The 262,467-nt window shown below is 39.8% G+C and overlaps 5 protein-coding genes and 2 long non-coding RNA genes across 9 annotated transcripts; 5 read left to right on the top strand and 2 right to left on the bottom strand.

Annotated features, from left to right (window-relative positions):
* Positions 1 to 21,078: 21,078 nt before the first annotated feature.
* ACTR5 (actin related protein 5) lies at positions 21,079 to 43,201 on the bottom strand. The gene is made up of 9 exons (XM_014067216.2): positions 42,783 to 43,201; positions 38,353 to 38,582; positions 35,842 to 36,011; positions 33,585 to 33,802; positions 31,863 to 32,045; positions 29,865 to 29,987; positions 23,679 to 23,818; positions 22,380 to 22,512; positions 21,079 to 21,705 (listed from the first exon to the last, which is right to left on the bottom strand). The coding sequence occupies exons 1-9, from the start codon at positions 43,164 to 43,166 to the stop codon at positions 21,448 to 21,450; spliced, it is 1,839 nt and encodes a 612-aa protein (XP_013922691.2). The 5' UTR covers positions 43,167 to 43,201; the 3' UTR covers positions 21,079 to 21,447.
* Positions 43,202 to 43,662: 461 nt separating this feature from the next.
* Positions 43,663 to 51,964, top strand: ADIG (adipogenin). Its single transcript, XM_087720827.1, has 3 exons — positions 43,663 to 45,351; positions 50,372 to 50,661; positions 51,754 to 51,964. The coding sequence occupies exons 1-3, from the start codon at positions 45,225 to 45,227 to the stop codon at positions 51,772 to 51,774; spliced, it is 438 nt and encodes a 145-aa protein (XP_087576953.1). The 5' UTR covers positions 43,663 to 45,224; the 3' UTR covers positions 51,775 to 51,964.
* Positions 51,965 to 54,321: 2,357 nt separating this feature from the next.
* Positions 54,322 to 119,890, top strand: ARHGAP40 (Rho GTPase activating protein 40). 3 transcript variants are annotated; one of them, XM_087720365.1, is made up of 15 exons: positions 54,322 to 54,427; positions 88,873 to 89,075; positions 95,568 to 95,785; positions 98,579 to 98,654; positions 100,687 to 100,844; positions 102,487 to 102,652; positions 104,583 to 104,674; positions 104,771 to 104,848; positions 106,588 to 106,747; positions 108,565 to 108,647; positions 110,026 to 110,232; positions 110,690 to 110,830; positions 113,029 to 113,189; positions 116,507 to 116,562; positions 117,585 to 119,890. In XM_087720365.1, the coding sequence occupies exons 2-15, from the start codon at positions 88,895 to 88,897 to the stop codon at positions 117,689 to 117,691; spliced, it is 1,884 nt and encodes a 627-aa protein (XP_087576491.1). In that variant the 5' UTR covers positions 54,322 to 54,427; positions 88,873 to 88,894; the 3' UTR covers positions 117,692 to 119,890. The 3 variants fall into 3 exon arrangements, with proteins under 3 accessions (XP_087576491.1, XP_087576492.1, XP_087576490.1); XM_087720366.1 differs by lacking the exon at positions 54,322 to 54,427 and adding an exon at positions 79,356 to 79,480; XM_087720364.1 differs by lacking the exon at positions 54,322 to 54,427 and adding an exon at positions 79,576 to 79,847.
* On the bottom strand, positions 87,242 to 181,442 carry LOC148044712 (uncharacterized). The gene is made up of 6 exons (XR_015697351.1): positions 181,351 to 181,442; positions 144,521 to 144,626; positions 142,891 to 142,979; positions 106,108 to 106,430; positions 89,754 to 89,825; positions 87,242 to 87,422 (listed from the first exon to the last, which is right to left on the bottom strand). It is a non-coding gene; the product is annotated as an uncharacterized LOC148044712 (long non-coding RNA).
* Positions 176,240 to 178,547, top strand: LOC148044713 (uncharacterized). The gene is made up of 2 exons (XM_087720363.1): positions 176,240 to 178,042; positions 178,092 to 178,547. The coding sequence occupies exon 1, from the start codon at positions 176,783 to 176,785 to the stop codon at positions 177,752 to 177,754; it is 972 nt and encodes a 323-aa protein (XP_087576489.1). The 5' UTR covers positions 176,240 to 176,782; the 3' UTR covers positions 177,755 to 178,042; positions 178,092 to 178,547.
* Positions 181,361 to 185,388, top strand: LOC148044711 (uncharacterized). The gene is made up of 2 exons (XR_015697352.1): positions 181,361 to 181,920; positions 182,915 to 185,388. It is a non-coding gene; the product is annotated as an uncharacterized LOC148044711 (long non-coding RNA).
* Positions 185,389 to 188,324: 2,936 nt separating this feature from the next.
* On the top strand, positions 188,325 to 192,853 carry SLC32A1 (solute carrier family 32 member 1). Its single transcript, XM_014067194.2, has 2 exons — positions 188,325 to 188,830; positions 190,737 to 192,853. The coding sequence occupies exons 1-2, from the start codon at positions 188,453 to 188,455 to the stop codon at positions 191,922 to 191,924; spliced, it is 1,566 nt and encodes a 521-aa protein (XP_013922669.1). The 5' UTR covers positions 188,325 to 188,452; the 3' UTR covers positions 191,925 to 192,853.
* Positions 192,854 to 262,467: the final 69,614 nt, after the last annotated feature.

The raw sequence follows: 262,467 nt of genomic DNA, 5'->3' as shown, positions 1-262,467 counted from the left end.
CTGTAGCTCTATAATTACTATAATAATTCTGGCAATCGTGTAAATCTTACATTGTTCGTATGTATTACAAGATAACTAAATAACTTTATTTTGAAAATACCTAATAACTATGGAAACTAATTTTGGTAATCAGATAGGGAAAGTATATTGAAACAAATGCATCTATATAATCTTGCCTTCAAAAGTTGTGGGAGCTTCACCACTGGAGGTTTTCAAGAAGAGACTGGACTGGCATCTGCCAGAAATGGAGTAGGGTCTCCTGCTTGGGTGGAGGGTTGGACTAGATGACCTACAAGGTTCCTTCCAACTCTGTTATTATGTTATCTGTTATCTTCCGGAAGAGTGGGAAAAAGCAGCCAAATTAGCCTTTCTTGTATAAATAATATTTGATAACCAGACATTATTTGCCCTTACATGCATTTGGGTTAGTGACTAGGAAGAACTATTGGTTGCAGGCAAGATTAAGGCTATATTCACCCTATATATTACACTGTTTTTTAACATAGCTTGCTAAATTAACCCACTTGCCTGATTTTGTGCAACACAATGAACCATATATTAACTATATTAGCTGCATTTTGCAAAACTCACTGAGGCACAACACAGTCAATCAGTAAATCTCAAGTTGCTGGTTCATTAACACTATTTCATCCTTCTAGTTTGTTGAACATTTTCATTGCCTTTACATGAATTAATGACTCAAAGAAGCAACAAAGTCATTTTCAGACACTGATTAATCAAAACCAAAAGGTCTTTGTTGAAAAGTCTCTGTTTTAACCTGGAGATTCTGTTGCCACTGTTTTAATCAAAGCCTATACATGCTGTAAAAAGCCATATCACTTCTCCCTGTAATGCTTTTCAGATTTCATTAACATAATCAGGGGTCATAGCTTTAAGCACAATTGACCAATATATGGATTAAAGCAGCAGGACTATTGTTCAAGTCCACTAGTTGTTTATTGCTTATTAGATTCCTTATTCTGTAAATATTCATCTCTGGACATATTGTAAATGCTCTGGGACCTCTGGAACGTATATAGGTCTTCGGCATCTTCGTAGTTCTTTTTTCCCGTTCTCGCCTGCTGCTAATAATTCTTTTTTTTCCTCAAAAAAAGAGTAACTACGTTTAAATGGGTTAAATTAATAATAGTTTTCTCAATTAGCCTAGGTTTTTAGGTTCAAAACAGAGAACACTAAACACACAAAGTGTATTTGCACGATACTACAGGCTGAAACTTGGTTGGCAAATAGAAGCAGTACAGGCAGGATTTTGAGGAAATGTATACTGTATTCTACCATTTTACTTACTTCAGACCTAAATGACAAAGAGGCATGCACAATAGAAACACTGGTTGCATTTATTGGCATCCTTACCCATGATTAACCCATACTTTACCTAACTAACTTATTTTGGGATGTTGCCTAACATCTTAAACCATACATTAACATCACAAACTCGTTCACCCAATAATTTTTAGATCTAGATTTGCTTGGCTGCTATAATTAAGGTTTATTGTATTGTGTGAATATAGACATTTTTTAAAAAATGCTAGAGATAGATGTTACATGTATTCAAACAGATTAACCCTACCTTATAAAGTATTAAAAGTATAACAGGTGTAGTTTAGTCCTTGTAAGACTTGCTGTTCCTGCTAAAATTCCATTTCGCACATAGTAATTATTAAAGTTAACAATGCTATCTTTTGTTTTGATTCTAGTAAATCTCTTTTGAGTGTTATGTTCTTAAAGCTAGCTAGGAAACCAGTATTTCTGAGGAGGGAAAAATTATTAACCTAAATTGATATACTTTAAAAACATCTCTTTGTTGGATGTGAGCGCAAAAAGTCAAGTATAAATCTCAGGAGAAAGAAAAATCTGGCACAGAATTGTGACCTAGATGGAGAAAGACATAGCTACAAAGCCAAGTGTTAAGTTTTAGAATATGTATTTGAAAATTCAGATAAACTACTTGACAAAAAATATTGAAAGTACTCAGGAGAAACTACCTTTGAAGTCAATGAAACAATTTTGAATAATTGCAATAATTGCACTGATATCAACATGCATAAAATATGGATTAGTTAAATATGATTTCCTGAATCTTCTTGGTCTGATTCAATGAGGATCTCACATGCTTTTTAAAAACCTATTATGTTAAGAGTACCAAATTCCACTGCCTTTAGTCCTCTAACTCTAAAGGAAGAATGAGTACCTTGAACATTGCCTTATTTTTGTAATGGATTGGATGCAAGAGAAGAGATAAAATTAAACCCAGAGAAGATGGAGATACTGTTGGCAAGGAGAAAATTGGATTCTAGGTTTAAGTTGAAGGCTAGTTTGGATACAGTTTGCAGTTTGGGAATGCTATTTTTATCCCAGCTCTGACTAGATTTCAGGTAAGTGGGTATGACAAGGAGTGCATTTGCACAACTACAGCTCATAGCCAATTGCAACTTTTTGGGACAAAGTTATCCATGTATTGGTTGTGATCTGTCTTCACTGTCCCAATGCTAATTGGTGCAAATAATGGGAATTACATGATTTAAAAGATCTGCACTTACTGCCAATTGCCTACCAGCCACAATTTAAAGTACTGATGTTGATGTTTGAAATAATAGAGATATGATCTAAGATCTTAAATGTTTATGTAAGCAGAAAAGCAAAATATAAACTTAATTAAATACCATTTTACTTATCAAAGCTGTCAAGTTTTTGTTTCAAAATAAAATGAATAAATATACAGAAACTTCTTCAGTTTCTTGGTATTATTTCTTCCTCGTTTCTCATCTTCCATATCATTACAAACAAAGTTTCTTGGGCGTTATCTTCATGCATGCTTTGAAATGAACTCTACTACTTACTGAGGGACTTACTGAGGGAGCCGAGGTGGCGCAGTGGTTAAATGCAGCACTGCAGTTCAGCAGTTTGGCTGTTCAAATCCCACCAGACTCAAGGTTGACTCAGCCTTCCATCCTTCCGAGGTGGGTAAAATGAGGACCCAGATTGTTGTTGGGGGCAATATGCTGACTCTGTAAACCGCTTAGAGAGGGCTGAAAGCCCTATGAAGCGGTATATAAGCCTAACTATTGCTACTTTTGAGTAAAAGCGCACAATGTCACATTTTATTATGTTTCTCCTTTGACCGCAGGTGACTTAAGACTTCATGTGACTGTTGTAATAAGGCTATCCCTCTGAAATTTGCAAAGATGAATAAAAAGAAGATGCTTATGTTCTGTTCTAAAGCCATTTGAATCAAAAATTGATTTATTGCTCTAAAAAGAAACTTAGATATGCGCATCGTATTGTCAGATTAGATTACTTGTGATATATGTTTCATCAAAAACCTATATATAAATATCAGGAATTTCATTCTGGATAGAATTTATTATTTTATGTTCATAGTGTATGTGGGTTCATGTGTTTTTTTTAATATGGCTCCATCCTCTAATTAAATTGATTAAATGCCAATATGACAAGACATTCATGTTGTGTTAAAAAACTATGTTTAAGAATAGAGATTACTTATTTTCAGCTTCCAACTGACAGCTGTATCATGGATCAAGATGCATTGTTTTTACTGCAAATGTCATTTTAATTAACTTTCTTCAGTTTTGTACAACTTAAAATTCTCCCCAGTTGGGAGAGTTATCTAATATATTTGGAAAATAGGATTATGAATAATTAAGTGGCATAAGGCCATATTGGTTAGAATGTACCTCCATAGAGGTGAGGTCACTAGAAACAGACTGTTATATTAGAAACTAGATTTTAGATTTGATCTAAGCTTTTAGTAAGAATAACTGAGATTGCCTTGGCGAATAACTTACAGAAACTGGATGGGAAAATTTTAGCCTGAATAGCCTGATGGACTTAGCATGCTGGACTTTTTCATAATAATCAGTGCTATTAAAACTGGCATATGTCTGGAGCAAATATTAAGACTGGGCCTAGGGGCAACAAGTCCTTTGCATTTTTCCTGTTCAGCCATGCCCAGAAAGTAATGAAGAGCTATAGGCCTGTCCAGAGTTCCATCTTATCCCTTATGCTGCTCAACATCTGCAGGAAACTGATAGAGGAAGGATGTTATCTAGATGAAGATGTTATCAGTATGTTGATGGCACCCAGCTGTACTGCTAGCTAGTATCTGATGCCAAGAAAGCAATGTGTATTCCGGATGAATGGAAAGCAGCTGAACTTGAATCATGACAACACAGAGGAGCTTTGGTCAGTAGAAAATTGGACTTTCAGTTCAGCTTGTTCAAAACAGAGTTGAATTCTCCTCAGTTAGTAAGACTACAGTTTAGGAAGGATTGTTCAACCTCAGCTAAATTTCAGTTGTTCTAACTGTTAATAGTTTAGCATTTCTTTAGTACCATATTTGGCTGCTACTAGCTTCAAGGCATGTCTGAATGGACAGGCAGGATATAAATAAAATGTACTATTAAAATAATAGTTTGCTAACTAAATCACAAGGGTTGAATCCACAAAGCTTGCTAAGTTCAAAGTAAACAAACTAGTTATCTTTGCAAACGTATACACCCATGGGTTATAATATTGATTCTGGGATACTGTATTTGTTTTTTTTCTCATTCTCATAAAATCTTTCAAGCAGCAGGTTCTTGAAAAGGTACTCTTACCAGATCTCTTCTAGAAGGCTTTATAAATAAATCAAAGCCTATTTTCCTGCAGGAACAAGTTGGTTATCCCTTGAAAAATATCACAATCTCTTTTTATTTTGGAGGAGGGATAATATATGCCACCCATTTTCTTGCTTTGGTAAAGGCTATCAATTGATTAGAACAGTGATGGCGAACCTTTTAGACACCAAATGCCCAAACTGCAAGATGCACGTGTGCATGTGCACACATGCTCAACAGAGACCCAAAGACCAGCTGGCTGGGGGGAGGTGGGGCATCCCAACACCAGCAGCTCTGCAAGAGGTGACAACTTTTTCTTTCATGAGCTTCTGTTTTGCTGTTTGTAGGGAAACTTGTTTCCCTGCAAACGATGGTGAGAAATGCCATGGAGAAACGCGGTGGAGCTGAGCTGGGCAATGGCGCCCACAGAGAGGGCTCTGTGTGCCACGTTACACCTGTCCTCTGCGAGCTGCACTGGCTACCAATTGGTCTCCGGACGCAATTCAAGGTGTTGGTTATTACCTTTAAAGTCCTACATGGCTTAGGGCCAGCGTACCTGCAAGACCTCCTACTGCCACATACCTCCCAACGGCCGGTAAGATCCCACAGATTGGGCCTCCTTCAGACGCCGTTAGCCAGACAGTGTCGGCTGGCGGGCCCCCGGAGGAGAGCCTTCTCTGTGGCTGCTCCGATCCTTTGGAATCAGCTACCCCCAGAGATCCGGACCTTACCCACTCTCATGCCTTCAGGAAAGCTGTTAAAACCTGGCTGTTCTGGCAGGCCTGGGGCTGGTGACCTCATTGCTAAGGTCCAGCCCCGATTAGAACGAATGCGTGTCCTGTGAATTTTAAACTATCCTTTTCTTATTTCCTTTTCTTTCTCTTCTTTCTTTTTGTAAGTCGCCCGGAGTCCTTCGGGATTGGGCGGCATATAAATTTTAATAATAAATAAATAAATAAGTGTGCCATCATGGGATTAGAAGATGCAGATAGTCCTTGACTTACAACAACAATTGAGCCCAAAATTTCTGTTGCTAAGAGAGTTGTTACGTGAATTTGACACCTTTTTACAATCTTTCTTGCCACGTTAAGTGAAACTCTGCAATTGTTAAGTTAGTGACACGGTTGTTAAGTCAATATGGCTTCCCCCATTGACTTTGCTTGTCAGAAGATGATCACATAACCCCAGCATAATGCAACCATCATAAATACGAGCCAGTTACCAACCATCAGAATTTTGATCACAAGAGTTATATGAAAAATGATCATAAGTCACTTTTTTCAGTGCCATCACTAAATGAAAGGTTGTAAGTTGAGGAATACATGTGTAGTCTTAGCTTGCTAGTTAGAGCAATTTATATGTAAACATCAACAACTGATGTTTTTCATATTCTGTTGAACACTATCCTTCCCTGATAATTTAAAATTTTGGGAACCTGCTTTGACCTATTTGGGGACTGAATAATTGATAAGCATTTGTCAATGACACTAGCTTCTTCACTTGATAATCCTGTGTTTACAGAATGGCTTTAAGGATTGAAAGCCATAATACGTCCTCGACTTAAGACCTCAATTGGGCCCAACATTTCTGTTGCCAAGTTAAACATTTCTTAAGTGATTTATGCCCCATTTCTTTCTATAGTTGTTAAGTGAATCACTGGAGTTGTTAAGTTAGTAACAAGGTTGTTAAGTGAGTGGCTTTCCCATTGATTTTACAGGTCACAGGAAGGTCACAAAAAGTGATCAAATGACCCTGTGATACGGCTACAGTCATAAATATTAATCAGTTGTGAAGTATCCGAATTTTCATTATGTCACCATGGGGATGTTGCAATAGTCATAAATGTGACTTTGAACGGTCACTAAATGAACTGTTGTAAGTTGAGGACTACCTGTAGTAAAGAATGAAAAATAGAATTGAACATAGGTCTCATAAGAATTTATTAGAAAAGGGCAGAAATTTAAACCAATACAATAAAATTAACAAACAAGCTAAAATGTAACAACTAAAGTAAAAGCTAGAGAAATGAGAATAAATGGATTTATTATCCAATTAAATGTTCAAAAAGCCAATGATACAATAAGGTATAAAATGTGATTTATATATTAACCCCAGCCACTCTGGTTTGTAAATCATAGATTAAGGTGGTTAATTGGGAAAGTAATCAATTTTGACTTGTTTAGCAAATCATGGCTTACCACCATGTATGCTGTTGGTTATATCACATGACCATCTGGCCAAAATGTCCAGTTAATGAACATATAAACATTTCCATCTACTTCCATTACATGATTGAAACAATTTTTTGGCTTATCATGGCACACATATGTAGAGCAACCATTTTAGTTTACAAACAAAAATTTGTAATCCAAGCTTCTTGCATTATGTCATAATGAGGACTTGGCTCAAGGTAATGTGTAAATCCAGCAAGAGTGTATATTTCAATATATATGCAACAAAATTTCATTTTAATGTATGCCGATTAGTAAACGTTCAGTGACAATAAAGTAATTCTAAGTCTAAGTCTAATAAATGATGTCTAAACAGAACAGGGCTTAGTTATTTAAATTTGGCAGAAACAAAACTGCACAAACTACTTTCTAATCCTAAACAATTAAGAAATGTATAAACCAAGATCACATTCAAATGCATTTCCCCAGACTTTACAATACACAATTAAATTCCAGAATAGAGCCAGGAAGATTAAGAAGGATTGCAGAAATATTTTAAATATTTTAAAATCTATTGGACATCAGCCAATCAAATAAATTGCCTTAAAATCCCAATAATTTAAATGCAACAGATTTAAATTCTCTTCTTCTGAAAATCAGTGGATTTAAGTGATTAACTTCGGGCTGGGTATCACTCAGTACGTTTTTGCATGCAAATTATTATCCCTGGCTAAATAAATTATTATTTCCTAAATGTTTTATTGTTGTTGCTATTATTCATGTTCTTTGGGGAATGGTTATGTGTACCAGATGTGGTTTCCAGAAATCTAGATGACTAATAGATGGCAGGTTTTCTGTATATCCTCCTGCCATCTAGTTGTCTTTTTTTTCCAGCCCAAAATGGGCATGAAATGAAACTGCAGTGTTTATACAATATTGTCTTCATTGGCATCTCCATACTATTCAAGGATAAAGTAAAAAAAAAAACTGGTTAGCACAACACACTAAACTACAAAAAAGCAGCCACATTTTAACATGTAACATGTTGTATAAATGCAGCTCCTGTGATTAGTTTATGGTTCAATATAGTATGTTGTAGAAACCATGAAAACTGAGGGTTTTGTAATTTACAATTGAACTGTGTTGATGATGTTGTCATTTCAACTTAATAGGAGAATTTTGATACTAATGTTGCTACATTCACTAGACTAAGAGCTGTGACAGTTATAGTTTAAGACAGAGGGCCTTAGAAGAATTTCTTTATGAAAAAAAAGGATATTTATATTTAAGATATTTGAATTGTGAAAAGAGTAACAGCCTTCTTCCTTGCACAGTAATCTCAATCAAAATCATTCTAGAAGGCAGGATATACTGTGTTTTCCCCAAAATAAGACAGGATCTTATTTTCTTCTGACCCCCGAAATAAGCCCTTGGCCTTATTTTTGAGGAGGTCTTATTATTTTTGAAGTGCAGGAGGTGGGAAGTGTAGTCACATCATGGTTGCTGCTGTGTTGCAATATTTTTGGGAAAGGCTTATTTTCGGGGGAGGGATTATTTTAGCACATGCGCTCAAAAGCCCGATTGGGCTTATTATCCGTGGAGGTCTTATTTTCGGGGAAACAGAGTACAAGAGTAAGCACAGTATATAATTGGAAAAATGCCACTATTTTTCCCCATACAAAGAGAAAGGTTAATTAATTCATTTTGCTCTTTAGATTGTTTAAATTCATTATAAAATAATACCATGCAATGTATAATGTGTGTAAGTATAACATACATTTGGCTTCGGTAAGCATTTAAAAGAAACATAATTTCTTTAGAAATTTCCTGTTTAGCTTGGTCGGATATTCTTTTTTATGTAATAGTGTGACAAAAAGGGACAGCTCTGAATTATGTCAAGTCGTGTATTATTTTGGGAATTGACATATATATATATATATCTGTTTCTAGGCCACATTAGGATATTGGAGGTTGCTTTTTTTGAAGAACAATGTCATACATCTTAAAAGAGTTTTAGAGGAGGTCAAGGGCTTGAGCTCCATCAAATGTGGAATGTGGCAGGCGGTTTTCTTTCCTCATTATCAGTCACAAGGAAGAAGGAAAGCTCCCCTCTCAGTTTTCCTGATTATGCTGGTTATACGAATCTCTAGCCAAATATCCTACATATTCAATTAGTGTTATTTCTTATACAATAAAAGGATCCTATGTGTATTAATTGTACATGTGAAACATCAAATCTTGTCACCAGCATAAAAGAGCTGAAAATTAGGAGGTTTTTTTTACTTGGGGCAGAGTGATAAAAGAAAATGGTCTCTCAATGCACTCACTACTTTAGTTCAACAATGTACTCTTGAGACACTCTGAATTAGAGATTATAACTATTCATATTTTTTTAATGGATAAAAGGCTGGGGTGTGAAAATGATTGAAGCTGTGCGAAATGATTCTGATCTGTATTTAGCAATGGTTTTTCTCAAAAATCTTCAAAAATTCAAAGTTTGAGGTCTGTTTTTTCTTACAGTGCAGCAATATACATTTTCTGATATTTTCCAGATGCTTTCTTACTTCTGTTTTTAAATGCAAAAAAGGACATTTCTAGACTTAACCTTCAGAAAAGATCACAGTATTGTCGTCATGGCATCGTCATGTGATGTATTGGGACTTTTCCCACCCTTCGCTAAACTGGGCATGGGCATGGCCGGCATGTCACACATCCAGCCCACAGGCCGGCAGTTTGACAGCCCTGTTTTAAAGAGTCGTGGAAGGTTTATCTGTGTTCTCAGGGTCCCCTGAATAGTGCTCCCGGCTCCTGTAGGCTGCATTTCCCCCCCTCTGGAAATCCATTCCTATTCCCACACCATTCAAAGGGTGTCCATCCCTTTGGGACAACTATGACCTGGATGACTGAGAACAGACTTTTAGCTATACAATTTGGGATGAACACCCTTTGAATGGTGTGGGAGTAGGAATGGATTTCCAGAGGGGAAAAACTGCAGACTACGGGAACCAGCAGCACTACTCAGGTGACCCTGAGGATACAGATAAACCTCCAAGTGCTTCAATGACCCTCTAAAAGGATGCAAAATACCAGCTGTCTGCAAGGAATATAAATCCTTCCATTCCGCACTATCCTGTCAGAGCTGAAGAAGCTTCTTGGATAAGAAGTGAAATGTCTTCAAAGAAAAAAAAACAAGGAAGTCCAGTTGCCTCCTAAAAAAAGCACCTTTGTAACTTTATCTTTTATCAGCAATGGTGCCTTATTGAAATCTTGGATATAATGACCATGTAATGGTTGGGAGCATAGCAGTGAGTTGTTGATTACCACTAATAATGGAAAGTTGACACTTTGGCAGCCAGGGAGCTTTCTATTCTAAGTGCTAATTATTTTTAGTAGCTTTTCAAACTGTTCCATTGTAATTTTCCAGCTTTTACATTTCCTTCATTTAATAGCTGGGCAGGATTTGTCAGCTTTCATCTGTAGTTCATTCCATACTTAAGGGTATAATTCCATAATGGCTCCCCATGATTCCCCATAAGGTTTATTCCTGCTTCAAGCCAGTAATCAATATACAGAATTGAAATAGACCTGACAGTTATGTTTGCTAGCAGTTCAGATTCCCCAGTGGCTTCAGATTTTTAAAAAAGAAAAGTTTAGAGCCAAGTGTTGAGACTTGCTTGTTTACAAAGCACAGTCACACAATAGATGCAGACAAAATCTTTCTGTCAATATTTATACTGCATTTTTACATCTTTTCCCTGACTAGCAGAGCTGTCTAGAAGCTGTGAATTTATAGTTGCTCATAAAAACGAATGAATCTCTACATGAATCTCCCATACATCTTGCACAAATCTATCTTTGGATAAGGTTTTTTTTTGTTTTTGTTTGGATTGGTTGCATGCAGTCTATGCTTTTTTTAAGCCACATGCAGACTCTCTTTATATACAATTTCCTGAAAAATACATAGTATTCCTAATGACAATCTGACGTAAAGATCTGTACCAATTAGATTTACATAACAAAGAACCACTCTATTTCATTTAATCATGGTTTATTGATGAGCTGTGAACTCATTTGGCTGGATTCACATGTTATACTAAAATATAAATAAACCACATTAGGATGGGGTGTGAACCTAGCAGCTGCATCTGATTCTACTACAGTAGGCTGATTCTAAACTATTCCACAGCTTACAGCTTAATTCATTAATATTATCTAGTGTATAAGATATCATCCAATGTCTCCAATGGATTTCTTCAAACTTATAGTAGTTGGAAAATTACCTTTCATAAACAAGGAATGCTTAAATTATACATTAGGATGCAGTGCTTCAAAGCATTATATACTTTGCTATGATATCACACATTATATAGCTCAGATATCAGATCCTAGCTATTTTTATCCTGTTTCAAGAATATGTCATGCAACAACTGTGATTTGAGGATATATTTTTATAAGGAGTCACTCATGGATGATAGCACAGTAAGATGTAAAGGTAAGAAAATTATAACAGTGGTAGCGAACAGTTTCATGATTAATACCTACTACTGCTAAACAAACAACTTGTTTAGTTTCCTTTGTGAAACATTTTACTGCCGGTACATAATATACTATTTGAAATTTACATCTAAGTCACCTGGAATTATAGAAAAAATAAAAAGCTAACTATGAGCTTGAAATAAGCAAATGTTGGTTAAAATATGCAAATCTAGGCTATTATAACAGACTATATTACACAGGTGAGTTTCCATGGAAAGTAAAGATACCTGTATTATTTGAAAATTCCACTGTCACAATATTAAGAGAGGTTTCAAAAATTAGCTTTCTGTGTGTGTTTTTTTGCAGGGGGGGGGCAGTATCTTGGCTTGATATAGATTTTGGCTTTTTTTTTTGTCCTACCCAACAGAACTGCCTTTGTTTTTTTCTATATCAAAAAGAATTCCAGGAAAACAAGGTAAAAAGTTTTTAAGATTTTTTTAAAATTATCTTTTGAAAGTTGTTAAAACACAATAGCTTGATTCATACACGAGATCAAAATTTTGTCTGATTTTAGCTTAGTATAGGGACAGATGATGTTGCCTATTCTGTAGTCCCAGTGGAGCAGTGTGGAGCCTACTGCTACTCATGGACCTCAAGTCAGCCGAGAGCTTTCTATTATATCATATTTTATCATATCATAAAAGTGCTGCATGGTTTATGGCAGGGGTCAGCAACCCGCGGCTCTGGAACCACATGTGGCTCTTTCATCCCTCTGCTACGACTCCCTGTCACCGGTCGGTACCACAATTTATAGGGATTTCGGTTAGGGCAAGTAGAGGAAAAAGGATACCACGCTAGGAAGAGACTCTATGGTGGGGGAACTGGACTTCCAGTTGGCTCCAGAACTGAACCGAGGGCTTCCGTTTAGGACCTTTGTTGCTTTTTGAGTGTTTAAGGTTGCTGACCCCTGGTTTTTGGCTTACCCTGATGACCTTGTGGTATGATGCCACAAGAGGCTTCTTCAGCAAGATCACAAAAAAGCTGTGCAGAGTCATGTAGTCAGTGTAAACCAAGTGACACAATTAAGATTATTTCTCCCATTACCAGACATACTTTGAAGAAGGTATTTGCAATGAGGAAACCTCATAGAACTATGCAACAGAGCTGACTTTCTGCTTGCTTTGCAACATTTGCCAAAATCAAGCGAGGGGGAGACAGTACCCTATGAAAATGACATGTAAGGGAAATGCTCACAGGAGGAAAAATATGAGATATGGAACCTAATACCATCATCCCCAAATTCGTATAGATTTCAAACCATGTACTCCGCGGTACAGATAGTCCTCAAGTTATGACCACAATGAGCCCAAAATGTATGTTGCTAAGTGAAACATTTGTTAAGTGAGTTTGCCCCATTTTACGACTTTTCTTTTCTTCTTGTTAAGTGAATTATTGCACTTACAGTATTAAGTTAATAACCTGGTTGTTAAGTGAATCTGGCTTCCCCATTGACTTTGCTTGTCAGAAGGTTGCAAAAGGGGATCACATGACCCCAGGACACTACAACAGTCATAAATATGAACTAGTTACCAAGCAACTGAATTTTGATCATGTGACCATTGGGATGCTGCAACAGCCGTAAGTGTGAAAAATGATCATAAGTCTTTTTTCAGTGCCATTGTAACTTTGAACGGTTACTAAATGAACTGTTGTAAGTTGAATATCTGTAGTTATTCATAGTTATTGGCTGGAGCAGAAACTCCATAGATAAGGAGGGGCGCTAATAATATGTATTGTCAACCAAAAATATTGAATCCTAATTAACTGGTTGGTTGAAACATGTTTCAAAGCAATAAGTACACCTATTAGGAGAGGCATTTGTGCTGACAGAATGAAAAAAAATTCTTCTCTTCTTGGCACTTGCTGTGTGTAGAATTGGCACATTCTTCTCTTACATATTTTTAAAACGTCTGTTCCTTGGCAAGATAATATTTTACTGTTTTTTTGTGATTTTAATAGATGCAATGCTGTGCATCTTTAATACTGTGTAAATCTGTACATATCTGCTTAAAGATAAGACTGGTTGAATTCAGTGGTGCTTAAAACATGTGTAGGGTTATAGGATTAGTATTTTGAAATTGATCAATTATTGATTAAAACTTTGCAGGCCTATTCACCATTTATCTCAACATTTACTGTACTGTTCAGAGTATAAGACACCCTCCACCCCCCTAAAAGTGGTTGAAAATCTCGGTGCGTCTTATACAGCGAATGTTGCGGCAGGGGAGGATGTAAAGGGGGTTGGTGCTGCACCAATCAGCTGTTCAAACAGCGAATGGGCTGGCAGCGAATGGGCCGCAGGAAATGGGTGGCGGCGAATGGCAGCAAACAAGCTGTGGCAAATAGGCCGCAATTAATGGGAGGCAGCGAATAGGCAGTAGTCGTCTGGGAGGCCAGATGACTACTGAATGGATGCTGGAAGGCAGAGGCAGAATTTTTTTTCTTATAGTCCGGAGCATCTAATATTCTGAAAAATACGCTAAGTCTTATACTAGATGTCTGAATAAATAGGATTTAGCTCCTCTGATATCCTAAAAGAATTAGTTATAAATAAATCTTAATAAATAACCATGCCCTTAGGCTCTTGCATGTCGTGCGATTTTTGGCACCTTTTGCTGTGAAGGCAAGTTATGCTTTGCTGTAGAACACATTAAACATAAATGATAAATTGGTTTCTCTGACTCCAGGATGATCTATAAAATAATCTTTACATTTTTTTTACCATATGTCTAAACTGCCATAAATCTCGGCATCAATAAGGAAAAAAATCAGAATACTATAAATAGATAAATCAGAATCAAAACCCAAAGCATATCCACAAAAGCAAAAATAAATGGTAATGGTAATGGTAAATTTATTTATAGGCCGCCCTTTTCCCTGAGGGGACTCAGGGCGGCTTACAACAGATAGGGCGGGAAGACACACAATGACATATATAAATAACATATAATTAAAATAAAAGCAACATTCATTCATCATTCGGGTGGGGGACAGACTATAATCTTTAACCCCAGGCCTGACGAGATAGCCAGATCTTAAGGGCTGTGCGGAAGGTCTGGAGGGTGGTGAGGGTACAAATCTCCACGGGGAGATCATTCCAAATGAAACCCAGTATCAGTTTCCAGAGTTACTCAGATAGACCTGAATATCTATTCAAATCAAATACTCTTTTCAGACTTATTATAACACATCAAACAACTACCGTATTTTTCAGAATATAAAACGCACCTTTTTTCCTCACAAATGAGGCTGAAAATCTGGGTGCGTCTTATACACCAAATACAGCATTTTTTACCTCCTGAAGCCCTGCCCCCTTCACCAAAATGGCCGTGCATACCCTTATGGAGGCTTTCAGAAAGCTCCTGGGGGGCTGGGGAGGGCAGAAATGAGCAAAAAACGGGCTGTTTTTTGCCCCCCACAACCCCCAGTAGCACTCTATAAGCCTCCATAAGACTATGCGTGCAATTTTTTTGACAAAAAATGGGCCCGTTTTTGTAAAAAATGGGCCACTTTTTCTCATTTTTGGGCTCCCCACTCCCCCAGGAGCACTTTGCAAGCCCCCGCGCCCAAAAGGCTATTCATGCCTTTAAAAAAACGGGCCCATTTTCACTCATTTAATTTATAGTTTGATTTGAGATTTATTATTTTAAAAAACTGAAAAATTTCAGTTCAATGGGAACATTCACTTGCAAAATGTGAATACAAATTGCACTTCTAATTTATATTGTATCATGCCCTTTATAAGAAAATATTTATTTAACTCTGCTGCTTTTGATTTTCACCATGCCTCTTGGCAAACATTAATGTTTCTTATCTGGGAGGAGCTGAATTCAACCATTTTCTTGTTATTTCCTCATTTCTTTCTGGAAGACTTAATTGATTATTTTAACTAGTTACTGTTAGAATACTGGGAATGATATTTGAGAACTATTAAAAACCTTGCCAAGGTACAGGGCAAGATAAAAATGATCAAAACTAATTATTCCTGGCTTATTTTTACATTATAAAATAAAGATACAATCCGGTTCCATTAGACACTGAGATTTTTGTTGCAGGATTCCAGGGGAGATTAGGAGGGCAATACGATTCTATGGAAGATACCTACCACATGCCAAAAATTGCTGGGGGTAGTTTTTCCACCCTTTTGGAACTGTCAAAGCTCTTGTAATATACCTTAATCCATATTCGACTGTTGCCACTATGTTTACAATTGTAGAATTATAACTGCATTTTATAAGAATAAACGTGATTCTCTAATTATAAAAACTCTCTCTAATGCATATGTACTATCCAGCCTGTGATTTATTCTCTAAATTCTTCCTGTTTAGGCCACCTCCAGAATGTATGTAACAAAAAAAAATCATTATTTTTAAGTTAACTACTTTAATGGCTAAATTTGGAGTACAAAAAACATGTGAAGTCAGTTGCATTTTTCAAATTGACATTTCTCACCTTTCTTCAATATGTCTACGCAAATATTAAGGAAGGTTAGGATATTTTTAAATCTGGTTTCTAGGTGGCACCAGTGTGACAAGACTGAATATGCAAGCAAAATCTACAGAAACACCTAATACAGAATGTAAGAATTTACATTCTACATCATTACGAATCTTCCACAACTATGTGGACGTGCTGAACCCTAATAGACCCAGAATTATGGAATGCCTAATTTGGAAAAGAGTGAAAATACAAATGGTGTATTGTCAGAGACAGGTACAACAGAAATACAGCTGCCACAGGGCATTTTATTAATCGAAGCATTGCCAACTCGGGAACTTAGTCTAATGGTTAAGACACCAGGCTAGAAACCAGGATACTGTAAGTTCTAGTCTTGCCTTAGGCATGAAAATCTGTTGTATGACTTTGGACTAATCACATTCTCTCAATTCAATTTACCTCAAGGGCAGTTGTTGTTGTGGGGAAAATAGGAAGAAAGGGTGTATTAGGTATGTTTATAAAACTAATAAAGGCAGGTTAAAAATAAATCAATAAATACATAAAACTAAAAAAGCCATTCTCCTTCCGAGCACTGAATTCATTTTTAGTTACTAGTATTCAAAATTAACATTGAAAGTTCAAATTATATTATATATTCCAATAGGAAATAGATCTCTTGAAAACAAATCTGACAGCTGCCTTCAAGCCCAGCTTCAACAGTTTCAGGTGTACCGTACAATTGTCCCAAGATGATCTAATACAGAATGGAGCAAAATATTTTAACATTCAAAATATTTAAGAGTTATGGGAGAGGAACAGGTTTTAATAGAGAAGACTGAGACTGATCTGAAAGTTGATTTAAAAATGTCAAGCTACAAGAATAATGCTACACTGGGCCTACAAAAGAAACAAGCTGATATCTTTATAATTAAATGGGATATCCAAACAACTAACAAGAGAGTGTTGTGCCTGTGGGGGCCGGGTGGGATTGGGAAAAAATACAGGGGTATCCAGTGGGTGGGAGGCTAGTCCTGCAGGATTGTGTGGGCCGGGCCAAAGTGATTTGGACCAGCCCCTTACAGTTTACAGGATGGCTGCATGGGCCGAATCCGACCACATCACGGGCAGGATCCGGCCTGCGGGCCTTGAGTTTGACACCCCAGCATTAGACTAAACTGTCTCTCATATTGTTATCACCTACCTTAATCCTTTACATGGACTTTTGCTGCTCAGGTTTGAAATGATGAGATTTTTAAGGATTGGTATAAGGAAATGTTGTTGATCCATTGAGTAAGTAGATAGACAGTAAATAGAAATTAGGGGGGGGGGGACACTCCAAAAGACAACCAGGGAATTAAAATTGCCCACAAAAGAAGAGAGAAAAAGCAAAACTTTTGAGCCTCCCTGAGTCAAATTGTATTATGAGTGTATTATCAAAGATATAACTGTATTATCAAAAATATAAACTGAATGCTATTTAGAGAAAAAAACTAGTAAATACAGCAAATAAAGTAATGTTAGGATCAGAGCCAGGGGTGGGTTTCAACCGGTTCGCGGCGGTCCCTGCGAACCGGTTGGTCGCCGAACCCCGAAGTAAGTAACTTCCGGGAATGGCGAAGCCCCCCCCCGTGCCCGCGCGCGCCCCCGCCCCGCTCCTTACCCGATTTTGATGAATTCTGCGCTTCCACGCATGCGCAGGATGCATACAGCGCCTGCGCGATCCTCCAGGAGCAGCTGGAGCATCGCACAGACGCTAGTACGCATGCGTGTGCCGCGCGCATGCACGCACCGCACGCGTGCGCGAGGACGCCGCTGGCCTCGTTCCAACCGAACCGGTTGGAACAGGGCGAGAAACCCACCCCTGATCAGAACAAATTCTAAACTAAACCATATAAGAATTTGACTATTAAGGAACTGAAATAGCTTCAATATTTTATATAAGCAAAACCTTATAACTGTTTTTAATAGATAGCATTCTTCTTTTACCTAGAGAGAACTATAACAATTGAATGCCAGAAATCATAATTTGGGTTGTATCCCTATTGCTTTCCTAATGATGCTAAATTTACAGTTTTTCATCAACATTTATCTATGAATCTTATTTGAAAAAGTGGTGATTAGGTTTCCAGTAGATTATAAGAAATCCAACATGGCAAATTAAAAAAAACAACAATGTATTTTGAATTTGAATTTAATAACATTTATATGCCGCCCAATCCTATAGGACTCCGGGCAGCTTACAATACAGAATAAAATCAAAACAGAAATATAAGGAAAAGATAGATTTAAAAAAAACACACCATGCACTCAGTTCTAGATGGGGCTGGACCGTATTTTGGGGTCAACAGCCCCAGGCCTGCCGGAACAGCCAGGTTTTAGTGGCTTTTCGGAAGGCCGAGAGAGTGGGAAGGGTCCGGATCTCTGCAGGGAGATCATTCCACAGGGTCGGAGCAGCTACAGAGAAAGCCCTCCCCCGAGTGGTCGTCAACCGGCATTGCCCGGTCGACGGCACCCGGAGGAGGCCCAGCCTGTGAGATCTTATGGGTCGCTGGGAGGTATGTGGCAGGAGGCGGTCCCGCAGATATCCAAGTTCCAAGCCATGTAGGGCTTTAAAGGTCATGACCAGCACCTTGAAGCGTGTCCGGAGACCGATGGGAAGCCAGTGCAGCTCGCGGAGGATAGGTGTAACCTGGGTGTATCTAGGTACACCTGATATCGCTCATGCGGCTGCATTCTGGACCAACTGTAGTCTCCAAACACTCTTCATGGGCAGCCCCATGTAAAGCACATTGCAGTAATCAAGCCTAGAGGTGACGAGAGCATGAGTGACCATTTGAAGTGCCTCCCAGTCCAGGTAGGGCCGCAACTGGTGCACCAGGCGAACCTGGGCAAAAGCCCCCCTGGTCACAGCCGACAAGTGATGTTCTAATGTCAGCTGCGAATCCAGGAGGACACCCAAGTTTCAGACCCTCTCTGAGGGGTGTAGAGTTTCACCCCCCAGGCTGAGAGATGGAATATCTGGACGGACCTTGGGGGGCAAAATTAATAGCCACTCGGTCTTGTCTGGATTGAGTGCCAGCTTGTTTACTCCCATCCAGACCCTGACAGCTTCCAGGCACTGGCACATCACTTCTACCGCTTCGCTGAGTTGGCACGGGGTGGACAGATACAACTGGGTATCGTCCGTGTATTGGTGGTATTTGATCCCGTGCCGGCGAATGATCTCACCCAGCGGCTTCATGTAGATGTTAAATAGGAAAGGGGACAGGACTGAGCCCTGAGGCACCCCATACTTTAGGGGCCTAGGGATCGACCTCTGTCCTCCAACCAACACAGACTGCGACCTACCCGAGAGGTAAGAGAACCACCGTAGAACGGTGCCTCCCACTCCCACCTCCCCCAGTCGTCGCAGAAGGATACCATGGTCGATGGTATCGAAGGCCGCTGAGAGGTCAGGAAGCACCAGGATAGAGGAATGTCCTCTATCCCTGGTCCGCCAGAGATCATCGGTCAGCGCGACCAAAGCCGTTTCGGTGGAGTAACCAGGCCTGAAACCCGACTGAAAGGGATCTAGATAATCTGCTTCATCCAAGGTCCGTCGGAGCTGAAAGGCCACCACCTTCTCAACAACCTTCCCTACAAAAGGGAGGTTGGAGACCGGATGGTAATTTTTAAGGATAGCTGGATCCAGAGAAGGCTTAAGGAGGGGTCTTACCACCGCGTCCTTTAAAGGCAGCAGGAAAGATCCCTCCTGTAGAGAGGTATTAATAATCCTCTCGAGCCAGCCTCGTGTTACCTCCCTGCTGGTCGAAACCAGCCAGGAGGGGCATGGATCCAGTAGGCAGGTGGAGGCACTCACAGCTCCCATGGCCTTGTCCACTTCCTCAGGAGCTGGAACTCGCTCCAAGAAATACGATCAAGGCCCACTGTCGGCATCTCTGCAGGTACTGTCCAAGTGGAGTCCAGGTCCGTCCGAATCTGAGTGACTTTGTCCGACAGAAACTGAACAAATTCCTCAGCTCTTCCCTGCAAGGGTTCCGCCGCATCCCTCCCTTTCAGGAGGGAGTGGGTTATCCTAAAGAGGGCAGCCGGGCGAGATTCTGTGGATGCAATAAGAGCAGAAAAATGAGTACATTTTGCCACCCGGGCCATGGTGGCGGCAAGCACAGCCAGCCGCCCAATACACCCAGCCTCGGCAGACGCACAGATCGTTCACCCCCTCTCTGGGGTGATGGTAGCTGAAAAAAGTCCCCAGAGGCTCACCAGGTCGGGCGAGCAGAGTCAGAAGACATCGCAGCCACCAGGAGTCGATGAAAAACGCCGCCAGCGCCAGCGCGCCACCACCATCCTCACCATCAAGCAGGGCAGGTACTTCAAAAACCGCTGAGCGTTGCGTGGTCTGGGGCCGCCCGAGAGTGGCGACCCCCCCCCCAGCTGTCTGGTCTCTTTGGGTCCCCCGGATCTCAGTCATCCCCAGGGACCTTTCCAATGGATTATGTGGTCAGTTTTAAAGGTTTCCCAGTGCTTTTTCGCCGAATTAAATCGGAGCGAAAAAGCCCGGCAGCCATTCCAAACTCGCACATGCGCAAAATAAACTACAAACCAGCTCCGTAGCCATTCCTCGAAGGAAGTACTTGGTCACAAAAACACAATTCCCCCCCCCCCAGCTTCGCTATATTCATGTCTGCTTAATGTAAAAAAAAAAAGAGTAAATAATCAATCTATAAGCAATTAGTCTATATTCAGACCCATTATTTGCTCAACCTTTCTTTAATTAAAGTCATACCCTTGGCTGGACATGCTGGGATTTGTAAACCCAGCACAACTGGATTCAATTCATTGTTGAATGCTGCCATAACTGAAGTTTACAGTCACAACTGATATTGAGATTAGGGTTTGCTGACAACACTACATGGCTATCAAGAGTGAAGCTTTATTTGATGCAGGTTTAAACTGCTTTTTTGTGGATAAGAATGATTATGATGAATCATTATGATGCCAATTCACTAAAAAATCTCCTACATGTTAGAAAAGATAGACATTTGCACCATTCCACATCCATGAAAACAGTAATTTTGATAAGGTTGTGTTCTTCCTAAATATCACTTTTCTTTGGATAATGCTCCCTCTTCTGGACTAGCACTGCCAGTGCTGCTGTTTTCACTACACATATACTATACATGTGTATTCTTTGAGAATACTTTGTTCTTCCTGAAACTCAGTAGTGTTACTTTTCCTCTGGAAATTATTATGCTGACATATTAGCAATGAAATGAAATAAACTGAAGACAAGAAAGTGATGTTACCAACAACCTTGGCAACAATTTATTAATATAAAATACATTACATTTGATTCAATAGGCCAATAAGCATTTTCTCTGAAATATTCATTTTGTTTCTTATACACCAAGAACTGATGTACTGGAGTTCTTTTTTCCCCCCATGGCAACCACAAACATAGGACACTCAACATTTTCTGCCATAGGAAAAAGAAAAAAATATACCTTCTTTTTTAGATATAGAAATACCTTGACTGAGATGCCCAATGCATGTCTTTGAAATGCACATCCAATTCTGTAGACTGTCTTGTAGTTCTGGAAAGCAACCACCTTTGTCCAAAAATTATATATATTTTGATATTAATGATATATATATATATATATCAATCACGTTTGCTCAGAGTTGCTGTTTGTGGCAGTTCCTGGCACTTTACTTGATGCTGACGTTTCAGCAGTCCGTGGAGCCTGCTTTGGGAGACGGATAGGCACATAGACATTGGAAGCGCAGTGTTCCTTAAGGTATTCTCCACCTTTCTCTTCGTAATCTTTCCTAGTTATCCAGCCTTCTTCACGGTTCATGTACTCCAGTGCCCAGTCCCGAGCTCCATGCCATGCATCAAGAACAGGATTAGAAGCAAGGTGCACCTGCATGGCAACAAAAATATCACACCATAGAGATCATTTATAAGCAAAACTATTCGGTAGAAATAATTTCAAGAATTGTCTTTTCTTGAATGAAATGTCTGCTTCTTAAGATGAACTTGGAAGGGACAGATAAGTTCTCATGAGAATGGCTCTTTATGAATTTTTCAGTCTTCACTTTTCTAGGGAGGTATCTATGGGATTCCCCTCTTAGGGAATATTTTTATGGAATTTTTTTCCTTCTGAAATATGTGCTTATGTTCCTGCAAATATAACAGGTTTCTATGGCATGGATTTTTAACATTCCATCATTTATACAACTGCATTTTTATTATTTGTGTACTTATCAGTTGCTGTATGCACACTGGTAAATAGGAAAGTAGGATATAATTAAAAGCAAATGTTTCAAATCTTCTGAAAATAAAATTATCTTGTTGAATAAAATCAAAGGTCCATCTGTTTCCTCAGGTAGCCAACTGAATTTTTTTAGGAAGCATACTCCCAGTAACTGTATTAATAGCAGACTAGAGTCACATCTTGGTGAGATCGTTGGCACATAAATTACATAAATAATATCACACAAAAGCTGAGCATAACTTGATGGTGGAACGCTGAATATTTCAATATATATAAAACTTTTGAAATTTCCCCTTCAATTGGCAAAGACAATACCCTACCTGAAAGGATGATTGGAATGGCCTCATTTCAAGCAATTCTTTCTGGATTCTTTCTTTCATTCCAGGATACATCACATTTCCACCAGTGAGGAAGACATTCTGGACAAGCTTTTCCTGTTGATCTTTAGAATATCTTAAAAAAGAAACAAAAACCAATCCTGTTATTAAAACATTTAAGGCTTTTTTTTTGTTTGACTATTGACACGGGAATCTGCCAGTGTATAAGCAATAGCTTAGTTCCCTTTCCCCTGAAGTATTTTACCTATGGTACATATCTCAACAAGCTAAACCACCCTCCATAACCTAGGTTTTTCAGATGTTTATGTGAAGCTCATGTATTATTGCTGAAAATTCAGGAAGTTAAAGGGCGCCCAGATTGGCTTAAACTTCAAAGATTTCCAGAGTATAAAGCTGTGAAGTGCAATGCTTAGAATTCGAAGATTAAAAAAGGCACTAAAGAGCATGTAAGGGTGCAACATGGCACTCATCTGCACCTCCTTAAAGTAATCAGATCTTAGGATCCTTGTGGCTATTCTCTGTGGCACTCTTGTGGCATACTTCATTCCATGTTTGCTACAAATATTGATTCTCAACTCTTAGCCCTACAAGTATTTTTTAAAATCAAGGTTTGATTTTTTTTCTCCTAATTTATAAAATCTTCCCAGATGATAAAAGCTTCTGTAAATTAATGGTATGAGAAGAATAAAATTCACAGATATTTTCAAAATCACTATATAAGAAACTCACTGTTATCAGTCTTTGATCAGATAATTGTTGAACTCTGATGAAAAATTAATTAAAATATTTTTTTTTACTAAACTGGAAAATAATAATTTATTCTTCGTCAGCTGCAATGGCAACTAACAACTATAAATGGATGTAGCGAATTTCAGATTTCAACTCTTCCCCATTCTTCCCCTGCTTTCCTTACTTAAAAGAATGGTGTGCCTGAGATTGTTGTATCTGTCATTTTTTTCGTGTAGCATTAATCCACTTCTAGCACAACTTTTAAACACAGTTACTATGACAGCAACACACTGACCAGCGTTTTCTACAGTTACACAAGAGCAGGGTGTCACCGAATGTGTCAAGTATATAGTTCTATACCACTTTTATATATTTTCTTGGAAATGTGCTCCATGTAATGTTTACAACAAATATAGTAATCCACAATGCTTTGTTTAATGTGTAACTTGGCTTTCTCAGAACCTGCAAATGCAAACCCTCTTCTCTTATTTAAAAAAAATAGTATGAAGGCTAATCTGAAAACAAATAAGTAAAAAAACACCCTTTATTTACCTGTCCAGGACAAGCTGCATGGTTTCTGCTATCCCAGCCTGTTCTTCTCCTATTAGGGATGGCTGAAAGACAATTTCAGGAACTCGGATTCTTTCTGTGCCAAGAAAGAGCTGATGATACTCTGCCAGATTAAACACGGGCTGTAAAAACATGGATTCAGGAGAGCAATGCGTTAGAACAGGGGTGTCAAACTCAATTTCATTGAGGGCCGCATCAGGGTGGTGTTTGACCTCGGAAGGCTGGGGGTGGCCATGGTGAGTGTGGCCAGCTCGACATCACTTATGTCAGGGAACCTGTGGTGCCAAGTGCTAAGGTAGGACTTCCCTGAGACCCTCCCTCACTCTCATTATAATCTCTTTCGTTTCCTTTTTCTCCCCTTCCCTCTTCATTCTTTCTTCCACCTTCCCCTCTTTCCTTATTTTTCCTTCCTTGCTCATCTTTCCTTCTTTCTCTTTTTCTCTGCCAGTGAAAAACGGAGCCCGGGGGCAGGGGGCTGTTTCCAGACCAGCCCCGCAGGCCAGATCTAAGCAACCCATGGGCTGAATCCGGCCTGCGGGCCTTGAGTTTGACTTTAGAATATATTGTCTCTTCTCAAAGCACTTTATCAGAGTTAAAATTTGGATTGGTCAAGCTCCAATGTATTTTATCTCCTTCCCTCACACATGTGAGATTTTCTTTTTGCAGTGCAGCCTTTTTGCAGTCATAGCCATTCCACCTGATGGCAAAAGGGGAGATTTGAAAAACACAATCCCACTGCACTGGACTGAGCTGCTTGGCTTCTCTTTGACAACTGTTCCCTTCTGTGGCTTTCTTCCTAGTCATTTGGGATGTTGTAAAGAGCCAGGCCTTCTTTCTGTATGTCCCACACATGCTATGGTCCTCTTTTTTCTCATTGTTTCTATATTTGCAGGAAAGAATGATTTTTAAAATGTCTGTTGTGGTACTGTAGAAATAAATAGTTGAAACTGGGGCTTCTACACAAGATAATAATTTATCCATAACTTCATTAGCATATTTAACTGTACTTATAATTATATACCACTAAGAATTTTAAAAATTAACTTAAATTGTTAAATTGAATTATTTCATTTTGGCTCCTATCAAAAGATCAAATTTCCCTTATAGGACAAGATGATTCATCTGTTGTGATAATGATGATGTTATAGTTCATCTGTTTGCTCTACTTTCCAAGACATTGATAGGATAAACTATGTTGCAGGCTTGTTTCTGAGTTGTGCAGTACAGTAATTTAATAAAATGACTGAAATAATTTGTTGAAAAGAAAATTGCGAAACTTTACCATGTGAACATTTCTACTATTTTAATTGTAAGCCTGTATAAGGTATTTACATAACTAGAAAATTAGATATAACAATGACATAAATATTTCTTGTCTGGCAACAAAAAATTACTCAGCAGCATGGATTACAGTAATTGAATCAAGACTACAGGTACTAGAACTGGTCTTATAGCTTAAAAATTGCATATAGGAATATCACTCTCTTATTTGGCAAATTAGGACAGATTTCTTTAAAATTATCTTTCAAATAGCAATACAAATAAATATAACACAGCAAGTGTGATCCAAAAGCAATCAGATATGCTACACCTGGATTGTACTGACAAGATCTGGTTTGTAACACAAAAGCTATGGCTAAATCTTAATACTATTTAGATGAATTGCAATGTCCACAAAGGCATTCTGGCTATATATTAAGTGAGTCCAGTATATTTGAAGAACAGTAAGTTGGGAAAAGGCAATTTCAATCCATATTGTTAGAATTAATATTGCATGATTTTAATTTCTCCCTTGCTTACCAGTTTAAGCGGAAATTTTCATAGGTGAAATCCTATATGTTTTGCCATTTGGAAGTTAACAGCTGAGTGACAAACAGAAATTCACTGTGCGTTTTATACAGCATTTAAAACATAGAATTGCAACCTCTGAAATCCTGACATGCAGGAAAAATACTGTAGTTAATAATGCTAATGCCACTGTAATAACTAAGGTAAAGTTACACCTAATGAATTTCTGATTGCTACACACAACATTTGTGCCCCTTCAACTGAAACTGAATAACCCATTTGCCTCATGACGTCCAAGGCTAAAAATGGTAAAACACAAACAGCAATACTGTGACCTAAAAGTATTGCAGTTAAAAGAAGCAAAATGAAGGTGATCCTACTCAGACAGAAACAATCACAACAAGACTGCTGAAGGGCAAAGGCCTATGAGGGGAATAGATCCAACCTATCCCAGAAACAAGAAATTAAATGATATGGTTGTCTTCTATTTTCGAGGTATCTTTGTCTATCAGATCCCTTTTCACTCCAGAAATAAAGATTAAAAAAGGTAGAGGAAACTGAAACTAGATTATCTCTCCCCCTCCCCCCCAAAAATCATTATTTTTTAACGGAATGAGAAAAATCATGCATCATAACAATATTAAACAGCATTATTTATATTAGTACTGAAATAACAAAGGATACTAATTTCTCACTGAACTGCTTTCTTTTCCTCACAGCATCTGCTTCTACTTCCTGACTTTTTGACACTTTTCCCCTTGGCAGGAACACACATACGTAATTAGGATGTTTCCCAGTACTTCCTTCATATCAGACACCACTTGTAACCTCTGGATTTCACAGTTGTTTGGGGTTAAATTATTACAGGAAATCCCCTTTGTCTTCCACGTTCACCAGTCAGGACCCCAAAATACTCATCAACCATGTCATAACATAACAAACATGGTTAAACCTAGTTGTAGAAGACATTGCTGCCTTGACACTTCCAGCTCGGATTTCAATTGCATACAAGTGGATTGCAATAAAAGAAAATAGCAGATGAATTGCTTTCTTAAAAAAAGATTGTAAATATGATTGAGGCAACACTTCTGCTTATCTTCCCCCATCCCATCCCTGGCACAGCAGAGATTGGAGAGAGATTTCAAGAGAGTAAAGCTGTTTCGTCTTCTACATATTGAGAGCAATGCAATCGCATGAGCAGCAGGAAAGTTTCGGGTAAAGGAGATATTTATCTATAGCAATCACACATATCCCAAACAAAAAAATGGCAGAGGAAGAGATTCTAGTAAAATACTGTAAGCTGTTTGCTCTTCTAAACATCAAGAGCAATGCAATAGGGCCAGCAGCCCAAGGTTTGGAGCCATGGGTGTGCTATACAAACAGCTCACAATACCCTTTCCTGCTGCCAGTGCAATCACACTCTGGTGGTGGTAAAGGGACAGGCAACAAAGAGTTTGCATACAGAAATCACTTGCTTTTCACCTCTCCCCTCTTACGGAGTAGAGAGATTGGAGGGAAAAAAAGATTTCAAGAGAGTAATGAAAATTGCATAAGTGCCTGCAGCTCCCAGCCCAGGTCTACCAATACGATTGTGTTGCCTTCAATGTGTAAAAGAATCAAGCCACTTACTGTGTTGCAATTCCTATATGTCCAAGCAACATGGCGTGGGAAGGGGGGGGGATCCAAATGTCAGGCATGGGGCAATGCAGACTGACTGTAATGGTTATAATGTGACTGAGGAACATTGTGAAGCTACATAGTTATTTTTTTCAGCATCCTCATAACTTTGAATGGTTGCCAAATAAATGGTGGGTAAGAGGAGTACCTATACTGCATTTGGAGCTCAATGAACTGAATATTACCATAGCAAGATGGAGGCCACTGCTTTGACGAAGTCAGCAGAAGGACTGCACTGGACCTGTGACCAAAAAGCCTGTGAAGTCCTAAAGTTAGCAGTTCTTGTGAAAGGTAAAATACAAATCAGATTTAATTCTCCTTTAGCAAAGAAACCTAACTTTGGACTAGTCTCAACCCAATCCAATTCACAGAACTGTTATTATGGGGAAAGCAGAAGGAGCAAGTATTATGCATGTTGCCTTAACCTGTACAAAATTAAGGTGGAATATAAACGAAATATATGCCAAAAAAACACACCTTTGCTGCTTAGGAGCAGCTGTGGAAAGGGTGAGAACTTTCAGCCTGGGTGGATTTTTCTTTCTTTCTTTCTTTCTTTCTTTCTTTCTTTCTTTCTTTCTTTCTTTCTTTCTTTCTTTCTTTCTTTCCTTCTTTCTTTTTCTTCCTTCCTTCTTCCTTCCTTTCTTTCTTCCTCCCTTCTTTCTTTCTTCCTCCTTTCTTTCTTCCTCCCTCCCTCCTTTCTTTCTTTTCTTTCTTTCTTCTCCCTCTCTTTTTCTAATATGTTTACAAATTTTTCTCTTGTCTTTATTACTTTGTAAGTAATTCAGGGCAGTGAACATACATACTACTACTTCCTCCTCTTATTTTCCCCATAACAACTCTGTGACGTGGGGTGAGCTGAGAGAGATTGACTGACCCAAGGTCAGTCAGCTGGCTTTCATTTCAGGCAAGATTAGAACTCACCATCTCCCATTTTCTGGATCAGCATCCTCACCACTATACCAAACTATTTTTGAAACAGCCAGGCTGTTTTGAGGTTTAGCAATTTCTTCTTATTTCCTATGAAATTTCCATATGTAAGGATGTAGAGAAAGAAATCCACAAAGAAGCCACTTTATTGTCCAACAATGAAGCTCAAGAAAAGGATGTCTACTGCCTTGACTGCAATCCCCCCACCACCACCTAACTTTAATACCAGGAAATAAGGTAATTGTTTTCTGGAGGACAGGCTGTAGAATGCATGAATAAAAAGGTTCATTCATTCTTCAGCTGTGACTAAACTGCTGAATGTGAAAAACCATTCTTCCAATGCAATTGGGTTTTTAAAAACTTCTACTGCCAGACAAACAGAGGTTTTTAAAAACTCTACCTGCCACATAGATATCAAAAAAGAAAACCACAAATAAGTCCAGACAAACTTTCAAAGGTCAGAAGATGCCCTTAGTTTTTAAGATGCCCTTAAAATCATAGTGAATTGGATATCAAATGAACAAGGCTGGAAGTCTGGAGATGGTTTGTTGATTTTAAAAAAAAATCACTGGTAGTTTTGTAGGAGCTTATAATATAAATTTTGAGTGTACCAATTTCCAAGAGCAGGACACTATGACAGTGATTTTCAGAAGCAGTAATCAGAAATGGCTGTGGTATCTCTAATTCAGTAGTTGCATAGAGCCTATTAACAGTCATAGCCTATTTACCCATGAACTACAGTTATTCTATTGACTTCATTATTAGATTTTTATTCTGCCTTTTTATATGTAACTCAAGCTGGCAAGCATACCTATTCTTCTGCCTCCTTTTTTCCCAAAGTTACCCATCTGGCTTTCATGGCTAAGGCAGGCCTAGAATTCACATTTCCTGCTTTCCAGGAGAGCACCTTAACCACACCACCAAGCTTTTAACAAAATAGGCACACAGTTTGTGATCTAGCAATGTTCTCTTTATTTCCCAGAATGGTTGACCTAGAACTTCTTTTAGATGGATCATATAGAGCTATGATGGTGAACCTATGGCACGCGTGCCTGAAGTGGCACATGGAGCCATGTTGCCTGGCATGCACAACGTTACCGTTCCTTTTCTGGATTTCTGGCAACGATCAGCTGGACCTTGTGCCAGAAACCAGAAGAGCTGATCATTTTCCAGTGTGAACATGCACGCCAGCCAGCTCACTGGCATGTGCGCAACAGTAACCGGAAAATTTGCTGGCTGGCACACATGTATGTGCCAGAAACCAGAAGTACATTTTCTGGTGTGCACAAGCCCCCTGTGTAGCTCCTCTTCCTGGTCGTGGGCTAGACGAGCGCATGCAAAGTGCTCCCTTTTTGGCACTTGGTGCCACATGCACACGCTCTTACGTTCTTTTCGGCACCAAGTGCCAAAAAGCTTCGCCATGATTGATATAGAGGTTCATTTAAAGAAAATTTCAGTGTTTAATAGAATTTATTTTCAGCACAGAGAACTGAAATTTCAGCTTTGTATCAATAGTATTTAGAAAGCCAGGAAGCATTTCTTATCAAACACAATCTCAGTTTGTCAATTATATAATTTTAGATTATGACAGTTCCAACTTTACTATGAAGAGAAAAAAACCCCATCCAACATTATCCTCCCTCCCTTCTCCCTCCCTCTCTCTCTCTCTTCAACTTATTTACTATCCATTTTTTCCAACCTAACTGACTGGGTTTCAGAAAGCAAATAAACAAACATTTATCTGAAATTGAGATTATGTCCACTTAAAAAACAAACCTGTACTGTAGTAACTGGTTTTTCAACTTCAGGTTGCTCCTCAGCAAATAACGGCTCAAAATCATTCACACTTTCTACATCTTCCATGGATTGTTCGCTGGCCAATGGATCAAAGTCAGGAATCTTGGAAGAAAAAATATTAGAAGTTATTTCAAGAAACACAAAACACATACGGTAGAATGAATATGTTATGTTGTAAAAGGTGTTGTAACCAATTAACCAAACCAATGTTTTTTTTTCTGAAAGACGCAAATATTCTTAAAATTCCAAATTAAATAAATCATATTTCTTTCAGAGTGAAGTTCACACTAAAGCCTTTGAAAGCAAGTTTTAAAATTTCTAATCATTTTAAATGGACAAGTTTGATGTTCCAGCAATATTCCTCTGTTTCAAACTGTGGTCATTTCATTTCAAGCAGTCTCTAATAGGGTTAACCAAATTTTCAAGATGCCTCAGGGCTGTCATATTTTTAAACTCACCAGTAAACTCATCAAATGTTTCATCCTCATTCCTGTTAACCCAACCTTGTTAAATAAACAAATCAAGTTTCGAATGTGAGAAAATTGGTAATTTCAGCTGCAACAGTTTTTACTTTATTTTTATATCATGTTTAAAAATCGACCATTTCTCTCATAGAGCGACTGTGGAAGTTACCACCCCAAAGGACAACACAAAATAACTGCTAAATTGAAAGAACACGTATGAACTCACATACATAGTAACTAAAGGTATCATCAAGTAAAAATTACCTAGTTACTAGATTAGGTTTTAAATCTATGGTTGATTATTTAAAAATGGTATTATGCAACACTGGGGTTGGGAATTACATTCCAATAATGTATTTTTTTTCCAATTGGACTCCAAATATACTATTATTAAAGGTGGCAAATATGAAAAAAGTAATTCTCACAGCTTAAAATAAAAATTTACATATAGATATTAAACATTCCTTTGTATGTAAGCAAAATGCATGCATTAAATATATTGCTTGAAAGATGTAATTATCTTCAAATCATAACTCTTTCCCCCCAAAGATGTGCAGAAAAATGTTCAAGGAAACAAATCTATATAGCAACAGTAATAAAGGAATTTAGCTACCATGAAAAACAGAGGCTCGGAATGAAGCCTGCAAAGATGTTAACTACCCATGAATATCCACGTACATTTATGTTCATGGTCACATCCTGCTTTTTTCTACTCTTTTTGCCATAACTTGACATAATAGTTCTAGCAATTGCATGATTCTAAATCCAGCAAGAATCCTTGTACACACAGATCATTTTATAAGGTTCAGTGATGGCAATTCTGCTAAGTATACTTATTGAACTAAATATCTCAGAATTAGTAGAGCGTGTATGTACCTACTTTGTTCCCATTTCCTCAATCATTACTACAAGATATGTTCTAATATGCACCTGTTTCAGTGTCCTGAGCTTTTTTTGATAGTGAAACATGAGTGGTTGAGGAACAATAGTAAAAAGAAAAACTTGTCACACTTCCAACTTAAACAGGCGTTATCTTCTGACCCTTTGGCCTTAGATAGGCATTATTTAATCTGTGAATATGAATCAGTTTTTCCTGAAGAATGCAAAAGCAAAGTTGTGTAAATAGATAGGGCTATTAAGAACTGGGATTAGAAAACATGAAAATTTTAACTTGTGTTGCTTATATTTTTCCAGCTTGCATTCCGTACTATGCAAGTCTGTTCAATCTTCATGGGTTTCTTTTTGGTTGGTTATTTTAGGAAAGAACATTTCTCCCCCTTACAATCCCCCCCCCCCCACAAAACTCTATAAACCTACTGGAATACATTTGTTTTTCAGAAAAATGTTATTGAGTATCATCATCTTGTCATGCTGCAAATGACTTAAGAACAGAATTAAAAATGGGAAGACAAAGTAAGAGACAGAAAAGTGTACACTTGTGTGAAGTTGCAGTACAACCAAGAGAACAAAGTCATGAAACTGTTTCCCAAATATTGATTCCCATGTATGATACCTCTGGCTTACTGTCCACAACATCCACTTCAACACTAACTTCTGCCTGGAGGATTTTCTGCTTTGTTTGCTCAATGGCCAAACTTAGCTTGTGGATATAAGACTGGAGTTCCTCAGCAGAGTCCATGTTAAGTTCCATCAAACCTTTGTGAAACTGATCCACCTGACCATCTTCTAGCAGTTCCTACAAAAGGAAGCATTAAAAAGAATGTACTTTTATTAACCTGATACAAATTGCTAGCCTCTGCTGTTTGGAAAAGAGAACCAAATTTATTCCTAAACTAGCTGTACCTAGCCACATGTTGCTGTAACCCAGTCTGGGTGTAGTGGGGCGGCAGGTGGTTGCTGCCGTTGGTCAGGACTCAGGGCTGCTGGGCTGGGCAAGGCTGGTTGGGGGAGACGGCGCCAGGGCTGTCGGCCTCGTGGAAGTTGTTGAGCATCTCCTCGGAGGAGCTGTGCTCGGGCTCCCCCAAGTCGGTGGCCCGGGAGAGTGAGACATCCAGGATCTCGGAGGAGAAGTCCTCGGTGTGCCTCCTCACAGGGCACCCAGGGCCGCCCCAGCCCCACTACACCTCAGGCTGACACCGCTGCCACTGCCCTGTCAGAGCCGCCTTGGCGAGGCCGTAGCTGCCTCGCTGTGAGGGGGGGTGGAAAGCATGCGCAGCCAGCCGGGTTGAGGAGACGCTCCACCTCCGCCTCCTCTGGAGCTCCGCTGGGCTGGCCAGGGGTAGGCTGGCTTGAGGGCGGGGGGGAGGCGGCCGAGGAATGGCGCAGGTGGTACCCTGCCGCAGACAGCAAAGGCCCGGCGGGAGAGGAGGGGAGAGAGGGGAGGCCGAAGGGCTTTGGCTCCCCTTGGCGGAAATGGCCGAAGCTCGTCAGAGGAGGGGTGGAAAGGGGAAAGGGTGCAGCCGCAGGCCATCCACACATATAAAGGGACCGTCGGGACGAAGCTGGAGAGAGGCCGAAGTGTTCAATGTCCAGCCCCACTTAGACTGAATGGATGTTGTGTAATTTTAACAATTGTATTTTTTACTTTTAAATTTTTAAATACTTTTTTATCTGTCTGTAAGCCGCCCAGAGTCCCAAGGGAGTGGGCGGCATACAAATTTTATTAAATTGAAATTGAAATTGAATTCTGAATATACTATACTCACTAAATGAACGCTATGGTAAACGACACAGCTTAATTCCAACGCAATGTCACACAAAATAATTAAATCAAAATGAAAATAAATTGAAATCTATGAAAATTCAATATAACAATGCAATCGGAAACATTGAAATGGAATCATGAAATATTTAGTATAGCGTATGTTGCTTTTACGTCCAGCAGATGGCGCTGGTTTTCAAAAAGCATGTTTTTACAAAAAATCATGTTTTTACCTGTCACAGGTGTGACATCTATATAATATACATATATAAAAACATTTGCGTATTCGAATGCAACGTTGTGTCAAAATTTCAAAGCAATCGGTGAAGAACTTTTGGAGATTAGCGATTTTGAAGAAACAACCATTACATTTTTATTTATATAGATAAGCCACTTGTTATTTCCTGGCAACTGTTTAACGTCTTTCATTCCTTCACTGAAATTAATATGAAAATGACCCTCTGTGAACAAATATTTCACTGAGAATACAATTCCAAGAATAATCCTCCCCCAGCTTCTCATTTTTCACTTCCTCCAAACTAAAACTACAACTCCAGCAATGCATGGAGTTACCTGAACATAAAGAAGCCTCTCCAGTCTCTCTTGATCCAGCTGAAGCTTTTCTTCTCGACGGCGAGCATTAAGTTCCTGAAGCCGTCGAAGTTGTTGCTGCCGTCGCTCTTGCTTCTCCTCAGACGTGACAGTACTCCCGAGGAGCTTATTTGAAAAAGGCAGCTGCATCTTATGCACATTGTTCTCATAGTATTCAGGTGATCTCCACTTTTGCATCTCTGTTCAAATCATAGTAATGGTTTTTGCTCAGAAAAATCATAGTAATAGTTTTTGCTCAATACACTCCTATTCAAATGCCCTGAGAAATTAAGAAAAAAGCAATGTAGGATATGGGGGGGGGGAGGGAGGGAGAAAACTAATTTCCACCTGATATTTAATAAATAAATTGCCTGCTGTGGGAAAACCTACATGGTTTTTATGGTATTGCACCAATCTATATGAACGAAGAAACAAGAAGAAACTGTATTTATCTAATGCCAGAAAACAGAAATTAGAAAACAGAAACTGCAGGGGAAAGTAGTATTTTCTGAGAAAATTCCAGTGCAAAAACCAAGATGCCAGAAAAGGCAAACGCATACATTAATGAAACTTAACAATCATATGATCAAAATTGGGGAAGCAACTCTTCTCATTTTCTTTATAAAATGGCCTTTGTAAAGCCGTTGAGTCAGATTGTGTGATACGTTCAACTTCAACAATTTAGGATCTAACTACCTGGTTCTTCTTAGATCTCAAATAAAGATCTAAGAGGTCACAATTAGGTTCTCCTGTTGATTTCAAGGGAATCAAATATGGATCTAGCCCACTGTGCTTTATTTTTATTCTTGGTGTAGTGCACATTTCTGGGCAGTTCACAAACCTAAACCAGAGATTAGCAACATCATAAATAAATAGCATGACACTGATAAAAAGCAATTCAAATTTTTAAAAAAGCATGCTGCCAAACAGATGGTAGAAAATTGCAGCAGTTAATCTCTAGAGACTTGTCAGAACGGCATGTTTTAACAGCTTTCCAATAAAGCCAAAAGTAGAGTTCAAATGGATTTTAGGGTGGGTGAAGTACTGTATTTTCTGAACTATAAGATGCATCGGTGTATAAGACGCACCAAGATTTGGAAGAGGTAAGTAAGAAAAAAAAAGGTTTTTGCCTTCCCTCAGCTCCAGCAACACTCTGCAGGGTTCAGCAGGGTTGGGGCAAGGCAAATATGTCCCTGTTTTTACAAAAAAAAGGGCAAAAAATGGGCTGTTTTTTTGCAACAACGGAGGCTTTTTTTGCCTTCCCTCAGCCCCCAGCAGCACTCTGCAGGCTTCAGCAGGGTCTTTTCCCGTGTAAGATTGAGATTGTCTTGGCAACGTTTCGTCGCGGTCTCACTCACCACCCTCAGGCTGATGTTTTTGGTTTAAAGAGTGGCCGGAGCTGGTATATATATGGCTCTTGGCAATTTATATTTTTTCATATTGTATATTTTACAATATAAGAAAATATATCAAATCATTCATGATATATAGTAAGTTAAAGAAAAATATAAAAAATGAAGCAATCTACCCAATCCCTATATTACTATATTAATCATTTGGCTTTGTGCTTAGTCTTAAAATATAAAATCGCAACAACATAGAGCAACATGCACTATATTGACGTCTATTTTTACAATGCAAACACAGCTCTCTCTATTCATTTTTCATCTCTCTATTCACTCAAAACACATTTGTTGATTTAACCAAGAATACGTATTTATCTGCTACACCCTGTTTGCTGAACTTCCTGGATTGAAGACCCATACAAGAGTTTGTTCCAATAATTCCAGATATATGACATCAAAGCATGCTAAATGATTTTTATTCTTTAGATAAGGCTGTGGTTATTTCATCCTATTCACTGAAAATACATTGGCTGCATTTATATTAACACATCATTTATTTAACTGTTTTTTGAAATAAGCCACTGTGGTGGATTTACACAGCATGCTAGCCTGGTCCTTTAATGGAATACAACTCCAAACAAAACCAACTGTGCTCTGCCATTCAGTTCAGGAGACTCCTACAACATATTTCTATCTTCCTTTGATTAACAGGATATCAGCTTTTTGTGAAAAACTAATGCTACTAAACTATTGTTTGCAATTCTGATATTTTCCTATCTCTTTATTAATATAAAATTCACTCTATTTTTTTAAAGAATACCAAATGCTATATTTTACAAAATCAGATGACACAAAGGAAATAAAGCTATATAATGTTAACAGCAATGCCTTACCTTCTTTATAATCTTCTGCGATATAGCTGTGCTCATGGAGTATTTCTTCCACACGGCTAAGTGTGATGGCAGCAAAATGCCCTGGATATTTCAGTTGCAGGAGACGCTGGAGATAAAGAGCTGCCTGGCATCCTCCAAGATTTATGCGCTTACAGTGTCGTGCATCTAACCTAACATTTTACAAAAATGGAGGAAAAATTAGGCTGTATGGAACAGTTTCATTCTCTCTATCTGAACCCAAGTTCTATAGACTTTTCAAGTAGCCATTTATGTCATGTCCACAATCGATATTATCATCAATATTGGTTAGTTTTCACTCACGTAGTGAAAGCTCTTAATCTTTATTATTTGTGGATACAGAATTAAAATATCCCAATTCACAAAAAAACCCCAAATGCTTAAACTAAAAATTATCCAAGAGAGAGAAGCCAATTGAATAAAAGAAAGACATATTTAATCCACTCCCAAAGGCTACACAAGAGATTTAAGGCAACCAAGAAGATGGATTGATTTGGTTCCCACTCTCTGGCAGAGTATTAAATTGGGTGAAAAATGATAAGCAGCCAGAGTAAGTAATACTGAACAGAAGAATGAAAATTAATTTCTTCTATAGTTATTTTTAACTGCCATATTTTGTGCAATCTGAGATTTTAGCAAAATAGATTATTAAAATCAAGGTTGAACATCATAAATATACAAACTAAAAAACTAAATAACCATAGTATTCTTTAAACAAAGACATTGCTAACCTCCAAAATTACATGTAATAGTAGTAGTACTCAGAACACTGTTCAATAAATTTCAGTGGCTACATTATACAACACACCAAGGCAAAACCATAGAAACCATTATCTTTAACAGAATACAGGTGAAACTCAAAAAAGTTCATTTATTTCAGTAATGCAACTGAAAAGGTAGAACTAATATATAAGATAGACTCATTACATGCAAAGCAAGATAGCTCAAGCCATGATTTGTCATAATTGTGATGATTATGGCTTACAGCTCATGAAATCCACAATCTTAGAAAATTAGAATATTGTGAAAAGGTGCAATATTCTAGGCTCAAAGTGTCCCACTCTAAGCAGCTAATTAAGCCATAACACCTGCAAAGGGTTCCTGAGCCTTTAAATGGTCTCTCTGTCTGGTTCAGTAGGAATCACAATCATGGGAAAAACTGCTGATCTGACAGTTGTGCAGAAAACCATCATTGACACCCTCCATAAGGAGGGAAAGCCTCAAAAGGTAATTGCAAAAAAACTTGGATGTTCCCAAAGTGCTGTATCAAAGCACATTAATAGAATGTTATGTGGAAGGGAAAAGTGTGGAAGAAAAAGGTGTACAAGTAGCAGGGATGACCGCAGCCTGGATTGTCAGGAAAAGGCCATTCAAAAGTATTGGGGACTTCATCCCATAGAGAATCTATGGGGCACTGCCAAGAGAAAGATGAGAGACATGAGACCGAACAATGCAGAAGAGCTGAAAGCCGCTATTGAAGCATCCTGGTCTTCCATAACACCTCAGCAGTGCCACAGGCTGATAGCTTCCATGCCATGCCATGGAAGTCAGTAATTGCTGCAAAAGGGGCCCAAACCAAGTACTGAGTACATATGCATGCTTATACTTTTCAGAGGTCCAATATTGTTCTATGTACAATCCTTATTTTATTGATTGCATGTAATATTCTAATTTTCTGAGATTGTGGATTTGGGGTTTTCATGAGCTATAAGCCATAATCATCACAATTATGACAAATCATGGCTTGAACTATCTTGCTTTGCATGTAATGAGTCTCATATATTAGTTTCACCTTTTAAGTTGCATTACTGAAATAAATGAACTTTTGCACGATATTACCTGTATACTGCAAATAAAGTAACTAATTACAAGAGAGCTCCAAATAGATAAACTGGCTCTTTAGTTATATACTTCCACTGAGATGAGAACATTCTCTAACATGCAGATTTCATTCTCATCTATTGCATATTTAAGATTGCTCATTTCTAATTAAACCTAAATTGCTCACATAGGCCTGTCTAGGGTTTTTCCATTACTTCCCTGAAATGAGATGAAAAAGAAAAAGACATTGTTTCAACTTGTCAACACATTCTTCTAATTTATGTTAGTAGGATCATGTAGATTGGGGAACAACAACAATTGTCACCCATCAATATACTGCTGGGGTCAAAGGCATCACACTCCTGCCCCACCCCCCAGCATACAAAATAAAACATGCTAACCTTTCACACTTCCTATAGAACTGATCTCACACCCAAGTTCCAATGAGGAATATAATAATGAAAAGCATCTTAACTAATTCTATCAAAAATCAATGAAAGAATTCAGGAGGAATGGCTCCTGTCCATTCTTCAGTGAAAGTTCTTTGTCAAAGCACCTACTATCCCAAACCCAGGCCAGAACTTTAAATTGTACACACACATACAAAATGGTAATTATTCAGTAACTTATAAAAAAATACTATTAGTAATTGGTAAACAGGGTATAACTCACCTGCCATCTAAGACTGGTAAAATATGAGTACAGTGGTATCCAGAAGAAACTATGAGCCCACTGCAAGGCCATCCTTGTCTTTTGTTATGATAGAAACTGTACAAGCTGTCCACACCATAAGAAACCTTTGGGACCTGGTAACATTCAAATAGGAGCTCTGACATCATTTGCCTTGAATAGAGAGGGTTGCAGACAGCCTCTGTTATCACAATTGGATGGTCAACACAGCCCTATAACAAAATTAAGACAAGAAGTGACAATCTGTGAGTCCTCAACAAAACACTTTAAGAAGATCAATATACCGTATTTTTGGAGTATAAGACGCACCAAGGTTTTGAAGATGCAAATTAAAAAAAAAAGTTTTTACACTCTGCAAACCTGCCAAAAACGGCCCATTTTTCTCAAAAACAGCCCTGTTTTTTTTTAAAATGGCATGAACAGCCCTTAGGAGGCTTGTAGAGTGGTGGGGGCGGGGATGAGCAAAAAACGCTCTGTTTTTTGTAAAAAAAAAGTGGGGGGCATTAGGAAGCTTGTAGAGTGCTCCTGGGGGCTGGCAAAATTGAGCAAAAAACAGCCAATTTTTTGCTCATTTCTGCCCTTCCCAGCCCCCAGGAGTTCTCTGAAAGCCTTCTACAAGCTGTACATGGCCACTTTGGTGAAGGGGGTGGGGTTTCAGGAGGCAAAAAAATGCTGTATTGTATTCAGTGTATAAGACACATCCAGATTTTCAGCCTCTTTTTGGAGGGAAAAAGGTGCGTCTTATACTACGAAAAATATGGTAGCTATACTCATAAATAGTGATAGTGAAGGGAGATGAAATGATGTCTACATTGTAACTTCATCAAATGACATGACAGACATACGTACATCAGATTGCATGATGAATATATCACCATGCTGATGTTTACTACAAATTTACTGATGTTTATTACAAATTCCTGCAAATAGAGCTTTTAAAAATTTAATTTTACATGTAGGGATATAACCTCCAACACATAGTATCTTTGATCAGTATTACTTATTACTTATGTGTTCTTCCACAGATATGCAAACTAAAATGTGTATATGTGCATTAATGAACACAGAAGGATTTTTCTAGGTGTAATCTGCATACCAGAGATTCTGTTCCCCGTTCACTAAAAAGCTTAAGTACCTGTTAAATGTGCAACACTTACAAAACAAGAATTATGCTGTTCTGATACTTGGATAATGTACTCTTTCTTGGAAATAGCAATGTTTCATAATTGAACTTTTTCCCACAAAGGATCTGGACTGGTTAATTTACTCTGCAGATTAACCATGTAGAAAGCAATTTTGCAAACTGGGCATTTGTATGTTTCCATTAATTTAATCACCAGGGGAAATGCATGCATAATATAATTCTAATCTCATTCCAACTCTTTGAGAGCACATTCTTTGCCCAAGGCTTAGGTACTACTTTTGTTTTTTACAAAATAATATGGATTTGAGAGTTCAAGTGCTAGGATAACAATATGCACTTGAGCTCTCTGTAAAATATTTAATATATACCAAAAGGGAAAAAGCATTTTTTTGATTTGGAAATGTCTAACACCAAAGACTGACAATCCGGCATTTTCCACATCTTTGGGCTATCATTCCTTCTCCCTTCTCTTATGCTCAAAATACTTCCAAAATATTTTTTTTGTTTTATATAAATTAATAGTGATGCCAGGGTTACCCATTCTAGTCTGGCAAACCATTCTGAACATTTGACACCATCTAATGGTTACCTGATTTTTGCAGACCAGGCCTATAAGACAAGGGCTGAATGAAAACAAATGACTCCAATTTTATATGTTGCCAAAAGATTGCCATACTGGTGTACAGAAGCTCTGACACATTCTTTAGCATCTCTTCTTTCACTTCAGTGTGTGTGGGGAGGGGGGAGGAGAAAAGACTGTAAGACTGTTCATGAGACAGAAATAATCACTGCACTTTAAGCAATGCCCTGATTCAATTTTTGACTGCTGGTGGAATTCCTCCAAATGAAGTTCAACAATGAATGCAGATTGTTTATGATACTCTTAGCATCAATATTATGTATCACTGGAACAAAAAAATGTAAAGATGGTGAAGAGCTGATTTATGTGACCAAAATAAAGTGGACAATCTGTTGAAGCAACCATGTTGTTATAAATGAGAAAAGTTGATGAACTAATTAAGGGCAGCTGATGAATCACTCAAAGACAAATTGTTTTCAAGTTTGGCATTTTCCAGAAATATGGAAAAGATGTTTTTCAATACCAGAAAGTTCATGCAAGAGGGTTTTTTACATGCTGACAGCATAGATGAAACCTTCAACAGCTGTCAGCAATTGTCATGTTATGAAAATAAAGGTAAGGAATTTCTTCACAGCACTGTAACACCTGTGCTGTTAAAACAACATGAGCCTATTATTATGACCAGAAATAAAGTGTGTTTTTCTGGGAAATGATCATACAGTTTTATATTTGAGGAAAAAAATACAAAATCCAGGTTGCAGCAGGAAAACTCAGGTATAGGTGTTTGGAATATAGATGGTATTATTCACATGATGAAGCTGGCACCACTATGAACTTGGAGAGCTACATTGAAACATTTAATACTTTGAAACAATTCAGAAGCACAAGAATGTATGACAATGCCGTGTCTCACACCCCAAAAGCCACTCAAGAGCCATGTATGTGATGATTAAAGTGCTGGCATAGAATCTAGGCAACTTTGAGCCAATCACACTTTCTCATCCCAATTTATCCCACAGGGTTGTTGTTATTGTGGAAAAATAGAAGGCAGGAATGCTAGGGTATGTTCGCTACTTGAATTGATCAACTATAGAAAAGATAGGAATAATAATAACTGTAAAATTGCTCTCTCTGTTTAATACCATTTGCCAGTCCAGATTTGGTGCCATGCTACTTCCACCTTTTTGGAAAATGGAAAGAATAATATCTCACAGGTGTCTGACTCAAATGAAGAGACAGAAAAGGACAGTCAGGATCAGTGTGGAGTTCTTCAATGACAGTTTTAAGAAGTTTGTCCATTGTTCCTCAAAGTGTGTAGCAAATAGTGGTGATTATGTGGAAAAGTATATGGAGGTTACAAAATAGTTCATTTATTATTTATGTATTTGTATCTCACCTTTATTATTTTTATAAATATCTAAAAACAATGAACACATCCAGCACGTTCCTCCTCCTCCTATTTTACCCACCACAAGAAGTGATTGGCCCAAAGTTACTCAGATAATCTTGATAGCGAATGCATTAACCACTAAACCAAACTGGCTCATTTCACAAATTATTTTTTATTTTTATTTATTATGTATTATTACTGTATTTATTATTATTTTATTTATTATAATGTCATATTTAAACTGAAATTTTGGAGATGGGGTATTATTTTTCATTTAAATGTAATATGTGGTCCATATATGCAAAAAATGTTCCATACATGTTTTAATAAGATAGTTATGCTTTTATGCCTCCTTCTTAATATATAATTCAAGGTGGTGAACATATCTTATACATAATGCACTAGTCCTTCATATCTTGAATGCACACCTGCAGGGCAGATCCCACTTCTGTATTTCTAATATTTTACTATCTACACATCCTTCCCCCAAGAAAAGGTAATATAAGGCTTTTCTTCAGGAATATGGAAAAAGCTTTTCTTCAGGGATATGGAAGAACATTGGATTTGTTTGTTTGTTTGAGGACAGTTATTAATCTAAACCAAGTCACTAATTTATGTGTTCCAGCCTTACTGGACTTGTAGTCACTGCAGTATGAATTCTACTGAACATCAGTTGAACCACCAGGCTTGAAATTTTGGGCTTAGACAATTTAGAACTATGCAGCCTTCTGTCTGACCTGAGCATAGTACACAAAATTATCCGCTACAATGTCCTCCTACCTATCAATGACTACTTCAGCTTCAACTGCAAAAAATACACAACTCACAATAGATACAGGTTTAAGGTAAACCGCTCCAATTGCAGAAAATACGACTTCAGTAACAAGAGTTGTCAATGCCTGGAATGCACTACCTGACACTGTGGTTTCTTCCCCAAACCCCCAAAACTTTAACCTTAGAGTATCTACTGTCACCCTCACCCCATTCCTAAGAGGTCTGTAAGAGGTGTGCATCAGCTTGCCTACCGTCCCTGTCCTATTATCCCCACTTATTCGTATCAGTTAGGGAGGCAATGCTTACTCTCCCCATGCAGAAAAAAAATGTTGAGCCCCAGCGAGGCCTACGGTACAAATGTTACCACTGAACTCGTTTCCTTTATCTCCGGCCAAGTCTAGGCTAGCGCTTGCCGTTGGCATTATAACAACTGCGCCGCGAGTCCAAATTGGTTGAAAACTTCTCAACGGTCGCGGCTGAAGATCCAACGGTACCAACAGGCGCGCAACTTTAGCCTTCCTTACCTGCGAGGAGACGCCCAGGCGCTGGAAGCCGTGGTCGAAGAGCTGCTCCTGCAGCTCCATCTGAACGGGCACGTTGCGGTCAAAAGGCGAGCGGAGGAGCCATCGGAGGGGTTCGGGGCTGCCCAGATCGTTGCCCACCTGGGTTTCCGGGCCAGCGCCGCCGCGAGCTCCCCGGCTTCGAGCAACTAAGGAGCGGAACTGGAGCAAGGGCTCGCCAGGCACCGCGGCTTGCGGGCAGGCCCAGCCCAAACGCAGCTGGAACGAACCGTTATCCAGCACCAGAGGAACCGGAGCCGGCAGCCGTACCGCCGGGTGAGCTTCCAGCATCGGGTCCGGGTCCCAGCGGACGTCGCGGAACGGGAACACCCCTCCGGCTGCCTCCATGGCGGGAGAAAAAGATTTGCCGCCCGTCAGGTCCCTCCCCGTCTTTTCTCCGACTCGAAACAAAGGCTTCTAAAGGAGTGTTCCGTCCCCGAGACGAATCACCATGGAGACTAGTGTTAAACCCGCGCGCATTGCCGGCTCCGCTTCTTCCTTAGAAGAGAGTTTCTCTACCCCAAGCTTTAAGATGTTTTGACTTCAATTCCCAGAATTCCCCCAACTAGCATGTTAAAGTTCCTGAGGTTAAGAAAAAATGCTTTAGAATAGAATAGAATAGAATAGAATAGAATAGAATAGAATAGAATAGAATAGAATAGAATTCTTTATTGGGCAAGTGTGATTGGACACACAAGGAATTTGTCTTTGGTGCATATGCTCTCAGTGTACATAAAAATACATCCAAAAACTTCTCTTTATTGAAATAATGGAATTTCGAACTGCATATATAAACGTATAACATTCGAGAACCTGAACTAGAGAAACGTTGAATAAAATATAATATCCTCCCCCAATTTAATCTTGGAAATAGGATGTTTTTGATTAGAGAGTAAACTTGTATAAGCTGGTGTTTTTGGGACTTGTAGTTCTGCATGTTCGAAGCCTAACTGGTTAGGGAAGACTGAAGAACAATATTAAGAGGTTTTATAGCTCTAGGGAGATTCAAAGTTCATTTGTACTTTAAATAAATATATGTTAATGTAACTCTTCTTTCAGTAGGGCTGAGAGGGAACGTACTGAGTTCCCTTACTAAGAAGGAGTGAAGCTGCATTTCTGGAGATGAATAATGATGAATAATGGCTAACGATGGCCATCTTGAAAGTGAGAATGGTTTAATTTATAATTATCTTCAGAAGACATCTTTTGGCCAGCCATTTTAGGCAACTATCACCTAATCTCTAAATTTCATTTATAGGGATTGTTTTGGAGATTTAGCTACCCAGGATTTTAGAGAAACCATTTTCTGGATTTTCTACAGTTGAGCATCATGAGCGTAGGATTAAAATGGCATTGCTTGCTTTGATGGATGACTTTTGGTGAGACCTGAAAGGGGAAGTGCTAGTCTTGGTCCTCTTAAATCTCTCAGTACTTGGTACAGCATAGTACCCATAATCATCTTTCTGGACTGCCTGCAAACATTGGCACTTGGAGGAACGGTTTTGCAGTGACTTTCTTGAGCATGTAGTTCCAGTCATCACAGGTGGGAGGGAAGAGTGATCATGCCTGGAGTTACTCCAGGATAGGGTTCCTCAGGGCTTATTCCTCTTACACATGCTGCCACATTACACTTGTGGGTGGAATGATTTCTAAGTGGAGACTCATAGGCCTATTTTAGAACATGCACTACAATTTCAGGTATTTACCACTTCAAACTGAGAATAAACTCTCAGTTTCCAGGTTGTCCAACTTTGATATAGTGACTTGGTTCACACTATGCAAAGTTATAATGGGTGTTGTTTGAAATTCTACAGAATTTTTGTGGGAGTTCACTCTGTTGATAGCAGTTGAATTCTTAGAACAGCATGGCCTAATATTGGTTGGCTGATTTGTGACACAGTGCTATTTTTCTAAAGAATCTTCTTTATTTATGAATTTTGTGAAACTCAGGCAGTTGGTAAAATTCAGTAAACCATGGTTCAGTTAACCTTGGATTAGTATTTTAAAAATAAATAAATCCAGCTATTGGAAAATCCTGCAAGAGATTATGCTGTTACATACCTCAGCTGCTTAAGCAGGTTTTTTAAAATCTTTATATTTAAATGGAATAGTTCTATAAAAATGTTTTTATAGCAGAAGTATTGCTTATCTTTATTTTTCTGTTTCGAAGTACAAGATATAAAGTGTACTGCAGTTTCTCGAATTATCAGTTAATCTGTAACATTCCTCTCTTAATAGGCTTAAAGGGTTTTTAAATATCAGCTGTGTTGGAATGATAGCATAGGTGCTTTGTGATTCAAGAAATGATGTAGTAAAAGAGGTAGTTACATAAAAGGTATTTAGTGTCACACAGTAAAAACTTAGTAAGTTATGTCACCTTGAGTTCGTCTGGATTTTGAACCAAAAATGAAGTATCCTCTAGTTCCTTTAATTAGTGATTTAACATTTCCTTTTTTCTTTTTCTGGTTTTGTTTGCCTTTTGGGATACTATTGATCTTACTGATTTTTTGGTTTCAACATCTACTTAATGAAGGTAAGCCATATTGCACTACAATTTTTACAGTTTTCATTTAATGTGACTTGTAGGAATTGCATGGGTTGTAGCACAAGATATCTAGGAAGTGCCAAGATGGGGGTGGATATTATAAACTGCTATTTATATCCCATGATATCCAAAATATTAGCAAGGCTGAAAAATTAGCATTACATTATATGCCTATTCAAAAATTGCTTCACTTAAAAATTGAGATGTAGATAAATTTCAAAATATTTACTTTTTTTTTGATGAATTTTATTTTTTATTTTCAAAACAAACACAACACATAAAATCTTCCTTCTTTATATATTGTAGAAAGTGTATCAGTTGGTTACAAAAGACTTTCATGCATCTCTACCACAGTCATCAAGCATAATTCATATTAGCTATGTCATCAGATACCGGGCTCATATTACCACATGTGGTGGACTTGCATTGAAGCTAAAAGATACTGGACTAAAATCCACATGTGGCTGGAGAAAATGACACACAAACAAATAGACTTTAAACCAGAGGTCTTTTTATTGGGGATCATACCAGAAATCTATACCAAAGACTTAAAATATCTGATTGTAAATGTGTTAGCAGCAGCCAGAATCGTATTTGCAAAAAACTGGAAAAATGAAACAATACCAAAACAGGAAGAAGTTATCCGAAAAATAATGGACTGTGCTGAAATGAATAAATTGACACTTGAAATTAGAGAACAAGAGGACGAGAAATTTTATAAGATATCGGACTTGTTTTATCAGTGGCTAGGGGAAAAAACTTGGAAATGAAAAATGATTTACTTATGCTTTAATTGAAGAAGTTAAATGGTAACACAATTATGCTGTGAAATAAATTAACAATGATACAATGAAAAATTAATATATCTATGAATTGAATATTCTAGAACTTTTTGCTTTAAAAAGGATAAGGATAATAATGATTTTATGTCCACTTAACAGAGGACTGGTGATATAATGTATAATGTTAAGAACGTACTATAATGATATCCTGTTGTTGATAAATAATTTAAATAGGGGAATAATTGAAAATTGGTATATATATGTAGTGACTATTTAGAATATTTTGTTGAAAAATGAAGGAATAAGACCTCTATTTGAAAGTATGACGTACAAGGATAATAATGAATATAAGCATATTTTCTGGGAAAAAATAATATTAATGGTAACTGAATATATATTGTAGAATGAAAGTGAGGTATTTAGTTATACTAGATGAAAAGTCTGAGTTGGTAAATATTATTCGAGAATATGGATGTTAAAACATCTGTAACCAAACAACATGCTGTATGTGATGATGTTTTTTTTTCTTTTTTCTTTTTTTTTCTTTTTTTGTGTCTTTTTTATTGTGTGTATTAAATATATAAGTATTTATATATAACAGAGACATACAAAGTGTGTGTGTGGGGGGAAATATAGTTAGGATAGATTAGCACAGGTAAGGGAATAAGAAATGATATTAAATTATGTTTGGGTTGGTAGAAATACCATCCCAAGGAAACATAAACTGAGATTTAAAATAGATACACCAACAACAATAGAAAAAGAAAGGGAGAGAGGAGGAAGATGGCGGAAGGAAGAAAGAGGTAAGGAGAGGAGGACGGAAAGGAGAGAAAGAGGAGGAGAGAGGGTAGAAAGGGGAAGAGGAAGAGCAGGAGTAGGAGAAAGGTACGGGAAGAAGGAAGGGGAAGGAGAGGAGGAAGGAGGAAAGTAGAGAAGGGAGGGAGAGAGAAAGGAAAGGGAAAGGAAAGGAGGATGGAAGGGAGAAAAGAGGATAGGAAGGGAAAGAGGAAGAGCAGGAGCAAAGGGGAGGTAAGGGAAGAAGGAAGGGGAAGGAGAGGAAGAAGGAAGAAAGTAGAGAAGGGAGAGAGGGTGGAAAGAAAGAGGTAAGGAGAGGAGGATGGAAAGGAGAGAAAGAGGAGGAAAGAGGGTAGGAAGGGGAAGAGGAAGAGCAAGAGTAGGAGAAAGGTACAGGAAGAAGGAAGGGAAAGGAGAGGAGGAACGAAGAAAGTAGAGAAGGGAGGGAGGGAGAAAAGAAAGGGAAAATAAGGTGGTGTTATAACAGGAGGAAGGGATGGTAAACAAAGCAACCCAAACTGTATATTATGACCTATTAAATGAAATAATAAATGTATAAGAATGATAAATGTTAAAACACCTGTAACCAAACGACATGCTGTATGTGATGATGGTTTTTTTTTCTGTTTTGTGTTTTTTTTAAAAAAAGCATAATTCATATTAGCTTAAGTATTTTAACTCAGATATTTCAACGTTACCCTTATACCTCCATTTTTATTTGACTATAATTGTTTAAACGTACTTTAAACTATTTTGCGGTATCCCTGAGATCAGCAAGATGTATTCTTCCTGTTCACCGTCTTTTCGGGACAGTTTAGGTCCATTTGCACCACCCAGTGGCAAAAGTGTTGGCTGTGGTCCCAGAGCATTGAGACTGCACAACCATACCATCGTGACATTGGCTCTTCCTCTCCAAAATATTTACTTTTCTTATTTATTATGTACGAGATCATTTAAGCAGAACTTATCAAGACTGACTCAAACCTCTCCACCACTTGGATGCTGCATTGAAATAAGGTCAATGGCATTCCCTGTATCCTGATGATACTTTTGGAAGAACTACCCATCTGGTTCAGTTCCAAGCTAGGAGAAAGACACTGGAGACAAAATGGAGGCCGATTGGAAAAAGGATCCATTTGTTGATGAAGCAGAAGCACATGGGTAGTTTTGGGCAGCTGACCACATGGAGTTGAGAATGGGATTTTTCTATACCTTCTCTTGGGCTTTGCACTTGAACTTCCTGTTCCTGTTTAAGAATGTGTATTCTGTTGGCTGTTGTGAGCCTCCGATGGGGTTATGTACAAATCCTAGAGTTTGTCTGAACTAAATTGAAGTTTGAAATTTGAACTTCTGGGGGTGGTGCAACTGAGATGATACAATGAAGGGGCTTTGGGCAATTCCTATTGTGGCTGAGGGCTAATCCTATCTTTTTTGGATCTTGGGTGAGGGTATTTGCTTATGAATAGAGCTAGCTATCTCTATCTCTTAAATGCTGATATCTGTTGAAAGCTATTAAGAAAGGTGGGAGCTGCTTTCCAAGAGCCCTTTTCTCTATTTCTCATCCAGGGAAATATAATATTCTGCCTTCTTAATATTTCTCAAAATATTTCATTCTTCTAGGAAAGGGTTGAGTGCTGACTTTCTACAATACTACAGGGGCTTCCACAAGTCTTTGGAGGCTGAGATGAGTAACTTTTGAGTAACATGTTTCAGAGGAAATACTGTGAAAATGTGAAGGCAATATTTGCAGTGTTTCCTCTGAGGCTTCAGAGTAAGTGGTTTTTGTGTGCAAGATTTCATTTTATTTTTTTACACCCCCACTTTTTATTTAAACTTTTGTGATCTCTATATATAGCAGTTAATATTTTAAAGCTGGTTCCTTGTTATGAAAAGAATTCTCTACAAGAAAAAAGGGGCAGCTAGTTGCTGTTATTAGCTCATTTTGGTTGGACAGCTGGAGGAAGTTCTGATTGTTTAAGGAAGATAAGGATAGCCAGGTGTTATGCAGCTGGTTATGATTGTGTGTACAAGTTTGTGTCCAAGACTGGTCATGTCAAGGGAATAGGAGGTACATAGGCATGATGTATTAGCTTTTAACTAGGTTTAATTTAGTTGGTGTTTTTTAACTTTAGATTTTTCACACAAGGAAAAAGATCTTGGATGGTCGCAGTTTGTTAAACTGATTGAATAGAAGGGTGTTGTGCTTTTAGGCTGTGTCCAAAGGCAACCAAAGTTCCTCCCATATTGTAGATTGACAGATTCACCATTTGGTAGACCTGTTCATGCAGATTTCTTGAAGTTAAAAGCAAAGCCTCTTGGGCTCCCATGGCTAATTGTTCTAGAACAAAAGCTACTAAAATTGTACTTTTCTACCCAAACAGTCAGTGGAAGCATATTTCTAACTTAGTTACAAGCCATTTTAGTTAACTGGTTAAAACACTAGGCTGGAAACCAGGAGAGTGAGTTCTAGTCCAAGTCATAGGCATGAAAGCCAGCTCAGTGACTTTCTGTCAGTCATACTCAGTCCAGCTCACTTCACAGGATAGTTGTGGGAAAATAGGAGTAATAGATATGTTCACTACCTTGAGTTATTTATTTGTGAAAATAAAACCTGTGTCAGTAAAATGTCAATTTTATGTCCTAGAAATATACTGGTTTATTTGATGATATGAAGTAATCATTCCACTATATTATCGCTTGGAAATGCATATGCTGCTATCAGAATAAAACTCGTTTTTGCAAAGTGTGAAGTTTGGAATGTGTTATTCCACAATTCCAGAACTATGATTGGTCTGTGTAATCAAATGCATTTTTTTTTACAACATATGGCTGCTAATTTTCCACATAAGGAAACTAGTATCCTGGATTCAATTGGTGTCATACAAAATATACACATGGGTTGTTCTTATGCACAAATCTATCTATAAAGCATTTTGAATGACTTTATGAACAGGTAAGTCAGCAGCATTTCCTCTTGAATAATGGCGAATGCCTTGATTGCCCTTCTCAGCATGTGTAAATAACTCTCTTCAAAACATCAAAATCATAATTAGCAATCCCTATCCAATATTCAGTAATATGAAGCTGCTTTCTTCACGAAATGTTTGCTCTGATTTTTCACTGTTATTAAACTCAAATGTTAATCATGCTGAAAACAATTATAGAAAATTGCTTTTCATTATTGGAGCAAGAAAGATTTCATGCATTAGGAAACAGATCAGGAATCTAATGTAGTTTTTGATTTCCATCTTTGATGAAATAACAATTGTTCCCTTTGGATATCCATGTTATGCATTTTAAAAAATCTATAAAATGTACTGTATGTATAAAATCTTGTTTAGCTGTAACACCTTCTGTATCTAACGAAAAGGTCTTTCTAGCTTGTTTTTTCCTCCTTGCATTGATATAAAATCCTGATATTTATATTTTAGCTGAAGTTCCCATTACTAAAGAAATAAAGATGCCACCCTGTGATGACCCTGATGGGAACACTGACCTCAAATTCGAACATGAATCCAGTGGAAATAACCGAAGCAAGTACCGAAAAGCCTTAAAATTTGATCTAAAGATGACTCCATTGGTGGAAAAATTGGGCTCCAGGCCTGCTCACTCGAGTTCAAAAGAAACAGAGAAAAGCCTGTCTGCCTCTATTTCACACCAACTAAACCAATGTGGCAAACAGTTTTGTTCTGAGAAGAATTCGATGTACAATACATCTCTGGTAAGTAAAATGACCTACCTGTAGTATATGAGTAATAATGATCCTATCTTTACTAGGTTGGTAGAAGAAAGGGATCTTGCTCATATGTGCCATTAAAGTTGGGCTACATGAAAAGTCCCTGAACAAAGTAAGGAAGAGCAGTCCTCAGTTCTTTTTACCTAGGTTGGAAAAATTAGAGCCCTGGGTGTTTGTTTTTCTCTCCTGACTTGCATTCTATACATAAATGACTTACATTTCCTTTCACCCACCCATTATAGCTTGGCTCAGACTTATTGGCTCACATTCAGCAAATAGTTCAGGTCACTATTTAGTTCTTAGAACTTGGAGGTCAATGTTGTCTAAAGAGATTATAATCTCACCATATAACCCAGAGCATGCATGGTTGCCATTTTTAAAATAAGTGCATGCCCATGGCTCTTAATATTATATTTTTTTGCAGTTTTTTTTAGCTGTTTTTGGCTTCGGCTGGATTTAAGAAAAACTATTTTTCAAGGTTTGTCATTTCTATAGTTATTGCAAGAATCAGTAATTACATCTGTGCCATAATTCATTTCAAAGGGGATAAAAGTTTAGTGCTGGTTTACACATTCCCCACAACCAGACATGACCAACATCTGAGAAACTGGGACCCATTTCAGCCTCTCAATTTTTTGGAGAGATCCTTTTGAGTCCTTTGAAGGCGGGGAGGAGTTAAGACAAGGAGGCTATTGCTACTATTGCTACTATTGCTACCATTCTGAAATCTCCTTTTACCAAGATATTGTTGGTGTGATCACATACCCTTGAGAGCTACAGATGGCATACTGGGGAACTCTGTGCATATTGCCTGTTCCTTAGCTTAGTCATGGTGTGTTAACTAAGTCAATTGCCCAGGTTCTCATAACATGCTATAAGAGAACTACCAAACATTATAGCTTAGTATAGTATGTGAATAGAAATGTTTACATAGATGTTTGTATACCATGATTTATCTGTGTAATAACAGTCTTCACTGAACTGGCTTAATTGCTAGTAATATCAACGGGAGAAAAAATTGTAAATGTTTCTTAACTTGATTTTTTATTTAACTTCTGAATTCTCTCTCTCTTATAGACTTCTTCACTAGTTGCTTGAGATTTTCAACGTTCTGCGGATGCAGCTGCACTCTTCATCTCTGGTTGCTGATATTTAAAGTTCCTTATATGGTTGAAGGAAAAGCCTGTTGAAAGCATGGTTTCCTTGAAAAAAGAAATTGGTATCTGTCATCTCTTGCAAGGAAGAGAGGGGCTAATGACATCTATGGGGATAATTAAAATACAGCTGTTCCACCAAAGAAAGATGGATGTGTAGCAATTCTTTAGTTTGTCCTGTTGCTAATTTCAGGTGTGCTAATTTTTTGCTTTATCGTTTAGATTTTCTGTACAAAAATCAAAACATTAAAGTGTTTCCTTGTTCTTGAACTAGGGCATTATTCTTGAATACTTTTTGAATATAAAAACCAAAGAATTCCTGTATATGTGTCAGCTTAACAATTCTGCTATCTTAGATAATACAAAAAATGCTATCCTGGGACAACATTTAAAACAAACAATTACTATTACAACGTAAATGCAAAAATGTTTTTAAAAGGTAAAGGTGAAAGTTAATCATAGATAATTACTTATACGGGTAATGCCTCTTAGACTAAAAACAGATGAAATGCTGGTCATTGCTAAGCTATAACTCCCAGCATCAAATACCATTGAACAAATTTGCTGAGATTGCTGGGTTACAGTTACTCCTTTTGAAATACATTTCTTACATTCTAAGTGGTTATAAATTGATTTTTCCCTTTTGCTTTTTGTTATAACCAAGAATATTCAACTGATATAAAGGATCTCATTTTATCCAAATGCCTTGATATCCTTTCTAGGACTATTTTAGGGCAACAGTATTTCAATAAACTATTAACAGAATTCAGGAAATAAGCCATGTATCAGAATCTTATATATGTCTAATACTCCTAGCTGGTTAACCTTGGTCCTAAGCATGAAAGTGAACCATTGCATCTGTGCATCTGTTCCTCCTCATTGATATGAAGGTGTGTGTGTGTGGGGGGGAATGTCTTATTTCCCTTTGGTGAAACTTCTCACAAAGTCTCTGGAGGAATGTTTATGTCAAGTCTCAGTGTATAATTTGAGGTGTAATGTGGCTCAGTTACTGTAACTGTACAGGTAGTTCTCAACTTACAACAATTCATTTAGTGACTTCCTAGTTACACTACCACTGAAAAATGTGACATGACCATTTTTCACAGTTCCGACCTTTGCAGCATCCCTATGATCATGTGAAGAAAATTCAGATACATGCAACTGGTTCATATTTATGACCATTGCTGTGTCCCTAGGTTATGCGATTCCCGTTTGTGACCTTCTGACAAGCAAAATCAATGGGGAAACCAGATTCACTTAACAGCTCGGTTACTAACTTATCAACTGCAATGAACAACTATGGTGAGAAAGGTTGTAAAATGGGACAAAACTCATTTAACAAATGTTTTACTTAACATAAATTTTGGCCTCAATTGTGGTCATAAGTCAAGGACTACCTGTACTTAAAATTATTTTCCCATCTCTAACACTACTTAATACAGACCTAATATTATGACTAAGTATGACAATAAAAGTGGGAATTTGTCTACAAACAGGAAAGAAACGTGAGTTGGATGTTGATTCTGGACAAACAGATTGAATTTATTGCAAGTTCTTTAGAAAAATCCACAAAAAGTTTAGCTCATCTCTTGAATGTGCACTTTAGTGGTTCTTACCTACTACTGATTTACCGTTTATGTCTCCCTGCCCTCAGTTAATAAATAAAATACATATAGTTTTGTAATATTAGCTCTCTAGGTAATAAATAATTTATTAAATTGTTTGGAATCAGTCCATAGCAAACAAGAATATCAATCACTTATTCAAGTAAATACATTTTAAAGGACTTTAATTGTAAATGTCTATGGAGATTTTCAATCATCTAAGCCATGGTTGTCCCAAAGGATTTTTTTTTTAAATCAATTGGACTTTTCTTTTTTAATCCTTCGAAAATATTTTGCTTTTCATCCAACAAGCTACTTTAGTTCTAACTAACTGATGGGAAATGGAAAGATTTATATTCTTTCAGTTCAGTCATTTGTCACCAGTTAGAACTGGAGAAACTTCTTGGATGAGAAGCAAAAACATTTTCAAAACCCAAGAACATCCAGTTGCCTTAAAAAAAAGAAGCACCTTTGGGTCACTTTAATGGTACTTTCACAAGTTATTGCTGAACTCCTGGAAGGGACGCCGATGATGTACTCGTGTAATCTTATCCCGCATCCTTTGCAACTATTTTCGTTTCAAAAAAGAAGTTTCTTCAATGGAAATTGTTATACGTCAGTCTTGGTTCACGTGGTTCTCAAACATCTCCAAATTGCAGATGTACAAAACCCCACGGCATCGTGGGCACAAGAAAGATGATTCCTCTTTTCGTTTTGCACGGCTCCTTTCCTTTCTCTCTGCCCAGAACTTAACCCACCCCCACCCCACTACTCCGCGGGCTCCGCCCCCGGCTCCATTCATAGGCGACCTCGCAAAGCAAAACGCCTCGCACCAGCTGGAGCAGCAGGCGGGGGAGTGGCCGGTTGCTTCGCCTGCTTTTCGCCGCAGTGCCCGCGTTCGTCCGGCTGGAGCGGAATCGGCGGGCCGACGGGGGTCTTTGTTCTTCAGAAGTGCTTCATCGCGGGCGAGGGAAGATAGCGAGCCGTTTGAAGGTGGGTAGAAAAGCCGCTTCCCCGATCCTCGTCCCATGCCAAGAACAGGGAAGCCGTGCGCTTTGAAGGCTTTTGTCTGCGCCCTTGGTTGCCAGGATAAAAGGGTGGCGGGGAAGGGAGGAGAGACGGACATGCCCGAGTTTTAGCAGCTTCTCTCGGTGCATCTTTTTCCCGTTCGCCGCAATGAAAGAGAACTTTTCCTCCTGTTGTTGCAAGCGTCTATTTTGCGAGGAACAAAAGGTGGAGAACCCCAGATTTAAAGGGCTCCTGGAGGAGCAACTTTTCTAAATCGGACTCCAGGCTCCCAAAAAGCAGGATCCGTCCCTGAGTAAGAAGCCACCCGAGTTACATACTCCAAGTGCTAGTTATATAGCGCAATAGAATTAGAAGTGGAATAGAAGAAGTAGTAGTAGTCCCCTGGATTAGCGGGAGGGGGGGAGAGGACTCCTACACGGGAAAAGCGGAATGAGTTGCTGCTGGTATTCCCCTTGCGGTATTTCAAAAAATTCCCATCCTATGGGGGTTTGTCGGCTGTTCGCCGCAGCTCACTTCTGGCGAAGAATTGCCTGCGCAATCTAGCAGCAGGAGCCTTGCTTGGTTTCCTCGGGAGTAAAACGCGCCTCTGTTGGAAAAGTTCATGCTCCGAGCAAGTTCAACTCTCCAGCGCGCAAGTAAAGTTTCTTTGGTTTTTCCAACCTTTTACCACGGAGAGGTTCTCAATCATTCAGATCTGCGCTTTTTCCAAAGGCGAGTGGACTTTCTGCCCCCCCCCCCCCTTCAGACGTTTCTCTTCTCATGCAAGAGGATAGAAGAACCGAAAGCTTCATGGATGAGAAGCGAAACGTTTTCAAAGGGGAAAAAAATACCCCAAGAAAGTCAACTCGCCTTTTGGAAAAAAAGCACCTTTGGGACCACTACTTCTTCTTGGGTTAATGTGCCTGGCGTTTGGGGACTTTAAAAGGATGCGTGTTTCTTAAATTCTTTATATTTCGCTACGTCCTTTGTTCAGTGTATTGGTATTTCCATTGTCTGATAACTGCCAGGACGCTTTTAATGTTTTGTTACAGCCGCCCATTCCAAAACGCGATATTCCACATATTTTAAAGGAATAGTCATGGCAAAGCGAGAGGTTACTCCACTTTAAGCTCCAAGGTGGGGTTTTGCTGTTTTTGAAATGCGTTGCTGTAATCCGGTGGGGCGCATCGTATTTCCCTCCCTGCCTGGGCAAACCATTAAACAGCGTTTTGTCGGTGTCAGCTGACAAGCTGCATTGTAAATGGTGATCGACTGCAAATGGATGAACCGTTAGGCCGGCGGTTGCTTTTCCCGTTGGGCTTGCTCAAAAACACATGGTGGGGTTTTTTTTTTGGTTTTTTTGCTTGGCTTGGAATAGCGAGGCGTACTCGGAAGGATGGCTGCTTCTATGCCAGAGGCAATCAGTTTGGGGGAGACTCGAGTTCACATTAAAAAGAATTAGTAATATATCGTTTGCAAATTCCTTCTAAAATCATCTGGAAACTGGAGCATGATCGCTGTGGATGATCTTTCTCCTCTGGATAGGGTAGGACTGGTGGAGAAATAGTTTTAATGCTTTTGAAAAGAGGATTCAGTCTGGTTCCTCCAGATGGATAATTCTCAGATTTCACAATCTGATATTAGGAAACTGAACCCAAAATAGCTGGTGCAGGGAGTTGATGAAGAAGAGATCAGCATAATTCATAAATTATCACTCTTTTCCCCTTAGGCTGAGTATATTTTTCTTTTACAAATAACTCAAAGGCAGTGAACATACCTTAACACACCTTCCTCTTCCTATTTTCCCTGTAATGACAACCCTGTGAAATGGATTGGGCTGAAAGAGAGTGACTGGCCCAAAATAACTCAGCTGGCTTTCATGGCTAGGGTGAGACTAGAACTCATGACCTCTGTCTGTCTGTCTATCTATCTATTGCAATATGTCTGCAGACACCAGTGCACATGAGGCAGTCTTATATAATTTCCAGTCACCAAAATAAAATAACAATTAGAACTTAATGTTTCAAATAGATGAGATCTCAGAAGATTGCAGTAGCAGAAACATCATGCAGTGGGGGATGGGGGCAGAACTCTCCAGAAGATTTCCAGTGAGAATGCCAAACTTTTCATGAATTCTATGCATTGTCATGAGATTTGCATTTAATTTATGATTTTCTTTTATATTATGTATCCTTTTACAGTGGTAAGCCGCTCAGAATGTTTTTGGAGCTGGACCATCTTGAATTTGAATAAATGTACTCTTCAAGTTCAGACACTATTTATCATGTTCCACTGTTTGGAATCTATGATATTTTATGATGATTGAGCTTTGTTTATTAGCACTATACTGTATTTTTGCCTCTTCCTTTTTTTCCTACCAAGTTTTAGTCTGGCCTGTGCTTGCTGTCTTTAACATTCATTCAAAACAAGCAAAAGTCCAAGAGGTTTTCCTGTCATCTTTTCATCCCGGAAATTTAAAGCAATGTGCCAATTGTAACAAAATACATTTTAGAATATTTTTAAAAAAATACTGTACCCAGCTTCACAAAATTTTGTGAAATGATGGCAATGGTTCTGGGTTCCATGGGTATTCCTTTTGGATTTCTAGACCAAGTTAAATAATACATATTATAAATTTGTGCAATAATAATAAACTACTAACTCCAGATGGTGTGATGAGGGGAAAAGTTTTATTTTAATGTTTTGTGCCACCAACTCGCCTTGATGCAAGTTGGGCAACAGACAAATGAAATAAAAACAAAGATTTCTACAACTGTTGTCCTGAATTACGTTTTGATTTCTTGTTATGGGTCAATAGTTCCTATTCATTCCTTGGGGGATTAGTAGTACTGTACATGTAATCCTTGTTTCACTATTGCCTCATTTAGCAACTATTTGAAGTTATGACAGTGATAAAAAAGTAACTTTGAGGTCAATCCTCAGGAGAGCTGAAGTAAGATCATAAGCACAGTTGTGATTTCACTTAGCAACCACTTTTCTTAACAAATGAGTTGCGGGTGCTGATTGTGGCCACTAAATGGGGACTGCCTGCATTGTGTTCCAGCCCTTATCCATAATAACTGAGTTGGTAGATGTGTTATGGTTTTTGGTATATAGAATTTACTCATGGCTGAATCAGCTTTTATCATACAAGATTTATCATACAAGATTTGAAGGTGGGGAACTTGGCTGGATATCAACTTGGATGAAGAACTTACTGCGATTTCTGTGGTATTACTTGTATCTTATTACACTTGGGAAATCTATTGTTTCATAAAAGTACAGACTCTAGCTTGAGAGAATATGATGATTTCATCCAAACCGTCTGGTATTTTAATGTATTGTTGCTCGACGTTTGGGGGAGAGGGGTGTAATGGAACATTTTGTAAGATAATTATCAACTCTGAAGGCATCCCTTCCTTAAAAATACGTCTACCAATTATGCATTTATCTAACAATTGAAATGTGTTATCATTATGGTTGTTACTCTATCGTACTATTTCTAGTATTAAACTGTTGATGTGTGCAGCTTTCTAGGTACATATGTCTTTAATGAAGAAAAATGAGGATAGAAAAATATTAATTTCACAAGTGTTTTGATTTAAAAAAAATAAGAAAACAACCAGTTGAATGACTAAGTCCTACAAACAAATTGGAATGAAATTATACAATCTGATCTTCACTTGAACTGAACTGTAGGTATTTGCATAAAATGCAAGTAGTGGGAAAATATACATATACTATTTCCATGATGTTTTCTGTGAATTAGAACAAAAATTGGACAAACATTTAAGTTAAAGAAACCAGCTTAAAAAATGCAATGTTCTATAGACACAGCAGCTTCATAGCAAGGGTTCAGATTACGAATGAAGCAAATATACGTGTCTCAAGATAATGTTGCAGAATCCAATCTGGGTCGGTCACTGGAACCAGAGGTTTTGTCTTCCAAGCTTTCAGACTCCTGCTGGAGCCCATCTTTGGGGAACTTCTCTCTAGCAGTGTTCAGATTATTTAATGAAATATATTAATATTTAATCATGAGCCACTGTTTGTATGACTGCAAATTATGTTGTCATTTGGCAGTTCTAAAAGCACAGAATGTACTTTGTCCTTCAATTCCGCCAAGGAGCCTAGCTCTTTCACCTTGCAAACTGCATCATGGATCATTAACATTGTGATGGTTGTAACTTATTTAAAAGATTTATATAGCCACCCAACTTACGAACCATACCATCAGCTCGCAGCAACAGCTTGAAAACAATAAAAACCATCATCTGTAATTTCGAGTTGCATTAATGTGCTGCCTGCTTTTTCTTTAAATAAGCAAACAATGCTTTGAATTACTTTAATCAAGTCAATTGATTAAAGCTTCGCCAAAGGAAGAGAGATAATAACTTTTAGAACAGCTATTTCAGAAAAAAAAGTGATCTGGAGGTGCAATACATTCTTACAAGATTTCTGAGTTATGGAGTAAAAAATGTAGTGTACTATTTTTCCTTTCTGTTATATTACCGAAACCAAATATTTTGTTGGACTGAATTGGTTGGAGATTTAGGGTTGATGAGAGGAAATACTTTTTTACTTAGCATATAATTAAACTGTGGGGTTTATTTTACTATAACATATTTTGAATTTAAAGGGGATTAATCAGTACCTGCAAGAGATGATAGCAATGTAATAGCAATAGCCCTTAGACTTGTATACTGCTTCATAGTGCTTTTAAAGCCCTCTCTAAGTAGTTTACAGAGTCAGCATATTTCTCTGAACACTGTATGATGCTGCAAATGGCTATGAATGTGGCCTGGTTGCTGAGTATCTGAATTGCAGTCACATGGTGGGAATCGGACCTTCAAATCTAGGTTGTAAATACTCCCAGGGAGGTCCATTGTAACTCTGAACAGTCGTAAGTCAAGCACTGTTGTAGAAAAAGATGTAAGGGAGGAGAGAAAAGGAACTGGAAGTACCTATATGCTAACTTCTAAATGTATTTGCATTTTCCAGCCAATCTCATTAAAATTTCAGTTACTATCATGATACAGATTGAGTACATTAAGGCGCGCAAGGAACATGGTCTCTGGTAGCTTCTAATAAAGTTCTACTGAACAATAGCAAATATACTTGAGTTTCATTAGCATATAATACAGGGGTGAAATTCGGCAGCTTCTGACAGGTTCTGGAGAACCGATAGTGGAAATTTTAAATAGTTCAGAGAACCGGCAAATACCACTTCTGGTTGACTCCAGAATGGGGTGGGAATGGAGATTTTGCAATATCCTCCCCCTGCTATGCCCACCAAGCCACACCCACAGAACTGGTAGTAAAAAAAAAAATTCACCACTGATATAATGTCATTTGGACTTTCAACCTTAACTTGAAAAATGCATTGAAAACTGTTTTGACTCCCTTTTAAAGTATATTTTGATCATATCATTTTTGGCTTTAAAAGGCCCTTCTGTTTTTTTTTGTTTTTTTCTTTCAGTGTCCCAACACTGGAATGATCTACTTCTAAGATCACTAAGCAGCTACTCCCTCTGTTGGTTGGTTTCTGCTATTATCATTTTGTTTCATAAATACGGAAAACGGAGGAAGTGCATCTATCCAATTCTGCAGTCTACTGTTAGCCTGAGCTGTGTGGCTGTTATTTTCCCTATCTGTTCTTGTCATGAGACAAAATGCTTCTTGTGCATTCTCCCCCTCCTTATATTATGTTATAGTGCATTTAAAGAAGGCTGATTTATTTATTTGTATCTCACCTTGTTACATTCAAGGTGATGAACATGTCTAATACATCTTCCTTCTCTTGTCTCACCCACAACATGGGATGGGTTGGGTTGAGAGAGAATGACTGGCCCAAAGTCACCCAGCTGTCTTTCATGGTCAAAACAGACTTTGAACTCAGTGTCTTCGGAGTTTGCTTTCAAAAATGTGCTTTCAGATTCTCCAGCTTAATTTTCCAAGCATAATTTACAACTAGATAATTAAGCTTCATTGCCTGCTCTCTCCTTTCTCTGAGTCACTTGGAAGATAACAGCAGTGGCTTGTTGTCATTGAGTATTGGAAAGCATATAGATTTCAATAAATTATTATTAACTTTAACAGGAACTTTTTCTGTACCGAAAATGTTTGCAATCAGTAATGTTAACTTAACATCTGAACACACCTCAAAATCTAAAAACTGTAACTACTTCTATTTAGAATTAAAGGCTAAAGTTATTGCCAATCTATCTTTCTCAAACTGGTGGCAGCAATTTTGGGCTGATAGAATTTGGTTTTCCAGTTTCTTACTGGATAGGCAAGTCCTAAAGTGGTCTCTAATCACTCTTCTTTGGATCATGCCCTGTTCTGTTTCGGTGGTCCTCCAGCACCTCTTGAACCAACAATCCTCATATAGATCGTAACTTTCTAGTCCATCTCAAAATCATCAGTCATCGTTGTTCATTACTAAAACAAGAAATCTTCAAGAGTCAGTGCTGTCTAGTTCTACCTCAAGTGGCCAGCCATTACAAATCCTACAAGTTTTTGTTTCCAAAATTTCTTCTCAATTTTTAACAGTCTATCTTCCTTTCCTACTTCGGCAAGCCCATATCTTACTCTGTGAGAAAATCTGCCTATGGGAAGCTAAGCTAAGATTCCGCCCCCTCCCCCATATCGCACTAGAAAAAAAAGCTTATGCTGTATTTGATTGTCTTGTTTGTGCTTCTGTAACTGTTTCAGAAGAAGGTATGACTACCTGCAGACTGCCCAATTGAAAAAGCTTGCTCAAAACAAAGACAGTTGCTAATATGTATTCCAAAACGCAGGGTATTCTGTGCTACACTACAGCATTTTTGGGTGTAAAAATAGAGTTGGGTATGATACATATCCTCCAAGTTAGCCTGCTGTTTGTTGGCAGAGGATGCTGTGTTATTGCTGATGCTGATTGAAGCATTCCATCTGGCCTTTGTATGTGGAAGTGTGAGAGAAGCGATAACATCTTGTCCTTCACCTCTAGAAGCAAAATATCTTAAACCCTGTGTAGTCCTTATTTGTAGTGTGTGTCCTTCTGATTCCTTTTGTACTTCCCCCACAGACACCAGTTTTCTGGTTACATTTGTAAGTCTACCTTCAGGGAATGTTTCTCATATTTATATACCATTAATTTGCTAATCTAAGCAAATATTTTCCTACAAGTAACTTTGTGATGTTTTAACTCTCTGGGGAAGATTCTAATACTGGATAAGGAAAAGAAGAGGACAACAAGCAGCAGCTTGGATGGTTGTTGTAGAACAGTGTATGAGCTCAATTACATTGCAGATGAGTGTATTGCTAGAAGACCTGAAAGACCAGGTTACCGGTAAATGCAGATCGTCATGGAGAAAATCTTATCTGGTGGTTATGAGTTGACAATTATTTGACGGCATGTAATCAGTTGCAATGAGAGCTAGGTGGGTGTAGTACAGGGGTGTCAAACTCAAGGCCCGCAGGCCGGATCCAGCCCATGGGGTGCTTAGATTTGGCCACAGGGCCGCCCTGGAAACAGCAAAAGGCTGGCCCGCAGTGCCTCTGCTAGCGAAAATGGAGCTTGGGAGGGCCTTCCCAGACTCCATTTTCAGCTGCAATGGCCCCAGGCAGCCCTCTGCCAGTGAAAGTGGAGCTCAGGGGGCCATGTGTGGTCCCCCCGAGCTTCATTTTCACTTGTAGGGTCTGCAAGACACCGTGAGGATGAAAACAGAGCTGGGGAGCCCATTTTTGCTGATGGAGCACATGGGCCACCAGAGGTGCTCCCGACATGAGTGAAGTTGGTCACACCCACCCCGGTCTCCCTAGGTCAAACAACCCTGATGTGGCCCTCAATGAAATCAAGTTTGACCCCTGGTATAGTCGTTAAGGTCCTGGACTATAAATCAGGAAACTGAGTTCTTCTTCTACCTTAGATACAAAACCAGCTGATGACTTTGGCCAGCACCCTCTCTCAGCCTTAAGAAAAGGACAGTGGTAAACCATTTCCAAAAATGTTGCTAACAAAACTTGAGAAACTTGTTCAGGAAGTTACCAGGATTTTTTAAAATTCTTATGTGTCTGCATTCTCTAGCAATAAGGCGGTTCAGAGTCTGGATTTGCTGTGATGCATCAAACCAAATATTTCTGTTGTTAGCTAATTAGCTTTATTTCCAATTGTGGTTTTCTCACAAACCTTTTATCTGTCACATGACAACCACTGAAGAATAACTATCCTAGGCAATCATATAATTTCATATAAACGTTGTGTCACTTTATTAGTACGCATGATAAATTGATCACTTGATTGTTTCCCTCCTGAGTTTTCCTTTGACCTTTTCTCAGAAAACAGAAAGAGGTTCCTTCTACTTCTGAAAAATCTACTGAGTGAAAGAAGAAGAAAATGCAATTCAGTGGAATATAGAAACTTAACAAAGGCCACTTCCAAAAAAGAAATAGAAGGGGAATGGAAACTGACAGCCATCATTTAACTTTTAATTTGAGAGACATACAGGAAGATGTGTTCAGAATCTACAGTTGGGACCGGCAACTTGGTTATTAAGCAGAGTCATAACTGCAAGGATAATTCAAAGTTACTTTTTCATTGCTGTCATTACTGCAAATAGCTGTGAAACAAGACAGTTGTTAAATGAGGACTATCTAACAATAAACTATTTTGATAACCATTTCTTTCTTCCAAAAAGTCAACTTTAGTTTTATTGAGAGTAATGACTTCTAACTGAAATTTAGAGGATTGTTGTCATATACTACTTTTCTATTAGTTTTAATAATTTTTGAGTCAGGAACAGGTGGGTGGGATATAAACAGTTCAAGCCACTAAGTGATGGTATTAAGTTAATGGACTTTGCCTACATTACATTTATTGCATGACTATAATGCCTGTTACAGAGAAATTGTTATAATTTTTTTCTTCTTTCAGATGTGCCATTATTTCCTATATATATTATGTAGTACATTATGTGTGAAGTAGCTTGGCAGTAACTTGTGAAGAAATTGTACACAGGTAGTCCTCGACGTACAACCCCTATTGAGCCCAAAATTTTCTGTTGCTAAGTGAGAGAGTTGCTAAGTGAATTGTGTCCCATTTTTACGATCTTGTCAAAATTGTTAATTGAATCACTGCAGTTAAGTTAATAACATAGGTGTTAAGTGAATCTGGCATCCCAATTGACTTAGCTTGTTGGAAGGTCACAAAAGGTGATCATATGATCCCAGGATATTGCAACCATCATAATTATTAGTTGTGAAATTTTAACTATGTGACCCTGGGGATGCTGCAACAGTTCTAGGTTGAAAACCTATCATAATTCACTTTTTTCAATGCCGATGTAACTTTGCACTGTCCCTAAACATTGTTGTAAGTTGAGGGCTACCTATAATGACAAAGGAACTCTGTGTTTTTTTAAAAAAACATCTCCAGAATCTCCTTAAAATATAGGAGAAAACCTAAGCAGCTTTCAGTAGGGGAATATCAGAGTTCTCTTCCTGCAATTTTCATCTCATAGTGCCGTGATGGTGAACCTCTGGCACGTGTGCCACAGGTGGCATGGGGAGCCATATTGGTGGACACGCAAGCTCAGCTCTGGAATGCATGCACACCGGCCAGCTGATATTCAGGCCTTCTTGGCCCTCCAGACATCAGTAAACAGGCTGTTTTCAGCCTCTGGGGGGTGGGGGTGGGGTTTGCCCTTCCCAGGCTCCTAGAAAGGGTCTGGAGCCTGGGAAGGGTGAAAAACGGGCCTTCTGGTCCAACTGGAAATCGGCAAACGGGCCATTTTTTGCCTCCAGAAGGCCTCCAGGGTGACGTGGAAGACCTTTTTCGCCCTTCCCAGCTCCTAGAAAGGGTCTGGAGTCTGGGGAGGGCAAAAAACGGGTCCACAGTGCCATTGCGTGCCAAAAACAGGAGAAATGGGGGGGGGGGTTTCCACATGCGCATGTGTGGGGGGAGGATGCATAGAATTATAGGTGTCGGCATGCACACGCACGACCCCCCCCTGTGCTCCCCCACTTTTGGCATGTGATGGCTGTGGTAGTGTATATTAAGAGAGAAGTTCCAAATATTTCCTAAAAAATGAAGAGCCTATTTTTTCTTGAAGAGACAATTACAGCTGCTATGGCCTAAATGATGGGCTGATCTCCACAACTGAGATGCACTAACAGCATTTATTTCCAAAAGAAGTTGTATTAGTCAGTAGATCCAAAATAATGTATGTTTTGGCTAAAGTGTGAATGAAAAGAAATGTTAAGATATACACACATTCTAAAATCTTCTTGTTCTTCTTTAACTGTTGCAGTTCAAGAATTTACTGGCAGTGAGAGAGGACAATAAGAAGAGGGAAAGAGTGAAAAATAAGTCATTTTATTAATTTATTTAAGTATATGGTTGCCCAAATTGCTCACAGTAACTTGTGGCAAATTATAAGAATTACCCATCTTTTGATCACTTTATGGTCTGAAAAATGGGGAAGGGGGATTGTTTATTTTGTTTATCCCTAGGTATTGACTGAATTCTTATATTGCAGGAAACCATGATTGACTTGATGTACTGATCAAATTTAGGCATAAGTCATGCCTTATAAATTATTGTAAATTATTAAAGTACAGGAAACCAACTAACTAATATTGGGGCATTAGTGTAAAGTGAGAATCCTGTCCCTGTGATGATTCTCATATGTATATACATTACCTGTTCAAAGCCGCATAACAGGAAATGATTACTTACTTGTGTCAATGAACTATTTTATAATAACTAAAGGCTTTCCCTGTCAAATTAGACAGGAATCTTTTTTTTAAATTTTTGTTGAAAGAGTTTTGAGTTGCATATGTTTGCCTGCGAACCACTCCTTAATACCACTAATCTTCACATGTGCCTTGACTAGACAAAAATTATTATTATTTTTGGTGCATCTATTGAGGATTATGATTCTAAATAACAGTTCAAGTGTTTTTTATATTCTCTTATTAGTTTTAAATTAGATGTATTCAGTGTACTTTCACTGATTCTGTTGTTGCCTATGATTGTACTGTATGCTGCTTAAGGCCTTTTGAATGAAAGAATGAAATATTCATAAAAATTGTTATTTTGCTTAGATAAATATGAAAACTTTGAAGTGAAGATTCGATGTTCTTCAGGTCTTACTTGCTCAATGGCAGGTGGCCTTAATGTATCAGATCTGGAAGGATATCCTTTGGGAAAGAGGTGGATAAACAAAATGAAGAGATTGACTTGTTTTCATAGCCCAGTTGAGTCTCAAAGAAACCCAGCATTTGCAAATAACACTCTTAACACATACATAGTAGAAGGAAATCCTGTCCTTTTGTGTTGGAATTGAGGAGAGAGATTGTCTTATTTACATCCTTAGCAGCTGATCTGAAAAGCAGCTGCTTAGACTTCATTAAAATGTGTTTTCCTACATCTTGACTTGAGTAAATGGAATATAAGGTAGAGTTAACATAATTGATTGGGGGCCATATGGAAACAATTTTCTTGATCTTGACTTCACATCACATTTGTCTAAGCAAAAGGTTTTCACACTTAACACCTTACCATTTGCTCTCCTATTCTTCCTCACTTGGGGTTGAAAATAATAATCTGATTGAAGGCAGTACTCATCTGCATTCAGTTTATCCTTGAATACATAATCCATACACCATTTGAACTCAAAATAATTAGGAAGGTATTTATGGATGTAACACATTTTCTTGACCACTGAAATGTGTTCATATTTGGTATGAGGCAAAGAATAATCTTTTAAAAACTTGCATGTAGTCCTTAGGAAGCTCACATGCATAACCTGTTCTATTTTATTTATAAATATAATTTATTTATTTATAATTAATTCAAGGTCTCTCACCTCCCCCCCCCCCCTTTAAGCATGCTACTAAAGCAGTTATTTAAAAAACCAGAGTCTTCATCTGATGATCTGGACTACAGTATCAAAAATACATAAACTTCTGTATGAGGACAAGAATAGAAGGGATGGGAAAATGTGACTTGATAATAGAATGGAGAAGGGAAAGGCATTGGGAAATGTTGAATGGTAGCATTTATTATCCATTTTATAAATACCCATTTTGCATTGGGCAACTATAGCATTATAAATTTTTAAGCCTAGTTTTTGATCACAAAGTACCCCTAATTTCTTCCTTCATTGAATTGTAAGGCAATAGCAATAGCAATAGCAGTAGACTTATATACCGCTTCATAGGCCTTTCAGGCCTCTCTAAGCGGTTTACAGAGAGTCAGCATATTGCCCCCAACAATCTGGGTCCTCATTTTACCCACCTTGGAAGGATGGAAGGCTGAGTCAACCCTGAGCCGGTGAGATTTGAACCGCTGACCTGCTGATCTAGCAGTAGCCTGCAGTGCTGCATTTAACCACTGTGCCACCTTGGCTCATGATTGCTTGAATTGTGTGTGTTTGTGTGTGTGTGTGTGTGTGTGTGTGTGTGTGTGTGTGTGTGTTATGGTATAGTCGAAAGAAGACAAAAAGAGAAAAAAGAAAACTTTCATTGAACAAGGAAACAAATTTTGTTTAGCTAAGAGAGTGTAGATTTGGACAAAGTGCAGTTATTCTTAGAGAACTGTTAAATTAACAAGTCTGTCAGCTCTTCAAACCAAAATATTCTGGTTTTATGCAGTCATACATAAGTGAAGACAATTGCTGGCCTTTATCCAAAAAATATTCATAATTTAAAAGAAGCTCATAAACAAACCAGAATTTTAGAATTGACCTTCATAATTACAGATTCTCATCTGAACAATAGTTTTGCTGGGTTTAGTAGTGCTTTATATAATGCTAGTAAAATAACTTATTTATATTTATATGATACAAATCACAAATGTCTCACCAAATGAATGATCCAAAAGTAATGTAGTGATGAATTGGAAGTGACCCCAAAACAGGATAAGTGTAAAGTAAATTATGTGAAATTCAACAAAATTAAGTCAAATTTTAGAGAAAGCTAGGAAATAAAAAAAGTTCAAAGTATCTCAAAGCAAGACATTGCTGTACAAACAACTTTGCTGGTAGTGGTCAGATGGTAAAGGGATTTTGAAGGAAAATTTCTGATGCTGGGGTTAAAATAAGATACCCAGATATGGAAATGGGTAATCCTTTAATTCTAAATTAGGAAAACTTTAGAATTAAGATCGTCTATTACAATTTCATTGGTTTTGTATAAAAATAACCATTTGTGACTTACTGAGCAAATGAAAGCTGAACAAATTATAGCTTAGCCTGAGAATCTGTACACAGTCTAAAATGTAAGGAAACACTTATTGGGTCCGGAAACAGAGTAGGAACTAGTATAGTTGATGAAGCATCGCATAAGGTAATTATGGTGATATGTTGTTGTTTAGTAGTTGCAGCTTCTGTACAAAAGAGGAAGGGCATCAATAAATTTGAAGACATTCATAAATTAGTAGAACTTAAAAGAACACTTTAATAGTTTCTTTTGCCCTAAGGCTTCTGCCCTAAGGTTTCCAAAATGTTCTGCAGCTCCACTAGTAATAAAAATGTATATGATGCAGTGGTGAAATTCAAAAATTGTTACTACCGGTTCTGTGGGGTGTGGCTTGGTGGGCATGGCAGGGGAAGGATATTGCAAAATCTCCATTCCCACCCCACTCTGGGGCCAGCCAGAGATGGTATTTGCCAGTTCTCCAAACTACTCAAAATTTCCGCTACCGGTTCTCCAGAACCTGTCGGAACCTCCTGAATTTCACCCTGATATGATGGCAGAATGCGGCAGATGGACTGTAAAATAGAATAACAAAGTTGGAAGGGAACTTGGAGGTCCTCTAATCCAATCCCCTGCACAAGCAGGAGACTCTATACCAGTGATGGCGAACGTTCTAGACACCATGCCCAAACTGCGTGTATTGCGCGCATGCCTGCTGGCTGGCGGGAGGCATCCCAACACCAGTTGCGCGTCAGGAGGTAAGATATTTTTATTTTGTGAGCTTCTGTTTCGTCATTTGCATGAAAGAAACACCGTGGAGATCTGACCTGGGGCAACAGCGTACGTGCCATCAGAGACGGCTCTGTATGCCACCTCTGCCATGGGTGCCATAGGTTTGCCATTACAGTCCTACACTGACATACAGACAATATAATAATGTTAACCCAGATTTTTTCCCCTTCACATCTATGCATTCATCTGTAAATTATAGCAATAGCAATAGCAGCTAGACTTATATACCGCTTCATAGGGCTTTCAGCCCTCTCTAAGCGGTTTACAGAGTCAGCATATTGCCCCCAACAACAATCCGGGTCCTCATTTTACCCACCTTGGAAGGATGGAAGGCTGAGTCAACCCTGAGCCGGTGAGATTTGAACAGACGAACTGCAGAACTGCAGTCAGCTGAAGTAGCCTGCAGTGCTGCATTTAAGCACTGCGCCACCTCAGCTCTTCATTTATATCTTTATAAAGCCATGTAATACTCAGGGATTTAAATTCTCAGAACATTTAAAAGATTTAGTCATTTAGTCTTAATTCTATTTTTCCTGTCCCAAGTTGCTGGGTAATGAATAGAGAGGTGATTCCCCCCTCTCCCCCCCACCAGAAATTCCTAGATTGGTGCTTGTTTTGTGCTAGATCAGCTACTACTTTAACTGATGTTTTTCAGCTATGCAAGCTGTAGTTTGATGCTTGTTTCCCTCCCCCCCCCCAGGGTATGGTTTAGAATACTCTTGACCTGTAGTCAGACTGGTATTATTAACTTCCTATCTTACTCCTGCAGAATGCGTGGTCTAAGCATACAAGGTTCACTGACAAAAGGCCGAACGACAAAACCGCGCCCGGCTAAACTGTGTCGCTGACGTCATCAACAGGACGACAACAGCGTAGAGACAGAAGCGTGCTGTAAAAGTAACCCTAAACTTAACCCCTAACCCTAAACCTAACCCTTACCTTAAGTTAAATCGGCTTTCTTTTGACGCGCTATTGTAAAGTACCCTTCTTTCTTCATGCTGGCTGTTGTCGCCGTGTTGATGACATCAGCGACGCAGTTTAGTCGGGTGCGGTTTTGACGTTCGCCCTTTTGTCGGCTCACGGCATACAACGTTCCGATTAAGAAAAGCAAAACAAAAGGAAGTGCTATCAAGATATATCAAGAAAAAAGCCTCTTTAGTCTAAGCAGAGTGTTGGGTTAATGTCAAGGACTATAGAAGTGTCTGGAGCTTGGGGGGGAAGGCTGGATATAGTAGAAGAAGCTTTGACCTACCATATCAAAGTGAAGTGCCTACTTCCAACCCTTTGCTCCAATTTTTAGAGATCTTCCGTCATCTGGATAGGGTAACATTCCCCTAGGCACAGTGAAATCTGGATTCCTGGACTCCCATTATTGTGGGATGAGTTGCAATTGTAATCATGAAGGGCTTTCCACAAATCCATCAGTTACATCAGTTGTACCCATTCAGAGATCAGAAGGCACTGGTCATGGTTACTCATACCTTTTATCACTTCCTGGTTGGCCTATTGCAATGTGCTCCTCTCCATGGGGCTGCCTTGGAAGAGTGTTTGGAAGCTTCAGTTCGTCCAGTATATGATTGTATGAAGTTCTGGACACACTATAGTATGCCAATGTAACAGCATTGTTTTTTGAGCTGCGCTGACCTTGAATAAGCTTCCAGGTACAATTCCTGGGGTTGGTTGTCACCATGAAAGCCCTACTTGTTAAAGTGTTATTTTACCTGTGAGACTACCTGATTCTTGTGATTTCTGCCTATCCCATCAGATCTGGCAGAATGAGCATGTCATAGGTCCCCCTCTGAGAAACAATGTCTTCATGCCTTCTCTATTCTGGCATAGAACATCCCCCCCCCCCCTTCAGATTTCTCCACCCTATTGGCTTTCTGGAAGGCCTTGAAAATATGGGGCCAGCATGTTAGCCGCTGTGGGTGTGTTTATTAGAGAAATTCCTCTATTTGCTTTTTGTTTAATTTGTTTTTAACATTTTGTTTGCTATCCAGAGTTACCTTGGTTAAGATAAGTGGCTATATACTTTTGTTTAATCAATAAATAAATGATCAGCCAAAGTAAATCAATGTTTGAGATTAGTGTTTTATAAACAGCAATACAATATGCCTACAAGTAAGAGGTCTGAGGCATTCCTGAGTCCAGGCAGAGACTGCATTATAGACTGTTTCCAGTTATTTACTTCACAAATTTCCAAGTGTATTGATTGTGTCGATATTCTATCTAGGTATAAATAACTAAAAAGTCCTGCTGTTTGAGAGGTTAGTACCCCAAAATGTAGGTTAACATGTCAAATGTGTTTTATGCTATTCTAAGAAAGCACTTTTCATCATATAATTGCTTTCCCACAAACTGGATCGTTGTTATTTTGTTCAACAGATACATTTTGTGTGTTTTATTTGTGCTAAATAAGTGAAAGATATAGGTAAAAAGCTTCTTTTTTAAACAAGCGAAAGAGAAAATTTCACACTTTATTCATGTAATTCTGTATCACTATTTTGAAAGTGTGTTTTTAAACTGGAAAATTGTATGCATGAAAGTTCTTTTTTAAAGAGAACTAATTAATATTCATCTCCTATTAGCTCATATGCTATTAAAGGCTTGCATCCTTCCCACACCAGAGAAACTGGCTCTTATCCAAAGAATAAAAACCTGTAGGGTGGCATTCAATTCCCAGAGAAATCAATGCTATCTCATTATTGTAATCCACAGAGAACTGCAGTTGAAGTTTGCTCTTAAGAGTATTTATGTATGTATGGCTGTTTTTCCCATTGCTTGGGCTTAATAATGGGCTAAAGTATTGTTGCTTGCCCTTAATTTAGTTCCACCAGGGAAGACATAAAACTTTCAGGCCCAAAATAATATTTGATGACAACTTTCCGAAGGGAGTTTATTCATGTTCATTTCCATACACAATCTTTGTTAGAAACAAAGTTGACTTTCCGACAATAGCCCATGATTTTAGGCCACTGAACCTTGCAATTATTAGAGATCACTACTCATTCCTTCTGATTATTGGACTTCAGAACACTTACTGTAGCCTGCTTTTACCAGATCTTGGTGGGGGTTGGGGTTACCTGATCTGGATAAAGAAGGAGCATGAATAGTTAAATCCCCTTGACCTGAAATGTGGAAGATTTATGTTGTGCCCTTTGGTGTATTTGCCCTTGATCTTTATTAGATTTGTTTGAGTGACTTACAGATTTATTTATTATTTAAAGTTCAGATCATATTTGAAGTGATTCACCAAACATGCCTAGTTTTAATCTGTCTAACTTGAATTATTTAGAATATCACATCTCTTCTGAGGGCTTCCGTATGGACTGTGCCAGCATGGCACTTTTCTATCCTGACAGTACCCAAATCTCAGGGAAGTGCTTTGGAGGATTTCGTTAGATTTTTGATTCCTTGTGCCTGTTTTTCAGGCAACTGGGAGAATGTGAGTTCTAGTCTTGACTTGGACACAAAGCCTGCTGGGTGATCTTGGGCCAGACACACACTATCAGCCCCAGAAAGAAGACAAAGGCAAACCCTTTCTGAAAACCTTGCCAAGAAAACTACAGTAACTACAGTAGTTCAAATATCACTCACAGTCAAGACTAACTCAAAGGCACATAGGTACACAAACAAACAAGTCTAAGAAAGCAGCTCAATTCAAGTGGGAGTCTAAAACAAAACAGACTTCTCTATCATTAAAATATTTTTTATCTCTTAGCCCTCCTCCTTCATCCAGATCTCACCTTTTGTTATTAAAATAGATGGTTCTGTTTTGTCTCCTCTAGATCAGCAGCTTCCAACCTTTTGGGCACCAGAGATTGATTCCATGTTGAGAGTTTTTTCCATGGATGAGGGACGTGGTTTCATGTGCTGCCTTCATCCCGTGGATGGGGCTTCGCTTCATTGTGCCAGTTTCTGGCATGCTGTGGACTGGTGGCGGTTCACGAACCAGGGTTGGGGAGCCCTGCTCTGAACGGCCAAGACTATGGAAAAAAAGAAAATTTGCTTTGTGCCTTTTATGTTAAAGAGGAGTTACCTTTTGAAAGAAATCACTACATTTTTACAGTCTTGCTAGTCACATATTGTTTTCAACATTGGTGCTGTTTCTTGGAAGAAACTTTACAGTCTGAAGTTTGGACCTATTACAAGAACGTGAAGCATCTCCAGGCTCTGCAGAAATTCACACAGACTCAAACCAATGGGCACATTGTTTCTATTTAAACTTTTACATCATTTACATCCCTAGCTAGCCAAGTAAGCAGTCTGATGCTCTTTCATGAATATATCATTCCCTATGACCTGCCTCCCTTCTCTATCTTGCATCTGGAAAATATTGTCTTCCCCATCATTTCACTTTCTTCATTGGTCTCTTTCTGTTGATAATAGTCTGGGATTCTGTTCATTTCTTTGTTTTGTTTTTTAAAAAAACGCTGCTAGAGAAAGAATGTACAAAAAACCCCTAAACAATTGTTATTATTAAAAAGTTGGAATACATATCCTAGAAAGCAGTGGAAAATGATCATGTGCCCATATTCTCCACCAATTATACCTGCAACACTCACACAGTCTTTGGATGCCAATATCAGATTAGTTAAAAAGAATATTATTCCCTCATTGCAAACACATAGTAATCACTGGAACAAGTCATACTGGGATGAGTGTGACTCACTTTACCTGAAAGATGCTCACTAGAAGAGATTCCATGTGCTGACCCATGTTTTTTGTCAGCCCACAAGCAACCAATATGCAAGTCTTAGATTGGAGGTTATGTCACCTGCTGGCTATCTTTTTCAGTATCTGAACAATGATGTGTGAGGATCACAGGTTGCTTTGATTTGGTTGGTTCCTTGGGAAAATTTTCACTTCAACATTGCTGATTCATTGTTCAACTCCACATTGATTCTGTTCTCTTTACAGAATCATTGAGTTGGTATGGAACACAGTGTAGTATATTCCCTCATGACTTGTACTTACAGTCATTTAACCTATAGACATAGATATAACAAGATGGTTTTATGTCAGGCTATTGGATAAGTAAAGCAAAATCTTAAATGCTTTCATGCTATTTGACACAAGAAGAAAAACAATGCTAGAATAAAATAAACAATCTTCAATACTGCTATAAAGAAGACCAACTATTTAGGATTTTACTTTACAAAAAATAGTTGTTTACCATATTGGATTAAAAATCATTTACCAAATTGAAAAAGTGTAACAGCAGATATTTCTAAATAGAAAAAAAATCTGAATTTGTTTTGGTTTGTAAGAATCATAATAGTTAAACTAACATTCTGTCAAGATTCTATTTTCTTTCCTGTATGATTTCAGACATGGATCACAAAATTGATCATACTTTCTTGTTCTTACTCATACTGAAGGGTTAGGGTTCCAGATGGTTTGTACAAATAGCTTTATGTTGAAGTGGAGCCATTAATGTGCTGCCTTCTCTGCGGTGACTCAACTATTTCTGAGTCTATCTGATAGTAGTATTAGCTATCCCATAATTTACTCTTCTATTGAAGGGCATATAATGTATGACTTTCTTGAAGGGACCTTGTAGATACTTCAGAGTGTATTTTAAAATGTGATTTACTTTATGCTGATTGATCCCTGGAGGTTTTTAAGAAGACACTGGACAATCACTTGTCGGGAATGGTATAGAATCTCCTGCTCGAGCAGAGAGTTGGACTAGAAGACCTCCAACGTCCCTTCCACCTCAGTTATTCTGTTATCTGCTGAATTTCACTTGCATTCTGGTTCAAGTATACATTTTAGTTAAGGATATGCCAATAGGATGCTTCATAATGCCTTCTCAGCAGCTCTAACTCAAATGTGAATTTTCTAAGGTTAGGCAGCTGCTATCTGCATCTAAGAAAGAATTGCATAAAGAGGTGTCAACAGGCACCTTATGATGTCAGATCCAAAGTAGTGTGCACCCCTGCTTGAAAGGATCTGGTTGGCTGAGGGAAGGTGATCATCTTGGTTGTGTGCTAATTTGGGGCAATGGGTGGGGGGGAGGAATCAAGAAAAACAAGTTTGACACTCAGAAGTGATGGGTAAGGAGCAGGATAGAGATTGAGCCATTCAAAGCAAGAGAGAGTGTTTTGAAAAATCCCTTTCCTAAATTCTAGTAGGATTTCCCATGTGTATAGCATTTTCTTTAATTTGCAGTGATTTTCCTATGAAGCTTAGTGTTAAAGGTGGTTTGTATTCCATATTTACTGTTAGATCCTGCATTGAAGACTATGGCCATGTGCCAAAGGTGCCATGTCCTTGTGGAAGAGATTTTCAGGTAATTTCCAATATCTCAAGAATATTAGATGGATAGATGCCAATTTATGAGAACAATGTTGCCACCCATTTGCATGCATCTCCTGGTAAAGTCTGAATTTGGTGTAATTCCAGACAGCCTCAGGATTTGGATTGGTTTAAAGTAATTAAAACTGTTTTTAACCAAATGATAATTAAACTCTTGATGGGTTTCTATGTATGCTTGCCAGTTTCAGCAGTCATAGGTTACATGTGCTAATAGGCTAAATCAAAATTGTGAGTTCCCCATAGTACATTGCTTTTCACTGATGTCAATGATGTCAACCTATTCCACAGATCAATTACTGCATATCTATAGATAATTGATGTTTATGTTGATATAGATACAGATATAGACATAGACAGACAGACAGACCTGCATATGGATTAGAGAACAAATGAAAGTATACAATATCATCAAGAGAGTAAAAGAATGGAAATGGAAATTGACTGGCCCATTTCAGGTGGACTAAGGATTAAGGCAGTCATAGAATGGATCCCACTTGATAAAAAGTGTCTACAAAAGAGACCTAAAAGAAGGTGGATTGATGACATTGCTGATGGTATTGCGGGCACAATTGGCAAAAAACAACCATATTGATTGGAAATATGTGGCTTTCATCCCGCAGTGGATAGACAAGGGCTAAAATATGTTTTTTGTACACACACACTCACACACAGAGAGGGGGGAAGAGAGACTGGTCTGCATTTGAAATATTTGTGGAAATGAAAAGGGGCAAGATTACCTACTTTTTGATTCATCACTGAGCTTTGAGAAGGTCTGTATCTTCTTGCCAGAAAACATACTAGTAGAGGTTGATAATCCTGAACCTATTAAATGCCAGATGTTCTCTGTAGAACTGGCTCTACTGATAAGACTATATTTCAATTGACATTATATATTATACTTTTCAGTCTGGCTCTCAGTGCTCTAATCCATAATTATCAAATGATGACTATGTGAACTGATTATTATTCAGTTAATTCTTATAAATAACAGCCTATTTAATTCAGCGTTCGCCCTCTTTAATGTGCTCTAGATATGTTTAGACATAGGACGCAGTGGCTCAGTGGCTAAGATGCTGAGCTTGTCGATCAGAAAGGTCGGCGGTTCGAATCCCTAGTGCCGTGTAACAGAGTGAGCTCCTGTTACTTGTCTCAGCTTCTGCCAACCAGCAGTTCAAAAGCATGTAAAAATGGAAGTAGAAAAATAGGGACCAGCTATAGTGGGAAGGTAACAGCGTTCCATGCGCCTTTGGTGTTTAGTCATGCTAGCCCATGACCATGGAGACATCTTCAGACAGCGCTGGTTCAGCTTTGAAATGGAGATGAGCACCACCCACTACTGTTGGGAACAACTAGCAGATATGTGCGAGGGGAACCTTTATCTTTAGATGTATACACTTCAAACTAGCATTCTTAGCAGTGGATGGGGAAACCCATTTTAAGAATATCCAAGTTAGGAAAAATAGATATTTCATATTAAATGCTCTTCTTAATAGTACTAAAAAATAACTTAAACTTCACTATCTTGTGTCTTTGATCTTCCTTTAGCTCATATTGCTCTAAATTGGAAGCTGCCTGTTGTGTTGAGAATATATCACTTCTAATACATAAATAACCTAATCATCATATCTGGGTAACAGAATATTGGTTTGGGCAGCTTCTCCAATGTTCTTATAAGAATTCGTTGAGGATTTACATTGCAGCTTGTGTTATATTCAATTCTCTATGCATTGTTTCTCAGGATAAACTTCAATATTTTCTCTGGAAATACTTTGGCATCACTAGAACCATTGCCCTTTCTACCATCAAAAATCAGGATTGATATTTCTCTGCAGTAGGTCTAAGATAGTGCAGTCCAGCTGACTGAATGGAGAAACTTTGCAAGTATTCTTTAAAACGGCCTAAATCAGACCTTTTGGTCTGATTTATAGGCAGTCCTCAACTTACAATAATTCATTTAATGAACATTGAAAGTTACAACAGCATTGAAAACTGTAACATGACCATTTTTCACAGTTACGACCTTGGCAGCATCCCTGTGATCATGTGATCAAAATTCAGATGCTTGGCAGTTGGTTCATATTTATGACCATTGCTTTGTCCCAAGGTCATGTGATCACCTTTTGTGACTTTCTGAGAAGCAAAGTCAATGGGGAAGCCAGATTCATTTCATAACTGCAGACCTTATCAACTGCAGTGGCCACTGTTCCCTCTAAGGTGTGCGGCTGCGCGGCCGCGCACATGGCAAGAAAACCCCGCGCAGCAGTTTCTAACTGCCGCGCAGAGATTTCTTTCATAGCAAACGTGGGGAAGTCCTTTGCAGGCAGCTAGAACTGGCCGCCCGCAAAGGACCTCCCCAGAGGAATCTCATGTCCTGCAGCCCAAACTTTCTCCTCCCAGCAACTTGGCCTGTTGGGTACAGTGGTGGCGTGGGAAGAATGGGCTGGGTGGGCTGGCTGGCTGGGGAGGGGGGAGCCCTTTAAAGCCCTGCTGCCGCGTCTTCCCAGCAAGACTTCCTTTCGGCTCGTGGTTTCCCTTGCCTGCCTTAACCAAAGCTTGGCGCCCCGCCTCTGCTTTCGCTCTCCCTCCCTCAGCTGTGCAGCAGCAGCAGCTCTCAGCCCTGGGTGGCAGCGTCACGCAGGCTGTGGAAGGAGGGGGAGGAGGAGGGAACCAAAGAGAGGCTTTTAGGGGCCTGCGCCCCACAGCCAGGACCGTCCTTGCGCCTCAAGCCGCGTTTCTTCCTGCAAAGCCCTTCGGGCGTCAGGCGGAGCTCTCGGGTTGCCCAAACCAGTTCCTCCCAGGTTCAAAACTACGGAGGGAGGAACTGGATTGGGCAACCCGCGCTCACACACACACATACACACAGAGAGAGATTCGGCTGCGTCCGGCGCTCATTTGCAAAAAGCCCAGAAAAGGAAGTCGGTCGGGGGCGGAGGAGGGGGGGAGACCCGTCGGAGGAACCTCCTGACCCGACGGTCCCAAGGCCGGAGGAGGGGGGTTCTTCCCCAGACAGGGCTCCCCAGGAGAGAGCGAGGCACCCCTCCCCCATCTCCCTACTGTCAATGTCGCACAGGAGGGCTGTTTCTATCTCGGTGCTTTAATGGAGAGTCAGCTAGAGATCCAAGCCGTCCAGCGAAGGCAGACTGCTGTTTAGTAAGAATGTTTTAAATATTGTATTTCAGCTTATTTGTCATGGATTGGTGGTCAACCTACTTGCATATACAAATTCTTTTTCATATGGCGTCCCCAGCACCTCTCGCCCCCTGGCTGAAGGAGCCTTTTGGGGTCAACGTGAATATCAGTTATCAAAAGGGTAGGTAGAAAATTAAGCAGGCAATAGGCAATTACAAAAAGGGAAGCCAACTTTCTGAATCTGTTTCTTTGTACTTAGTGACTTATAAATAGACTAATGTTCTGAAAACCTGACCTAAATTACTATATATTTTAAATAGCTGTAAAGCTATGCTGAAAAAGTTGTTCTCATGGTATTGTGATAAATTCAATAAAAAGAAGGGAATTCTTGATGAATTTAAGGAGAAATGAGAGTATTGGATAGTAAATGGACAAATAAAATTACCAATCAAAGAGAATATTTACACCTCAGGGTTGAAATGAGATGTTCTTTCTTACTCTTCCTCTCTTCTCTCTCTGTCTCTCTCATCCTGTTTCTCTTTGTCTCTCTTTCTCTCTCCTTCTTTCCCACTCTTCTGTCACTTTCTCTGTCCTTCTCTGTCTCTTTGTCTCTCTTCCCTCTTTTTTCTTCCTCTCTCCCACTCTTTTATCACTTTCTCTCTACTGCCCAACCTGTCCCCATACTTATCTTCGATTGATCATGTTTGCAATAATTTACCTTCTTTCCTAAATAGGCGCAGTTCCCTTACTGGATCCCTCGCTCACTCAAACACACACACACACACACACACACACACACACACACACACACACACTCAAGCACAAAACCATTTTTCTCCATTCCAATTCGGATCCTCTAAATCAATTGCTCTGTGAAAAAAATTCAGGTGCTCGGGCATGAAAATGTGCTGCTCAAATACTATACTTTTCCGCACACACTGAAAAAAAATTAGAGGGAACATTGGCAGTGACTAATAACTGTGGCAAGAAATTTTGTAGAATGGGGCAAAACTCACTTAACAAATTCTCACTTAGTAATAGAAATTTTGAGCTCAGTTATGGTCGTATGTTAAGGACTACTTGTACTAGTTTTTGTTTCGAGGAGGTTTCTTTCTACATAGGAATGCTATTTCTAAGAGAAACCAGAAATGTTGTGATTTGTTGTAGTGTTAGGCTGCTGCCCATTCAGCTGTAACTTTGCTGTAGATGCCAACCATATCCTTATTTTATCTCCGCAACTTGGTTTTTGAAGATCGATCATGGCAGTGAGCCCTAGAAATGTAGCTTGGCTTGTTAAAAAATAAAATTATGTCTAGCCTTCCCTTCCACATAAAGACCAAAACTTAACTGTTTGCCAACTTTTGCCAGGGCATTTTATTATTCCAACTACAGTCTGGGTTGGGCAGGTATTTCTGGTTTTATGTCTAATCAGCTGATGGGAGATAAGCATGGAGCAGGCAGACACTCTGGATCCAAACTGCCTGGCCTGACACCAGAACAAGTCCCGTCTTTCCACCTTCAGTTTCACATACAAGACAGGCATCCTTTGCATTTCAAGCACAAGACAGTTGACAATTCTTGAATGAGTGCCTGGATGCATACTTGAAGTCATGGGTATGTTGGCTAGATTTTATCTCTCTGTTCTCACTGGGTGTATATCAGGGTAAGAGCAAAGGAGGAGGATCTACTACCCAATTAGCAGCATTCCTGAGGAATGAGTGGGAGGTGCGTTGTGTTCAGGGCTGTTTCTTGCTGAACAATTCAAACTTCTCAGCATAGGTTCTTCTGTTCCTGGATACTTTGAGGACACAGATGAATTCATAGGCGCTTTTCTTGGCGGCAGCAAATTCTCTGGGCTATCAATGAAGAAAATGGATAAATTTGGAAAGCATGGCAGATATGGATTTGTTAGAACTCGATTTCCTAGACCCCAAATCATTTTGCAGCCAGTCTTATCTTCTGGACACCCAGAGGTTTGCAGGTATAGTTTGCTTTAACTTGTGTTTACTTCCTCTTGAATTTACACCACCACGTAGATGTGGCATAAGGTAGAAGAGCAGTAGTATAAAAAGCTGAAATTCAGGCAAAATGACAAAACAGCAAATTAAGAATGGCAGGAAGCTTACTAGCCATTTGCTAACATTTACTAGTAATGTTGGAAGCTCATTAGCCAGCATTAATTGACTTCAGATGGCTATGGAATAGGGGATAAGGAACTATGTGTGAATGTAGAAGATAGAAGAAGTAATTTTTAACATGCAAAATATCTTATCAAAACTTAGAAGTTTATAATTCCAAGAAATCTTCATTTAATCTCAGAACCGAATACAGAAATTATATGTGTCAGTATTGTACTCCATGTACAAGTGGCATGTGATCAATTTGTTAGTTAGTTAGCTGCAATATGTCTATTGAATAGTTCCAATTATTTGTGTTTTAGTATAATGTCTTAGTATAAGGATGTTAGTGTTTTTTTGGTGCTGACCTTACAGTATTATAGTATTGGATCAACTACTTATATGTCATACAGAGATGGATTTTTTTTCTTTAGTTTCCCCCAGATGGAGTTGTGCATTGTGTAGGGAACATTAATTGCCATACAGTTTCTTTTCTAGGTTTGTACCTTATTTATAACCGTACTTGTTCTATAATTAATACTGCAAAGTCTCTTACTTTTGTAAAGGTCTTACATTCTTTTTGTGCAAATGAAAAAATGGTATTGTGAAAGAAATGCAGATAAATCAGCCTGTTTTAAGTTGTCCTTGCAGTCTTTTTACTTAAGTCTAGCAATTGTCTCTAGGTTATGAAACCTCTGTTATATATTTGTAGGCATGATTAATAGAGCCTGTGACTACTTGACACTCTCAAAATGTAATGGAAAATATACCGACACTTCAATTACTCATTCAAGTGATCACTTGTTCAATTAGTGTTATAGCAACCACAACAGGTAAATTGGGTTGTGATTGAGATGTCATCAGTTTGAGCTCTATAATTTTGAGGCCATTCTTTCCAAAAACAGTGGAGATGGTCATTGATCCAGGTTCTTTTGCAACATTTACTTGGTTTCTTATTCTTCAGGCTAAGTGCCAGCTGTGCTGTGATTTCTCTAAGTTCAGAAACTGACTTGGTGACATTCCACAAGATCACCAAACTTTGTGCAGAAACTAATCGTGCATTTTCAGCCATTGTCAGTCTTTTGCAGTTTTAAGAATGTTTAAAGACAAAACTTAAACATTGCCCCTTCTCTCTGTGTATTTGGCCCTGAAGTTAATCTATCTCTAAATCTTATTTCAACTATGGTTGACATATCACTGAATTACAGATTGCTTTTGTGTGCCAAACTCATTTCTCAGTGGGGTTCTGGGGAGGGAGAAGAAAATACAAATATTTTTTAGGTATGTTTTTAATTTCCATTTCTTAAGCTTGCAACTTACGATAATTGTTCAGTACATTTTTCTTGGCTTTAGTACATTTTTCTTGGCTTTTGTTCTGGTGGAATTGGTCCATATTTTATTTCTCTACTGTTTGCAAGACCTTTTATTACTTATTGAATTAGAATGACGTATAATATATCCAAAGACATCAGAGAATAAAAGCCTATTTGCCTGGTGCTGCAAAGAGGACAAATGTTGTATGCTTTACAGGAGGGAGCAAGCATTCCACAGCTGGAGTGTAGTGAACATTGACTCAGAAGACATCTCTTGGAAAACTACTGGACAACCTTAGTGTGAGAAGATAGCTGAAGCAGGAACTCTTAAGATGTTAAATCATGTTTTTCTGAATAAACTGCAGTTGACTTGATTTACACAACAGTCTAAGCCAGTGTTGGCAAACCTTTTTGGGACCGAGTGCTGAAATGGGAGTGCACGTGCGCACCAGGAAGCACCAGAAACCAGAAGAGCAGTTCCCCAGCATGCATGCGTGCGCCAGAAAGCTGCGTTTCTGGTGTGCGCACACGTGCTGGTCATCTGCTCTTTTGGTTTTTGGTGCACATGTGTGCACAAAGACCATGCACGCCGGAACCCAGAAAAGCAACTGGTGATCTCTGGTGTGCCTGGAGAGATGGCTCTGTGTACCTCTTCCAGCACGCATGCCATAGGTTCACCATCACAGGTCTAAGGTCAAACCAAACTGCTCTATGTAATGTGCGGATCTAGCCTGCATGTAAAGCGGATTAACACTTACAGAGGGATTTTGAGAGAGGAGAGTTTAAAAGAGCCATCAAGATTCCACTTTAAAATTGATGTTTCAACATATTTCAGCCCCATGACCAAGACTCTTAAAATTTGATCTTCCGAATAGAATTTTAACAATAAAGTAGCTCTTTAGGACAGAATTCTAAAACTTTGTCAAGATGCAGATGAACAATGTTTAGAAATGCCAATCTTGTGCTTTCCTTGTTCCTGTTCATAAATTTGATAGGCTGATGCTTCATAGTTGACTGATGTGTAACAATTAGAAGTTCAGAAATTGAATGAGACTTGCACAAAGCATTACCTTTGTGCACACAGGGGAAAACGCAGCTGGGAATGTTGAGAGCTGCCTGGTGGCATTATTGTTTCAGTTCCCCATTTATTGCCTAATTGATTTGGATCATTATTGTATAATTTATATTCAGGTCACCACTGTATTAACTTCAGTGAATTAAGAGCTCTGCTTTGTTCATCCCTATCTAGTGGAAATTAAACCTAGAGTATTCTGTTTGGCTATCTGCATGAAATAGGTTATCATTCATAGGTGGAGGACTATGCACAATTGGTCAGAACAATGGCAATTGCAGAATACAGCTAATCCTCGACCTCAAAAATGAGTTTTGCCCCATTGTACGACCTTTCTTGCCATGGTTGTTAAGTGAATCATTGCAGTGATTAAGTTAGTAACATGGCTGTTAAAAGTGAACCTGGTTTCCCTATTGACTTTGATTGTCAGAAGGTTTAAAAGGGGCATCACATGATCCCAGGACACTGCAACTATCATAAATATGAGTCAGTTGCCAAGAGTCTGAATTTTGATCACAGGACCACGGGGATGCTGCAATGGAGGTAAGTGTGAAAAATGGTCACAAATCATTTTTCAGTGCCGTTGTAACTTCAAACAGTCACTAATTGAACGGTTGTAAGTTGAGGACTACCTGTATGCACATTGGCATGGTTGCCTTTCTAATAGATTCCATGGAAGAATAATCGATAAATTAGGATTCTCCCTCTTTGTTTTTATTCCTCATCTCAGCATAAATTAAGGTCCTTTCCAAACTTGAATCTAACTAGAGTTAGTCTTTGACTTACAACCACAATTGAGCCCAAATATTCTGTTGCTATGCAGAATGGAGTCAATTGGCTCCATTTTATGATTTCTCTTGCCACAGTTGTTAAGTGAAACACTAAATCATTAAGTGCATCTGACTTCCTCCTTTGACTTTGCTTGTTGGAAGCCGGTTAGGAAGGTTAAAGATGGTGATCACATGATCCTGGGATAGTGCAGCTGTCATAAATACATGCCAGTTGCCAAGCATCTGAATTTTGGTTACATGACCAAGGGGATGCTGTAACGGTTGTAAAGGTGAAAACTGGTCATAAGTCCTTTTCTAAGTGCTGTTGTAAATTCGAAAATGAATGGTTGTAAGTCGAGGGCTACCTCAATGGCATGAAATCCCCTGGCAATGCTTTTATTCTGCTGTGTCCCCTCGGTGTTCCTCATCAGGCCTGGAAGCCAACTAATATAAATTGTCCCATAATCAGAATTTACTTTATTTGTTAGGCAGCATAATGTCATTATAAGAGAAGGACTGGTAGTGCCAGGGGGAGGAGTAAAAAGAGGGGTCAGCCTAGAATCCTTTATGTAGCCACAAACTAAGTTCAAACCCCTTTGATTGCCATTGACCCTTATCTCAGTATAACCAGATACTGACCGTTAGTTGATAGCAATAGCATTTAGACCTATATACCGCTTCATAGTGCTTTACAGTCCTCTCTAAACAGTTTACAGAGTCAGCTTATTGCCCCCAACAATCTGGGTCCTCATTTTACCCACCTTGGAAGGATGGAAGGCTATTGGGCCTTCAGACCTGCCACATTTTCTGCTATGTGGAAAAAAAAAGGGGGGGGGATTATATGGAGTATGGGAGATATACAGTCTAAATAACAGTCCTTTCTCAGAGAGTCAAGGACACCTTGCCCTGTACCTGGAGTGGTGTGACTGGAAGGCATCTCCAGTTGGGACGGTGCCTGATTGGACCATGTGATGGATGTGTGGGTGCTGGGCAGGGACTTGAACTTTCACTTGGGCAGGGAAAACCTGGAAGCTTTCAAATTCTGGTTTTCCCAGATGTGACAATATGACATCTCTAATGAAATGACGTTTGAGGAAACTCAAGCCTCAGACTCTTCTTTTGTTGTGGGTGTTACTTGGAACCCTGACAGCCTTCACCTTCAAAGATGTCCCCTGTTCTTAACTGAACTGGAGCTGAAGTGTTTTTCTCTTAAGCCGACATAAATTACAAGCAATTTTGAAATGTTTCCAATGTCAATAACTCAGTCAGGGGACCCTGGTGGGTGAGTGGGGAGATGAATCAGGCAATATAGGAATATTTTAGGCTGTTGTAGGTGTGCCCCATTTCCTCAGCACACTTTCATCATCATTCTTCTTACCCTCCCACCCAAAAATGAAGTGCAGCATTTTGAAGAAGGTTAAATATTCACTCTTCAAAAACTTCAGGCCTAGCCATCTTTCAAAAGTTGCTACTTTCTGAAAACTGCTCAGTAGTTTATTATCCTGGGAGTGGATTGGACTGGATTGCCTGTCCAAATTTTACACCTCCTCAAATTCACTGGACAATTCCTCAGCAAGCATGCAGAGGTGGTGCACCCTTTCCTTTCCCATGAGTAGTAAAACAGGAGAATGTGGTTTGAGCCACCTGTCAAATCTGCACCATTCCCAAACATTGTCCTTGCATCACAGCTTATGATTGGTGGGTGGGTGGTTTTCCACTGGCTGGCAAGTGGGAAAGCAGCAGAGCCAGGGTTTAACTAATCTCTTAGCTAAACACACCCTGCTAATCTGGAAGCAGAGGCCACCATTCTGCGATAAAGCAAAATATTGTAAAATAGAGATTTTCCTCTGATAGTATTCTTCTGACTCAGGGAGTGGAGTGAGGAGCATTTTATCATCACAGTGGACATGATAAACGGCTCTGCATGAAGTCAGGTTGTAGTTACAGGCCTGTTACTCCAGACTGGGTCAGTGCTGGATCCTAATTCTACCAAGCCACATGTCAAAAGTGTAATTCATAAAGTATTTGTATGGTATTGCAAATAGCAGAATGAGAAGATTTTAAAACAAGGACATAATGAAAGCATGGTAGGGCAAACATGCTGGTGAATGAAAAGGTCTGCATTTGTTGGAACTGTGTTTGGAGTCGGGGGAAGAGCAAGGAAAGAGTTAGTAGTCTGTAAAATATCACAGAGAGGTCTTTAGCTCTGCAGGTACCATAGAACAGATGTTAAGGTTTTGCACTGATAAATTGCATTATTTCAGGTAGAGATTCAGCCTTTTTTAATCATCTACTTTTGAATAAAGTAGAAATTGCATGTAGGTTTAGCCACTTTAGCAAAAAAATATCTTTCTCAGCAGTTCTAGAGATTTTTACTAGCTTATGGATATCAACCCATATTTGTAAATAATAAAAATGGGACTACCATAAAAGCCAAGCACCATTGGATGTCATTTAAAGAGATTCATGCTATTTAATGGTTATCCCATTTTCTTGTCATCCAGATCAGAGGTGGTATTCAGCAGGTTCTGATCAGTTCTGGAGAACTGGTAGCGGAAACTTTGAGTAGTTCGGAGAACCGGTAGATACCACCTCTGATTGGCCCTGCCCTGCCTCATCTATTCTCTGCCTCCCGAGTCTCAGCTGATTGGGATGAAATGGGGATGTTGCAGTAACCTTCTCCTGCCACGCCCACCAAGCCATACCATGCCCACCAAGCCACGCCCACAGAACCGGTAGTAGAAAAATTGAATCCCACCACTGATCCAGATGTGGTTGTCTTAAAAGCTGATTGAACACAAAAATGCTGTCAGAATTAAATAAACCATGCCAAACATTTAATCCCAGCCTCTGAATCAGGAGAGCTCTTCCCAATGGCACATTGCTATGCTATCCTCTATCTTGCTTTATTCTCAACTTCACGCAATCTGCAAATCTGGTGGTAGGTTGTTTAAATATCCCATCCATTTATCAGGACCCAAGAAGGGAAATGTAGGAATATAAAGGCTGTGTCATTACCTTGCTCAGAATTCTCTTCCAGTCTCTTTGGTTTTCTGGCGTGCATGCACGCATGATGGTCAGCTGGCATTAGTGCATGCGGCACTGCCGGAAACTGGAAGAGCTGGTCTTCCATTTTCCGGAGTGAGCTTGTGTGCCAGCCAACTGATCACTGGGTGCGCATGTATGGCAGTATCTGGCAGACTTGCTAGCCTGTGTGTATGTGCTTGCCAGAAACTTGGAGTTCATTTCCAGCATGCGCATGCCCCCTGGGCAGCTCCTCTTCCTGGCTGCGGCCCGGATGAGCGCGAAGTGCTCCCTTTTGGACACTCAGTGCTGCACGTGTGTGCTCCCTTTTCGGCACCTGGTGCTGAAAAGGTTCACCATCACTGTTCTAGATGGTGGGACCCATAAAGCATTGTGTAAGTAATACTGGTATAAGTTGAGTTTCTTTTCTGCAGTTCCTCTTTGGAATGGCAGCAGAATGGTAATTATAATTTTGATTTGGGAAGTTCTCCCTTCCCAGAATCTTATTCTGTGAATCAAAATTGGCTGTTTTTTCCAGCTGCTTAATTTACTTAGCCGCACTACATTCTTGCACTGCTGGGGAGACCTAATATCAGTTGATCTGGCCCTCATAGGTTTTAAGTGATTACTTACTATAATCCATTATTCAAATGATAATGCTTAAGGCAAAGACTTGGAAGCAAATGAAAGAGGGACTTGGTTTCCAATTATATTATTCCTTCACCCTCCCCCCCATATATGTATGCTTTATTTTATTTGATTTTAAATCCCTTTCATCTGCCATCTCCCTGCCAAGTAATTATAAGACCTTGAGAGGCTAACTGGAGGCTAGCCAATAATCTGTCTTTTTTATATATATTTTAACTTTCCTGTGAATTTCTTTCAATGCATTTCTTTCCCACCCCAGCATTGTGATTTGTTACACAGGTATGCTTTGTTCAGGCACTTCTGTATCCTGGATTGTAGGTCTGAGAAAAATCACTGCATGAGAGGCCTGAGAATCATCAGTTCAGTGAAGAAGCCAGCTTTATTCAGAGGACTTTTCCTGAATTCTGCTGTTCGCATCAGAAGTAATTAGTTAGGATTTTTCTAACTTCATGTCCTCCAAATGTGTTAGGATTACAGTTTACATAGTGTTTTTTGATGATTTTAGGATTGCAAAAAGTTTTCTTTTAAGTTTGCAAAGTTCTTTGTCTTTACAGACCCACTCTGAATCCTTGCTGTTCTTCTGCATGTTATGAAGGATGTTCTCTTGTAGGTCTAGAGGAGAAAAGAGCAATTTAGGAGAGAACAAGGAAACACATGTTGTTGTCCTTGGTAGTTACGTCAAAGCTTTGGCTTATTTTAAGCTCCTGATAGAGACAAAAGATAGGTTGATTAAAGTGTTGTACAGATATCTACTGGAATATAAACTTGAGGAAGAACATGTCAAGGAAACTATGGTTGTCTGGGCAAAAAAGTTTGGTTACAATGTGGAATTGGCTAAATGGGAAAGACTTTGGACACTTAATCTGAAATTAACAATGTCCATGGTTTATAAGGAAAATCTGTACCAGATGTTCTACAGATGGCATCTTCCCCCACACGGCTCTCCAAAAAGTTTAAAAATTTGGCCCCAAACTGTTGAAAGTGCAAAAAAACACCAGGCATCTTTTTCCATATGTGGTGGAGATGCAATGAGGCAAAAAGATATTGGGAAATGATACAATCATGGTTGGAACAAATGTGGGAGATCAAATTCTGTTCAAACCAGAAATTTTCCTCCTAGGCATAATACTGGAGGGGTATAAGAAAGCTGTGCTCTATCTAATTATCCATATATTAACTGCGGCACAAATAACCTATGTGCAGTATTTGAAAAACGAAAGTATCTCATCAGAGTTAGACATAATTAGGAAAATTTTGGCCTGTGCGGAAGCAGATAGGCTCACCCTAGAATTAAAAAATAAAAGGGAGTCGGAATATTATGAAGTTTGGAATATACTTTTTTATTGGTATAAGACATGGTGACAAGACTGGAACAAATTGTTAATAATGTGATTGGATAGAAGGATAGATAATGTATTAAATAGCTAATGGATGAGATTATGTGTATATACTATGATTGTATGACCATAACGGCTTTGCTGTGCTGCATTATTTTGAATGTTATATGTGTATGTATGTATGTATAATATACATACATTCACACATATATACATATACACATATACATACATACACACATACACATATACATATACAGTGTCTTGACGTATTATATATAAAGCTTGGGCTTATTTTCAGGCTTTAGTCTACATTGATTCATTCATCATTTGTTTTAGCATTGTCTATCCACTGCAGGAGGGAGGCCTCTTCCACACGTTTCCGATCAATACGGGTGTGTTGGCATGTGGAAGGAATAGATCATAATCTGTCATGCTGGTCCAGTGCGGGTTGGCAGATGTGATCAGTGTTAGTCTGGCCTCTTTGCCTGGGGAGACCCTTCTGGGCGTATACTTGTCCGACAACCCACACTTCATTTACCCACACAAGCCCCTTTACCTCATCAAGGCCCTGATCATAGAAGGAGTTGCAGTTAAATGAGAAAAATAAGGATGTTGCAGAACCTTATCTTTCCTGGAAGTTGTTGACAATCGGCCTGCTGATGCGTTATACGCAATATTTATTTGTATAATAATTGGATGTTTTCTCTCCCCTTCTCTCTTAGCACTAGAAATTGCCCTTGCAAAATGAATCACTTTTCCCGGAAGAGCTCCTCAGAGCTTCCACAGTTGGAATACATGCCATCCCAGACAGACTCATCAAATAACTTAGCAATGGATACCTTTTGGCTAGAAGTAGAGAGCATCAAAGAAAGCACTGAATCTGAATCTGATGAGGGCAGCCTTACAGAAGCCAAGGTTTTAGAAGGTAAGAAGTGGCTGTAGCTTACTAGAGATCGACTTGAACATATGTAGAACATATGTAGCTGCTGTGCCCAGTAGCCTACTGGGCACAGCAGTTGTGGCAAATGGTAAACTCTTTCAAGTAATCTTTGTTTTGTTCTTAAGATAAAAGCTATTGTGAAATGTGAGACAATTGCAGCCAAAGCAAATGAATTATCTAGGGAGATGGTGGTATTCCTTTTAGAAGCTGAAGAGAATTTTCTCGATGATGTTTCAACTTAGATACTTTTCTTAAGCAAGGAGTTGAACTCAGCAGTCTAAATGATGGCTTCTGACTTGATGATTATAAATGCTAATATGTTTTGCATGATTAAAAAAAAAACTTTAGGGGAAGAAGTTTAAACATGTTTATTGTTGTGGAACAGGGAGCAGCAAAACTGTTCCAGTCCTTTAACCTCACCATAATTCTGTCATCACTAAAGTTTGTGACTGGATAAAACCTCTCCATGCTTGTTATTGCCCTGGGTTGAAAATTTCTATTATGAAAACCTGTCTCCCCAGGGGAGAATCAGGGTCTGGAGATTCGAACAAAGTTGGGAGCAAGTTCAAATTTTCTTTCCCTCTTGCCAGGATCAGAGTTTTTGGCATACATTTCTGTTTATTTTCTAATTACATGTAAAGGTTTGATTGTCTTCATGCTTACTTGGTTGTGAAACAGGAACCAACTCCCCCAAGTACAATTGTTTCTAAATTCATAGTTTGACTTTCTGCAACACTGTTGAAAAATAAAAAACTTTCAGAAAGAAAGAAACTTCCCACGAGTTTATTACAAATACCAACTGTTCAACTATCTCTTCACCTCCTCTTAATTAACAAATACATAACTCTTCACCCCATAATTCAACTCTTAATTTTAAGTAAATCTAATAAATAACAAGTTTTCCAATCTAGGTGTCAGCAAAAAGTCTAATCAGAGTTCTGAAATAAACAAATTTGTTAACTAATATAAAACAAAACATAAAACTCATCATTCATCTTGACTCTTAACTAGAAGCAAATTCAGTATACAATGTCTTTTCCAGTCCAGATATCAGCAAGTCTAGAAAGAGCCTGCAAGTTAACAATTTAACCCATTTTAAACCTGATCAAATATATTTCTTCTTTTTATATAAAACAATCTTTTTTTATCCATTAATAATAAGCTTCTTTTGTAAGTTTAGCAAGAAAAATATACAATTACTCTGTTTTTTCTTCAGATCGTATAAATCTTTACTCTCATGGTGAGCATTGTCATTTAATTTTTAATTTTTGTTCACTGTTTCCAGTCATAAATTCTTGTTCACATTGCCATTACATCACATTATCAAAACAATTTCAATATTTTTTTTCTGCCACAATAACATCTGGGACAAGGTGTTCATGAAAACATGCAGAGTATAGCTGACAATATTGATTTAAAGTCCAGTGCCATTCCTCAGCGATAACTCTGAATAACAGTATAGGTTGCTTATCTGGTTATGTCTCCAATATCAAAAGTATTTTTCCACAAAAATGCATTTATTCTTTAAAATTAATGTCAACATGTGAATATTCAAAATCAAACATTACAACTTTTTCTGAGCCCTTATATTATTTAATAATTTATTTAGTCAAAACTTTGTCTTCCTTTTTGTTGTTTATTTTGAACCAGCTGATAACCCAGGGTATTATTTATAGGGGGAAAATGTCCCCACCAAATGTAATTTCTAATGTTGGATTTTCCCCCTTACCAGAGGGAGTCCCCTTGTGGAGTGCTGTGAAGCAATTACCATGGTAATTCCACTGCACTGCACAGTAGAAGCCATTTCACGGCAGTACAATAGAAGCCATTTAAAGGCACAACAGGCTTAATAGAACACACCCCCCAAGGGATTTTAGGGATGTCTTACCCCCACAGTGTTTATTTCCAGAGTGTAGTCATCTGTGTACCAAGTCTGGTTGAAATTGTTCAAGGCATTCCAGAGTTATGCTGGAACACACACACACACACACACACACACACACACACACACACACACACACACACACACACACACAGCCATTTTTATATAGATAGATTTGTAAACTTTTAAAGATACAGCTTCATTTTCTTAAGCTAAAGACTGAATACAATCATAGAGCAAGAATGGTAAAGTCCCTCGGGTCCTGATTTTTCCCAAAGACAGCTGCATTGCAATTTTCTTGTGAGGAGCAAACATAAATGAGTGCAATGTGGGCAATCTTATTTCCTCTCTCCAGAGAGGGTCAATGGATCCAATGTATTTGCAAGCTTCTTATCTTCACCCCAGTTGTGGCTCCTCTAAATGCTGAGCTAGCTTCAGTTTGCCATTTTTTCCCCTGGAAGTCCAAGAATGTTCCTTGTTCTAAATTTCATAGACAATACTGGAAGTATAGAATTAACTAATCTTGTATATAAAACTGTTAAGCTGAACATATTCCTAAAGTAAAGTCTGGGAAGTCTATGAACTAAACCTTAGATAGACATTTCATGTAAATTTGGACCAATGGATTGATTTTCTTTCTGCGGTTTTTTTTGCACTCCGGAGGCTTCAGGGAAGCTCATGAAGTCTCCAGAGGTCCGGGGGAGGGGGGGATGAGGGAGGCTCTTTTCACCCTCCCCAGGCTCCTATAAAGCCTCTGGAGCCTGGGTAAGGCAAAAAATGGCTTACAGGTAAAGAACCTGATAGAGTTCCTCATTGTTGATGTGAGGACTTTCACAAAAGAAAAACTGTCTCTATGTTTGGAAAGTAGTGTGTGGTGTGTGCATTTCTTTGAAATATCCTTATATTTTTCTGGTTTCTAAGTCCTACTTTCCTAATAGGAAGAGGTGAAAGAGATGAATGCACTGTCAAGTAATGGGCCTATTCTTGGAAATGAAGAACACCTTCTGAACAGCTACAAGAAAATACCAAAAGTGTGTTTGTGTGTGAAGAAGAGCTCCATTTATATTTATATATGTCACTGATTCCCAACTATGGGATGTTATACCATATTTTTCAGAGTATAAGACGCACCTTAACCGCCACCCCCCCCCAAGTGGGTGAAAATGTAGGTGTAATGCAAAAGCCCCAAGGCTCTGTTTTAGTACTCTTTAGTACTCTTTAGTACTCTTCAACATCTTCATCAATAATTTGGATGAGGGGATAAATGGGGAACAGATCAAATTTACAGATGATACCAAGATGGCAGGAATAGCCACACTCCAGAAGATAGTCTTAAGATACGGAAGGATCTTGACAAACTTGAACATTGGGCACTATCTAATAAAATGAAATTCAATGGTGAAAAAAGAAAAACAAAATGCACAGGTACAGTATAGGTGGTACCTTGCTCAACAATAGTAACTCTGAGAGAGATTTTGGAATCTTAGTCGACAACCATTTAAATATCAGCCAGCAGTGTGCAGTAGCTGCCAAAAAAGCCAACACAGTTCTAGGCTTTATAATGCCTTGGTAAGGCCACACTTGGAATACTGCATTCAGTTTTGGTTGCCACAATGTAGAAAAGATGTGGAGACTCTAGAAAGAGTGCAGAGAAGTGCAACAAAGATGTTAAGGGACTGGAGGCTAAAACATATGAGGAACGGTTGCAGGAACTGGGTATGTCTAGTTTAATGAAAAGAAGGACTAGGGGAGACATGATAGCAGTGTTCCAATATCTCAGGGGTTGCCACAAAGAAGAGGGAGTCAAACTATTCTCCAAGGCACCTGAGGGCAGAACAAGAAGCAATGGGTGGAAACTAATCAAGGAGAGAAGCAACTTAGAATTGAGGAGAAATTTTCTGACAGTTAGAATAATTAATCAATTAATCAGTGCAACAGCTTGCCTCCAGAAGTTGTAAATGCCCCAACACTGGAAGTCTTTAAGAAGATGTTGGATAGCCATTTGTCTGAAATGGTATAGGGTTTCCTGCCTAGGCAGGGGCTTGGATTATAAGACCTCCAAGGTCCCTTCCAACTCTGCTATTTTATTGTATTGTATGTTTTTTAGACCGAATTTAGGTGTTTTGGGGCTTCCAAGCCCTTCACGCGTCACATTTTTGCCATCCTCAACCCCCAGAAATACTCTTCAGGCCAAAAATGGCAAAAACGGGACATTCAGAGCCCTGCATAGTGCTTCTAGGGATCGGGGAGGGCAAAAACGGGACGCACGGAGGGCAAAAAATATTTTATTTCCTTGTTTTCCTCCTGTAAATTTAGGTATGTCTTATAGCCCGAAAAATACAGTACGTTTAATTCATACCAGGCTAAGCCTAGATTCCTTTTAGAGTTATGTTGGTTCTGTAACAAATGTATAGTTTCTAATTCTTGTTTGGTCAAGATTGGTTAAGATTGAAGATAACTTTCACCTAAGCCTGATACAGGAGCCATGGTGCCATAGTGGTTGGGATGCAGTACTGCAGGCTAATTCTGCAGGCTTATTCTTTCTACTGCCAGTAGTTTGATTCTTACTGGCTGAAGGTTGATTTTGCCTTCTATCCTTCAGAGGTGGGTAAAATGAGGACACAGATTGTTGGGGGCAGTATGCTAAGTCTGTGAACTACTTAGAGAGAGGGCTGTAAAAGCACTATGATTTTTTTTTTTTTGGGGTGGGGAGGGGGAATGCCATGACCCTATGATGTCTTCTTTATTTTGCTCTTAGTTTATAAGTCTTTCTTTTTTATGATAGCATCCAAGGGAGGAAATGTATAACATCTATTAAGCTTCATCACTCATTATCTTGGAAAGAAGTCAGAATTGGGAGTACCTGGAACAGAGGCAAAAGAGATAGGACAGAGGTCAACTGCAAATGTCACAAGTGGTTTTCTTCCAACTCTAAAAAGGGGTGGAGAGCATTTCAGCTCAGCAGGGGAATTTTCCTAAGAAGAGTTGGGCTTTAAATAGATGTCAGATTTTGCTTCCCTAAATATGCTGAATATCCAGTTAGAGGTAATGAAAAATAAAATCAAAAAGTGGCAGAAAAAAACCCCTCTATTCTAAGAAGAACTGGGGAAAAAATACTTGCTGTGAATTTTTTGTATTACTCATGTGCGGTGTCAAAATGAAACAAATGAATAAAAACAGGTTTTCACAGCTCTTTGTGTATATCTATAAAGGAAGATGAAAGACAGAGAAAATAATGTTGTAAACAAGGCACTTCCGAAATCATGTGTATTGTGGAGTACCTGGTGCTCTAGAGTTTCGTTGTTTGCTTGCAAACATTTCATAACCTGAAAAGACAACATCATGTGCACATGAGTGCATCATCCGAATGTGTGTTGTTTGGAACAAATATTGCATTAATTCATTAGCCTTAATGTATAGTAGCTCACGAAGAGTTGTTTTAGGATTAAAAGTGTTACAAATACATAAAGAAAGGTTTTGAAAGAAGAAAACTGAACTGAGCTTTGGAGAAACAAGATCTTGCAAAGATGGTCAAATATGTAAGGAATATGATCAAAATCTTTGTAAAGTAACTTTATCCAGAAACAATATTAAAAAATCAGTTTTCTAATAGAGATAAATGACATCTCAAATCAATCTGTTTTCAGTATACAAAGCTAAAGAAATGGAGCAAAAGGGCTGAGCATAGAATATAAGAAATGTGTACATGCTATTCCTGTCTTTATTTGTTTTGCATGGATGTCCATTTTGAGATCCTCATAAACCAGAAGGTGTTTAATATCTGATGAAGATTTGACTCAAGGAAATAAGATGGGTATTTAAATAGGACTGGGAGTTTCATAAGCAAGCTCATTGGGACCTTTCAGCCCTATCATTCAGGGAAAATAATAGGAGCTTCTTAAGGTATCCTTGGTTAAAGACATGTTTGTTTAGTTTTTACAATTGTATTTTGTCTGAATTATTCTGGGACTGACGTCTCACAGAACGTTTAGACTAGGCCCGTGATGGTGAACCTATGGCACGTGTGCCACCTGTGGAGCCCTCTCTGCATGCATGTGAGCCGTTGTCCAGCTCAGCTCCACTGCACATGTGCATGAGCCTCCTACCAGCTAGCTGATATTCTGGTCAGTTGCGCATGTGGGAGATGCGGGGTTGGGGGGAGCGGAGGGTGCGGTGACCCCCTCTGCGCTCCATTTTTGGTGCCAGGAGGCTTTAGGGAGGTCCTCCGGAGCCCAGGGGAAGAGGCCATTTTTGCCTTCCTGGAGGCTCGAGGAAAGGCACGTGCATGCGCAGGTGGGCAGGGTGCATTGCATTGTGGGTATGGTCACACAGTTTCAGCACGTGAGGTCAAAAAGGTTAACCATCACTGGACTAGGGATTAAGTTGTTTATAGTTGAGGGTGCTGTGACAATCTAGCCATTATTTTTTCAGGTTGCATGAGCCATTAACCAATAACAATAACATTTTATGCAACGACAGCAGTTGTGTTTTATAGACCCCGATTCAGGCTTTTATAATGTGTGAATCCATCCTTTGAATAGAAAGTGCTATGCTGTTTGTTAACCTTGCTTTTTTCATTCTTCTTTGCCTCTCAGAGGGGGAAGCCGAAGCTGAATGGCTGCAGGATGCAGGACTCTCTGACCTAATGAAGGACCATGAAGAGAATAGCAACATTGTCCTGCTGTCCACTTTGACCAAGACTCAGGCCGCAGCTGTGCAGCGAAGATTGGATACTTACACCCGCTCCCGACGGAAGAAAAATAAGCAGCCCATCCGTGATGTCAGAGACATTTTTGGAGTAGTTGAGTCTGGGGTACGTTGCTTTAAATTGCCGTTTTGAACCGTTCTCTTCCCTATTTCTAGTTCCAACAATTTAGAATTATTGAATAATTCTAAAATTCAAAAAGAAAGCCAGCACTGTGTATCCTTTTAAAAAATGTATCAAACTTTGCAACCTTATCACTTAGATATTTTTTAGAGAATGGGTGATTTAACTGTAACATAGTATAATTGTTTTCATAAAAATATGTGCTAATCGTGAGTGGTCAAAACCAGAGGTGGGTTGCTCCCGGTTTTACTACCGGTTTACTTCATGTGCGCGCAGTTCAGTGTAAATTGTTCTTTGTGCATGTGCAGAACAACTTACAGTGAATTGCGCATGCCTGCGCACTACTAAACAACATGCCGGCAGCAGCAACTGGGGAACCAGTTCAGGGATGTGGCCAGCCTGGGTCACTGCTGGTTCTGCAACCCAGGCCAAAATACCACTTTCGGTTTGGCCAAACTGGGAGCAATCCACTTCTGGTCAAAACCATCAAAATGCTTCTTCTTGATTAAACACGGAGGATATTTTCCTTCTTAGCAATTTCAGTAATTTTTACCCCAGGCAAACGGTCCATTTTTAACTGAGAGAAACCGTACAAGCCTCCAGTCTATGCTTGATTGAACGCAAAATTTCCCTTGTTAAGCAAGACAGTTGTTAAATGAATTGTCACCCATTTTATGACCTTTTGCCATGGTTGCTAAGTGAATCATTGCAGTTGTTAAGTGAATCGTGTGGTCGTTAAGCGAATCTGGCTTCCCCATTGACTTTGCTTGTCAGAAGCTCCCTAAGAAAGTTGCAAATGACAATCCCAGGATCCCGGACACTCCAACCAATGGTGGGTTTGAACTGGTGGTAGTTTGACGGCCTGGGTCTCTGGAACCAGCAGCAACCCAGGCCTGCCACATCCCAAACCAGTTCTCTGAGTGATGCCATAGGTGCCACCATCTTGTTTTTTTGCTTCTGCACATGCGCAGGGCAATTTTTATTGCACTGGGCATGCATGCGCATCAAGCATGCATGTGGCGTGGCCAGAAGCGAACTGGCAGTAGTGATTGCTGGGACTCACCCCTGACTTCAACCATTGTAAATACATGCCGTTGCCAATCATCCAAGGTTTGGTCATGTGACTACGGGGATGCTGCAGTGCTCATGTATGAAAATTGGTCATAGGTCACTATTTTTCAGTGCCTTTGTAACTTTGTGAACAGTCATTAAATTAATGGTTGTAATTCGAGGAGTATTTGTCCTGAGTAATTGCTATTGGCCCATGGTTAGGAAGGTGGTAGGATTTCACCAACCTTGTTGACCTTGTTGTGCACTAAACCAAAGCCATGATGGTATTGCAAATCTGTTGGTCTCAAAAATTATCTGACCCAGAGTGACCCTCTTAGAGCCTAATATATAGGTAGTCCTCCACTTACAACAGTTCATTTAGTGACTTAAAAGTTACAACGGCTCTGAAAAAACTGACTTATGATCGTTTTCCACACTTATGATTGTTGTAGCATCCCCATGGACATGTGATCATAATTCAGATGCTTGGCTACTGATTCACATTTATGATGGCTGAGGTATCCTGGGGTCATGTGATCAGCTTTTGCAACCTTCTGACAAGCAAAGTCAATGGAGAAGCCTTATTCACTTAACCACCAGGATACTAATTTAACAAATACAACAATTCAGTTAACAACTGTGGCAAGAAACGTCGTAAAATAAGCCAAACTCACTTAACAAATGTCTCACTTAGCAATCTACATTTTGGGCTCAATTGTAGTTGCAACTCAAGGACTATCCCTATTTGCTTTCTGACCTTTGACTATATTAACTTGACAACAAGAGTTTAATATGAACTGGATTTTAGCTGTGAATCTTAATTCTTATTTCTGGCATCGCAATAATTGAAAACCCTGAAATATATATATACTGTTAGAACAATTAATCAGTGGTACAACTTGCCTAAGCAGGGGGTTGGACTGGAAGACCTCCTAGGTCCTTTCCAACTCTGTTATTCTGTTATATACTAGAATGATTTTTTAAAAAAAGTAATTGAAGTATCTAGATAAAAAGATAGAATTTTCAAGCGTGCTTTTTTCCCTATCATGCTCTTTGAAATGATGAAAGATTTACTCAAATTGTACTTGATCACATTACATCCATGCCATATCATTACCTTGCCAGAAATAGGGGTGGCTGGCCATTGCTCCATTCTAGGATAACTTTTTCATCTCTCTGGTGTAGTCTATAGCCCCAGTATTTTCTGGTAGTCATCCTTTCAAGGATAATCAAATTTAATCCAGGTAAGCTTTTTGAAATCAGCTAAGGTCAGCTACACACTGCCATCTGCTGGGCTTCAAAATCATATCAAGATCCATTTTGTTCATAATATTTAATGAACTTCCTTAGAAATGATTATTGGTTGACAATCAATTTTTGATTTTGACGGGCCATCTCTATTATGTTGTACTAACAAAGTTGCATTTTAATTTCAAATTTAGCTTAATGCAATATGTGAATCAGTCTTTGTAAACTAGGGGTTTTACACATATTTGAGTTTTTTAAAAAAAATTCAAAATACAATTATTGTTAAGTATCGCATTTTGAAAACATGTTCATGTTTTTATGTTCAGGGTTGGGATAGCCTGCAATCAAAACAATAAACTTACTACTTATTTAGGTTACACATAAAATAGCTTACTGATGTGCTAGAATGTATGCCTTAAACAAACCATGGTTTAAGTGTGATACGTGAATTAACTGGCTTTTCTTGCATTCTCTGCCTAGGAGAGTGAACCAGCGATAGAGGCTGAAATGGATCGATCTCACCGCAGGTCTGCTTCATCTAACAACCTTCAGAAATGTAAGGAACATTATTGCATTGCTATGAATAGAAACTAGGAATATACTCTTTAGAACAGAGATGTCAAACTCAAGGCGAAGGATTGCCTCTGCCAGCAAAAACGGAGCCTGATAATTTTATCAGCTTTCATCTTAATATAATTAATTTGAGAGAATTTCAGATACAGGAGCCATGGTGGTTATAATGCAGTATTGCAGGCAAATTCTGCTGACTGCCAGCAGTTCGGCGGTTCAGTTCTCACTGGCGGAAGGTTGCTCAGACTTCCATCCTTCTGAGGTGGGTAAAATGAGGACCCAGATTGTTGAGAGTAATATGCTGACTCTGTAAAACCACACAGAGAGGGCTGAAAAGCACTGTGAATCGGTATATAAGTCTTACGTGCTATTGCTATATTTTAATCCCCATGACACTCTTTAAGTTGATTTAAATGTCCCTGTTGTGAAGAATAATGGGTTTTTAAGTGTTTACCCAAACAAAAACCACTGTTATCTATTATTTTTATCTAGGTTTGGGGAGTACCTTCTTTAGCCATCTCCAGGGTAAAAATACCTCCTTAAATTCTTCCCCACAAGAGTGGTCTTTAACAGATCGCCACATGTTCTGTACCTTGCTGTGAAAACAGAAACTCTGGGTTTTAGCATGTGATTATACACTGAATATAGTTTTGTAGCTCTCCAACTAGTAGCAATAACAGTAGCACTTAGACTTATATACTGGTTTACAGTGCTTTTACAGCCCTCTCTAAGTGGTTTACAGAGTCAGCATATTGCCCCCAACAATCTGGGTCCTCATTTTACCCACCTCAGAAGGATGAAAGGCTGAGTCAACCTTGAGCCTGGTGAGAGAATTGAACTGGCAAACTGCAGTCAGCAATCAACAGAAGTAACTTGCAGTACTACATTCTAACCACTGAGCCACCACGGCTCATTAGTATGATGTGATACTATGTTTGCAAGAAATTGTAGCACGCAAGAGTTAGACTCCTAGAATTTTTTGAAGCTGCCAGTACAAATAGTCACATCAACATCACAGTGGAGAAAGCTCAGCCGTCTCCTTTGCAATGCAATCTTATAACTTTCTCACCTCCCCACAAAGTAATAGTGCTTTTTAAATTATAAAAAAATGAGGAACTGAAGTATATAAAAGCAGCTAAGCGGGAACACACAGCCCTTTAGTTAATTGTTGCAGTAACATTTTTGCAAAGAAATCCCATCTGGCTTAGAATAGAGTGAATGTATACAGTAGATCTGGCTGGAATTCTTAAGAGGAAATTTTATGTTTGTTGGGTTTACATGACAAAAATTATTGAAAATAATTGGGTGAACAAAATGATTTCATTTAAAAAATACTGATTGACACAAGCAGCACATATTGAAATCCTTCAAAGACAACTGGATTTTCAAATGGAAAGGGCATCATTAAACTTTTGGGCTTGTATGCTAACAAAACTTTTATTTAACCAATTTATTCGGGATATGAAACCTAGTGCCAGGCTTGGAAGCCATCTTTTGCATTGGGCCTTCAGGCATGCCACATTTAATGCTGTGGGAAAATGGGAGGGGGGATTATATGGAGTATGGGAGACACATAGTCATAATAACATTCCTTTCTCAGAGAGTCAAGGGCATCTTGCCTTGTACCTAGAATGGTGTGACTGGGAGGAATCTCCAGTTGGGACGGTGCCTGATTGGACCATATGATGGACATGTGGGTGCTGGGCAGGGACTTTCATTTGGGTGGGGAAAACATGGAAGCGTTCAGATTCGGGTTTTCCCAGATGAGCCAATATGACATCTCTAATAAAATGGAACTTTGAGGAAACCCAAGCCTCGGAATTTTCTTTCGTTGGGAGTGTTACTTGGAACCTTGACACCTAGATTATTTACATTTACATTGCTACTTGGTTTTAGGACCCTGGAACCATTTATTTTGAAAATCTGTATTTCTATAGACTGATTTTAGTCAGTAGATAGAAGCATTTCTATTTTATTTATTACGTTCTTTTCTTCATTCAAAATTCTTTTATTTCTAGATCCAGTGGGGATTCCAGACTTTCAGTCTCCACTGAGAGATTCTGTGAGAGAAGAATTATTCAGCACTGAAGTTGCCTATTCAGAGCAGGCTGCAATCCTGCTCAAAGGATCATTCCCAAGGGAAACCAGGAGAATAAAGGAAGAGAGTTGCTTGTCTGTAAGGCTTCCAATGTTTTTAAGCCAGGGTTGACCATACAGTGGGCTGGATTTACTCCCATTTGTCAGAAATGCCAGAAATGGTTAGGGAATTGGAGGCTAAAACATGTGAAGAACGGTTACAGGAACTGGGCATGGCTAGTCTAGTGAAGAGAAGGACCAGGGGAGACATAATAGCAGTGTTCCAATATTTGAGGGGCTGCCACAGAGAGGAGGGCGTCAAGCTATTTTCCAAAGCACCTGAAGGCAAGACAAGAAACAATGGATAGAATTGATCAAAAAGAGAGTCAACCTAGAAATAAGGAGGAACTTTCTGACAGAACAATCAACCAATGGAATAGAGGTTGTGGGAGCGTCATCATTGGAGGCTTTCAAGAAGAGATTGGACAGCCATCTCTCAGAAATGGTATAGGGCCGGGATGGTGAACCTATGGCACGCGTGCTACAGGTGACACACAGAGCCATTTGTCAGGGCACGTGAGGCGCTGCCCGGTCAGCTGGCCAGCGTTCATGTACGCGCTGGCCAGCTGAGTTCACCCTTTTTAAAGCCATTTTTCGCCTTACCCAGGCTCCAGAGGCTTTATAGGAGCCTGGGGAGGGCGAAAAGAGCATCCCTCATTCCCCCCCCCTCCCCCCCAAGGACCTCTGGAGACTTCATGAGCTTCCCTGAAGCCTCCAGAGTGCAAAAAAATGGCCCTATGGGCAAACCGGAAGTTCGGGAACGGACTTCCACTTTGCTCGGAGGGTTGTTTTAAGTGCTCCAGAGGCTTCAGGGAAGCCTCCTGAAGGTCCGAGTCCTTCGGAGCACTCAAAATGACCCTCCGAGCAAACCGAAAGTCACTTCCAGTTTGCTTGGAGGGTCATTTTGACTGCTCCGGAGGCTTCAGGGAAGCCTCCTGAAGGTCCCTGAAGCCTTCGGAGCGCTTAAAACAACCCTCCGAGCAAACCAGAAGTGACTTCCGGTTTGCTTGGAGGGTCATTTTGACTGCTCCGGAGGCTTCAGGGAAGCCTCCTGAAGGTCCCTGAAGCCTTCAGAGCGCTTAAAACAACCCTCCGAGCAAACTGGAAGTGACTTCCAGTTTGCTCAGAGGGTCGTTTTGACTGCTCTGGAGCTTCAGGGAGCACCTGTAGTGCACACTTATGGCATGCGAGTCAAAAAAGGTTCGCCATCGCTAGTATAGGGTCTCCTGCTTGGGGGTGGGGATGGGGGTTGGACTAGATGACCTACAATGTCCCTTCCATCTCTGTTAATCTGTTAAACCCTGAAATTTGATGGCTGAATGGCAACATATCATCTTTAGGATTTCAGAACTTTCATGTTTTTAGGATTAGGAGGCTATTAATGAATGGTAGTAGCGTGACTTTATGAGGGTGTCTTCCCCCATTCTCACTCACAAAACATCTTCAGAACATCGACAGAAATATCTGGAAAATACTGTATCTGCTCCCGATTTTTTGGAAGAATTTTATTACACGAATGCTCCTGCAACCTTCTAGAAGAAGCTGAGTTGCAATCAAATTTTACCCATCCTTTTTCTAAATTTTTAATCTATTCATTACTTTGAAGAAAGAATTTTCTCAGAATTACTAAGTGGAGCCTGAGATGTCAGACTAATTTCTTATTTTTCGATTCTTTAATTTAGAAGTTTAAGATCCCTAAGGGGAGGCTAGGAGTAACCAGAACAGAAGATCTGTCTCTTCAGGACATGAAGAAAATTCCTACCCTAGCACTTATTGAACTAACTGCACTCTGTGATATTGTTGGCTTAGAGCTGAAGAGGAACAAGGCAGTTAAACGAAAGTCATCAGGTAATTTTTCACCCATTCCCCCCTTTTTTCTATGGTACCTATAATGTGTGTTTCTTGAAATTGTTGGGGCAGGAGGAAAAGTACAAGTGCTTAATGACAAATGAGAAAGCTTATTTGATAGTTGCTTGCCACTGGGGTTTTGGGAAAGGTGTCCCCAACCCCCAGGCCATGGACTGGCCTGTGGCCCGCCAGGAACCCAGTCCATTCAAGTGAGCAAAGCCCCATCTGTACATATGTGGGATGCAGGTAGGACATGAATCCACCCCTCCCTCCGGCTGTGGAAAAACCACTCTACACGGAATTGGTCCCTGGAACCAAAAAGTTGAAGGTTCTGGTTTGGAAGATTCAGTCTCTCTGCAAATTTGGTACATGTAATTTCTGCTTGAATTGTCACTACGATATCTTTGGAGACTAAATCACATAATTTGGGGGGGGGGTTGGGGGGGGGAACAGAGCCTTATTTAAAAAATGGGAACATAGTTTTTTAGGATGATTTGCTCCCTGAGAGGGGCAATTGTGGTTAGGGTAAATAAATGAGGAGAGAAAAGGTAATCTTACCTTCTCTGTGTTCTGCAAGCCCAAATGCAGTCTATCTGTTCCTCAGTACATTCAGAATACCTGTCCAGCTTCTCTGTCCAACTCCTCAACCTTTGTACTATGAGATTCCTGGCACCTGAGGCAGAGGTTTTTGTACAAAAAATGTGCTTTCAACAAGTCTCCACACTGCATCCTCTGCATGCTTCAGTATTCACCAGCCAGTTCAGTAATAAGAGAAAGTACCCTTCCAGCAGCCATGACCCTGCTGCTTATACCATTGCTGTGGTATTGCTGGCATAGTTCAGCCATTATTGCTACCACATCAAGGAGCCAGCTGAATTGGAGCCTGATGTCTATCAGCTTTCATGGGTATTGCAGCACTTGTTTAGATCTTAAATCTTTTCTCTTTCTCCTTCTTGAACATATCATTGTGAAAAGTTCACAATATTTTCATAATATTGCTTGTCCATACAAATTTGTCTCAAATCTGAAATGTAGCCCATCTATCTTCTTTTAATAACCCCATAATCCCTTGTGGGGTGTTGTCTGGGCAACTGAATGTTTACTGGCCAGATGCCCTTCCTGTCGCCAATGTGGAGTTATATTCAGCAGATATATTCTCATCATGCCCAGAGAGAGAAATATCTGCCTCTACCTAGGATCGAACTCACATTCTGATTGTGAGACGAAAGCTCCAGTTCTAGGCCACCACACCACAAGTATAGCCCATGTATGGTGGCTGTTTTTTGGTTTATTCCCACCAACCTTCTTGGCAGCTGTTGTTAAACCCAAAGCTATTTTCTCTTCTGTTTTATGGTGGCTCAAGGAAACAGGTGAATGGCAGGCAGAGCTAGAGAACCACAAGAGAAAGCTGAATTGGTGGACATCCTAATCACATTATGGTCTTGCTGTTTTAAGTACAATTGTTTTTCCCTATGGTCTTCTAAACTGTCTGTCAACTTGCAAAGCAATCATGGTCTGCTCTTGAGTTGCCATGGGCAAGGCGGGGAGAACTGATGGAGCAGTTCAGCAGCCACTCAGAAGCACATTCCATGCATACCATTCTCCCCATTTGGATCTCAGATTACCAGAGTGTTTTTTACAGCCCCCGAAAGTGCCTTGTTGGACAATGTGATTAATGACACACTCTGGGAAGAGTGGGGAAATAAGGTCACAGTTGAACTGTAAATCACGTGCGGTAGAGTTGACTTCACTCGGGAACAGTGCTGACATGTTGCTCCTAACAAATAACTGGATTTCTTTTGAAATTTGGCTCAAGGCTCATGAGTTAATTAGGGCATACCTCAGAACCCTGACACTGTCTTTATTTCTTCAAGTTTTTGTTTTGTTTGAGAGATGAAATAGTTTTAAATATAAGTTGGTTTTATTGCAGACCACAAACTTTTTGGAGTTCCACTTGGCACTTTGCTGGAAAATGATCAAAAACTTCTTTCAAACACCCGGGTTCCACTGATACTACAAGCGGTAAGTTCTATATCGCTTGTTGTTATCAGTTCTGTATTTTGAATTTGGCTGCAATATTGTTGTTTTCTCATGATGATTTTCCCTTTTGCTTCACAGTTGCTTTCATGTTTGGAAAAGAAAGGGCTGGATACAGAAGGAATCCTGAGAGTTTCGGGGTCACAGTCTCGCATTAAGGTACATTGCTGTGGTTTTTAATTCAGTTTCTTCTGGAATTCTTTGGAAATTTATTGGGCAATCCTCAGCATTTGGACCACATTTGTTTTTGGGGTGGGGGGGAGAAGATCCATTTGATCTGCAGTATCATCCCCTGTGCTATGTAGAAGTATATCATAGGTGATATCTAAATAAAAGTAAATAGAATGCAGACCATAGTCCATCTATGGATTACTACCGTGTTTCTCCAAAAATAAGTCAGCGTCTTATTTTCTTTTGACCCCCGAAATAAGCGGCTTGGCCTTATTTTTGGGAGATCTTATTATTTTTGAGGTGCAGGAGGCGGTGAGTATGGTCACCTCATGGCTGCTGCTGTGTTGCAATATTTTGGGGGAGGGCTTATTTTTTGGGGGGAGGACTTATTTTAACACATGCACTTAAAAACCAGATAGGGCTTATTATCTGGGGAGGTCATATTTTTGGAGAAACAGGGTGGACAGTTTTCGATAGACTATCGGAACAATTCCTGGTGGTTGGATTGTTCTTTGGAATACCTCTGCTAAGTGTTTAGGGAGGCTTTTTATAAAATTGATGAATTGGTAGCTTTAGTATTTTTAAGGCCTATAGAAGACGGGAAAAATATGATGCACAAGACTCTTGGTATAGTTGCTTATGTCTTCAACTGTTCAACTGATTAAGGAATTCTATACAAATATGCAAGTGGGAGTCCCCCAGAATAAAAACCTCAATGAGAAAAATAGAAGCTTTTCTCTCTGTCTTTTTTGAATCCAGTGTAGTTAACACCACGTTGGCTCTTACGTTCATGAAGACAGTGTATATTCTGATCACTTATCAAGCATTAGTTACGTTTTAGCTCTCTGTGAGTCTTCAGGTATAGTCTTAGATACCTGGCACATCATGCAGAATTTTCAGAAGAATATAGTTGCTTCTGCTTCCCATCACAGTTGGAATCTTCTATAAGAGGCAAAGGTTTCAGAAAGATGTTAAGAGGTTTCTCAGGTGTTATGTTGGCTTAGAAAGTAAAATTATTATTCAATGTTATTATCTGTTCACAACAAAGTGAAGTCTGAACTTCACAGTAACTCATTCACTCATTATTTATGCCTAACAGTATTTGGCTTGATAATAGCTTATCAAAACTGGTCATTTGACTTATAAACCATAGTTAACTTTCATATATAAACAAAACCACTTCAAATGTTAGATAAAACAAGCCACAACTTAATGCAATATTGTAGTCAATCGGAGAATATGCTTACATTTGTCATTTCATGTTGGATAAAAAAGGAGTTCTGGGAGCTTGTACCTCAGCCATCTGACCAGAAAGTGGCAGCAGCAAGCAGGAAGAATGCCACTTTTGCTAAATTCTGAGGCATTAAAAAACCCCAATCTTTTCGATTATTGCTGCAGTAAATCATTGTGATGTATTCAGTGTGGACTGGAATACTAATCAGCTTTCCATGTCTTAGCAAGAGCTATTCAGTTTGTAAGGTGCGGTACTGTATTTTGTCGCTGGGAAAATGCAATGTTATTGTTTTTTCTCACATCCAAATGTTGATCCGTCCATCGTTTGTTTCTGCAGCTGCATTTTAAGACAGACATATTCTGTTAATTAATGCAGATCACATTTCTCTCCCCTTCCTCCAGGGGCTTGTTTTAACCAAATACTCCAAAGCCTTTTTAACATCAAGGCATCTCTTTTCTGTTTCCCTTTCCTCATTTTTTCCCCCTTGCATTAGTGTTTGGAACAAAAACTGGAAAATGAGTTTTACACTGGCTTCTTCCGGTGGGATGAGGTGCATCAAAATGATGTCTCTGGCCTGCTGAAGAGATTTATTCGAGAATTACCCACACCTCTTCTGACAGCAGAATACTTGCCTGCCTTTGCAGCTGTGCAGAGTAAGTGCTAGGCCAAACAGAGAAGATTTCGTAGCCTTCAGCACTCATGTTTTTCTCGCTTTGCTTGGGCGGGGGGAAGGGGGGTGTTTGGCCTTACGCTGCAGTGGATGTGTTGCTGGACATGTTCTGTAGCTGTCTGTGTGTATTTTCTTGCTCGGTCAGAAGGATATGTTTTATATAATCTAGAAGTAGGTGCATCATCTGCTACCTCCTAGATTTCTTGCTCCACTTGGATTTTATTGTATACTTATAATAATCTTATTTGAAATAAAAATGGGAAAGGATGATGATATGTCTCAAACAAAACAGTGACATTGAGCATCATAATTTCCAAGAATTAGAACCTCAGAGTTCCTTATGACCTTGCAGAAGGAAATAAAAAAATGATGTGTGCCTATAGCCCAGAGCTGTATTCGGTTCCACCACAAAACCATGGTCGACTAAAGCGCGCTCGCCGAAACCGCGTACCTGACGTCATCACAGCGCGACGAAAAAAGCACGCTGTGAGCGCTAAAGCTAAAATTAACCCCGAAACCTAACCCCCCGAAACCTAACCCTAAACCTAACCCTTAACCTAACCCCAAACCTAACCCTAAACCTAACCCTAAACCTAATCCTTAACCTAACGCTAAACCTAACGCTAACACTTAACCTAGCCCTAAACCTAACCCTAACGCTTAACCTAACCCTAAACCTAACCCTAACCCTTAACCTAACCCTAAACCTAAACCTAAACCTAACCCTTACCTTAACGTGAATCGGCTTGCTTTCAAAGCGCTTTTTAAAGCGCCCTTTTTTCTCCGCGGTCGCTGTTGTCGCGCTGCTGATGACGTCAGCGACGCGCTTTAATCGGGCGCGCTTTAGTGGACTGCGGTTTTGTCGTGCCACGCTGTATTCAGACGTGGTTCATCTAACCTTCAGAAAGAAAGCTAAGATGATAAAGGTGATCCTGGAAGGAGTGATAAAGAAAACACTGGAGCCATAAGCCCATCAGTTTGACTCTTATATACAAATGGGTAAGGTAAAGGTAAATGGTTCCCCTTGCACAAAGGTGCTAGTCGTTCCCGACTCTAGGGGGCGTGGTGCTCATCTCCGTTTCAAAGCCAAAGAGCCAGCAGTTTCCGAAGATGTCTCCCTGGTCATGTGGCCAGCATGACTAAACGCCAAAGGTGTGCGGAACGCTGTTACTTTCCCACCAAAGATGGTCCCTATTTTTTTACTTGCATTTTTGCATGCTTTTGAACTGCTAGGTTGGCAGAAGCTGGGACAGATAATGGGAGCTCATTCTGTTACACGAGGCTAGGGATTCAAGCCGCTGAATTGCCAATCTTTCTGATCAACAAGCTGAGCTTTTTAGTCACTGAACCACCCTCTTATAAATGGGTATTTTGTGCCTATCCATACCCACTGCAGCAAAGCCATTTTGTGAATAGAAACCTTCCCCTGTTCTCTGAGAGATACAAAACCCCACGTGTGTCTTTCTTGCCCCACTTGCTCTAAGTGTTATGTTCATTCTTACACTTAATTTCCTACAGCTGTCTGGAAGAAGATGCAGCTCACTTGACTTTTTTTTTCCAGATGATGCAATTGAAATAGTCATAGAAAATGCTGTTTGGTTAAATTATTGTTTGTGCACACTTTTGAATAACTGCAGCGGTTCCTATGATTGTAACAGTTTCCCATCACTTAGGTTTCTTATATGGGTCATGTTGACTGCTTTGCATACGAGATGTGTGACGTGGAGCAATGGGCTGTTCAGAATCAGGGTCTTAGAGGTTTAATTCTCAAAAGAAATGCAATTGTTCTCTCCACTGCAGATATCCCGGATTTGAAACGGAGGCTGCAGGCTCTCAATCTGCTCATACTGATTTTACCAGAACCTAACCGAAACACCCTGAAGGTAAGCAGGCAAATGCTACCCAGAGAGCTATGATTTGAATCATTTCCAGTGGCAATAAATCACTGAATAAAAGCTATAGCTTGGTAATGCATGCAGCACATTGTTTTTTTTGGCATAAATTTCCCAATTTTCTCCAGCTGTGTAGAATTTTAAGTTTGCAATGTTAGGCCTGTGCAAAACACTGGGAAATTACTTAAATAGGCTGATCAGGAATTACCTGGACTTTAGACATGTCTGGCTTTTTTCAGTCTTGGCAACATGCATATGTGTGGACTTCAATTCCCAGAATTCCCCAGCCGGCCAGTTTATTGTTGAGATTCCTATAATAGCATTGAATGGAAATGGGCAATGAATAGTACTTCAGATATCGTGGAAATGCCTCTCTCATCATCCACACCCTTGCATACTGGCTGGCATGATGAGACTTGATGGGTTCGGCAATTGCAAGAGCCCATTGTTCATAACTGCTTTAAAAATTCCACAAATTTGCATACAGGTGGTTATTGCTAGTTTGTACAATTGTACTTGTTTCATCACTTCTTATTCTTTATGACAGAGCAGACATCATTTCGCCATAATGATGAGGACTTGTTACTATCTGCTAGACTCCATGGCCTATCAAATGTAGATTAAAAAAATAAATAAACAGGAATTTGTGGCATTGCAGAGAAAAAAACCCCTAGCCTCTAGGAACATTTATTTCCAAAAATGGGCTTATTAACAACAAAATAAAATTCCTGGATAGCTTCAAAACAGTGCTTTGATAGTGTGTTTATCTGTCAGGAAATAGCATATGCTTTGAAATTCTAAAGATAGCAATTATGTAGAAGTGTTAGGAATTTCTGCTAACTCATATAAGTTAAAAACGGCAATGCCCAAACATCAAAGTATTTTTGATGTGCAAAGTAATTCGTCGTAACTTTTTAGAAGGATCATAACACTGAACTTGGCTCAATTTGCAGATTTGGGCAGCAGATAGGTATTATCAGTAAGGTAAAGGTTCCCCTTGCACATATGTACTAGTCATTCCTGACTCTAGAGTGCGGTGCTCATCTCCGTTTCAAAGCTGAAGAGCCAGCGCTGTCCAAAGACTTCTCCATGATCATGTGGCCGGCATGACTAAATGCCAAAGGCACACGGAATGCAGTTACCTTCCCACCAAAGTTGGTTCCTATTTTTCTACTTGCATTTTTACATGCTTTCGAAGTGTTAGGTTGAAAGAAGCTGGGACAAGTAACAGGAGCTCACTCCGTTATGCAGCACTAGGGATTTCAACCGTCGAACTGCCGACCTTTCTGATTGACAAGCTCAGCATCTTAGTCCTTAATATTCAGTCAAATGGTATGATATTAAATGGTTCTCTTCTCTCCTCTCTCAGGCGCTGCTGGAATTCCTTAGGCTGGTAGTTACCAAAGAAAAAAAAAACAAGATGAGCCTTTGGAATGTTTCCACAGTTATTGCTCCAAACCTCTTCATGCACAAGAGTTTGCCAAGCAAGATCCCAGAAGGAAAAGAGAAGCAGCTGGCGGAAGGAGCGGCAGATATTGTTCGAATGATGATCCATTATCAAGCTTTGCTCTGGACTGTAAGTTAGGTGAAATTTTATTTCCCAAATCAATTTTAAATTATCATTAGCAAAACCTAATGTAATATGTTTCTGCAAAGAGAAAAGTGCTGATTAAAAGGATCCTTTTAGCATTTAAAATAACATCCTTTCACTTTATATTTCATGCTGACAGTATTTACAAATTCCATCATTTAGATTCAAAATCATTCTTCATGTATAAATAACTCTGATCAAAGAACTATTATTTTCAAGCCACTGGAAAATTTCCAATGTCAAATGGCTGATACAATAATTGACTTGTAAGGGTGGTGGTGGATGTAATTAAATGTATTAAAAAAAACTGCAATCCACACATTGGTTGTTTGTTTCTCCCATCTTCAGGAGATAATTCAGAATGATTTCATGGAGATTTCTGATGTGAATGAACTGTATCACTGAAAGTTTGCACACCTGTCATTTTTCATCTTTGCTTTAGGTTCCTTCTTTCTTGGTAACTCAAATAAGAAAACTGAATGAGAACAGCAGCTGGAAGTATCAGTTCTATGACAGGAGGATCAAGAATCTGTTAAGAAAGATTCATGCAGACAAGGAAAAGACAGAAAAGAACAACGTTGAGGTGAATGAGATCTCTGTTCAGCCATTTTGTATCACTAGGACAGGGGTGTCAAACTAGATTTCATTGAGGACCGTATCAGGGTTGTGTTTAACTTGGGGGGGGGGGGGGCGACGGCTCACTGGGTGTGGCCAGGGTGAGCATGGCCAGTTCAACATCACTCATGTTGGGAGCGCCTGTTGGTGGTCGAAGCGCTCTGCCAGTGAAAATGGAACGTGGCCCTCTCAAGCTCCATTTTCATTGGCAGAGGGCTGCCGCAGCCAAAAATGGAGCCTGAGAGGGCTGTACATGGCCCTCCCAAGCTTCCGTTTTTGTTCGCAGAGGCTCCGTGGTCCGGTCCTTCACTGTTTTCAGGATAGCCCCATGGGCCAGATCTAAGGATCTCGCAGCCTGTATCTGGCCTGCAGACCTTGAATTTGACACCCTGCATTAGGACATCATAAATGGGACTAACGCTATCTATCCATCCTAATAATTTTGGTAAATGAAAATGACTAGGAGAATCTACTCATATTGATATGTGTAGGGATTAGCATCCAATTGTAAACAGGGATAATTTGGAGGACAGCGTGGGAACTGGAAACAGTAGAAATGAAGTGCATCTGTTCCAGGGGTGGGTTCCTGCCAGTTCTAACCTCTTCTATAGAAGAGGTTCCACAAATCTACAGTGCCATTTAGAACTGGTTCCAGCTCCCTCCACCCGCCCGTCCGCACATCATCAAGATGAAGAACAAGAGGAGGAATTCTGGGAGTTGAAGTCCACAAGTCTTAAAGCTGTCACGTTTGAACACCCCTGGGTTTTTTTTCCTAAAGAGTTGGGGGTGTAAGGGTCTTGTAACTTGACAGCTTTAAGACTTGCATACTTCAATGCCAGAGTTCCTGAGCCAACATGACTGGAGAAGAAATTCTGGGAGTTGAAATCCTCAAGTCTTAAAGCTGTCAAGTTTGAACATCCCTGGGGTTTTTTCCCTAAAGGGTTAGGAGTGCAAGGGTCTTGTAACTTGACAGCTTTAAGACTTGCGTGCTTCAAATGCCAGAGTTTCTGAGCCAACATTTTGGTTGCCAAGCAAGGGCGTTGTTAAGTGAGTTTCACCACATTTTACAAGTTGGCCATGCCCACCCAATCACATAGCTAGCAAGCCACTCCCACCTGGTCACATGGCTGGCAAACCACTCCCACCTGGTCATATGGCCAGCAAGCCACTCCCACAAAGCAGGCCACACCTACAGAAAAAGTTCTAAAAAATTTTGAAACTCACCACTGATCTGTTCTAACTCCATGCATGTAGTCCTCTGTTTATGACCATTGCTTAATAACAGTTTGAATTAATTGTGGCCTCTGAAAAAGTCAGTTAATAACCTAAATTTGAATTTGCAACCAACCCCATATAATTGCAAATCAATTGCTAGGAAACCAGTTCACATTTATGACTAGTTGTACTGTCCTGCAGTTAAGTGATGACAATTTGTGATGTTTGTTGCTGATTTCCCGCAAGAAAAATGCCATTGGTTATTATGGGTTTGCACTTAACAATTGTGTGACTTGATTTAAAAACCACGGTAAAATGGTCATAAACTCAGGTCTGATCACATGGTGACTCAACCTATGACTGCAATGATTAACAATGGAAATTCTAATCCTAGTTATGGTCGCAAATCAAATATCTAGAGACTGATTTAATAGTCCATTCAAGGCATATACACAAATGAAATGATGGCCTGCAGAATTGCTTCTCCTAGATGTTACAATCATGCATAACTTGTCATCTGAAGTGACTTTTTAGTGGCTTTGGGCTGTACGTTCAGTTTTGATGTGCAAAATCCTGCAAAAGAGTTTCTTTCATATGATTCTTGCATGATTAAAAAGAAATAGGGCTGTGTTTTTTTGTGACAAATGCCTTCAAGAAAAGTACAGTCTGTCTCCTATGTAAACACAAGGGGGCGATCATGTTTTATCAGTTGTAGGCACTCATATGCTACTCTTACATGTGAAAGAAGTGGTTTTAATCATTTCTTTATGGCCGTCTTACCCTTTGCTTCTTACTGTCTGGACTTTCTACATAGAGCAGATATTTGGAGGCAAGAGTAACGCCACACGTTGAGTTACTCAATATACCTCCACATTTGTTACAGACATTTAGATTTATTTTTAATTTGATTTTTTCTTCATATCTCTCTTTATTGCTGTCCCTTTCTTTCAGCCTTGCAAAATAGTCAAAATCCAGGCTTCCTTGTTCTTGAAAGACTCGCTGGAAGTTCATTTAACGCACGGAACAAAAGTAGCCGATGTTCTAAGACAGTTCCAGAAGAACCTTGGTCAGAATGGCTGGAATATTGTCAGCACAGTCAACATAATCAAATGGTAATAACTTTTTCTCCCTTTTACCCTAAGCCTAGCAGAGCTATGGCTTGGTTTTGCCTGTATGTTAAGCAGGTGGAATTTGAAAATGTGAGTTAAACACATTTTAAAGGAAACATATCTTGTGTCTGTGTTTTCAGTAGCTAGAGCAGTCAGCTCAATCACAGTAGGCAAAGAATTTCAGTGAATGCTTGATTGATTGATTTTTCATTACTGTGGGTAGTTCCTCAAGCCTAATGGAAAGTTTTAAGACTTTGCAAATACATTTCTGTATATTAAGCTACTAAATATATCTGTACATTACAATACTTAAAAATAATTAATTACACGGTAAAAACTTCTTTATGAATAATGAAGTAGTGTACTTTACTACCATGAAAATTAGAACACTCCTCCATAGGGACTGGTAATAGAAATTCCTCTTCGCCTTATAATTTATTTTTTATAATATAAAAAATCCTAAAGTTAAAAGAATCCAAATTAATGCAAGTGTGGTTCTGCAGAGTAATATCTGGTGTAATGAAACCATCTCTTGACTATGAGGCACAGCAGAGATGTAAGAAGATACTGATATTCAGTATTCATGACAACCAGACTGATTCTACCTTGAAGGAAGAGATTTCAACAAATACATTAGATTGTCACTTTGAAAGACACTTTTCTATTTTTAAAATTGCCCTCCCATGCAAATATAGTCAAACGGAAGGAATTTGGGTCTGTTCCTGAAGGAGGTAGGAGATGTGAAATATTTGCTTAGTCCTGGGAAAGTAGAAAGTGTGAAAAAGTGACTTTATTTTATTTTTCTTAAAAACGGATAATGAAAGTTTGGGATAGGCTTTAAATATTCTCTTATATGCCCTACAACACTAAAGTAGCATTCTTGAAATTGCTGCTATGTCTGTTTCTTGACTTGGGTCTACTTCAAGTGGTTGATATCGGCCATTTCCATCCAAAACTAAGAGTTGGCAAAATAAATATAAGCCACACCTTTGCTAAAAATATGTTTACATTTAATATGGCGTGCTTAATATGCTGATACTAAAAGCTTTGTCAGGGTGTTGCCCTGTCAGCTCCAGTGCATATGCGCATGTGGCCAGCTGATTTTTGGCCATTTTTTACCCTCTGGAAGGTTCAGGGAAGCTGAAGTCTCTGGAGAGCAAAAAACCGCCCAACATGCAAACTGGAAGTCTGTTCCCGAACTTCCGGATTGCACGTTGGGCAGCTTTTCACCTTCCCCAGGCTCCAGAGAAAGCCTCTGGAGCCTGGGGAGGGCAAAAAATGGATCTACCGGGCCCACCAGAAGTCAGAGGGCCGTTTCTGGCCTCTGGAGGGCCTTGGGGGGGGGGGGAGCAGAGGAGGGCATTCTCGCCCTCCCGAGGCTCCAAGAAAGCCTTGCGCACATGTGTGGGGTAGCGGTGTGTGTGTGTCATGCGTGCATATGCAGGAGGCATGGCATGGAGGGCATTAAATTTTGAGGGTGAGAGTGCAAGCATGCGTGATTAGTGCACGCATGCGTCCTTTTGGCACCCGAGGTGAAAAAGGTTGTAATTTTTTTAGTTGTAATTTGTAATCTTGATATTGGCTGGGATTCTTATAAAATCTTTTGGGCCAAACCCCAACCTGTATAAATGAATGCTATCAATTCTATTCTGGTGCTGCGTAATAGAGACCCAAGTCTTCAAATTATGGTAATCAAAAGCTAGCTAAAAATATAATTTTTAATTACAGTTTAGCAATCATGACAAATATATGGCTGACTTAAAAAATCTTCTGATATAATTTGTATTTGTTTGCAAGAGGTTCCCTATGCATAGGATGTAGTTGCCTTGTCTTCTTCAGTAAATAAAATATATGCCTGTACAGTGGAAAAAGGAAGGATGTGACACAATAGATTCAAGGCATTAGCACTTAATGCTCTATTAATGACAAACCTTTTCCACCAGGAGCAGTGCAGTTTGCCTTTAACACGTTCAAGTATCTCTTGAACTCGCTGTTGAGTTAAGTTGAAATGTTGTCAATAGGTATCGATTTTTTTCAGCCTTTTTTATTTTCTTGAGAAGGTTGCCTTTTGCTAGGAGTTAAGAGAAGGAAGGAATGTCTTCACTAGACTATTGTTCTCTTGAGTGGTTTTCTCTGGTGTGTGCCCTATGGATGTGTTGTACACAACTTTCATAATCTCCACCTATCATAGTCAAATTATTGAAGTTAATTAAATTGATACTATGTCTCGAGCTGTAGAATCTTAAGGTAAAGGTTCCTCTCGCACATATGTGCTAGTCGTTCACCACTCTAGGGGGCAGTGCTCATTTCCGTTTCAAAGCTGAAGAGCCAATGCTGTCTGAAGATATCTCCGTGATCATGTGGCCAGCAGAACGAAGGTGCACAGAACGCTGTTACCTTCCCACCAAGGTGGTCCCTATTTTTCTACTTGCTATTTACATGCTTTTGAATTGCCAGGTTGGCAGAAGCTGGGACAAGTAATGGGAGCTCACTCCATTACATGGCACTAGGGATTCGAACCGCCAAACTGCTGTCCTTTCTGATCGACAAGCTCAGCGACTTAGCCACTGAGCCACCACGTCCCTGTAGAATCTTATGCAAAGATAAAATATAAAATGTAGACTCTATAATCCTGCTTTTTCTTGATGCTATTAAATCCCTGTGGTAATAGTGTAGCCTTTTCGGGGTCAGCTATATGCTATTTACATGTGACTGATTATGTGCCATCAAGTAGGTGACCTGGTTGACCACATAAACTTTCTCCACAATGTTCTATCCCCAACTTGGCCCTCCACGTCTTCCAATAGTATATCCATTGCTACTGTAATTGAGTTCATCTGTCTTGCTGCTATCCGTCCTCTTCTCTTTTCTTCCGCTTTCCCTCTTCTCCAGAGAGCTTGGACTACTATGTCCAATGTATGATAATTTGGGTCTCATCACTTGTGCCTCAAGAGAGAACTCTGAGTTCATTTGTTCAGTGATCCATTTCTTCATTTTAGAGGTGGGCAATGGGAGGTGGGGGGAACACAACTGTCCATGATATTCTCAACATAAATACTCTTTCTACATTCACATGTACCTTGGATTAATTTTGATCACATATAAGTTTATTATCAGTCTCTCTAACTAATTTTATTATAAAATTATTGTTGCTTTAAGAGAAAGTTTTAACTGAGCTTTAAAAAAAGGTATATGTTAAATAGTTTTTAAACTTTGTTTAACTTTTTGAAAATCAGATTTCTCTAACCTTAGATCTAGATTAATAAAAATAATTTGTTTGCTGAACATTGAAAATCATTGTGTTTTTCTTTGTTTTGCAGTAATGGTTCAGTGGATTCGATGAACTTCCTACTATATGAAGTTGGCGGCAACATAAGTACGTGTGGTTGCACTAATTCTTGTTCAAGGGGAATATGGGCTACTAGTTTCTACTAGGGATAACTTTTGGCAATGGAGAATAAACACTATTGAAGGAATAAATAGGCTGGGCAGCAACTAAGAATTGACAGCTTTACCATTCCCCAGTAACAAAGCAGCATGTAAGTTGCTGAGAATTGTTCAGGTTGGGCATTTGGAGAAAATCCTTTAATTAAATGTGAGCCTGGTCCCTACAACCTGACAAAAGCATAATCCTGATTTAGCATTATGTGTGAAATATGAAAGATTCACATAAGATAGTGTTTGGTAAAAGTTGTTTCACTTCTGATTTTGAAAGAGTGAAAAAGAGGATTGCTGCAAGGTCCGAATCAAAATGCTTCCCAGAGACATTCATGGTAAAATGCATGTTTCCAGCTACTACAAGTCCATTTATAGCGTAATGCTCAGCAAACTGTCATGAGCCTAATTCAACTCTATATTTTTGTCCTTTCTCTGGAAGCATTTTCTTCATAGGGTCTTTCACCTTTCTAATCTTTACTTGTAGTCAGGGGTGAAATATACTTACCTTCGCTACCGGTTCACTACTGGTTCGCAAATGTGAGTGCATGCGCAGAGTGTCAAAAACAGATGTGATGATGTGTGGGTGGGCGGAGCCTGTTACCGAGCACGCCTGCAAAGGTAAGTAGAACAGCGAAGGCGATGGAAAATACACTGTGCCATGCGATTTAGATTAGCTAGAAAGCAGGAAATCCTACTTTCTAGTTAATATAAATCACAAGTCATAGCTGATCATGGTAAATCCTGGTTCGGGTAAACCAGTAGCTTTTTTTTTACCTCTGGTTTGGGCGAACCGGTCTGAACTGGTAGCATTTCACTCCTGCTTGTTGTCCAGGAATAATATTTCATGAACATTGTTTATGAAATCATTTGAAACTAATGACTAAGCATAAAATAAACTCTAGTGAAAGGTTTATAGTTCATTTTTTAAAAACTAAACAAACTGTTTCCCCCTTCTAACAGATGAACATTGCCTGGATCCAGATACATATCTTTTAGACCTGTACCATGTGAACCCTCATGCAGAATGGATTATAAGGCAAACCCCGCCTTTTCCAAGAACACCTTAGGGAGACTGCTTAGTTAAAAAAAACAAAAACACAACGGGGCCAAGAATTTGTATTAAGTTGTTTAAACAAAGCTGGAACCAAGCACACCATATGTTCATGAAGATAACAGTTGAAATGGAGCAGTAACTCTACATTTGGAAAATTAGCAATTCCTTTTGAATGTTCATTTGAGATGATAGCCAATAGAAGGTGACAAATGTTGTATGATAAGAAGTCTTATATCAAAGGAAAGCTGGTAGGAAAAAAGAAGGATGGAAAGCATTTGGAAAAACTCGTGCAGATAATCAGATTTTAAAGTTTGTTCACATGGGAGCATATCTCAATATGTAATAGCTGGTTATCAATGTTGACTTTTATAAAGTGAAACTGAATATTTGAATTAAGTCTTCTTGTACAACCATGTAATTTTTTAAAGAATATTCCTGTTGGTTTATTTCTGGAAAGTTTAATTGATAACCAGCTGCCTAGAATATAGAGGGAAAATTGATTATTATAGTGGGAGTTCTACCTTAAGAATACTTCTGTCCAAGGACAGGATGATCATACTATGCACAAGTAATAACTGTAAGTAATGAATTCTTCTATAATGACTTTGAACATTGCAGTTACACATAGATGTGTTTGTATAAGTACAGTTTTACAATGACGTTATTTTTTCAAAAAGTATGTTCTAAGAACATCTTCCTACTAGGTTACAATAAACCATCTCAGTATTATTGTTTATATAAATTTTTCTCATATTCAAATTGGAATTCATATTGCTGTCTGTCTGTAATATATTTTCTTATGCAAAGACCCCTAATTAGAAATTTCTTAAACTTCTTTTTCCAAGACAGTCTATCTGAGCCATATAATAATTTAATATTGATGTTGTTCTGTTTCTTTGATATACTTTAAAAAAAAATCACTTATGGATGTGTTTAGGAAAAACTTGTTGCATTTGTCCAGGTTGTCCTCAAGAAAGTCATGCTACTTCACTTGGACATAAATGTCCATATGATACCAACTTTTTCAAAACCACATTCCAAAGCAAACCCATGTATTAGTAACAAAATTCTTGTGTGAAAAGTGTGTGGAAATGATACTGTTAAAAGTGGCAATTTTATGTAACTTCTCCCCCTTCTCAATGTTTAAACATCCTGAAACCTGGTACCTTTAGATGTGTTGGATCTCAGCTTCCCATAGACTGACTTGGGAATTGTACATACATGGAAGGAATAAAGTTGTTATGATTACTTCCATTTATCACTGCAGTTTCCTCCTTCTAAATCAGAGGTGTCAAACTCAAGGCCCGCTGGCCGAATCTGGCCCATGGGGTGCTTAAATCTGGCCCACAGGGCCAGCCTGGAAATATTAAAGGACTGACCCACGGTGCCTCTACTGGCCAAAATGGGTCTCATGAGGCCCCTGCTTGTCCTGCTTTCAGTCCCCCCAGCCTCCAGAAGCACTCTGCCAGACACAAACAGGCTGCACAGAGGTCCCGCGTGGCCCATTTTCAGCCTCCAGCAGCACTGCTGGCCAAAAAAACCTGCCGGCCCATGCAAGTGAACTACAATGTTGATCTGGCCCTCAAAGAAATCTAGTTTGACACCCCTGTTCTAGATGGTGATAGTTCCTGCCTTTTCCCAAGAACATTCTGATCAGGACAGATCAGGTAAGCTTAAGCATATCGAAGCCTAAAACAGACTTCAACTAAGTCCCTTGAATATAGATACAAATTATTTTGGATACATCAGATAAAATAGATTCATGTCAATACAGCAAATGATGCAGCTTTTAGAGCATGCAGGTAGTCAAATGGGAAAAAAAGTTTTGATCCATCATGAGAAACTGTGTGTGAGATACCAAAAGTGAATAGTAGTAGATCAAAGGTGTTTTACTTTGATATTTATAAAAATATCAGTGCTATAACGACAAGGACATGCTTTTTAAAACAAATATTGCTGAAATAGATTCCTGATATAATAATGATGCTATGAGTGTTATAGAGGACACATCTGTAATATGTAAGGGAAAACACCATCCTTAATTCTGTCCTTAGCTTGATTTTTTTAAAGAACATTTTGGTATGTTTTGTGACAGTAGTTAAAGCAGTGAAGCATAAACTCTGCATGTTTTAATAATGGTTTTTATTAATATTTTAATGCTGTTTAAAACAGTTATACAATAAATAACTAAACATATTTCCAAAATTTTTCATCCTGTTTCCTGTTGCATTTTTTTTTGTTTCTTTATTTACTTCATCGTAAAGAAATAAGCTGTAAATTTATTTATCAAATTTATTTGCTACCTATTTCCTGGTTCTGGATGAGTTTACAATGATTTTGTCTATGCAACATGCTCAGCTGAAACACAGGAATAAAAAAGTACACGACAGCTTAGCATAATGAGTGACTACAGCCATGTCTAATAGATTTCTTTTAAGCATAAAGTTAGCTTGACATGATAGTTTTGTAGAATTTTGCTTGAAGTTTTGGATATAAAGAACTGCTTATTTATTTTATTTTTTAAATTTATATGCCACTCATCTCTCTGATAGGTGACTCTGGTTGGCTTACAGAACTTAAAATGATAAATAGAAAAGCAATTAAAATAAAGCACACAACCAGACAGAATATTTAACTCTATTGGATTCTAGATTCTACTCAGCTTTTTGCTTTACTGCTAGTCTATCTATATGATTTGAGCACTTTAAACAATTGTTAACCTCACCTTTTCATTTCTTATTATCTCTCTTTAAGATCTAGCAAGTTTACCTATGGGAACCAAGCCTCATCCGTGTACATATGTATTAAGAAACTCTTTCATACTTTATTTGTAATTCTTGGAGTAGACAAAAGTGGGTTTAATCTGTTTCTTTTGACCAGGTGGCTTATCCTCTGATTGCAAGACACTTTGTAGGAGAGATAGGCAGGGATTCATTTATAAATATATCATGCTGTGTCTGAAAAGGAACAAATACATTAAATCTCCCTTCAATTTAAGTTAGAAATTCTCTGTATTTTTCCAGAGGAAAATTGGAAATATATTTCTTCTTCTAAAGAAAAAAATGAAAACAGTGGTGATTTCTTTCAGAGTTAAGTCCAAAACTCAGAAACAAGAATCCGTCATAGTAATTGTCCAAAACACATCATCATAAAGCATTAAGATCTTTAAGAAATGTCTTCACAAATTAGTTGCTTATTAGCATGAGCATTGAAGGAAAAGACATTACTAAATTCTGTGATTTTGTCCCAACCTTATTTTAATAAGGAGAAAATAGTAGTGAGCAGGGCAGGAAGCTTGGTATATAAGTAAAATTAGAATATTGAGATTAAGATATTAAGATTCCAGAAAGAGTATGGAATATGGAGAAGAGCAACAAGGATGATTAGGAGATTAGAGACTAAACTCTACAATGAATGGTCCAGGAACTAGAAATGTCTAGTCTAATGAAGAGAAGGACTAGTTAACAGTCTTTCCATTTTTGAGGGGCTGTCACAGGCAGAATGGGTTTAACTATTCTCCAAAGCAGCTGAGGGCAAGAAGTAACATGGAAACTTAACAAAGAGAGAGCCAACCTATCAGTGATAAAAATTAATCAGTGGAACATCTTGCCTCTAAAAACAGGGCTGTCAAACTCCTGGCCCACAGGCAGGATGCATCATGCACCTGCTGCGCCCACATCTGGTTTAGCGAGGGGAAAAAAATCCTGATATGTCATGTGATGCCACCATGACGATGTGAGTTTGACACCCATGCTTTAGAAGATGTGGATGCTCCATGGAGGTTTTTAAGAAGACATTGGACAGCCATTTGTCCATAATGGGATGGGGTCTCTAGCTTGAGCAGGGGGTTGGATTAGAAGACCTCCAAGGTCCAATACTTCCAATTCTCTTATTCATTATTCTGTATTTCTGTCTACACTATTTATGGTGTTTATGGAGAATTTGTATTATCAGGAAAAAGCCATCCATGCTTATTTCTTTTAAGTTGTTTCAAACTGTTGCACACTTAAGAAACTGAGAACATTACATCTATGCAAGAAAATGACCAAATTCAGAGAGCACCATGGATCCAACTTTACATCTATGATATAGTTTGAGAGCAATTCTATTTTTTTATCCTGAAACTTCAGATTATAATTATTTAATCACCTCTGTTGGTTGCTGTTGTTTCTGAATAATTCCCTGTGGATTTGAAATAGTTTTGGAATTGCATGCAGTGTTTAAAGGGAGTATTTATAGTGTGTGTGTGTGTATGTGTATATATTCACAGCATATTCCATTTTTTAAACTGAAGTTGGTTGTTTGCTGGGAGGAAAGGAAATAGGCAACGAGGGCCAAAATAAACGAGAAAGATGGAGAATAGTAGAAAATGTGCTCCTTTCAGGTGCAGGCCTATGCAAATACTATAATTAACTTTAAGTGTGTATCCCCTGCTGCCTTCATTATAGCCTTTTATGTACAGATGAAAATTGAGGTGGCAGTTCTCATCTGTGCTGATGACACTGGTAAGCTACCCTTTGGACACAAGAGTAAAATTGGGTATTATTTATAACAAACCAACAGAGCTGGTTGATGAGTTAGATTCCAGTTTACAAGAGACAATTAAGAATATTACATTGTTTTCTGTCTTCTTTTTTTAAACCAAAAAGCAGAGAGAAAAGCATGGGGCTTCCTTAATAGCCCTTGTGACTCTACTTCATGTCCTTAGAGCACATTTGTTGTGTGTTGCATTTATTATGATCCACTTGTTATTATCCATAATTATTTTGCTTGGGGGAGGTCTCTTACTCAACAGCGAAATTTGCAACTTGATGATGAACTCTCAGCTGCCTGTATTTAAGGTAAAATTACTGCAATTAAGGAAGTGATCAATCCCTGAATCTGTCTGACTGACTTTGGACAGAACAAAAGGACAAAATTAGAACAGCTTTAGTACCATCAAGGCAGGGAAGAGGGCTGCAAATTTTAGGAGCAACAAAAGTAGCCTGCACCTGAAGCTTCTCTATAGCAATTAAAATGACAAAACTGTACCTAACCCAAGTTGGGTTTATTCTTTCTACAATCAGACAACATTGGACCTATTCTCAGAAATGTAAAGAGTAGAATTAAAGAATAATCTATAAAAACAAATATAGCCGAAAATGTATGGAACATATTTGTAATATATTCCCCAGTGTTGGTATGTTCAACAGCCTTGCTAGCTGCAGTTAAGAGTTCAAATTATGCGTGGGGGAGGGGAATAGTTGTTGATGCATACTGACATGAATAGGGTTTTTTTTTTCAAAATGATTGTGGAGGCAAATGAATCTCTTGATTAAATGGAATATTCTATTGCAAAGAAATACATGTTAAAAGGACATGTATAGTTTCTGATTTTTATCATTCATACTAACAGATTTAATTTTTAATGATAATCACAAAGAGTTTCAAAGTCCCACTGCATCAAAAGATGACTTGGAAAGACATACCAGCATATCAAGATAATACAATAATCTAATTTTTCCCATTTTCATATGCAAGTTTTTAACACACTTTTGAATGTGCATTAACTTTCATGGATAAAATGTGAAGATATCAGTCATCCTATTTCATGCCGCTATTAAGCAAGTTAAATGTAAGAAGAAAAGTCTGGCTATTTCAGTAAGTCCTTGAGGGTTGATACACTCTTATTCTATGTTCCTCCTTTGCTGTAATTATCGCCATGATTTCCCTAGATGTAATGGAAGTGAAAATTATTATTTTGTTTTGATACCATTTATTGTTTTAATTTTTCAATTGTATTGTATTTCAACTGTATTCAACTGTACATCACTTAGAGTCATACGTGATTGGAGCACTCTGAATGCGTAAGGAAATAAATGAAATTGTGATATGGAGGCCCTTAGTTGCATATTCACACAATCATTTATATCTACAAACATTTCAGTTCTGTAAATCCATTCAGATTGGGTTCAACGAAGTATTGGAGGCTTATAAGGCTGTCATAAAGAAAAGTGATTTTAACAGTTCTTTCACTATGACGAGTACTTAGAAATCACTCTCACAATAAATAAGTCTTCCAGGTTGACAGGAATGGGGTGCAGGTGAGTTTGGGCTTGAAAAGGAGTCTGCCTTTGTCTATGGCAGGGTTCAGCAACCTTAAACACTCAAAGAGCAATAAGGGTCCTAACTGGAAGCCCCCTGTTCAATTCTGGAGCCAACTGAGACTTTGTGGTGGAGATTTCCCCACCATATAATATACTTTTTCCTCTACCTATCCTAACCAAAAGCCCTATCAATTGTGGAGCTGACTGGAACCCTCCCCCCCCCCCCAAACCGGACACTCCTCTCAAAATTGAGGTGCCAAATGGTGACAGGGAGCCGCAGCAGAGGGATGAAAGCCACATGCGGCTCCAGAGCCGCAGATTGCTAACCCCTGGTCTGTGGTGCAGCCTTGCAGATTGGTCTTCCCAAATCTGCTAATTTTTCAGTACTGTGTCTGGTTACAATTCTAACCATTTCCAACATATCTTCTCTTTTCCTCCCAGCTACAGCTTCTTCTTGATAGCTTGTATATTTAATTATTTTTAAATTGGCTTAATAAAAGTATTGCCTAAAATGGATTGTGAAATGTGTAAAATATTTGTTCTTTCAGATAACTTTATAGCCTTTTTAAAGGATACACATATGCTGCTAAATTCATTGAAAGACTCCAGATGTCATTCCTCCAGGTTTTGCTTCTGTTGGTAGAACAGATCTTTATATTATATTTACTAGTTTTCAACATATCTTACTACTGTTAAAAATACAAATGTTGCCTACAATTACAGCTATCCTTGACTTACGACGATAATTGGGACTAGAATTTCTGTTATTAAACAAGGCAGGTGAGTTGCACCTGATTTTAAGACCTTTTGCCATGTTAAGCAAATCACTGCAGTTAAGTGAATCCTGTGGTTGTTAAGAAAATCTGGATTTCTGTTGACTTTGCACGTCAGAAGGCGGCTGAGGAGGTCTCAAATGAGAATCATATGACCCTGGGACCCTGCACCCATCATAAATAAGATGCCGAAATGCATATTTTGATTAGATGACCATGGAGATGCTACAACGATTATAAGCATGAGGATCAGTCATAAGTAACTTTTTCAGTGCTCTTCTAATTTTAAATGGTCCTTAATGAATGGTTGTAAGTTATCTGTAGGCAGCTAAATGCTTATAATTGGCATATATTGGATGAATGATACCATTTTTTTCCCCGGTGTGTTGGCTATTTTATGATTTGCTTGTTTATAAATATCTTTTGAAATATATTGGTGGAATATTTCTCTCCACTCTCATGCCATATGACTAAACACAGGAATGTTCTGGAAGTTTTATGACTCTGTTCACAACAGAATCCCTTACGCCACCAGGCTCGAATGTTTGTGTTTGGACAACCTGCCTACGGTCTGACCTAAGCATAGTATACAAAATTGACTGCTATAATATCCTACTTGTCAATGACTACTTCAGCTTCAACTTCAATAATACATGGGCAAACAATAGATACAAACACAAGCTGAGTTGCTCCAAACTTGATTGCTGAAAATACGATGTCAGCAACAAAGTGGTCAACGCCTGGAATGCTCTACCTGACTCCATTGTTACATCCTCAAACCTTCACAGCTTCAATGTTAAACTGTCTACCATGGACTTCACCCCATTCCTAAGAGTAAAGGGGGCATGCATAGTAACGTGCCTACCGTCCCTGTCCTACTGTCCCCATTTATATTTGTACTCATTTCCTTTGTTCATGTCCATGTTAATACATATACTTGTTTATACGTATACTTGCTATCTTATACATGTACAAGATAAAACTAAATAAATAAAGTAAAATAAATAGCCCAATTAACTCTTCTGTCTCACTGCTGTGCTTTTTCATGAATATTTGCCTCAATATTTAATTCTTTATAGGTTGTGTATTCTAATTTAGGTGAATTTAAACACTGATTAAAATCCACAATGTTATGAATTTTCTTGTTCAGATAAAATTTCTTTTTCATGTGAGAGTTTTCCATAACAGTTTTTTTACTTCAGAATATTTCCCTTCTTCCCCAAAACACATATGCACAATCTTCTGTCTTCCATTTTCAAATGTATCCATTCTGAAATATGCATAGGAAGGGGGGAGGAAAGGGGGGGAAGAGCCGGGGGGAGAGGAAGGGAAGAAAAAAATAAAAAAATAACATCAATGATTTGGATGAGGGAATAAATGGGGAACTCATCAAATTCGCAAATGACACTAAGCTGGCATGAATAACCAACGCTCCAGAAGACAGGCTTAAGATACAGAAGGATCTTGACATACTTGAACATTGAGCACTATCTAATAAAATGAAATTCAATGGTGAAAAGAGTAAGGTTCTACATTTAGGCAATAAAAATGAAATGCACAGGTACAGTATAGGTGGTACATTGCTCAGTAGTAGTAACTGAGAGAGAGATCTTGGAGTCCTAATGGACAACCATTTAAATATTAGCCAGCAGTGTGCAGCAGCTGCCAAAAAAGCCAACACAGTTATAGGCTGCATTAATAGAGGGATAGAATCAAGATCACGTGAAGTGTTAATACTATTTTATAATGCCTTGGTAAGGCCACACTTGGAATACTGCATTCAGTTCTGGTTGCCACGATGTAGCGCCAGATGGAGACTCTGGAAAGAGTGCAGAGAAGAGCAACAAAGATGATTAGGGGACTGGAGACTAAAACATGAAGAAGGGTTGCATGAACTGGGTATGTTTAGTTTAAGAGAAAGGACTAGGTGACACAAGATAGCAGTTTTCCAATATCGCAGGGGTTGCCACAAAGAAGCAGGAGTCAAGCTATTCTCCAGAGCATCTGAGGGTAGAACAAGAAGCAATGGGTGGAAACTAATCAAGGAGAGAAGCAACTTAGAACTGAGGAGAAATTTCCTGACAGAACAATTAATCAGAGGAGCAGCTTGCCTCCAGAAGTTGTGAATGCCACAACACTGCAAGTCTTTAAGAAGATGTTGGATAGCCATGTGTCTGAAATGGTATAGGGTTTCCTGCCTTGGCAGGGGGTTGGACTAGAAGACCTCCAAGGTCCCTTCCAACCCTGCTATTGTATTGAAACTATTTTTATATTATACACTTGCTTTTGCAGATATCACTATTAACAACCAGCACTGTGTACCAAATCATATTGATTATTTTCCCTTGAAACGTAGCATAACACACAAGAATATGTCATCCAAGAAATATATATATTACTGACCTATCACTGTTAGAAAATGTAACTCAAAATAAATGAGTTCAAATGTCACTGATTCCAGAGTTGTTATTAAAACAGTTTGGCAGTGAGGAAATTGCTTTTCATAAACATCCTGAGTAGCTTTTCTGAGTTTTTATGACTACTGCAAAGAGAAACATACTTAAATCTAAAAATTCACAAACTGCATGAATAATGAGACAGGAAAATTTATCATTTCGGGATATGAATATAATGAAAAAGAACAACAAAGGAAAAACCCTCATTTGTCAGACTGTTGGGATATGGCATACATTTTGACATGATGAGCGATCTGATTTGGACTCTTATTTACTCAAATTAAAAGTAGCAAGTGTGTATGTAATCTAGAATATAATAAAGTCAGGATCCAATCTGACTCAGTCACTGGAACCAGAATGTTTATTCTTCCAAGCTTTTGGACTCATGCTGGAGCCCATCTTCAGGGAATGGGGCAATCTAAGCCTCAGAGCATTGCCAAAAAGGCACTAAGAGTTGTTAATCTAATTTTGCGAAGCTTCTTCTCCGGTAACATTGTACTGCTAAGTAGGGCATACAAAACCTTTGCCAGACCAATTCTCAAATACAACTCATCTGTCTGGAATCCACACTGCATTTGAGACATTAATACAATTGAACGAGTCCAGAGGTACTTCACGAGAAGAGTACTCCACTCCTCTGCTCATAATAGAATCTCTTATCCACCAGACATGAAATTTTGGGCTTGGACAACCTGGAACTATGCTGCCTATGGTCTGACCTAAGCATAGTACACAAAATTGTCTGCTACAATGTCCTACCTGTCAATGACTACTTCAGCTTATACCTCAATAATACTCAGGCAAACAATTGATACAAACTCAAGGTAAACAGCTCCAAATTCGATTGCAGAAGATATGACTTCAGGAACAAAGTGGTCAATGCCTGGAATGCTCTACCTGACTCTGTTGTTACATCCTCAAACTCCTACAGCTTTACCTTAAACTATCTACCATGGACCTCACCCAATTCCTAAGACGTCCGTAAAGGGGGCGTGCATAAGCCCACCAGCATGCCTTCCATCCCTGTCCTACTGTCCCCATTTATTTGTACTCATTTACCTTGTTCATGTCCAGGTTTATACTTAAACCTGCTATCTTGTACATGTTTGACAAACTAAATAAAATAAAAATAAATGTCTCTTCTTTCTGGAGCAAGAGCAGTTCTCTGAGGATGGGCTCCAGCACAAGTCTGAAAGCTTGGAAGAATAAACCTATGGTCCCGGTGACCAACCCAGATTGGATCCTGCAATTATCCTGAGACACGTATATTTACCTTCATTCACAATGTCCATCGAAGGAACCTGACTTGCTAGTTTAATGTTGAAATAGATTCAGTTGATATTCCTGGCAATACAGCAACTACTTCATTATCTGATTGGCCTGTGAAGCATCTGCATTTAGTCTTTCTAGCATCATCTTTTCCCTAAACTAAGAATGGACAATTGAAGATCCTCTAGAATGGAGCTTAACGGGAACAACTTGGATCACCTTGGCTTTATTTACTGTCAACTGTATTAATGATAATAATACTAATACTAATACTAATACTAATAATAATAATAATAATAATAATAATAATAATAATAATAATAAGTTGTAAACTAATTCCAATCCAGCTCCTCCATTCCTGCTGAAATATGATGTGAAGTTTAATTTCACTCAAAAATTAATTTCAAGCAGAAAATATCAGAAATGTTAGGAGTCTTGAAGGTAGAGAAATTTATAAGCATGGGTCCCATGGGATTAAGGTTTATTTTCATGGTGGAACAGTCTCACAGCCATGGATGTTGGCCTGAAATATTGATGTATATTATTCATTGAACTATCAGTAATGTTTAAACTTAACAGTTCAATGTTACATAATTTAACCATTCACAACAGTGTATAGAGTGGGTTTTTTTATTTAAAAAAAATGAGACTATAGAAATTTAAAAAATTCTGTCCAAAGGATACAATAACCAACATACCACATGGAATTAAGAACTGTTGCTTTTATGTTATACATCTGGTTTCCAAAGGTACCAAATGTAATGGATTAAATTGAGTGGATGAATTTATGTGCTTCAATTTCTGTTAAAATATATGAGAAACTCTAGACTGGCATCATGGACTAAATCATGACGTTTGTAACAGTCTGAAGGATGTGATTCATTAAATGTATTTACAAAGATGGGAGCTGTTCAGAGTCTGGGAGAGATGTCCAATCCGCAGCTCAGTGCAGGCTTTCTCAGCTGTAATATTTTTGTCTCATGCTCATGCTATGCAGCCTCTATTTATACTGCCTGTTAAAGGAAACCTATTTCCTTCTGCAGTAGTGTAAAAAGCAGTTAGCTATTGATGGGAAGATTTGTAATGTCCACCTGCTAATTCTAGTTTTACCATCTAGATCAAATTTTGCCTACCAAAGTCAGATGTAAATGGTGATGCAGACAGGCAAGGCGATAGCATTTGATAGTGAACCTAATTGAACAGCTTGTCTCCAGAAGTTGTGGGTGCTCCATCACTGGAGATTTTTAAGAAGACACTGGACAGTCACTTGTATGAAATGGTATACGGTCTCCTGCTTGAGCACAAGACCTCCAAGGTCCCTTCCAGCTCTAGTCTGATTCTGATTCAATTTAAGACAGTTCTTTCATAGATGAACAAGGAGATAAAAGATCTGAAGCCTCCTGCCAAATATACAGAATTTACTATTGCCTAACATGAAAAAGCTTTAAATCAGGGTTAAGTATTCCACTATGTCATGATTGGTTTGTTTGGTTTGGCTTAGTACTGTATAAACCCAGCCATTATAGGTTGTTTTTTGTTTTGTTTTTGTTTTATTGCAAATTTATATGCCGCCCTTTTCCCTGAGGGGACTCAGGGCGGCTTACAACAATAAAGGGAAGGGGGTGCAAGACAAAACTTAAGAAGAAAAAAAAATCGTGATTAAAGGAAATTGGTCATAAAAACACAACATTCACTCAACATTCGGGCGGGGTGAGAGTAATCCTATCCCCAGGCCTGACGGGATAGCCAGTTCTTGAGGGCTGTGCGGAAGGCCTGGACTGTGGTGAGGGTACGGATCTCCACGGGGAGGTTGTTCCATAATGTCGGAGCTGCAACTGAGAAGGCTCTCCTCCGCGTAGTCGCCAGTCGGCACTGACTGGCGGATGGAATTCGGAGGAGGCCTACTCTGTGCGATCTGATGGGACGCAGGGAGGTAATTGGCAGGAGGCGGTCTCTCAAATAGTCAGATCCACTACCATGGAGCGCTTTATAGGTGGTAAGTAAGACCTTGAAGTGCACCCGACGATCAACAGGTAGCCAGCGCAGCTCACGGAGGATTGGTGTTATATGGGCGAACCGTGGTGCGCCCATGATCACTCGCGCGGCCGCGTTCTGGACTAGCTGAAGTCGCCGGATGCTCTTCAAGGGCAGCCCCATGTAGAGCACATTGCAGTATTCCAGCCTAGAGATCACAAGGGCTCGAGTGACTGTTGTGAGAGCCTCCCGGTTCAGGTAGGGTCGCAACTGGCGCACCAGGCGAACCTGGGCAAATGCCCCCCTGGTCACAGCCGACAGATGGTGGTCAAAACTCAGCTGTGGATCCAGGAGGACTCCCAAGTTGCGGACCCTATCTGAGGGGAGTAAATTTTGCCCCCCCAGCCTGATTGATGGGACGTTAACCAAATTTTTGGGAGGAAAACACAACAGCCACTCGGTCTTTTCCGGGTTGAGTACCAGTTTGTTAGCTCTCATCCAGTCTTTAACAGCCTCAAGGCCCCGGTTCATCACGTCCACCGCTTCATTGAGTTGGCACGGGGCGGACAGATACAACTGCGTATCGTCCGCATATTGATGGTACTTAATCCCGTGCCTCCGAATGATCTCGCCCAGCGGTTTCATGTATATGTTAAATAGCAGGGGGGACAGAACCGAACCCTGCGGCACCCCATAGGTTAGGGGCCTCGGGGACGATCTCTCCCTCCCCACCAACACCGACTGCGACCTGTCCGAGAGGTAGGAGGAGAACCACTGTAAAACAGTGCCGCCCACCCCCACCTCCCGCAGTCGTCGCAGAAGGATACCATGGTCGATGGTATCGAAAGCCGCTGAGAGGTCAAGGAGAACCAGGATGGACGCATAGCCTCCATCTCTGGCTCTCCAGAGATCATCGGTCAATGCGACCAAAGCGGTTTCAGTGCTGTAACCGGGCCTGAAGCCAGACTGGAAGGGGTCAAGATAGTTAGCTTCCTCCAAGGTACGCTGAAGCTGTAAGGCCACCACCTTCTCAACAACCTTCCCCAGAAAGGGGAGGTTGGAGACTGGACGATAGTTGTTAAGAACTGCTGGATCCAAGGACGGTTTCTTCAGGAGGGGCCTCACCACCGCCGCCTTAAGTGCGGTGGGGAGGTGTCCCTCCCGAAGAGAGGCGGTGACAACCGCCTGGATCCAGCCTCGTGTCACCTCTCTGCTGTTGGCAGTCAGCCAAGAGGGACACGGGTCCAGTATACAGGTGGAGGAACTTACAGCTCGCATAGCCTTGTCCACATCCCCAGAGGCAACATCCTGAAACTCAACCCAGAGATGGTCTACCAAGTTATTCCCCTGTGTCCCGGCTGGATCTGCAGGGGTGGAGTCCAGTTCCGATCGAAACCGAGCAATTTTGTCCGCCAAGAACTGACTATATTCCTCAGCCCTTCCCTGTATGGGGTTCCCCGTCTCCCTCCTATTTAGGAGGGAGCGGGTTATCCTAAACAGGGCGGCTGGGCGAGACTCGGCGGACGCTACCAAGGAGGCAATGTGTGATCTTTTGGCAGTTCTCAGTGCCCAAATATACTCCTTGGTGCAGGCTGTCAACAATGCTCGGTTCGGTACGGACCTATCGGATCTCCACCGGTGCTCTAGGCGTCTCCTCCAGCGCTTTATCTCGCGGAGCTCCTCGGTGAACCAAGGGGGTCTCCGCGAGCCGCTGACCCGGAGGGGCCGTAGTGGCGCAATTCGGTCAAGAGACTCTGATGCCGCCGAGTGCCAGGCCGCAGCAATAGTCTCCGCCGAACTGTGGGCGAGAGCATCTGGAATGACCCCAAGCTCCGTCTGGAACCTAACAGGGTCCATCAGTCGCCTGGGGCGGAACCACCTGGTCGGTTCCTCCTCCCTACGGTGGGGGTTTGGCCTCCGGAAGTCTAGCCTCAGTAGGTAGTGGTCTGACCACGACAGGGGAATGGTCTCATTTCCCCTCAGACCAAGATCATAATTCCACTGCTCCGAGAGGAATACGAGGTCGAGTGTATGTCCCGCCAAGTGGGTAGGGCCTCGAATTACCTGGGTCAGGCCCATGGCTGTCATGGAGGCCATGAACTCCTGCGCTCCATCAGAGTGTTCGCCGAGCGAAGGCAAATTGAAGTCCCCCAGAACCATTAGTCTAGGGAACTCAATTGCTAGCTCGGCTATTGACTCGAGGAGCGCAGGGAGGGCCGCTGCAACGCAGTTGGGAGGCAGGTACGTTAGCAGCAAACCCGCTTGACCCTTGAGGTCCAACTTCACTAGCAGGGACTCACACCCGACAAGCTCCGGAGCAGGGATCCTACGAGGAGCTAAAGACTCCCGGACTACAATAGCCACACCGCCACCCCTTCCCTGGGCTCTCGGCTGATGAAGCACCTGAAACCCGTCTGGGCACAGCTCTACGAGGGGGACTCCTCCCTCCGTGCCCAGCCATGTCTCAGTAATACATGCCAGGTCTGCCCCCTCGTCTACAATCAAGTCCCGGACGAGGGGAGCCTTATGGATAACAGACCTGGCATTTAGCGACAGCAGCCTGAGACCAGGGTCCTGATCGCTCACGCCATCTGACCTTGGAGTGGGACTCATAGGGCCGGAAGGAGGGATCTCTGCAATATAGCGAACCCTCCTTCCCCTGTAATGGCCAGCCCTAAAGTCCCCGCCATATCTGCCTCTCCCTGTTATGACCGCAATGCTCCGACTCTCTCCCGTGGGCATAATTCCCCCAACCACCCCAATGGCCCCCGCATGTCCCGCCAGGTCCTCCGAATCAGGCATACTCAGGCACTCACACAGGCAGTCCCCACAATATAATTAAAACACAAAAAGAATACAGCAATAATAGTACTAAAAAGTGGGTCTTTCATACTAACTCATTCAGTCTCACGCACTCAACATACCCATTTAAAATTGCGCAACACAGAATTTAAAATTATAAGTTCCAGAAGAGCCAGCCTCCCTTCCTCCAGTTCCAGAGAAATCCAAGGCCAAAGTCCAAGAACCGTATTCTATAAATAGTTGTAGATGGAGGGGGGGCAGAGCACAGGCCCCAGGCATCAGCCAACACCAGCTTTGCAAACTCACACCCTCCAAATCCAGATAGAGCGTGGTATAATAAACAATAACGGTCCATAGGAGATAAAACGGTAGTATGCAGGGGGGTATCTTATCTTCCCCTTCTCCTGAAGTCCTGGAGCGGCCAAAGTCTATATGTCCAAAGTTTACAAGTGACTGGAACCAGTTAGAAGGGGGAAAGGGGGGGTGCCAACTTAATGTCCAGTTTTTAAAACGCCAAGTTCCTGTCCCTGAAACTGCCATCCTCTATCACTTCCTTCCCCAAACCAAATGCACCATAAGTATGTATACCATAAAATATCAGGATGTTAAACAGATGGTCGTTGTTCAGTGGTAGCAGGTGGTGGGGAAGAGCAGTTGTTCCGGGCCAATGCCGATGGTCGCAGGCCAGGCAGTAAAACTCGCATTAAGTGAGAACAGATAGACAGGCAAACGTGGCTCCACAGTGGCAGGGGCAGACAGGAAGGGAAAGAAGTTGTCCAAACCACGGGAGGGATAAAAGGAGAGGCTCCAAGGTGAGAGGGTAAGCACTAAAATACAGGATAGAGGAGGGACGGGTGTTCAGGCAAGCTATGATGGTAGTGGCTAATTGCCACTTAATTCGTTCGCCCGATGGGCGTTGTAAACCATAGTTGGTTTAGTATGCAATGTAAAGCCAGCCAACTGTGCTCAGGCAAGCTGCAGCTTAATGTGATACATGAACCAGATCTTTAAGTCTTATTTCCATATTTAAAAGTTGGATGTAGAATTACCTTTTGCTGGATTATCTGTTAATCACAAATAAATGTGATTTCTGCACATCATTTGTGCACAACTACTTAAAAGGCCACCTTCAACAATAATTAGAGTACTATGGAACAAAGACTCTATTAGCCAGACTTCTGTTTAAGGTAGAAATGCAGCCAGAATCCCGGAGAGAAATTGCTTGTCTATAAAGAGGATGCTACCATTGGCATCAGAAAGGAACCTGTCAATAAACATGCAAATATGGAGATTAAAAAACAGTAACAAATACTCCAAAAGAGATCAGGAGATTCCTAACTGAAATTCAGAATGTCTCAATATCCATTAAAGAACTGGACTGATGTAATAACAGAATTCTTGCCGTGGTTTTTTTTAAAATGTAAAGTCTACCAGTGCATCTAGGAATAAATTATTGTGTGGCAGCTAAATTGAAGAAAATTATAAGTATTTTTCTCCCCATCCCTCCCAGAAATCTAGACATGTAGACCAATTTGAGTTGCTAGGCAACTGAGCCTGCACATGGCTGATAACACTCAAGGCATTATTTGCCTGCCTGACTGCACTGAGTCAGAACAAAGGCCAGCTAACGAAGCTTTCAAATACTGTTGGTTCTTCCCGTTGATGGTTCACCACAGGTTTTCCCTGCATATTAGTGACAGTTACACATCCCCTACAAAGACAAAATGCCTCTCAGGTTTGAAAAAGCAAAAATCCAATGAAAACTAGATGACAAAGTAGATCATGTATGGCCAGTGAAAATGTCTGACAGAAATTCAGTCATTCACTTTCCAACATGGAGGAACACTGGAAAAAGAGGTAAGATGCAAATTACAGTAATGTATGTATGTGTATATGTGCACACACACACATACACACACACACACACACACACACATACAGATCCCTTGTCACAAATCTGAATTTATTTAGAGGGATTTTTTGACCCAATACATCTTTGCTGCAAATACTGAAGCCAGGGGGTTTCCTGACATCAGAACATAATAGCAATAGAATAAACAAATTGTGTTAATGAAACTTTGTGGAATAGATTTGATTTAGATTCAGTTATTTATGCTGTCTGATAATTCATGTGATGACATTTTTTAGTTTAGCATGAAATATGATTTGATCTATCAGGGTTTAGGTTTAGGTGGATTAGGCTTATTCAGCAATTCCTGGTTAAAGAACATTGCATAGTATTATGTTTGAATAAGTATTATGTGTGAATACAGATTTAATGTTTGGGAACTATAAATAACTGCTTACTTGTTTATTTAAGGACCATTCAACTCATCATCAACTCTAGGTGGCATGCAAATTAAAAAATGACAACATAGTGCAATGCACTAAAATAGAACACTAAATAAGATCAACAGCAACATTTTACAAGTGGGAGAGCTAATGTAGGCTGTCAATATTCAAGACTTGTTTCATAGTGGACGGATGGATGGACACACACACACACACACACACACACACACACACACACACACACACTGACCAAGTCTATAGCCTGAGGAAAAAGTTAGGTGATCAAAGCTTATTTGAAGGGAAGAAGAATTGGAGCAGAACCAATGCTATTGTAGCACACATTCTGAGACAGAAGGACCACCTCTTGCTTTCTATAAACTGTCATTGCTTGAGAGATGACATCCAGAGCATGCCAACCCAGTCAGATATTTTCGGGCAGGGCAAAACCGTGGGACAACAACATTTTTTTTTAAATAGCTGGGCCTTATTCCAAGTAGAACTTTGTAGATAACAACCAATGCCTTCAGCTGTACTGGGAAGAGATGTTAGGTAGCTATGCCAACTTACAACTATAACATATGTATCTGCTTATGCTGCTGCATTTTGGGCCAGCTGAAGCTTCTGCATACCCTTCAAAGACAATCAAGTCGTCTGTCTGTGAGGTTAGCAGCCTTCCCTGTCAGGTCAAGGAGGAATTTTTTTTCTATGCTATTTAACTTGTTGACAAAAGAAGATACAAGTTATATTACTGTTATATAAATCTTGGCATGATTGCTATCATTTTATCTTGCTCATAGAAATGTATTGTCTCCAGAGCTGTAACTATCAGTTAAATCAGCTTCCACAATTTAATGCCCTAAAGGCTAGAATCTTTTCAGGACTGGTTTGATGTCCAAACCAGAAGATGCGCACATGAGCACCAGCCACCTGGTCTTTGGGTTTCCAGCACACACATGCATGCCAGCCAGCTGTTCTTGGCATTTGCTGGAGTGCTGGAAACCCGAAGACCAAGTGGCCAGTGCACATGCACAATCCGGCCACCTGCTCTTTGGGTTTCCGGTACGTGCATGGGTGCCGGCCAGCTGATCTTTGGGTTTCCAGTACTCTGGTGCACACGAAGACCAGCTGGCTGGTGTGCATGTGTGCGCTGGAAACCAGAAAAGCAGATGACAATGGTGTGTGTGCCCACAGAGCGAGCTCAGTATGCCACCTCTGGCGTGCATGCCATAGGTTCACTGTCATGGGCCTAGGCCAATGAAAACTAATTTAGCAAAAAAAATAAAATTAAAACATTTGCCAATTTGAGTTGAATTTTACTGTGCAGAGCAAGTATGATATAGTTTTAGGAAAAGGCCACTAAATATTTTAAATCTTTATATGACTGGTATTCATATCTGTGCTTTACTTGCAAATAATTTGTAAAGTGTAAATTGGGCATTTTTCCAATGCTTTGGAAGAATGCTATGTTGAACGCTATCAATTTATATTGTGGCCATTTCCAGCCTGGTGTTCTCCAACTGTTCAGGAGCTACAACCCTCAGAATTCCTAGTTTATGTAGGCTAGGAATTATGGAAACTGTCCAACACAGATTATAATTTTTTTTTCTCTTGAGCAAGCTTTGGGAAAATAATTTGTGGAACTTTTGCACTTGTATTTAGTTAGGATCAATAATTTTATATCCCATATTTTCACTGTATTGTTAACAGTCCTAAAGCAGATATTGTTGATAAAAAAATATAAGATTTCCAAATCTGAACATTCCACATAAGACCATAGTCTTAGGCAGGTATCAGTCTATATCAATGTATTCATAAACTGGTGATCCCTGGATTTTTAAAGAACTTAATTCCATGAACCATTGTATACGATCACTTTGGCACATGTTGAATTCCACAGTATACATACTAGTAGGTCATCAATAAATGCCCTTAACTGACAAGTTTCTTTTTAAAAGTTGACTCCCATGATTCTCTCATCTTTTTTTATGTCTCTATTCAGTACCTCAAGAACTGAAATGAATAAGGGTGGAGATAGTGGGCATCTTGACCATTTGAATCTCACATATTTTTGTTAATTCTTAACAATTATTTAAGCTTTCTATGATATGTAAATTGACCTTAAAACATTTCATAGCATTCCCAAGTTTCATAACTCCAGAACTTTAGACAATAAAACCCAATTCAAATTATCAAAGTCCATCTCTCTCACCATTAACATAGATATTTGTCTCCATAGAAGCTTAATTTGGTGGCTAAGAGATGTCTTCTCAGTGGATTTTTTTAAAAACTCTTTTTCTTTTTTATATCTCATCCAAAATCACTTGTATTTTCTCTTGCCTTTTCTATTTAATTCACTATTACATTGTATCATGTTACAAAAGCTTTCTTTGAATCCCAAACGATTCTTACTTCTGTTCCTTTATTAAGATTATTCTCAAAAAACATTCTATGTTCTTTTTGCAATTCTCTTCTACCATTTCCTTCTACAATATCTCATTCGGTCTCCATTTCATTTAAAAGTTAAAGATACTGTGTTGTGATCTGTGAAAGTTTTTGGTAATGTTTCTACTTTATGAACATTAGTAGCTAAAGTCCTGGAGATCTAAATCATGCCTATTCTTGAAAAACATCTATGCCTTTTAGAAAAATAAGTATATTATTTGAGTCACCACTTTTATATCTCCATTCATCAACAAGCTTCAAATTGTCCATTAAGTCAAAGAAAACCTTCAATAGTTTGTCTTGTGTCTTTTTGTGGAATATTTACTTTTTCCTGCCAGTAAAATATCTTTCTTAAATTGTAAATTAACTATCTCCAAAGGTGCTTATGAAAGGGAGGAATTTGCAAATCAATATTTTACAAAGGCTGCAAGCAAATTTGAATAGGATGATCATTCCTTGGGTCCCAACTTGCTCAACCCATGATCAACTGCAATAAACTCAATTCCTGCAGAGTCCTCACAAGGACCAGCTCTCTAGAGCACAAGTGGCTGATCTCTCATTACTCTGCTTCAGGGAGAATGTCCTCAGTTACGATTTACCTAATGGCTGCTGATCTTCACCACAGTGCTCTCCCTGTTTGCACAAATGCGCACAGAGAATCTCACCTACCTGGAAGGCAGAATAGGTTTAATAAAATACATGAAAGGCTAAAATGCATGTCTGAATTAGAGGCATGAACATAGTTGTATGTATGTATGTATGTATGTATGTATGTATGTATGTATGTATGTATGTATGTATGTATATATTTAGTGTCACAACCCCTGGTAAGCCCCAATTATGGGAGGAAGCTAACTGCTTCCATCATATGTATGTATGTACGTACGTATGTATATGAACCCATAGATTGGGGGAGCATGCCACATTCTAGTGAATGGCAATAATGGAAATCCAGTAATACTATGTTTTGGGAAAATGTGGGCAAAATTCTGAATGAATGCAATCCAGATGTGGTGAATCATTGCAAGTTATATCTAGTGAAAATACTAGATCAGATAGGTTGTGCTCTTTGGTGGAAGCATCTGAATTTTGTTCATGTAAGCATGGGGTTGCTGCCACAGTCATAGGTATGAGAATAGCCATAAGTCACTTTTACAATGCTAATGTTGAATGATCACTAAGGGTTAACAATGTCCAATTATTACTTTTGACATAATTTCCATCAGCAAGAAGAACAGGTTAGGCGCAAAACCTAATAATTAATTTGCAGGATATGATTTTTCTGAATCCAACTAGCAGGTTGGATTTTTAGACTGATGAATGCTTCAGACCAGCAATAATGATGAAGACTATGCTTTCATTTCTGTATCAGTGTAAGTGAGAACAAATTGAAATGGCAGGATTAATGCCCAAAGACTTTTTGAGTTTAGAAATATTTACATAATTTTTACGAGATATACTTTCCCCATCAATGAAAAAAAAACCTTATTTATTGTAAAATGACATTTTATTGTGCTTACCATATTATTTGATTTACACTTTGAACTTACTAAACTATAATGTATTTAGTTTGGTTTTGGCTTAATATGTTCTGTGAACATAATTTGTAAACCAGAGCTTGTTATTTAGCAAGTTGGGTGAAAGCATCTAGTTCTGATTAATTAGCATGAGGAAGAGGTTGTTGTCTACTGAATGGATGACTAACTGAAAAAACTGTTACCAAAGCTGAGAGCAAATGATATGAAAATGCAATTGGAACAGAATTTCTGCAGAAAAGTATTGGGAAAGAGTCTCAACTCCGTTTGAGACTCTAGAAGAGAGAATCCTGTTACTACATTAACAAAGCTGCTTTTTGCCAATCCGTGGTGGTCAAACTGTCCTTCTGCCCCTTGCTGCTGCAATCTTGCAGCCATGTGGATACTGTACTACTGAACAATACATATTGCTGTGCTAAAGCAGGCTAATGATAGGAAGAACAATGGACAATTTCAAATCTTGCTTTGTGAAGGAAAATAAAATGTCAACACATAGCTGCAAATGAATGTAATCATGTTTCAAAGACTGCTTCTGAAAGAGAACAAAGAAATCTAGCAATTCCGTGATTCTGTTCTAATGTAGTCTAATGTTTTGGTTAAGAGCTCAGGTTGCTATTTTCATGACCAGTCCTGAGCTTCCAATTTTATTTTCATTATTGGATCTGAGGTTCCGTCTATTAATGTGCAACACTATTTTTTTAAAATAAGATTTACATTGTCCAGGCAAGATCAATGCTGAAAAGAGCAAGGGAAAATTGTTTATTACAAGGAAAATTACAGCTTTGTGAATAATGGCAAAGGAGATGCAGCTGGAGGCTCAAATGGAACCTCCATTATGCTTGTGATTAGGGATAATACGTGAGGGAAAGGGAATTGCAGAAAAGCAGATTAGCTTTTATTAGGGACTAATAAACTCCAGATATTTTTCATGTATTTTCCACCGACTTAATTTTAGGAACAGTGTTACTGTATAAACAGGAAGCATCTCACATTGTAAGACAGAAAGAACTTTTCCTTTTGAAGTGTGGGGTTTTGTGGGATGATAGCTTAGTTGGTAAACTATGGTTAAAAATCCTGGCATGCTATTGTGCAAATCAGACCACTTTTTCAGCCAAGCTACGTTATCGTTAAGAGGGTTGTCACACAGGTTAAAGCTATAATTTGAGCACAGTCTCAAAAAGGAAGAGTTTGAATGTAGAACTAATGACAGGTCAGGAACATCTCTCTCTTTTCTGCTTTAAATGTAGCTCTGTCCCCAGCTGCCCCTCCTTTTAAAAAAAAAGCAGCAGCAGCAGCATCGGAAATCTTGCCTGTTTCACCCTCTCAGATGCCAAATGCCCTGTTTGGGGAATTGCTGCTATCAGCAGCCAACAGAAGCACTGATTCTGGCTTATCTTCTTGTGGTCCAGAAAGGTCACTGTCGGTTGTTAATCAGCTCAGTATCTGGAGGCTCTTTGAGAAAGGTTAACAATGGTTTTGTTCATGTCACAGGCTTGTTTTAGAAAGAGCCTAGCTATAACTCTACTAGATAGAGACCCTGCAAAATCTGCCTTAACTACTGTGTTTAAAAAAGGATTACTGCCAGCTTGCAAAGTTGTTCTCTCACTGCTTGAATTTATAGGTGGCTCTTAAGAACTCCCACAAGTTTTCTGATTCGTTCCAGGATTACCTACATCTGACACCACTTCTCCCTCTCTGATACATCCTTCCTCTGTGAGCCACCATCTGATTTACATGATGGTATTAAATATTAAATAATGGGACGTGGTGGTTCAGTGGCTAAGACGCTGAACTTGTCGATCAGAAAGGTCGGCAGTTCGGTGGTTTGAATCTTTAGTGTAATGGAGTGAGCTCCCGTTACTTGTCCCAGCTTCTCCCAACCTAGCAGTTCAAAAGCACTAAAAAATGCAAGTAGAAAAATAGGGACCACATTTGGTGGGATGGTAACAGCGTTCCGTGTGCTTTCAGCGTTTAGTCATACTGGCCAAATGACCACGGAGATGTCTTTGGACACCGCTGGCTCTTCGTCTAAGAAACAGAGATGAGCACCGTCCTCTAAAGTTGGGAACAACTAGCACATATGTTCGAGGGGAACCTTTACCTTTTTTAAAATAATCAAATACGTAGAATTTCAAAGGAAATAATATTTAATCATATAAAAGGTGAAAGGTGAAGGTTTTCCTGTCTAGTCATGATCGAATCTAGGGCACGATGCTCATCTCCATTTCCTGGCTGAAAGAGTTGTCCAAAGACATTTTATGTAGCCATGCCATAATGATCAATGGCTATTAGATTGTGAACATTTCAGATGCAAAATATCTGAAAGGTGCAGTGATACTTATTGATACTTATTCCATTTCTCTTTGCTCCTCTTTTTCCCCTGCATAAACTAAAATGAACCAAACATTTTATCATATTGGGATTTGGAAGATGTACTTTTTCTGCTTTCTGCTTAGTCAATATCTTTGACTAAGGGGGTATGATAACTCAGTGGTTTAACAACTCAGCACTTAAATACACTGAGCTTCTCAACTGTAAAGCTGACAACCCAGGTTTGAGACTCGAAGCACCATGAGATGGGGTGAGTTCCCTTTACTCGCCCCAACTCCTGCCAAACTAGCAATTCGAAAGCATGCAAATGTGAGTAGATAAATAAGTACCACTTTAGTGGGAAAGAAACTGCCTCCCATGCACTCAGCATATAGTCATGCTGGCTGCATGACCATCTTTAGACAATGTTGGCTCCCTCTGCTAAGAAACAGAGTTGAGCATTGCCTCCTAGAATCAAACATGACTGGACGGGGAAAATCTTTACCTTTATACCTTTGACTGCTACAATTTCTGTATAAGTAACACTGTGCACATCACTGAAATATATAAAGCTATTATGTCAAAGCAAATTTATCCCTTTCTTAATGGTTTTTATTATTTTGTTTACCCTGGTATTAGTTCCAGCGAACACTATGCTTACATTGAGAATAAACCCATAATCATTTCCCAAGGCATTCACAGCCAATTGATACCCAAAAATGTTGTTTATGATGATGATTTTCTAAATTACTCATGCTATACATAGTTTTTTTGTTGTGTTGAATCTCAGTTCTTAACACACTGTTTTTTATGTTTCTGGATTATAATTGATTGAATAACAAAAAAATGTATTTTTCATATTGGTGTACATAGATGTATTTGCAATTACTACTATGTTGCTGGTAGACATTCTACATTGCTTAACACTGTACTTTAAAAAAACCAGTTTAGATTCACAGCCATGAACTGTAACGCAACTCTTAATTCTTCAACTCTACTGTGTTGTTCTTAAGGTTTAATTCAATCAGTTTCTGATTTTCCAGTCCAATGATATTGCTAATAGTTTCTGTAAATTTACTTAATATTCCCCTCCACTCCAACTTGTGATCTTGTAGATATTACTGACATATAACTCACATCCCAGATAAACTATTAATTTAATTAGTGAAGGGAATCAGGGACAATAAACAAATAGCAGGCTCTTAAGTGAACTCAGTGTTTCAGAGTAAGTATTTGCACAGTGAATCCCTCCAATGCTCCCATCAGGCCTAACCTTCTGCTGGTTGAGAATTTGCAGCCAGTTGCTAGAGAAGAAACTGTATTCACAATGAAGTCTTGCTATTCCTTGACTCAGCAAGATAACTGCAAAACATACAGGAAGAAGGATATTAGAAAGGGAAGCATCAAGTCATCTTTTCCATTCATCCAAATTTTAGTTGTTCTCATTTCTTTGTAATTAACTCCGAATAAGCTAATAATCAAATTTGATATATTTTAGAACATGGCAATCTGTAAGCCTTCTTTTACACCATTGTGTACATTCTAATTCTGTTCATCCATACAAACATGGAATTGCTTCTAGGTTTGTCGCTACTTAGATGCCATGTATTTGGGAAAGAGTTGTAGCAGAAGGATGTTCAGCCTGTAGGGACAAACATTGGAGGAACTCCAAGTGACTTCGTGGTATTGGTTGGATGACCTTGTAACGACCCTTTTCTCTTCTGTTTGAGAAAGAAAATATATGAGATGTTGAACAGAGCAGTTATGGAAGCTGGCCTGACCAGACTGTGGTAGAAAAGGAATTCAACTGCCTCCTGACATAATGTGACAGTTACTTTAATTAATTAAAGCATTTAATTACCCTCAGGATGCTTTAAAATGAAGGTGAATATCTGATTGAAGAAATTTGAATTGATTAGTCTATGAATTTAAATAGTCTGAAATATAATATAGACCTATACCCATGCAGAGCCATTGTTCTGGGTATGCGAGTCATCGCCCATTGCTCTTCTGGATTGTGGCATGCTGGCCAGCTGGTCTTCGTGTGCACGGGAGCACCAGAAATAGGAAGAGCAGTTGCCTGGTGTGGATGTGTGGGCTGGGTGACTGCTCTTCTGGTTTCTAGCATGCATACGTGCACTGACTACCTGGTCTTCTGGTTTCTGGCATGCATACACGTGCAAAGACCACCGGAAGATCATCTTACCAGCCCACGCATGTGCACTGACTGGTTGCTCTTCCGGTTTCCGGTGTGCATATGTGCACTGGCCAGCTGGTCTTCATGCATGCATGTGTGCCAGAAACTGGAAGACCAGGATGCCAGCGCTCATGAGCGTGCACGCACACTCCCATTTCAGCACTCAGTTGGGGAAAAGGTTTGCCAACACTGACTTATACACTATTATGGGACTATTTTACCTAGTTAATCCAATTCCCATAAGTAATTGTGCATGCTATTTTTTGAAGTTTTGGAATTGCTAATTATCTGAGGATTGTTTTGTGATATACATTTTGTAGAAATTAAACAACATCTCTCTTGTATTGGGTCCAATCCCAGTTGTGGCACAATTGGGGGAGTCTTATGATTGCCACTAAGATTTCCGGGGTCTGCCAATCTGCGTGCCTGCCTTAGGTGTTATATGTCTGTACTTCAGCCTGGTCTGTTTAATACACTGCTGTCTGACTGACATATGCCAATGAAAAATAAAATAGGCATGGCCCTTATATTTGGAGAGGCCAACAAGCAGCATGCCAAGTAATATCTTGGGAGAAAGCATGCTCTTAATTGAGGCTATTTACTATACTCCCCCCTTTACTGCCTCCTTGCGCAGAATGGCAGCATGAGCTTTCAAAAAGCCGTCCTCTCTTCCAACCGGCACTGTAAAATTATTGTGTATAATTACCTTCCATCTAAAATCCAGTTCCACCTCCTGCGTTTCAGCGTCTTTTTTGCACAGTGGAGTTAACAATCACCTTTCTCACCAGGGAGCATTTCAAATGACAGCAGGTCTGTTTAAAAATAAAATGAAAAATTTATGACTACAAAACACTTCTCTATTCATCAAATAGAATGTACAGTGATAAAGAGAAGAATAAAGAGGCCTGGGGGAATATCTGATACCCAGCAAACTGATTGGTGCATTTTAATTCAACAAACAGAATTTGAACAAGTGTTTGACTTCCTTTTGTTAAGTCTTGGACTGTGCACATTCAGCCATAACCTTGTGGCTTCCGCAGAAGCATAACTATGTTATACTCTTCTTGTATTCAGTAATAGGGATTAAAATCCAGAATTTAAAATTCAGTAATCCCCATTTTTGCCATTCAGTAATTGGGGAGACGATTCAGGTCTGTATTTTCTTAGTTTTTTTTTCCTTGAAAGTATTTCGCTTCTCACCTAAGAAACTTCTTCAATTTGAACTGAACTTGAACTATTTTCCAATTTGAACAGCACGTTCAACTTCCAGTGCCAACAGAACTTGAAACATTTTCCAAGAAAAAGAAAGTCCATTCACTTTTTGTGTAAAGCACCTTTGGGAATCCTTAAGAAAAAGTGTCCAAATATTTATGATTTATCAGTATATTCAATAATGTAAGACTTTGAGTGATTCATAGGTAGATCCCAACTTCTAAAAGATTAAAAATTAGAAACTTAGGGGCAAATTTATACAAACAACAAAAACTTTAACACATTGTTTTTATTTTTGGACATGTTATCTTAAAAAGACATTAAAAATTAATATATTTACCTAAATGTTTTTAGTATCTTGAACGTCAGTTAACTTTCATAGATATTGATTTTCACAAATATTTTCAAATACTTTTTAAAAAGCAGCAGTTAACCTAACAATGATTTTCATCCTCATGAAGGTGAATCTCAAATAGTGAATAGAATATTCTACTGGAAAAGAATTAAAACTGTATCTCTACCCACTGTATGTTTTATGTGGCTTCTGACACATATTTGATCTATTACTGAAAAAACTGTTATAAATGAATATTGATGATAATTAAGTATTATTTTTCATGGTTTCCATATAACTGGAGGTTGGAAAACTTCCTGTAACTGGTACAGATCAGTAAATATAGAGCTAACCAAATTACAGAATAACAAGCATTCCATCAACACCTGTAAAATCTAGTTTCTGGACCTAGAATCTAAATAATAACTATTTTTCAACTGAAGAACAGGTCTGTCTGTCTGTCTGTCTGTCTGTCTGTCTGTCTATCTATCTATCTATCTATCTATCTATCTATCTATCTATCTATCTATCTATCTATCTATCTATCTATCACATTTTTGCAACTTTTCTTGCAAAGATGGTTAAAACTACCAAATATTTGACTAAAACAATAGCATACATCAGTTAATAGCAAAGGGAATTATGATAAAAATGACTAAAAACCACCATCCCACTGGAAAGCTTGCATTTAAAATCAAAATCAAATATTAAAATGTCTAAAATAGGAATGTCATTGCTTGATGCCCAGAAGATATCGATCTCTTAGTCACTTCCATATTTCCTCTGATGAAGATATATGAGGAAGACCAGGGTTCTTCAGCAACTGCACATATGTGTGTATGTGGAACTCACTTCAGAGGTTTATTATTTGAGCATTCATGTAGGAAGCTATAAAGTGAAGAGATTCATTGCACTGAGCTGTCCCAAAGGTGCTTCTTCTTCTTTTTTTAGGAGGCAACTGGACAGCTGTTTTTTCTTTTGAAGATGTTTCACTTCTCATCCAAGAAGCTTCTTCAGCTCTGATAGGATAGTGGGGAATGGAGGATTTATATTCCTTGCATACAGTTCGTATTCCATTATACCATCCCCCATCATTCTGTCAGAGCTGAAGAAGCTTCTTGGGTGAGAAGCGAAACATCTTCCAAAGAAAAAAACAAGAAAGTCCAGTTGCCTCTTGAAAAAAGCACCTTTGAGACAACCATGACCTGGATGACTGAGAATCTCCATAAACTTATTGCACTGAGCTGCATGTTAGGTAACTTTCAAGCCTGAAGATTATGCTCACTGTATTAAGCTATAAAAAGAAGTTAATGAATTAGGTACCTTACTACATCAGATTGTAAAGTACTAACATATATTTGAATACATGTAGAAATCTATCTGTGCTTGGTAAACCAGGATGGCAGGACAAAGTTTAATTAAAATAATCACATGTACTATAAAGTGCTGAAGATAAGAGTCAGCTTTTTCTAATTTCATGACTTCAAGATCTGTTGGGCATCCTATCCCAAACTCCTATGTAATATGAATATTGATTGTAAATTTTGTACAGTAATCCAAATATACCTGGAGAGCATGTTGAAAAAGGCTCACATAAAGAACTGAATGATCTGAAATAGGAGAATTGTTTTGATTGCATTTTGGTCAGTATGAAAACAAACAGCTGGAATATTTCTGGAAATCTAATTTGGAAATATGAATAGCGAGGAGTTGCAGCACACATTTATTTTGATAAATGAGATTTCCTGTCTCAATTAATCTTCCTTTTATGGGTCCAAAGTAAATCGTTCTTCAAAGTCATCATGATTTCATACGAGCAGATTACAATTCTTTATTGAATCATTTATATTGGTCATTTGTTTGAGTTTGCAATAAACCTCACCGTGCACCAAATGTCAAATAATTGTTTTATGTATGTATACTTTACAAAATACCCTGAAGCCTAAGGCCAGTAACAGCCATTTTCTTTGGTTTCATAACACTTCTGAAAGGGACATGACAAACTGAAAATGCTACACACACAAGTTTTTTACCCCAGTTCCAGTTGCTCAATCCATGGCATTCTACTATTAAAATTGGAAATATTCAGTGGATTAAATAATGTGTTTCATCTATCTAGTGTGGAATGTATTAATATTAACCCTATATTTGAAAGTGATAGGTAAAGAAAAGAGAGGATTTCTAACAATATGCAATCAGATTATTTTGCTTAGACTTTTATTTACTATTTTTTACTTCTAATGTAATAATAACTAGTCATTAAGATTTCTGATTGTGGCAACTTAAATGTTTGCTAGAAAATTCAGGTCCAAACTCTGCTTAAAAAATTGAAGCTCTTTTGGGGGATAGGGGGAAAATACTAGCTTCCCCCCTTAAAAAGGACTCTCTGATTTCTTGGACAGATTTCATAGGTGTTTGAAAAAACAAAATTTTGATCCCAGCATAAGACAATGTTTGTCTTGCAACTGGCTGTTATTTGTCTTGCTAAAGAGAATGAGATGTAGATATGAACTGGGGATGGCAGTCTGGGATTTTTTTCATTGGTGCTTTTTTGCAGTGATCCTTTTTTCACATTAATAAATAGTTAAAAGGCAATTAAAATGTTAATTCCTGGGGCTAATGTGCTACAGTGGAAGCCACATGAAGTAATGTGGTGAGCCCATCAGTTTGAATTACCAGTGTAGGGTATCCAGGGAGTACTCAGAGTGACTGGAAAAAAGACAATATAAAAAAAACTCCAATCAGTTTGTTATCAACGTTGACACTGAAAATGATGCAATCATGGTCAAGTGTCCCTGAAGGACCATGTTACTGGATAAAAATAAACGCTGTACTCAACCTTTTCTTTGATTCAATGAGAAGAAAAATATATTAATAGCTAAAGTATACATTTCATTTCAGGATCTTCTATTTCTAGTTTTAAAAAGCTACTTTGTTTGTGTATATTACCTTCCAAGTTATATGAGCAAGTTTAATAAATATTGAATAATGTGATGCCATTTTGTGAAGCAACTTTTGAGGTGTAATTTTGTTTCCAATCTTCCACTGGATAAAAAATTGCTTAAAGTACATAAAATGCTCCTATTCAATATCCCACATAGTCAACTATATCATCCTTCTCAATATGTTTCAACCTCCGATCCATCAGTCAGTCAATATTCCATGGCTATTAAGCATGCTTGGTTCTCACTAACCTCATGACAACCCCAGCTTTTCAATTTGAGGCTAGAGAATCTATAGGACTAAAGGACATGGCCTAGATATATCAAAAGTAATTCATCTGTATCACAATAATGATTTAGCTTTATGTGACACTGATATGTGCAGAAATCACTTGAGGGGAACATTTACTTACCCATCTGGCACTACCCAATCCAGCTAATGACAATCAAACCCAATATAGAGTAACACTATAGTAAAAACTAAAAACTATAGTATCTTTGTGGGATTATATCCTGCTTAGCTTTCTAAAGTGGAAATTATTGGCTAATTCTCAGGAACTTCTTAACAGGTAGTGAAGAAAATCTGTTGGCAAAGTCTGCTTGTTGTTAACCCGTGTAGGGTTTAAAGGTCAAAAACAGCAGAAAGAGAATGTATGCTTAACTGTCTCACACATTAATCTCTAGAATTCGTGTTACTAAATATTGGATGGATTATTTTTTGAACAAAATTCTACTTCCTTTTAAATTTCATATATTTTTACAGGCATTGTGGTTAGCTGTTGCAATTATTCTTCTAACATGTAACAGAATGCTTAAGAAATATTGATAGGAGTGGGCTATATGATTGCTTGATAGAAATAGACACAACTAGCCAACTAAATACATACAGCTGCTATTTATTGTATTTTCCAGTTTGTTTAAAACAATATTCAGTAATTTGCATTGGATGATTATTTGAAAGGATTCTAATATCTAACATGTTTTCATGTAAATACTGAATGAAAAATTAACTTTCTGCACATACATACATACATACATACATACATACAAACACACACACACACATACATACATACATACATACATACATACATACATACATACACACACTGCTCTTGTTGTATTCAGGTCTTTTCCCATGTAAGATTGAGATTGTCTTGGCAACGTTTTGGCGAGGTTTCACTCGCCATCTTCAGGCTGGGTTTTGAGCCCAAGTGAGACCTCGCAGAAACGTTGCCAAGACAATCTCAATCTTACATGGAGAAAGACCAGCATACCTACACCCATGAAAATCTACGAAAACACACACACACACAATGCAAGAGGGCTATATGTATATTGTTCTATATATATTGTCTTACGTTCATTTAATAGATGAAACAAGACTCTCTATCACACACACACACACACACTGTATATATCAGGCATTATAGAGAATTATCTCTTAAAAGCTTGTCTGCATGCAATAAACTGGAAGTTGTACACCAAAAACATACATGCATTTTAAAAAAGTTTAAAAAGAGGAAGAGGAAGGAGAAATATGCAAAGCTAAAGGAATCCCAAGGAAACTGAAATAACTTTTTTTCAAAAGAAATAGAAGCTTTTTAGTGATTTTGTCATTTTCATTAATATTATTGAAACACAGAATTTGGATGATGCAATGTTTGATCATTTCCCCCCAGTTTCTATGTAGCGCCAAGACTGAGTTATACTAATCTGATCACATCAGTATCAATATTCTATCTATAGGAGCTCTGACAGTTCCCTTTTTACTATTTTTTTCCCTGCTCATCATAAAATCTTTCATTTCTGTTATCTTGAAGCTTCTGTTGGCATTGTCAGTGAAGGAAGCAATAGATTAGTGAACTTTCAATGTGATAGATCTGTATGTAATATGACTAGGATTCATACTGGCCCCTTTGGAGCAACAGTAGTACTTTCTAGCAATTTGTATATCCAATCTATTAGTATTAGGCACACCAAAAACAATGTTGTCATGATATTATGTGCTTTATATTGGCTCTATCACTGTAAGCTTCACAAAAGAACACAATATGCAGAATATTTGTTCTGTACCTTTACATATCAGAGCTGACAGTAATGGCAGCATCTTTTAAAGGAATTTATCTTTAAAACATATAAAGATACTCCGTAGCCTTCTTCTTGAAACCTGGTTAACTGGGTGTGTGTGAGAGTGTCAGAGTCACTGATTGGTTATGTTTCCTCAAATCATGTTGAACTGCTTGTGGCCATATTGCAAATTGTTCTCCATGGTGATCTATCCTTAACCCTAATTTCTTCTTTCGGGTATTCTTGAAATGTTAGTGTAGATTAATTTTATTCCAAAGTATCACATAGGTTTTTGAGGATAAACAAGCTTCTTTCAATCACATCTTCAACACAGGGATGAAAACCAATTATAAGCACGTACTGCTGAAACAATAAATATTTGCCTACCTATAAGGCAGGTCATATTGGCTGTTCACAACAAGATACCTACAACTGAACTTGTTCAATATGTGGATGGAAACATATGTCAGGTTTGTAGATTGATTGTAATTTTTAAAAGGATGCTGAAAGAAAGTAGTGACAAAACAGTTCCATACGGATAGCAAGAATACAACATATACATATAAGCATATAGTAAAAATACTTACTATACTTATGCTCAAGTATTTTAGGTAGACTTATTTTAGGAATTCCTTTATAGATTTATTTTAGGAATTCCTTTGGCAAGGGATACTGTGCAAAAAGTGGCATAAATTTTGGAAACTACAAAGCACCCAAAGGCAGGATAGGAAGCAATGGGTGGAAACTAATCAAGGAGAGAAGCAACTTAGAAATTTCCTGACAGTTAGAACAATTAATTAGTGGAACAACTTGCCTCTAGAACAGTGATGGATTATGAACGGTATGCCCCGATATGAGTGTACTGGTGCCTGCCGGGAGCACCGGGTAGCGTTCCGGTGCGGTGCTCCGGAGTGCCCACCCGCCTGCCTGCTGTCCTTACCTGTATTTGAGCTCTTTGGGACTTCCGAACACACACACAGAGCATACGGCACCTGCATGACACTCCGCCGAGCAGCTGGAGCATTGCAGAGGGGCTGTGAAGGTGTTGCAGAGGTGTTGCGGAGGCGTTGTGTAGGTGTTGCGGAGCGTTGCAGATGGTAAGTACTCATGTGCATGCTCTGTGCATGTGCGAGCATGCTGTGTGCATTCATGTGGTGGACACCGGGCCATGTTGCACCGTACCGGTTGCAACGGGATCCAGAACCCACCACTGCTCTAGAAGTTGTAAATGCTCCGACACTGGAAGTTTTAAAGAATACATTAGATAACCATTTGTCTGAAGTGGTGTAGGGTTTCCTGCCTAAGCAGGAGATTGGGTTTAGAAGACCTCTAAGGTCCCTTTCAACTCTGTTATTCTATTCTATACATTGTCCGTCTTTCTGGGCATTGTTGCTGGTGAGCTGTCCATGGTATGGAATTATGATAAGTAAATAGTGTAGTGCAAAAATTGAAAGATGTGCGAAATAAAATACAATGTCTTCAGAAATGCCTTTTAAATTAAGCATTGTATTTTTCATTTATTTGATGAAATGAAGGAGAAAGGAAAAAAATGATTTAGAGGGTGTTCTTCAGACTACCAAGGTAATGATAAAGGTTTCTCTGTCAGTTGAGTCTGACTCTAGGGCAGTGATGGCGAACCTATGACACGCGTGTCAGTGCTTACACGCGTAGCCATTTGGGGTGACACGCACAGGATTTCATGCGATTCATCCTCAGCTCCTGCACGGCCGCCGAGGATGGAAGAATCTGTGCTGGAGGAACGGGGGGGGCGGGACGTGTGATCTCCCCCGCCCACACTCACTTATTGTATCGCCGCCGCCCCTTTCTGAGCGCAGGGGCTGCTGGTAAGGCGTGCGTGCCGTGCGCACACACGTCATCAGCGCGGCGAGAGAGGACCCGCAGGAGAGGAGCGCGGGAACAGTGATTAGAACAGTGCGCGCCTCTCTCCAGTCAGGCCGGCACAGAGAGTCTACTCCTGTACTGGGACTGTCGGTTATGACCGCACCACAGCAGGGAACAGCGGAGTGCCAACGGGAACTGTGAGCGCCATTAGCAGCCCTCGCGTCATTAGGAATATTCATAGCAGGGGCGGGCTGGAGCGGCATGTTGATGAGGACGTGGAGCTGGAAGCAGCCGACTCCACAGCCCTGGTTCACGGCACCCCAAACAAGTTCAATAATATCAAGGGCAACATACGAAATCGACTGATGAACAAAGAACTTACTAAGCAGGTATGTTAAATAATTTGTTTTTGGTTTATTAAATACAATTATATATTGCAATTATACATTTTTGTAGTGTAAACTATAAATTGCGCAAAATTATGTTTTTGTTGAAGTGACACAACGCGAGTTCTGCTCGATTTTTTGCCGATTTTTGACACACCATGCCAAAAAGGTTGCCCATCACTGCTCTAGGGGCTGGTGCTCTGCACCATGGTGCACAAAATGCTGTTACCTTCCCACTGAAGTGGTATCTATTTATCTACTTGCATTTGCATGCTTTGAACTGCTAGGTGTGCAGGAATGGGAGTTTATCTTGTTACAAAGTGCTAGGGTCTTGAACTCAAATCATCTGATTTGAGCTCAAGATGATGACAAGCTCAGCAACTTCTAACCCATTACACCATTGTGCCCTCTTCCTCAGGGTGTAGAAGGCCATTAAACTTGTAAACTTTCTACGTATGATAGCTTAATTAAGTAAAAACTATATTGTAATCCTATCAAAACACTTGTATATTGTTCATTTTGGCATATGAAAGCAGTTTCCTTCATTCTTGCTTTATTTGTTACTAAGCAATAAACTATGAAGCCCTTAATTTAAACCTCACCTTTGCCATGAATTGGCACAGAGTCAAATAGATGTTTGAATTCAGTTTGCTTTGAATTATTCCATATAATCCAGTGACGGATCTTGAAGACAGTAGAACAAATTTACTATCAGACTCTGTAAATGTCATTGTGCTACAAGTTTTTTTAAAATTTTAGACTGCACATTGAGAAGTTATTTACAGTTGGGAAGGGGGGAAAATAGGGAAAAAGTGGTATTTCATCAATAAGTGACATTTCTTTCATGGGTGATAACATTTTTCTCCCTTAGTTCATGCAGAAGGAAGTCACCATTCTAAATGTCCTTTTAGGAAACAACTTAAAAATGAAAAAAAAGTCTTACTAAATGTAAAAAGACTTGGAACACACTGTAAAGTGAGTTCCCATTGTTTGATTACCATGCTAACATATGGGTATATATCTATCTATTAGTGTTTCTGAAGATAAAGAAGACAATATTGTTCCTTCCTTTTCATTATGTGTTAGATGAGGTTATAGTAGACTGAGTGGAGGATATTTTGGACTATACCAATATCAGACTCGTGATTTGTGTGTGTGTGTGTGTGTGTGTGTGTGTATGTGTGTGTGTGTATGTGTGTGTGTATGTGTGTGTGTGTGTGTTTCCAAGGCTATTCCACTTTAAAAATGATAATGTATATTAAACTAACTCATGTAATTGGTAATATGGAATTAAATGTTTCCATTTTATGAGCTAGTTCATTAGCCTGGAGGGAAGTATTTTTATGGCAGGAGAAACATTCAAATTGTGATTTCCCCAGATACAGAATAAGTCAGATATTCACACAGCTTTGGTGTTTTGCATAACCCTGCTTTAACCAAACTGGCTCTCAAGTATCCATAGCTGTACAAAAAATACACATTTGACCTACAATAACAATAAACAGGAGTAATCATCATCTTGAAAAGTATTAAAATCTCTTACGTAACATTATATTAAGTACCAAAATAATTGTACCGTAATATAGTCATTCAAATATGTTCTGCACTGTTTAATTGGCTTTTGGAATGAGGTTCCCCCTGAGATCTGCCACCCAGCTCCCACCCTGATGGCATTAGAAATCACCTTAAAGACCTGATCTTTAAGGGAGACCTTGGTGTAGGAGGATGGAACCTCTTGCTAGATGAGTTTGATATAATGTCTATGTCTTGATGTTAGTTCTTTGGATTTCCCACCTTGTTTATTATCTTCATTGTATTTTTTCAAACTATTGTGAACCTACCCAAGATATATTGAACTTGGGAGGCACAGAAATAGAATTTTTTAAAAAATAATTGCTTCTAAATGTCACTTTTTAAGGCAGGTTTTTTAAAAAAATTATACCAACTCAGGCCGAAAATTATATGATCTTACGTAGTGTTTACTTTTTTTAACAATCCTTTTTTAAAATGTGATTGCATTTAATTAAATTGCTTTTTTTTTTTTTAGGATTTTATTGAGGATTTATATGCCGCCCTTTTCCCTGAGGGGACTCAGGGCGGCTTACAACAATGAGGGGAAGGGAGTGCAAGACAAGACTTAAAAGAAAAAGAATCGTGAATAAAAGAAAATTTTGTAGTTGCTTTCTATAATCTCCACTTCTGAATAAATATAAAAATCCCTTGAGCAACCACGTCACACTGGAAAAGGCTAATTATCCAGATTCTGTTGTGACCTAATGTGTTTTTCAAACCCTGCCCCTAAATTTGTTGTATAATAGTCATTTTCTGCTTCACTAGCTAGTCAGATAGGCAGGAAATGGTGTTGGCTGAAGGTCAAAGAACATCAAAAGCTGCCTCTTGCTGTCCTCTAGTGAGGGAGGTTTATTGCCTTCATCAATGTAATGGCTGAATTTGTAGGCTTGAAAATAATCCAGAAGGATTGGGCTGAAGAATCAAAACGTCAAGAGATTTGGGCATTTAAATTATACTGATAGAAAATGTTAGAAAAGGATGAGAAAAAAATGCAATGATAAATATAACTGATATATATTAGTTGGACTAAAGTGCTTTGAAAAGCTTCAATGATGATCACAATAAATCTTATAATAATTTCCAAAATATTTTTGAGATATGATAAAGCTGAAAGTGATTGACCAAATAGGACCTAAAATGGGATTTAATCAATTCCCACTGAAGATTTTTCTACAGAGAATAATGTTGATTTGGGTGTTTAGCTTTAACAACATTGTTCCTGCATGACATTTCTAGGATGTAACCATGCCAATCCCTGAGATAAGTGTGTATTGATCAGAAATAATAAAACCTCAGAGGAAAATCTCCTTCCAGCGCATACAAGCCTCTCAATGGCAATTATGCATATGGGTTATATATTCAATGTCAGAATCATCTTGACTCCCATTTCAGAAGATGTCTTTCTGTGGATTTCCTCCAGGATCTAGCTGACCACTTTGGAAATATAGCATTTGAACATTGGTCTGTTCCTACCAAGCCCTTATATTGTTTTAACAAACTCATAGTAATGTTTAATTAATCATTAATTAAATAAACTTTGAAGCAATTTGACTTTGGAATCAATTACCAGAAAAATCTTGGACTCCCTTTCTTTGGATGTTAAACAATAGGTATGTCTGCCACAGGGGGTCCAAGAAAGACCAAATGGTAGCTGCAACTGTAAATCAAAAGCCTGCTCTTTCATATGTGCATCTATGTGTATGTTGTGTAAGTCAATATATCAATATGAACAATTAATTGTATTGTGCATGCAAAGGAACACATCTTCAGTTTGCAGTTGCATTTACCACATGGGTCCTCTTCACACCCTCCCCCCCATATCTCTTCCCATGGACAGCTGCTTTGCTAAACAGCCATCTGTCTGGGTGCTTTAATTTGGATTCCTGCACTGAGCAGGAGGTGTTGACCTAAACAGTCCCTGGAAACCCTATAATTCTATGACTTCTGAATTCAGAACCTTGATTTGCACTGCCATATTTATTTTCCAATCTTGTAAGATACAGCACTATTGCTGTGCAGCTGATGGGAAAAGGAACCACACAAAAGGACTTGTTTGACGGTGTCTCTTATCTCAGAAATGAATTTGACAGTACTGGCTCCTTCTGGGAGTTTCCAAAACAGGATAAACAGAAATGATGGCCTGAGTTGCATGAACCAAAGAGATACGGTGAAGAAATAATTCCCCGTTGCTTTCATTCCCCCCTGACTCACAATCTACATTATCACAGTCCTTTTGCTTGTGTATATTTGGCAGTTAGTCACAATGAAAAGCATATATAATATCAGCATAAAATGTGTCATTGAAATCTAGAGGGAATATCACATGTCAATCATTTCTGGACAGAGAAGTTAGAGGGCAATAGCTGATGCTGTAAAGCTTTCTTCCTTAAAATATCATTTGTATATTACTCCAAAGAAGTAAAGACAAGAAAAAGGCAATGTAGCTTCAAGATATGCAAATATTTTGCAGGATACTTGAAGAATCGAGATAATCCAAATATATGAATAAAATATAATAAAAATACAGGCTTTGGTTAATTATTTGGAAAAAAAATGATTATCTAAACCTTTTGTTAATAGGTGAGAAATGATGAAACAGAAAAAATAATAATCGTTTGTTTGTGATGTCAAGGAACATTTGAAACTTCCACATACTGTAAATGTACAATGGAAGAAACAATAAAGATTGCCTTTCTGACAGTGAATGATAGCTTTTGCTTATTAAAGGGTGCATTGTATCGTTTATCCTCTAATATTGCAAAATGTCACTTAGCTGAACTCTGATAGTAGGCAGACATTTATTAACATTTATGAATCAATTATATTAAAATGTTATTTTTCCTTAATAAATCAGCTAAAATATGAAATTAGTTGTTGGCAAAGGTTTGTCTGGAAAACTAACAGTGAACATGGAATTGCCAACTTGTCATTAATGAAATAAAATGCAATCACAGATATATATATATTTTAATTTGGAAAAGAATTTGCTTTTCAGTTTTGGAAGGCAAAAATGGTGCTGGTTTGAGATGAAGTCCAAGGCTTCATCTGAGAAAAACCTGGTTGCATTTACAGATTTACTGATTACCCCTCTTTCATTTTAAACAGAAATAATTATGTACATAATTAAATTTTTAGCAAGACCTTTTTTAAAACTATACATTGACTCCATACCACACAGAAGCACAGAAACACTCAGGGACATTAATCAATGATGAACTTTGGAAAGTACCTATGGATACTAGTTCAAGCAAGTTATCACATTTATAAGCATATCCCTTTATAAATAGCAATGTTTCAACAGCAGTGCGCAATTAGACAAAGAAGGAAATTGTCCAAAAATAACAAGATCATCCTCTTCTTCTCCCCACCACCACCACTACTCCCGTGTGAGGTTACAGATTCAGATTAAAAGAAGGAAAGAAAATATTGATTCTTATGAAATTCTGAAACAGACACAGGAGGAGCAAATATTTATTCTGCTGTTGACCTTCTCTAGCAAACAGTGCTATTAGGTGGTTTGCAGCTTCACAGTTTAGGGAGGTGAGAAATCATTTGTTTTTTAAAAAAGAAGGTGAGAAAGGGTTGAAGAGAGACAACAGATTGTTTGGAGAGACTATAATGAATTATGTGAATAGCTGCATTCCAAGAAGGCATTATCACAATGAATATGACTAAATAAAATCCATGGATTTTTAGAATAACATCTGTCCAAACAAAAGCAACCTTTCCCCTTACTTGGATGGCAACGTTTTTGTCAAGTCTATTGAGCCAATGAAATAATCAGCACCTGCCTTGGGATATACAATATGGCAGGGTGGCTGCATGCATACTCAGCATTTAGGTTTGCACTTTTCAATCTTGTCACTAGGTCAAGGCTCTGCCATTAAATGGATTGGGAGGTCATATCCCAAATGGATTACTGTAATGTGCTGTATATGGTGATGCCCTTGAAGAGCATCCAGGAACTACTGCAGGTGCAAAGTGCACTGGCCTAGGCAGTGATATGTGCTCTTCAACTGGCATACATTTATGTCTGCCCTGTAAGCTGCAGTGGTTGCCAGTTTGCTCTAAGGTTATATTCAAGGTGGTGGTAATGACCTATGAAACCCTACATAGTATGGGACCAGGTTATTTGAAGGACTGCCTCTGCCTGGTTACATCTATCCATCCCATCAAGATTGGCAAGAGAGGCATGTTACAGTTCTTGTCTAACAAGGTATATCATCTGATGACATCCAGGAGGAAAGACTTTTCTACCATGGCACCTCTCCTTAGGAACTTCAGTCTAATTCTGAGGTTAGACTGGCCTCAACCTTGTGGGCTATTCAGAAAACTCACAATACATGGCTTTGTCATTGTCCTTGGTGATCCAGTGATGGCATGGAGCCTGTCTGCATTGTTAGTTATTATATAGACTGTATTTTCCTGAAAATCAAGTTTTAACTGTTTTAAATTGCTTTTTAATTATTTTTAGTTTGGTTGCTTATTTGTACCTATTATTGCTTGTTGATTAGTCTGCTACCCACAGCTTAAATAAATAAGTTAGTAAGTAAGTAAAACACCAGATTTCTGATCAGTATGGGCCATACTAATCAATTTATGTGTTCCAGAGTGGACCCATCTCTCTCCAAGTTGATAATTGTTGTCATAGGCAACCATGTTTGTGTAGGGGCATGATAAAGAGCTGGTTGGACAATCCAAACTGATGGATGGAGATGCAAAAATAGAAGTCTGTGTTACATCCAGCCTGTCTGTATCCCTTCTGTGTTTACAGTTGCTGAAGGACATGTCCTCAAATGAGGAGAAGTTGAGCCATAAGCATCAAACAGTACTAGTCCAAGTTCCCAGGACCCCTCACCTAGTGATGACTTTCTCAAAATTCAGTCCCTTTGTCCTAGGTCAAAGTGCTTAATGAAGAGTCTGAAGCAAAGGGCTGAAGTTGTTGATCTGAGTAGCTATTAAAAGGCATGGAAATGCTAATCAGAAAGTGGATTCTGCAGCTCCTGTGTTTCAGCTATGTCCTGGGTGGAATTCAGTGTAGCTTATTTATTGCCTTCCCTCTAAAAATGATGAGAACAATTCTTCAAATCTCAGTTCTCATCTGCATGTACACTGCTTTGTTGTTTTTTGGGGCCTAGGCCTTGCCTCATCTTTCCTCTTGCTTCTCATCTGGATTTGTAGCCACATTTGTTTGTTGACAGGGTTTCAAATAAAACATTGTCCTGTTTTATCACAGCATACTCTAGCCTCAGGGTATTGTAGAGAATTTTTTTCCAAAGGCTGCTTATTTTCTATGCACCATGAAACAATCTAAGCTTGCTTATATCTGACTGTGACAGATTTATAGCTGTCTGATTTAATATTATAGCAAGCAACTGAGCTGGCACAGAAAACTGTGGCCCTTAAATTTCAGTAAAGAGAGAGGAAAATAGGGCCTTTTGAATTTGAGGATATTTGTGGGTCTAACAAAGATGGGGCCTTAACTCTTTCAAATGCTCAAGACACCAATTTAACTACTGGATCTTCTTAAAATGGGCATTTTCTTTCTCACTTTTTAGATGTACCCTTCTGTGTGTGCAAAGCCTAGTCTGTCCCTCACATTCTCAAAAGCTGCACACCCTAAAAAATATTCATTCCTTCAATAATGCAGTCCTAGTTTAGGGGCGTTTTGAGGTCAGAATAAAATATCATAAACAATATAATACTTTCCACATATAAATGCAATCCCCTTAAAGGCTTAGGAAAAAATGGAACATACAAGTGTAACACCATTTTGCCAATTTGCATTAGTGTCATTATCATTGTAGTTCTCATGCCAATGTTAAATGTGTCTTCAAGTGACTGAAAATTTGCCTACATAGCTCTGATAAAAATGCTTATATTCAGTAGTGGTGGGTATTTTAATTAATTCATATTGTAACCTTGGACATTCCCTCTCACTCAGATCCAGGAAGAAGACAATGACAAACTACTTCCAAAAACTTTGCTGAGACTTGTTGCAGGGACTTGCGTAGCTAATCGCTAGGAGTAAAAACTGACTTGAATGGAACAAACAAACAAAAAAGTGGGATGACTACAGTGAAGGTTCAACCTTAAATTGCCATGAAACAAATTTGTATAGACAAACCTCCTACTTAAACTTGATATGATTGGCATCCAAAATAGCCTAGCCACAATCCGTAGTATCTCCTACTAATGAAGCAATTTTCCATTTTAAGATCTTGGGAAGTTGCTATGGGACAGAGTTGACAAAAGCGAAGGGAATAGGTATCAGTTATCTTACTTTTATCATCTGGACAAATGACCAGCCAAGTGAATATTAAGACTAATTATGAATTTGAACATGGATTTCCAGTTCTATAATATAATTTTATTTGATTGCTACTCTAAAGCCATATATATGTAAACCAGGTCAGAAAACAGATAGTAAAGGTTTACAGGGACTCTATTGTTGTAGGGTATAAATCATATAATTTGGAAGCCTATCAGAAGGTTTCTACTCCACAAGAATCCATATTTACAGGGCTATGTAATCTTATTTGCTTGCTAACAGATCTGGGCCACAGGCCTTCATTTGGTCTGGGTCATGGTTATCATTATTCTGCAAAGATGAATTGCCTGAGAAAATCATAACAATTGTTGGCTCCAGACGCTCAGGTTTAGGACCAAATCATTCAAAATTTCAGTGTTTATCAGTGTCCTGACTCATTGCTTTTCTCACTATACTCTTGTATGGTTGAGCCTTGGGGCATCTTTGCAAGACAAGATTATAATAGTTATCTATTTTATGTAACCAACTTGTACAAATCAAGCTTAAATATATATAGACCAGCTGAACATACATACTATAAAACTGAATCAGCATTGAGATTTTTTTAAATACCACATGACATAGTAATTTTGATGAAATCAAGTGGAATTGGCTACTAACTGAGCAAAGCTACTTGGAATTTTACGTGTCTCCCTGAATTGCTGCAATAAGTTGGCTATGTAAGTTACCTTTAATGATTCTTTTCCATGGGATAAGATCAGAATATGAATGTGTGTGTAGCTTTCAACCGCAGTGACCTCAAGCATAACAATTTCTATCATCTCAAAGAACAAACATGACATTAAGTATGTTTTGTAGAAAAATTCCTTTCTCTTTTTCCATCCACTATTTTACTCTCTCAAATTAACTTTCTTCAAGATGCTGTAATTTTAATGAGTTCATCATGAGAGCTGAGACATTGTCACGATGCAGTCATTCCAAATACCATGCAAATAACTTCAGAGATAACTTTGGATCCATGATCTGTATTTACTAATGGGAAAACCTTCACATAAGGAATAGTCTCTTGTCAACAGATTGCAATTTGAATTTGAGAATATGTATGTGTTTGTATGTAGGCATGGACATGAATATACAGCTGATAGTTTTAACAACAATCAAATAGGGGAAATGAAAGTATGCAACCAACAAAAAGTTAATGTCAGACATGCAAGCCATCTTTTCTTTTGGTTTGGATTTCAGGCCTGCCATACTTTTTACTGTGGGAAAATGGGAGGGGGGATTATACAGAGTATGGGTGACGTGTAGCCATAATAACATTCTTCTTAGAAAGTCAATGTGATTTTTGTCTCTGTACATGGCCGGATATGAATGGGAGGAATCTGTCTTCGTGGCAGTGAACAAATGGACCATATGATGGACTTGTGGGTGTTGGGGCAGGACCTTGAATTTTCAACTGAGTGGGAAAACCTGGAAGCTCTCAGATTCGGGGTTTTCCAGATGTGCCAACATGATATCTCTAATAAAGTGGAACTTTGAGGAAACACAAGCCTCTGAATTTTATTTTGTTGGGGGTGTTTTTTGGAACCCTGACATTTAACTCTCATAGCATCTGTTTGACAATTTGGGGATATCCATATGTGAAGTTTACAATATCTTTTTCATGGCTTTTCTAAGATCATGAGATGCCAACATCACCGGGCAAATGATCATCTAGACATCCATCCAGCAGATAATCATCTTCATAATGATGCCATTCATGGCTAATTTTCCAGGACTGAAAATGAATTGTAGCTGCTGCGGCTTCCACCTCTGCCGCATAGCAACGACAGCAGAAAGTCAATTAATTACCATCTTAGTGGAATTCAGAGGCCCTTTCATCTTCAGCTCAGTCGAGTGTGTAATGGAAAAGTGAGAGAAACAGACAGCATTGGGCCAGTAGGGAATTGAATGACAAAGTGAAAGATGAGCTCTGGGGGAAAAACACAAGTGGGTGAACAATAGAAGGTGGGTGGACAGAAAAACTGATTGCACTAGCTGAGCAGGAACGAAAAGCTGCTGATCACAAAATTACATTACTATAGAATTATATTATAATAAGCTTTCTTCTTTTTCAGTCTTAAATATGGAATTTCAGAACATTTACTCGATGGGTTCTTTATAATGTAGCTCCAATGCAGACACAACTCCTCATCCTGTTCCTAAACATCTCAAAAGCTTGCCTACTTGGCTTGAAGGAACTTCTGACCCTTAGCAAATCCAGCCATTTGAAGACTTACTTTCACCTATGATTCCATGTTGTATTTTCATATTAACATTCTTTTTCTTTTCTTTCTCTATCATTCTGTTACTTATTAAGTCCTACCATGAATTACTTTTACAGGGTGCATTTATTTTTGTCTTAGTAAAAATTCAAACAAATCAATATATTAGTTTGGGATGTAGGTCTGAATACTTTACTTAAATTAGCATAGTAAAGAGCATTTATTTTTAAATATAAGCTAACACTTTGTTTTATGTCAAATTGACAAAGATGCTTATGAAAATATCACTTGAATTAAAAAAAAATTAAATACATGTCTGTTCAAGTATTTTTAAAAGGAAGCAAGGAATGTGTCATATAAGGTGACCAGATTTTCAGATTGGAAAAGAGGGACACCCTTGACCGGGGGGGGGGGGGGGCTTGATTAAAAAAACTTTTTTTGTCAAAAGGTCACCCCAGGACACTGAAACCAGAATAAATACGAATCTGTTGCCAAACAAAATTTTGATCACGTGACCATGAGGATGCTGCAACGGTCGCTAAGTGTGAAAAATGGTCGCAACGGTCGCTAAGTGTGAAAAATGGTCATCAGTCACTTTTTTCAATGCCATTGTAACTTTGGTCACTAAATGTTTTCCCCCTCCTCGAGACTCCTCACTTCTTCCTTCATTCCTCTTGCTTATCTACCTTCACCTTATCTGTCTTCTGCTCTTTCCCTCTCTTCCTTCCTTCCTCCCTCCTTCCATCCTCTTCTTTCCTCACTCACTCCCTTCCTCCTTTTTTCTCTTCCTTCCTCCTTCCATTCTTTATACGATATAAAATTCAATGAGGGTGAAACACACAAAATCTGGCAAAGCTGCCTTGCACCAACCTGGCCTGCCCATAGAATAGCAGCCACTTTGAGACACATAAACCTGGTTTGAACATATTGCATCACAAAGATTTGCAAAGATCACATTTGCAAAAAGGAACATTTCTTGTAGTAAATACATTTTATAAACAATTTAAAAGTAAAAATCCCCCCAAAATAATAAAAAAGGTATTCTATAAATAAAAGAAATCCTTAAAAACCATTGTTAAGTATTACACCAGCAATAATTTATACTGTCACCATTTCAAACTATCATCAGAAATACGAATCTGTTGCCAAACATCAACATTTTGATCGCGTAACCATGAGGATGCCACAACGGTCGCTAAGTGTGAAAATGGTCGCTAAGTGTGAAAAATGGTCATCAGTCACTTTTTTCAATGCCATTGTAATTTTGGTCACTAAACAGCCATGTTCCTGACTTAACAACCACCATGATTCACTTAACGTGGCAATAAAAGGTCGCAAAATGAGGCAAAAATCATTTAACAAACGTCTCCCTTAGCAACAGAAATTGGGGGATCAATCCTGGTCGTAAGTCGAAGATTACCGGTAGCCAATTGCAAAAGGCAACTTTACTTGGAACAGGTGAGATTGTGCCCGGATCCCTTTCATGCCAACATATCCATCTTCTGCTCTTTCCCTCTCTTCCTTCCTTTCTCCTTCCATCATCTCCTTTCCTCACTCACTCCCTTCTTCCTTTTTTCTCTTCCTTCCTCCTTCCATTCTTTCAGCTTCATTTCTTTTGCCTATCTACCTTCTCTGTCTTTCTGCTCTTTCCATTTCTCCCTTCCTCTTTGCTTTTGTTCCTTTCTCCTTCCCTCCTTTCCTATTTCTTGCTTCTTCCTTCCTTCTGCCTATCTACCTTCACCTTCTCTGTCTTTCTGCTCTTTCCCTGTCTTCCCCTTTCCTCCCTCCTTCCCTTCTTTCCTTTCTAGTTCCATCCTTTCTTCTTTCCTCTCTCCCTCTTTTTTCCCTTCCTTCCCCCTTCCTCTTGCCTATCAACTTCATCCTCTTTGTCTTTCTGCTCTTTCCCTCTCTTCCCTTTTCTTCCTACCTCCTTCCTTCTCCCTCCCTTCTTCTTTTTCTTCCTTTCTTCTTCCATCTTCCTCCTTCTCCTTCCATTCTTTCTCCTTCCATCCATCTTTTCTCCTTCCATCTTCTCCCCCCTCCCTTCTTCTTTTCCTCCCCCCTCCCTCCTTCCTTCCTCTCCTTCCCTTTCTCACACACAGGAAGGGGAGGGGGGCTATCTAGTCGCTTTCACAGCATAATTTCTTTATCTAACTTTTAAAAAACAGTGTGCAAATCAAACGAGATTTTCGTAACCTGCGAAGCACCAAGTTATATTATGTTGTTACAAATTCGCAGCTACTCCATTCTTTCTGATAGGGAACTACATTTCCCAAGATGCCTCAGGTCCTCAAAGCGCTGAACGCAGTTTTCAATTGACTCCAGCGAGGCCCGGTAGCCGCTAGCTGGGGTGGTTGTCAGGGCGATGCGGAGCGGACGCGCCGTTTGTTACTGCTTCCAGCAATCAAGACGGACAAGAGAAGCGACTGAAACGGACGCTGGCCGCAGGAGAGCGAGGCTGCTGCCAGCCGTTTCACCTTGAAGGTGAAACGGCCGGCAGCAGCCTCGCTCTCCTGCTGCGGCTTCTGTTTCAGTAGGGAAGAAAACTTCCTTTCGCTTCCCGAATTTGACTGGGTCCCGGGGCTTCTGCCGGGCGGCAGAAGCCCGGGAAGGCGAAAGGAAGTTTTCTTCCCTACTGAAACAGAAGCCGCAGCAGGAGAGCGAGGCTGCTGCCGGCCGTTTCACCTTGCGCAGCGAATTTGACTGGGTCCCGGGCTTCTGCCGCCCGGCAGAAGCCCCGGGACCCAGTCAAATTCGCTGCGCAAGGTGAAACGGCTGGCAGCAGCCTCGCTCTCCTGCGGCCAGCGTCTGTTTCAGTAGGGAAGAAAACTTCCTTTCGCCTTCCCGGGCTTCTGCCGCCCGGCAGAAGCCCCGGGACCCAGTCAAATTCGCTGCGCAAGGTGAAACGGCCGGCAGCAGCCTCGCTCTCCTGCTGCGGCTTCTGTTTCAGTAGGGAAGAAAACTTCCTTTCGCTTCCCGAATTTGACTGGGTCCCGGGGCTTCTGCCGGGCGGCAGAAGCCCGGGAAGCGAAAGGAAGTTTTCTTCCCTACTGAAACAGAAGCCGCAGCAGGAGAGCGAGACTGCTGCCGGCTGTTTCACCTCGCGCAGCGAATTTGCACTGGGTCCCGGGGCTTCTGCCGGGCGGCGGGACCCCCGCACGATGTTCTGTGCGGGCGGCAGCCGCTGCGCCCATGCTCTCGGAGGCGGCGATCCCATTCATGAAGAGGCAGCTCCTCGTGGGCGCAGCGCCTGCCGCCCGCACAGAGTGAATTTAATTGGGATCGCCTGCGGCCGCGAGGACCCCTGCACAAATGGATTCCTCACGGCCGCAGGCGATCCCAATTCACTCAGCCAGGGCGGGCAATTTCTGCACGAATGGACTACTCCTCGTGGCCGCAGGAGAGGGAGGGAGGGGCAGCCGAGCCGCCCGACTCCTGCACGAACGGAGTATTCCTCGCGGCCGCAGGCGATCCCAATTCACTCAGCCAGGGCGGGCAATTTCTGCACGAACGGACTACTCCTCGCGGCCGCAGGAGAGGGAGGAGGGGGGGCAGCCGAGCCGCCCGCACAGAGTGAATTCAATTGGGATCGCCTGCGGCCGTGAGGACTCCTGCACAAACGGAGTATTCCTCGCGGCCGCAGGAGATCCCAATTCACTCAGCCAGGGCGGGCAATTTCTGCACGAACGGACTACTCCTCGCGGCCGCAGGAGGACAGGGAGGAGGAGGGGGCAGCCGCCTGCACGCGGTTCAGGGGCTTCTGCCGGGCGGCGGGAGCCCCTGCACCGCGTGGAACTTCTCTGCCGCGGGCGGCTGCAGCTGCCCCCACCCTCTCCTCCTGCCGCGGCGAGTGGAAAATTCGATTAGAATTAGATTACTCACCAGTCAGCGCAGCTGCAACCTCTTTCGTCTTTTGTAGAAAGGAAATGGAAACTCGCGCAAGCGTGCTGAAAATTTCCCATCCCAGCCAGCTCACTGATTGGCTGGAGTCCAGGCCAATCCAATCAGTGAGCGGGAGGCTGGGCTGGCTTAAATTTGTAGGTAGTAGGTAAAAGGCTAAAAGCACGCTTTTTTTGGCGCTCGCAGCTCCCGCCCATCAGCTGCTAGCTTGCTGGGCTGGCTCATCTGGTAGGATAGAGAACAGAACGATGAGCCAGCCCAGCAAGCTAGCAGCTGATGGGCGGGAGCTGCGAGCGCCAAAAAAAGCGTGCCTTTTAAAAAGGCGGGCGGGACGCGGGAAAATGCATTGGAAGGCGGGTGTGTCCCGCCAAAAGCGGGACGTCTGGTCACCTTAGTGTCATATCATTTGCTTAAGGTCACAATAATTATATAAAATGTTGACTCTTTAGTAACTCATTGATTCTTGAATCAATATCTGAAGCAAACAATTAGTTCATCTGTAAGTAACATTTGAATTGGACAATAGGAATTTGACCCTGAACAAAACATTTGCCCCTTTTCAAAAGCAATGCTAGGTATATCTCTTATGTCTTTGCTAATTGTTTGATTACATGCCTTCAATAACTGAATTTGTTTCAATATAGGATTGGAACCAAAGAATGAAGAAAAGGATCTAAAGGGAAAAATATTGACATGTAATTTGCGAAAGGTTATAATGCAACACATGAAAGTGCATATTTCCAAAAGTAATAAAAATATGTCTGTCGGCAATAAAGAATGTAACAGTGCAGAAGTTACATCAAACTCTTGTGTGCATTTGTTTTACAAATAAGTCCATGCTAATTTTATGAATTGGATGTTCCCATCTCATCAAAAGCTTTATTTATAAAGCTGCTTGTAAATTTGATAGATTCTTCATATGTTCATTATATGTAGTAGGTCAATGTTTAACTTTGTTCCAATATTTATTCAGAATATGCTTGGTAGAGAAACCTAGGTGTATATATCTTGAATTTAAGTAAGAGTACCGTTATATGTTAACCATGGTTTTGGATATAAATAAGCCATGTGCAAAAACAAGCTTAGTGTAGGTGAGGCAAAAAAATAATCAGGACAAACATTGTCAACATGTTAGGCTAGACAATCTAACACAAAGAGTGCACTTTACAATACAATAGCAAAATTGGAAGAGACCTTGGAGGTCTTCTAGTCCAACCCCCTGCCTAGGCAGGAAACCCTATACCATTTCGGACAAATGGCTATCCAACATCTTCTTAAAGACTTCCAGTGTTGGGGCATTCACAACTTCTGGAGGCAAGCTGTTCCACTGATTAATTGTTCTAACTGTAAGGAAATTTCTCCTCAGTTCTAAGTTGCTTCTCTCCTTGATTAGTTTCTACCCATTACTTATTGTTCTGCCTTCAGGTGCCTTGGATAATAGTTTGATTCCCTCTTCTTCGTGGCAACCCCTGAGATATTGGAACACTGCTATCATGTCTCCCCTAGTCCTTTTTTTCATTAAACTAGACATACCCAGTTCCTGCAACCGTTCCTCATACGTTTTAGCCTCCAGTCCCCTAATCATCTTTGTTGCTCTTCTCTGCACTCTTTCTTGAGTCCCCACATCTTTTTTACATCGTGGCGACCAAAACTGAATGCAGTATTCCAAGTGTGGCCTTACCAAGGCATTATAAAGTGGTATTAACACTTCATGTGATCTTGAATCTATCCCTCTGTTTATGCAGCCTAGAACTGTGTTGGCTTTTTTGGTAGCTGCTGCACACTGCTGGCTTATATTTAAATTATATTTCTTATATAGTACAACTCCACCTCCTCTTTTATTTGGTCTATTTCTTTAAAATAATTTAAATTCTCCTAGCTGTATGTTCCAATTGTGGGTTTCATCCCACCAAGTTTCTGTAATGGCAACAATATCATATCTGCCCTCATTTACTTGAATTTCTAATTCACCCTGTTTATTCCTCATACTCTGTGCATTGGTGTATAGACATTTGAGTCCATTTTGATTGACCCTGGGTTTACTGTCTACATAACCTGTGTTATGCCTAACTGCCCCTATTTTCTTGCCACTTGTACGATTCGTGCACATGGTATGGCACTCACTATTAAATGTCCTCCTTGACAGCAGGACTGATAATCTTACCCGCAAAAACATCTATGTTACATGCACTGATAACCCTATGCATTTTAGATTGCTGGGAACAGAAATGTTCTGTATCAATTAATTTTCTGTCCCCGCTGTTCAGTTTAAATGTTTATCCAGAAAATCTGTGAATTTAATGCCAAGTAACTCAGTCCCTTTCTTGGATGAGTGCAAACCATCTCTTTTGTACAGTTTTTCATTGGACCAGCTGCAGACATCATGACTAATAAAACCAAAGACTTCTCTTTTACACCACTCCTTTAGCCACACATTAAACTCTGCTACATGCTGGGCCTTCCCTTTTTGTTCTTTATATACTGGTCTAACTTCTGAGAAGATAAGCATTCAACCTATACTACTAAATTCACACCCCAAGCTCTGGAAATCATTCTGCACAGAAAGTACATCTTTTTGGAACAGATCATTTGTGCCAAGATGTATAATAGCATCAACATCACAGTCCTTACTTGCATTCTTGACTATCTTAAGAATACGCCTCTTGTCTCTGCTGGCAGCAGCACCTGGCAGACACCTGACCTCTTTCAAAATCTCCATATCCTTTCCTAAATTTACATCCCTTATGATTGAATCACCAACCAGAAGGTGACTCTCTTTTTGGATACCTTGCTCTTGTTGTGCGACTGATGTGTGATACCTGATTCACACTTTTGCCTTTCCGAAATAAGTTCTTCATTTTGGACCACGATCCCCTGCTTATTTGAGTCATCATTATCACAACTACCTTGACCTGTCACTTTAGTGCCCCCCCTTAAGGTCAGCTAGGGCGCTATATCTGTTATGCTGGGACACAGCAAAAGTTTTGTGTTTATGGTTCACAGCTCTCACCCTGCCAGATTCCACAGTTGTCCAAACTGCTCTTCTCTTGCAGGATCTTTGCGGTAGAGGGAGCTGGTAGAGTGGCATCTCCATAGAGTGGACTGGCTGAATTGGGCACCTAATTTCTTGGAGAGCACAGATTAGAGATTCAAGATAGGTAATGTGTCTATGTAGTCTAGTAATTTGTTTACAAAGGGGACAGTATCCAAATTTGAAAAGAGTACTGCAAAAGACAGAGGCAAAACAGCTATTACATTGAATTAAACCAGTCATTTTAAAATAAAATAAAATCACAGTCTCAAGCGCACTAACCCAGAATGTATTAATGGTATTTTTGGTTTATAAATATATGATTCATGCGCCGTTAGGCACGTGGGCCACTACCGTAGCCCTATGGATCTCTTTGACTCCCCTCTCGCAGCCAGTAGCTCCATCCTCCATCCTCAGGAAAGTTCAAATGAAATGAGGCAATTTTACTCTATTGAGTAACTTTATTCAGTTGTGTGAAGCATGACACGCTTCTTCCAACTTCTTTAACTTTCTCCTTGACCATGTGAGAAAGGGTGGCATTCCCCACCCACCCTTGCATGTCTAATAACCTCTGCAAAGTGAACACCTAATCTGGGACTGATGTCACAAGAACACTTTTCATTTGGCTTGGGAATCAACCTTGGTTTGCATTACTTGAAATGTTGCCAAATGGACAGGATTTATACATTAAATTTCATAGTAAAACAAGGTAGGGAAAGCCGAATGTGGCCTCTAAATTCTTTATCAGACACAATCTTAGGTGACTTCTGTATTTTCATCTACATAATGGTGTGTGTAGGCAATGGATATGTATGTTTTTCTACTTTCTCCTTCTGTTGTGATTGTATATTGTTTGCAGAGGGCAGCCTACATATCTGGCCAGGAGGAGAGATGTCATGAATGTTGATATTATTGTGAACAGCTCCCCAGCTGCCTCTGCCATAGCAATGCATTGAAGGAGTTTTGCTGGAAGTTCAGCCCTTAGTCTGATTCAGCCTAGTTTTTCTTTTGCGGCTACATAGCAAATTTGGTTCCACTTTGTTTCATTTTCAGAATTAATTCACTCATGGACAGATATGAATGGACAGATAAGAGTTTCCAGTCCCCTTATGTAATTGCTTTCCAACATTCCATTTCCAGAGCCTCATTTCTCCTTCATGTGTCTTTTTGTGCTGCATAAATGATGCTTCTTTCCTTGTAAAGGGGAAGCAATTCTGTGATTTTTCTCACTGAAATGCTTCACATTGTTCTGGGGATCCATTGGCATGTTTAGCTTCTGTGCATATTACTGGATGTACAGGAGGGGGCAATCACAGCTCCCCAAAATGGAACAGCACATTATCTTCGTTTCACTTTTGGGGACACGTTTTACTTCACAACGCTACTGTGCTTGGAAGTGTTCTAAAACCTAGAAATGGCTATTTCAGCTTGGCATGCCATGTGAATAAATCTGCTGCTGGAATTCACCTGTGCAGGTTAAACAAATTATGTGAACATAGCCATGGGATATGGAGACAAAACAAGGAAGCATCTTAATATAACTAATAGTGAGTGGAGATACGAATGTAATGCCTGCCTGCAACTTCTTAAGCCAAAAGCATTTTTTCTCCTAGGATTAGGACTGTTGAGCTGCCAAGTGAACCAAAGTAAAAGTGAGACTATTTTAAGTACTTGCAAATTTGCACGTGTGTTTTTATCCTTTTGGCTTTACATCTGAAGTATCATATGCCCCTAATATTCAAGTTTTCAGTAGTTGGTGATTTAAGAGTTAATACTCATATTTTAAGCTGATTCCAAATAGGCTCATTACAATCTAATGCGTACATATCAGAGTTTGTCCAGGCTTTGCTGTAATGGAACATGTCAAAGGATGACATGTTCATTCTTGAATGAGTGGCAGGTCCCCTTCTTCAGATCCAGAGTATCGGGGCTTTCTGGGAAATAAGTTTAAAGCAGCCTTAATTGGAAAGAGTGTTCCATAAAATGAGGAAGGAACCCAATGCATGTGGAGTGGTGGTAAAATAAGGAATTGAGGTAGGTTGACTGCAGAGAAACAAAAATATTCTCAGCAATCTCAGCAGCAGTCCCAGGGCAATGCAAGGAACTGCAAGCTTTGGAATGGCAGCCCAAGAGGCAAAGTTTGCTGAGGAAGATCCAAAAGACAGGAAGGAAAGTCCAACTAGTACCATCTGCAAAGAAGAAGTCCAAACAAGCCCACCCGTGGTGGAATTCAAATTTTGTTTTACTACCAGTTCTGTGGGCATGGCTTGGTGGGCATGGCATGGTGGACATGGCAGAGGAAGGTTACTGCAAAATCCCCATTCCCTCCCGATCAACTGGGACTCAGAAGGCAGAGAATAGATGGGGGTGAGGCCAGTCAGAGGTGGTATTTACCGGTTCTCCGAACTACCATATATTCTGCCATATAAGGCGACTGGACATATAAGACGAAGCCCTACTTTCAGGCGCCTGCAAGCCGGCTGAAGGCTTCAGTGCTACCGGACTTTTGTAGTTTGAGCTCAGCGCCTTCCTCCTCCAGACTGCCAGCCAGACCTAACTAAGCCATCCTAGTGCTCATCCATCCACGTGCCCAGGCGAGGAGCACCAAGGTTATCCATTGAAAGGCTGGCGTCTATGCTGGTGGTGGCATGGCTTTTTCTTTTTTCTTTTTTCTTTTTGGTATGGCCTTTCTTATACCCGGCGTATAAGATGACCCCTGTGTTTGAAATATTTTGGGGGGGGGTCATCTTATACGCTGGAAAATACAGTACTCAAAATTTCCTCTACCAGTTCTCCAGAACTGGTCAGAACCTGTTGAATACCACCTCTGAAGCCCACCACATGGAATAGTCAACCAGAGTTCCAAAACCAGGTCTAAGAAGAGAGGATTGTGAGATTGTGAGGTGGGGCAGAGAAAAATGTCAAATACTGCAAGACTTTAGAGGAGAATTGAAAGGGGTTTTCAAATATAAACTGGATGGCATTTGGCTACAAGAACTAAAAGCTTGGGTAAATAAGAAAGACTCAAAGAATTAGGAAATAGTTGAGAGAGGAAAACATACAGCTAAGACACAGGGATAGGAAAATAGACTTAAGACATAGAGATAGAACTGTATAGATTAAATAAGATACAAATGAGTGTGTGTGTGTGTATGTGTGTGCAATAGCAAAAGCAGTAAACTTATATACCGCTTCATAGGCCTTTCAGGCCTCTCTAAGCGGTTTACAGAGAGTCAGCATATTGCCCCCAACAATCTGGGTCCTCATTTTACCCACCTCGGAAGGATGGAAGGCTGAGTCAACCCTGAGCCGGTGAGATTTGAACCGCTGACCTGCTGATCTAGCAGTAGCCTGCAGTGCTGCATTTAACCACTGCGCCACCTTGGCTCTGTGTGTAGTAAGTAGGAATAGATGCAGTATTCACGTTAAATGTAAGATTGGAATAGTTACACTTTAATTTTGTATAACAAGACAATTCTTAGTGAAGCAAAAGTAAAGGCATCAGTTGGAAATAACTCTAACAAGGCACCATTGTTTGGAGATTTAGATAAGCCCATGAGCTCAGTTGTGCCTCCATGTGGTTCATTTGCCTTTTGATTAAAAATCATTGTGACATTCCGGAGAAAATATTTAACATTTTGGAGAGGTGGCAGTAATGGCGAAGCAAGACTCGCCAATTTTTTTTTGCTATTCTTTGTGTACTAAATCTCAAAGTAGTGGTAGGCTACTTAGCTATTAAGTGCATGGTGAATTAAAATAGCTGGTTGCAACAAGAGTGGGGTAATGTTCATAGATCAGAGCCATCAATTAAACTTTGTAGGTGCCAAAAAGATGAAAAACACTTCCCATGAAGTGTCTATAGTAATATTGGAAGAAAGGAATTCTTTAGGGCATGACCTAGGATCAAGAAGTTGGAAGGATCTGTGATTGACCACATCATTTGACACCTAGAAGCTTAGCCAAAAAGAGGAAAAAGTTGAAAATGACTCTGAACTTGGATATTACCTGAAAGAAAAAGCAAGGTGAGATTTGCTGATATTTATTTACTGAATGACAGCAATTTTATCCTCAGATAAAAATTGCAGATCTCAGTTCTAATGTGGCCAGTAGTCAGGTTTACCCAACCTAACAAGCTTTGTTCCTGGGTTGCACTAAGCTTGTGTAGATGGATGTTAGAAACCACTTTTCCATCGACTGTATAAGATACTGAAAAAACAATAAGATTGTACAATGTATGATTTGGAATCAAAGTACCTATAGTAGATGTGGAAAATATTGTGAGGTGACTCTGGGAGACACTCCCTGTGGGCTAGTAACATATGGTTTTCAGAATGCTGAGCATTTGCCTTTTGACCTAGTCACTGCAGCTACATAGAAAACCTATCACTTTTCAAATTGCTTCTCTGCACACAAAAATGTTTAGCCTGAAGGAACAATACAGTGGTGCATTATTTTTGGTGGGGTTTTATTGATGCTTTATACATAAAATTCTGTAGCTGTTGCTTAGTAAACTTTGACAATCAGAATGTTGCATCTTTCCCATCTCTATACACTACGTTTAGACTTGCTTTTTAAATATTTATTTCCTGTTATTTCATATAAAAATATTTAAAGCAATTTATTTTAAGATTATGCATTAGTTAACCAGCAATGTCAAAATAAGAGTATTTCACAAAATGAAATACTATTCAACAAAATATCAGCATATCTGAAAGCTTTTAAAGTTTTTGTCAATTTTGGAGAAAATATACCTATTGCATAGGAGCAAATTCATTTGTACTCTAAATGCTAACTCTCAGCAGCTTACATTATAATTGCAATTTATAAAAATGAATTACACTTTTCCTGAATACATTTTTAAAAAAATATTCATTGGGTTTATGGATTTTTTGTTCATTGATTGAACAACCCTAAGGCAGGTGAATAGTGTGTTGTATAGGAAAGAAAGATTAATAAATGTAAATAATAAAGTTAATAATTTAAATAATAGGGATATATGGCATCGATATGGAAAAGCAGAATCCACCACTGAATGTCAAGGGAATGGACTTCTGACTCCAAAAGGCGATGAAGATTAAGAATGGCCTTCAGATTAGAAAAAGTATTGCTGAATGACAGCCCCAACAAACTTGTATAGCCTGGCAATGGGTGAAGGATGATGGAAGCTGTAGTTCTTCAATAAGTGTGAGAACAAGACCTCCCATGGAGTGTTATAAGTATATCTTAGTTGATCTTAGTCAAGAGATCTAGGTTCTATGGAGACTTCCTACAAAACTGCTCATTTAGATAGTAAAGGTAAAGGTTTCCCCTGTCCGGGCACGTCCAACCCTAGAGGCAGTGCTCATCTTGATTTCTTAGCCAAGTGAACCACCATTGTCCAAAGTTCTCTTTCAGTGGTCATATGGTCAACATGATTATATGCCATTGTGCATGGAATGCTGTTACTTTCCTACCAAAGTGGTACCTATTTATCTACTTGCATGTGCATGCTTTCCAACTGCTAGGTGGGCAGGAGCTGGGACCAAGTAATGGGAGCTCAGCACTCAGGCCTCAAATCTGAGCTATCAGCTTTCCAGTGGACAAGCCACTTTAACTACTGAGCCATTACACTCCCTCCATTTAGATAGCATGACTCAATAAAATAATGTACATTAATATGTTATTACATATACATATGTTTTTCTTTCTTCTTCTTCTCTGGACTGTATTTTCTTGGGGGATATGGATGCAGGTACTTCAAAAGCAAAGGGCAGGATGAATTCCAGGGTGTTTTCAGATTATTGTAACCACAGTCAAGATGGCAACGGTAAGGGTGTGCCAATTTTTAATGTACATCATATTTATTTTGCGTTAAAGCCTTACATGGCCACACATCTTAAGAGACACAACTCTGGATGGTTCATAACAATGAAATAGAATCAAATAAACAAACCACAATAAAGAACATAATAACACAATGCAAACTAAAAGCAAAAACTAACACCTATTTTTTATGTGCATTGCATCATCACTTCTTCTTCTTTTTAACCACACTCAATGGACACCCCTGGTTAGTCCAAATGACTGCTAGATTTATATCTCAGTTACCTGCCCTCTGGAATACCTTCCCCACACAGATTTTATTTTTTATTTTATTCATATATTAAATTTATATGCTGTCTATTTTGCAGTTTGAGACAACTCTGGGTGGCTTACAATGTTACTGTATGTGTACAGTAGATATAAAAAATATAAATAAAAAAACAGATTAAAGTGATGGAAGGTTAAGAGCAATCTAAAAATCATGGGGTAAAAGTAGAGCAGCAGTGAATGTTCACAGTTGCTGCACCAAATACCTCTAGTGCTGTGTTTCTCAACCTTGGCCACTTGAAGATGTCAGGACTTCACTCCCAGAATTCCCCAGCCAGCATTCGCTGGCTGGGGAATTCTGGGAGTTGAAGTCCGGACATCTTCAAGTGGCCAAGGTTGAGAAACACTGCTAGTGTATTCAGGGCCCCAAACCAGTTGACATAGCCAGATTTTAAATTTTGGCCAGATCCTGAAGATGAAATTCAAATATTTTGGCTACCAAATGAGAAGGAAGGAGTCACTGGGCTTCGAGGGGAGGGGCTGCCGCCGTCGGGAGCTAAGTAAAGCTCCTGCCAGGACTCTGGTTCGTATATCTTATAAGATCTATAGATATCTCTCCTTTCTGGCAGAAAGGGGCAGGGAGAAGGTCAGTCGTTAGGATCTCTTTGTAATTCATAGCTTTTTTTTTTTTGCTGTGAATGGAGAAGAGGTTCAACATTAGCTGAGCCTTTACTCCGGCCAGTTTTCCGCGCTGCTTTTTTTTGCAGCCTAGGCAGATTGCCTCCCCCCCAGGACAAAACTAAGCTATTTAAAAGCCAATTCGGGCGGGGAACATTCCCGAGGAACTTTCTCTATTACTATTTAAAATACCAGCTTCAATCTCGCAAAAGGCTCCCTCTCTTCTTTTTTTAACTGCGTCACAAGATGGCGATCTCGTAGCTTTTGTGTTTGATCTGACGCAGCTAGCTGACCCTACCCTCCTGAAGGCTTCTCCGTACTAATTGCTAAAAGATTATCTGAGGGGAGCACAGACTTTGATTTTTGGCTCGCTGGATTCTCTTATTTTTATTCTGGAATGGCTCCCAAACTTAGACAGAAGCGCCTCCTTAATAATATATCTCCCAAAAATGCCATGAAGCCGCTACCCTTGTTTCCTACACCCTCCACGGGAGATTTGCTAACACAAGAATTCCTTCTTAAAACGCTTAATGATTTCAGACAGGAGATTAATCAACTGATTTCGGATTTATCTGATGAATTTGATGCTAAAATTGCTCAGGCAAAGCAGGATATAATCGGGGTAATGACAGTCATGACAGATTATATTGCTGAAACGGAGGACAAATTGGAACTTTTGGAAGAAAGTAACCTTAATCTGATATCAAAAATTCAAACGTTAGAACAGGAAATTGAATCTGCACAAAAAGAAATTGTCAAATTAAATTATAACAAGTCTGCCTTTGCTATACGTGTTAGAGGGCTGCGTGAAAACCAACAGGAGAATTTGAAACAGACATTTTTTGAGGCTTTCAGCCGCTTGGTGGGAAGTCCGGGACTTAACTTTGATTGGCAGATTCAAAGAATTTACCGCCAGAATTCCTGGGTAGCAAAACAGCGACAGCTTCCGAGGGACATAATAATATACTTTACTACAAGGGAATCTAGAAATGAGATAACACAGAGGCTCTACGGAAAGAGGTTGAGAATTGACGGGGACGACTTGATTGTTTTTAAGGAAATACCATTTCAAATGTTAAGATCAAGGAGACAGTATGCTTTCTTAACCGAAGAACTCAGAAACTCTCAGATTTCATATAGATGGGAAGTCCCAGCTGGTATTACAGTTACATTTGGCGACCAAAAACACCGCATTAACTCTGTCTGTGAAGCCCGAAAATTTTACTACGAGACCCTGAAGGCGGGACTTCCTGATTCATCCGGATCTGGGGAGAGACAGGGAGAAGGAGAAGACAAACAGCGAGACACGTGGTTACAAGGTGGAGCGTGTTGCTTTTCTCTTCCGGAAGGGCAGAAGACTAAAGAATAAAGACTAGCGATGTTTTTAAAGCTTTATGATTTCCGTCTGGGATAAAATGGAAAAGTGGCATATCGATGATGAGACATGGAGACTGAAAGAAGCGTTGCTGATTGGGGACATATATTGTACAGAAATTTTGTTTGAACTCTAACTTTAATTGCGCATGAACTATTCTTTTAGGTGAAGAGAGCGGAAATTGTGATCTTTTTGAGTTGTGGTTTGGGACAAACGGAGTTGGGAGGTGCGTGGGAGAGGGAAGGGCAGCGAAAGTTTAATTAGATTACATGGGGCTAGAACGTAAGCTGATGTTTGTTTGAGTTGCTATATTAATATAAGGTTAAGAAAGTTTGGTCGGAGAATCTTCAGGAAAGTGGAGTAAATATGGGAGGAGCAACGAATATGGATAAAATATATATGTGGATATGGATAAAGGCAGGGTGGAAGGTAAAAAATTTATATGTGGAGGTGGGTAAGGATAGAAAGGGAGGTGTTGGAAATGAAAAATGAAAGAAGTATTTGAGTTAATGGTGTTATAGAAAGGTTTGGATACTTGGATAAAAAAGGAGATAAATTAAAGGTTTGAATAGATAGACAAAGCAAGGAGATTTTTAGTTGGGGAATTCTAACTGATCAACTTACCTGGCTCTAATATAGTTTGAAACCCTGCAAGTAGTAAAATAATCGAAATTTGGAATGAGTCACATTGATTAAGATTTATAGATAATGGGAAGCTGTGGTAACGTAGTGGGCTTATGACCCTTTTTGTTTCTTTCTCCTTTTTGTGTGTGAGTGTGGGTGTTTTTTTTTTTTATTATTTCTTATTTTCTACTATTTTTCCTTTTTCTTTTTGGCTACTTTTATCTTACTTTTTTTAAATTTTAAAGTTAGTTGGCCTTATTATACTTAAATGCTTGTTAAAGAATTATGCCGGGCATGGGACCTGCGAAGCCGTAAGGGGGTTAGGGAGGGGGGATTATAGGGGGGAGGGGGGAGGGTGGAATTACAGTTTCAATCCTTAGAACAATAAGAATTCACTTGTGTACTGCCGTTTTTTTTTTTCTTTTTCTTTTTTTCTTTTTCTACTTTTATTGTAAAAAACAAATTGAATTGTATGGATACACCAAAGTGGGGAGAAGAGGGAAAGAGAAGGGAGAAGTAAAGAGGGAGTGAGAGGGAATGTAAGGAGGGTAAATGGAGGGAGGGGGAGATGTCTGAGGGGGAAGGGAAGTAGAAGAGGGGAATGTTGGAGGGGTGAAAGGAAAGTTGGAGGGGGAAGAGAGGGTGTATGGGGGAATGAAGTGTTATGTTGGGGGGTTTTTTTTTTTTTTCCTTTTTTCTTTGCACAGTATATAAGTGATTGTACAAAATGAAAATGAAAATGAAAATGAAATAAAATATTTAAAACAAAGAAGGAAGGAGTCACTGGAGAAGAGCCTGATACTGGGAAATATTGGGGGCAAAGGAAGAAAGGGAGGACAGAGAATGAGGTGGCTGGATGGAGTCACCAAAGCAGTAGGCATGAGCTTAAATGGACTCCAGAGGATGGGAGAGGACAGAAAGGCCTGGAGGAACGTTGTCAATGAGGTCGGATGGATCGGACATGCAACTAACAACAAGAAGTCTTGTCAGGAAAATCAGAAGAGATTCCTAGGATACCCATCCTGATGGTGTTCCAAAACTTTTCAAATTCCTGCTTTTTCTTCCACTCCTTGTGGGCAGAGTGGGTGTGAGCCCCTGTATGCTCTTTTTTTTCCTTTGCTTGAGGTGTTTGGTTTTCTTTTTCCCCTTCAGGAAGTACATGCACTGATTTCTTTTTAAATTGTGAGCTACTCAAAATCATGTGCAGCTAAGTGGCTTCTAAATTCTAGTTGTGCATTTGTGTGTATAGTGGAAGTGCTGTATATAATTGAACTGTTGTTTTCAGAGTGAAGAAAATAACGGTATCATTGATTCCTTCCCATTTATGAAATGTTTGTCAGTTGTTATGAAAACTACAAATTCAAGATAAATTAAAAACTAATCTCTAATATTCCCTTCCCATAAGCAAATAGAGTTTGCCTGAAAAGGCATAAAAGAAAACAATGGCTCATACATTTGCCAGATCTAATGACAACATCAAGCATTTTCTTGGTTCATCATCTTCCTTGCTACCCTCCCCCAGTCCATCCTGTGCCAAGGGGGTTCAAGCCTTCTGTGGTTTTATTTTGTGAAGTTATTAATTCCCGATCTCCAGAGCACAGTCTGCTTTGAGGAGATAAGGGCAAAGCCATTAACCCCTTGGAGGCCTTTGTAAGACAGTTTATCACTCTGTCCTTTGAAATGTGATTGGCTTGCTGGGAGGATTTGGGTGGGATTTATATTTTAAACTAGAAAACAGTGGGTCATATGATTTTTCTTTTCCTTCAAGAATACTGACATAGACTTCATTTATGAAATATAACCAACCATTAAGTGCTGCATAATAGAACAGGAAAAGTTGTATCTTCTCTTTTATTCCCTCCACTCCCTGGCTTCTTTTAGATCTCCCTAAATGCCTCTAGATATTTAAGTCTCTGGAGGGTGCTGGGTTCCCAAACATCAAGGCACAAGCATTAAGGAATCCAAAGGGTTTGCGAATGGATTTTTGTTTGTCTCATACTAGTTCCATTCTGAAATTGTTTTCTAATCAGAAGCAGACTCAAGAGACCCAATAACCTTTGAGCAATATTGGCATGCAACATTTTCAGAATAATTATTAGTTAGCAGGAGAAGGAGTGTTGTGGCCTGCTTATTTACTCTACCCTTTTCTAAAAAACTCATCTGTTCTCCAGCTTGCTAAGGGGGTGATATACTGGTGGCAAACCAAACAACTGCTGGCAAATAAAACATTTCCCCATCTTTTTTTTCCTTCCTTCCTTCCTTCCTTCCTTCCTTCCTTCCTTCCTTCCTTCCTCCCTCCCTCCCTACCTACCTACCTACCTACCTACCTACCTACCTACCTACCTACCTATCATTACATTCTCCATAGGAGATTTAGTGGAAATAATAACATATCAGTTATGTTAGTAGTAAAAATGTAGGAAAGTTTGGAAATATGATGTGAAAGGTTCAAACACTTTTGATTCAAAATACGCTTCCATTGATATCAAAATACACTTCAATTGATATCAATTGATATTGAGTACAATAAGGGCTTGTGCTCTGCCTTTCAAGGAAGTCATCTACACAACCACCCAGACTCCTTTCCCTTTCATCTCATTGTATCTAAATCCCACATCAGCCAAGCCATTTCACGCATCCGGAGGAAGTGGGCTGCAGACTCTTCCGAACATGAACGGTAAAAGAAAGACAGCTGTATCAGCTTAGAGTTCTCTGGACTTGTTCGACTCCAGGTTTCTTAATGACCAGACACTGGTGATGGAAGCTGCCACGCAACCATCTGGGAGATGCCAAATCGTGAAAGGCAGCTCTTATAGTCCCAGCCATGTTTCTCTCCGCCCTTTCTTGCCCCCGGGTTTCTCAGACTCCACTCCCTCTTCCGTGGATCAGGGGTCCCTTCGCCTGGCCCTCCCTTCATCTCTCACGCCCCACGCCTCCGCCGACCCCCGGAAAGGCTTCTAGCTTACCCGAGAGTTCAGTGCCTCTGGGTGGTGGGATGCCTTCCGAGGGAATCGCCCGAAGCTGCGGCGGAAGAGCTTGCCTGGCTGCTGCTGGAAAGGGGGCTGGACGACTCACGCACCCGGCGAGAGAGGGTGGGCCGTGGGGGTGTGTATGGATGCGCGGGATGCTTAGCTTCCTCTTTTGCAACCTAGCTGGTGGCGAACGAGCGCAGTTGGCGCAATCTAAGCAGGGCAGGAGGCAGCTTCAGCGTTTAGAGTGGGAAGGAGGGAAGCAACGGAGGGAGGGAAAGAAGGAAGGAAGAAAGGAAGGGAAAGGAGGAACGGAGGGAGGGGAAGAAGGAAGGAAAAGGAGGAACGGAAGGAGGGAAAGAAGGAAGGAAGGAAGATTCGCTTTTTGCTCCGACGAACTTCTCTTTTCCTCGGAAATCGTGGCAATCGCCCTCGCTTCTGCTCCCGACCAGCTCAGTCGCATGACATAAGTTGCTCTGCTTTGCGGGGAAACTTGCAGCATTTGCGGCGGTCGGAGAGGTCTGCCTTGGCAACGGAGACAGGAGAAAGGCGTTCTAGCGCTCGGCGGTGAGTTACGCAGCTGCCTCTCCTTGAAGGGGGGAGGGATCCCGACCAGGTATCTCGAGAAGAAAGTATCCGAAGAATTCAAGAACTTTACTCCCTGGTAGCTGCCTGTAGGCTTTACTACAGAAGCCAAGAGAGGGAGGAGCTCGGCCCGTCGCTACAAATCGCCGCTACGTTTGCCTTTGTTTCCTAGGGCTCCAAAACGCAAGTTCGTTTCGTCCTGGGCGAAGTTGGAGTCAAAGAAACGAGTTAGATACTCCTTCCTTTCCTAACCTGGTGCTCCTCCCATTTCCTCCCTTCCCCAGGTAAAGGTAAAGGTTTCCCTCGCACATATGTGCTAGTCGTTCCCGATTCTAGGAGGCGGTGTGCTCATCTCCGTTTCAAAGCCGAAGAGCCGCTGCTGTCCGAAGACGTCTCTGTGGTCATGTGGCCGCCATGACTAGCACGGAAGCTGTTACCTTCCCACCAAAGGTGGTCCCTATTTTTCTACTTGCATTTGTACGTGCTTTCGAAGCTGTAACAAATAATGGGAGCTCGCTCCGTTATGCGGTGCTAGTTATGCGGTGATTGGAACCGCCGATGCGTATTCTCCCTTCCAGGCGTAGTTAGCCTAAAAAGGCTAAAAGCTTCCGAGAGTTCAACGTCTGATGACTTGGTAGACCTTCCGCGGATCTTTCTTAGCCATCAGTAGGACGGGATTTGCCACCGTCGTCTTCTTCTAGTATGGTTTTTCCCGACTTCTTTCCATCCCTGGGATTTCCTGGTCGCGTCTAGATTTTAACCAGATCGCATTAGGTTTAATTTTTCGTGGTTTTTTTTTACTCCAATCCAGGGTGGAGTTCCTTAATTCGCAGCCAGACCCGTCACAACCTGCTGACTGCGAATTGTGAGAAGTTTGTAAAGCGGTCCAACCAACCGGAGAAACGGCTGATTGCGGGGGGGGGGGACCGATTTGAAGGCTGCTCCCCTCCTTCTAAACCCCTTTTGCTTTCGACAGGTCCAGTTTTCCATCGCCGAAGGAACCTCTGAAAAAAGCAGCGCCCGCGAACTCTTGTGAGGCTTTAGTTGAGCTCTCTGAACTGTTCGGTCCGTGCCTCTTCTGAGGCTGGTAGGGGACTTTTATTTCGTGTCGCTATCGGCTTGCGGACTGTTTTGCCGTGCAAGAAACAAAGAACCCGGTAATGTGCGTCAAACGGCGCGTTCGTCAAATAAAAACAACGGGGATGCTGATTCCCTTCTTGGACAAGGCGGCGAAGTATTTTGCCTTCGCTATTTTCGGAGGTCGATTTCTCAGTCCATTTGCAGGCAGCCTTGCCTATTTCATGATCACCCTCCATCAAAAGCTTTAACTTAACTCCCGAGCCCAAAGAAAGGAAATGCGGAGTTTAACCCCTTCTAACCGCAAAGGTGCTTTTTCAGGAGGCAGCGGGACTTTTTCTTTCTTTCTTTGATCTGCTCGATCCCCTGCGAGGAATAGAAATCCTTCCATTTTCCCACCATCCAGTCAGAGCTGAAGAAGCTTCTTGGAAGAGAAACGAAACGTCTTCAAAGAAAAGAACTGGACCCCAAAGTTCAGTTGCCTCCTGAAAAAAAAGCACCTTTGGGACAACCATGACCTGGATGACTGCGAATCTTTTCAGGCTTTTAGCTATGCAATTTGGGATGAACCCCTTCGAATCGATTTCTCTTTAACTTTTCAATGCACCTCAGACTGTTGGGAAGAGGAGAGAAAGATATCTTTGCCGGATAAATTAATCTGAATCAAGTTTAGATGGGGAGTCGTACGGATGCTATTTAGCAACCGAAACACGTAGGGAAAGTCAATTATTTCAATTGGAAACCAAATTGGTCCCACTCTCCAAATAGCGTCTAAAAGCTGCCCCTCCCTCCCCTCGGTGCCTTTTCAGGGACGCAATTGAGTCAAAGCCGAGAAAAAAAGATTGATAATGCCTGTGAATTAATGGAGGCACTTAATGGCTGCATTTATACATCAGGCTTAACGTGGCTGGTGCATTAACTGGTCTTCAGGGTTTGCACAATACATTGAACTAAAAACCCTACCTAACCAAACGGCTTGCATTTGGGAAAAAAAAAAAAAAAGCTAACGCGGGTAAAAACTAAGCCGCTAGTCCGTTGTGCGAAACTTGAAACCGGCCATGTCCGGGGCGTTATACAAACACACTGTCCGAATTGGCTGCATTGCGATTCAGCGTTTGGAAAACGACCAAAATAGCCCAGTCTTAGGGTGAAAAGTTTCTGAAACTTTAAGCCAGCGGTCGCGTCCCGAGCCTATCCTTTAATGTCAAGTAAATAACAATTCAGAGGGAAAAAATCTTGTGCCATTTCAGTTTAAAGCCTTAAGCCACGAACTCGCTAGCCTAGGACAAAGAGTAGAAAGCCCTTATTTCCTCAACGGCGCTTCTGCTTCTAGCGCGGACAGCTGCAGAAAATATGGGCGTCAAATAACAAAACGACTGGAATAAGAATTTTTGGGAAAACGGCCAACCTAAGAGAAGAGGAGGGGGTGGAATAAGATTGCCGCTCGCTACTCGCTGGTTTCTGAACTAGAAAAGGTTGCCGCAGCAAAGGAAGGAAGAGGGGAGGGTTAAACGCGAGTGAGGGGATCGCATTGGGAGGAGGTTTGGGCGCACCGACGTCATCTAACAAAGGATACCTAATGAAGACAATGGGGCTTTCCCCATTTAGAATTCACGGGGATTTCGGGCGGTGGTGGTGGTGGGGAACTGCCTTTGACCTTTCCAAGTCAAACCAATTGTCTGGGGGCTAGAAGTGAGATGCTATTTATTCCGAATCGTTCTTTCACATCGTTTTGCAAAACAACAACAGATTTTACCTAGGCGATATAATAAATCATGTAGGTTTCCTCCTTTGGGGGTCGCCGTGATTATAATCGCATGTAAAACTTGTGATGAACATGTCTACTGCGTTTTGATTTTAATAGGAAATATACCTAAATTTTACTTTATTTGGTGTGGGACGACAGAGAAGGGAAGAAAAAGAAAGAAAGAGAGAGAGAGAGAGAGAGGGAGGGAGGGAGAAGAAGAAGGCTATTCTTTTTTTGATTACAGGGTTTTTTTGTTTTTGTTTTTAAGCAATCTAAGGACGGGCTATTCAGCTCTATATGCCCATCATTTGTCCATTAGAAGTGTGTATTAAAATTTGCCCGAAAAAGGTTCAGTTGTGTATTTCTTTAAAAAAAATATTTGAAATTTAAAAGTAGGACTGTTGACAACTAAAAGACCAATTAAATTAATACTTATCAATGGAGCTTCCTAATGAAAAGGATGCCAGGACCTACTTTGGTTTTGTTTTAGAAATGTTTTGACCAATGTTAAGAATTTGCCAGACTATTTTTTCCTTGGATTCTGTGCAACGGGGACGCGTGCATGCGTGAGGCTACTGCACTGTCATTTCACAATGGGAATTAAAATTTGGATGCGGTTTGACTGTTCCTTTGGTTCACATGCCTGCTGGCTATTTCTAAATATGGAGCGGAAGGGGGGGGGAAAAAACCCCGCCTGCGCTTTTCTTCCCCGACCTATTTGTGCAACGATATGTGATAATTCCTTCTTCATAGCAAAGCTGGAGAACGCTTTGGCTAAACTGCGGTTACATCTCTTTCCCCTTTCTCTCCTTTCTAACTAATTAAACGGATGCCGAGAAGGCTATTTTTAAAATGGAAAAATTAGCTGCATTACTTGTAAATTCCAGCCGAGTGTAACCGCGGCTATAGAAAATCTTTCTGTAACCTAAGAAGCACCTTTAACCCCCCCCCCCAAAAGTATTTTTATTCCATCTTTATTACTTTATAAATAACTCAAGACGGAGAGCACATCTAATAGTCCTTTTTTCCCCACTTTCCCCCCACAACAACAACCCTTTGTGGTGGGTTGGAGAGAGAGAGAGAGACAGAGAGGAAGAGGTAGGGAAGGAAAGGGAGAGGGAGGGAGGTGGACGGGGGAAAGGGAAAGGGAGAGAGAGACCCAAAATCACCCATCTGGCCGGTGTGGTTAATGCAGAAGTAGAACTAACACTCTTCCGGTTTCTAGCCTGGTGTAACCTTGGGCTCTTTCTGAATCCAGGAACCTGTTTCTGAATAATGACAACTATTTTGAATCTTACTACTTATAAAAAAAAAAAGTCAGCCAAGATGACGCAGACTACAATGACGTAATTTTTAATGATTCTTTTCAGGCTATAATAAATATATTCTGCGAGTTTAACTCAAAAAATATTTAATAAAGTGAAATATTTGATTTAGTTTCTATGTCACTTTATATCAGCTTCCTTCAAAGGATTCAAAAACGTTTATTAATGCCTAGGTACAGAGGTAGAGTGGGGAAGAACGAAAACTCCGACCTCCAGTCCATCTTCCACTCTTGCCCATTGCGTCTTTTATTCGTATTAACTCCGGTTTACAGTTTCTCACGATCAGTGGCGTATTAAGTTTCACTGGTTCCCTAAGCACTGAGAAATCTTGGTACCTCCCTCCTTTAAACATACTGTACGAATCTTCATTGTTTTTTTTTCCTTTCTCAACTTTGTGGAGGGGCCTGGTGCCCTAAGCACGTGCTTAATCTGCTTAATGGTCAATACACTGCTCCCGATGATATATAGACCGGGAGAAATGTGGTGAACCATGGTTTTTTTCTTTTCTCTTTCTTTTGTTCCAAACGCAGAGTCAAAAATCTTCCCTCTGAAACCGAATCCGATTTCGAAAACACTCGTTTCAGTATTTCGAGAAAACAGATCATCAGAATGGAGGAGGGCGCGGTCCTATTTTAAGAAGATTTAATGTCCTCTTAATAAAAGAGGGAGAGGGACAAGCAACCAATCAAATGAGCTACGAGTTGGGCTGAAAGGGGCCGAAGATGCTTTCAATTTCAATTTCGCAATACCCCCATCTCATCTCCGCCCACGCAGCCGCAACACCCTATTTCTTGCTGCAGTATTTTATCGAGCCAGGTGCTTGTCTTAAAGCTTGGCTAAAATTAAAAGAGTCACGCTTCCGTCTAAAAATATGAAGATATTAAACCGCAGCTAGTAAAGAGAATTGATAACGCCCTACACATACATTCTAAAGACAAGCAAGAGAGATTCGGTAAAGCAGTTGATAGGGCATTGCAGGAATGCGCTTGGCCGTGTAAACAGAATTCGAAGCAAAACCGTCGCACAGGAGTCTATTTCCCGTTGTAGTCTTAAAACCGGACAAATCTGATTTAGTATCTCTCTGCTGGTAGCCAAAAATCAGAGGTCTGGAAACCAATTTTGAGGCGAGGCGAATATATTTCATTAAAGCTTGTAATAAAACGGATTACTGTAGCCTGAAACGGTGCTTCCGGGCTCCTTCCGATTTGGGGCTACCCTAAACTTAAGTAGCCCTCACCCTACCATCTCTGCCAATAGATAATTAGAATACCGCCATTTTTTCCAGGCCTCCCTTCCTGGCCTCGTCCCTCTACCCACACTTTCCTCTTCATCCTGGGCAGGGCAATACTATTTAGGTTTCCCCATAGGGACACAATTCTTAGGTGAATTGAACCGAATGAACACAGAGGGCGGCGGGCAAGAAAAGGGTCATTTCCCAGCCTCTTCTAGGAGCCCATTGATGAGTGGGCGGTTGCGGATGGCACAGGGGAGCCCTCCCCGCAGATTTTGATATCAAAGCTGGGTTTGGCTCCGTTCTGCAAACCGCGCCTGGGAAGGAAGAGATGCGTGCAGAAGATGCCAACTGGTGCCCCCTCCCTTTCCTTCTGCAGTTTGTCTCAGGCGTGGGTGTTGCTGTTGGTGGGGAGGGGAGAAGGAGATTTTGGTGGGGACCTCCCCCAGAAATGCAGCAAACCTTTCCTCAGGCTCCCTTCCTCCCATCCCACCCCACCCCACCCCCATCCCATTCTCCCCCTCCCCTTTCCTTCTGCTAGTTGGACGCGTGGGGACAGAGACGTGCCGCGCGCAAGCAGAAGGCTTGCGTGGCAATCTGGTGACCGCCGCTCGTCCCCCTCTCGCTTTCCCCCCTCCCCTCCCCTCCAGGTTCCTCTGCATTGCATTGGCACCGCCGAGGAGGCTGGAGAGACAACCCGCTCGCCTCTCGACTCCGAAGTGGGGGGAGAAGCCGGAGAGAAGGTGGAAGGACGTCGGGGCAGAGGACCTAAGCTGTCGGTGGCGAGGTGGCCATTCCAGCCGCTTTTCCAGCCCCCCACACCTGTCGCACCCTCCGAAGAGCCTATGCCCCTGGCAAACGGCGAGAGCTGCCCCTGCAGGTGCCGAGGTCATGGTCCAAGCCACTCTGCAGAGGCGAAGGTCCAGTTCCAGGCAAGAGTGGAGATAGCGCTCTTCTAAGGCTCGCACTCAACCGCCGGAGCAGCAGCAGCAGCAGCAGCAGCGGGACTGGCACCGCAGTAGCTTCGCCGGCTTCGGCCCCTTTCCACCTCTCTGCCCGTTGCCCGCTTCCCGAGCGTTTGATCTCTGCCCGCACCCGCACTCCCGCACAAGCCAGGCAGCCCGGGCGAGCATCATGGCGACGCTAATTCGCAGCAAGATCTCCAACGTGGCCACCACGGTTTCCAACAAGTCCCAGGCGAAGGTCAGCGGCATCTTTGCCCGCATGGGCTTCCAGGCAGCGACCAACGAAGAAGCGGTGGGGTTTGTTCACTGCGATGACCTGGACTACGAGCACCGGCAGGGGCTGCAGATGGACATCCTGAAATCCGAGGGCAGCGATGAAGGGGGAGAGGCGCCCTTGGAAGGAGATACCCACTACCAGAGGGATGGCACGGGACCCCTGCCTCCCTCCACTTCCAAGGACGACGGCGTGTGCTCCGAGCTATCCACTCAAGGGAAGCCCAGGATCACCGCCTGGGAAGCCGGCTGGAATGTCACCAATGCCATCCAGGTAACCTTCAGAGCTCTATTTCTCTTTTCCGTTGGGGGAAATCGTGGGTTTAATGGGGACTTTCCTTGGCCTTAGTTTCCAGTGGAGTCAGGGGATCCAGATTCTTTGAGGGGCTGTAGAGGTTCACTCATCTAGAGTAGGGTCCTTGATACCCATCACCTTGGATCATAGTACGTTAGAAGCAGAAGGTGTCCTCAGAGGAACATCTTTATCCAATCCACTTGCATCCTAACTATGTAAATAGCTGTCCACCAATTTTCAAATCACTGCATGTTCCAGAAAGGTAAAATCACTTTCTAATTCATGTTAAGAACACGAATCAACACGTTCTAGGTGTTGTTGCACTTCCTCCCTCCCCCATCTTTGTCTCCTCCCCCAAATTCAGCCAGACTTATCTCTATTGTGGCCATTTCAATCTGTGTTAATGAGGATGGGATGGCAATTTTTTTAAAAAAAAATGCAGTTGTATTGTGCATTCTAAATTTGCATTATCTAATCCTTTCCATTTTCATCTGTATCTATGACTGAAATTGTTTTAATCTGCTCAAAGCAGCATATGATCCAAATGGGACAATCATTCTCCCTTAGATGTTTTATTTGATTTTTGCTTTAGCATTTGGAAAATTGGGAAAGAGTGAAATGATCCCTTTCCCCCTTGCATTGATTTGTATTGTAGATACAGAACATAGGGGTTTAATCTACAAAACCTGATTGTATTATCACAGTTATTTTACAATTTGTTGGCATTGTCTATACACAGCAATGAGATGCACCATAACAAAATTGCACTATAGAAAAGATTTGTTCCTTTTCACTTTCAATCCAAAGTTGTTCAGATCTGAAAGAAAATAGTACTAATCAGGAAATGAACTTTTAGGAAAATGAGTAGCATTTCTAAAGTAGAAATCAATTTTATTCAGTAGTAAAGATCTGAAAGCAAATTTCCATAATATTTCTGTTGTTCCCAAACTATTGTCCACTTATTAATATATAACTTAAACAAGCAAACAAACACAACAACCAATCTTATTTCCACTAATTTGCTTTTTTGGTGGCATTTCCAACTGTCTTAAATTATAATCTTCTAATTTTCTGCAAAAATACAAAGGGTATAGTTTGAAATTCTGTCCCTATTTGTTTGGAAATAAGCTGTAGTGTACTCAGTGAGAACTACTTCTTAGTAGACATGTATATGATTACTTTACAAAACGATTTACTCTATGTATTCAGTTCTAATCCTTTAAGTGAATTATTTTTAGATGATAACAATGGCTTCTATCCCAGTGAATAGTAGTGGCATGTACAATTTGATTTAATAGCAATCTACTGATCACACTGCATTTTTGCATCTGAATCAGTGTCATTACAACCAAAATAAGTCAGAGTAATTTTAGTGAGTTTAAAATTATTGTTCTGGGTGATTGGTATCTAGTCAAAGACATACATTACACAAGGAAGTGTGGTTGACTCCTATAGTGTACTATTTATTAATTTTTTTTACAAAGTATTGGTTTTATTATGGTGATTTTATTTATTTATTTTTAAATTGCCCTGGATTCCCTCAGGAAAGTAAAATGTAAAGTATTTTGTAGTTTTAAAATGAGGTATGTATGCATTTGAACTTTAAATTCTTTTTTTAAAAAAGAAAACCAAACCAATTCTTTCAATGAGACAGGGTCTGCCCATGCTTCTTCCTAGCTGCATGAGAATTTATGGAAGTAATATTTTTAAGAACATGTCTATGCAGAAAAATGAAGTCTCTCCTTCCCCCTATTTTTAAATGTTTTAATTTTGGAATTAAAAAAGCAAGTTGTTACAATCTCCATTTGCGTATTTTCTTGGAGAGTAACTGCTTCCTTGCAAATAAATATTTGAGCAATACAATATCCATTTTCTGTCTTTCTAGGGGATGTTTGTTCTTGGCCTGCCCTATGCTATCCTTCATGGTGGATACCTAGGACTCTTTTTAATCATTTTTGCAGCGGTAGTTTGCTGCTACACTGGGAAAATCCTCATTGCCTGTCTCTATGAAGAGAACGAAGACGGGGAGATAGTCAGGGTGAGAGACTCCTATGTGGATATTGCAAATGCTTGCTGCACCCCTAGGTTTCCCAGTCTCGGGGGCAGGATTGTAAATGTGGCCCAGATCATAGAACTGGTCATGACCTGCATCCTGTATGTAGTGGTCAGTGGTAACCTGATGTATAACAGCTTCCCAAACTTGCCAGTGTCCCAGAAATCATGGTCCATCATTGCGACAGCAGCGCTCCTGCCTTGTGCTTTCTTGAAGAACCTCAAAGCTGTTTCCAAATTCAGTTTACTCTGCACCTTGGCTCATTTTGTGATAAACGTTTTAGTGATTGCCTACTGCCTCTCCAGAGCCCGAGACTGGGCATGGGATAAAGTCAAGTTTTACATTGATGTGAAGAAGTTCCCCATCTCAATTGGCATCATTGTCTTCAGCTACACCTCTCAGATCTTTCTGCCTTCCTTGGAAGGGAACATGCAGAATCCCAAGGAGTTCCATTGCATGATGAACTGGACTCACATAGCTGCTTGCATCCTGAAGGGTCTCTTTGCCTTGGTAGCCTACCTGACTTGGGCCGATGATACAAAAGAAGTCATTACAGACAACTTGCCCTCCACCATTAGAGCTGTCGTTAACCTTTTCTTGGTAGCCAAGGCTTTGCTCTCCTATCCTTTGCCTTTCTTTGCAGCGGTGGAAGTCCTGGAGCGATCCCTCTTCCAAGAAGGAACCAGGGCTTGCTTTCCTAATTGCTATGGGGGTGACGGGAGGCTGAAAGCCTGGGGACTCACCCTTAGGTGTGCTCTTGTGGTGTTCACCTTGCTGATGGCCATTTATGTCCCACATTTTGCCCTCCTGATGGGCCTAACAGGAAGCCTCACAGGGGCAGGCCTCTGTTTCCTCCTTCCCAGCCTTTTCCACCTGAAGCTATTATGGAGGAAACTCTTGTGGCATCACGTCTTCTTTGATGTGGCCATTTTTGTAATAGGCGGTATATGCAGTGTGTCAGGCTTCATTCACTCTTTAGAAGGCCTCATTGAAGCTTTTAGAACCAATACAGAAGACTAAAAGGTGGGCTAGATTGGTTGCACTGGAGGGAGGGAGGAGAACAAGCAAACAACCCACACACAGAGAACATTTACATAGCCAAAAGTTTATGCATCCCCATAAAAGAGAAATGTTGTTATTTTAGTGAAGTTACACTTGACAAACATAAGTGAGTTTCCAGATCAGAGGCTTACCCAACAGACTTTTTAAATAAATGAAGAAACCCTATATATTTTGTATTATTTAGATATTATCAGAGAAAAAAGTATTTGGAATATTTCCCTGTCTTCTTCACTTCATAATCTACATACATTTAATCTTTCTAAAGAGAGTAAAATCCTCTGTTCGGAACTAGGGAGTGATTCCATGGTAATACTTTTGCAGGTTTTATGCAACTCAGTATTGTTTAAAAAATAGTATAAATGTCCATCCAGTTGCTTGGGATCATTATGCTGGATCACTGGAGTACATGTACGGCTTGATGCTAAATTTGTATGAGGAACAAATTGAGATGGCTCTGGCGACCATCCCTGAGCCTAGCAAACTGTAACGTTTACAGCTGTATATTAAAACAATCCGTAAGAACTGCTTTAACACTTCCATGTCAGCTCATATCCAGTACCAGCATGTCCCATTTTGAGTAAAGATCTGTAGCTGACCTGCAGCTGAGATCACAGACTTAGTGTCAGTTATTGAGGATTGAGTTACTTTTATTCCTATTCTTAAAAAAAAAGAGAGAATAAAATTGTTGGATTTGACAGCTATTATGGATAAGAATAAATCATATACAAGAAAACATTTCTGTGCAACTACCAGGTTTGTGGAGCTGTTTCAAATGTATGTGTGATGTATTTGTGGTAAATACAATGACAAATGTATATCAGAAAATTTATCTTTAACATAGAATGTGATTCATCAATATATCAAACAATAAAGAGAAACCATAAGAATTATGGCTGGTATGGTTTTTTTCTAGGAATGCCTTTATAGTATCCTCAAAGCATCTCATCTCCTATAGTTATTTATGTGAAGCCAAGCTCCATTGCAACTCAGCATGTCTTTCTTCTTTGTAGCTACTTCTTTTTCAATTGCATGGTAAGTCAGCAGATATTTTTTGCAGGTACAAGGTGGATTAAGAAACATCATGTGGTGTATGTAAATAAAGCATGTGTTGAATTCAAATGTTGTACCAACTTGGATGGATGATTTCTTGGTTCTCACAGTAGTTCTGCAGTGTGCATATTTACCTAGAACAAAGGATCTAAGATTTCAGTGGAATTTTCTCTCTGACTAAGCATTGGGTTATGAACTGATTCTCCAATCTGTGAAGAACATTTCGTATTCAGCCAAAACAGTGCAATGTTCTATGAGAATTGTAATGGAAGTTACTTGTCAATAGTATTGTGAAGTTTTTGTCTTCTGGTTATTCATTTATTGCATAGGACTCTTCAAAATATATTTGAGATGTAACATTTATTATTTTGAAATCATTTAGTATGGACCACACTATTTTTTTCTCTTTTTATTTTAATTCAGTTTTCTGGTCTTTGAGCATAATTTCTATACTAAATATATTTTAATTATCTATCTATCTATCTATCTATCTATCTATCTATCTATCTATCTATCTATCTATCTATCTATCTATCTATCATCTATCTATCTATCTATCTATCTATCTATCTATCTATCTATCATCTATCTATCTATCTATCTATCTATCTATCATCTATCTATCTATCTATCTATCTATCATCTATCTATCATCTATCTATCTATCTATCTATCTATCTATCTATCTATCTATCTATCTATCTATCCATCCATCCATCCATCCATCCATCCATCCATCCATCCATCTATCAACCAATCATCTAACATTCTTCTATCTTCATCCATCCATCCATGTATTCTTATTATCAATCTGTAAAATATTTTTAATGTTTCCATAATGTTTCATGCAACAAAATGAGTATTTCAAGCATTTTAGTATTTCAGCTTTAAAGAATAGAAACTGAAACTGGGAGGGAAAGGAACAGGAATAGCAACAGGAATCTTTGAGTCTACCTGATGTAAGAATTAAACTATTATCTGGTAGTCCTGTTTCTGGACTATATCTTTCCAAAGTAGAGGAGAGGCAATCAAAGTAGGATTATCTCCTTTGTGAGGACATTTTTGTCTATGATAATCTTCCATGAAAGGTTGAAAACTGAAGAACTTTGTCTATCTCCTAACAACCTAAAATTATCCCTTCTCCCCCCTTAAAGAAAATGTACAAGAAGTATTCCTCTTGCTTGTACAATCCTCTAAGTACCATGCCAGTTGACAACTGTAAATAAATCAGGAACTTCCTCAAACAAGACTGCCCACCTTGGGTAGCTTTTAAGAAAGATCTGCTGATACCTGCCAAGAAGTAAGAGGGCAGTGGCCCAAGTGGCCAGGCTTCCTTGTGATAGTTTTCCCCTGATGAAATATGTTGATCCCAGAAGTGACCCTAGACCTACAAAAAGCAATGAAAACTGTATTTTTGAAAGAGACATTGATTTCTGAGCATTTTCTTTGGGAGTCTGTTAGGCCCATCTTCTACCCAATGGATTTTAGTTCACTTTAGGCTGAGGTCATGGTATTCATAGCACAATTTATTGTTCCTTATGGCTTGTGCACCACCTGAGTCTTATGAAAGGCTAGTTAGGTATTACAACTCTTAAATCTTTGCAATGGGGTTTGAATAATGCAGTACTGAAATGACATGGGATGACATGGGTAATGACATGTTTCTGATTAACTTTAATTCCAGTTTAATTCTTTTTATAGCAATCTTTTCATGGGAATGTTTTATGTATTTATTTAAATGGTGTTACAGCCTTTTTTGACCCATTTAAGCAGTGAAAGAAACGAAGGGCTGAAGTGGCGCAGTGGGCAGAGTGCAGTACTGCAGCCACTTCAGCTGACTGCTAGCTGCAGTTCTGCAGTTCAAATCTCACCGGCTCAAGGTTGATTCAGCTTTCCATCCTTCCGAGGTGGGTGAAATGAGGACCTAGACTGTGGGGGCAATATGCTGACTCTGTAAACCGCTTAGAGAGGGCTGAAAGCCCTATGAAGCGGTATATAAGTCTAACTGCTATTGCTATTGCTATTGCTAATGGATTTTTTTCTGAATAGGATACTATTTAAATTAACTAAACTACTGGATATATTTGGAGATTATAGGCATAATATTGGCCAACTCTTATCTTTGAGTAAAAGTGTTGCTCAGTTCTACTATTATACATTGATTTTGAGCCCTTGGATATTGTCCTGGCTGCCTGGAAGGAAAGATGAGATAAAAAAAGAAATACCATTTAATAAAATGTGAACAATTGTATTTCAGAGTAGTGCTGACATGCAGGCCTAACCACTACAATGGAAAAGATATTACGTTTACAAAAAGAAGACAACTTGTTCTCAAAATTAGTCTACTAAAATTATAATCATAATTCGGATTTAGGGCATCTTTAACAAGCATATTAAATTAAATAAATAAAAAGCCATCAAATTATTCAAAGTGCAGAATGTACAAAGAAGCAGAAGAAATAGTAGATCTCATACGTTGCTATAATAAGGTCACACAAGCTGATTATAATTGACATAACATAGTCAGCACAATAATACACTGGAACATCTGTAAACATTATCATGTGCCGCTAATGATAAATTGTTGGGAACATAGAGCTGAAAAAGAAGTAAAAAATGACCAAATTAAAGTATTATGAGATTTCCAAATACAAACTGATTTTTTTTTACTCATAATAAATCAGATTTAACTCTGCTTAGAAAGAAGAAAGTATGGATAACTGATGTGGCAATACCAGAGAATAGTAAACTAGAAGACAAAGCATTGATCATAGAGTATCAAGATCTGAAAATCACAATTGAAAGATGGTGACATAAACTGGTCATGGTGATTCCAATAGTTACTGCACACAGGGTACAATACCAAAGAATCTTTGTGCATTAAAAAAAATCCCATCTGTCAATTACAAAAGGCCATGCTGCTTTGATCTACACATATACTACACCAATACATTACAGCATCCTAGATAGTTGGGAAGAAGGTCAACAACAGGTAAAGAACTGACACCCGTGATTTCATATTTTTGTGTATATATGAAGAATTTTTAACAGTAACTTAATTACTAAATTGTTTGGTATCTTTAATATTATTTAATAACAACATCTACCTATTTAGGTCCTTGGGAAAGACTTGGTATGGATACAAATCCAGTTTAAGTATTTGGCTGACTGTACAACTAACCATACTGTAACAATGTTTTTCTTAAGAATTCTACCTTTCTCTTTTCCTGGTTAAGTTCTTTCTTTATCCCTATCAGGAATTTCGAATAGTGCCTTCTAGTGGCCACTTGAGATTACTTTCTCCAAAACTCATATTCGAGAGAGTCTAATCTTTTTGCAATCTTGTTGACTGGAGGGAGTATCGCTGAAATAAAATTCCCTTTTAGAAAATATTCTGCAAAAAGTTTTATCAAACACGTGTATAGTAAGGTGAGGATTTTTTTCTTTAAAAAATAACGTTTGCATTAAAACAATCCATTTGAAAGGGAACAAGAAACACTCATTCTTGTGTTATAATTCGTTTTAAAATGTGAAATTTCTCTGGCAGGAAAACCTTTAGCGTTACCTATTGTATGCAGAAAAAGTCATTTATTTCCCCCTGGAGAGGAAAAGAGGAGAAATGGAAACTAAGGCTAAACTAACTGGAAGTTTTTAAGATGAGATTGGATAACCATTTGTCTGAAGTGGTGTAAGGTTTCCTGCCTAAGCAGGGGGTTGGACTAGAAGACCTCCAAGGTCCCTTCCAACTCTGTTATTCTATTATATTCTAACTGGTTCCCTAGATGAAAACCCAATGGAAACCATTGAGAATACCTTCTGAGTAGGCGGATATAGATAAGTTCTTTCAGAAATAAAGTGAACACCTTTGAGAACACAGTTTTTCATGGAAAGTATGCATGCCACCTTGTTTATAGGATTGCAGTCTATATCCCAGCTCAGTTCGATCACCAGATCTTCACCTCCTCGCAGGAATAACCCGCACCACGACTAGGAGTTATCATTCCTCGCTCACGTTATCCGCACGACGTCACACAACTGCATTTTGAAACCCCTGCGGCTCATGCGTAACCTAAACGTATCTGCTGTGCAAGCCGTCGCCCGAAGCGTTGAGAGTATGTATTCACAATTTCCCAGTTTTTCTGGCGTTTAGAATCCCAATCGTTCTGATAGAAGCCAATTTGGGGCAGGCTTTCGACCCGCAAGAAGTTCCCAAGAAACGTTGGAACCCGTTTGTTTTGCAAGGGCAATTGAGGGAAGAGCCGCGCCGGAAGACAAGGTACTGATCACCCTTCTACTTTTGATTCCTAACTCTGTTTCAAGTAATGCAATGCACCGATGTTGGGTACAATCTTCTTCATTGGAAGAAGCTGTTTAACGGGTGTCTTAGACCGACATCCTACAATTTCGGGGAAACTGAACGGTGTAAAATTGTCCGAGTTTTGAAACAAGATTGCCCCCTTTATTTCCCACAGAGACGAGGTCGTTGGTAGAAAGCTGTAAAATTCACCCAAATATCGAGGTTGTGAAAAAGGATACTTCCGATGGAATCCTATTTCCTCTTTTCTTTTGCATTTATGCAAGACAGGCATCTTCCCTTGAGTTTTTTTTTTTTTTTTGGTTGCAAACACAGCATGTCCTTTGGGCAAGTTATTCTCCTGCACAGAGAGGGAAATGAGGGGGAGGGAGAGAGGGGGAGGGAAAGGGAGGGAGGGAGGGAGGGAGGGAGGGAGGGAGGGAGGGAGAGAGAGAGAGAGAGAGAGAGAGAGAGAGAGAGAGAGAGAGAGAGAGAGGGAGGAGAGAGAGGAGAGAGAGAGAGAGTTGGTGGGAAGGAACAAAAGATTCAGGATTGCTAAAGATGCCAGAACAGGTAGCTATGAGGGGTATAAAAGCAGAGGGAAGCACTGAAGAGCAGTCTTTGCATGTGCCACCCCTCCCCCCATATGCAGTGATTGCAGACTCTTGTTTAAGCCAAAGGTATTCTTACAAACAGAACCTGTTTCCAAAAAACCCAAGAAAGCTGCTAATCAAACATCTGTCACTGTTATATCAGCAGAGTGAAAGTTGGAAGATGTGACACCCCCACTCACCTGGTGAGGAAGTGGCTCTACAGGCATCAGTTCTTTAAGCAGACTTGCTCAATTTTAGCAATTTAAAGTATTGTGGACATCAACTCCCAGAAATCCTCAAGCAGTTAGTGTCAGGGTTCCAAGTAACACCCCCCCAACTGAGTAAGACTCCGAGGCCAGCAGTTCCTCAAAGTTCCATTTTATTACAGATGTCATTGGCATATCTGGGAAAACCCAAAGCTGAAAGCACCCTGGGTTCTCCCCACCCAAAGGAAAGTCAAAGTCCCTTCCCCTGCACCCACACATCCATCACATGGTCCAATCAATCCACCGTCCCAATTGGAGGTGTTTCCCAGTCATGCCTCTCCAGGTGCAAGCTAAACGACCTTGACTCCCAGAGAAAGGAAAGTTATTTTGGTTATCTATCTCTACCCATTCCATGCAACCCCCTCTCCCAGTTTCCCATAGCAGGCCTCTGCACTAAATGTGAGAGCCCTGAAGATCCAAAGAGAAAGATGGCCTCCAGGGCTGACAGTTAGCTTCTGGTTAGGGAATTCTGAGAGTTCAGTTCTACAATCTTAAAGTTGCTAAAATTGAGAAAGTTTGCTTTAGACCAACCCATGCCTTCTTGAAAATCTTCAGGGTTTATTTGGAAACTATTTTCTCTTTTCCAAACTATGTTCTAGTCAGAAGATGCCAGTCTTAAGACAAATCTCCAGGTGTTCTTGTTATCTGCTCAGCCTCTCTGCATGGCCCTCTCAGGTCTTTTCTATGTCTCCTAACCCCACCTCTCCTTTATGATTTATGATTCTCTTCAAACTGCTGCCCTTGGTCACCATGGTTGGAAATTATGGGAAATGAATTCCTGCCTATCTGGAGGATGCCAGGCTGAATAAAGCTGGGAATAAAATCATGGCAATTAAACCAGTTGTTTATTTCAGCAGATTTGCTTGAGTATCACTAAGGCTATTCATTTGTGATCAATAATGAAGACTTTATTTTGTTTCAGTGACAAGTTGAACCATAAGACACTACAGATCATGGGTAATTGATCATGAATAACTTAACTGTGTTATTGGGATAAGTTTCTAGGGTTATTTAATGTATTCCCACCTCAGAAGAAGTATGATACCAGCCTTTCTCAGTAATTTAACATATTTTATTAAAAGAGCGTTAGCTTTAGTGAGCTGCAGCTCACTGTATCTGGTGCATAGATAAACCGGGCTAATTTACACAGTTTTCTAAGTGCACACAAAACACTTTAAAGTACACACACCAGCTGGATTTGTCAACATGCTAAGATGTAAATGTGGGGATCTCAGCAAATGGCAAATGACTTTAGCTACTTCAGAAAGTAACTTGGGTTGGACCTGGTTAATATTTAGATAGGAGACTATGTAGATATCCCAAAGCTAAAAGGTAGATGGGAAGGTTTCTTTTTTAAGATCAGAAGTTAAGCACTTATTTCATGCTGCCAAGAAAATAGAATAGAATCGTATTTGTTATTGGTTCAATTGTGATTGGATACACAAGGAATTTGTCTTTGGTGCATATGCCTCAGAGTACATAAAAGAGAAAAAAAGAAAAAAAGAGAGGAAAAAATATATTCATCAAGAATCACAAGATACAACACCTAATGATAGGTTACTAATAAGCAATCAAATCATACTAGGAAATAAACTGAACAATATAAATCGTAGAAATACAAGCAACATGGTTATAGTCATAAGTGGGAGGAGGTAGGTAATAGGAAGGATGACAAGAATAATAATGATACAGTCTTAGTAAATAGCTTGACAGTATTGTGGGAATTAGTTGTTTAGCATAATGATGGCATTTGGGGAAAAAGATGTCCTTGTGTCTACTTGTTCTGGTGTGCAATGCCCTAGCATTGTTTTGAGGGTAGAAGTTGAAACAATTTATGTCCAGGATGTGAGGGGTCTGTAGATATTTTCACAGCCCTCTTTTTTGACTTGTGCAGTATACAGATCCTCAATGAAAGGCATATTGAAAGCAATTATTTTTTCTACAGTTCTAATTATCCATTGAAGTCTGTGCCTGTCTTGTTTGACTGCAGAGTCTGCTGGTGTGGATGCATCCATCAAGCCATACTCCTTTTGAGAATATCTGCATTTTTAGTAAGAGATCTAATGGTTTTTAAAGGAGAGATATTTGAAGGAGCCAATTGCTGCCATACAGGGCAGGCTTATTCTGAAAATAACTCTTATGTCTGTAATAGTAAACTATTGGCTATTGCTTATGGAAGGGGAAGGAGGCCTTGTGGGTCCCACAAGATGACAGTTTGTAATAGAGGGGACTTAAAGCATGCCAGCGCCATAATATTTTATTGGATGGGATCAGATGGGCTTTAGATGGTCCCTCAAATATCCAAAACCTATGCCAAATATCATAGGTGCTTCATAGGTGATAACCAGCACACAGAAGCAACCTAATAACTAATGCAGTTCATGCAGCAGAGTTATTACTGGCCTACTTATCATACTAGGGCAAGGACACCTATCACACTGCGGTATTCTGGGCCAGCTGTAGCTTCTGGATTATTTTCAAGGAGAGCCCTATGTGGATAACATACGTTATCCAAGGCATGAGGGATTGCAAGTAGGGACTCCCAATTCAGGAAAGGGTTAAACTCAAAGGTGGGTTCCTACCTATTTGGTCCAGTTCGGCTGAATAGGTAGTAACTCCGGTGGAAACCTGATTGTACCGGTTCTATCCTCGGCGGCACCATCTTGATTTTCTGTTCTGCACATGTGTAGAACAATTTTCACTGAAAAAAAAATGTGATTTTCTTTTTTAATGTTGTGTGCATGCGCAGATCGTTTTAAGTGCAAATGCACACGCCCGCGTGCACAAAAATTTTTGGGCGCCCAACCGGTAGCAATGGCACCTGGAACCCACTCCTGGTTAAACTGTAAGACAAGATTAATCTGTGAAAGGGTTTTTCCAGGCCACAACTGCCAATTGCTCCTTGGGCAGGAGCTGTGATCTGTCTGGGGAAATGCTACCCTGCTGAGAACTAAATTTGAACAATGTCAGATTCATTTGCAATCACTCTTTTCCCTAGTTTGGGCTGCATCTCTTCTTTTGTAATGCTGCTGAATTAAATTAAGCCAAAACTGGCTTGCAGTTTGTTCCTTTCAGAGTTTCCTCTTCTGTAGAATTCAGATGTTGAACATCTATAGAAATAGTTTTGGGTATGGTAGAATTCAAATCCCATCATACCTAGGTAAAAGGTTTGCATCCAGGAGTGATATTTATTTATCTTCCCGACCAGTTCGCAAATATGAGCGTCCATGTGCATCCGTGCATTTGCTGAGCCTTCCGCGCATGCGCTTTTGGCTAAAAAAGGACCTAAATGGGATGCCATAGATCTGGGGTGGGTGGGCGGGGCCACCCATGATTTCCGCTACTGGTAGAATACCACCACTGTTTGCATCACTAGTCCAGCCTCACTTTCTGAAAGCTGAAGGTATAATTCAATATTATACTTTTCTCATTCTCATTTCAGAGGCTCTAACATTCAAGCTTAGATTTGAAAAGATAGAGGGACATGTTGTCATCCAAAAAAGCTATAAACCCTCTGGTTCCAAACAGCTTTTTCCCCCATTTCCTATGCAAGAATGCTGCAAGAGGAATCACTATTTTTAAAATCAACATAGGGCAAGTATGAAGCAGAGTCTATTTAACTAGTTACATTTGGTTATGTAAGCAATTATTGCTATCTAATCAGTATGTCAAAAAAGTGAAATTAGATGCAGTACTCTTTTTCCTACAAGACGAGAAGAAATCAGGGAAACCTGTTTTCCAATCGCTATTGGATTTTCAGTGAAATGCTAACTTCAATGAAATACTATCTGGTTATATAAACAAATTATAGTAGAATGAACGTGCCTCAACACCGATGGAACAGGTAAGACTATATGGTTGGCTCTTATTACTGTTTTAATTTAGCTTTCAGTTTCATTTCAGTGCACAAAATTAAGTCTGAGGTTCCCATACTATCAAAATAATTTTTTTAAAAAACTTTATTATGACCAAAGCCTTAAAAAAACAAATACAAAATGACTAGTAACGAATATAGGAGGAATGTAATATTCAGGGTGGTTCATTTCCAACATTCTTGAAAGTAGATAATATAATTGGCAATGTTATAAGTGATCTGAAAAGTCTTGCTGGTTAATAGAAAGGTTACCTGATACATCTTCTAATTGCCTTCAAGAAGGAAAAATTAAATTATGGTGTAAAGTGGAAAAAAATTACAATGTGTAACCATTTTTATTTCTTCCATACCATAATGACACCATTAACAGGTTATACTGTAGATGTTTTGTGGAACTTGTCTTGAAACAGTCCAAAGAGAAAGGTCTATTAGTATTTAGTATACCATAGATCAGAATGTAAAGATAAGATATTATGTCTCTTCCATCAAACATTGTTGAGGTCCTGCAGAATATCTGACCTAGACCCAGTTGTAACTCTGAGTCCAGGAGGCCTTATGTGATCAATTCCTTGGTCTGATTCCTATTTAATATACATACGTAACAAAGAATAGACCCCACAATACTGTTTTCTGGATAAAGATTTGATTCCATAATAAATTTCTTCAGGTTTTCATCTAACACCAGCAATTTAAAGATGTTCTTTTTATCCCATGGAGTAGCTATTAAAGGAAAGGAAGGAGAGGAAAGTCACACTGGTTATAAATCTGTTATGCATCTTTTGAAAACTTCCTGTTTATTCTTTTTACAAAACCCTCTGTATATCCCAACTTTTGTGGATTGAGGCGGACAGAAGACGCGAGAGCCAGGACTTCCAAACAAGCAACGATTTATTGAAGTATAGAACAGATGACAGCGATTCAAAGGAACGGAATCCGCGCCAAGGTATTTATATGCAGTTTGTAAGACAGGGAACCAATAGGAAAGCCGAGTACTGTCCAGCAACTGCTGACGCAGTACCTCAGCCAATCAGAAAGCATTCGCTGGCTAGCAACAGGCTATGCTGCTTCCCAGCCAATCAGGGCGCAGCAAAGGCTGTTACTGGCCCTTTAGGAATATTTACAAATATTCTACACCAACCTGCCAGCATTTGCACAATACCATTAATGACCCAAGAAATCAACAATCTCCTGTGCTTCCACAGAAGCATCATGCCATGCTGAAAAACCATCAACTGGATTGCTGCAGAACCATCTGGAATGCTGGAACCATCTAGTACATTTTTATTGTTGGATCATGTGGACTTGAGTACTTGGACTTGTTCAATAATTAATCCTTTGACCTCCATGTTGGTTTCCAGAGTTCTCTGGAATCTCAGGGACAATCTAGGAGAGACATCCTAGAGAAAATCTAAATAATATCTATGGGATGGTGTCAAACTTGCCGTGTCACCTTGATGTCACATGATGTATTGTGAAGTTTTTTGCCTTTGCGGAGCTGAGGTGGGTGTGGCCTGCATGTGATGCATCTAGTCCATGGGCCGCCAGTTTGACACCCCTGATTTATGGAGATTCTTAGTCATCCAAATCATAACTGTTCCAAAGGTGCTTTTTCAAGAGGAAACGAGACTTTCTGGTTTTTCTTTGAAGATGTTTCACTTCTCATCCAAGAAGCTTCTTCAGCTCTGAAGCTTCAGAAGCTTCTTGTATGAACAGCAAATGTCTTCAAAGAAAAACCATAAAGTCCATTTGCCTCTTGAAAAAAAAGCACCTTGGGACAGAGAAATAATATGTGCTTTTACTTATTGCATTTATTTACTACAATGATCTTACTGGCTTCTCAGAGTGAACATCCATAAACCATAAAATGCAAAACATCGCAATCAAAATTAAATCATAGCACCATGATTTATCATCACATAAGAGACACAATAGAATGCAGATGGGAGTCCTCCTTGACCCCCAATTACTTTTCACCGCAAATTCCATTTTTACCAAATTCCAAAGCATAGGAGTTGTAATTATTACATACGTAGTTCAAGCCTCTGCTCCCTTCAGCTCATAATACTGTTGGAAAAATTGATTTTGTTGGGCAGCAAGATTTCAAGATTTCAAGATTTAATGAATTTGTATGCCGCCCAATCCCGAAGGACTCTGGGCGGCTTACATAAAAACAATTTAAAAATACTAAAAAATTTAAAATACAAAGACAAAGCAAGTTAAAAGAACACAACATGCACTCAATTCTTAGTGGGGCTGGAACTCAATCAAGGATCAGCAGCCCCAGGCCTGCTGGAACAGCCAGGTCTTAGTAGACTTTCGGAAGGCCGAGAGAGTGGGGAGGGTCCGGATCTCAGGGGGTAGATTGTTCCATAGGGCCGGGGCAGCTACAGAGAAGGCTCTCCCCCGAGGAGCAGCCAGTTGACATTGTGTAGTTGACGGCACCCGGAGAAGGCCCATCCTGTGAGATCTTTTCGGATGCTGGGAGGTATGTGGCAGGAGGCGGTCATGGAGATATCCAGGTCCTAGTCCATGTAGGGCTTTAAAGGTGATAACCAGCACCTTGAAGCACGAAGCAAAGTTTCTAAGTAGAGAAGACAATTCTCCAGGTTAATATTTCAAATTGCATCTAGCATTTTGCAATGCTCTAGAACAAGGCTGCCAAACACACCGCCCATGGGCCAGATGAGTCACGTGCTGGCCACACCCATGCCCGGTTTAGCAAAGGGGAAAAAAAGTCACGTTATGTCACAGGATGCCACCATGAAGACATGAGTTTGACGCCCCTGCTCTAGAACACAGGTGTCAAACTCACCACGTCATGTTGCCATCATGTGATATTTTGGGACTTTTTTCCCTTCGCAGAGCTAGGGTGGGCATAGCCTGTGCATGAGGCGATCAGTTTCAGAACATTGCATGGTAACCTGATCAAAATTTGAGTGCTTGACAACTGACATGTATGATAGTTGCACTATCCCAAAGTCATGGGTAACTTTCCTAGCTAGCTTCTGACAAGCAAAGTAAAGGAGGACACCAGGCTCACTTAACAACCACACAATTCACTTAACAACTGTGGTGATTCTATGAACTATGGCGATAAGGTCATAAAATGGGAGGAACTCACTTAACAACCATCTTGCTTAGCTATGGAAATTTGGAACCTCGTTGTGGTTGTAAATTGAGGACTACCTGCAATTGGAAAAATGATTTGCTGCAATGATGAGTCATGTTCTTTCATAATCCTTCCCAGCTTCATCATTGCTCTAAATGCAACAAATAATGAAATACCCGAGACAGCCAGCTTTCCTTCCAGTCTTGCAGACTTGACTTTGGTTCCACAGGAAACAAAATTTCCTCCTGTGGCAAGAGGTTAATGGAAAGCAGCAAGGCAGAATTCTGTGTAAATTGGTATTCATTCCAGAATTATTCCCCCCCCCCCTCCCAATATATCCGGTCATCAAGATTTGGTAACCACATTCAAAAATAAACATTATCACTCAGAAAGATTGAAAAGCTCAGTTACTTCTTATACTTTTTGAAATGAACATGTTTCCTCAAAAATAAGACCGGGTCTTATATTAATTTTTGTGACACATTAGTGCTTATTTTCTGGTTAGGTCTTATTTTGGAGGAAATATAGTACTAAATGTGTCCATCTGGCTAATGATCTTACCCGGGGCTTATTTTTGGAGTAGGGCTTATATTATGAGCATCCTGAAAAATCATGCTAGGGCTTATTTTCCAGTTGGGTCTTATTTTTGGGAAAACATGGTAGTTGTCCAAGGCTTAATACATTACTGTGTTTATTTTAGAAGTCAGAATATTTTAGCATCATTTTCTAGAGTTATAGATCTGTCTATATAACTTTCCTGTCTTGTTAAACTGAGACTCTCAAGAACTAATACTTAAAGACAGACTTGAAAGGCTATTGTACCCCTGTTCTCTCTATGAATTTAGTAGAAATTGAGTATGGAATAACTCAAATTCTTTCTGCCTAGGTTTTTGTCAGTGCTGCAGATTGACAAAATTTCATACTGTTGGGATCAGTGGTGGGTTTCAATTTTGTTTACTACTGGTTTGCTCGTGCACACATGCTCGGCTGCGTGCAATGCTTCTGCGCATGCACAGAAGCATCCAGGTGGGTGGGCGGAGCCTCCTGCTACCACTACTACCAGTTCCCAGATCCAGGCCGAACCAGGAGGAATCCACCACTGGTTGGGATCATGTTTGGTCTGAAATCCATTGGATTTCTGAGAAGCATTGGTTAATGGTGGTACGTAAACTAAATTATCTAAATGTACTTTTAAAATATTCACACTATGCTTGTTATTTTATGATCTTATTTTATGATCTACATGGGCCAGTCAGTAGCCAAGAAAACCTCTTAATTAGTTTCTCTGCATCGTATTACATACAACACAAACAACAGTAACGAAAGTTTCAACATTTTATTTTCCGCAGTGCCATCTTATGGACATAAAAAAGAGTGCAATGTTTTTACTCTGAATAAAATCTCAGTGTTGTATATGCATTTTCAATTGACTCATCTATTTTGAATTTTCAAACAAATTTTCATCAGAGCATTCTGTTAAGGAAAGTGATTCCAGCATGCTTGAATATGCCACAAATCCTCTTCCATTAATAACTTTAAACATATAAAATGTTTTGGACATGGCAGCCTTTAAAACTCCCTAAGGAAAGATATTATATTCTAGGCCTGATAGTGATTTACTGACAATCCTATCAATGGTTGATCTTGTTATCTCATTTTATGTTTGAACAATCCAGTATAATATAAAAGGAAAACACTTTAACAATAGCACTAGCACTAGCACTAGCACTGGCACTTAGACTTATATACCGCTCCATAATGCTTTACAGCACACTCTAAGCAGTTTACAAATGTCAGCATATTGCCCTCAACAATCTGGGTCTTCATTTACTCACCTCAGAAGGATGGAAAGCTCAGTCAACCTTGAGCTGGTCAGGATCGAACTCCTGAAGTACTGCACCACCAAAAGCAAAAAGAACACCAATATGAATGATTTGGCTGTAAATACTTTATCTATACAGGTAATCCTCAACTTACAACAGTTCATTTAATGACCGCTTGAAATTACAACCACACTGAAAAAAATGACTTATGACCATTTTTTATACTTATGACCATTGCAACGTTCCCATGGCCATGTGATTTACATTCGGATGCCTGATCCACTGATATTTATGACCATTGCAGTGTCCCAATGTCATGTGTTCATCTTTTGCAACCTTCTGACCAGCAAAGTCAAAGGGGAAGCCAACCATATTGCTAATTTAACAATTGCACTGATTCACTTAACACATGTGGCAAGAAAAGTTGTAAAATGGGGCAAAATTCACTTATCAAATTTCTCACCTAGCAACATAAATTCTGGGCTCAATTGTGGTTAAGTTGAGGACTATCCGTACACTACTAAAACCCTCCTGTCTGTTTGTAACTTTCAATTAGCCAGAATAAGTCAACAATTTATGAATCAAAGTAACTCAAATGCACTAACTTAAAGAAGATATACAAAATCTGGGACCCATTATTCTGCTGGAATTGAAACTTCACTGCAATCAGCCACAATAATGTGACCATGATTTCTGACATTCCCTGCCAGTTTCCAAGTCAATGGGGAAGCTGCCAGGAAGTCAGAAGTCACTCGCATTCCCACTGTTTGTTTGTTTTCTTTTTGTCTGCTCATGATAATTCTGTTTATCTTTTTAGGTAAGGAAATAATGACTAATGGTGATCCATAGGTTGTCTCTTTCAAAGTCCTAAGGATGCATCTGTGCTGTGGAATGCCTTTCAATGGTATTGGAGCATCAGTGTAAAGATAATGAAGTGGTTAAGTTAGGAAGAGGCAGACTAAACCCTTCTGTTTTCAAAATACGAAGATGGTATGTTTCATGCTATGTTATCTAGTCTGCAAAAATTTGGATAATCAATAGATGACAAAGGGATACAGAAAAGACATTGTTGCTCTCCAATGGCCCTCTGTATTTGTGCAGCCCAGATTAGAATAACAGAGTTGGAAGGGACCTTGGAGGTCTTCTAGTCCCACCCCCTGCTCAGGCAGGAAACCCCACACCACTTCAGACAAATGGTTGTCCAACATCTTAAAAACGTCCAGTGTTGGACCATTCACAACTTCTGGAGGTTTGTAATCTTAGTACAATGATCTTGTACAACAGATCTTGTAACCTTAGTACAATGTTTGTCACACTTTTTGCTGTGTCGATCAGCAAATAAAAGATCGGAATATATGAAAATATACTGCATTTGTGTATGCGTTCCCATCTGTTATTTTAAATGTCTTTTTAAATTAAATTAAATTTTCTACCCCAAAATATTATTCCATATTAAGTATTTATTTACCATTTGTTGCAAGCAGAGGCAGTCAGTAGCTTTGATTTGGCCAGCCAAGTATTGGTGAATGTGTGGAGGCAAGAGACTGACACAAGGAACAAATTCTAGCCAATAAATATAGGGTGGTTGCAGAAGACTCCCTGATGAACTTCAATGGACCACCAATGACCCATGAATTCTGGAGTATCACCATTCTAATATTTTTTTTTCTGGAATTAGAACTCTTCAGCATAATTCTAAAATTAGAAATAAGACACCCTATATTCGACAGAATGAACTTCTAGCTATGTGTCTGTGCAGTTGTTACTATCATAGAATGAAGGTATTCATTCTATCTGAAAGCGGCTTAAACATGTATCCTGTCATAATGCCTATGAAGCTTTGTAACTACCCCTCTCTCTTTAGCTTCATTATATATTACTAGCTAATAATCTGGCATTGCCCAGGTATTTATTTATAGGCAGAAAATATCTGGACCAAACATAATTTGTAATGTTGGATTTTCCCCCTTATGAGAGGCAGTCCCCTTGTGGAGTACTGTGAAGCCGTTACCATGGCAACTCCACTGCGGTGGACAGTAGAAACCATTTTACGGCAGTACAGTAGAAACCATTTTAAGGCACAACAAGCTGTATCTTAACAGAACACACACCCTGAGGGATTTTAGGGGTGTCTTACCCCCACAATATTCTAGGCATCAAGCTAGAAATCAGGAGACTGCGAGTTCTAGTCCCACCTTAAGCACAAACCCAGCTGGCGGTCCTTGGGCCAGTCACTTCCTCTTGGTCCTAGGAAGGAGACAATGGCAAACCATTTCTTAAAAACCCTGTTAAGAAAACTGCAAGGACTTGTTCAGGCAGAGTCCAAGAAACAGACATGATTGAACAACAACATTTATCTTACCTATTTTTTTTTTCTTATTTGTTTCTCTACCTACAATGATAGAATTGCTATTATTTTATATGATAATTTTAAACGTTTGTAAAATGCAGTTGTCTATTCTTTGGCATTTTTCTCAAACTTATTCAAGAAAGAAGACCTGTGAAATAACATGACTGTTTTCATATCAGGTAGGAGATGTTAACAACAACAATAACAACAACAACAACGTAATGGTAGGTAAGGGTCATAGTGATTAGACAGCAATCAGAGCACAGGTTTACTTCTATATCCTAAACATATACTTTAATTTATCCCAATGGGTTTATCAACAGAATGTACAAGTGATCAATAAAATATGAGTACAGCATAATAATTTCAACAAGGTGGAGAAGTATTATCCCAGTAATATAGGGTTTGAATTATATGTCAGCAATAATACATTTATTACTCATTATCTTTTTAAAATATCAATCTCTTGATCTGGAAGCATGGCTGGTGAAGGATAATGATTAGAACATTTATGGTTTATAATCTGAATATAAATTTAGATCAGAGCCTGTTCCTATTCATGTGATTACTCATGACCTCTGCAGTTGGTGAAGAAATGCCTATTTCTAAATGAACAGACACGAGGTCTTTGCATGGAAATGAAGAAAACCTGCTTCAGGCTTCAGATTTATTCATAGATGAGCATCCATAGAATCAGCTAGATGATGGGTCAGCTAATTTAGCTTGAACTCTGAGGCACATAATTTTCTGTGATTATTGAGAACTGTAAAAATGGAATTTTCTGGAGGCTCTTTGGTATTAGGGATCAAATCATAATCAGAAAAAGTTTCTGAAGAGTTATGGGATTAAAAAGAGATCAATGCTGCAGACCCAAAGACAATGCTTTAATAAAAGACCATGGCAGCCTTCATTAAAATGCAAAAGGTACCTATAGTCCCTGCCTCGCCCCACTCGAATAGGATTTGTCTGGTATGACACTCAGATTACCTAATGGTATTCATCACTAGGACTTATGCAGTGGTGGGGTCCTAGCGGTTTAACAACCAGTTCGGTGATTGCGCACTGCGTGCACATGCACAGTTTTGAGAAAAAGTACCGCATTACTGCTGAGGAGGGAAACCACCCCACCACACAACTCAGCTGAGAAGATATACAGTAGGTGAAGCACAGGGGCAGACGGCCGGCCTCACTTCATTGTGGGAGCAAATCGGTTCGGTCCCAGCTGATAGTTGGAGCTACCAGTTCACCCAAACAGGTAGAATCCCACCCCTGGACTTAAGGCAGCAAATAGAATAATGATTATGACCATGCTGGGACAAGCAGATAATCCCACTTTAGGATGGTCAGCAGGAATGTTGGTAAAAGCAACATTTCCTGGTAGCAATTCCAGGCCTTTGGAATGGCCTCTCACTTAAGATTAGAGTTGCTTCTACTTTGGCCACCATTTTCCAGAAGATGTTGAAGCCTGAACTAACCCTCTTTAATTGATATTGTATGTTTTACATTCTTTTTCATATGTTTGTGTTTTTGCTTTATTGTAACTGTAAGATACTGAGAATCAATTGGATTATAGCAAGGTAAAAAAAACAACTAACCAATAAGTTTTGATGGGTAGTTTCTAGATATTTTTTAAAAACATAGATTAAAAAAATAAACATGAAATAAGCAAATTCATTAAAAAGGAAGCATTTCATTATTTTCCCTTATGGGATGGATGCCTTATGAACACAAATGACACAGTATTTATAAAATGGAGACAAACTTTTAGACATTTTTCTCAAATTCTTCTTGGCATTTGGTTGTTGAATACTTACAATATTTCCTCTACTTGAAAAATAGGCATTTTATTGCATTTAGAATTTTGATTTTATAGGAATACCTCTGGCTATTCTGAACTGTTGGACCATTAGTTCTTTTTTTTATTATTGGCAGACATTTCTGCCAAAATCTGCCTTCTGTTTTTTTTTTGACACCTTGCCAACCTTTATAGAAATCAAAAGTTCAAATTGGCTTTTTGTGTGCAAAAATATTTCCCCAACACAATTTTCATCCAAAGAACTACCTGAAACATTAGACTACAGGGGAAAAAATAATGTTAAGTTAACATAAAAACGCAAAAACATCAGGCAATGTCAGAATGACTTGGACTTAAATGGCTTAGAATGGCTGAAATTGCTGTAAATGGTGATGGAAAAACCCCTCTTCATTTCCAGACTAGAAACAGAATATTTCTTATTTTAATTAGGTTAGAACTGAATGGGAAAAATGAATATGCTAAGCCAAGACATAAAATCATAAACAAGGTTACAAGAAATTCTGGGTAATTTATAATCTGGCATGTAGGGGGGTCTAGTTAGTATCTACCAATTGGTAAATAATATTGAGTTAAAACCAAATAATCAGTGTCAAAAGGTTATTTGAATAATGTCTTTAATAAAGCACTGGGATAATGTAAGGCTAAATTCACAACAGTTTTTGCTGTGCATTTTGCATCAGTTACTATATTAAGTGACACTTTATGTGAGTTTCTCATCACATGACCTAAGCAAGGGAAAATTGAAGTCCTACAAGGATAATGAGATAAATATTTATAATCAACATATTTTACTTATTTGAAAATGTGAAACTTTTGAATACCAGTAGAGGGTGCCCTAAACCAGAAGCAAGGACAGCATCTGAGAAAATAGATACAAATCATTATACACAATCACAGACAGTCCTTCGTTTTAACCATATACAATGTATGTTCTGTCCTGCCTCTTGTTAAGAGGTGCATTTATAAGTGAGATGTATTTTTATTTTGACAGTGCAATTATAAAACCCTTCCCTTTCAAGTTCAATGGAACAAATCTTAAGGTAAGTGGAGATTGAATTTCAAGCTTTACTTTGGAAAAAAAAACGAGTGTACTAGAAATAATTGCGATGGAGAAATAAAGCTACATCAAGGCAAGAAGCAGAAGCCTCTTTGTTAAATGCAGCCAAAATCAGTACCATGGACAACACCAATCCACTTTCCTGGCTGAGAGTTTCTTCTACTATAAAAAAAACATGAAAAATTAAAACCAGTGCAAACTTCATGTGCACAATTTGTTCACTAACATGGTCATCTCTGTCCTTTTGAATATGTTGCCAATATTTGCTATTAAAACACTTGGATCTGATCTGACTATCTCTAATTTCTGACAGGTTGGCAATGCAGGGGAAAAAGGGCCAGCAGTGAGAGAATGGAGGGTGTGTTAGGAATGTGAGTGAAAAATAGGTAGAATACTATTGTTTTTCTAATTGAAAAACAATAATCAACAAACAGAATCTTGGGGTCTTGCACTGAAACTTCTATCCACAATTGATAAAATTAATGGGAGAGTTTCCTGCTAATTTGAGGCAAAAATCACTTGAAAACTACAGCCCAAACCTAAAATAAAATAAAATAACCCCATTTACTTTGGTTTAATTAATAAAGTTTACTTTCAAATAGTTTTAAAAACAAATTTTAAATTGCCTTTTACAAGAGCCCAATTTAAAAAAAAACCCAAAATTTTGGCTCTAATTGAGAATGGATTTACTGCTGGCCAACATGTTGTGCATAGCAGAGTGGAGAGTTATATGAAAACAATGGACAAGGACGCCCAAATAAAGCTTGCAGCTTCAATTGTCTTTTCTGAAAAAGCATGTATTTCCATTCACATATACCCCTTTTACACATCAAATTCACCCCTGCGTCTTCTCTTCATCTGAGCCTTATTCTCATTCACATCTCCATCTCATTTTTACATTCATATTTTCCCATGCAAACATTTCATTCACCTGGGAAAAGTCACCTGCATTCAATTAGGCCTAGAAAAGCATCTATTAGTCTGCCAACAAGACAGCCATTTGAAAGCCTGTTTGAAGCAGAGAGTGAATATTTAAGCTGATGGTGATCATAAAGACTATATTTGCATAAGACACTGAATGACATGTTAACTAAGTGCATTTTAATAAAGGTGTTAGTAAATCTACCTGAGTGATTATTTTATTGTTCCATATTCCAGAAGTACCCCAAATTGGATTTATTTTAAAAAAGGTAACCATGGATCAACACATCATATGAGCACATGTTCCTAAACATGAGAAAACCTGAGATCTGATGCAACTTTGCAAGCTTCAATTCACTTCACTCCTTTGTACTTGAGTCACAATGATTCATGTATATGTAAAGGGCAGAGTTTGTATCACAATGTCAGCTAAAGAAAGGGAGTAAGGGAAGAGGATTATGAGCAATGGTATGTGCAGAAAAAAACAATGATGTCAAAATGACATGCATGATGATATCATTATACAAATGCCACCACTTGTCTGAGGCAAGTAAACCATGGCATTTGTGTGATGAAGTTGGCACATGCGTGTCATCATTTACCCTTCATACTAAGTAGTCAAATGGGGAGTTGTGAGGGTTGCATTTGACACACAGGCTAAGAAAAAATGTCAATAACAGGCATTCTTAGAGGATCCTGGCTAAGTAATAGTCTCTTTTAAACAAATCAGAGTCTGCAACCATGATTTCCTTAATAATAATTACATTGTGGCAATGTAACTCAGCATAACCACACATTACATTATATCTAATCTTTCTTCATGAATCCTAAAGAATGACAGGACTGAATCCAATATGTATAAATTAGTATCCAAAATGTATAAATTAGTAGAAGATTAGTATTGGAGTACTTGCTTGAGCAACAAGTAACAAGATCATGCCATGTTGATGTAATAGCAAGTCCAGCTAAAAGATGAACTGGGCCACATGTGGATCCCTTCTCCATTGTAGAGGAAGGAAAGGTTGCATCTTGTGATTTTCCCAGTCCAGCTCTTACTGAAGTGAAAGTAATCTTTCCATTCCTGAAAGTTGCAAGATGTTTTCTGTGATTTTAAACTCCAATACATGTAAGTCCTCAACTTATAACTGGGCATTTAACTTTGAACTGATTCAAATTTATGAAGACTTTAGAAAACATGCTTTATGGCTTATAAATCTCCTTGGGCTATTGTAAAACATCATGCCAGGCCCTCCACAACCACATGACTGCATTTTGGGTACTTGGCAACCTGTTTGCACTTATAACTGGTTGCCGAGAACTCATGGTTTCCCATGGTTATCTGATAGCTATTTGCAATCTTCTTTGCCAGCTTCTCCGAAAGTCAATAGAAAAGCCAGCAAGGAAGGTTGCAATCTCCTTTTTGCCCCTGGGGCTGGCTGAAAGGGCTGCCTGATGAGTGGAGCTTAGACCCTCTGCCAGGGTGCAGAAATGGTGCTCAGATCTCAAGGGCTTTTAGCGTTCAGAGCAATGGTTCTACCTAGGGAGACTGGAAAGCTAGGGAATACCTCTGTTCTGAAGGTTTCTAGCCTTCACAGTGATCATATTTGCTAGCTTTCTGGCCTTCCTAAACTGACTGTTCTCATGACAGTTTGGAAAGCCCCTTCTCTGAATCATGCAAATTGGAGAAGGAGCCTTTCAGTGATCATAAGAATTGCACCTGCCTGCAGAATGGTGCGAGGCAGCCTAGTAAGAAGGCCACACTTTGCATTGGATGGGTGTGTCCACAGCTACAGAAAAAGGCAAAGGTAAGTGGCCTCCTCGGTGTGGTGGGTCAAGAAGAGGGCCTTCTTTCCAGTGCTCTGCTTAATGACCCTTTTGATCACTTTAGTGACTGCAGTTGGGAAAGCTGGCATTGCAGTCTCTGAGCAAGGTGGTCACTTGGGTGTCTGTCTCCATAGCTTTGCTAAATGACTTAAGTTCTGGTGTCAATTGTGGCCATAAGTTGAGGACTACCTGCATGATTGAAAAAAGAAACTGTATAAGAGCAGAATGTATAATAGCAGTTTCTCTTCAGATGAGTTCAGCTGTTGGCAATGTCTATATTTTTTCATGCATTTGCCATTGTCTTCTGGAAGGCTTCCTTTGTTATTTCATAGCCTAGACTACACTTCTGCTGTTCTCTGGTGGTTTCCAGGTAGGTACTTACCAACCCAGCTTAAGTTCTAGGCAAAACCTGCTCTAATGAATTGATAAACTACAGGTAGTCATTGACAGTTCATTTAGGGACCGTTTGCTGCAGAGGTGGTATTCAGCCAGTTCTGACCGGTTCTGGCAAACTGGTAGCAGAAATTTTGAGTAATTCGGAAAACCAGAAAATCCCACCTCTGGCTATCTCCACCCCCACCTATTAGCTGCCTCTGGAGTCCCAGCTGATTGGCTGGGTCTTCTTTTGTTGCCCTGTACAGGAGGATGGAACTGGAAAGCATGTTAGTGGAGTGAGAAGGGAATGGGGATTTTACAGTATCCTTTCCCTGGAGTGGGGTGGGAAAGGAATGGGGATTTTGCAGTCTCCTTTCCCTGCCATGCCCACCAAGCCATGCCACGCCCACAGAACTGGTAGTAATTTTTTAAAATCCCACCACTGGTTTGCTGTCATAACAGCACTGAAAAAAGTGACTTATGATCATTTTTCACAATTATGATCCTTGAAGCACCCCCATGGTCATGTGATCAAAATGACTATGCTTGGCAACTGACTAGTATTTATGACGGTTGCAGTGTCCGGGGTTCATGTGATCACCTTTTGTGACCTTCTGATAAATAAAGTCAATGGGAAAGCCAGATTCACTTAGCAAACTGTGTTACTAACTTAACAACTGCAGTGAATCATTTAAAAGGTTGTGGAAAGGCAGGTTGTAAAGATGAGGAAAAACTCACTTAACAAATGTCTCACTTAGCAACAGAAACTTTGGGTTTAATTGTAGTCATAAAATCAAGAACTGCTTGTAGTTATTTATTCAATCTAGTCAAAATAAAACTTCCTCCTTCTCTCTCCCTGTGTGGGTGTGTAAAGTAAATAATGTAAAATAAAAGAGAACGTAGGAAAAAAAAACAGAAAGGGAACCCCCATAATACAGGTGGATGTTTCTATTTTTTTGTAATATAAAGAATAGCTAATATTGGTATAGATAACTACAGTTCAGTCTTGAAACATCAAACTAATCCTAGACCACATGGAATTATAATGTCTGATCTTGCCTTTCCACAAATAAAAAACCAGATCAAAGGCTGGGAGTTGTCAAATTTCATTGAGCCAACTTTCAGAATCTGATCTGCATATATCCTTTCATGAATGTCTAATCACTTTTCTTTCAACATTGCAGGCAAAAGTAAGTAGACATATCCCAATTTTGGAGGATGTAATTTAACAATGTAGTGACATCTTTAACCCATAGCTTTCTTTAAAGTATCTAACCCACCATAAAACATAACAAAAAGTGAACTATGCATAACCACAAGATATCTATTACAGTGCTTTTCAATTCATTATGAACTCGCTCAAAAGTAAGGAACTTTTTATTGTTATTCACTGAGATGTCCAACAAACCTAAATGTGTTTTTTGTTGTAGAATTAATCTGGCTGTCAGGATTCCAAATAACATCCAAAAGTAAATCAGAGTCCAAGGCAAAGTATTGCTCAAAGTTCCAATTTATTAAGAGAGCCATGTTGGCACAGCTGGGAAAATCCGAATCTGAAACCTTCCCAGTTTTCCCCACCTAGTTGAAAGTTCAAGATCTTGCCTCCACGCCTACAAGTCCATCACATGGTCCAATCTTCCACTGCCATGCTGGCAGTTTTCACCCATCTATTTCCAGTCAGGTGCAGAGATGCAAAGACAAAGGATGTCGTTGGCTTTCTAGAAAGAATTTCTGTCTCCCACAATAGAAAATGCAGAGTAGAATAATGTGGTAGGCCAAAGATCCAAAAGAAAAGATGGCTTCAGGCCTGATAATTTCTTTCAAATTGTAAGGTGTATTTAGTGCTCTAACTAGTCAACTACTACTTACTGAATCACAGAATTTCAGGGCTGGAAGGGACCTAGGAGATCTTCTACTTCAATCTCCTGCCCATGGCAGAGACCTTATTCCATCCTTGTTTTAATTTTTTTTAAAAACACCTCTCCAGCAATGTAGTATCCACTACACCATGAGGCAAGCTGTTTCATTGATTAATTATTCTTACAGTCAGGAAATTTCTCCATAGTTCTAGTTTAGATATCTATTTATTGAGCTTCCATGCACTGCTTTCTTGTTCCACCCTCAGATGCTTTGGCGAACAAGTCTACTCCCTCTCCTTTGTGGCAGGACCCTCAAGTACTGGAAGACAGTTATTATGTCACCCCAATCCAGTGGTGGGATTCAAATAATTTAACAACCGGTTCTCTACCCTAATGACCAGTTGGGTGGGCATGGCTCGGTGGTCATGTGACTGGGTGGGTGTGGCCAACTCAATGTCATTCATGTCAATGGGTGCTTCACATCAACTGTTACAATGTAATAAGGGTTAACCGGAGGCAGTTTCTGTAAGCAGGGCAATAAAGATTAGGCTAGAAACAACACCAAACTGTTTCCTTCCTGCTTTCCTTTACAGGGATCAGCCCTGTAAAATGGAAAAAAACAAAAGGAGATTTCTTCCATCAACCGGTTCTCCGAACTGCTTAGAAAGTTAACAACCGGTTCTCCCGGATAGGTGTGAACTGGCTGAATTCCACCACTGCCCCAATCCTTCTCTTTGTTAGGCTAGATATACCTAGTTCTCTTAGCTGCCCATCACATGGTTTATCCTTCAGACCTCCTATCTTTATTGCTCTTCTCTGCACTCTTTCCAGGGTTCTAGCAAAGACTAGTGATCCAACATCGAGGGCTGTAATTGTAATCAAAACAGAAAGAAACAACAAACAAAGAGGACTCCTGCTGTGTTATGACTTTACAACCATAAATATGGCTTTTTAAAAATTTATTTTGTAAAGAAAGCAGTTTCTTGGCTTCTGTTTTCCATGTAAAGCTCCTAATAAATGTAGGAATAAATCTTCACAATCCAGCTGGGTGTTTGCACTGCAGATGGTGAGAGCTATTGCCAGTGTTACAATTGCAAGATGAATGGTAATTAGGCATTTAAAGCAACAAAAAAGTTCACAAAACAGGGAATACTTGTATCATTCATCACCCTCATGTGATCTCATTCCGTACGATAATGAATAATAAGAGTAATAAATGCCCAATGTGTAGAAAAATAGATTTTACTGAATAATTAGAGTTTCAGTATCATGAGAAGTTCAAATCAGGGATGAGAAGGAAAAGATATGTGGCTATTTATTAAACGTATCATGTATCAAACAACAGACATGTGATATTTTATACCCCCTATAGGTAAATAGTGGCTTCTGTGGGGCCATATTGATTGAAAGCAAATGAAGGGAAAATTAACTCCTCAAATGTACAGTTTTGCATCTAGTATGGTTATAGTCACACTTGAACAACTGCTAAAAGAGGTTATGCCAGTGATGGCTAACCTTTTTTTTTGTGTCCGAAAGCATGCATGCGCGCGCACACACACACATAATGCAATGTGTGCACGACCCTCCCATGTTCCCCCCACCCCATGCATGCAAGTGACACCTAGCATGCACCCCACCCACTCCCCCGTTTATGCACACACCCCCACGCTCCTGTGCACACTCCACTGTCTCCCACATGCGCCCTAACCCCCACACATGTGTGGCAGAGACCTGAAAACCAGCTGGTCAGCGGGAGGCATGTACATGTGTGGTGGGGCTGAGCTGGGGTGACGGCTTGCGTGAATGCAGAGAGGGCTCTGTATGACATAGATTTGCCAACATGGGGTTATGCCATCAAATCGTGGTTGGGCAAAATTTGTCCTGTGATAAAAGGTAATGTAAGACAATGTCCAAATATTGTGGCTTTGAATATTCCAAACTTTAAGGGCTATATCATAAAAAGTTTTCATGATCCAGAATATAAAGTGTTCCCAATAAAGTTTCACTAATTTATCATAGGGAGAAGGAACGGCAATCCCCCAAAAGTATTGATTTGTTCAAATTGAAACTTACTTTCCCCCAGGAATAGTAGTACATAGAGCATTCCTCTTGTTCCTTCCACTACAAAAGCTCCATGGATAGGTTAGCTGATAGGTACAAAGCTCAACAATCAGATATCATTGACCCAGCTTGCTAAAATTGTTGAGAGTTCTTGTTCAGCAGTATCTGGAAGGTCATAGATACCATATCCTTGATATATCTCAGCATTCAAAGGAGATTTTGGCATTTCTTATGAGCTATCATACTTCTTATGATATTTAGAGCTTCTTATGACATTTAGAATAAGGGCATGCAGTGGCTTAGTGGCTAAGGTGCTGAACTTGTCGATCAGAAAGGTCGGTAGTTTTGTGGTTCGAATCACTACTGCCACATAATGGAGTGAGTTCCTGTTACTTGTCCCAGCTTCTGCCACCCTAGCAGTTTGAAAGCACGTAAAAATACAAGTAGAAAAAAAAGGGACCACCTTTGGTAGGAAGGTAACAGCATTCTGTGTGCCTTCAGCATTTAGTCATGTTGGCCACAGGACCACGGAGATATCTTCGGACAGCGCTGGCTCTTTGGCTTTGAAACGGAGATAAACACTGTCCCGTAGAGTCAGGAATGACTAGCACATATGTACGAGGGGAACCTTTACCTTTATGACATTTAGAACATTAAAACTAATATCTCATATTATCCAAAACATAAGTTATAAACTGAATTGCTTTAAATCTAAGTCACTCCAGTCCATATTCTTCTTTTAGACAATGACACTCTAAACAACCTCAAAAGGTAGGCACAGTAATCCTATTTTCCAGTGAGCTTCTAAGTGTTCAGATATTCTTGTGATAAGTAAACAAATGTGTTTGGTTGAAAAAACATTGAAAATCATATAGTAGATGTTCTGGTGTCCTTGGGTTATGACCCAACTTGTTAAAACAATACAATGCTATCCTGCTGGAGAGCTATTTCCTCACCTAGTTAAACCGCTGAGTAGCTTCTTCTTGACATAATACATAGTACATCTTATTATACAGTATCCCAGATACAGGTAGTCCTTGCTTAACAACCAGCCACTTAGTGACTATTCAAAGTTATTAAGAAGCCCCCCAAAATTACTTACGACCCAGTTTCAGAGTTTTGCATATCACCTCATAATCACATGACACATTTTGGGTGCTTGGGAATCAGCTCATCTTTACAGCTGATCACAGCATTCCAAGGTCATGTAACCATGATGTTACATGATCTTACATGATGTTACATGTTTTTGGACAATTTACAGCAAAAAATGTCCACAGGACTATATTGATTTGCTTATCATTCATAAAGGTGAAGGTTCCCCTTGCCCATATGTGCTAGTTATTCCCGACTCTAGGGGGCAGTGTTTCAAAGCTGAAGAGCCAGCGCTGTCAGAAGATGTCTCCGTGGTCATGTGGGCAGCATGACCATTTACTTAATGATTAGTGTGTTCATTTAATGACCATGGCACTCCCTTAATGACTGCTGCAAAGAAAGGCATAACATTGGGTTAACCATGTGCCTAGTCTTACAGCTGCCATGCCTTTGAGGGAAAATCCTGGCTCCATTTCAGTCATAGCTTGAGGTCTACCTTTAGTTGTTCAACCACCAACACACTTGGGTCACATAAAAAAGATAGAAGTAATCTTTATCTACACACCAACAAAATTGTACAACAGCCTTCCAGAATTTAACTATCTCCATAAAGTTCATTCAAGTGACCTCATTGAGTTTACATATGGGCAACTCTTAATCCATGGTCCCTGAAAGTGATTGTTTTCTTCCCTGTTTCTTCCCATTAGGGGAGGAGATGAAAGATTTTAGTCTCTATCCTGACCATTGTTAAAAATCACTGATTCCCCCATTGCTAATTTTACCCTAGAAACAGTAATTACCTCTGCATCGAGTCTTCCGACAATTACCACAGCAAACTTGATGAATGTTATTGGCGAGCTTTTATCCCACCCAACAGTTTTCCTTGGAATAGAAATTTCTTTCCTTTGCAGCAACTCTATGTGTGTGTGCCTATCTGTGCAGTTGAATAGATGCTGTGTTATAGCTTCATCCATCAGCTTCACCTACTTGTGAACTCCCACAAAGAATCTTCTATTTATACGGTTGCATGGCGTGAAATTCAGCAGTAAGAAGATTACATTATGAGCTTATCTATTCTTTCCTAATTAACCATGCTTTAAAAAAAAAAACACCTCAGGATAAAGACAGAGCACACCATTATATGTTTCAAGCACTCTGGCCAGTTGGGAGGAAGACTTCTTCATAGGAACTCAATTAAAGCTCTTTCCTCTAATTATTATCTAATTCAAAATGAGAAACATTAAGTCTTCTTTCCTTTTAGTGCTATTCATATATTCTATGTTGTGAGTGTTTTTTTTAAGATATACTGTAGTTCTCTCTTCTTAGATACACCAGATGGCAGCATCTAACTATTCTGGCTAATCCCAGAAGGCTAAGCAGGTTGGACCTGGTTATTACTCAAGGATTTTTGTTGTTGTTTACCTTTCCCAAGCTTATGATTAGATTCAAGGACCAGATCTGGATCCTTTGCATATAAATTGTATCTTTCACTGAACTGCAGGCCTTTTTTTAAGATACTCACCATAGGGCAAGATCTTATTAAGTTCTTCCAAGAGGCTATGGATCAATTTTTCTAAATGATAATATGTCAACTACTGCAAAATAGAAATAAAAATGTTCACATCGTGAAGGTTGAAATAATATACCTTTCTGTGTGGTTACAATCACTTTTGAGACCCCTCACAAGATGGCGATGTTGCATTAGATTATCCGTATCTTTGCCGCAGCAGACAGAAAATAAGAACTAACAGTCTATTGAACTACTTTTCTGTTTGATTCAAAAAGGACAAGTGAATCTAAGGCTCTGATGAGCTCTCTAATTGCAGGAATGTGTGCACTAATAATTTAATAAGTAGACACGTGCAAAGTGCCTCTCTTTCATGCAGTGAATCCCAACATGGCTGCAATCTAAACTAGACAGTGTCTTCTATTGAACGGAAGGGTTAGGACTAGACAGCCCAATCCCTGGGGAAATCCCACCTTGAACTGTCTCAAGGGTTAATCCATCGTGATTCCAAGAACCTTCCAGAAAGCTGGTTGATGTTAATGACATTCCCCCTTATCCGTTGTCTCCATTTCTTGTACTTTCTTTCAGTCTTGTCAAAGTATGTAATTGTTATCTCATAGGAGAATGTGCTTGCTGATTATGAGCTCAAAAGAGCTGTCAACTCTTGTTCAGTTCAAGATAGATTGGAAATAGGCAGGTACATGGACAGAACCCTTTAGCTATCTCAATGAATCTGGACATTATAAGAGCTCAGCCAAAGTTTGAGTTTAAAATCCTTTGCTCTGGCTGTGGAGAGGAGGCAGTGCTGCCAAGGAGAAGGAAATTTGTTAGAACAGTGATGGCTAACCTTTTTGTGATGGGGTGCAAAAAATGCGAGTGTGTGCATACACATGTGCCGGCAAAGCACCCCCCTCATGTACATGCGTGCACACACACTCATGCACTGCTCGCCTCCAAGCTGAACTTGGAATTTTCTCTGGAGGGTCGGGGGAGACTGTTTTTGCCCTCCCCAGGTTCCGAACTTCCGGTAGGCTCATTGGGCCCATTTTTTGCCCTCTCCAGGCTCCGGAGGCTTTCCTGGAGCCTGGGGAGGGTGAAAACGGCTTTCCCTGTCCCCCCAGGAAGCCGAAAAGTCAGCTGGCTGGCATGCGCATGCGCACTGCAGCTGACGGCTCACTTGCCAGCAGATATGGCTCGGTGTGACACCTGTGGCATGCATGCCATAGGTTTGCCATCACGGTGTTAAAATATCATGAAGTAATAGGAATAGAATAGAATCATAGGGCTGGATGGGATCTTGGAAGTGTTCTAGCCAAACATCCTGCCTAAGACAAGAGTTCTTATACCATCCTGAATAAATGAACATCAAATCTTTTCAATCTTGCACCCAGCAAGAAATTCCCAACAGCTCTGATAATTTCATAAAATAAACCCGATATTATGCAGCTAAAATCACTCGTTCCTAGACTGCAATTTTTCTCTCCACACTTTTTTGTATAAAAGGGGAAAAAAAAACTACCATTGTTTTCATGAAGGACTCTTTTATGTCTGAACCTATTGGGATGTATGTCTCCCTATTCACTATAGCAAGTAAGGCATTATATTGGCAGCTTACTCTACAGAAGGAAAATATCCTGACTGTCCTGCAATCCAAGCCAAAATGGTCATGAAGGAGTCTGGAGAGCCTAGAGTTCCCCATAGAAGTTGGGCAGATCCTAATATCATTACCAGAATAACTGATACATATCACAGTCCGTATCCTTGTTAAGGCTTTCATTGGGAGAAAAGGATGATAGCTATTTTTAAACGAGAGCAACAAAGCTGCCTCTGAGGTGAGTAGGGAGTGGAACAAAGGCAGTGCCATGGGGACGTGCTCTTTAACAAAAGTTAAAAGCATCTCCAGGCTTCAGAGAGAGGCTGAACATGAGCCCAGAGTCAGCACCTCTGCTAAGCCATTTTTTCTGTAAGTAAGATATGATTACATTTTATAGAATGACTTGTCTGGCATATAATTAATTTCCCTCCAAATGTGAACTTTCTGAAAAGTCTTAAATTAATATTTGGCCTTAATCAGTACAGGTGAGATTACAGATATATTTTTAATGCTACAATATTTTAAAATACTTTTTGAAACCTTTGGAACACTGGAAGGGTTGTGTTAAACATTCTAATGTAGAACTGTTCAAGAAAAAGGAGATGGAAAAAAGTATATTCCTTCTAGAGGATGTCTCAGTCTGTTATCTGTGAGAGAAGGAAGCTGGGAAGGCATTTGGGAAAAGCAGCTGTAGCTGGGCAGGAAGGCTTCCCACTTCCCCAAGGCTCAACTCATACTTTTTCTCAAAGAATCATTACAAGTTTACAGTCATAGAAACTGTAGAGGAGATGGACCCTTTACAATTTACTCATGAGCATCCATGCTGTCATTTCAGCTGTCTGACTAACCAAATCACAAAGTGAGGAAATGGCAACAACCCCAGGCATCCTCACCTCACCCAGGCCTTTAGTCTACAAAAGTGTGGGTGTGTAGGAGAAAAGGTTAAGAACATAGAACGTAGAATAACAGAGTTTGAAAGGACCTTGAGGATCTTGTAGTCAAAACCCTTGCTTGAGTAGGAGACCATGTATCATTTCAGTTAAATGATTGTCCAATCTCTTTTTGAAAGCCTCCAGTGAAGGAGGACCCACAACTCCCGAAAGTAAGTTGTTCCATTGGTTGATTGGTTGACTGAAGGACATCAACCAGATGACTTGGGGATTTACAACCTATTACAGACAAGAATCAGTCAATTGCCAGGATCACAAGTTATGTTAAACAGTAGTGTGATTCTTGCTTGGAGCCTGACTTAAATCTTGTAGCAATCAGAAGAGGTGCCACCTAATGAGGCACCACCTAATCCCAACAAGTACAAAACTTTCAGAAGGAGACAAAGGTTGAATGGTTTATAAATTTAAGACTTCTATTATAAGGACATCAACCTGCAAAGTTTAGGAAGATGAATGACAAGAATGGTGTGTGCTACCATAAAGTAGTTTGTACAATTATTTTCTATGTTGTGCTGTGTCCAGTTGATGAAGAACAAAGACACTCATATGATCCTAGACCTTTCCATTTGCATCTAGTTATGACATACATTAACAATATTTTCTGCCAGAGTTTCATGATTGTCTTCATCTCATTCCCAGCTTAAAAATAATGCAAGTGTAAGTATTTCCTATCTGAATAAGTATTAAAATTTTTTTTCTTATTCCACCATCATCCAAGGACAACCTGATGATATATACAGTTAGTTAAGCTTCGTTCACACTTTAGCTTAGATGGAAATCAGGTTTCTGCATTGATTTTTTAAAAAAAAGCAGTAAGGTCAGGATAGGATTGGTAATGGGGCAGCAAATGTCATACCAGTGTAGTGTTCTTTGGATTAAAGAAGGATGGAGTACTTTTCAACTTAATATTGGGAAAGCTCTTAACTTCCTTACACCTAATCTTGTTACTAAAGGCAATGTACTTGAATATTCGTCAAAATAATAATTCATGATCCTCATTAGTATTCCAGTTTGATAAACACCATTCTTAGACTTGAATAACATCTGAGATTTCAACCCCAATGCATCACAAATGCCATATGTGTCAATAGCCACAAAGATATCCTAGAAGTATGTGAGGCCATAGGGCTTGACTCAAGATGGTCTTTATAACTATGAAATGAAAACCTCTTTTGTATATGGCTCCAGTAGCGTTCTAGAACCACGGCCTCAGTGGCTCACAACATGGTTAGATTTTCTGGAATTTTGCAAGCTGGTTGAGAGCAGAGCTGACCCTTGATGCCCAGCATGCCAGGTAGCTGTTGTGTGGTGGGGTGGTAGCAATAAATCTGGCAGAGTTGGTTCTTAAATGTTTACCAGTAGACTATTGCATGTATTGGTATGAATTGAATTGAATTGAATTGAATTTATTGCACTTATATACCGCCCTTTTCCCCGGAGGGGACTCAGGGCGGCTCACAATCCAAGTCAGGGAAGGGGATACAGATAAGGGATAAAAAGACAAATAAAACAATACACAATTTAAAAGCACACAACAACCATACCATTTGAGGGGGGGGGGGGCAAAAGCTCTTTAGCCCCAGGCCTGTCGGAACAGCCAGGAAATTCGGAGGAGGCCTAATCTGTGGGATCTAATTGGTCTATTGGAGGTAATTGGCAGCAGGCAGTCTCTCAAGTATGGCATCTAAATGCAAAAGATGGGATTTCAATTGCATGATTGCAACCACCATCTTGAGTTGTTTGATACTTCCTGATGAGGCCACTGGTTGTGAAATTGAATACCTTAGATTACATTTGCTTCAGGTAAAAGCAACCTGTTTTTGTTTCTTCTGAAACAAAACATATGCCCCAGAACATTTCTGGGCAAATGGATGCCAAAGAACTTATTTATTTTTTAGTTTACTTTATTGTTATTGCACCTCATACAATGTAGAGTAAAAGGTGGGCGACATTATGTGACACTTCATGCCAGGGATGAAATCCAGCAGGTTCTGACAGGTTCTGAAGAACCAGTAGTGGAAATTTTGAATAGTTCAGAGAACCAATAGTGGAAATTTTGAGTAGTTCGGAGAACTGAAAAATGCGATCTCTGGCTGGCTCCAGAGTGGGATGGGAATGGAGATTTTGCAGTATCCTTCCCCTGCCACGCCCACCATGCCACACCCACCAAGCCACACCACGCCTACCAAGCCATGCCCACAGAACTGGTAGTAAAAAAATTGCATTTCACCACTGCTTTATGCTCCTCTGACCCATGATTCATGAAAATTGATAGCTTAGTTTTGCACCACTTTGAATTGCGCAAATCAGGATCACTGTAGTGTAAATTTTGGAATAAGCTATTCCAAGCTTTAATTACAAAACAAAGAAAGCCAACCTTGTGCAGTTAGTTTTGCATCTGCCAGCCCTCATTCACCAAAATTGGTCTCCTCTGCCCTTCAAAGGCTTGATGGCAGGGCTAAAGGGAACTGTATGCCAAGCAGTCTAGTAGTGGGATACCTTAATTTACATGGACATGAACTAAATTGTTCAACAGCATGAAAATGGCACAACCAGGTTTATTTCTTGCCATGCCTTTCCCATTCCCATTTAAGTTACAAAAAAATCAATTTTTCTCTTAACAAGGAGTAAGAATTGAGAAGGAGAAATTGTGAGATCTTTCCCCATTCCTCCAACTTATATTTCTGCTTGAAATTGCTTTAATTAATCACTTTCCTGCCAACCTGACTTACTTTTGCATTTGGAGGTGGGTTGGGTGAAAATTGATTATAGCACTGTGTCCTAGTCTGAATTCTTTTTCTAAAACCAAATAACACATTTTCATTGACTCAAGTACTGATGAGATCTGATCCTCTTTAGCTTTCTTGGACCATCCAAGATTGTCTAGTTCTTTTCAGTAATAAAAAGATGAACAAATCAGTTTGATATCTATATTTTCTATGGTGTAATTTTCTATTTCTTACATCAGTGTATGTATATTTACAGACAAATTCCAAGATTTCCAAAGATCAGTCTTTCTCAACATGGTCTAGCGTAATTTGAACCATTAGTGAACCATGACTAAAATCAAGTCAAATATTAATTTAATATTTTCCAATTGATTAAATCATGTATCCCCCCTGATTTATCATATGATTACAATATGATAGAAAGGACGATAACATCAGATCTGGCCAAAGGTCAGATTGATACATTTGTTATGTATTTTCCTGAGCTGCTTTGATAAATGATTATTAGTTCTTTTCTTAGGTTAGCAAAGTGGGATTCATGACTGCTGACTTCCATTTTGAAAGGAGTAACTTTTCTCTATTTAACAAGCTTTACTTTTTCTCCAGTCTAAAACTCCTGACAATGACTGTCACCTTCACGCTGATATAAAATAAAGCATTTGAAAAACCATTTCAAGTGCTATGCAAGGACAAATGTTTCTTTAGAAAAAAATATAGTTTAACATTAAAGGCTTACTTATTTTGAATGGACAACATCTGCAAGCCTTTCAAGACACAAAACACAACTGTTTTGGAAAAAAATCTTTCCATGTATCAACAATTATGGCCAAATTCATAGTATTTGAGAAAAAAAGATCAGGTATCTCTGCTAACTTCCAGTTTGCAGTATCTAGAAATACCTAATTGTCTGGATAATTTATCCATTTTTACTTAAATGTTACTATTAAAAATACCACAGCCAGATATGTGATACTGATAACTTGATAATATGGCCTCTCTAAAACAGAGAGCCCCACTGGATTTAAGCATAGGAAGAAAGGAAGGAGGGAAGGGAGGGGGGAAGCTAGTTTGATGAGTTTGAGATGGTCACTCTGTCTCAGCTGTAGGAAGAAGGCAATGGCAAATGAGCTGACCTGGAGGCATGAAAGAAAGGAAAAGAAAAGAAAGGAAAAGAAAGGAAGAGAGCCAGTTTGGTCTAATGGTTAAGGCACCAGGCTAGAAACAAGGAATTCTAGTCTCATCTTAACCATGAAAGGTGACTTTGGACCAGTCACTCCCTCTCAGTCCATCTCACAGTGTTCTGACCTAGGCTTCCTGATACAGTAAAAAGCACATGCTTAGTCCCAAAAATCCTCTCTTTATTTCAAAGACTGTGAATTATGTTCATTCACAGCCCGTAATGAGTCACAAATAGTTGTAAAGAGTCTGACAGTAGGCTGCCAAGTCTTTTGGGATAAGGCTGATAAGCACCCACCGTTATCTTCCTTGAAACGCTGCCAAAGACCTAATTGACAATTAGCTTGGCAAGGCTACATGGAGCAAAGAGTCAAAATGGAGCTTCAGAATGTAAACCGACCAGCATGAACAAAGTTGCTTCCTGCAAAGGCTCACATACCTTTGCTCCTCCTTTATGTCCTATGGGAGGGGCCAATCACTTCAAAGCCTTACTCCTGAATCGTCCCTTCTGTCTTAACTGTCCTTGCCTTCTGGCAGCTCTGCACATGTGCGCACTGGGAACAAGGGGAGCCTGTTCCTCTGCCTCACTGCCTCTGTAGGCTCTGTAAGCAGCACATAACTTCCAGATGGTCCTGCCCTCCTCTCTGCCTGTGATGCAGAGCCTTCACCCAAGCCTTCCCCAGAATCCAGGACTGGCCCATGTTCTCCCCAACCTCCTCACTGTACGACTCTGCTGCCAGCTCCACAGGCCACAACACACAGGTTTGTTGTTGTAGGGAAGACAGGAGAAAGAAGGAGTGTTAGATATGTTCATCACCTTGAGTTATTTATAAAAAATAATAAAGGTGGGATGAAATAAAATTATGAATAAACGTAGGAAATAGGACATGGTGTTAGAGTTAGAGAAAGCAAGTAATCAGAATAAAGTGATATTACAAAAAGAACGAATGGCTGGACAGCCATTGAATCCATTTATTTTTCCCTCTCCCCCTGAAATCAGTGAGGCTGTAAATAGAGAAGACTTACAGAAAATAAATTATACATCTCTGGGATAGGTTTACATTTCTAGTTAGAGACCAGCTTTAAATTATTCCCTTTTGATAAATAAAAGCAAATTTCCACTGAGTCTCTTTAAAGGTCTGTTAGCTCAACATTTTGATTCTGATTAGCTGCTTTTTGAAAACTTACAAGGAGGTAGGGGTTGATGACTATCATTCTCTATTACAGAATCTAAATTAAAATGATAGTATAGGTCTTAAATTATGACTCTTTCATTCTATTGATATTCTGCTTATTCTGTAACTCTCTCTCGCTAGAGTTTGGAGTCTTCCTTTCAGGAGCCTATTCATCCAAATGAATTTTATTTGTATTTTGAGTAAAAAAAAGTTATAAAATTATTAGTCCATGCAGCTTTTGTAGCTGTGGAATAGTGAAATCCTGCAGAACCTTTTAATTCTACAAAATTATGATTTGATAGATTTGATAAACTTTGATGGCTGGAAAAATCAATTCCCTTGGATAGCGGTTAAGTTTTATGCCATCTTTATTCTGGCTTGCCATGTTGAATAGAGTGGTTTTCCTCTGGAAAATATATCTAGCACATTTGCTCTATTTTTTAAGGGCCACGTTCAGTGTTGAGATTTAATTGGTGTAACAACCAGTTCAGAGGTGGGTTGCTCCCGGTTCGTCCGAACCAGTAGTGGAATTCAGGCCTGGGTCGCAGAACTGGCAGTGACCTGGCCTGGCCCCGAAAGGGTTCCCTCACCACCACTGTGCCGCCACAATTTTGGTTTTTTGTGACTGTGTGTGCGCAGCTCACTGTAAATTGTTCTACATATGCACATAGAAAAGTTTACATTAAACAGTGCATGTGCGTGCAGCACACGTCTTGCGCTTGTGCGAGCAAAATGAGCACACGTGCAGGTTGCACGCAGGTTTCGAACTGGTAGTAAAACTGGCAGCAACCCACTCCTGAACCAGTTTGCTTCATGCACGCGTGCTTCACCTGTGCACATTGCATTTGGAATCAGCACTACATCTTACCTTTTCCTGCAGCCCCAGTGAGTAAAACTGCTGAGACGTGGAAATCCACTCAGCTGCGCCAATCAGCTGGGCTTCAATCAAAGAAAATATAGGACGGAATAGAGTTGGATTGGGTGGGTAGGGCCAACTGATTGTCAGAACTACAGGTTCGCCTGAACTGGTCCTAACCAGCTGAATCCCACCCCTGGTCACATCCCATGGAAAATACCTAAGGGCAGTTCTATGGTGAAAGCATTGCTAAGCATGCAATCCTGCTAAGGATAATCAGACTATCTTTCAAATATTTCCCTTTTCATTTTCAGCTTTCCTACAAAGGAATGAAAAAAGAAAAGAGCCAGTTTGGTATATTAGTTAAGGTGCTCACCTAGAAACCAGGAGATGGTGAGTTCTTGTCCCATCTTAGGCTTCCAAGCCAGCTGGGTGACCCTGGCCTAGTCATTGTCTCTCAGCCCAACTCATCTCACAGAGTTATTGTTGTGAGGGAAATAGGAGGAGAAGGAATATTGTATGTTGTCTGCCTTGAGTTACTTATAAAAGTAATAAAGGTAGGAAAAACCTAATAAAATAATAAATAAATGCCCTCTTTATGAAAACATTATTTCTGCAAGTGCTTGTAAGTAATTATTTTAAGAAGAAAATTTACCTGAAATATGTTTTAAATGTCTTTACCTCTTCCAAGCTGATTGATATAACTGAACAATAAAAGAAACACTGCAGACTTGCTTATATTAATTTGGAAGAAGTAACTCATGGAAATATAACTGATGCTTGCAGGGCAACTTGACTGTTTGCTCTATAACTTGATGAATCTCTTGAGCTAATAAGTACTTTCATTAATTTACATAAATTATGTATTGCAAAGCTCCTAAAATTCTATACAATTTTAGATCCATATTGTTGCTTTTAAATGAGGTAAATTTAATTAATGTAGGATTGTATGCAATGATATCCCCACCAGAGTCCATACTACTTTGAATTTTTGGACTTTGGGCAAGCTGCTTAAGACTTGGTTGTTCTCCTAGGCCAGTGATGGTTAATCTTTTTGGTGCCAAGTGACAAAGCACTCAAATGTGTGTACGAATGCACGAATGCGTGTCCAAATCCCCAAAATGCAATGTGAGTGCTGCCTGCCCCAGCATCCATTTTGGCTTCCAGGTAAATGCAGGAGGTTTTTCAGGTCCAAAACGGGGCATGGGGGGCCCCTCGTGATTGCCATATTTTTCCCCTCAGCGCATCCTAGCTTCCCCCCTGCATTCCTGCTTCCCGTGCCTTCTCCAATTTTTGCAGTTTCTCTCCCCAGCACATCCTAGCTTCCCCCTGCATTCCTGCTTATAGCTTGAAAATCAAATAGCAAATATCAAAAGCATAACACCAAAAGTAGCTCTTCTTCATTGAGCCATCTATTGAGGCCTCCTCCACAGAGGTGGTATTCAGCAGGTTCTGACCAGTTCTGGAGAACTGGTAGAAGAAATTTTGAGTAGTTCAGAGAACCGGTAAATGCCACCTCTGACTGACCCCGCCCCCTCTATTCTCTGCCTCCCGAGTCCCAGCTTATTGGGAGGGAATGGGGATTTTGTATTAACCTTCCCCTGGAGTGGGGTGGGAATGGAGATTTTACAGTATCCTTCCCCTGCCACACCCACCAAGCCATGCCCACCAAGCCATGCCACGTCCACTAAGCCACACCCACAGAACCAGTAGTAAATTTTTTTGAATCCCACCACTGCTCCTCCACATATCATTTCCATGTCTTTGACCATTCCATATATGTTGCCATTGCAGGGGCCATGTACTAATATAGCTGTATGAACAACTGCATTAGCAAAGAGTTAGGGAAAGAAAGTTTTAGAAATTCACACAAATGCCATCATAAATGGTTAAATATAAAGTTGATCCATTGATATAATTTTGATCTCTTGGTTTCATAGATTTTTATTTTTCCAACCAAAACCTTAAGGTGGTTTACATGGGGATTACTTGGGGAAAAAAATTCTGTAAATTAAGCTTGGCCGGGAGACAGGGATTGGTCTGAAATTACCCATTCCATCTCCACAGCTGAGAATAAACTTGAACCTGGATCTGCCCAACCTAGTTAAATAATATTATACCATCCTGGCTCCAAAAGAGGAATGGTGATGCAGTGGTTAGAAGTATTGCAGGCTAATTCTGTTGACTGCCAGCAGTTTGATTCTCACCTGCTCAAGGCTGACTCAGCCTTCCATCCTTCCGAGATCAATAAAATGAGGACCAGATTGTTGGTGGCAATATGCTGACTCTGTAAACTGCTTAGAGAGGGCTGTAGAACACTGTGAAGTGGGATATAAGTCTAAGTGCTATTGCTAAAACCTGCAATCTTAACCATTTGCCAGACTCTTATGGCCAATGCCATAACCCAGGACTAGCATTACCAACAAAAGAGAACATATGTAGCTCAGAATTGAACTGTGGAGTCCTTGGTGCTCTGTGAACTTGGTTGTTTTCATGGACAATTTTTTTACCCAAGTGCTGGCGTCATTTACAGCATGTACCAATAGGGCTCATTGTAGCTGATCTTTTCATTTCTTTTCAAATGCCTGCTGCTGTTTTTATACAATGGAACCAACAACACCATACCATCTGTTTAGTCATTTCTCTCCTGCAGCCCCATTGGATAAGCTCACCTACAAAAAATATCTGATGGTTGCTTAGCCTGAAGCTCCATTTCTGATCCACTGCCACGAAAGTTTTCATTTATGTGAAACAGTATAAGATTGGTGACTATAGGTTCAGTATGGATTCAAAATAATATAAGGAACTAAGTTACATAGCAGGGAATCTATGCATCTGAAGATTTGTTTAAGATCTTCAGCAATATGTGAAAGAGGGCAAAGGTGAGGCTAGAGGATGGAAACATAAAGTAGAAAGTACACTGAAAATTATAGCTTTGTCCTCTCCTTCCTACAATTCTGAAGCAAGCTTTGGTTAAATGCAAATTACATACATGTGTAGAGTTCAGTGTTGGATTATAGACACATTAAATAAAAGGGTCAGAAATGCAGCACCTGCTGTTAGAATACGTGACTCAAAAAGTAGAGGTAGCTCATGCTGGGAATTAGATAAAATATTTTGTAATCTGATTTCTTACCATGTGGAACTGCTGAACAGTAGGGAAAGGGTTAAATTCTAACAAGAATTCTTCAGAAGAAAAGTTTAGGCTGTATTTTATTGCAATTACATACTTTTAGGAAGCGAATCCAAACTGCTAACCATTCTGAGATTCAAACATCACTGCTAGCAGAAAATTACTTTCCACTTCAAAGACGTATTAGTAATGATGGGTTTGTGTTCAAAGTCATTTTTGGTTCAAGTTAACATATAACTCTTAAAATGTCTGAGCATTGCTGCAGGTATATGAGGTCCTTTGATCACTCTGGGAACATTAAATTCTGTGTTCATTTCAAACATTTCTTCCTTCTTTTTTCCTCTATGACCATTTTCTGCATTTTCCCAAAAAGGGGGATAAGATTCTTGATCGATGCTGAAATTGTCACAAAACGGAGTAATAAACAATAGGTCTGTTGGTCTTAGAGTGAACAGTTGGACAAGTTTGCCACCATTTTTTCCTCTTCCTGACTGCAATTTATCCCTCTGGAAATGAAACACGCATACTTCTTGTGAGGACTATCAGGGGTTGAGCAATCTAGAACAATTCTTTTGCAGAAGGAAGCTGTTCAACATTGTAGAGCCATAGCTTTATTAGGTTATTTGGAACTTCACATGAAAGTTTATTAAAGTTTTACCCAATCTTTATGTTATAAAGCTATTCATTTTCACATGGATGTTGTTTGACAGAATTTCATGTTTAGAGATTATTCATGTCTGAAAGTAAAATCAAGGGAACATCCAAAGGCAACCTATTATATTTAAAGTATAATGACCTACAAAGATGAGAAGTGATTGTAAAAGTAGCATTTGGAGTAAAATTCAATGAAATTCAAGTCAAATTTGTATTTTTAGGAAAGAAAATGGTTTATAATATGGAGAAACTTTGAAAAAAAAGTATCAAATAAACTCCAATTGAATTTTTGATATAAGTAGGAAAAACATTGAAAATATATATTTACCCAAGCTTAAAACTTCTTGGCTTTTCTTGAAGGCTCGCGCTGCATTTGTTATCTTTTCTGCTGTGTGAAATGCACCTGACATAGGTATATATTTTTAGAAGGGATACTTAATCCTCAGGAGGTATGATCCGAGGTTTACATCAGCAATCCTGTGGCAAACAAACGTCACTTCACCAACTGAGCATCTTCGGCTAATTCTGGGATCTGTATAATATGCTCCTTCTAAAACTGTTGCTCTTGGCATTTTAACACTAATATCTTCACACTTACTTGCATAATGGTAAGAAATATCAATGCTTTCAAAAACACATCTCACAAAATTTGTATGCTCAAACCTTCAAAAAGCAGCAGGTCTTTGAAAAAGTGGAAGAAACCAAAGCTTGTTAGGAAAATAGAAACTACACAGTTTGGAAACATAGCTATGAAGGCACTATTCAGAAAAAGAAAGCAGCTGACAACTGATGTTGGAATAAACATAGGTAAAGGTAAAGGTTCCCCTTGCAAATACGTGCTAGTTGTTGCAGACTCTAGGGGGCGGTGCTCATCTCTCTTTCAAAGCCGACGACCCAGCACTGTCTGAAGAGGTCTCTGTGGTCATATGGCCATCATGATTAAACGCCGAAGATCTACGGAACGCTGTTACCTTCCCACCAAAGGTGGTTCCTATTTTTCTACTTGCATTTTTACATGCTTTCGAACTGCTAGGTTGGCAGAAGCTGGGACAAATAATGGGAGCTCACTCTGTGACACAGCACTAGGGATTCGAACCATCGAACTGCCAATCTTTCTGATCGACAAGCTCAGGGTCTTAGCCACTGTGCCACCCGGGATAAACATAGTAGAGTTATATTGAAGAAGTGCTTTTTACACTCCTATAAACTATTTATTCATGGGTTCTACCTACTTTGCATATGACAGATTTTAAATGTGCTTCTCGACCCATTTCTGAGTGAGACCAATGTGTTTTGCAAATATATTCATTAAAAAAAACCACATCAGTATTGGCTGCAGTTTCTTGCTGATGGTATATTTTAAGGATTTTTTGCTTTTTCTGAACAGATTCCAGATGAAACCATAACTTAAATCTCTTTTATGACATAACAGTTTTAAATACAGCCCTCCCATAGTTTTCCTTTTCCTCTCTCTCCCCCTATTATGTCCTCCCTTTTCCTGTCAGGCTCATGGAATCTGTAGTACTACAGAGTGATTGAAAGCCTGGGAAACCTTGTCAGTCAACAGGAGAGCTGATTTGCCACCAGCTTATCAAGTACTTAGGTGGCAAGGGCCAATGACTTAATAGCCAGCTATCACCCCCCCCAAAATCAATTACTAAAAAGCCACACAGAACCAGGAACCATACAAATACCACACAGAGGATAGCCCAAAGCAGATACACTGCTAGAGAAAAATACCCTGAAGATGGGTTCCAGCATGAGTCCGAAAGCTTGGAAGAGTAAACCTCTGGTCCCGGTGACTGACCCAGAAATATTATTCTGGGTCGGTCGCAAACACGTATATTCACCTTCATTTCATATAGTACTACATGTTTCATTATAAACCTAGATTTGTCTTTCTGCAATGGGAAAATTACCTTTGAGATAATGTGAACAAGTAAGAATATATATTATGAGAAAAGGTTACTTTGAATTCAAAATAAACTCAGATATTCATAATTTTAGGATGTTATGGTGTCATTTGAATCTGAAGACCAGATAGAACAGGGGTGTCAAACTTGCTGTCTGCAGGCCAGATGCGTCAGGCACTGGCCATGCCTACTCCTGGTTTAGAGAAGGGGAAAAAAGTCATGATACATCACATGACGATGATGTGACATCACAAGTTTGACACCCATGAGATAGACTATTGATCTGGAAGATGACAGACAATCAAACAGCTAAGGTAAACATGAAACTGATCAGATTCAGTTTCTTTCAGTTTCTGAGTGACCTAGATCTAGGCCATAAGAGGCAGAGGTGCTCAGTTCATCTGGAAAGAGATGACACTAGTATCTTGTTGAATACTAGCGCGGGAAATACAAGCGCGGGAATAAAGGACCCCCTTCTGATTGGTTCCCGGGCGGAGCCGGTTCAATCCTCAGCCCTGATTGGTCGAGCTACTCGACGCCCCATTGGCTCCTCGTTCAAACCCGGAGGTATAAATCTTTGGCGCGAACCACGCCACGTTGAATCGTAGTCACTCTGTTCTCAATAAAGGTTGCTGTTTGCATACCCTCTTGTCGCGTCCTTTCCCTTCGCTCCAAGATGCAAAACTGGCGACGAAGGTGGGATGCCGATTCCCGCGACCACGGAGAAGAACAAGCCAGCTGCCACCGCGTCTGAACCAGCACGAACGCTATCCTCAGGCTGAGAACTCCGGCAGGGAACGCAAAATTTTCTCCGCCCTTTTCCTCCCCCTCTCTGGATCCACACCACGATGGCAACGGCGCTTCCTCCTTTCGCGCCATTCGGATCCGCCGGAGAATCATGGGACGGCTTCATGGAGCGTTTCGAGTGCTACTTAATCGCATCGAAGAACCAGGCACAGACCGACGAGGAGAAATGCAGCTTCTTCTTGTCCTGCTGTGAGCCTTCCATGTTCGCCTCTGCGAGAGCCCTGGCCGCCCCGAGGCCAGCCTACAAACTTGGGTGGGACGAGCTGATGTCCAGGCTGAGGAACCACTACGCTCCCTCACCCTCTCTGATCGCACGCCGCTTCACCTTCCGCCGCCGAGTGCAGAAGCCCAACGAATCCATCAGTCAGTTTCTAGAGGCTTTGCGCACAGTGGCCGCCCAGTGCGATTTTGCAGACCTGGAGGAGAACCTCGTGGAGCAGTTTGTATGCGGGGTCCGCGACGTGCATTTGCGCAGCCGCATGCTCCGGAACCACAAAATCACCTTGGTGCAAGCCGTAGAGACCGCGCGAGCAGCGGAGCTCTCCGAACAATCCACGGCCGACATCGAACGCCTCCAGCTGAAAACCCCCGCGCAAACCGCCGCGGGGCCTTCCACCCAGACGAACCTCGTCGACGACCTCTCTCCTGCTGAAGACGAGGAGGAGGAAACCGTCGGACAAATGAGGACGCAGCCGAAGCGGAGGCCACACCAGCAACCACCGACGCCCGCTCAGCCAGTCTCAAACGCACCTTGCCGCGGATGCGGCGGCCGCCACAGCCGCGCATCCTGCCCGTTCCGTTCCGCCGTCTGCCGCCGCTGCCGAGGAGAAGGACACCTCGCCAGGGTCTGCCGGGCTCTCGTGCCAGCCCCATCGTTCATGCAGCCCAGCGACCAGCGCCAGGCACCGCAACGCCGCCAACAGCCACGTCCTGTGAGGCGAGCTGAAGACTGCCACTCAACCTACCAGCCCTCCGGCGCCGACTGCGTGGTCTACCAGGCTTCCCACGTTCCCGCCGGCGATCGCAAAATCAGCACCGCCGTCCGACTCGAAGGTCAGCTTTGTCGAATGGAGGTGGACTCCGGGTCTTCCCGTTCTCTCCTATCTTGGGCCCTGTTTTCCCGCCTTTGCCCCGGGGTTCCCCAGAGCCATTTGCACCCCGTCGGGGTCTCCCTCCTAGACTACCAGGGAAATGGGATTCCCACGGCAGGAATATTCCACATCCAGGTGGAATATGGAGACTTTAAGGGGAAACTCCCAGTTCTAATCGTCAGGAACGATCTGCCCGCTCTCCTTGGGTTGGATTGGTTTCCCGCCTTGGGCCTCACCATAGAGGGGGTGCACAGGGTAGTCCCCCTCACCGTAGATAGCGTTCTAGATGAGTTCGCAGATGTGTTCGATGGGAAATTGGGCTGTTATAAGGGCACCCCCATTTCCCTCTGCCTCGATCCCCAGGTCGCTCCCATTAGGCTGAAGGCACGCAGGGTCCCCTTCGCATTGAGAGCAAAGGTAGACGCTGAACTTGATAAGCTTATAGAGCAGGGGGTAATCGAGCCCGTAGATCACGCCCGTTGGGAAACCCCCATAGTCCTCCCGGTCAAACCCGACGGATCGGTGAGAATATGTGCCGACTATAAGTCGACCATCAATTTGGCCCTGCAGGCAAATCCATATCCGGTTCCCGTAGTGCAACACCTACTCCACTCCTTAGGGCAGGGCCGCATTTTCGCCAAGCTAGATATGGCACAGGCCTACCAGCAGCTTCCCGTAGACGACGATGCGGCTACAGCCCAGACCATCGTCACCCACCGCGGGGCCTTCCGTTGCCGCCGCCTCCAATTCGGCGTTTCGGTTGCCCCGGGGATTTTTCAGAGCCTCATGGAGCGGTTGCTCCACGGGCTCCCAGGCGTCGTTCCCTACTTCGACGACGTCCTGGTCGCAGCCCCCAGCCACTCGGAACTCCTGAAAATACTGCGGGAGGTTCTCACACGTTTTAGGGAGGCAGGACTGAAACTAAAGCGCAGCAAATGCGAAATTGCTGTTCCCAAAGTAGAATTCTTGGGGTTCCTCATTGATGCCCAAGGCATCCACCCCACTCCTTCCAAAGTCGCCGCCATCAAAAACGCACCCGCACCCACCTCTAGGGCGGAATTGCAGGCGTTCCTGGGGCTTTTAAACTTTTACGCCCCTTTTATTCCCCACAAGGCGTCGCTAGCTGAGCCGCTACACCGACTGCTTGACCGGTCAGCGGCCTGGCAATGGGGTAGCCGTGAAGCGCACGCGTTCGCGGCTATAAAAGACATTTTGACCTCGTCGGCAGTCCTAATTCAATATAGCGATAGGATGCCCCTAGTTCTGACTTGCGACGCCTCTCCCTATGGTATAGGGGCGGTCCTGAGCCATGCCCTCCCGAACGGCTCAGAGGCCCCCATAGCTTTCTATTCCCGGACACTCTCCTCCACGGAGCGGAACTACAGCCAAATCGATAAAGAAGCCCTGGCTGCAGTGTCCGGCATTAAGCGGTTCCATGACTACCTCTATGGTAGGAATTTCACCCTTGTCACGGATCACAAGCCGCTCCTGGGGCTACTGGCAGGCGACAGGCCAACCCCCCCCATTTTGTCTCCGCGCATGACACGCTGGACGGAGTTCCTAACGGCGTATTCGTATACGCTGTTATACCGTCCGGGTAAGCAGCTAGGGCACGCAGACGCCCTGAGCCGTTGCCCTTTGCCAGAGACGGACACAGCCCACGTGCCCGCTCTCTCTATTTTGTCCATCGCCGAATCCGACCTCCCCGTCTCTGCCGCGGACGTCGCAGCTTGCACAAAGGCTGACCCCGTCCTATCACAAGTAGCTTCATGGGTTTTGAGGGGTTGGCCCGAGGAAAAGGTAGCGGAAGGATTTCGACCATTTAAAGCACGACAAGCCGAACTCGCCCTTCACGGGGGTTGTCTTGTCTGGGGGGATAGGGTAGTGATCCCCACAGCTCTGCGGGCACGAATCCTGCCCGCACTCCACAAAAACCACCCAGGCATAGCGCGAATGAAAGCCTTAGCCCGTAGCTATGTGTGGTGGCCCTTGCTAGATTCGGAAATTGCAGACTACGTAGGCCGATGCAGGATCTGCCAAAACTCTAGGCCGAATCCCCCCACAGCCGCCCCTCGTGAGTGGGAAATCCCTAGAGGCCCATGGTCCCGTTTACACATTGACTTTGCCGGCCCCTTCCATGGCCGAAACTTCATGATAGTAGTCGATGCTTACTCCAAGTGGGTGGAGCTGGTAATCATGACCTCCACCACAGCAGAGAGTACAGTGAGGGCCCTTCGTAAGATGTTCGCCACCCATGGGTTACCGGATGTGATAGTCTCAGACAATGGGCCCCAGTTTACCTCCACCACGTTCCAAGAATTCCTGGCCGAACAAGGAATCAGACACGCAGCTACAGCCCCTTATCACCCAGCTAGTAACGGCCGGGCGGAGCGTGCAGTTCGCTCAGCCAAAGAAGCTTTGGGCCGCATGGACCAGGGCGACTGGCAAGAAAGAGTGGCGGCTTACCTCTTGAGCCAGCACTCCATACCCTGCCCAACGACTAATAAAAGTCCCGCGGAGCTCTTGATGGGTAGGAGATTGCGAACCCCCCTAGACAGGCTCCATCCACTTTATGCAGGGGATCTGCCGAGCAACCTGGGGGCCCTCCCTTCCCACGCGTTTAAGTTAGGGGATCCTGTATGGGCCCGCTCCTTTTCTGGGGATCCACGGTGGGTTCCCGCAACCATCACAGCCCTGACTGGCCCCTGTTCCTTCAGGGTCGGCCTGGCCGACGGAACACAATGGAGGCGCCACGTGGACCAGTTAAGGCGATGCCTCCCCGCGGAAACAGACGGCCCGAGCCTCTCAGGCACCCGCTCTCAGCTTGAGCCACCCTCGATGACCTTCCCCCCAACGGACCGCCTCCACCCGGGGAACGGGGGACAAGCCGATGCGAACCTTTCGGACAAACGCGCCTCACCCGGCTACTCCCTTCCTCGAAGCCCTTATCGAGACTCTGAACCTACACCCCAACCAGACTGCACGGGGCCACTGTCGGACACTCCTGTTGCCACGGAGACGCCACCCCGGACAAATGGACATCGGGCACGGGACCCGGGGCCAGCGCCATCTCACGGGGCCGCGTCGCAGATTCACCGCCCCGCCACGGACACACCTCCGCCGGCGGTTCCCCCCCCGACGACAACCGCCGGGGAGCCACGAAGGTCGGGACGAGAACGTCACCGTCCCACCTACTTACAAGACTATGTTTGCCCTTCCTAAGGGAACTCTTTGATTAGGGGGGGAGGGGTGTTGAATACTAGCGCGGGAAATACAAGCGCGGGAATAAAGGACCCCCTTCTGATTGGTTCCCGGGCGGAGCCGGTTCAATCCTCAGCCCTGATTGGTCGAGCTACTCGACGCCCCATTGGCTCCTCGTTCAAACCCGGAGGTATAAATCTTTGGCGCGAACCACGCCACGTTGAATCGTAGTCACTCTGTTCTCAATAAAGGTTGCTGTTTGCATACCCTCTTGTCGCGTCCTTTCCCTTCGCTCCAAGATGCAAAATATCTCCCTTTGGGAAATACTATATTGGGGCTAATAACAATCTCTGGGTTCTTTTGTTGGGAACATTTTCTTGTTTCAGGCTTGCAATCCTGCTCTAAACACCCTTTTGTTCTTCAACCTGCATTTTGAAGGAATTCATTGGAGCTCAGAATTTTGGATTGCTTGGATTACTTTCAAATCTCTACCTGTGAAGCACTCTGCTGGCAGCTGACAAACTATTCAAGTGAAAGGTAGATAAAATCTCTTTGAACTCCCCAAGTCTGAATCACTCTTCATCTAAACCCTTGCATTAGTACACAGCAGTAAAGGCTTATGGGCTTCTCATTACCCTGCTTTGAGTTTGCCCTGACTTCGATAACACTATAAAGTAAAAAGAAAAGGAACCTCAGTAAGGTGGCTACAAGCAGGTGGAACTGATCAGAAGGGCATTCTGACTTGTGAGGGAACTGATATGAATATTCTTGTAACCAAATAGAATTGAATAACAGAGTTGGAAGGGACCTTGGAGGTCTTCTAGTCCAACCCCCTGCTTAGGCAAGAAACCCTACACCACTTCAGAGAAATGGTTATACAACATCTTCTTAAAAACTTCCAGTGTTGGAGCATTCATAACTTCTGGAGCAAGGTGTTCCACTGATTAATTGTTCTAACAGTCAGAAAATTTCTCCTCAGTTCTAAGTTGCTTCTCTCCTTAATTTGTTTCCACCCATTACTTCTTGTCCTAACCTCGGGTGCTTTGGAGAATAGTTTGACTCCCTCTTCTTTGTGGCAACCCCTGAGATATTGGAACACTGCTATCACATCTTCCCTGGTCCTTCTTTTCATTAAACTAGACATACCCAGTTCCTGCAACTGTTCTTCATATGTTTTAGCCTCCAGTCCCCTAGTCATCTTTGTTGCTCTTCTCTGCACTCTTTCCAGAGTCTCAATATCTTTTTTACATTGGGAAAATTGAATGCAGTATTCCAAGTGTGGTCTTACCTAACCAGAATATAGCACTTGTAGGATAGACATTCAAAATAAATAGAAGGAAAACAAAGGCTTCACTTGCTTAGCAATCTCAATGGCACTTATTTTTATCTGTGTGAAAAGAAGAAAGAATAAAAGCAGTATTGCTATTGATGTCCACTATTGACACAACCAGGAATATATAGATGTTTCCAAAAGATATGATCAATGTTTCAAAAGCCACATGAAATACTCATATTTCATGAGTATAAAATTATTTATATTTAAATTACTAGGACTGTGTGAAGTTTCAGAAGTGGCTTCACCATACAAATTATTTCTTCAAACCGTCTTTACAAAACAACACATTTTCTGCTTTTTAAGGTGAAAAATAGCCAGTGCATTGCTTCCCTTCATGTTCTTCCAAACTTCTCAGTAAGTTTCAGTAGTTGGAAGAGGCCATTGGAAGCAAACGAGAGATTTTGTGCATGTTCAGTACATTTATAGATGCCTTTTCAGGCTACAAAATTGCCAGATGAGCAACTCAAAGCAGGGTAAAGTACTTTGCTAAGAAGAGCTACATTATCACCTGATATAAATGGAAGCAGTAGGAACTTTGGTGCTGGAATTCTTGCTATTGAAGGAGATGAAAACTGAATGTAATTGAACCTCTGTCTCAGATATTTAAAAAGTGAATGTTCATAAACTCAGAAGTGTGGCAGAGTTCCTTGGTAGGAGGAGCTAATGGGAAAAGGAAAGCAAGTATTTTTGTAATTCCTAAACGAGAAGATTCTAAAATCAGAATAGCAAACAAGTAAATAAATAAAAGAGACCAGAAGAAACCAATGCAATTGTTTAAAAACAAACAAAACATTAGACAGGATGTTAATAAAAGTTGAAGAAAGGTCACCAAGAAAGAATATATCACCAATATGCCAATGATACCCTTCATTAAAATGACTACTATGGTAACTTTATTTATTCACCTTGACAAACTCACTATAGCAGTGTTTCTCAACATTGGCCATTTGAAGATGTGTGGAACTTCAATTGAAGAGGTTGACACCTCTTCAGGAGGACAAGAGAAACACTACTGTACAACATTACAGTATAAGTAGGTCAAGCCACTATATTCAACCAAACAATGGTTTAAAAAACTGGTTGGCATTAAATTTGAACATAGGCACTGACTTGCTTTGTAGATATGCAGCTATCAAATCCCACAAATGAGGTGCTTTGTATCATGGAGGCTGCACAATTCATCTTGTTGACGTACTTCACAATACTCTAATGGCTGTCTGTAACATTTTCACCAACTGGAAGAAACTTCTTTTTAGGCAGAGCCGTAATAAACATTCGTTTAATTCATAAATTAGGTTAGGAACTCTTGAAGGGCTAATGTGTTTGTTTTTGTAAAATGATGTCAGGTGAGAATATTAGAACTGACCCCACCACTTACTTCATCTTCCTTGCTGATTGTTTATTAGCAGCAATTATTTTCTGAGTTGTTTTTGGTATCATCACTGCAGATAAATGTTTCATCTAAAAAAAGACCAGCTCTGAAATTTAGATAAAGCCATTGGCCTATTTTGGTAGCAGTTCAATATTTGGGTGTATATGATCTGAAAGGAATGGGGGTTTAAGGAAATACTAATCAGAGAGTGATTATTTTGTCAACTTAGTTAATGGCCTAGTTACATACCGCTTGTTTGGAAATTGTGAAATGAAGGTTTGAAAGGAAAGCTTTAAGAAATTCTGCCAGTTCTTTGGAATCTGTAATCCTGAGCTGTGAAGGGATCTGGTTTTATAAGACAAGAAACAAATCCTCATCAGAGCCAAATGTTTGTTGTATGCAAGTGTGAGGGAGAACAAGATAAGTAAATCATAAATGTTGCATGAGACTGGAAAGTTAATGTTATAGCTGCAAAAAATAAGAGCAGTGATTTTTTATTTACAATCAACATGCTTTGTATGTGATAATGTAATAAATTTATACTCAAATACTTTGGAATTTATTCACATAGAACTAACCTGATAAATGCAGAATGTATTAAAATGACTAAGCATTCCTGAGGGGCTTAATGCTATTTTTAGAGCCTTTTAATAGTTCTAAGACAAAGGTAACATGAACTATAATATGAGCAGTGATATGTAACTATAATATTTTATCTCATTAGGATTCGTGTAGTAATGTCATATTGAGTTGTTTACAAATGTGGCTCATCCCTATATAGAAAGTAGTTCCTGATTCCCAATGGAACATTTACCAATATTAATGCTTTCAAAATATCTGGATGATATAAAAATATAAATTTTAATTAACAAAGACTATATAAAGCCGATGTCAGCCTCTGTTTCTCTTGCTTGCTATCGGCTGCCATAGAAACAGGGAGGGTGGGGGCATGGTATTTGGGATAGAAATTATATGGTACTGGAGGAGATATGGAAAAGGGAGTTTTCTTTTCATCATCTTCTGCGCACGCTGGTGGTGGGTGTTTGGGCCTGGTCAAGGCCAACCGTCTTGCATACTAACCTGATGATGCCTTTTGGAGATGCAACCCACATGACACCTTGCAGATTGGATACTGGGGTGGGGTCTAGGAGGGAGAAGGCTGGGTAATCATTTGATATGTACTTGTTTGTGCCTTTTTGGCTCAGATCTTGCTTTTCTTTTGCTGCTATCTTTTCATAACCAGTAAAAGTATTTTAAGTTCCATGAACAATGGAATTGAGAGTTTTCTTTCTTAGTTATTGATGGAGACACGCCTGACATGCCTCCATCAATAACCTGGTGTAATAGATAAGGCATCAGGCTAGAAACTGGGAGACTGTGACTTCTAGTTCTGCCTTTGGCATGAAGCCACCGGGTGCCCTGGGCCAATCACCGCTAAGAAGGAGGCAGTGGCAAAAAAAATACATGACTAAATCATTTTCTTCAAGAAGAAAAGTAATTGCTTCCAACACATTGCTTTTTATGCTTGTAGACATACATAACTCAACGTAACTTTCTATGCATTTTTAATAGAAATGGAAAAATAGAACCAGGATATCTTCCAAGGTATAAAGTTTGTCATAAACATAAAAAGCTTCCTATAAAATTACTACCTTGTAATGTACTATCAATATTCGTGCCTCTGAAAGGTAAATGCTGAAGTCAAGGAGAAAGGCTTTCTAAAGCTGATATAAGGTATATTACTATGTTGTGATTATGGAGTCCAAAATACTTCATCAAATCAAATCTTGTGTCTTTCCACTCCAACTGCATCTTTATGGCTGAGGGGGTACAAAGTTTACATTTATAGTTTAGGACACATTATGATTGGTTCTTGACAAACTCAGAAAATGTTTAATAAAACATTTGTTTATAACATATTTTATATGGCCACCCAACTCAAACAATGTGAGTGGTGTGCAAAAATTATCAATAATAAACACAAATCACAAAGAAAAACAACCCATAGCATTAAAAACCCACAAGTAATGTATACTATAACTCATCTGATTGGGACACGTAATAACATAGAGAAGGGGTCGCCAGGTTTTTTGCTACACAGATTGGTGGTCGTGGCTTTGGCAATTTTTGGGGTGGGTGGGGTATGATTTCACACATGCAAACTAAATCCCAAGCATGTGCAAATGAAGCTTCATGCACTCGCTTGCTGCTTCAGTGGCCTGGTTCCCAATGGACGGGTAGTAGGCTGTGATCTCATAGTTTGGGGACCCCTGACATGGGGCATTATGGCCCCAGCTGCCAAACAATAATTTTTTATTTGTATTAAACTAGTAAACAGAATTCTAAGTCTTCTTTAAAGGAAGGGAAATATGAGAAGGACTCAGTTGGTTTCTGTTCATAATATAAGCTGCATTTGGCTGATGTGATAACAGCTATGAATTGTGCATGTGTTTTTTTCCCTAAGTATTGTTTGAAAATACATAGCCTGTATTTAAACAATAGCCTGAATATTTCTGCAATCCACAGGGTTAATTTATTACCTCTTAGAGTTGGAAAGCTTTCTAGTCCAACTCTTACCCAGGGCAGGAATCCTCATATCATCCCAGACAAACTGTTGTTTGACTTGTATTTGCAGGAAATGTGATATCCTAAAGGTGAAAAGAAAAACAACAATATTAAAAATCAACAGGGATAAACTTTTGTGTATCATAGCCCACGGCACCAGATGTTTGGAATATAGCACAGCATACATCCCATGTGGTTGACTGTGACTAATGAAACATTTTGCAGTAATAAATTACAATCTAGATCTAAATTTCAATGGTTCTTACTTCAAGTAAAGAATGCTATTGGCAAATTACATGGCACTTATGTTCGAAGCACTGAGATACTTCCAGGTTGAAAGGATTAGCAGATGGCATCACCATTGTTTGGGGGACACCCAGTTGGGGCTCCTTTCATCTTCCCATAAGGAGCTGGAATGAAGGAAAAGAGCTCACCATGGCTGCACTCAGGTCTCGAATATGGGCTTGCTAACCTTTACCCAACAGAGGTGGGAATCACATAATGTAACAACCGGTTTTCCCAGAACCAAAATTGTGAGTGTGTGGCATCAAACACATGGTGATTATATAGGACGGGATAGTGCCTGGGCAGCTGGGAGGGCTCAGCCACTGGTTAGAATTACCGGTTCACCCAAACCAGTCCAATATGGCAGCAACCCACCACTGTCACCCAGTGTTTTAACCATGCAAGCCACCATGTTCCTTAATTGATAAATTAAAGGCATACTTTTCTCAAATTAAAGATCAGGAGTGTCTGGATAATGCTCTGGCTGTAGTTTGCTTAGACTTCATTTAATAAAGGGGACCATAATTTCCTTTGTGATCAAAAGGACCAATCTGGGGTGGAGGTCCCACTTCCAGATGGTTTTGTAGTTGGTTAAAAGTATAGTACTCAATGGATTTATGTCTACACAGGCAGAGCAGTGGTGGACTCCTCAGCCGAACTGGTTGTGGTTTGGTGGCCTGGGTCGCTGGAACTGGCAGCGACCCAGGTCTGCCATGCCCCTGAACTGGTTCTCTGGGTGCCGCCATAGGCACTGCCATCTTGGTTTTTAATTCTGCGCATGCACAGAGCAATTTTTATTGTACTCCACATGCTAGTACAGCGCACATTAAGTGTGTGTGCGCGGGCGTGGCCACCAGCAAACCAGCAATAGTGACTGCCGGAACCCACCCCTGAGGCAGAGCTATGAAATGGTATTTATAGCTCAGATGTTGTCCTGAGACCAATGAGCCAAGGTGGCGCAGTGGTTAAATGCAGCACTGCAGGCTACTTCAGCTGACTGCAGTTCTGCAGTTCGGCTGTTCAAATCTCACCGGCTCAGGATTGACTCAGCCTTCCATCCTTCCGAGGTGGGTAAAATGAGGACCCGGATTGTTGTTGGGGGCAATATGCTGACTCTGTAAACCGCTTAGAGAGGGCTGAAAGCCCTATGAAGCGGTATATAAGTCTAATTGCTATTAATTGCTATTAATGCTCTTTAACCTTTTCTTGAATGATTTAGATAAGGGGATAGAAGGAATGGTCCTTACATTTGTAGGTGACACAAAGTGGTGGGGGAATTGCCAACACCCGAGAAAACAAATGTTCAAAAAGATCTCAATCATCTTGATTATTGGTCCCTATCAAACAATTGTTAATAATAACAATTGTTATTGGTTGATTAATAAATGATTAATAAAAATGTGTTGCTTCTCAGTTACCAAGGACAGCCTTCTATTTGTTGTTTGCAGACTCAATGGAATTTGAACTTTTGGAACTTTTATTGAAGCAAGCAACAGGAAAAAAAGCCCACTTTTAACTCCAGTGCCTTTTGTTCAATCAATGGGAAATATACAACAGCTGTGGCCTCAAATGGCAATAATAAAAAGAGGATAAAAGATAAGCATGGAGGAATGAGTATTGGGGATAGCTTTAAAATGTTGCTATTTTCTCCCAAATTCAATATTTTAAAACTGTAGTTTTCTGACATATTCCAACAATACATTTTGCTTTTGCTTCGATATCCATGTATTTTAGCAATAATAAATAGAACATTAAGTATTCATTTGTGTGCCATTCTTCATTATAAAGCACACCAGTATATCTTATATGATTATCTAATGCCTAGCTTTCTGCCTTTTTCTTACTCTGCTTAGCATATGGCACATCACCAAAATTGCTTTGGGTCTTCTGCCTAAAAATACTACTAAAATATAGCTTGACTCATAAACCCACATTAAAAGCTGAATATTAGCATCTTTTCAAAAATGAACAGTACTTTGTTTAGTATATAGTTCATATTCTGAGCTAAAAATAGATAAATCCATAAGGTGAAAAATGGGACTATGATTGTGCTGTGAAGTATAATAAATGGACAATAAATTTTAATTATTATTATCAGAATCATAAATTCATAAAGTTAGAAGGAGCCAGTTAGGCATCTGAGTCCAACACTCTGTTCAGTTCAATAATACAAATTAAAGGATTTCTGACAGATGGCTACCTAGTCTCCACTTGAAATCATCCAATAACTGTATGAACACATCCAACATATCCACCATTGCTCTAAGTAATTGATTCTCCTGTCAAATTGATCATATTTGTTTTTAATTGAAATTTATAAGGTTGCCCAACTCTTAGTAGCCGAACAGTATGCAAAAACAGAAGAAGATATAACTATAAGTAGGGGAAAATAAATATGCTGCAGGTATCTAAAAATTATATAAATACATCATCAGATACTGTAGATCAGGGGTGTCAAACTCGCATTGTCACGGTGTCATTATGTGACCTATTTCAACTCCCCCCCTTCGCTAAACCAGGCATGGGTGTGGCCAGTGCGTGATGCATCTGGCCTACAGAATGCATGTTTGACACTCTTGCTGTACGACAATGCAAGAAACAGGAAAAGGAGGAGAAAACACATATAGATTCTGACATCTCATAGCAGGATACTTTCTATCAAGTTACCTTGTTGATCAATATAGTTGGCTATACTGATCATTAGCAGTTCTCAAGTGATTCAGAGATATGTTTTTAGAATATAAAACTTGTGTCTTAGCTCTATACCCTTCCTTACACCTAGCTTCATGTTAAATCTTGCTCAGTATTGTAGATTATGTGTGGTTGGCATCTACCAAATTTTACCCAACATTTATCTGAAGTTTGACATCCCTGCTGTAGATTAATGTATGGGACCCAGAGCACACTGATTCTGTGAGCACTTTCAGGATGAGCAGAAAAATGTGGTTGCTTATATAGCCTTATGCCATGAGGCAGGGTGAAATCCATTTATCTTTGCTACTGGTTTGAACAGCGAGGGGGTTGGGATCTGCTGTGCCATGGGATTTATATATAATATAAATCGTTTGTCGCAACTGATCTTCAAATGAACCAGTAGCATTTTTACTACCGATTCAGGTGAACCTATCTGAACCAGTAGCATTTCACCCCTGCCATGAGGGACTTTATACAATAGGTGATAACCAGCACCTTTAATTACACCAGTACCTTGCTAGTACCCTTTCATAGCAAGACTTTACATTCACACACCAAGGCACACCCTGCTTTGGTTACCCTATTCAGTACCAACTACAGCTTTTTAGTGGTATTCAAGGGCAGCCCATGTATAGAGTGTGCAATGCACATTGGGAAGATTTTTCTAACACTTCGTCAGAATTGGCCACAAGCCAATGTGGTATAACAAGTACACTGTTAGACTTGGACTGGAAAGGCCCATGTTTTACTCCGTGGAAACACACTGAGAGATTATGGGTTAATCACTGTCTCTTGGCCCAAGCTCACTCCGGTAGTATTCTTGTGGATACATAGAAGGAAGAAATACAGTATATTTAATAATTTAATTATTAAATTATACTACCTATCTACCTACCTACCTACCCTCTTTCTCCCTACCTCTCTACTGTATTTTTCTCTCTCTCTCTCTTTCTATTTCTCTCTCTCTCATCCCTCTACCTACCTACACACTCTCTCTCCCTACCTACCTACTGTATTTCTCTCTCTCTTTCTATTTTTCCCTCTCTATCCTTCTACCTACCTACCAATTTTTTTTTAAAAATTGCCTCTTCAAAACCTTGGTGCATCTTATACTCCGGGCGTCTTATACTCCGAAAAATACGGTAGTTTCATGCCAATGTAGAATTGTTTAGCTGAATTGCAACAACTGGTATGATATAATTAGTGAAATGTCTGTCATCATAAATGAGGTGTATGGGTGGAGTGTTATTTGGATATGAAAGACTCAGGGTCATATTGTATCTTTTGGTTATAAATGTCATTAAGCTATTTAATTTAATCAGAAGACCATTACCTTCATCTTGTCTTGCAAGAGTCACACCAGCTAATTGAGATGAGATACTATTTGAACTAGTCTGATTTCCCAGCTAAGGAAGAACTATAACTTGAGGAAGGAAAAGTATATATTGAATATTACTTAAAATATTAATACCCTGTTTATTTTCTTCCTCTTTGCCTATGAACTTCTGGACCATTCGACTACAATTAATCCTTATGACACAGGAAAAGATACATCAGTCCCCCTTTCTGTCCATTGTTTTACATACAGGAGCTCTTCACTGCCCGCTTTCTCTTATTTTCTTTTTTGCCTCTCTACTACTCCAGTCCCGATCTAACTATTCAACAGATTGGCACTTCTGTCTTCCTTTTTCTTCTTCATCCTTCTTCTACTGAACCTCTGTTTCCCAAAGCCAAGTCAAAGTCCCCAAATGTCCATTGGTTGGGTTCTTCTTCTTGGCCTTTCCCATTGGCATATTTTCACTGCATTGTTCTGCCATAGCATCCAACTTTTTTTTCCTGAAATACTTGTGGGCGCCATTTTTTGGGGTCATCTTTTGCTTTGGGATGCCCAGACAAATGGCCCAAATATAAGTTCTTGTTTTCATATTGCTCCTGCTATTTAACTCCTGCCTAATAAAAGTTTGTATATAACTTTCAAGCAGTGATATAATTGTATGTACCCTTCTTCTCAGATTAGCTGATGTAGTGGAGTGTTGTGGGTTGTTGTTTTTTTAAGCTTCTTTTAATTTTTAATTCATTATTATATATGAACAACTGTTTAATGTATTAAAAAATGAAAACTTTTAAAAATGAAAACTGATATGAAATGAATTATAGAGCACTATATATCATTCAATATAGAGCCATGGTGGTGCAGTGGTTAGAATGCTGTATTGCAAGCTAACTCACTGCTCACTCTAGGAGTTTGATTCTGAGTGGCTCAAGGTTGACTCAGCCTTCCATTCTTCCGAGGTTGGTAAAAGTGGACCCAGATTGTTGGGGGCAACATACTGATTCTGTAAACCACTTAGAGAGGACTGTAAAGCACTGTGAAGCGGTATATAAGTCTAAGTGCTACTGCTATTGCTATTCTGCTGGCCTATGGCAAGTGGTTGCCTGTCCATCTAGCTCCTCCTGACTGAATTTTTTTAACCTCTTTCCTAAAGTTTTTACAAGCATATCGTAAAAAGATTTTATGAGATCCTATCTTAAGGTTTCTGTCAGGCTTGGACCTTTATGTTCTTATTTGATTTTTATGTATTTAAATATTGAAACTTCTCCCATAAATTCATCTCAAATTACAGTCTTTTGGGGGAGGCACTTTTTGATACTATTATCTTTGAGTTTAGGCCAGGTAGTTTGCACAGTTCCACTCAGGGGCAACATAGACATCTAATATTTCATTGATCCCTTCTTAGTGCAGTAACTAGGCTCACAAAAAATGATATGACATGAAAAAGAAGGAAAGATGTAATAATTGTAGAGCAACCTGCTGGTTTGGGGTTGATAGTTTATGAGCTATGGTAGCGCAGTGGTTAGAGTGCAGTGCTGCAGGCTACTTCTGCTGACTGCTGGCTGACTGCAATTTGGCAGTTCAACTCTCACCAGGCTCAAGGTTGACTCAGCCTTCCATCCTTCTGAGGTGGGTAAAATGAGGACCCAAATTGTCCTCATGCTGACTCTGCTGACTCTCTAATCACTTTGAGAGGGATGTAAAGCACTTTAAAGTGGTATGTAAGTCTAAGTGCTATTGCTATTATGCATTATCCTTTTTTAATTACTTCCCAATTTCTCTAAAACATTTTTAGCTTTGAAGCTGGAAAGAGTGCAGGGGTTGTGGTTATCTTATAAAACCAACAAGAAAAATAGAAGAATCCTGAAACTTCTGGGAGATAAGGCAGCTGGCTATTTCTAAGCACGTAACTCATTACTGTAAACAATTATGACACATTTGTAGTTATGTAGCCTTCAACCCAAGCTTAACATTCCTCGATCAATGCCTTGTTGCTAGCTATGAATTAAAAATTCTATCAAGGATAATGTTCATTCAGTGTGAAATCTCACTCCAAAATAGATCCTTGGGTGATACATTTGTGATGAGCTGTTTTAAAGAGGGAACGGTATGTCTCAAAGATTTTTCAAGCAACGGGGAAGCAGAAATACTTCAAGATAATACCCTGCTAAATCAATAGCCAGACATCACAACCTTAATCTCATATAACAATTTTGCTATGCAAGCAGAATACTCTTGGATAAAGATTTTATAACAAGCAAACATTTGGAGAGATGTGAAAAAAAGATCTCACTGAAAGGTGTTATAACTGAGCTGAGCTGCTATGAGAGGAATGGGAAATTTTTGTAAGCAATCAATATAAAATCTGAATTCCTGCAAACATTTTTTTTAGCTTGTTGGGCTTTTTCTCGTTAACTTTGGTGATTGCTTTCATACATGCTTTAGGTTGCATGCATCTGTATTTCTGGTGTATTTTATAATTTTAAACTAAGAAGAATCTCCTGTATTGGAATTAGCTAATTGCAAGTAATAAAATTCTGAAACTGATATATTCAGAAAAACACACACACAGACTTCACACTTTAAAAATCATATGGAATGTTGCCTAAAATTCTAATTCAAGGCTATTATGATTATGAAAGTCGTTTATCTCATTCCCATTTTCTCAATAAAATGAACACCTTACATGAAGTTTGATGTATTGTAGGAAGTTAGCACCCACCCCTCTCCTAGAAAAATGAAATATTATTAATATCTAGGAAATATTAAAAAGGCAGAATATTATATTTCCCTGGATCAGAAAAGGAGAAACATGTTTTTAAAGACAAAGCAGCTCCCTGCAGCCATCACCCTCCTTCAGCTCCAGCATGATGTGATTAAAACATGGCCCTCAGGACATGATAAGGTTAGCCCTCTACCCATCTCACCACATGGCACATGGGAAGATTACATCATCCAGCAAGGCTCAACCAATCCTGGGACTCAGGACAGCCTATAGAGTTTCCCCTGCATGGGTCCAGGGGAGTCTGACAACCAATCAGAATACAAGGTCAAATTCACAAGCCCAGAGAGGGGATAAAACCAGAGCACTCTCAGCACTTTCCCCCCCCCCCAGGACCTCAAACCATGTGATCCTGTTCACCATCAATAAACCTTCTTTCCAAGCAACCTCTATGAATCCAGTGTCTTTGTCCCAACTTGAAACTGAACCCAAATGGACATTTCTTCCAACAGTATGTAGAAAGGTTCACTACTAAACTTTTATTAGATGCTGAGTGTAGGGACTAAATCGCCTTCTCCTGGTGGATTGGTTTCCCAATTGAAGCTGCAATTGTAATTCACTAATGCAACTTGCCACTGAAACTTGATGGAATGTAATATATCCCCAGTTTGGTGATATTTTGTTTGTTCATTGTTGAAATGTTTATTTTTAAATGCTTTGAAAGTGTTACATTTGAGTTTGGAATTCCATTCCATCAATCTTTTCCATTTTGTTACATTTTGTTGCAGAATTACTCATTCTAACCCTTCCAGCTGTTTGGTCAAATTGTTCTCAATGTGTTGTACTAAGATAAAAGTGATCCTTGACTTGAAAGCAACTGATCTATCTGCCTAGCTGCACAACTCATCATAGAGAATTTTCAGAGGAAAGATTCATGGAACTTCTAATTATTGAGATGATTAGGGGAAAAACTGAAAAGGAACTTTTACGACAATAAATGATAAAGCTAGGTGTGGTCATGTGGTACCTGTTTATCTTGTGGCTATGGGGATTTTCCTTTGTTTGAAAGCAGAAAAAGCAATGCCTTTCTTAATAATTTATCTTTCTCTACTAATTCTAATAAAGGGGACACATTTTAAACAGGGTTATGGCAGCTATCCACATGATTGCTGCTATATTATAGTCACTGAATCTTCTAGCCATGTTGACATCTTAATCGTAGACTCCTGCTTGAATTCTGCCGACTGATAGGACATTCCCACTGTGCCAATTCCAAAAGAATATTTTCAATGGAGCTTATTCATATGGAGAGAAGTTAGCCAATCACTTAAACCACTCTAAAATGCTGACTCACTTGGAAGAGTAGGACTTATTTTTCTCATAGTTCCAAATAAAATAGGTGCATTATTTTATTACATAAAGTATTTTATACAAGTGGAATTTCCAAGTTCCCAGCTAATCAGAAAAATGGCCTGTTGCATTCTTGTAATCTGGTCGTCATAGCACAGATATAAATAATAAATATTTTCACACATTCTGAGCAAGCAGAACATACACAGAAAGCAGAAAAGAACTATAGTTTTCCAGGTTTTGATTTCATAAAGGACTTGGATATATTGTTACAATCTGGTGAAAGTTAAGTTGGGGATGGTTTTAGTTGATAAGCTATTACTCCTCTCATATATTTTATTTAATTTGTTTATGTCTTGTCATTGATATCTACCATCAATGAAACATAAAAAGCCAATAAATGCATAAATATTAACATCTTAAAACAAGATCAAAATTCTGATTTCAATGCACACATTGTAATCCGTTTATAAAAGTGATGTGGACAAGGTTAGGTTAGGTTTATTTAGCTTGTATGCCGCCCTATTCCCGAGAGACTCAGGGCGGCTAACAATAAGAAAGGGAAGGGGGTACAAAAATAAAAACAACAATTAAAAATTCAGCAACAGTCATAACATCGGATGGGGCTGGATAATTCAACAGCCCCAGGCCTGCCGGAAGAGCCAGGTCTTAGTTGCTTTGCGGAAGGCCGGAAGGGTAGTAAGGGTCCGGATCTCAACGGGGAGATCATTTCATAGGGCCGGAGCAGCCACAGAGAAGGCCCAAGAATATGTTTGTATTGTGGATGCAGTATAGGAGATGGTCTGCTTCTCCATGTTTGAAAAATAGATCTCAAAAAGTAGGAATTTTCTAAAGAGGGCTTCTCCTACAAATTTTAGTATCTAGAGAGTTTAGGAAGAAGATCTCTTAGATAGGCTAAGATGTTTAAAATACTACAAGAAGTTTTCAATTAGTGAACACTCATTCAGTGACCATTCAAAATGATGACAGTATTAAGTGAGTGGTACTTAGGACTAAATAAGTGGTACTTAGGTACTGGTCTTTAAAGTTCTGGCTGTCCTAGCATCACTGCGGTCATGTGATTGCAATATGAGTGTTTGGCAACTGATGTGCAGTTATGACAATTGCAGCATTATTGTCAAGGGCTAGGGAAATCAGGAAATTCAGGCAGTTCAAATGAGTATAAAGATATATTGTGAGCTTAAGCTCTCTACAAGAATATGAGCAACTAGCAGTCAAGGAAAATGTGCAGGAGATAAGAGAGGCATTCAATGCGTCTCACTTGCGGCCATGGAGGGACTCATGACTTATGATGTGTTTGACCCCTCCCTTGGGTGCATCCTGGTCATATCCTACAATTGTCCTGTGATTGCCATTTGCTTCCCTGCTGGCTTCCTACAAATAAAGTCAATGGGGAAGGTGGCACATCACTCCCATAAATTGTTCTTCCTGCCATTTTTTCCATGGCACGTGTCTATCCCCAGAAAACGCCTCACCTGCATGTCTGTCTGCCTGCTCACACTTAAGCCTTCTCATTGGCTGCACCAGAGAAGCCACTCCCACACTCTATAGCAAACTCCCTGCCCATTTGTGCCATGAGAGCCACCTGTGTGCCTTCCTGCACTCCCCAGTTGCTACCCGCCAATTGTCTGAGCTTATGCTGCACTAAGGCAGCCATCTGCTTGCCCTCCAGCATTCCACAGCACTCTCTGCCCAGCTGTTCTCATACCTCAATAGTATCCCCTCTGCTGGCTGCATTCATTTGCTTAGTGATGGAAATTTTGATCCCAATTACTGTTGTTAAGCAACAATACCTGTAAGTAAATAAATCTTGAACTAATACCACCCGGAAAATAATAATCACAATCACTGAGGGCTTTTCAGGCATGACTATAACATGGTCCGAACATCATGAACTAGATATTTTGGACATATGATGCAAAGACAGATATCCCTTGAGAAGTCCATATTATAGGGCAAAGTGGAATAAAAGAAAAGGAAAGGAAAGGAAAGAGAAAGAAAAGGAAAAAAAGAAAAAGAAAACGACAACCAGCAAGAAGGTGGAAGTACTCAGTTACAGTGGAGATGAATAAACCTGAGAAGCCATGTTGGGGATGGATAGTCCTGGGGAAGGTCTATGGTCACTAAGAGTTGACATCATCTTGATGGAACACAATCAAATCACATGCTAGATAGCACTACATGCATATGCTACTTATCCAGAGGTGGTATTCAGCTGGTTCTGACCGGTTCTGGCGAACTGGTAGCAGAAAGTTTGAGTGGTTAGGACAACCAGCAAATACCACCTCTGACTGGCCCCGCCACCATCTATTCACTGCCTCCCAAGTCCCAGCTGATCAGCTGGGTCTTTTTTGTTGCCCTTTACAGGAGAACAGAGCTGGAAAGCAGGTTAGTGAAGTGGGGAGGGCACGGAAATTTTGCAGTATCCTTCCACCAGGAGTGGGGAGGGAATGTGGATTTTGCAGTATCCTTCCCCTGTCACACCCACCAAGCCATCCCCACCAAGCAACACCATGCCACCAAACCACACCCACAGAACGCGTGGCAAAAAAATTTGAATCTCACCACGCTACTTATCACACTTTGCATCAAAGACCTTTCCTGACCCTCTTAGCTCCATGCAAACCACACTGCACTAACCATCCTTGCCACTTGGCATGTCTTCAAATCAAGAAGCAGAAGAGAAAACATTTACAATATGTTAAATCCCTCACTTTTCCCCAACCTACCTAGTATATCTTTGATTAGGTTTTCAACTTTTGCCACTTACAGCTGTTAGCAAAGGATCTCATTTGCAATCATTCATACAAAGACCTATTCATTTTATATTACTTTAAAATTAATCAAAACATGAAACCTGCACTGGGTTTTTGTTTACCTATTCCTTTGAATGGGACAATTATTTTTCTAATAACTGATATTGTTAAGCTTTCCATGATGAGAGCATGATAAGGAGATGGTGTTATTATCGTGCATTCGTTGCTTTTCCTGATAATTCTTTCTTCGGAACAAATACAAAGAGAAATGATTACTTTTAAAAAAAATCAACTGAGTTTCAGCTGTATTGAGCAATCTTGGCTCATCAAACAGCAAAGTGTACCATCTTTCATAGTTATATTTTAAGGATAGAGTTGGGATATATTTATGAGTCAAAATGAAGACACATGAACCACATATGAGGGAAACCCAAACAATTCTGCCTCCTGTCATTAATTAAAAATGGCAGTTTAAGGAACAAAGCCTTTTGAAAGGCACAAAGGAGCAGAACTAGGCAAATAAAGGAAGCAATTTCTCCACTTCATACTTAGCAGTCAATTATAGAAAAAGCTAAATAAATAACAGTAGTATAAAGTTATTTTTCTCTTTATTGAAAGAATCCAAAGTTCTTTTAATCATCAACAGCTGATGTTCTAGCTGTAGGAACCTGTCACAAAAGCATGGCATATTTTAGGCTGTCAACCTATCCATCCAGGGAAGTAAGGCCACTTGAAGCCCTTCCTTCAGAGAAGCAAACAAAGAATTGCACTGTAATTTTGCAAAATTATGGTAGGCAAGGCCAATCTGTTTGCTAGGCTGGCCAACACAAAGCTTTGTTGAGAACAAAGCTGGCATAAATAGAGTTTCTGGAATGCTGCTGTCACATATCTCCTTGAAGTATTGCTTTGAAAAAAATATGAACCAGTGAGATCCAGTTAGATGAACAGTAAGAAAAGTACAAAGCAAAAATCCCACCCCCAATGGCTAAGCTGGTTATTGTAGAACAAGCATTTATCAGACCTATGTCTTCTCAAACATAATGTGTATGATATGTTATAAACATGAAGAATCTTCCTTTAAAAAAAAATAAAATAAAGAAATTAGGAGCCTTCTGGTTCACATTAAGATCTTGAGCCTCTATCTGTCTATGAGGAACATATCAGCTTTTCTATGCTGGCTACTATTCTTTTGCCAGTTGTCTTCCTTTGACATATTTTTCTTCAAAAAAGTGAGGATTTTATGCAGCAATGACACACAATGGATTTGAGCTGCATCTTTGCAACATCCCCACATTTACCACTGAATGGTGATTAAATTCAATCAAAATAGAGCTGGAAGGGACCTTGGAGGTCAGCTAGTCCAATCCCCTGCTCAAGCAGGAGGACCTATACCATTTCAGGTAGGCTATACAGTCTTTTCTTTAAAAACTCCAATGATGAAGCACCCACAACATTGGAAGGCAACTTCTGTTCCACTGGTTAAATGTCCTCACTGTTACGAAGTTTCTCCTTAATTCCAGGTTGCTTTTCTCCTTGATTAGTTTCCATTGATTGTTTCTGGTCTTATATTCTGGTACTTTGGAAAACAAGTTGACCACCACTTCTTTGTCACAGCCCCTCAAATTCTGTAATACTGCTATCATGTCACCCTTGTCCTTTTCTCTAGACTGGCCATACCCAATTCTTGCAACTATTCTTCATATATTTTTGTCTTCAGGCCCTTAATCATCTCAGTTGCTCTTCTTTTCTAAAGTTTCAGCATCTTTTTTGTAAGGTGGTGACCAAAACTGGATGCAGTATTCCAGGTATCGTCTTACTACGGCTTTATAAAATGGTACTAATACTTCATGTGATTTTGATTCTATGCCTCTGTTTATACAACCAAGGATTGCATTAGCTTTTTTTTTTGGCTTCTGCTGCCCATTGCTGGCTCATGTTTGTCCACTAGGACTCCAAGATCCCTCTCAAAGTTACTGTTTTTTGAGCAAGGTTTTGCCTAATCTGTACTTTTGGTTTTTTCCTGCCTAGGTGTAAAACCTTGCTTTCCTCCATATTAAATTTCATGTAGTTGGATAGGATCCATTGTTCAAGTCTGTTAAGATCTTTTTGGATCCTGAGCTTATCTTCTGGGTGTTGGTTATTCTTGCCACTTAAGTATCATCTGCAAATTTGATGAGTTCCCCTTCTATTCCCTCATCTAAGTCATTTACTGGGCTTAAGACAGAACCTTGTGGTGCCTCACTGCTTACTTTCTTCCATGATACAAAAGGAGAATTAAAATTCCAAAATGTTTTAACTTGCCCTTGGTTCATAAGGAGAGATGAAATAAAATTCCAATAAAAAATAATGCTGTAAGGGTTTTGCCAGTGTGAGCAGTCCTAGAGCTGAAGAGAAGAGTGAAAAGCTAAGAGTTCAGCAGTGAGATGAGTGCTAGGGTTAGAGTTAGCTCATGCCAACTATTTGTCCACCACTAGATGGTGCTGTCATTTTGTGTTTCTCTTTACATGTTGCTGTAGCACCAAGAGAGATAAACAGTTCTGAATATTTATAACATTGAAATTGATATATGCCAATGGTTCATAATTTGCAAGAGTAGCAGTTTTGAAGAGCTATCAGTAGGTGTGTAGCTTTAGGCTACATAACCAGAAATATGGTTTTCTCATAAAGTTCTAGTGTCATTGTTTGAAATTCTTTATAAACACACAAAGTGGGGGGTGAGGGTGGTGAAATTTTTGCTTAAGCATTCTGCTAACTGCTAAACATTATTTTCTCATTTTTTGCAGATGCTGACTCTTGAGGAAAACCTCCTTACAACTTCCTCTCAAAATTAATACTTTGCCATCAATGCCTCCAAAATGTTTCCTCAGCTACACACACATTCCAGTCATAATATGCTGCATATTTCTTAATGTGACCTATATGGCTCTTTTTCTTGAAGAATGTTTTGAATTGGTTGTACAGATTTGCAATATATCTCATTTGGATTTTCCCATATTTTACACAACTTTATGATTGAATATTATCAAAGATCCTAAAGACACGACTTGACTGGTGGTATCCAGAATTTTGGCAAAGATTTTATAATCTAGTAAAGGAGAATATTTGTAGCTCAGGGTTGACATGAGTGTGTTGGTGTTCTCTGAGATTGCTTCTGTTCTTGCAGACATTTCATTAGTCAAACTAAGTAACATCATCAGTGCTTAGCAAGAGCAGTGCAAGAAAACAAGCAAGATTTTATAATCTTTTTCAGACCATAGAAATCAATGAATTTTTAATGTAGGTCTTCATAAGATTCTTTAAGCTGGACATGAATCTGAGAACTTCATTACAGTAAATGAAAGCAAAATCGGTAAGATTTATATAGGGTTTATATAGTTCTTATAGTACTCTCACAACTGGTCTTAGATAATCCTTTAATTGAATTAATTGCTTTATGGAGATAATAGCTTTTTCAAGTTAGCGCATTACAAGTTGGATGACAAGGACCAAATTTTGGTGATATTTATCCATCCAGACTCTACTTACATGTCAATAGAAGCTGTGATAATATTTGTGGCAAAGATCTGAAAGAGGACAAAATATTTTCCCCAAAGCTGTGAATTCAGTTATGTTGGCTAAAGAAATTTTCTTGCTGACTGATTTCCAATTGGGATTCTTGATATTTGGACTAGAATAGTTCTGTTTGGATAACACCCTCCAATTTATTTATTTATTTGATTTGCTGTATCCCTACTGCAGTATGTAGTCAACATTTAACCTTCTGTGGTTTTCTTCCTAGAGAAAATCTGTTAAGAAAAAATGGTTACAAATTTTCTTAACAGTTTTTCCTGAGAGAATTCATTTCTCCCCATACTAACTGAGGAATGTCTTCTGGATTTGCCATAAGTTTACAAGTTCATTGATATTTGTGAAGAACTGTAACAGTTACTGAGAAAAGAACTTTTGCAGTGTTGATTCTCTTCTACACAAAAGGTTGCTGTTATTGTTTCTACACATTCAATCAATATTGTTTCTACAAAGTTAATCAATTATTTGTCAGATGATTTGGTTTGTGTAGGTGGGGGTGGAATAGATAGGTTTCCTGGACACTCTATAGCAGTGATGGCTATTATTTTTGAAATTGCATGCCAAAAGCAGGGTGAGCATGGGGAGGGGCTGTGTATGTGCCCTCCCCCAAACATGTGTGCATGCCCCTCTCCATGTGCATGTGTGCGTGAAGCCCTGCTCTCCCCCTGCTTTTGGTGCACAATGGCACAGTGGACCCATTTTTTTTCCTCTCCAGGTTCCAGAGGCTTTCTAGGAGCCCCGGGAAGCCAAAAATCTCCCCCTGCAGCCGAAAGCAACTCCCTGCAGGCCCTCTGGAGGTCGAAAATTGCCCATTTTTTTGACTTCCGGGTGGCCTGTAGGGCTGTTTTTCACCATCCAGAGGCTTCAGGAAAGCCTCCTGAAGTTTCTGAAGGGCAAAAAATGGTCCAATGTGCAAACTGTAAGTCTATTCCCAAATTTCCGGTTTGCGCGTTGGGTTGTTTTTCGCCCTCTAGAGGCTTCAGGAGGCTTTCCTGAAGCTCTGGAGGGCAAAAAAGTCCTGAAAATGAAGGCCAAAATTAGCTGGCCAGCATGCGTATATGCACTGGAGCCAACAGGGCAACGCCTCACGTGCCCTAAGAAATGGCTCTGTGTGCCACCTGTGGAACGTGTGCCATAGGTTCACCATTATGGCTCGATAGTCTGTTAAACAGAACAATCAAAAGCCAGGTTTGGCCTAAAGTTTATTAGGTTCTATAGGTAGTCCTTGACTTACAACAGTTCATTTAATGACTTTTCAAAGTTACAACGGCATTGAAAAATGTGACTTCTGACCATTTTACAGAGTTATGACCTATGTAGTATCATCATGATCATTTGATCAAAATT

The sequence above is a fragment of the Thamnophis sirtalis genome, unplaced genomic scaffold (assembly GCF_051295495.1).
Source record: "Thamnophis sirtalis isolate CommonGarterSnake01/CBP01778 unplaced genomic scaffold, rThaSir2_p1.2 scaffold_7, whole genome shotgun sequence".
In the NCBI taxonomy this organism is placed as follows: Eukaryota; Metazoa; Chordata; class Lepidosauria; order Squamata; family Natricidae; genus Thamnophis; species Thamnophis sirtalis.
This window is presented reverse-complemented; position numbering and strand designations above follow the sequence as displayed.

Excerpts from the sequence above, each read along its gene's own strand:
- LOC148044713 (XM_087720363.1), top strand. The coding sequence starts at position 176,783 with ATGGCTCCCAAACTTAGACAGAAGCGCCTCCTTAATAATATATCTCCC.
- ARHGAP40 (XM_087720364.1), top strand. The coding sequence starts at position 79,729 with ATGAAGAAAATGGATAAATTTGGAAAGCATGGCAGATATGGATTTGTT. Across the intron at positions 98,655-100,686 it reads ATCTAACAACCTTCAGAAAT|ATCCAGTGGGGATTCCAGAC; the intron begins GTAAGGAACATT and ends TTTTATTTCTAG. Across the intron at positions 108,648-110,025 it reads CTAACCGAAACACCCTGAAG|GCGCTGCTGGAATTCCTTAG; the intron begins GTAAGCAGGCAA and ends CTCCTCTCTCAG.
- ADIG (XM_087720827.1), top strand. The coding sequence starts at position 45,225 with ATGAAGTATCCTCTAGTTCCTTTAATTAGTGATTTAACATTTCCTTTT. Across the intron at positions 45,352-50,371 it reads TCAACATCTACTTAATGAAG|CTGAAGTTCCCATTACTAAA; the intron begins GTAAGCCATATT and ends TTTATATTTTAG. Across the intron at positions 50,662-51,753 it reads CGATGTACAATACATCTCTG|ACTTCTTCACTAGTTGCTTG; the intron begins GTAAGTAAAATG and ends TCTCTCTTATAG.
- ACTR5 (XM_014067216.2), bottom strand. The coding sequence starts at position 43,166 with ATGGAGGCAGCCGGAGGGGTGTTCCCGTTCCGCGACGTCCGCTGGGAC. Across the intron at positions 29,988-31,862 it reads TTGTGGACAGTAAGCCAGAG|ATTCCTGACTTTGATCCATT; the intron begins GTATCATACATG and ends TTTTCTTCCAAG. Across the intron at positions 23,819-29,864 it reads AACCAGTTACTACAGTACAG|CCCGTGTTTAATCTGGCAGA; the intron begins GTTTGTTTTTTA and ends ATGTTTTTACAG.
- SLC32A1 (XM_014067194.2), top strand. The coding sequence starts at position 188,453 with ATGGCGACGCTAATTCGCAGCAAGATCTCCAACGTGGCCACCACGGTT. Across the intron at positions 188,831-190,736 it reads ATGTCACCAATGCCATCCAG|GGGATGTTTGTTCTTGGCCT; the intron begins GTAACCTTCAGA and ends CTGTCTTTCTAG.